Raw genomic sequence first — 270,246 nt, forward strand, 5'->3', positions numbered from 1 at the left:
CCACTGACTCAATAACTGAGATCACAAAGTAAACAGGGCTTTCTTATTCACTCTACTTGAAAAACAAAAGCAGTTTTCAAAGACACAGTCACATTTTTTTTTGGCCAGCTTTAGCTTGCTTTTATAAAATACCCCATGACTTACTGGCTTTCTTAGGAAAAACATATTGCTTATTTCTGTGATCTTTTCCTGCAAAAACTAAAACTTCGTCATATAACATAATCAGAACATGTAGGCACAACCATCAGTGCAGCTATTGCAGTGGCTCTGACACGGTACAGAAACAACCCCCCCCACCCCTCCCCCTCTGCAGGTGGCAGAATGTCATCTACTCCTATCACTTCTGTGGCTTTCAATTCTCAGAGCAAGATCTTTGCTCAAATCTGCTTTCCCACAGTCTAACTGCACATCATATATCTAATAAGGGGTTAATACCCAAAATGTATAAAGAACTCATACAACTCAACAACAAAAAGTAAACAACCCTATTAAAAAAAATGAGCAGAGGAGCTGAATAGACATTTTCCAAAGAAGACTTTCAGATAGCCAACAGGCACAAGAAAAGATGCTCAACGTCACTAATCAACAGAGAAATGCAGATAAAAACCACAATAGGATATCACTTCATACCTGTCAGAATGGCTGCTGTTAAAAAGACTGCAAATAACAAAAGTTGGCAAGGATGTGGTACACTCTTGGAATGTAAATTGGTACAGCCATTATGGAAAACTGTACAGAGGTTCCTCAAAAAACTAAAAATAGAACTACCATATGATCCAGTAATTCCATTCCAGGGCATATATTTGAAGAAAATAAAAACACTAATTTGAAAAGCTACATGTACCCCAATGTTCACAGCAGCATTATTTACCATAGTCAAGATATGAAAGCAACCTAAATGTCCATCAATAGATGAATGGATAAAAAAAAATGTGTGTATATATGCATACACATACTGTGGAATATTACTCAGGCATAAAAAGAATGAAATTTTGTCATTTGCAACAACAATGTATTGGGGCTCTTACTTGAAGCCCTAGAAAAAAGAGCAGAATCATAAGCAATAAAGGACTTACAGGGACAATGAAGAAAGTGCGAACTCTTCTTAAAAAACTTTTTTATTTTCCCTTAACGGAGGGATTGAGGATTGAACCCAGGACCTCGTGCATGCCAAGCAAACTCTCTACCACTGAGCTATGCCCTATTACACAAACAGCAGTCCCAGGTTCTAAGTAAGAAATCCAGCAGTTTCGGCTCATTGTTTAAAAAAACTCAAATCCCACACTACTACACAGTGGCCCCAGGTTCTGAAAATAAATGAGAGACCCAGAAGGACTGGCTCATTGCTGACATGGCTCAGCCTGCCTTATTGCACAGTGGTCCTGGGTTCTAGAGGTAAGAATCTCAATGTCTGCTGTACCGCGCATGATACAGAGGTGGACAACTTCAGGTCCCAAGCTGTGGAGGAGAGTAGCAGGGAGCCCATCACACAGGCAGCAGAGCATGGGGAAGGGCTGCAGGTCGCTGGTGCCATCATATCTAAAGAAAGGAGACTAATCTTTAGAGCCCATCAGAAGAGCCAGAACATGAGACCAAGCTGAAGCTGTTTTCAGTTTAGTTTCCCTTTGTTTTAAATACATTTTTATAATGAATTACTATCTTCCTTTTGAATTTATGCGTTATGCACCATAGTGAGCTCACAGTGAATTCTGTGACATCAACCAAACTGTGGCCTTAGACCCTAGCCTCCAGTCAAGCAGAGTCACACCTCACACCCATGCTCAGTGGAGCTGACAGAGGCACTCCACCTTGCCTTAAACACTGCCTGCCTTTGGTTCCTCGAGGTTATGCTCAAAGTCACCTTCTGTGGGCTGGGAAGCACCACCACCTCCTTCTCTTGCTAGTCTTCCCTTTGAAGGCCCCTGAACATAGATAGTAAGTCTGCTCAAAGAAGGACAGGACTCACGTTTTCTCAGGATACTCATGGGAGGGAGGAGGGGAACATAAATTTTTGTCGGCTATCATCCAGACTTAGCAATTCCACTCCTGAGTATATACCCAAGAGAAACTCTAACACACATGTACCAGTGACAACCATAAAAAGTAATACACTGCAAGAGCAAAATATTGGAAACAGCCCCAAATGTCCTTCAACTGGGGAACTGATAAATGATGGAATATGTGGAATATATGGGATACTACACAGCAGCGACAGCTCGACACATTGGCACGGATCAATTTCATATACAGTAGGGTAATAACAGTAAGTCACAGGACATGTATTCTTTAGCTCAACATATAAAAGTTAATAATAATTCCAAACAATAAATTATTTAGGGTATATATGTGGCAAAATTAGGAAACAGCAAGTATCCATAGGGTGTAAAGGAGGGAGACGTTGCCAGGGAAGTACACACAAGAGCCTCAATGTGTTGGCAATTGTTCTATTTCATAAATAAGGTGGTGGGTACACAGATATTAATTTTCTAATATTTTCACATTTCTGAAATCTGGATGGTCTTGAGATGTAGCTGTCATTATCATGAATATATCTTAACCAGTTTCTTTTAATACAGTTTACTTTTTATGTATTCACAAGGGTGATAAATGTCAAAGTCTGAAAGATTTTTTAAAATAAATGTAAAAAATTCCAAGTGACAAGAAATCATTGTGTCAGTTTAAGTGGTATAATTTTCTTTCTTAGTAGTACATATAATATATGTTATGCTTGATGACATATTGTTTTTAATGGAATACTAAATTTTTAATCATGTATATTGCATATATAGTTTTAGAAGTATGGCATATTTTACAATAAAAATGTATTGTCTTTCATCATTTCTCTATATTGCACAGGGGCAAGAAAAGCCACAAATACCGCTAATTTAGTATTATGTAAGTGGAAAATACAGGAAATTATGGCAGAGACAGACTGCTGGTTGACTGCTCAACACCCATTCTTGCTTTCCCTCCTAACAGACAATTTTATTGGGAGCAGGACCCTCATAGCTTTGGCTTCTTAGAGTCTTCATGCAATCAGAGAAGTAAGCTAGAAGAAAGCTAGCTCAGTTTATTGACACTATTGTTGAATGGCTCTTAAATTTTTTTCTGAATCTTCTAATTTTGTTACCATACTAAATTTTTTTCTTGAATTGACATACATCAAAATTGATCTTTTTGGTGTACAATTTTATGAGTTTTGACATACGTATAGATTAATGGAGCCACCACCACAATCAGAATACAGAACTGTTCTATCACTCAAAAAACTTCTCTTGGAAAGTCCCTTTTTAGTCAAACTTCCTGCCTGTCCTAACCCCTGGTAACCACTATTACGTCCTCTGCTGCTCTAGTTTTATCCTTAGCAGCTGTCATATAGATGAAATCACACAGTATGTAAGCTTTGGAGACTGGTTCTTTCACAGCATAATACATTTAACATACCCTTCCCTGTGTGTCAATGATTCATTCCTTTCACTAGAGTAGTCCCACATGTTGTTTATCTCTTTACTAGTTGAAGGACATTGGGGTTGTTTCCGATCTTTTACTATTATAAATAAAGCTGCTATGAATAAGAGCACACAGGTTGTTATTATGAACATACATTTTCATGGGAATGATGGGCAATATGATATGTTGTAAGACCACCAAAATATTTTCTAGAGAGGCACAATAATTTTGCATTCCCAAATCAGTGATGTGTAAGAGTTCCACTTGCTTGGCATTCCTACCAGCAGCTGGAATTGTCATTTTCCCCCCATTCTATCTAATAAGTGTATAGTGATAGCACATGTGGTTTTCATTTAGCCTTAATGGCTAAAAATAATGATCATATTTTCATGTACTTATTTGGCATCTGTATACCTTCCGGATGAAGTGTATAAGTCTCCTGCCCATTTGAAAATTTTGTTGTTTCCTTATTGTTGAATTCTAAGAGTTTTTTATTTATTACAGATGAAAGTTCTTTGTCTAACATGCAATTTCCAAGCATTATTTCCCAATCCGTAGCTTATATTTCAATTTTATCAGCAATGTATTTTGCAGAGCAAAGTTTTCAATATTAATAAAGTCTGTTGATTGTCTTTTCCCTTGTGAGATGTCAAGACTTCCTTTGTTCCTCGTGTTGTGTAATTTTGAACTGTTCCCTGGACATTTTGAGTAGTTTAAAAGATAAACTTATAAAAATTATAAATTTATGTTAATAGTTATATAATATATAAGGTTTAAATTTTTGACATCAATAACATAAAGGAGGGAATAGAGCTTTAAAGAAGCAGAGTTTTTGTATACGACTGAAGTTAAGTTGGAATCAATTCAAAATAGATTCAAGATAATTTATGATGTTATATGTAATCCCCATGGTAAACACAAAAATATATCTAAAAATATATATAAAAGAAAATGAGAAAGGAATCAAAATGTGTCAATATAAAAAATTAACTAAACACAAAGAAAGAAAGGTAGTAATGGAGGAAATGAAGGACCAAAAAAAAAACCAAAAAACCCTGTAAGACACAGAGAAAACAAATATCAAAATGGTAGGAGTAAGTCCTGCCTTATCAGTAATTACCTACCTAGAAATGGATTAAACTCCCCAGTCAAAAGGTAGAGATTGGTACAATGGCTTAAAAAAACGATCCAACTATATGCTGTCCACAAGAGACTCACTTTAGGCGAAGGACACCATAGTTTGTAAGCAGAAGGATGGGGAAAAGATATTTCATGTAAACAGTAATTAAAAGAGAATAAGGGTGGCTATTACTAACATCAGACAAAATAGACTTTAACTCAAAAACTGTTACATGAGACAAAGAAGAACATTACATATTGATAAAAGGTCAATTCACTAGATATAATAACTAAATATATATATGCACCAAATATCACATCTCCAAACTACATGAAGCAAACATTGTTAGAATTGGCAAGAGAAGGAGACAGATCTACAATAATAGTAGACTTCAATAACCCACTTTCAACAATGTGTAATACAACCAGACAGAATATCAATAAGGAAATAGAGGACTTGAACAACACTATGGACCAAATGGACCTAAAAGACACATACACTTCTCTCCACAACAAAATATACATTTTTCTCAACTGCACATGGAACACTCTTCAGGATAGACCATATGTTAGACCACAAAACAACTGCTGATAAATTTTAAAAGATTGGAATTACACAAAGTAGCTTTCAAATCACAGTGGAAAGAAACTAAAAATTAGTATCAAAAGAAAAACTGAAAAATTCACAAATTTGTGAAAATTAAACAACATACTCTAAAACAACCAATGGGTCAAAGAAGAAGTTACAAGGAGATGGAGGCCGGTAGATCCCGTACTGTGGAGGGTGCAGTGACCTTGGCGCTGCTGCGACCACGGGCCGCGAGTTTGGGCACCTGAAGCGGATGTGGCATGTGATCACCTACAGCTTGTCGCCCTTCGAGCAGTGCACCTTCCCGAACTACTTCAGCAAGGGCACCCCCAATGTGCTATGCTGCACTCAGGCATGCATCCTTCATGTCGCGCCACCATTTGTAGCGTTTTATCTTGTCTACACGTGGGGAATCCAAGAGTTTGCGAGATCCAAAAGGAAGAATCCAGCTACCTATGAAAATGACAAATGAGCAGCTCATCTGGACAATGGTTCCTTGTCTCTGAAAGACCCATCTCTGGGAGAGGAGTCTACATTGAAGTATCCTGAAGACACAATAAACTTACTGTGAGCTACAAACAAACAAATTACAAGGAAAATTAGAAAATATCTTCAAATAAAAACAAAACACAGTATGCTAAAACTTATGAGAAATAGTCAAAGCAGTGCAATAGAAGGATAATTTATAGCTGTAAACTCTTACATTTAAAAAGAAGATTTCAATTCAAAAACCTAACTCTACACCATAAAGAAATAGAAAAAGAAGAACAACCTAAACCCAAAACTAACAAAGAGGAGGAAGTAATATAGATTAGGGAAGGTTGCCTGAAAATTACAGTGCAGGAACTCAATATCATTTCCCTTTCAATTAGAAACTCTACAATATGTACTCAGTCTTAAAGCATTTCTCCAGGCAATGAGATACAATTATAGACAAACTAACCTGAAACAGAAACAGTGGTTTCCTTTTCTGGTTGAGCCTGGAACTGAGGTTGGAACCAGGCACAATCTTTTTGAGTTCAGTTACCAGGACTGAAAACTCAATGGAGAACAGGCCTCTCTCATTTACTCTGTTATTTTCAGAGTGTGGCTTTAAACTATGTCTTTGAGGTCTCTCCAGCTTGCTTCAGGCTCTGGGTACCATCCTGCATCTTTACATACCAGGTGGACCACTCTGGCATCACTGTTCTTGATGAGAACACGTGTCGAACTTCCAATTTCTGTAAAATGAGAAGGGAACAAGCAGTTCAATTAAGAAATCAACAAGTGGTTGATTCTAGTTTGAGTAGTTTGAATATGATGGACCAAATGGAAGGGTAGTCCATCTCCTGTATAACTGAGGTAGAAAACAATGAAAGTTTCATCAAAATAAGTGATTATCCTAGGGAATCAAAGTAGCAGAAAAAGGCAAGAACAAGAAATTTTTAAGAACTGAGATAACTGAAAATATTGAAGAAAGGAAGATAATAATGAGAAGCTGAGTCTAAGAATTTATAGTAATTATAATTCATATCAAGTGAATGCTATATTTCCCTACCATTAAGGAGATCTAACATATTGATGAACAGATGAACATTATACATAGAACTATTAATTTCCCTCCAAAATTTGTTTCATCAACAGTTATCCCAGACTCAGTGAATGTCAATTCCATCACTCCAGTTAGATTGGGCTAAAAATCATTAAGCAATTAGAAGCCTTCTGTTTCTCTCATGTTCATTTCAGGAAATTCTATTTACTCAATACTCAAAATCTGAAGAGTACATGTGCATACTATTCTCAATGTCTAAGTGGTGTACAAACAGCCTGGGGACAATAGTCAAAACTCTTGGTACTTGTTGGAATCAGTATAACTAGAAAGAGTTATCACTTAATATTTCCAGAAAACATCTCCACATTACCATATTTCAAGCTTCTTTTCCATTAGCCAGAGCTTAGAAACCATTTGTGGATTCTGAATTCATGTTTGAACAACTCTGAGAATTCAGCTGCACTGGAGTGACTCTAATAATTATAATGAACACTAAACTTTGAGAATTATATGTCTAAATGATAATCTCAATTTCATAATAACTAGAAAACAAAATTACTATATATTATGATTAATTTGGTTCTTGTGTATGAACTAGAAATTTTATCATGGATCCCATGACACCTGGCTTAATTTTCCATGGAAATCCAACTTATGTGTCAAACGTCATGTGACATCATTCAGATTTTGAATTTAAAACCTAAGAGGATTCAGCATTAGAAAGAATATTTGGGACAAAGCAAATAATTCAATTAGTATGAATCGTCTATATCTGTATATAGTATACATATTTACAGTGAGTTTATAAACATTTTAGAGAAATGCATTTAAATTTTTTATTCTATATAAATACTTTAAAAATAATATGAGGTCAACACATATCCAAAAAAATTAACCCAAATGTAGAAGAACAAGTTGTCAATTAGGTCATTTATATTGTTATGTAAATTTTTCTTGTCAGTCTTTATCCTCAAGCCTAAATAGTAAAATTACATTGTTACTATAAGTTTTGAGAGCTTTGATATTTGTTTTTCAAGGCATCCAGCCCAGTATCTTAATCATGGCAATGACAGCTTACAAACTTATCTGGACATTTCTCTACAGACTCTGTCACTTGAATCAGATGCCAAACAAATCCTCTCATGACCCCACTCCCTGGGATACGGCTACCAACAGAACAACAGCCACCATACTCAGGCCAGCAGCAACAGGTCTGATTCATGGAGCTTTCTGGCCAGTTAAGGAGGGAGGAACCATGAACACAAAGAAGTCATCATACATTTAAGTTAACCTGTCATAATTAGTGGGCGATTTAGTCTTTCCACAGTTGCTGCTATCTTGTCATAGAACCCACCTCATTTCTCCCAATCTCAACTGATGCTCACTGACCCTTACATTGTCTTCTCTAAGCATCCAGGCCAAACTTTCCTCCAACAACCACCATTTCAGCTATAGGCAATCCTAGGTCATGTTCTCTGCCCCTACAGAACATATGTTAACTAACACTTAATACACCGAAGAGCTGCAGCTACCTAAATCTCCATTTTCCCATGCACAGAATAAAGAAATTTTTTTATTCAACTCATTCAGCAGATGTTTCTGTGACAGACATTGTTCTAAGATTTCGGGACATTTCCAGAAAGAGTAATGAGGAGAGAGTGGCTGGAGCACTGGAGCAAACCCAGGGTAGTGATATTCCTGTTACTTTTCCTTCAGATAAAACAAATCACTGTTAGTGTTTCTTCAGATACAGCTGTGATACAACTGCAGTGCACTCTGGGCGTAATGTTAAATTTTAGGATTTTCTTAAAGGTATGTAATTTTATAAAAATGCATCAACATGTAAACTAAGTGAAAAATTTTAAAGCAAACCATATATGAACTGCAAATAAAAATTTTAATTACAAAATAAAACCATTGAGTAAACACGATTGTGTGTAATATATTGCATCATCTTAGGTTCCATTGCAAAATGGAAATATGGGGACCCTTGTTCGAAAATCAAAAAAGGACTACTAAAGATACTAAAATAAAAAAATTTTACCTTTAAAATATTTTATTACTTATAAAACAGGTAATAGTGATATTTAAGAACATAAATTTTTAAACTGCAAAAAAATACTATTTTGTTGTCATAATTTGTATAAAATAACGAGTAAAATACTATATTATTGTGATATCTTGATTATCATAGATTGCTTTTGGCTTGTCTTTCTGTAAACTCATTATGTCATCCCAATTTATATTTTTAGCAACTTTATTTTCATACTGATGTAACTGAAAGCAATATGAGTTGCTCTTGGCAAATGCAAGATTGTAACCAATTTTTGATAATTTTTAATTTGGAGAATAATCCTTCTGCCGATGCAACTATTACTGGAGCTGTGAGGAGTATTTTATAGGCTGTAACAATTCTGGAACATATTTCTGATAAACTATTTTGAAGTATAAATGATAATACATGTAAAGTTGATGAGTCTGACACAATATTTTTTTCTGGAAAGATTTAACTTTCCATACAAGTGAATTTCCTCTTTGAATTTAATTTTAAAGATTATGCAATGGCAATTTAATGTTTCCCATAACATTTTCTGTAACTTGCAGAGGTCATGCAAGAAACCAAAACTACCTTCATGATATAGTGCAAAATGCCTGTTTATGCATTGTCTCACTGTACATTCAATTACAAGGAAAAATTAATTTTCAAATTATCTTGTTAGTAATTGGTTTATGTAAAGCTTCATATCAAAATAGTGGGGGTTTTTTTTTCTGTTAAACTGGGTGATCTTTAAATTTAATTTCTATTTTTAAGCCTATGGGTATTTGCTCTGCAATGACCCAGCAGTTTTCAAAACCAGAGATTCTGTACTCTGACAAGTTCTAACAACTTCCTGATATGCTTTATTTCAATGTCCCTGTGTATGATATTATTTTGTAATAATGTATTGACAAAGCTTACTGCCTTGCCATCCGCAGTACCTGCCCCGGGGCTCAGCACGAAGAGTTAATAGTTACAGACACTGTAGGGACAAGGTCTGGGAGCAAGCCAGTCTACCACCAGGTTCCTGTGCTGTCCCATGGGGAAGCTGTGCCCACTGCTGCCCCCACTGTTGCTTCTGCTGCTGCTCTGGGGCCTCCCATCTTAGTGCCCCTGTGCACACACGGACACAACTAACAAGCCAGTTAGTCAGGGCCTGTGCTACCGACCTTGCTCACTGGCTTCAGTCAGCAACGACCATTCACTGCTGCTCATAAGTCTGTGGGTTCGTTGGGCTCACCTGAATAGTTTTTCTCTACGTGATGTGAGCTGTGGCTGCAGTCATCTCAAGTCTCGACTGGTTTGGAACGTCCAGGATGGTGGCAGTTGGTGTTTGCTGAGGTTGGAATCTCACGTGAGGCTATCACTTGGAGCACTTTGGTCCTCCTCCATGTGGTCTCTCCAGGCGGCTCGCACAGGCTTCCTTAGAAGTATTGCAGTTTCAGGATAATCATACGTCTTCTCCATGGTGGCTGGATCCTAGAAGTTCAAAACTGGAAGCTGTCAGGCCTTTTTAAGGCTTAGGACAGGACTTAACACAAACTTACTTCTGCAGCATTACACCGTTTAACTAAATCACAAGGCCAGCTTAAATTCAACAGGAGAGGACTAAATTAGGGACACATCAGAAAGAGTTGTCCCTTAGTGGCCATCGATGTAAGAGACTACCATAGCCTCCCGCTCTTCCTCTTTCCAAATGGAAACGTTCATTGTGGTTATCCTCTCTCTCTCCTTTCACTGAATGTTGGATTTGGGGGGGCAGAAAATGTGATTTTTTAGTTCACAGGTCTCTGAAACTTAAACAGAAACTATGATGAGTTCCTGGCCATAGGCCAAAATGATAGAAATTTTGGTTGCCTCCTTTTGGGAGGTGGGTGAGGATTTTTGCATGCTAACTTAGAGGAGGTAAATATCTGTGGTCATAAAAGTGGACCGGGCAAGTTGAATTATTGTTCAAAAACATTTTCTATTCTTTCCTATCAGAACCTTCGAACATGGCTGTATTAGTTACCAGTTGCTGTACAACAAATTTCCACAAACTAGTGGCTTTGAAAAAATTAATGTATATTATTTCATAGATTGGGTGGATCAGGAATCCAGGAACAACTTAAACTGGGTCCTTTGCTTCAGTGTTTCTCACAGGTTGTAATGAAGTTGTCAGCCAGGGCTGGGGTCTCAATTTGAATTTTCAAGTGGACAAGGATATGCTTCCAAACTCACTCAGGTTGTTGGCAGAATTCATTTGCTTATGGGCTTTTCTCTTGTTGGCTGCCACCTAGAGCCACCCTCAGTTCCCTGTCATGGGGCACTCTCTCCACAGCACAGCTCTCAACAGGAGTGGAGTGCTTCAGCAAAACCAGCAAGGGAGAACAGCTACTAGTAAGAGATTTTCATCTTTGTTACATAATAGCAGAAGTAACACCCCATCATCTTTGCTATAGTCTATGTCAGAGACAAGTCACAGGCCCATCCACACTCAAGAGAACTGCACAAGGGGTGACTATCAAGATGTGGATGTAAGTGGGGACTATCTTTGAGTCTGTCTGCTACCCTAGGCCCTTCACTGAGGGACAGTTAGACTTTTTGCACCATAAACTTCAGACATGAACATATGACTTATTTCAGCCAATGGATGAACGTAAGAGTGATATGTGCTTCTTTTAAGAAGGAGCTTTAAAAATCATCACGTGTTCTGCCACCTTTTTTTCTTCCCCCCAGACTAGCAATATCCCAGATAACTCATCAGCCTGAATCCTGGAGCTGAGGCACTCTAGGTACGTAAGAGGAGTAAGAAATAAACTCTTTGTTGAAAGTCACTGAGATTGTGGGGAGGTTTTTAACTGCAGCATAACTTAGCTGAAGCTGACTGACATAGCTGATCAAAGAGATATATTCTGGGGTGAAGCATCCTGAGGCTAGCAACACTGCAGAGCTACTACTTCCCTAGACCAGGAGGGTTGTGGGAAACAGGAAGGGACCTAAGGAATGAAAACACTGGCCTCACTCTCCAGTCTCTGACCTTGAACTGCTGCTGCCTCTTGGCAGAAAGAAGAGGGCTGAAAGTCAGATCGTAGAAAATGCTAACCTTTCTGGAACAGATAAAGGAAGGAAGAAAAAGTTATGAGGGACCTGAGGGGAAATAGCCAGAGAGGGAAAAGGAAAAGAAAACAGCGGTGAGATGGAAAAGAAAACAGCGGTGAGATGGAAGAGAGAGATAATGGCCAAGCGGTCACACTGAAAGATTCTTCTCAGAGTTGCACTAATTTAAGCTTAGTGTCTTTCAGATTTGGAAAATAGAATCTCACATGTGACACAGAAAGAGAGACGTGAAATTGGCACAGGACAGAGCATGCGAGTATGATGTACTGAAATGACTAGTCAATAGAAAGTAAAGATGTATAAAGGAGTTCGAGACCACCTTTTAAAGACATTTGGTTCTAAGGAGGAGATAAGTAATAAGAAAGTAGCTAAGGGAGAGGTGAGCTCAAAGAGGGGCTCGTTTTAACAAATAAGAGTTTTGAAATTTTTTAAATTAGTTCAATGAAAATGTTCTACTGGGGACTGATGATACAGGAGAGAAGTGGATCTGTATATAAAATTAGGTCTATAATAACACGGGAAGAGATGTAAGGATCACCTTTGGATAATTTTGGAGAGCAAAATATGACTGGTTTGCAATTTTGCATGTGAGAAGTTATGAAGTTGATGAATTTCATACCTGAAAACCTCTATTTTCTTCATGAAGAAACAAATGAGGCCCTCTGCTGGATGAGGTAAAAATGATATCTTAGAACTTACATTGCAGAGGAAGTATGATGGGAGTAGGTTATTGCGACAGGTGGAAATGTAGGAAGATGTGCTCAAGAAATGTGATGCCAGAATTTAACATGACTGCTTTAGAGGCATCTCACAAATTTAGATACCTTGTGTTTTCATTTCATTCAGTTCACAATAATTCATTTCCTTTTTTATTTTTTCTTTGACCAATGTATTATTTAAAAGGATGCTATTTAGTTTCCAAGTATTTGAGGATTGTACAGGTGCTTTTCTATTATTGTTTCTAACTTAATTCTGCTGTTGTCAGAGAATATACTTTACCTTTTAAATTTGTTGAGACTTGCTTTATGACCTCAGAATGTGACCTGCCTTGGTAAATGTTCTGCATCCAGAAGTGCACTCAGCTGTTTTAGGGTGGAATGTTCAATTAAGTCAAGTTGGTTGCCAGTGATGTTCAAGTCTATCTACTATATCTTTGCTACTTGTTTATTTCCTTGTTCTAATAATTATTGAGAGGGGACTGAAAGGTCCAACTACAACTACGAATTTGTCTATTTTTCCTTGCTGTTCCATGAGTTTTTGCTTTGTGTATTTTAAAGCTCATCTATTAGGTACATAAACTTTTAGGGTTATATCCTCTCGATAAATTGACCTCTTCATTATGAAATGGTCTTCTTTATCCCTGAGTATCTTTTTTCTGAAATATATTTTGTCTGACATTAATACAGCTGCTTCATCTCTCTTTTGACTTGTGTTAGCCTAGTATATCTTTCTATCCTTTTAGTTTTAACCTATTTGTGTCTTTACATAAAAATGAGGTGTATTTTTTGTAGGCAGCATACAGTTGAGCTATGCTTTTTTAGTCAACATGACAATCTCTTCCTTCAATTGGTGTGTTTGGACTTATATGTAACATAATAATTTAAATTGTTAGATTAAATCTATCATCTCTATTTTGTCTTCTATCTGTCCTATCTGTTCTTTTCTTTTTTCTGGCTTCTGTTGGATTAGCTGAATGTTTGTTGTGATTCCTTTTGATCCCCTTTTGGATTATTAGCTATAACTAACTCTGTTTTGTTATTTTAGTGGTTTATTTACCATTTGCACTATGCACCTTTAGCCCATCCCAATCTACCTGCAAGTAATATACCACTTCATTTGTAGTGTAAGAGCCTTACAGTATGTTCATGGTCATGTTCTGCCACTATATAAACACATGGCCCCTCCAAGGATTGGCTTGGCTTACCTCGGTCAGGTGTAATTATGGATGGTATGACACTCTTCAGACAGCCGTATGGGAGCTCTCCAAGGATCTCCTTAGGTAAGGAATCCCAAAGCAGTATGAGGCACTAGATTAGAGTTCCTCTTGATCATCTCAACAAAATATGGAGCCAATGTCTGTTGGCAAAAAAGAGTATCATCAATCAGGACATACCTCCAGAAGGACTATATTTCTAGATGGTTTAGTTCTTAGAGCCAGAGCATACAGGGTTCATTGAAAGTGTGGCATCAATGGCCTCCCTAATGTTCTTTAGATATTGATTCTCTTAGCACATTTAAAAATCCAGCTTGATTTCCATGGAGATGTGTTCTCAACAAGTTATCTCATTTCCAGGTCCCAGAAGAGGTACTTTTTGAACACCAAAACTTAAGGATTAAGATTAAATCTTTAAATTGATTAAAATAGCGATTTTTAAAGGTTTTTTTAACGGAGACTTTTTTCAATAATAAGTCTTGGCTAAACAGGAGAAACTCTGTGCGGGTATCACAAATCATGAACTAGTTCAAAAAACAGTCCGCAAGAGAGGCAGCACAACACAGTGCTTAAGAGTATGAATGGTGGAATCAGAATACCTGGGCAATCAAAAAATGGGCAGAAGACTTAAATAGACATTTCTCCAAAGAAGACATGCAGATGGCACACAGGCACATGAAAAGATGCTCAACATCACTAATTACTAGAGAAATGCAAATCAAAACTACAATGAGGTATCACCTCACACCAGTCAGAATGGCCATCATTAAAAAGTCTACAAATAATAAACGCTGGAGAGGGTGTGGAGAAATGGGAACCCTCCTATACTTTGGTGGGAATGTAATTTGGTGCAGCCACTATGGAAAACAGTATGGAGATTCCTTAAAAAACTAAAAATGGAGTTATCATATGATCCAGCAATCCCACTCCTGGGCATATCCAGAGAAAACTCTAACTCAAAAAGATACATTTACCTGAATGTTCACAGCAGCACTATTTACAAAAGCCAAGACATAGAAGCAATCTAAGTGTCCATTGACAGATGGACAAAGAAGATGTGAGAGATATATATATACATATATATATATATATATATATATACATATACATATATACACACACACACACACACACAATGGATTATTACTCAGCCATATAAAGAATAAAACAATGCCATTTACAGCAACATGGATGGACTCAGAGATTATAATACTAACTGAAGTAAGTCAGAGAAAGATAAATACCATATGATATCACTTATATGCAGAATCTGAAAGAATTACACAAATGAACTTATTTACAAAATAGAAACAGATTCACAGATACAGAAAACAAACTTATTGTTACAAAAGGGGAAAGAAGATGGAGGGATAAATTAGGAGTTCTGGATGAACAGACCCTACATAAAACAACAAGGTCCTACTGTATAGCACAGAGAAATATATTTAACATTTTATAATAACCTATAATGGAAAATAATCTGAAAAGAATATATAAATATAAATATATGAGTGTGAATATATTTATGTATATAAAACTGGATCACTTATATATAATTGAATCACTTCGCTGTATACGAGAAACTAACACATTGTAAATCAACCACACTTTAATTTAAAAAAAAAGAACTGCTAAAGATAGCTACATAATAATTCATAATAACTCATCCAATCAATTTCCTATTAAATAACCAGCATGTTAACTATCTGGAAAAAAAAATCTGATCTTGAACTATGATTTCTGAAGAATGGAAACTAAGTTACTTTTTGTTTTGTTTTGCTTTGTTTTTGATATCTTGATTCCCTTTTAAGTATAAAAGAAAGGAGTTAGTTTTTTGTTTTGTTTTGTCTTGGTAATAGAAAACGTGAACCCTCTTCAAAGCAGCTTCCTGGCTTTAAAATACTGATATCAGCCATTGCATAAAGATGCTTTCTTGTTCCGTCCGGTGAAAAGATTCCAAGAGGAGGGTGTGGTGACAGTGGCATGCACGGCATGGCACTGATATGGTGAAGAGACAGGCTTGGAGGGGTGTGCTTCCTGTTACCAGCAAGGTTATGAAGCTCCTGGTGGTGTGAATGAGGTACAGTCCTTTAGGAGACTGCAGATAATCCCAGGTAACCATCTCAAGAATTACCTGAGATGCCTCACAGCTCCAGATTTGCAAAACTAGCTGCTGGACAGTAACTAAATGATTTCCTAGAGAGTTCTGTGAACTTTCAGTCTCCTCACCAAGTCAGAAATAGTTATTTCCCTATGGGAGGAATGTATCAAAACCTCTGTAATCCAGTTAGAGCACATGCCATTAGAATGTGGAATCTTCAGTATTAGGATGCACCACAGGAAGTCTTCATTAAGACTGAACAGGTTCCTCTGGGGCTACTGCAGGTAAGGACTCAAACATCCAGACTGTTACTGGCATGACAGGAAGGTGAAATTCCTAGATATAACTGCATGAAAAGAAATAATGTTAACCTGGCTATGCCTGGTATGTAAGCATTATGAGCTGGCAATGAGAAAACAAAAATGACACCCAGAATTAAGAATCAGCGTGGACAACTGTGTCAAGGAGTCATCCGTAAAGATGATTTTAAAAGAGAATTTTGTGGGTAGAAACGAGAGGTTGAGCTTTCACAGATCATCTAATATATGACTATACTTCCTTGAATACTTACCAGGTTTCCATTTTTCCCTTATTAATGTAATTATTTCTACCTTGGTTGAATTTTTATAGCCATTGAAATGGAAAAGTATTAAAACTAAGGACAAATTTTGTTCATCTGCTTTGTTTTTATTCATTTATTGCTATAGTAATACTGGTGTTGAAAATTTAAAATTTGTTTAGGCATACTGTAAGATAAAATAATTAAGTAATTCTGTTAATATAGTTAGGAATGATTATTTTCAGTGTAAGATGAAAGAAACACTAGTATAGTATCAAGGATTTTATGAAAAATATGAACAGATCAGCACAAACTCATAATTTAAAACAGTATGTTCTGATCTCTTGCCAAGTCCACCGAAGGTCATCTAGACTCAGTGACATCCAATTGGTCATGAGCACCTGAATGAAGCAGGCAGATTTGGGTTTTCCAATCCCATTCTCCACTATGAGAAATCAGTGCTCTTTGGAGCAACAGCTGACTCTAGGTCTGGTCGAGGAAATATGCAAGACGAATCTAGGGGGGTGTAACTAGGGCATTTTCCTGACAGTGTATTTTGGAGTTATCATTATGATGAACTCTATTTATTTTTAATTTTATGTTTTGTGGGGTTTTTGTCGTTTGAAAAATCTTCGCATAATGAAAGTCAGTTATTTTGTTTTCTTCTTTATAATTTCTATGTTTACATTTATGTTCATGACCTATTTCATGTTGATTTTTATTTATGGTATGAGTATGAGCTAAGAATCAAGGGGTTTTGTTTGTTTTTGCATATGGATTTCCAAATGTTCCAGCATTGTCTGTTGAAAGACTACCTTTTGTCTGTTACCTTCACAACTTTGTTAAAGATTTGTTACCCATACGTGTGGTTTGATTTCTAGACTACACTGTTCCACTGACAGTCTATTCTTACGCCAATACCATATCCTTGATTACTCCAGCTTTATAATAAGCCTTGAAATCAGGTAATGTGAGTCTTCTTGTTCTTTCTTTTCAAAGGTGTTCTGTTTATTTTAGGTCTCTTGCATTCCCCTATAAATTTTTGAATCAGCTTGTCAAATCTACACAAATGTCTCCTGAGATACTTTTTGTGGGTGATTGTATTGAATATATAGATGAATTTGAGGAAAATTGGTATCTTAATCAATACTGAAACTTTCTAAACACAGTACACCTCCTCATTTATTTAGATGTTTTGTGAAACCCACTTATTAGGTCTAGTAATTTTCGTTTGCGGTTTTTGAAATCTCCTGTGTAGAAGATTACACTGTCTGCAAATAAAGACAATTTTATTTCTTCTTTTCCTGACTACGCTCCACCATCACTATCACCACTTTTTTTGTTTTTCCTATTGCACTGGCTAAGATTACCAGTAAAATATTCACTAGGAAGAGCAGAGCAGACATCTTAAACATTTTCCCAATCCTGGGGCAAGCGTTTAGTCTTTCACCATTAAATATGACATTAAATAGATTTTCCATAGATGTCCTTTAACAATTTGAGGAAGCTGCCCTTTACTGCAAGTTGCTGAGTTTTTGTTCTAAATGGATGTGGAACTTCTGTCAAAAAAAACTTCCTGCATCTATAGAAATGATCATATGGTCATTCTTTTTAGGTTACTGATATGATGAATTATACCAATTATTTTTTTTGTATGTTGAACCAAACTTGCATTATTGAATTAAACTCTACTTGGCCATGATGTACTTTCTTTTCAAAATATTTCCAGATTGGATTTGCAAATATGCTGTTGATGGCCGTGCCTATGTTCAGGAGAAACACTGGTCACTATTTTTTTTTTCTTATGTCTCTCTATGGCTTTAGCATCAGGATAATGCTAGCCTCATAAAGTATGTCAGGGATCCTTCCTCTTCTCTTTTCTGAAATAGATATTGTAGAATTGTCATTTTTTTCTTATTTGGTTATATTCAAATCTTTTCAAAACCTTTTAAGTATCTGTAGATTCTGAAGTGAGGCTGTTCCCTTCCACTGCTTATAACGGATATTTATGTCTTCTTATCTGTATTGCCATGGGATTACCAATGGCACTGTTAACCAAAATTTCAGAAATGATGACTTGATTGAAATAAAAAGATGTCTATTTTGAGTTTCTGGGACTTCAGCCCAGGAGATACAGATTCAAGAAGCACTTGAATTGTGTTGTGCTAGGTTACAAAGTGAGGGAGGCTTATAAAGGCAAAAAGCCACAAAGTGACAGTTATTTCCATGAGTTGTTTATCAAGAATTGTAACTGAAGCTGGCAAGAAGGTGCTTGTTAAGCGAGAATTGATTGGAATCTGAAATGGCTGCATAGTTACAAGAGGAGACGTTGACACCATAAGGTTGCTGGCAGGTGTTGTTCTAAATACAGCTGGTGGCGTCCTGGGGTCAGGTACAATTCAAAGAAAGTTCAAGTTCTCAGTGGTGCAGATCCTCAGTGGCCGCCTGATACCATTTTTGTACCCCTGAAGTGTGATTACTCCATTATAGTTTCAATTTGTCATCAGCATTAATCTTTTCAATCAACAATGTTTTTGTTCTGTTGTTCCTATTTTATGGCTTTTCCCTCTATTTTTGTCTTATTTTTATCACTTCCTTTTTCTTGTTGTTTAATTCACAGTATTTTTTATTTAACCTACTGAGACAGATGCTTATTTTCAGGCTTTCTTCCTACGTGATCTCTACTTATTGCCAACTATTAGGTGGAAATGATTCTGTGAATGGTAAGCGGTAAATTTGTTTTCATTTTTTATTTTACCAACATGGATGTTTAACTGAGCCAGCAAGTTACTACTTTTCTCCTAGTGCTCTACTGTGCCATTTTTGTCATAGTTCAGGGGTCTATAGGTAATTTTCTTTGTCTGGATTGTCTTTTACCATTGTCTGGATGGTCTAGTTGACTTCCCATGTGCAATACCACATTGGCTTAATTACTACTGCTCTACAGGAACTCTCAGTCTGACAAATTCCCCAAACTTGCTCTTCTAAGTGTCTTGGCTATTCTTGCTTTTTAGCATCTCCACATGTAACTTTGTAATTAAATTGTAAGGTGTTTTTTAAGTTACTGGGATTTTTTTTTTTAAGGGGAAAATTTTCTTTTTTTTTTATTGATTTATAATCATTTTACAATGTTGTGTCAAATTCCAGTGTTCAGCACAATTTTTCAGTCATTCATGGACATATACACACTCATTGTCACATTTTTTTTTTAAGTTACTGGGGTTTTGATAAGGGATGTATTTAATATTGTGGGAAACTGAATTGATCTAACTTTACTGAGGAATGCCAAAGAATATGACTAATCACATGTGCTAGATACAGTGTCACGGGCAACTACAGGAGGAGGTACTGATAGAGAATTATGAACAGAGTATCAGGGTAAATTTGATAAAGAATTGTGCAAAACATATGTATGACTGTACACCAGAAACTGACACAACATTGTAAAATGCCTGTACTTCAATTAAAAAAAGAATTATGCAAATCAGGACATCAGAGCAAGCTCAATGTAACTGTGGATGAAAAATGAATAAATAGCTGTCATTTATTGGATGATTTAAAACAACTGTAGCTTTAATTCCATATAAATGGAGCTAAAAATCCACCAGAAATTTGCAGCCTGTTGCTGGCTACCTGCATGCTACGTGGTGTTTTGTTGTTGTTGCTGTTCAGTAATAAAATGCACTTACTTTATATTTGTGAATGTGCTTGTTCCCTCAGATTTCTATTTTTTTCCTCATCTCCCCAGCAATATATAAATCACCTTGGGGAAATCTGGGATCTTTAATACTGAGTCTTCCAGCCAACAAACTTGACAAGTTCCTCAATTTATTTAAGCCTTCTTTAATTCTATTCAGTGATGTCTTATAATTTTCTATGTAAAGGTCCCACACTTCATGATTAGACTTATTTTAGGTGTTTTATATTTTTGATGTAAATGGTATCTTTAAATTTTCTCTTTGTTGCTGTATGTAGAATTAGTTCATTTCTTAATATTAAAACTATACAAGAAAAGGACAATCTGAACATGGGTGAACCATGTTTAACTATACAGACACCCTCCTCCTTGCCAGGTATGGTCTCCTGCAGGGTACCTCCAGCAGGAGTCATTTCAAGTCATTCATAGAGGAATAGGTGGGACCACAGGAAGGACAGGAGATATTTTAGACATATTAAGTTCTCAGATCTATGGCAGGCATCAATTCTTACCCCAAGGGTTTTCCTCTGTAAGTATCCTCGGTTCCCAGGGAAAACAGTTGGGGCTGCAGGGCAGGGTTCAAAAAGGAAATGAAGAGACATTAGACAGGGTCTTTATATGCAATCACCACAGTTTATATAAATCTAAAAAATAATAAAAGTATAATAAAATGTCACTTTAACATACCAAGAATCAAGGCCACCAGGGTCAAAGACAGTAAAATGAATCAGTCATAGGAATAAGATATAAAAGCAGAGTGTCTGGACTGCAAAGCAAGTTGTGGCTTTTATACATTAGTCTTAGCATCCTGTTACAGGAGGATAGAGAGGGAAGACAAAAATGACTAATATTAACTGAAAATGTGCTCTACATTGCACTTTTATTTATCAATAAGAATATTCAGGTGGGTAAAGTAGGCTTGCCTGAAGTCACACAGTCTTTTGAGTAGTTGAGCCAGGATTAAAACCCAGACCATCTGGTTCAGTATCAAAGTCTTTTCATCATACCATATTCCCAGTAAGGCAGAGTAAAGGGGAGACCTGGTCAAGAAGCATCAATTTCAAGGTCCAGGATCCTTCCAGAGATAGAGGTCAACTTATATGCTTGAGATGGGAAAATGCATAATTACCACCTTTATTGATCTGATCAATACTGAACCTATCTCTCCATCTCTGTCCAAGAATTTGACATGAAACTTCAGGGGTCATGCTAAGCCCCTCTTTATAATGCAACTTCTAGGAACTGACTTTTTTAACTTAGGATTTCTTCATGTCCTTTATGGCAAATTACTGTATAAAGCCTAAATTATGCCAAGCAATTTCACAATCTGTTTATTGTTATGTGGTATAATAAGGAATATGTAACTTGACAATACTCTATACACACAATTTGTTCTACTGACCACTCAGTTCTTAACTCTGAAAGTCTTACATGCCATGGTGAAAATGTCCTTCATTTATGTAAATACTTTCCATCATTTTTGCTGAGTTAGGTATCATACTACAGACATGAATTGTAAAATTTTTCTCTATAAAGATGTCTTCCATAAAAATAAAAATCAAAATAAAAAAGATGTCTTCCACAAATTTATTAAATTAATCCAGTTCCTGTTATTTACTAAGGCTTGAGCTAATACTAAAGGCTTGTCTGTGCTTAGTTCATTATGATTTTACCACTGGTATGAATCTTCTGATGTACAGTGAGCTGTGACTTCTGGATGAATGCTTTCCCACACACAGCACACCGGTAGGGCCTTTCCCCAGTATGAATTCTCCGATGTAAAACAAGGTCTGACTTCTGGGAAAAGGCTTTTCCACATTCAGCACACATGTAAGGTTTCTCTCCTGTATGAATCCGCTGATGTCCTGGGAGGTGAGACTTTTGAGAGAAGGCTTTCCCACATTCAGTACAAACATAAGGTTTTTCCCCTGTGTGAATTCTCTGATGTCCAATGAGGTGTGACTTCTGACAGAAGGCTTTCCCACATTCACTGCATTTATAGGGTTTCTCTCCAGTATGTGTTCTCTGATGTATGATGAGCTGTGACTTTCGGGAGAAGGTCTTCCCACATGCGGTGCATTCGTAAGGCTTCTCCCCAGTATGAATTAGCTGGTGCGTAATGAGCTCTGTCTTTCTGCTGAAGGCTTCCTCACACTGAGCACACTTGTAGGGTTTCTCCCCAGTGTGAATTCTTTTATGTATAATGAGGTGAGACTTCTCACAGAAGGCTTTCCCACATTCAGTACACTCATACGGCTTCTCTCCTGTATGAGCTCTGTGATGTATAATCAGCTGTGACTTCTGGGAGAAGGCCTTACCACATTCTCTACATTCATAAGGTTTCTCTCCAGTGTGGATTCTCTGATGTATAATGAGGGGTGATTTCTGGGAGAAGGCTTTCCCACATTCGCTACATTCATACGGTTTTTCCCCAGTATGAACTCTCTGATGTATAATGAGGGATGATTTCTGAGAGAAGGCTTTCCCACATTCAGAACATTCATAAGGTTTCTCCCCAGTATGAGTTCTCTGATGTACAATGAGATGAAACTTCTCACTGAAGGCTTTCCCACATGCACCACAATCATATGGCTTCTTCCCGGTATGAATTCGTTGATGTACAATCAGCTGCGACTTCTTAGCAAAGGCTTTTCCACATGTAACACATACACAGGTTTTCTCCCTAATCTCAACATTCTGATACTGAGTATCAGATTGTTTATTGCTGAAAATGTTTCCACACTCATTACCATCATAGGGAATTACTCCATTGTGACTTTTCTCAAGATCAGAACTGGACACACCACGGATAGATGACTTCCCACATCCAAAGCTGTCATCAGGGATTTTTCTTGAACTGCTCTTATTACAACTAGGCAAGCCAGTATTAGATTTCAAGTTCTTTTTAAATGTATAATAGTCATGGGGTCTTTGTCTTGAAGTATCTGACTCTATGCACTCTTGCAATATTTTCCCCAATGCGTTATATGTATGATCTGAATCCAAAGTCACTGTTTGGTTGTTGATGACCGTTACTTGCCTGAAAAGTTTGTCTTGGTTTTTCTGACATCTCTGCAACTGGCCATCACCTTGACAGACTTTTAAAATGGAGTACAATGAACCATCCTTCGTGACTCCTTTCAGTATCTTATTATGGAAGGAAACAGACCCCAAAATACATGATTGAGGGTTGTCAAAGTTACTCTTCCTGTCTAAAGGAAAGAAGATAAAATAAAAGTCATTAAGAACAATTAACAATGCAGAGGAGTGGAACAAAAGATTGATCCAATGAAGCTGATGAATTCAGAAACCAGGGATGGAGGCAAGCCACTTCATAAGACAGTACAGTATAGAGTATGATCAGGGGAATGGATAGACAAGGATGTTAAAGAGAAATACTCATGAAAAACTAGACCTGAAAGAGACAGAGAAGTGCCTGAATTATTATCACTCTAATTTTGGATTACTCTTCTAGATTTTGCCCATTTCTCCTGCTTTCTGAATGGAAATGCTCTTCACCTTTTGAATTCATTTTACAAACCATTTGCTACATATATACTTGACCTACTAGGTGACCCTGCCACCACTATCCAAAGAAACAGGTCCCTTCTGCATTCACAATACTTTAACTCTCCTCAGTCTACTTTCCTAATTAACAACTAATACAAACAACAGAAAAATCCAAGATCCCGCTATTGATTCAGTATCAGATTCACACCGAGGATCCAAGCTTGAATCCTACTATTCCCTATAAATTCCTTCTATATGTTATCAAATAAAACTGGCAAAGATCTCCAAGAAAAGCCATATGTCTGTAACTACAAGGTTTTATTCATATACTCTTCACGTCCACCCCTACTACAGTTTGTCTTCAGCCCCTCCCTCAGCATCATCAACTTAATATATCTTCAAAGCAGCTACAGCTGCATGCTCTGGAAAGTGCCTTCTAAATTCCATTGCATCTCTGTAGATTCTAATTTTCTCTAAAATTTTAAAACCAATAACACCATTTGACCTTTTTTTTTTTTTGTATAGCCATGTATTTGGAGGTCTTATCTTCTAAAGTACAATGTATGCTCTTGGAAGGAATTTGCCTTCTATTGCCTATTAAACCTTTTCATAAAAGGCGTTACATATACAGTAAATAAATGTAATAAATATTTAATAAAAAATATAATAAATATTATATACATGGAGGATCAATAAGAAATAGCTATCCCCTATAAAGGCTTACAATTATTTAATTGATGAATTATTTGTTGAGTGTCTACTAAATTCTCAGCACAGAAACAAAGAATAAGAGAATTCACTAAGGAGACAAACATAAGCATCAGACACCAATGAAGTAAAACAAACAAACAAACAAACTGATATTTCACTTCCCTTGTCTCCCATCTGCCTGATTTTCACCTGGATAGACCCAATTTGGCATGTTTCTCTTTATGATCCACGGATCTTCTCCTTGTTCCAACTTGGAAATGACATCTGGTTTGGAAACTGGATGCCCTATTAAATGGAAATCACAGAGGAATTGGGATAGACTGCACAGAAGGCAAAAGAGAAGGTGCAGTTTAAGGAGGTCTACACTGAAGTAGTCCATTTGGCCCTCAGCAAACTAATGACCTCCATTTGGGAAGGTATGAAGATCATATACTCAGGAACCACCTAAGCATGGCGACTGATAAGGAAAGGCACTTTACTGGACAAGTCTGAGTTACCAGGGAAGCCACCCTTACCCACTGAGAGCAGGTGGCTGTAGTTCTCCAGCATCACATCCCTGTACAGGGTCCTCTGAGCAGGATCCAATTGCTGCCACTCCTCCTGGGTGAAATCCACAGCCACGTCCTTGAATGATACTAACCCCTGTAAGAGTATATTCCTGTTCAATCTAAAGTGATCATTCTCATCATTTCTACAGTATGCAAAACTATACCTACATCTAGTTTTGTATCAGAGTGTTTGGGATAAATGATGTAAAATCCTGCCTTCAGCAAGAAGAGCCAGACAGAACAGGAAACTGAAAGGGAAACTGTAAAATGCCTATCTAATACAAATGGTAAATTAATAAGCGATAAAGGCAGCATTCAAAGAACTGAGGAAGACAGATTATTCGATGAATACTACTGAAACAACTGGACAGTTAACAGAAAAAGAATAATGTTGAACCCACATGTTAAAGGCTGAATTGTATACCCTAAAATTCATAGGCTGAACTCCTAATCGTTAGTATACCTGACAAAGTAACCTTATTTGGAAACAGGGTAACTGTAGTTGTAACTGGTTAATTAAGGTCATTAGGGTGGACCCTAATCCAATATGACTGATGTCCATATTAAAGGAGGAATCTGAACAGAGAGAAGTACACAAAGAGGGAAGATGGTATGAAGAAACATGAGAAGATAATCATCTACAAGCCAAAGAGACTTGAAACAGATCGTTCGTCACAGCCCTCAGAAGGAACCAACCCTGCTGATACCCTGAATTTTGACTTCCAGTCTCCAGAACCATGACACAAAAATTTCTGTTGTTTAATCCACTCAGTTTGTGGTATTTTGTTATGTATGGCAGCCTTAGCAAATGAATACAACAATATCTTATGTTTTGGAAAAATAGAAAAAATATATTCTGGATTGAGCAAAAATTTAAACTCTAAAAATACCAAAAACTATAAAATAGCAAAACAAAACCTGGGAGGATTTTTATTAATAATTATAAAGAAGGCTTTTTAAAGTATAACATTTAAAAAAAAGAAAAGCCACTTTTAGAGAATCAGAGAATGTCAGAGTTCTTGAAGATTATAATCCAATTGCCTTATATCATAGGTAAAAAATCTTAGCTTCCCCTAAATCTTACAGTTCTATATATACACAATAGCTAAGAATATAATGAGATACATCAATTATAACAGCAATATTGAAAAACACAACAAGAAATACATAGGAAACATTCATGAAAAAAACACAACAAATTATTAATGTGACATTGAAGTAAAGGATTTGGGTACAACTGTAAAGCCATATGATGTTTCTGGAGGGTAAACTGACTGTTTTAATTATGTCACCATTACGTTCATAAGAGTTGTCACCTAATAGTGGAATCTTAGTGATCTGTTATTATTTTAAACTGTTTTTGAGTTTTTTTCCCAGTAATTCCCTTATTATCAAATATTGCTTTCAGAAAGAAGATAAATATTGTTTGAAATATCAACATTCCCCAACCTAAAAGACTCTTTGGTTCCATCTTTGCACATATATCTGGTTTCATCTCAGTCTTAGGGTTTCTCTCATCCCACACCAAGTCTCCTATTCACATCATCAAGCTGCTAAATAAGCATTTACTTTGTTCTCATAACAAACTACTTTACATATGAGAAAACTGAGGCTATTACAGTGGATACTTAACCTCTTGCCAGAGGTTACACACTGAATATAGGACTAATTAACTAACTGCCAGATTTAAAAGCACATATTCTGACTCAGTAGCTTGTGTTCTTGACCACTGTACACAATGCTTTCCTTGATATTGTAAACAAGATCCTCCATATTTTATTGCCTTAATACCAACTTTGGTCAAAATTTCCATGAAACACCCTCCACTTTAGTTTTCCTCAAATTCTCAGCCTTTTCTACTTTTGCAAATGCTGTTTTCCACCCTCATCCTACTCCCCTACATGATCGAAAGTTCAATAATGTTTTAAGCTGCCTGTTCTCAACTTCCTTATAAAGCTGTTTGCTCCCCATTCTCTGCTGGCTCCCCATCCCTATTATAGAACTTTTATGTGTTAATGTTACTTTACACATCTGTTTACCCCGTTTTTCTATTCATTCTTTTCAGGAACGCACCATGCCTAAATCTTGAGATATCCCACAGCTAGCCAGTGCCTATGACATATATTTGGTACTCAAGAAATGTTTGCTAAAAAGGAATGAATGAAAATTATAGAGAGGAAAATAAAGTTCATGTTTAGTTAAAAATGGTTTTCTGAACTAGTCAATAATACTCTTGCTGTCTAAAGAACAGTAACACAAGAAAGATAATAAATGTAGAATGTAGAGGAAATCTGGTAAGAAAAGAGATGTAATGCTAACATTCTACTTCTGCTTTAAGAATGATATTAGAATACTTTAATATACTAAATATGTATAAATGTTGTTAATTTTGAGTAAAATGTAGTACATAATCAGTGGAAGATTGTACTTTTGTATCTGCTACATGCAATTTGTACAACTTGGGTGAATGGGAAAATGGAAAAGATGGAGGAGATGGACGGGCAGTCAGCAGGTGTTAGAGGAAGAAAGGTAGGATAGACAGGTCTGAAAATGACAACTGTGCTACTGCACCTTAAGGAAAAAATTTAAATCCTTCTTCCTGAAGGAATGAGCATATAATCAGTTAATTGGCCATGACAGCTAGATTTATTGGGCTAATAAAAAATCCATTTTCATTCTTTAAAGCAGCTCTAATAGAAATATAAAGTCAACCAAATAAGTAATTTTAAATTTTTGAGTAGCAATGTTCAAAAAATTATTTTTTCAATAATATATATTTATCTTAATACATCCAAAATATCATCTTAATATGTGATCAATCTTTAAAAATTGTTAAGGAGCTTTTGGGAATTAAATCTTCAAAATCCAGTAAGTACGTTACACTTACAGCACACTTTAATTCAGACCAACCAATTTCAAGTGCTCAATAACCACATGTGGCTGGTGGCTTTGTATTGGACAGCACAACTCTAAAGCTACTAAGACCCAAAGAAGGAAAAAAATCTGCCTTTTTACAACAGAACTCTGCTAAGTTCTACTGTCAAATATACCGAAGAACTCCTAATGCAAAAGCTGATTCCAAGATTTGACAATAATTTTCGTATAATAATAATAATAATAATAATAATAATAATAATAATAATAATAGCTAATACTTATATATATAACAAATCATCCCCAGTTACAGTTCTAAGCATGGTTTTTACTCACTTAATCCTCACAACAACCCTATGAGGATTATAATCTCCATTTTAAGATTAGGAAACAACCTCAGTCAACTGGGCCACAAGGATATATTACGCATCTGCTAAAACAATAAAGGAGAATTCTATGTACTGACATGGGAAGATAGTCAAAATGTATACAAAAACCTTTGTACTAGCCAGTAAAATTAAAAATCAAGTTGCAAGACAAAACTGTAACATTATTTTCTCAAAAGAAAAGGATGAGAAAATAAAGTACACCCTTTGTACTACCACATATACACACTTAATCACAGTTATACTTACAGTGAAAAAGGTTTGGAAGGTTAGAGACAAATGGTTAACACTAATCATCTCAGAGGAAAAGAGCTGAACTTAAAAGGTCTCTCAGTTTTTAAATTTTTATCTTTTTATTTGGTTAAAATCTTTATACCATATAAATAGTGAACACTGGCAGGGAGAAAAAAATAGACTTTTAAAAACGGAAATGCAGAGAAGAAACTGGCCTCAAGTTGGGCAGTAATCCTACAAACTTTGAAACCATAGTAAAGGGTACAGAGCAGCACGGACCCTTACTCTCCAAAGTTTTGTCAAATAATTATATTTTAAGAACTGCCTTTTGAGAAAAATAGATATTTTGGAAGACCATTCAAAATGTACCCATTATCCAGATTTTATCAGTGGATAAAGTTGGACAATAAGAAGCCTCTATAATCAATCTAGTCCTTTAAAGCAGAGGTCAACAGACATTTTCAGTAAAGTATATATTTTCAGCATTGCAGGCCATATAGTACTTATCCAACTCTGCCCTTGTAGCACAAAAATAGTCACAGACAATATGTAAACAAATGGCATGGCTGTACTGCCAATAAAACTTCATTTATAAAAACAGCTGGAGAACTGAACTTGGCCCACAGGCAATAGTTTGATGACTCCAGCCATAAAGGATAAAGTTTAAAGAGTTTGGCTATGACATTATGATAACCTCCCTCTAAAAGAAATCACTTTATGGATACAGCTACAAGAAATTTATTATTGCATTTACTACAGAAGTGTTAGTGAGAACACTGTGGACTCTATCACCTAGAGAAAGACCCCAAAAGGAAATCTGTTCTAGTCTTATCTGGAAAGAAATAACATCTTCCCGTGGGAAATCTATCTGCTTCTCTTTAGAGCACTACAAATCATGTAACTGATGACACTTGCAAGAAAGATAAGAAAAATTGGTACATCAATTTTTAAAAATGGTTTATCTACATATTACCTTGCAACTCTTTCTAGGTCTGGATATTTACTTTGGCTACGTTTTCCCTGATCCAAATTTTAGCTGTCTTCACTTTTCCACTTGATTGTTTGGAAAACCAAAAAAGGAAATTTTAAAAATTAAAACTCAAAGCAACTCACGTGGGACTTCATCATTTTCTGCTCTCTTCTAAAAGGGCAGATGCCTGAAAAAACAAAATTTTTCAAAATTCTGGCAATCAGAAGGATGTTTTCATAGACCAGATCCAGACTGCAGCTTCCATGTTCACCGGTGTAGAAACAACTACCACAGAAGTCAGGTAGATGATAGGCCAACCTGTGGGAGAAGATTGTGTGGTCCTTACAGAGGATCAGCAAGTGTCATGTGAAGGAAGTCCTCTTATGACTACATATGATGATCACATGGAACCTGGACGAAGTTTTTTAATTGTATAGATGTGAAGATATGTTTCATATTGATTTATTGACAACTTATTTTCCCCCTCTATGAACCAGCAAATCCATTCTGATGTTTTCATAAGGCAATAAACATGGACAGATAGAGATATAAAAAGATAAAGTTCCCAGGCAATAAGAATGGCCAATGACCAAATGGAAAACCGAGGTCTGTATTATTCCTTTGTTCCCCCAAAAGAATCAGCAGCTGAATTCTGATAATCTCCCAAGAGCTCTTGTATTTTTTCCCCTCTTTCTTAGCAAACAGAGCAAACCTTCCTACCAATCAATTTTCATGGACCAAACTGTTAATTTTAAGATATTTTCTGTTTAAACTTTTATTGCTGATTTTCAACAGTATGGTCAAATGCATATAAAAGTGGAGATATGTTGGAACCATCGATACCAACAAGGGAATATACCGTAATGCAGGAAGGTACATACCTGGTAAATCTTTCTCAGTCCCAGAAGAAGTCATGCAGACATGACTGAACTTGTTCAGAGGAAGTGAGTGCTCCCATGCCACGGAGGCCGTTTTATATGGGGTATTCCAAGCTCTGTCAAATTAGATCTGGAAGGAAACAATCAGGAAAAATAGTCATACTCATCTCTGAACACCCAGCAGTTGCTCAATAAATGTTTTTTGAATAAGATATAAAATGATTTCAATAAACTTAGAAAGAAGAGGGACTAAAATTACACTTTTCGTAATAATCCTATCTTTTTTGATTTGTTTGGTCTTGTTTCAAAATTATCATTTTTGTGGAGGATGGGGCACCAGGCTAGGGGCATAATGGTGGATTGAGGAGGGATTTGACCTATAAGGCTGCTTATTTATTACCTGTGTAAACGTAATGTACGTTAAAATATTAGGGCTGATCAGCATGACACCCTGATCCCGTTACTGCTCCCTCCAAACCTCTGCATCCTCGGCCTACCGATCATACATCCCTCAGAACTCCCCCAAGCTCACCACATCACTGACAATCACATGGATGCCCCGTCATTTAGTCCACAGCCCCCTTCACCAATCACTGATTCCTCAGTCTCATAAATCCCCGACACAGTCATCTCCACCAGTCAGTTCCCCTTCATGCCATTTCTGATCCCACAGACAACCCCGTCACTGACACAACATTATCCAGTTACTAATCTCGCAGCTCACCCAATCTCTGACTCTCAAATAAACCCAACCCTATTCCCACATACCTTCCCCCACCCCCGCCAGGAACTTCATAAACATCCAATCAATGACACTCACGGACCCCTGTCCTTCCATTACAATCCGAAAGACTCATTCATCACTACACATATCCGCCCTCTGACCTGCGGTTCATTTATCAGATCCAGATCCAGAAACGCCCGTCGCAGCTTAACCCGGGACGGCTGTCACATCCATAGTGGCAAACTCTCCCGCTTCCTGTCTGGGTGAGCAAAGCGCGGCGCTCCCAGGCCTACCGGGCGGTTTTGCCCACTCCGCATCCTCGGGTGCTTTGTTCAGGAGGCAACATGGCCGCCCCCGTGCGCTGTGCCTCACAGGGAGCCGCCATCTTGAGAGGCCGGCCAGTTCCGTACAAGCGGAGGAGCCAGGTTTACGCTGAACCCGAGGCTGGGCTGTACCACTGTGGCAGCGGGGTGGGGGAAAGGTGACAAAAAGGAGGATTATACAAACCAGTAATGTGTAAAATTTTGCAGAAAGCCTTTACAGGAGGATTGGGCAGGAAATTTGACAGATAACGTCATCTATTAGAAAACTGCATTTGGTGACAGAGCAAGAATATGAAGTGGTAAAATATTCTCTCTGGAGACTTTACTTAAAAGTGTAAAAGGTCCAGCCCTATATCGGGAGATTCTACTTGCCGAGACAGGTGGAAACACGAAATAGTACGGTCCTCTCCCGGGAGCTTCCACTGTGGGGAAGAGGGGGCAAAGAGATGCGAGAATCCACAATAATGATGAACTTTACGCAAAAAAACAGTTATAAGGAATTCTATAGGGGAAATTACTACTGCAGTAGCAAGCTGCAGAGGCGGACTGAAGAAAAAAAGTAAAACTGAGAGACAGGGAAGCGGAGATGCAGAGAATCAAGACACTAGGAGAAAGATAACGGGGGCAGAGGAGAGGCCTGTGTAGGAAGAGAGATGAGAGACTGAAAAGTGAAAAATGGAAGTACAGAAACAAAAGTGGGAAGCTACGGGACAGGACACAACACGGGAGACTCAGAGGCAGGCTGAGACAGAGGACACCAAAACAACAGAAGGAGAAAAGGAGAGGAAGAGAGTGAGGTAGTTAGAGATTTCAGGAAAAAAGATTGCTTGCTTAAAAAAATGAACCATTACAACACTTGTTAACATAACCTTTACCTTACATCAACCTTTTATACTTTTTTTTAAAATGCACACTAACAAACTGATCTTCATGTGCATGAACAGATACAATTTTGAATCATCACAGATTTTACAAGACCCATGATTTATTTTTGGCTTGTGTGTAATTAAATGAGCATCAATTTTATATTAGCAGTTATGTCTCCCGTGCAAATAAAAGAACATCTGGGTTTAGATATGAAGAGATTTTATTCAGAAAGATTGCAACAGGGAGAATGCACTAATCTCAGAAATCTGCGAGCATCTCACAGAATCAAACAGAAAAAGGCTTTTTATTTAACAGGGAGGGGTAAGAAGAGTTAACATGTACTTTCAAGAGGTGGAGGTGTGCAAGTGGCAAAACCAGGGCACTTCAACAGGAAATGTTTCTACGGCCTTCAGATTCTGAGAAAAACCCGTTGAGGAAGGATGTTCTGCATATCCTTAGTTCTTTAGTGTATGTTTAAACTTGGGGGCAAGCCAAAATTTAGGGTATGTGGGGAGGAAAGAGGCTTAACATTTGGTCAAGACAAAGATAAGGGTAAGAAATGGGCAACTATCATCACTCCAGTTTAAACTTCCACAGTTACATCAATCTTTATTGCATGTCTTGTGCTTAAGACAGTGTAGTCACTCACTGTATATTACACACTAAGGGTACGGTAACGATTAATTCAGAATCCTCAAGCAGTGATGCCAGTGGAAGTTGATACGGGAAAGGGCCAAATCATGGAGAACCAGGCAGAAATTGTGAAAACATTAGTTCTTTATCCTAAGACTGATGAGAAGCATAAGCTAATATTTCATTTAAAAAGAAGTTGAAGGGAGAGGAAGCCTCTTTCATAATGAAAGGAAAATTAAAGTCATGGTAAGGTACTATTTTCCATCTATTAGCTTGTTAAAAAAAGGATTCTAAGTCTAGAAATACATAGTGTTAGTAAGGCCATGGGAATCTGGAACTTTTCATATATTACTAATGGGACAGACACATGGTATAGCCCTTATATAGGAGATTGGGCAACAGTTAGCAAAACTATATGTATTTGCTATCTGTTGCTTTATAACAAATTACCTGAAATTTAGCAGTTTGAAAGTATAAATGTAATTATTTTCTTCATAGTTTCTGGGAATTAAGAATCTAGGAATAGTTTAGCAGGGTGGTTCAGGTCTCGTCTCTCATGAGGTTGCAGTCAAGCTGTCAGCCAGGATTGCAGTTATTTCAAGGCTCAGATGGAGGAGGTTATGCTTCAAAACTCAGTTAGTGGCTGATGACAAGCCTCAGAATTTCAATTTCAAGCTTAGTTCCTCTCCGTGGGGACACTTCCTTAGGCTACATGATTATCTTCATGTCACAGTAGGGGTCTTCCCTCTCCCAAGCCTGCCTCATAGTATGGTAGCTGGCTTCTGTCCAGACCAAGTGAGTCAAGGGAAAGAGAGTGAGAGAGTACACTTAAGATGGAAGCCACAGTCTTCTTATACCCTAAATTGGAAATGACATCTCATTATTTCTATATTTGCTACAAGTGAGTCGCTAAGGATACCCACAATCAAAGGGATAGGAAATAAGTTTCACTTCTTAACAGGAGGATTATCAAAGAATGTATGGACATATCTCTAAAACTACAACACTACATATAAGCTTTTTCCCTTTAATTCAGAAATTCCACTTCCACGAATATAACTCAGAGATACACCGGAAAAAAAAAATACACACACACACACACACACACACATACATATACACAGGTTACTTATTGCAGTACTATTTTTAATACCAAAAGACAGCAGTCAACCTGAACATCTACTAACAGAGGTCTTGTTGGTTTACATTACGGTATACATATGAAACAGTATTATTCAGCTATAAGAGAGAGACAGAGAGAAATGACTCTACACACTAATATGGAGGTAACTTTAGGATATAATGTTGTATGAGAAAAAAAAGTAGGGAAAAAATGAAAATAGTTTGCTGTTACCATTTAGTTTTTAAAAATGTAAAAATGAGTATGTATACAGTTAATTCTTGTTATCCACGGTAGCTATGTTCTATTAAGTTGCTGCAAACACATAATTAGTGAATACTGAACAATTTCTCCAAAGGGAAATAAATAAAAACAAAATACATTATAATCTTCAATTACAGCTTTGTGTAACTGAAGATTATAATCTTAAAAACAACTCATCTTGGTGGATTCCTTTTTTTTTTTTTTTTTTTTTTTACAAAAGAAAAAACAAGGTTCAGAAGAGTTAAGTGATTTGCCTGAGGTCACTCCAACAACTAGGGCCAGAGTTAGATTTAAAACCTGTCCAACTGGCCTCAGAGCTGGAGTTCCTTGCACTATGCTGCACTGCCCCTACCGTCTCCATCCTCTAGTCATTTCTGTATGAGAGCTGGTACAAGGCCAAGTATCCCCTTGTTTAACCTCAGCTGGGAATGTGTGCAAGGGGCAAGTCAAATTTTTTGCTGCTCTGCACATGTCTGTTAATGACTGCAGAAGCACTGTGAGCATTGATTTTGGGGTTAGAAATACATTTTAGTAAGTAGGTGAATTTGCAGATACAGTATCTGTGAATAATAAATATCAACTGTATATATGCTTACCATAAAAATAAAAAGCAAATGATGGAAGAATAAGCCATCAAATAAAATCTAATCTCCAAAAGGTACTATTAGTTATCTATTGAAAAGTGGCAACTTACCCTGAAATTTAGTGGCTTAAAACAGCACACATCTATTGTTCCACACTTTCTGTGGGTCAGGAATCAGGACATGGATTATCTGGGTCCTCTGCTTCAGGGTCTTCCACAAATCTATAATCAAGGTATTGGCCCAGGCTGCAGTCTCTCTCACCTGAAGATACAAATGGGAAAATACTCACTTGCAAGCTCAATTACATGATCGTTAGCAGAATTCAGTGCCTCAAGGAATGCTGAACTAAGGGCATTTGTGTCCTTGCTGGTTTTTAGATGGAAGCCACCCACAGTACTTTGCCACGTAGGACTCTTCAACTTGCAACTTGCTTATTTAAGGAGACAAGAGGAAGAGTCTGTAGGCAAGATGGAAGTCACAGTCTTTCATAACCTTATGACATATGTGACATCCCCTCAATTTTACCATATTCTATTGATTAGAAGCTGCTTCTATGCGGAGGGTATTATTACAAAAGACCACGAATACCAGAAGATGGGAATCACTGGTAGCTATCTTAGATACTTTCTACCCGAGGCAGAAAGGAAATAAGATAGAAGGGATAGGGAGAATACCTAATCCTTTTTACCTAACACAGCAAAAGGGAACCCACGCAGGAGCCAGCGGACTTCCATAGTGGAAGAGAAAGAACTAACAGTACAGAGAGACCAAGGCAGCTGTATTCAGAGAGCAGAGGACCAAAGAGGAGAACATTGCACAGAAAGAGAGCTCCAGAGACTTGCAGAGGGTCCACTTCAGATATTCAGCTGAGTAATGGTCAGTGCATGTATGTAAGGAAAAGCAGAGTCTGGGAAAAGAGACACCAGAAAGGAAGGAGTAAACAGTAACTGGAGCTCACAAAAAGCCAAGATTAATGCCTGCTCCCACCAGCCAGACTGGAACACTTTATAATTCATGGGGCATTGGGAATAATACACAGAAGGGCCTTGCCTCAATAGTGGGAAACTATTAGCTCTACATTCAAATCTTGCTCTGGTGCCGCCTAACAACTGTTTCCAAGTAACTTAACTGAACTACAGAAAAAGGCTTCAAAAATATTTATCGGAACACAAAAGTATTTAGCACCCACAAGGTAAAATTTACGTCTGCCATCAAATCAAGAATTATCATGTCTTGTTCCTGACCTATTTAACAATAATAAATCTATTATTATAGAAACTGGAAAATGATACTCATAATGAAGAGCAAAGTCAATCAAAGGAAAAAAAAACAGATCAGAATGAAAAAAGATGTTGGAAATTGTAGACCTGAATAGTAACAAATTAATATAGATTTTATAGTCATTAAAAGGATAATATGAGAATGTTATGAACAACTTTAGCCTCATAAATTTGACAAGGTAGAAAAATGAACCATTTCTTCAAACACCAAAACTCAACCAAGATGAAAAAGGACTCATCTGTAGAGTCCTATAACTATGTAAAAAGCTGATTCTTAAAGACCTTGCAAAAAAGAAAAGATGATTTCACTGGTGATGCCTACCAAAATTTAAAGAATTAACATTGATTTTACACAGTCTCTTTCAGAAAATAGAAGAGAAGGGAGTATTTCCCAAATTAGTTTATAGGGAAATTATTACCAAAATAGTACGATGAATCAAAACTGCAGACCATTGTCACCCATGAACTTACACAGAAAAACCCTCAACAAAATATTAGCAAACCAAACCTAACAATCTATTAAAAGAATTATACGCTATGACCAAGTGAAATGTATTCCAAGTACTCATAGCTGGCTCAAAATTAAAAATTAATCAGTTAACCTATGAGCCAACAAGATAGAAAGAAAAAGTATACGACCGTATCAATTGACAAAGAATAGGCATTTGACAAAAATCCAACACTCATGCATGAATAAAACTCTCAGCAAAATAGTAACAGAGAGGAATTCCTCATTATAATAAAGACCATCTCCAAAATTAAAAAAAAAAAAAAAAACCACACACAGAAAATGTAATACTTAATGAAGACAGACTGAACAAGTCGTCTCTTAGGTCAGGAACAAGACCATGATGTTTGCTTTCACCACTTGAAATTCAACATAGTACTGGAAATTCTACCCACTAAAATAACACAAGAAAGTAAGGTTATCACAACACTGTAAATCAACAATACTTCAATAAAAAATACATAAGATAAAAATAAAAATAGAAAAAAGCAAAATTAGAAGCATATAGATCAAAAAGGAAAGAAAGAAAACTGTTCCCAAAGGCAAATGACATAAATGATTGTCTATGTAGGAAATCCAAAGGCATTTACCAAAATTATGCCTAAAACTAACAACTGAGTTCAGCAAAGTAACAGAATACATGATCAACACAAAAATCAATCATATTTTATATACTAATACTAAAAACATGGAAATGGAAATAAAACATAAAACCATTTTTAATCACTCCAAAGAAACTGAAAGGCTTACACTTATCAAAACATGTAGGATCTTTAAGAAGAAAACTACTAAATGCCATTGAAAGAAATCAAGTAATTGGAGAGACAGACCATGGTCACAGATTTGAAGACTATAAATAATATAGATTTAAATTATCTTCAAGTTAATCTCTAGCTTTAAAGGAATTTCTTTTAAAAATCACAGCAAGTTTTCTTTTTTATAGACTTAGACAAAACTATTTTAAAATTTACATGGAAAGGAACAGGCCCTAGAATAGCTAAAACAATCTTAACAATGAAGAATAAGGTGGAAGGAATTACTCAGACAACTTCTATTCAACATTGTATTGGAGGTTCTACTTAGTGCAATAAGGTAAAAAAAAAAAAAAAAGAAATTTAAAATGCCTGGTTTGGAAAGGAAAAAAATCATATTCATTTGTAGATAACATGATCTATATAGAAAAATCCAAGGTATCCTACAAAAAAAAAGTACTAGAACTAATTAGTAAGCTTAGGAAGGTTGAAGTATACTAGATCAATATACAATAATTAGTTGTACTTCCATATACTATTAATAAATAGAAATTAAAATTTAAAACATCTTCAGTAGAATTTTTAAATACAAATGGTTTGGGGGCAAATCTGACAAAAGATGTGAAACACCTGTACACTGAAAACTATAGAATGATGCTAATAGAAATGAAAGAAGACTTAAATAAAAGGAGCTATGTCATGTTCAGGTTTCAGAGCCTCATTACTATTGTAATGTCAAATTCTGCAAATTGATTTACAGGTTCAGCGCAATCCATTCAAAACTGCAGCAAACTTTGGAGAAGAAACTGACAGGGAAAGAAATAAAACTGTCCCTATATGCAAAGGACAGTTTTATATTCATATAAAAGGGAAAAGAACCAAGAATTGCCAAAGCAACTTTGCAAAAAAAAAAAAGAAGTTTGAGGCTTAACACTACCTGATCTCAAGACTTACTATACACACATTACAATAATAAGAGAGTGTGGTATTGGTGTAAAGACTAAAAAAATGGATAAATGAAACAGAATATATAGTTCAGAAATACAGCCAACTGATATAATGACAACAAAAGCAATTCTGTTGGGGAAAGAATAGCCTTTTCAAAAAACAGTGCTGGAATAATGGGATATCTATGTTTTAAACAGAATCTCAATCCATTCTTCGTAATATATACAAAGAAATTAACTCAAAGTGGATCATAGCCCTAAATATAAAATCTGAAACTATAAAACTCCCAGAATAAAATGTAGGAGAAATCCTATGTGACTTAGGATTAGGCAAATGGTTCCTAGTTGACACGAAAAGCATGAACCATAAAAGAAAAAATGATAAATTGGACTTCTGGTCTTCAAAAGACACCACTTAAGAGAATGAAAAGACAAGCCACAGACTAGGAGAAAGTGTTTCCAAATCATATATCTAATAAAGAAACATCAGCCAGAATATATGAAGACCTCTAACTACCTCTAACTACTATTAAAAACTGAGCCAAAGATTTAAACAGACATTTCACCAAAGATATACTGACGGCAAATGAGAACATGAAAAGATATCCAATGTCATTAGTCCTCAGGGAAATGCTAATTTAAATCACAATGAGATACCATTAATCACTTACTAAAATGACTAAAATTTTAAAAACTACTATTACCAAGTACTGGCAAGGATGTAGAGAAGTGAACTTTTACACACAGCTAGTAGGATTGTAAAATGGTGCAATCCCTTAGGAAAACAGGCAATTTCTCAGGTCAAATATTCACTAACTAGATGATCCAGCCATCCCATTCCTAATATTTATCCAAGAGAATAAGTATTAGGCATGCGTGCATACAACATACAATAACCAAAACGTGTGCACATGAACATTTGCACAGGAATGCTCATAGCAGCTTTATTTGTAAAAGCCAAAAACTGAAAGTTACCTTAAATGTCCATCAGAGACAATTAGATAAACTATCCATACAATGTAATACTAATCAGCAATAGAAAGGAATGAACTCTTAGAGGGGAGGGTAGAGCTCAAGTGGTAGAGCACAAGCTTAGCATGCCTGAGGCCATGGGGTCAATCCCCAGTACCTCCATTTAAAAGACAAAAATCAAATAAATATACCTAATTACCTCCTCCCACCAAAAATAAATTTTTTTAAATGAAAAAGGAATGAACTCTTGATACACACAGAAAATTACATTAAATTCAAAATAAGTATGCTGAGTGAAAAAAATCAGTAAAAATAAGAGTATGCACTTTATGATTCTACTTATATCAAATTCTAGAAAATGCAAATGACTATATAGTGGCAGAAAACAGGTCAGTGGTTGCCTGGGGGGACAAGGCGGAGAGCCAGTAGGGGAAGAGAAATGTCCAAGGGATAAGAAGACATTTTGGGAGATGATGGACATTTTCATTATCCTGATTGTGTTGACAGTTTCACTGGTGTATACATATGCCAATGCTATCAAACTGTGTGATTTATTGTTTCTCTATTAAACTTTAATAAATCTGCTTAAAAAAAAAAAAACAAAACCTCTATACCATGCCTTAAGATGCCCTACGTTATCTGCTTCTTCCTCATTTTTTTGACATCATTATAAACCACTTCCCCTCGTTCATTTCACTTCAGAGATTCTTGTTCTTCCCCAATTCACCTTCACCTCAGGGCTTTTGAGAACACTCCTCTTACTAGCATACAGATTTATCCCTACTCTCACCAAGTACCAGAGCAAATAAGAAAGATTTAGATTATCTCCCCAAAACGAAAATACCTTTTTCTTCTGGTCTTCATTTCTATTCTGGTCATTCTTAATCCCAGTTTATCCACATGTTATAAGCTTTCTGATCTATAAAATTTTGGAATGTAATTCCACACAGGTTGTTAAACCAGTAAAACTGTTCATTCACACTGTCATTTAGTCATTCAGCAAATTTTTAGCGAGCATCTACTATGTGTCATGCACTCTTCTAGAACTTGAGCTATATCATTTTAATATAGCTAAATATTCCTGCCCCAGTCATGCTTAAATGCTACCAAGATGGACAGGCAATAAGCAAAATAAACTACAATGCTACAAAAGTGCCATTTAAAAAATAAAATAAAGCAAGGATAACTAGGAATACTTGGGGGTGTCACACATGGAGGTCTGCTAGTCTTAGAGAACTGTGATCTAATCAGTCATCTAAGAACACGGTGTCATAATACAATGTAATTCTAATGTGATAAAATACTGTATGATGATAATTAAGAGTGTCTGCTCCTCCAGGCTACCAGAAGAAAGAGAATAATAAAGATTAGAGCAGACATAAACAAAATAGACAATAAAAACCAACAGAGAAAATCAATGAAACCAGGAGTTAGTTCTTCAAAAAGATCAACAAAATTGGCAAACCTTTAACTAAACTGACTTAAGAAAAAGAGAAAATATTCAAATAACTAAAATCAGAAATGAAAGAGGGGGCATTACAACTGATTTTACAGAATTAAAAAAGACTGTAAGAGACTATGATGAACAAGTGTACACCAACAAATTGAAATAATCCAGATGAAATAAACAAATTCCTGGAAACTCAAAACTTAGCAAGACTAAATAATGAAGAAATAGAAAATCTGAATAGATTTAAAGCCAGTAAGGAGACTGAATAAGTAATCAAAACTCCCCCAGCAAATAACCCTGACTACAACTGCTGCTGGCACTGCTTCCTCCACATCAGAGCTTAGGGAGACACGCAAGTCATACTTCACTCCTGTTCAAGATGAAGAGTTTGAATCTCAAAGGAAAGCAAGATCTACACAAGCAGGACAGTCTAGAAGATCAGCTCAGGGGGGTGACAATGACTGATCTTCAGGAAGCTGAAAAAAACAATAGCAAGAATCATTATACCCAAATTAGAGAACAAGAAAATGGAGAAAAAGAGAAACAAGATAAAGAGAAGCAAGAAGAAAAGAAGGAATCAGAAACATCTAGAGAAGATGAATATAAGCAAAAGTACTCCAGGATATAATATACGATGAGACTTATCAGCCTTAATAGACCAGAATCAACCTCAAGTTCCACTCCACCCTATTCACCTTCTACCATGAGCAGTTCACTCTACGGTTCAAGTCAACTAAACAGGCCAAATAATCTTGTAGGTATAATTTCTGCTTATTCCAGAAGATTAACAAAGGAAAAAGAGAGAGAGAAGAGAGTAGAGAGGAAAGGAGAAAATAAATCACAGCCTAAATCAATCAGAGAAGGACAGTGATCAAGAAACAAAAGATCCGCGGGAGTTTCATTTGGGACAGAAGACAGCAATGAGAATAAAAAAGAACAACAATCAGATGCAGAAGAGGATTCCAATAAGAAAGAAACTCGGATTCCATTTCTAGATGTAAAACAGGTTTCATGTCAGCTCGTGATTGGTGTGATTCCTTGCCGGGTTGCTCTGGATCATACCATTACTTAGAAAAAAGAAAGATTTAAAAGTAGTAGGCTAGAAAGGGGTGACTCCACTGACCTTAAAAAACGGACAGGTCTTAAATTTCCAATGGAAAAGACCACCCAGCGACAAGAAAGATTTGCAGATAGGTTATTAATGGAAATGGGGGGAAAGGGAAATAAGCTCTAAAAAGGAGAATATCTGAATCGAAAGACGAGCTCAACATGTTACCAGATCTAACGCAGAAAACCAGAGCCTAAAGGATGAAAATGGGGCCTTGATCAGAGTCATTGCAAACTTTACAAATTAACTCAGAAGCAGCAAGTAATGGAATTTCACATATTTGTAACCCAGGGTACCATAACTCAAAGTCACTGGAAACCTGGGAAGAATTTCTGGAGACGACCACTTTTGGGATATCCTGCCAAATGCCCACTTATCTGGGATTTTTCTTTCACTTGCTTAATTTTTTTTCTTGTATCAAGGCCATTGTTTCATGTTAAGGTAGGTGCTGAGAAGTGGGTTGTATGATTTTTCAAAAATAGCTGAGAAATAGTTTACACCTCTGTAGGCCCCTGACTGTGGGAACAAAGGAACGAGCCTTGGGCCAGAATGGTAAACAAGTTATAAAAAGCTGCAGACTCAGAAAAGACTGGTTAGCCAAGGACGGGTAAGATCCCCAGAGGGGAGCAACCTAAGGCAGGCACAGCCGCCTGAGCCCAAGAAGAATGTTGTGAAGCAGCCATTTCTCATATGTTCTGCCCTGATAAGCTGTAAGGCTCGCTGGTGCCAACACGAACGTGATTTACCAAAACATAAAGGGTCTTCTGACCTTGAGCCAGACACTGCCTGTTAACCATCTCCCTTGTTGTTCTTCTTTGCTATATAAGGCTGTGTAGCTTAATAAAGCTTCAGAGTAGCCATCAGCTCTCTCCGCATACGGTGTCTATGTGTACATAATATCGCGACACCAACATTTGGTGAACCCCGACGTGATATCAGCGCGGCGACTACATGTAAGTAAGGGGAAAAATTTATATCGGGGACTTTCAGCCTATCAGGCGCGCCACGAACTAACCATGGGACAGCAGCTGACAGTACAACAGAGGATTTATTTAAAGGCTATTTCAAAGTGGGGAACCCTCCCAGGTGTCCCTCAAAAACAAATATAGGAAATCACTGTCAGCCAAAGTCCCATCCCACCATTTCTGACCTCATCGCAGCTTCCCCCGGGAGCACAAGTTTAGATACTATTGATAATGAGTTGATAAGTAACAGTAATAAAACCTATTTAATCTCTACTGGAGTTTGGGGACCTTTACTTTCTGGGTATTTTCGAGTGTTAATAGGGAGATCATCTGTGGGCTTAAAAGGGTTAACAGTTTTACCTGGTGTTATTGATAATGATTATACTGGAGAAATTAAAATTATTGTTCATGCCTCTTATTACATTATTCCTAAGCAGTCTCAAATTGCTCAAATTATTTTAATACCTTATTTACCAGCTCAAAAATTTGCTAAAAATAATAGAGGAGATAAGGGCTTTCAATACAAGAAAAGCAATTTACGGGGTTATTGGACACAGGAGCAGACAAAACTATTATTTCTAGTTTTCATCGGCCTTCTGATTGGCAAAAACACAAATTTGATGTTACTGTACAAAGAGTTTATAGACTAATGGCACCTAAAATAAGTTCTCACCCACTAAAAGTCCGAGGGCCTAAAAATAAAATGGCCTTTGTAACTCCTTTTATAGTACCAATACCCTGCACTCTGTGGGGCAAGGACCTTCTTGCTCAGTAAAACCTAACCTTAAAGATTGATCCTTTTTAATAGGGACTGCTGCTACTATCCCAAATATTATTCCCATTGCTCTAACATGGACCCAACAACAACCTATTTGGATGGAGCAATGGCCCCTTTCTAAAGAAAAACTACAAGCATTACAAAAACTGGTTGCAAAACAACAAAAGTTGGGTCATTTAAAACCTTCTACTAGTCCTTGAAACACACCTGTTTTTGTAATCAAGAAAAAAAATTTTTTTTAAATGGAGGTTATTGCAAGATTTGCATGCTATAAATGCTATAATGCAACCTATGGGACCCTTACAGAAGGGGCTACCCAATCCTTCACTTATTCCTGACTCTTGGCCCTTAATTGTTATTGACATAAAAAATTGTTTTTTCTCATTACCGTTGCACAAAGCTGTTTTCATTATGTGGATGACATTTTACTGGCTATGAAAGACAAACCTAATATCCTTCTATTATTTCAAAAAACTGTTATATTTTTACAAACTAAGGGCCTTTTTGTTGCTCAAGATAAAGTACAAAAAATGCAACCTTGAGAGTTTCTTGGGGTAACTATTAACACACCAACTATTAGGCCACACAATATAAAATTAGATATCAAGCCTTATATAACATTAATTCAATTACAACAATTGCTAGGACACATTAACTGGATCAGACCTTTTTTAGAAATATCTACAGTCCAATTACATCATTTATTTCGATTGTTAAAAGGAGATAAAAAACCTGCCTCATTACATACATTAACTCCTGAAGCTATCAAAAAATTTAAAAAGGTTAATAAAGCTTTAAATTGTCAGTTTTTACACCGGTTGCAACCTAAATTACCTATTATTCTTATTGTTTTAAATACACCTCAGACACCTACCCACCTCCAGTATATAAAATGTTTAAGGACAGATATGCCTCAGATATTTAACCAGTAAGCCTTAGTTGTACATAAATACTTTTGTGTCAGCAAAGACTTTCAGCTCTCATGAAAGACAGTTATTCAACATTTTTGGGTCTGCCACAGTTTTCAGTTTTCCAACATTCAGTTTTTAGCTTTATATCTAAGTTAGGGTTTGTGTTTTTTCTAACTCTTCACATGTCAGACACTTCTCTGTTTTTATATCTCTATCATTTACAGAAAAGAACATATGCTTTTCTGAGATCATTGCCATTTACAGGCTAATGCTGTGTTATCTCCCAGCTGGAAATGAATTTCTTAGTAGAACACTTGCTCTTACTGTTTGTGTAATATGCATGTATTTCTTATAGGAATGCTTTAAAGTCAACTGAGACTAGATTCTTTTAAGTCCTATTTTTGCCTTCATTGGGAGAATGTTTTTTCTACTGTTTATCGCTGTATACGATGTTAGATCCTGTAAACTTCACATTCGTTTTAGCAGCTTCTAAGGATGCTGTACATATAAATGTGTGTTATTCGATTTTTAGACAACCACATGGCAAACTTCACTATCTTCTTATTTCAAAAATCTTTTAACACAAAGTAGGGTATTCCATAATAGTGCTAAAAACAAAATTTACTAACAGTGTGCTATAAAGACTTTAAAAGTTACCCTTAACAAAAGTTTTATACTGTAAAGTGCTTTTACTTTTATTTTCAGTTTTCACTTAATAGTTTTTACCATAATTTAAGCTCCATAAAATAAATGCTTCACACTTCACTTATCTATGTTTATCTGAGTGTTGTCTAAAATTGCTGTGTAATTTTAAGTTTAGCCAAAGTAATGTTATGAGGTCATTTGCAGACTTAATCTGTGAGTTAATATTAAATGCATTGTTATTGCCATATGAAGAGGCACTGATTTTGATACCACGAGCAGGTCCAGACTACCATATACGTATCAGTGATGTTTAAAAAAAAAAACCACACACACAAAACCTAAAAATAGACTTACCATATGCTCCAGCAATCCCACTCCTGGGCATATACCCAGAGAGAACCTTAATTCAAAAAGATATATGCAACCCAATGCTCATAGCAACACTATTTACAATAGCCAAGACATGGAAACAACCTAAATGTCCATCAACAGATGACTGGATAAAGAAGCTGTGGTATATTTATACAATAGAATATTACTCAGCCATAAAAAAGAATAAAATAATGCCATTTGCAGCAACACGGATGGACCTGGAGTAAGCCAGTAAGTGAAGTAAGCCAGAAAGAGGAAGAAAAATACCATATGATATCACTTTTATATAGAATCTTAAAAAAAAAAAAAGATGAACTTATTTAGAAAACAGGAACAGCCTCACAGACATAGAAAACAAACTTATGGTTACCAGTGGGGAAGGGATAAATTGGGAGTTCAAGATTTGCAGATACTAACTACCATGTATAAAATAGATAAACAACAAGTTTATACTGTGTAGCACAGATGCATCCAGTTATTCCCCAACCTACACAAAGGAAGAATTAGACAATGCCCAAAAATGGGGCTTCAACAGGGATTTGGGGAGCCATGAGTAGCTTCTTAATGCCCCAAACTGTAGCTTGCCAAGCCAGTGGGGAGGCCCATTAAGGAACTCACTATGGGCAGGAAGCCTTATAAAACTGGCTTCCCTATAACCCAAGCACCAAAAACATCATCAGTTGGGTAGTTGAGACCTGCCCCATTTGTGCAATAATAACCCAACACCAGACTGCCCAGAGGCCCCCAGATAAGACCCACTGAGACCAGTGGGATATAATCTGGAGAAGGCTGGCAGACTGATTTCACTGTTAACGTTGAGAGTATCAGGAAATTACATGTATCAGCAGTCACTTCTAGAACTGAAACAGCAGCTGAAGTGGCTAAGGCTAAAAGACATAATCCCCAGGTTTGGGCTCCCAGGATCCCTACAAAGCAATAATGGCCCAGCATTTGTGTCTCAAGTGACAAAGGGGATAACGAGTGCCCTGGGCATAAAATGGAACTTACACTCAGCCTAGAGACCGCAATCACTGGGGAAAGTAGAGCAATCCAATCAGACCTTGAAATGGTGCTTAGCCAAGCTATGTTAGGAAATTAAAAAAAAAAAAAGGATTAAGTTGCTTCTGATTGCTCTGCTTCACGTATGGTTAGCCCCAAGGGATAAGTTTAAGTATATTTGAACTCGTGTGGTAGACCCATTCCCCAAGCCTCAAAGAAGGGATTCCTTAAACCCCTTGAAATGGAACAACTCACGTATGCTCTCCAGGTAGGAGAAAGCATTAAAGGTCTCACAAAACATGGTAACCAGGTGCTGCCCAAACCTGCTGACCTGGCCCTACATCCCTTCCAGCCAGGACACTGAGTGTACCCAAAAGCCTGGAAAACAGGACGGCCACAAGATCAGATCACTCCTAAGGGGACAGGAACCCACTTAGTGATCCTAAACATCCATTCTGCCCTGAAGTTGCACAGGATTACTCCGTGTGTACATGACACTCAAGTGAAGTGGGCTCCTGAGCCCCAACCTCCAGAGAAACAACCTGAGACAACAGACTGCACTGCCCCGCCCCACCCCGACTACACTCGTGAACCTCTCTCCGACCTAAAACTCCTTTCTTGAGAAATGGCGAAAGATAAGCAGCTGTATATGCCTTGCCCAGCAGTAGGGATTTTAGGGTAACCAGACTGTCCTAGATTATCTGCTAGCTGCCCAGGGAGGGGGTCTGTATGCTGGTCAATAAGTCATGTTGCTTTTACATCAGTACTAGTGGCCTGTGGGAGCGCAAACTTGGGTTAACAAACTTCGATATTGTTAACGATTGTTTTTACCAAATCATATTCTCACCTTTATGTAAGCACATAAGAAATGTATAATCAAAACCAATGCTTTCTATATTTGTCTTTATCCTGCTACTTCAAAGCAAAATGTCTAAGCGCACAAAAGACCGATCTCTCAGTACCAGTCATCACCTTATCTATGAAATTTAGCTTAGTTGCCTTAAAGCTGCTTTGCTCGCAGGAATCTGCTACAATCTGTCTCATTGCCGCAAAAAGCAGAGACCTGCTTTGCTTGCTTTGCTTATCTCTAGGTCATAGGTTCAGGGCTGCTTGTGCTTATGGAAAATTGTAACTCGTCCCTTGCCCTTATTGGCAGGACATGCTTCACTAATCAGGCGTAGGTGGATAGAGTAGGCTGCTCTTGCTCACAGAAAACTGTGACTTAGCCCTTAGCGGGGAATAGCTGGGCTGCTTCGCATGCTTAGACAATTTTTGATCATTGTGTGGAGATTCTCTGATGGTCTGGTTTTCACTGTCAATTGTTCGGAACACTATAACCTTGCTCATGATAGTCTGAGGTTTAAAATAACCATTTGTACTATCAATTGCCTACTTCCTGAGAGATTATAATGTTTCCATTTTTCACGAACTGAAACTGCTGATGTACATCTCTGTACATACACCATGCCCCTTACTCACTCTATGACATATTTTACTTTGATTCTTTGTTTAACTATTCTCAATAAATACAAGAGCTTTGGAGGAACCTGGGGAGTTGGTCTCTGGCTCCCTCTCACTCTCTTGACTTGATAAAGTCTGAGTAATTTCATTCTTCCGCAGTGGTACTTTTGCTGGACAAAACCCACAACAAACAGAACCCACAGTGGCCTGATTGAAGAAAGTGCAACCAGGCTACAAGAAAAAGCAACTTGGCTAACAGAAGCAAGCCAGCCTAATTTGGCCAAACAAACCTGGAGAAGGGGTAAAACAAGCCCTCCCCCTCCCCTTAATAACCCCTCTCCTCTTGCTGACCTTTGGGCTATGTGTCTTAAACTGTCTGGTGTCCTTAGTCTCCAAAAGGTTAGCATCTATAAAACTTCAAATGGTGATTGCTCGGGGATACAGTCAGGGCTGAGGCCTGTTGACAATTAAACACGCCCTAAGGCAGCTAGGGAAAAGCTCTGCTTCTCTACTCCCAGTTATGATGATGCCCAAACTCAGCAGGAAGCAGTTACAGAAGACAGACCACCGCCCTTTTGCGCCCCTCAAGAACGACGGACAGGACAAAAGACAGAAGAGGGATTTGTCACTGGCAAAAGTCACTGGGGTCTCCGGGAAAAATAAGATGGAATCTACATGACAAGGTCTAACCTCGTCTTTAGCGCTTAGTCTAGTTTCACTTGCCTGTAGAGGGCTGCACGCAGAGGCCTTGCACCTAACACGTCAGGTTAGAGTTCCCAATGCAGAGCCGCTGTGCTCGGCACCCCAGCTTGGCTTGGAGTGTGCAGAAACGCTTCTCAATTCCACCTCAGTTCAAGATGGCAGCAGCGCACCTGTGCAGAGATACCGGGCTCAGACGCACCTGCGCCCACTGGGAACAATTTGCCCTCCTCCTGCAGGCAAATACCCTATAAAGCAGCCTGCTAGTGACATTTCAGGAGAGCACGTGACCCACAGCGTGAGCTGGCACCTCTCTTTTGACAGAAGAATAAAGCTTTCATTTGCTTCTGAGGAGGACCCTTGTTGAGGCCCAATTTGAAAGGGTTGATAACACATCTCCTTAATACTGAACTGCCACGTGGAGGAAAACGTCTCCAAGCTTTTTCAGATTTTTCTTTTTAAATATTACTCAGATGAGTTTGCTATTCGTCATTAACTTGGTGTAATCAATATAAACTTGTGTCTGTGTTCTTAGGAATTATCCCACTTGGTCACAGAATACTAACTTCAACCATTGTTAGCTTCAATTTGTAGGCATTTTACTGAAATCTCTGCGATATAGTCCCCTTTTTTGTCATAACTTTATACTCACAGGCCCACTCAGAGAAGTGCAAAGGGTGACGGCAAGAAACTCAAAAGGCCTTGAGCTCCAACTCAAACTCCAGAGTTAAGTCCCCAAATTTTTAGCCAAACGCGATCCAACGGGGAGAATTCTCCAAACGAAGTAGGCGCGCACCCCACCGCTACGTTCGTGGCGCACGGAGCTTGCGCGTCAGCCGCATACGGACTTTGGAGGGGAAGGGGATTGGCAGCGCTCCAACCAGGCAGAATGCGCCGGGACTCCACCTGGCGCGCACCTGGCCTCTCGCTGCGCATGTGCAGCAGCGCAGCGCGGGCATTGTGGGAAATGTAGTTTGCAGTCGGAGGGAACACGCTAGGGCGAGCCTACCCCTGGCGACTTCTTCTGCGCATGTGTGCCCCCCCCAACTCCTCAGGGCGGTGCCCCCAGACTGGGATGAGTCCTGAAAGGTTAAGCTCCTCACCTGTTTCGCCTTGGTGGGGACTGGAGGTGCGCCGTGGGAAGGAAGATGGCGCGGGTATGAGGGAGGAAAACAGTAGGGCGCAGCCAGACTTTGGAGTATAGGCGTAGACCGGCGTGTGTCAAAAGCTGCAGTGGCCTTTCCCTGCCCGAGTCCGTGAGCCCCGGATGGGCAGACTCCCGGGCCTGCGTGCTTGCGGGTTCGGGGACCCGGCGCGGTGCGCGGGTGCTGCAGGTGTCACGGCCCGGAGCGCATCCAGCAGTGTCCTGAGCGCGCAAGTGGCTGACACCTCAGTGAGCAGCGCCCTACAAAGTGTGGAAAGAGAACCAAGCTTTACTGAAGGTCTGAAATGTTGTCCGTCGAGTGCTCTCTGCTTTTCCAAAGGTGTCTTAACTTTAACCCCACAGCAATTCTGAAAGTCAGTTTTTCAAACTATGGGCTGAAGCCCAGTATAGTAGTGAGTATGAGTGATGAAATCTCTTTAGTGAGTCAAGACTAGTATTTTTATTTGCCAGTACTTTTTTAAAGTTGGGTTATAATTTACATAGAATGACTTGCACATAACTTACAGAGAATAAAAATGTAAAATTTGTTGTATACACCCTTTTGACTACCGTTCCATCAAAATACAGAACATTTTAATCCCCTAGAAAGTCCTGCCCTTTCCACAGTCCTTCTCGCCACATGCTCAAGAAACAACCAGTTTTCCAATTTCTATTTCTGTAGGTTAATTTTGCCTTTCTAGATCATATAAATGGAATACTATAGTATGTACACTTGTATGTGAGCCTTTAAAAAAATGAAATAAAGTCTGTAAACTATCACATACCTATCCATATGACAAGCATTGTTTTATGAAACTTGCTACTGCTACATACGTATTTTTTCCAATGACTATTGAGCATCTATGAGCCAAACACTGTCCCCTGGTGCTGGGGATACACCACCATTCAGACAAAATTCCCTGCCTTCATGAAATTTTAGTTTTAGCGAGTAGAGACAGTCAATAAACAATAAGCATAATAAATCAGTAAATTGTATAGTATACTAGAAGGTAACATGTTATACACAAAGAAAAAGTAGATCAGGATAAGGGAAATGGAGAAAGGGTTAAGTTTAAATTAGGTAGACAGGGAGACATCCTTGACATTTGAGCAAAGTCTTGATGACATAGTGGATGTGTGTGCCAGGCAGAGGGAACAGCTAGCATGGATGCATGCACATCACACACACATCCACACACACTTACATTAACATTAGGTTGTTTTGTAAATATATTTGTTACATTAATTTTTTTTAAAAAGATAAAAGTCACTGGTACAACACAGGTATTATTTCCAATTTTACTGAGGCTCAGAAGAGTGAAGTAACTTGCCCAAGGTCAAATAGCCATCAGGTAAATTCAAGCCCAGATATTTGTCTCCAGATCACCTCCTCCTTACAGCGTGTCTCCCAACCTAAAGCACAGCATTTGACTGAACTCTGCTGCTCTTCAGCTTAAACCACAGGCACCTGCATCTCAGTTCCCCTGGGGAAGATTCCAGAGGGACTGTGGAATGAATCTCACCATGTGGACACTATTTTCAAGTCTGTTGATGCTTCTGCCTAGTTCCTGTGTCCCACTGAGGACTCAATACTGCTACACCCTACTTTCAGACTCCAGACTGTCTCTGTTCCTATAGCCCTGGTCGACAGAAGTCATGGCTAGAGATTCAGAAGGGTGTGCATCAACTACCATTTACATTCTGATAAATATTTAGCAATATCATTTTTGATGACTGCAGATTTATCTCTGGGGTATATATCTATTTGTTTAACCAGTTCCTTAATTTGTTTCAACTTTCAGTATGTGAAAAAGTACTACAACAGATATCCTGTATCTAAATTTTAGTGAAAATCTGTGGTTTTCTCTCAATGAATGTTAGAGGACCCAAGGGACATTCTCTCACAGAGTGGCTTCTTCAGCCCAACTGTCGAAGCCCCTGTGTATGGGTTTGTATGGGTACCTCTGTTGGGGTTTATTACACCAGTGATTCTGGAATCTTCAAGTCATACCTGGTCTCTCATGGCTCATTCTCTTATCCTGTCTTTGTCTTCATAGATCTCTGCCTTCACCTAAGGGCTACAGAAAATGACAAAGTCCCGGGTAAGTTAGTTTTGCTATACAGGAAGAGTAATGCAAGATTGTGAAAAATGACCACATGACCTGAAATAGTGCAAAGCAATTGTAATAACCAATGAGATTTTCCCCATTGGTTACTACTGTTCTGTCACCTTAAAAAATTTTTTCAAAACGTTAAATCATCTCTTACTGTTGGTTATACAAGTCTAGGGAAATGAAAAATAGTAAAGATAAATATTTAGTACACTGTAATTTGAAATATTGAGAATTAAAGTATTTTATTCTTTGCTTAAAAGTTTATGGGAGCAGTCTGAACAGTGTCTTCTCATTCTATAACTTTTGATACTGAATAAGCATTTTTTCTATGGCTTCACATATTTGCAAATTGGATCAGCTTCCAATATTTGATCCTTTGTGTCTAAGACAACCAGTTCTGTACATGTAGTGGGTACTCAGTAAATGTTTAATGACTTACTAAATGAATGGGTAATTACTTTACAAGTATAAAGTATTTCAGATATGAGTTCTGTATCACCCACAAAATGGAATATAAACTAGACAAATAGGCATCAAAACTCAGTGCTAGAGAAACAGGGTGTGACCACTTTAGTGTGATATCACCCAAAATGAAATGGGACTAAATTTCAGGAAGCATGACCAACTAATGAACATGCTTAGGAACAAGTTGCCATGCAATTTGTTTTACATTTTATGCAATATAGATCATTTTAGTTGGAATACGAATGTGTTGTTACAGGGACCAGGATCATTCAAGGTTATGGCTGTGGATTTCACCCAGGAGGAATGGCAGTACCTGGACCCTCCCAAGAGGGATCTGTACAGGGATGTGATGCTGGAGAACTGTATCAACCTCATCTCAGTGGGTGAGGACCATTTCCCAGTGTTGATTGGCATGTGCCTGGCTGACTGCTATTCCTTTCTCAGTTGCCCCAAATTGCCAGTCCTTTGAAAAACTTTTAAAAGTGTGACTCTGAGTCTCAGTAGACTAAGACTGACAATCTCTTAAGAGGCATGGCTACATGTTTGTTTAAAATCCTCTCTTTAGAGGGGAGGGTATAGCTCAGTGGTAGAGCACGTGCTTAGCATGCACAAGGTCCTGGATTCAATCCCCAGTACCTCCATTAAAATAAATAATAATAAATAAACAAATAAACCTAATTACCTCCCTTCCCCCACTAAAAAAAAGCACAAGAAAAAAAAATAAAGTGTTAAAAATGTGAAAAACAAAACAAACAAGCAAAAAACCTCTCTTCAAAAACGAAAAAACAAAAACAAAAACAAAAGAACTTCTCTTTTTTAGGTACAAATGGGCACCTTTATCAGGCAGTCCCTGATGAAGTTAAGAGTTCAAAAGACCTGAAGCCCAGGCAGCTAGGTCCAAATCCCGTATCATTTTCCATTGACAGGATGTCAAACCACCAAGCCTGCTGTTGGAACAAGGAGAAGAACCATGGATGGTGAAAAGAAAAATCCCAAGTGAGAGATACCCAGGTGAGTTAGGTGAAGAGTTGTGCAGATAGAAGTGAATGAAATGACGGTCACATCTGGTCAATGAGGGCTGGTGTCTTTGAGAAACATGCTTCAGACGCTCTTCTAAAGGCCTTGAACCTTTGGAAATAACTGGCGACAGTTAACATAAGTTAACACCATTTCTCTGTACCATTTTCCCATATTAATGTGCTTTTTTTGCATGACTGTTAGAGACTTACATTTTCCCTTTTAGGTGTATTCTGCCTGTCATTCCTATCAACTTCATTAAGGATCTTGAGGAGATATTTTTCTCTTTTTTTAAATTGTGGCAAAATATAGATAACAAAATTTACCATTTTAACCATTTTTAAGTGTACAGTTTAGTAGTATTAAGTACATTCGTATTGTTGCAACCATCACCACCAACCATCTCCAGAAAACTCTCCATCACCACAAACTGAAACTCTGTACCCATTAAAAAATAACTCTCTGTTCTACCTTCCCCCAGGCACTTGTAACCAATATTCTACTTCCTAAACTATGCTTTGACTATTCTAGGTACCTCACATAAGTAGGATCATACAATATTTGTCCTCACGTCTTTTCCATATATGGTAGGTAGAGAGCAGTTAAAAATCAGGATCAATGCAGTATTTGTGAACTATTATAGAATAAGATGGTACACTCAGCAATCGGAATTCAGCAGTAAATCTAATTCTGAGTCAAGTAGTATTTGGTTTATCCTATGGCCTGTTTTCCTCTCGCTGAACATGAGTTCCTGGGCCCTCATACCCATACAGGAATGAATTACTGTTATACGGCTTTTTGAAGCACTGGCTACAAAAATATTCCTGTTTGCAACTGGAATTGATGGTTTCATAAAAATCAGTTTCATACTGATAGATGAATAGACAAGAGCTCAAAGACACTGGAAGCAGAGACAAGTGAAGGTTAAACTACAGCAATCCAACAGTGAGTTGCTGAGACACTAGCTCACATCTCTCTGTTCCTCATCCAGTCCTTCCTTTATTCCTCTAATCACCATTTTACCCTCGTCACTTTTAATTCTTCTAGATGGACCTTCTCATTGACCCAGTCGCAGATGTTCGTCTTTGTTCCTTTTTATTACTCCTTGGCATTATTTCCATCTTTCTCCCCAGTTTGCAAAGTCTTGTTTGCATATAGCCAGATATAGTTATGTTCATTGTCATATTATCTGGTTCTGTTTCTACTAGTACAATTTTTTTTAATGTGGCTTTCCTGCTAAGCTCAGGGGTACAGATTCCACTTAGCCTTGGTATTTCTTTTAGATATGGACATTTGGCGTCAAAGTAAAGCTTCAGTCTCACAACAGAGCAAAAAGTCATGAGCCACATTAGCAGAAATATTCACCAACATATAGTTTATTATGCTTCACTCTAGAAGAAGTCTGGCAGGTTGATGACCGCATGGAGAGGCACCAAGAGGACCAAGAAGCACTTTTGAGGCATGTTTTGTTCACTGACCAGGAAACTGTGACTAAAGAAAAGGGTAACAGTTGTAATGCACTTGAAAATAGATGTCATCTGAGCACAGATTTTGTTTCTTCAAAACAAAGACTCCAGAGATATGACTCATATTATGGTAAAAGTTTGAACTATTTAGACTTATTTAGTGGCAATAGAAAATACGCAAGAAAAAAATGAATGTAGTGAGTGTGGGAAAGCCTTCTTCCAGAAGTCAGACCTTATTATACATCAGAGAACTCATTCAGGAGAAAAGCCCTTTGTATGTACTGACTGTGGAAAAGCCTTCAGCAGGAAATCAGATCTAATTATACATCTGAGAATCCATACCCAAGAGAAGCCTTATGAGTGTACTGAATGTAGAAAAGCTTTCTCCCATAAGTCACACCTCATTGAACATCAGAGAATTCACACTGGGGAGAAACCCTATGAATGTAATGAGTGTGGGAAGGCCTTTCTCCAAAATCACACCTCAGTATCCATTAGAGAATCCATACTGGGGAGAAGCCCTATGTGTGTGATTAATGTAGGAGAGCCTTCAGCATGAAGTCGCACCTCTTTGTACGTCAGAGGATACACACAGGAGAGAAGCCTTGCATGTGTATCAAGTATGAGAAAGCTTTCAGTGAAGTATCTGGCCTCATGAGACATAAGAAAATCCATACTGGGGAGAAACCTTATGAATGTAATTAACATAAAAAAGCCTTTTCTGAAAAGTCTGACCTCATTATACATCACAGAACTCACACAGGAGAAAAACGCTATGAATGCGATCAGTGTGGGAAGGCCTTCCGACATAGCTCAGCCCTCTTGTCGCCATAAGAGGACTCACAAAGGAAGAGTTCCCTAAAAGAGAAACTAATATGGGAATATGTTCAACTAAAAACTACAGTGACAGCCTTCACTAGGAATCAAACCTTATTAGATACCAAGATGTCCTAATAAGAAGACTCCTATGAATTCAACATATTTAGAAAAATGTATAGCTCTGTTTCTGTGGCAATCGTATTTCAGACGTGATGCCAAAGTATTTCTAGAAAACATTACAGAAAGTACACCTCCTTGTTAAATGATAAATGCTCACTGTGGATTACAAAGACTTTTGAAATATTAATAAGTGCACTAATCAGAACAAAATTGGAAAATCATATGGAAAATCTGCAAAATATGAGGGCATTATATTCCTAGCTGTACTAAATTATGTTACGCACTTTACATAATCATATACATGTTGGAATTGCACATGTGAAGCTAACAATTGTGAATGTAAAACAAGTATTATATGTAGAATGCTATCTATCAAGATTTTCCGCATTAAATAAGACTTTTTTCTTTTACATGAATTGTATTCTGAATACTATACAATTCTAAAGTGTAAAATGGACTTTTTTCCTGTTGCTTTTTGGTATATATAAAAGACTTCTGCTACTTCTTGTTCAGTGATAGAGCATGTAAAGGTGTTGTTATTTACATAATGTGCATAAATATGAGCTAGATATTATATGAGAGTGAGCAAAAGAAAATGGCCATAGCCTCTTACAACACTCACTACAATTTAAATAGTTGTTTTTGGTGACTAAATTACCCCCTTCTTACATATTATTATTGTCCCCCCAAATCCGTATGTTGAGGTCCTAACCCCCAGTGCCTCATAATGTGACTGTATTTGGAGATAGGGCTTTTAAAGTGTAATTAAGTTTAGAGGGGAGGGTATAGCTCAAGTGGTGGAGTGCATGCTTAGCATGCATGAGGTCCTGGGTTCAATCCCCATTACTTACTCTAAGAATAAATAAATAAGTAAACCTAGTTACCCACCCCTCCCCCATAAAAAGAGTAATTAAATTTAAATGAGGCCATTAGGTCTGACTGCTGTCCTTATAAGGGACTAGGATACCAGTGATGCAGTTACACAGAGGGAGGCCTCAGAGGAAACCAGCCCTGCCTGCACCTTGATCTTGGACTACCAACCTCCAGAACTGTGAGAAAATAGATTTCCGTTTTGTAAGCCAACCAGTCTATGGCAACCAAGTAAAAGGAAACTATGCTCATGAAAGTAACTCGTCAAATAGAGAATACCAATACATAAGATTATTTGAAAGAACCAAATGAATTCTGGAGTTGAAAAGTACAATGCCTGAAATAAAATTCACTGTAGGGATCAACAGTAGATTTAAGTTGGCAGAAGAATTAGTAAATTTGAAAATAAGATCATTAGAGATGATGGAATCTGAGAACAGAAAGAAAAAAAGATCGAAGAAAAATAAACTGACCAGACTTCTGGTTTCTTATCCAACACAGGAAAATCTTAGAACTTGCCACTCTCATCTTCAATATATAAAAAAAAAATCTGAACAAAGTGGAAATCAACAACTAATTCTTCTTGTTTCCTGCAGAGAATTTAGGTCACAGGACAAACTGCTTTCCTGAAAACTAGAGAGAAAGGCAAATAGGGAGAGGTTACTAGGAACAGAAGCTCACCAGTGGAGCCAGTATCGGCAGGAACACTTAGATTGTAACTGATGAATTGCTGGAGACTCAAGGCGAACTAGCGTTGAGAGTTAAAAACTCGGGGTTCAGTCTTAGGGGGACCACCACACTTTTATGAATCCTACCTCCAGAAATCCTACCAGGTTCTTTTGGTGAAAATCAGAGAAAAATTCTGGCAGAGGGAGCAGAAAAGTAACCATTTTGAAATATACCCAGAGCATTCTGTTCTTTTTAAGATAGGACTTGCAACAGAAGAAACTTTTAACCAGAGCCTAAGGGAAGAAACTGTTTTAAGAAAGGGCTTGCCTCAAAAGAAGCTATTTTAACTTGAGGGAAGGAAAATAATTCAGTTCCACTCCTCTCTAGCCTTTTACGTACATGGAGGGAAAGAAATATCCAACTCCAGCTCCCTTTAAACTTAGTGTCTTACCTGGTGGGTGGGAGACGCTGAGAGCGCTTTTAAGTCCCAGCCCAGGAGCACAGCCTCACTAAGACTGGTACCTCATCAGAGGATTATAGGATGCTCCCCTCCCTCCACATCGTACCATCGCATCAGTCAGCCTGTGTAAGCATAGCTAAGATAACTGTAAGCTCAGATGCTCTTTGAGCAGGAGTTTCAAGAGAAAACTGAAGATAACAGAGGAGACAAAAACAAGGGCACTAGAGGAAATTTTAGCCTCTTACATCTACAGCAAACATAAACCTCAGCCAAACTCCTAGCCAGGTAAACCTAAAATTAGTGTTGGAGAATTGGTACGGAAAAACCATATTTGGTGTCAGAAGTGGTGTCTGAAAAAAAAGAAAAAGACTGGACCCTTCAAAAGTTTAAGGAGAAATGCCCCCTCAGACATACAAAAATTGAGGGACTTTGTTGCCAGTAGACCTGCCTTGCAAGAAATGTTAAAAGATCTTCACAGAAAGAAGGAAAACAATCTAGGTCAGAAAATCAAAATAAAGGAAGGAAAAATAACAATGAAAAATAATAATAAGGGAAGGAAGAGTGTTAGAAAAGGAGTAAGTGAAGGCAAAATACAAGCTTTAATTTTTTTTTTTTTAGTCTTAAGTGACCTAACTAATAAGTTTGTTCAAAAGATTAATGGTAATATATTGGTTGATTATAGCCTATGGGTAAGTGGAAGGAATGACAGTAATGTCATAGGGATCGGTGGGAGGAACTGTCTTTTAATCTGTCTTTATATTTCAGTGAGTTTCTCGTAGACAATATACACTGCTGGTAGGAATGTAAAATGATGCAGCCGACTTGGAAAACACCCAAATTCCTCAAATGACTGAACACAGGGCTACCATAGAACCCTGCAACTCCACTCCCAGGTATACACCCAAGAGGAATGAAAATATATGTCCATGCAAAACCTTGTACATAAATGTTCAAAGCACCACTATTCACAATAGCTAAAAGGTATAAACCACCCAAATGTCCACTAACTGAGGAATGAATAAGCAAAATGTGGTATATCTATATAATGGAACATTATTCAGCCACAAAAAAAGAACGAATTACACAGTACAACATAGATGAAACTTGAAAACGTTATGCTAAGTGAATTGAAGTCAGTCACAAAAGACCACATATTGTATGATTCAAGTTATATGAAATGTCCAGAATACACAATTCTCTAGAGACAAGGGGTAGACTAGTGGTTGCTTAGGGCTAGAGGAAGAGAAGTGGAGATAGGGGGATGATGGCTAAAGGAAAATGTTCTAACATTGACTGTGGTGATGGTTGCACATGTCTGTAAATATTCTGAAGCCACTGAATTGTACACATTCAGTAGGTGAATTGTATGGTATGTGAACAGTATCTCTATAAATGTTTTTAAAAAGTGAGTTGTTGGACCTATATATACCTATATAGAGAGGTATAATATATTTTACAGTGCAAAGGAGGGGAGAAACAGAGAAGTTCTAGCGGAATAAAGATGTGACATCAGATGGTAACTTGAAACCACAGAAAAAACTGAAGAGTGCCAGAAATGATCATTTTTTAACAAATTATGTATGTGTGTCCTTTCTTCTCTTAGTTTCTTCAAAAGACATAAAATTATATAAAGCAACAGTTACAACACTGTACTTTGGATTTTAATGTTTAGAGACATTATATATATGACAATAATAGTCCAAAGGTAGGCAGAATGAAGCAAGTTTTCTATATATCACCAGAATTAAATTCGTACTAATCTGAAGGAGATTATGATTAATTGAGAGAGACTGTCTAAACCCTAGAGCAACATAACAAATAGTTTAAAAATCAGTAGATACTCAGTCTTCAAGAATGGAGAGCATAACTTCTCAGTCCTTAAGTTTGTGCTATGCACAGTGACTCTAAAGTGAATAATGTGGAAAGAGAGGGTGGGAAAAGCAACTTTACAATGGAGAAATGCTGACAAACACTACCTCAGACAGAGGACCAACATCAGCGTCAACACCGATAAGTCACGTTCATAGCATGAACCCTTGATATAATATGATGAAATGGTACTTTGCCTCTGTGGTCTCCCTCCCCAGAACACATAACTGCAGTCTAAGCATGAGAAAAACAACAGGAAAATCCCAATAGGGGAACATTTCACAGAATACCTGACCGGTACCTCTCAAAACTGTTGAAGTTATGAAAACAAGGAAAGCCAGAGAAACTGCTTCAGCCAAGAGGAGCCTAAGGAGACATGATGGCTAAAAATAATGTAGTATCCTGGATGGAATCCTGGAACCGAAAAAGGACATCAGATAAAAACTAAAGGAATCTGAATAAAGTATGGACTTTAGTTAATAATGATGTATCACCACTGGCTCATTTATTGTACCAAATATAGCACAGTAATATAATATGTTAATAGCAGGGAAACTGCTTCAAATAATGGAATCAATAGTATATAAACTCTTGACTCTTGATCTACATGCCGGAGAATCTATAAGTGGAGTCCCCAACAAATGGAATCATTCTCTGGAAGTTTCAGAGAAAGCCCTGTGGAGTTGAACAAAAGAGGCAGGGTAGGAGGCTGCTGGCCCTCTTCCTTTTTTCTTTAACAGAAAATGCCTGTGGAGCATACTGACACTGCCCACATACCGAGCACGATGGAAAGAGAGTTGGCAGGACTGGGGAGACCTACGTGTGTGAAGATGAAAGCATGAGACACCTGGAGGAGGTGGTCTGAAGAATGGCGTGAAGACTGAGTAACACTCTGAAGGGGGGATGTTGAAAGGGTGAGCTGATGTGTCTAGGGGAGACATTTGATGGGGAAAGGCGTTCCACAGCATATTTCTGTTAGGTTAGCAGATGGAATGCACACGTGAAGAGGGGACAGGGAAGCGTGTGGCAGAGTGGGTGCTATGAATCTGGGGTTAGAGTGATTTTAGAAACAATTTGAAGCCCCAAGTCTTACCCTCTGTTCACCTCATAGAACAACAAAATCCCTTGAATAAGAAAAACCATGATGGAAGACCCAGAGCTCCATTGCTCTGGCTCCCAGGTGACCACTTTTCCTTCCGGCCCTGGACTGCCGTAGGGCAAAATTCAGATGAGTCTTATCCTCTTCCACGGATTCATATTATCATGCAGACTTGGCCCTTGGAAAGAGTCAACATCTTGTGTTCTAAGATGGGTCCCTTATAAGGCCGTGTTGACCACTCCATTCATGCTTACATTTCTCCTCACAAAGCCATCTGAGTCTAGTGGCCTATGACTGTTTCTCTTTCTCAAGAAAAAAAACAAAAACAAAAAACCTTACCCAGGGTACTTTTTTCATGTCTGTCCTCCTTCTCACTGGAACTTACCTGCCTTATGGAGCACAAGGATGGTCTTTGTGGTCTCCTCCTTACCAAGTAGGTCACACAGACCCACAGAGGGGCTGTGTTTCTCTAAGAAGATGTCTGTTGGCTTGCGAATACCAGACAACCATGTCTGAAATTCCAGACACAAGAGAGCCCAGAGAACAGGGTGAGGCTGCCTATAACTGCCTTGACAACTAAACCACCAGTGGATTAGAATCTTAAAAATCATAGCACCATGGAGACAGAATCACAGAATTTTGGGTCTGGGTGCCACTAGAAAGCTCACATAATCTAACACCTTAACAACAACAACAAAATCCTTATTTACTAAAAAAAAAAAAAAAATCCTTATTTACTGATTAGAAGTTTTTACCCATGTAGATTGTTTGAACTTAAACAACGGGATAAGAGTGGAAATACCTTGTTTGGTTGCCTGGTAAAAGCATAAAATAAACCTGAAACCGTGACATACCAGAAGCTGTGGGTAAAAAGGAAAATTCTTTGATCATGAGGATCAGAAGCATTTACTGGATCAGGATTTGGAGACGCTGAAAGTGGATAATTGCAGGTGATTGAGGCGGGTTAAGGAGATCAACACGGCTCCTTCCTTTATCACTTCCCTTGAAATTTCTTCATAATTCAGACTTTCATTAATTTGCCTTTGAATTTAACATACAAGGTATGAACTTTATCTTAACACAGCTACTGCTTCTGAAATCAAGTTCTCATAATCCCCAGTCTAGCAACAGCTTGCCTTGTATATCTTCATGACTTTGCAAAGACAATAGATACCTAAATATGACACCCAAAGCACAAGCAACAAAATGAAAAAATAGATAAATTGGATTTTATCAAAAATTTTATATTTTGTGCTTCAAAGGACACCATCAAGAAAGTGAATAAATACGGATGAAAAGAAAGGGAGAAAATTTTTTGTAAATTATATATGATAAGGAATATATAAAGAATATGTAAAGAACTCCAATTGAAAAGAAAAATAACCCAATTTAAAAATAGATCTAGGATCTGGCCAAACACTTTTCTAAAGAAGACAAATGACCAAGAAGCACATGAAAATGTGCTGAACATCATAAGCCATCAGGGAAATGCAAATCAAGATCACAGTGAGGTAACCATCTCATATCCACAAAGATGGCTATAACTGAAAAGAAGGACCACAGGAACTATTGGAAAGGCTGTATAGAAATTGGAAGCTTCACACACTACTTTCCTGATAGAAGTGCGAAAAAGTGCAGCTGCTTTAGTAAACAGTCTGATAGCTCCTCAAAAGATTAATTCACTTCTAGGTATACATATGAGAGAAATGGAAACATATATCCACCCAAAAACTTGTACACAAATGTTTATAGCAGCATTATTCATAGTAGCCAAAATGTGGAAAGAACTTAACTGTCCATAAACTGATGAATAGATAAATAAAATCTGGCATATCCATACAACAGAATATTATTTGGCTATGAAGAGAAGTGACACACTAATGCATATTACAACAGGGATGAACCCTGAAACACTACGCTAAGTGAAACAAACCAGCCACAAGGACCACGTGCTGTAATGTTCCATTTACTAGACTAGGCAAATCCAGAGTCTAAGTATATTGGTGGTTGCCTAGGGATGGGAGGGCTGGGGTGGTATGGAGAGTGACTGATAATGGGGACAGAGTTTCTTTGGGGGTGATGAAAATGTTCTAAAATTGATTATGGTGATAGTTAAACCAATAATATATTAAAATATACTAAATATGTATACTAAAACCATTGAAATGTATACTTTAAGTGGGTGAATTATGTCTGAATTAAATCTCAACAAAGCTGTTATACAAAAATGAAACCAAGATCTGGGTGTTGGGTGTGCTTATTATTGCTTTCGGAGTTTCACAGCTTCTAGGCTCTCCCAGCAGAAAGAGCAAAGAAATAGATGTGTTTATACTAATCTATGTGTATACACATGCCTGTAAATATCTAGATATATATACCCATCGGTAAGAACATTAAGCTAACCATGATTTCATACTGATGTCTCCAACTCTAATTCAATGTCACGTAGGTCATTCTAGCCTTCCCCGCTTGTTTAATGGTAACCTCTCACACTGACAGTGAGAAACCGGGCTCCCACCATCTGCCATTCATTTATTTAATTGTTCAGTTCCCGTATATGTGTATAATGGCTTCAGAATTATAAGCCCCATGGAAAATAACCTTTGTAACTAGAGTACAGTGTTTATGTATAGTTTATTTGCCTCTAGTCTTACTTCTCCACTCATTTCCAAGCTCATCAGGTCAACACCTTTTCCTCTCACCCCCTGCAGTGAGGTTGTTTCATACATGTGTAGCATGGTCCAATCCTTTTATCAAAGTTTAAATTCCATCTTGAGATCCCCCTACTGCATAAATTACATTTTAATTGATACATTTAAAAAATGGAACATAAGGTTCAAAGTTTGTGCTGTAAAGTTCTATGGGCTTTGACAATTTCATAGGATAATGTATATCCATCATTATAGCATCACACAGAAGTTTCACACCCTAAAAATCACCTGTGCTTCGCTTATTCAACTCTCCCTTCCCCAACAAACCCCTGAAAACTGACAGTTTTACTGTCTGTATAGCTTTTCCTTTTCCATGATGTCATATAAATGGAATCATACAGCATGTAGCCTTTTCAGATTGGCTCTTTTTATTTAGCAATATGCATTCAAGAGTCATCCATCTTTTTGTGTGGCTTGATGGCTCATTTATTGTGTCACCGGACATTATTTCATTGTATGGCTGTACCAGTTATTTTTAATAGACAACTCTTTAGATCAATTTCAGGTTCACAGCAAAATTGAACAGAAAGTACAGAGCTCCCCTACACACGTAGCCTCCTCTGCTACTAATATCCTACCAGAGCGGTACATTTGTTACAACTGATGAACCTACATGGACACATCATAATCACTCAAGGTCCATAGTTTACATTATGGTTTACTCTTGATGCTGTATATTCTACAGGTTTTTACAAATGTGTAATAACATGTATCCACCATTATGGTATCACACAGAACAGTTTTACTGCCCTAAAAATTCTCTATGCTCTGCCAATGCATCTTTCCCTCCCCCTAACCCCTGGCAACCCCTGTCTCCTCATTTTCACCCTTTCCATAATGTCATATAGTTGGAATCATATTGTCTTTTCAGACTGGCTTCTTTCACTTAGTTGTGTGCATTTCAAGTTCCTGTGTCTTTTCATGGCTTGATGGGTCATTTCTTTTTAGTGCTAAATAATATTCCAGTGTCTTGATGTACCAGTTCTCTTCAATTTCTAGATCGTTTATCATGCATAGGGGCTGAATTTTGTTGAATACATTTTGTGCATCTATAGATATGACCTCTTGCTTTTTCTGACTCAGTCTGTTAAGAGGATGAATTACACTGATTTATGAATGTTGAGTCAGCCTTGTATTCTGGCTTGCAGATATTATCTCGACTTCTCAGTGTTCTGGACAGAAGGAAAGGGCAGGAGGACACTGTGTCGTAAACTCTGGAGAGCAGGCTAACTCTGCTGCTTGTACAAGTCTGTGACTTAGAACTCTGAGATCACACTCCCTGTTTAACGAGGAATGAGCTTCTGTTTGCAGTGAAGGCACCAAGCAGCTATACTTAAGCTTGCCTCATATATTCATGGCTCTATAAATGGCTGTTCTCCCCAGAGCCACTGAATATAACTGTCAGTTAGGACCAGTTGCCCTCTGGTACTACGGGAATCAGTTTTTGTCATTCAAGTTTTAAAAGCTCTCTGGACACCTGGGGAAGTTGTATAGCTCAGTGGTTCAAATTGCAAGACTCAGTTCTGGCTTCCAGTTCTTCTAGGTATATACCTAGAAGTGGGATTGCTGGATCACATGGTAATTCTATGTTTAATTTTTTGAGGAACTACTGTACTGTTTTCCACAGTGACTGATGACCTACAGTTTTAAGTTCAGACTTTCTAATATAGCAGAAAGAAAAAGAAAACAACCAGAAGTAGAACGGACCTTCCCTTGTGGAGCCAGATACACATACTCCTGTTAGAGACTGAAAACAGGATCATCCCTCTCATTGATCTGAGAGTATTATTTTTATATAATTTAAATTTTGTTTTAAGTAGCAATTAGCAGAAATCTTGAAATGTATAGTCTTCATGCTCTGCCATCCATTAAGTGGCCCTTGAGTGCTGGATCTTTGAGAAATGCTGGGTAAACACTGAACAAATGTGCATCCAACTCATTTGCCACCCCCTCCAGGAACTTTCCCAACCCCCTGACCCCCAGGAGGTTCTTTCTGTCCCCTCAGCTCCAAAGGCACCCCTGGGCTTCAATGCTTACCACACTTACCCTCTTCACACTCCCGTGCTCCTCCAGCCTAGACTGTGAGCCCTCGAGGAGAGACTTGTCGGTCCTCGTATCCATCTAGGCCTGGACAGTTCTAGGATTTTGTCTAGGCTGTGGTCCTGCCTAGGCCTGGGAAAAAAAAGGTCAGGTTCAGGACTTCAGATCAGCCTGTACAGGAACAGTGGGTGCACAACTCCCATCAGCCCACTTCTGAGAGGCTCCCAGAACGCCAGCCCCGGATGCTTTGTTCCCATTGGCTTGCTATTCCCACCTTCTCCTGCCCAGGCTCTGTGCATGCAGCAGGCCCAAGGAGCAGATATTTGTCTGTTATCATTTGACTGTTGACACTGCCTCTCAGTGGGGTCCACATATCTGGGGCTGACTTCAACATGTGCTACCGTGCATTGCGTGGAGCATGAAGTATTTTTAGAACGCATGACTCAGACTACTCCCTGACTCAGGCTGGCCTGTCACAACAGGTGACTAAGGAGTTTCTTATTTCACAGCTAACTGCCCCCACAATTAAATATTTCTAATTGCAATAATGCTCAATGTTAAAAACTCAGACATACAACTATAGAGAAGGTGAAAAGCAACTGAATTTCACTACCAACATAAGCACCATTAACATTTAATGTAACATTAATGTATATGTGTATAGACACTTACAAAAATGGCACATAGTGTGCATGTTTATAACTAAGGTTTTACTTAGCTCTACACCACAGACATCTGTTTCATTATATTCAAATGGCTCGATGATTTCCGCCTGTGTGCATCTATGTATACCCAAACTCTTATTTGAAGGCCTGGTTTGTTTTCAGTTTTTCTGTAATATAAATAATGCTGAGATAAACCTCTGGCTCCTCGATTATTTATATGGACTGATTTTAATATGCAATTTGAATTTTACCACAAGGGGGAAGCAGGCTACTGTGAGAAGACAATCTAAGATTAAAAAAAAAGAAAACAACTAGAAAGTTCTTTGGCATACATAAGCTCATGCCAAACTTGTGAGGTGGGGAGCACTGTTGTCCCCATTTGATGGATAAGGAAACTGGGAATGGGGAGACTAAGTGACATGTACAGAGACACCCACCAGGGAGGGCCAAGGTGGAACTGAATCTGTCTTCAGACACCAGGCAGCTGGCTCTCTTCTCTTCACAGCACTTCCGGGTTGACAGCAGTGCAGCATTCTTTTTACATTCCATTCCGTTCCAGGCACTGTGCTGGGGATCCTGTGCGACATGCAGAAGTGACCCCTGAGGGTTCATTATCCCTGTGTGAGGTGTGAGGACAAACATAAGTAACTGAATGACTAAGTAAATGCCCACTAGAACAGAGAGTGCCCAGGAAGGCAGGAAAGTCCCTTTGACACTGAGACTGGGCATGGCTTTAGAAGAGAAGCATGAATGATGCCAATAAGCACTAAGGTCTATTTAGCATTCACTCTGTAGGAGGCACTGTACTCAGTGCTTTATACGTATAATCTCATTAAAAGGTCCCCATAGACCTGGAAGGTGTTCTGTCCTTTTACAGGGAAGAAAACTGATGGCCAGAAAGGTTAAGAAACTGCTATTTGTGACAGAACACTGGAACCCACATCCTTAATGTCTCTTCGGCAGGACCTAGAGCCCCCACGGGCAGAGCTAGCAGAGAGACGTCTAGGAGAGGAAACACAGAAACAAAGTTTTGGAGGCAAGAAATACAGGCACATTGGGGAATACAAGGGAGTCGGTGTGCCTGGAGTGTGAAAGAGGAGGGATCTGATGAGATAAGAACTAGAGGGAGAAAACTGAGCCAGACTGGAGAAGTCTGTGAAGAGTAAGCCAATGAGAGCCTACTGTGTTTTGTATTCAGGGAGGAAGCCAACCAAAGAAAGTGACATCACCGGTACTTTATGACGATTAATTGGGTGTGTTGCATGAGGGAACAAAGAGACTATTAGGGGATTGTTCAAATAATCCTGGTAAAAGATAACCAGAGAAAAAAATGAGAGCTGCAAACATTATTGAGATGAACACCGCAAGATCTGACATCTCATTAGACGCTGGGGAGAGAGGACAGAATGATGATTATGGTTTCCACGTTTGGGCAACTGGGAGAATTTGAGTGTGTACACCCAGGAAAGGGGCTGCAGGGAGGGGAGAGACAAGGTCACTTTTCTTATATGAGACTGAGGAACCTGAGGGACCGCTGGATAGAGATGTTCTGAAGGAAGCTGGTGATTTAGAGGTGGTACCCGAGAATCAGAAGAAATGACTAGGAGCTGGCCAGGGAGAATCTCTACTTAAGATTCAACAGGAGATGTTCATACCCTGATAACCTGTAATTCCATCACCAGGTTTCTGTTGTAGAAAAATAAATTCACATGTGCACAAGAAAGTGTGTAAAGGATGTTCACAGAAGCATTGTTTGTAGCAGTGCAAGTCAGGCTGAGAGGAGGAGTGAGTAAATAAACCATAAAACATCCACATTGTGCAGTGGTTAAAAATTAAGTAGATTTTAAAAAGCTAACATGGACAGATCTCCAACATATATAGTGGGTGAGAAAAGCATGTTGTAGCACAATGATAATGTGCAACACTACTTACGAAAAAAAAGAAGGAAAAAAGCCAAACAAAAAAATGCCATCACATATATTTTACATGATGTGGGTGTGGGTGTATGTGTGCACAGAGAAACTTCTGGGAGGATAAACATACTGTTAATTATGCTGGAGAAGAGCTGTGACAAATATGAAGAGCAGAAGGGATGAAATGGGATTTTAGCCTTAGATGCCAAGTTTTAATTTTGTAAGAAGAATGTAATCATAATTACTTATGTGGATAAAAATTTCCAAACTATTAAAAAAAAGTACAGAGATTCAATGGGAATAAGAGAGGATGGAAGAGACAGGGACATATTCCAAGGCTCCAGGTAGGGCAGTATCATTGGGAACCCTGGGAGAAGTTTCTGGAAGTGCAAAGCGGAGGGGGGATCACAACACTCCCCAGCCCTGCAGAGGCAGCCCGCAGGATGAGCCTTGTGAGCTCAGCTAGTTTTCAGCACCTTTCAATTATAGCCACAAGCCTCTGTGTCCTTGAAAGGTCACCATGTCCCACCAGTAGCCTTGGAATGAGGCGGTGTTTGTTCTGTTCTTTTTCTGAGTTGTAAATATCCTGTGACTTTTCATCCAACTCTTGTTTGCACATGCCCTCCCTTTCCCAGAAATTCCAGCGTTCTTGGTGTTTTCATTCCAGTCCTTCAAGCTGCCCGTGAAATCCACTTCCTCTCATTCCAGTCCCAGCCAATTCCTGCCTCATCTCTTGTCTCCCATTCAAAAACATTCCCTCTTCAGGTCCCTTGTAAGAACATTTACGGAATTTCTCAAGACACAGCCAGCGTAGGTGTCGCTAACACCGAGCAGATAGAGGGGCCAGGCACGGTGCTAAACTTCATAGAAAGCCTTCCAACAACCTAGTAGGTCAATACGATTATAACCCTCATTTCAGGCTTGGCGTGTGGTGGTAAGGAGCTGGTGGGTGAGTGTGTGGGGGTCTCACTATGCGAGTTTGTCCTGAGTGAATGAATGGGGGGCAGGGAGACTGGAGGGGTGTAAGGGACTGGACAAAGGAATAACTTCCAGGTGCTGAGGTGGGGGTTCCAATTTGCCAAGTGCATTTATAGCCATGATTTCATTCGGTGTCACCACAGTGATCTAATGATGGGGGTCATTAAGGAAAATAGTGAGATGAGTCAAGCTTTAATTCCCTTAAAGTGGCGACCCTTGGGTCAAGGGCTCCCAGGGCCTATTAACCCATCCTGCAGCCTTGAGCAAGTCTGCAGGGGGTGGACGCAGACAGAATGCATGCTGGCTGTGGCTTCTCTTGGCCCAGCTCTTTAAGGATTGCCAAATTCCTAGCAGCCACTCCTCCCAGGCTGGGAACTCTTGGCCAGACACCCCCTGTTCTCCTAGCCTGCCCATCCCAGGAGATAAACTAAGTGGCTGGCAGAGGAGCCAGCTTCCTGGGGTTAATAAACAGGCTGTTTATAGCCAGAAGCAGTCATGGGGCAGGAACACACAGGCTAGGAGGTCACACTCCTTCTGAATGTTGAGGTTTCTCATAAACATTCCCCCAAGGAGCCTTCTGGGACGCAGGCACAACTCTGGGCCGGGCCCCCGCCCCTTGTGTCCTCCTCCTTTCTCCCGTCGCTCCTTTCTTTTCTTCTATAATGGAAGGAGGAGACATTTTCACAGTAGACACACTTGATAACTTTGGGCAGGTAATCCATGCCTCTGAGTCCCAGTTCCCTCCCTTGTAATACAGGGTAATGACAGGGCCCTCCCTGCAGGGTGTACAGGCAGGTGCATATTTAAAACGTTTTTGTCTTTCCCTGTACCCACTCCACTCCATCCCTTGTCCCTAATGCTGGCCCTGCCCTTTTCCGTTTCTATTTTGCTGCTCCAGTCCTGCCCCCACCTCCACCCAGGGCACGTCCACCCCCTCTGACTGTGCTTCTGCTGCCTGGAAGGGTGGGACGGGCAGCCAGGCCTAGCTCTGAGGAGGGCTGACCACTGTGGGGCCAGCCCAGCCAGCCCAGCCTTGGCACTAACCCATAAGGCCACACCCTCGTCTCTCTGCTTTTAGTAAAACAAAAAAATTCTCACAGGATTTGGGGGTGGAGGGAGGAAATAGAAAGGGAGAGGCCAAGATATTTTACCCTTTGGCTCATTTTTGCCCTCAGTATGACTCTTCTGGTGGCTTAATGGCTGGAGATCATTGTGTACATTGCTGTGTGACTTTGGGCACGTCCCCTTCACTCTCTGAGTGCGGGCCCTGGAGCCAGGTTGTCTGAGATGGAACTCCATCTCCACCACTTACTAGCTTGGGTTACGAACCATTCTATACCCCAGTTTCCTCCATTTTAATATGGAATTTATATGTATTTTACAGGGCTGTTATGAGGGTTAAATAAATTTGTCTGTTAAAACACTTAGAGCAGAGCCTAGCCCATACAAGGCACTCGGTTCATCTTAGCTATTAAATGTCAATGGAGAGGCAGAGCAGGGGTCTGTGCACACGCGGGAGAGCTGGACATCCTCTCAGGGTATCCCAGAGTCCTGAAACCCCACATTCCTCCTCTTTGCTGACCTCTGGTCAGAGGTCAGAATCTTGTACACAAAGTACTTGGCTGTCCCAGAGAGACCGCAGGAAACTAGTCAAAAGGCTTTCCAAGTCAGATGGAACCCTTAGAGGTTATCTGGTCCAGTTTCTCCCAGTGCAGAAAGAGCAGGGAGGACCAGAGAGACTGCAAGGACTCGTCTGAGATCACAGAGCTGGGAGGGGTTGTGGAATTCCAGGTGGCGATACGCAGGGCAGGGAGGGATTCGAGGGGGCAATGGGATGATCGGACGCTAAGGATCAGAGCCCCAGGCTCTGGGGCTTGAGGATGCTGGGTTCAAGCACCCACTGCATGGCTAAGATACTTGGGGTCATCACTGGTACCACCAACAATAACAACCACGTAATGAGGAGGGAATATATCCTACGTGTGCGGCACCAAATGTTTTCCCATGTGTTCTCTGAGTCCACACAAAATCTCCACTTTACAAATGAGGAAAGATGCCTTGCCCAAGAAGGGGCCAGATCTGGGGTATAAATACAAGTTTCTCTGATGCCAAAGCCAGCTAGACGCTTCCCAGTGCCTAATAGCCCCCAGAACAAGGATCTTTCCCCTGTCTGACTGAGCTGGTGGCCAAGCAGATCATAGCCATGGATGAGCCTGGACTTCCAGCCGTCTCTCTGACCCTGTCTACCCAGACCCACAAGCCACCGTGAGAGACCAGACCCTGTGTAGGAGAGCAGGCCCTTTCCTTCAGGGGCCCTGCCTCGATGCTGTCTGTCCCCGCTCATTTTTTTTTTTTTTCACGACTTTGAAAGATTGTAATACATTCTCTGGAAAACGTTAAGCAGTACAAAAGTCCACCCTGGGCCCTCCCATCTTCTCACAGGTCCACAGGTGGTGGATGATCCAGAAATCCTGGAGCCCTGGAAAGGCCCCTGGTCAGTCCTTGGGGACAATGGTCGGCTATAGAAGAAGACCCTGCTTGAGTGCAGTATTTGATGTCTGGGGGATTCTGAGGGGAAGGTCACTTCAAACTCAATAATGAGGTCCCCACATTTCATGGGCATTTGGGGGAGGGGGAGCCCTTCTCCAGGCACTTTTTGCTGCATGCCAGGCCTGATGATAGCTTTGACCACGACGGGTATGGTCCTGCTGGCTAGAGTTGGGGTAGACGCAGAGGCTGGTTTTGGAAAAGGCAAGGAAGTAGGTAGGGCTTAGAGCCTGGGGTGAAGCTTAAGGACCTGACTTGCCCACAATTCATCCAGGGCCTTGACTTGGGAGGACCAGGAATAGATGGAAAGCGGGAGGAAAAGCAAGGGATGGGTGACCTGAAAAAGAACTTCTACCTCTCAAAAGCATAAACTTTATAGCTGATATGAATTTGTCCATTTAATGCGGTGTAAGAAACTTGGGAGCAGGGCTGACAGCCGTGGGAACGTCTGTCAGTGGAGTCTAAGGACCACACTTGGAGCAGCGAGGAGCTCGATCATCCCCAACGACCCCTGTGGGCTGATAGTCCCTATGAGGTTGACAGCCCAAAGCCTGAGAAGTAGGACAGGACCTGATTCTGACTAGATGCCCTAAAATATTTTGGAGTTCAGCGTTTGGCCAGGTTATTTCCCGTGGACCACAGAGCCTTAAGGAAAAGGAAGTTGATGCCCAGATCTCTTTCAGGCTTTCAGCTTCAGGATCCACTCACCCTGATCCTTCTCCATAGCCCGTCTCTCACCCTCACCTGCACCTCACTTCCTGAAGAGATGAAACTTTCTGAGTGGCACCCCTCCCTGCCTAGGATTGTGGGGAGGGGCAAGGCTTGTCTCTAAATAAAGGCAAAGTACAAGGATTTAGGGACGCTCCCAAATCTATGTCTCCCCCTTTTGTTTTTATCTCATTCATTCATTTACTCATTCATTCGTTTGTTCTTAAACAACGACTTATTAAATACCCTCTGTGTGTGTGCCTGGTACTCTGGTAGGGCTGGAGTTACAGCAGAGAATAAGACATGGTCTCTGACGTCATGCTGTTTACATTCTAGGTGGGAGGAGAATGGGAGCAACCACTGTAGGTAGATAAATAAATGAATGAGAGCATTTAAAATTGTGAAAAGTAATAAAAGAATAACAAAACGATTCTACATAGAATGTTGGGTGAATGTTGGCTATCACTCTTATCATCCGAAAGTTTGGCCTTTGAGATGAATTTATCCAACTCCTCACTCCACAGATGAGGAAACTGAGGCCCAGAGTTGGCAAGGCATTGGTTTCGAAGGCAAAGTTTCTAGCCATCTCTCCTCCTGATGGACCCCCTGTCTGCTGGCTGGCTCTGAGACTGGATCTGCCAATTATTTAGGAAACCATTAGCTTCAGGGCTCCACCTGGATTCTGCAGTCCCTTCTTGATTGTGAAACAGGAGCATGGTTTGAGGTTGGCACTGAAGGGATGGGGGCTGGGCCTCCATTCCGCTGTCCTCACCAGGACCCATCAGTTGGACTGGCTGGCCCCCAGCACTGAGTCCAGCGCTTACTCAGCAATGACAGGGCTAGCGTCCATTGTTTGGGCTTTTTATAGATCTTATTTATTAACTCATGTTCCCTCTTCCTTGAAGACACCGAGCATCAGCACTTTAAAAAAAAAAAAATCTCCTTCTAAGTCATCTGCACTCCCCATTCACCCACCAAGCAGGCAATTAGTGAGCTCCTTGTGTGTCGAGAAAAGAGTGAAGAGGTCCTGGGTGCCCACTCATCTGGGATGCAGTAGGGCACATTCTCAGGCTGGAAACAAAACTGGCTTCTGATTCCTTTATAGCATCTATCTCCACACTTCCTTTCCTGAAACCCAGTGCAAATCATCCTCTGTCCCTGACAAGCTCACTCAGCATAGCTGACATGTCGCAAATCTTGTCAGCAGCTGGAATCAGACCAGTTTCATGGGCTCAAGCCTGTTAGCACTTGCTGACCTGAAGCCCTGCTTATTGTTTGCCAAATAGTGTTTTATTTGATCTTTGCTTATTTAATAGTTATTGAGCAACTACTGTGTATTAAACCCCATGCAAAGTGGTGAGAATGAAGCCTTTTTGGCCCTTATGTTTTAGTGTAGAAAATGGACAAACAAGAAATGATGGTAGAGGGGGAGGGTAGAGCTCAAGTGGTAGAGCGCATGTTTAGCCTGCATGAGGTCCTGGGTTCAAGCCCCAGTACCTCCCCCAAGGATAAATAAATAAACCTAATTACCTCCCCCACCAAAAAAGAAAAAAGAAATGATGGTAAAGTACAGCAAAGGGTTGATGTAGAAAATGTCAAATACTCTAGGAACTAGAATAAAGCAAAGGGACCTGAGCAAAACTCTTCCCTTAAGAAGTGACATTTACATGGAGACCTGAGAAAGGTAGGAGAGAACCAGTAAAAGAGAGGGAACGTGGGGAGCTCCAGGCAGAGGCAACAACACAGACAAGACCTGGAGGTAAGAGGCAACCGCATGTTGGAAGAACTGAAGAAAAGTCCAGTACAGCTGGGGCAGAGAGAAGAAAAGTGTGGCAAAGATGAAGCAGCAGCTGGATTTGGAGGATACTGTCTGAAGCGCTAAGGAATTTGGACTTTAACCCGAGGGCAAGAGGAATCAGCCTGGTGAAGAACAACATCTTTCAAAACATAGGCTTCCTGGGAACACATCAACCAAGTGCGCTAAAAAGGCTGATGGTGAAAAGACGGGCAAGTACTGTTTTTATCCTTGTCTTCATGATCTTTGTACTGAGGCTCAGACCTCCTCTGAAAGCAGCCCGTAGCATGAAGGCCCAGCCCCATGCTGCACCGTGCTCCCCCAGCCGCCCACCCCGCTGTCCACGGAGCCAGTACTGAGTCTGGTGTGGCACTGGCCTCCTTAGACCCTTGGCTCTGTGGAGCCACAGAGACCACCACGGAGAGACTGTCAAAGACCCTTGTTTAACAGGTGGACCAACTGAGGCCCAGAGAAGGAAAGTAATTTGTCTGTGTCCCCACAGCAGGCCTCGGGCTCTGGCTCCTTCTTGTCACCCCCCAGAGAAAATGAACACCAGGGCTGGGACTAGGGTGGGGCAAGTCAGGCACATGGGGTGCAAAATTTGAGGAGGTGCTCACCCTTAGGTGCCAGCTCTGCCCTCGCCTCACCCTAGCCCTGGCTCTGCTGGACATGCTTCAAGGGCAGGGATTGTTACTGCCGGAAAACGCTTTGACATCTCTCACGGTGTTGACATGATGTTCGGTCACTATTTTGAGGGTCACTAGATGCCTACTGATGCTAATGAACAATGGATTCCTGACAAACTGATAAGCATACAGGTGTTTGTATCTTTTGGTAAATATGACCTTCAAATGACAACAAAATAAAGTCAAGAGGGCCCAAGAATGGAGTCCAGAGACCTGGATTCTAGTCTCCTCTCTACCACTGATTTGCTTTGGGAACTTGGGTGAATTGTTCCCCATCTCTAGGCTTCAGTGAAATGGAGTGGTTGAATGAATAATATTTATTGAGCACATATTCTGTGTCAGCCACTATTATAAATATTTCCAAGTTTTAACTCATTTAAAGAATTCCTGGCCTTCAAGACTCCCTTTACTTCAACGGGCTGTGGTTTGAGGTAAGGGAGGCATCACAGAGAATGTGGGACTTGAGAGAGAACTTCCAAATTCCCATGGGGACAATACTCCCTTAAATCATAGTAAAAGCATGTTATCTCAAGGTACTTCATCAGAAGACAGGGAATCACCTTTGGAACATGTCTGAAGACAGACTAGAGATTCTAATGCAGTGATTCTGAACGGGGCCTGGGAATCTGTATGAAAAGCTTCTCAGGTGACTCTGATGGTCAGATTTGGGAAGCAATGATCCCAGCGCATTCCCCTGTCTGTGGACAGAAACTTACATAGACAGCCCAGACCTAGAGCTGCCTTACTTGATCATCAGCATCTCCAGGCAGAGAAATGAATTCATTGGTTGACTAACGCTGCAAATATTAAGCACCTGTTGTGTTCTAGGCCCTGTGCCAGCTGGTAATTATGGTCCCTACTCCCAGGGGACTCCTGGTCTAGGTCTCACACTTATTTTAGAAGGAAGTCATCAAGCCAGAACTAGAAGGGCCTTAGAGATCAACCAACGCCATCATTACACAGTGAGGGAAAGTGAGGCCCAGAGAGGGGGAGCAACATGTTCAAGACTACACAGGGAGCAAATGTATTTTCTGCTCCCAAACCAGGTGAGGAGTCTCAATGTTCTTCCCAGGACTAGGCTGCATCCAAAGTCCTGGGGCACTTACTCTTCGCTTCTTAAGCACTAAACCTACCTAGAGTAAATTTTCCTGGATGTCTCACTTCAAATCTTGCTGACACTTTAAGTCCTCAACATCCCTTCAACCAGAATGGAGGCGGGAGGGAGCAGGGAACCCCATGGGGTGGGTGTTCCATCAGTTTTCTTGGTTTAAAGCTCTTTCCTTGGCTGTGCTGGAGGACATTGTGCCAGCCTCTCCCTGCACTTTATGGAGTCGAAGGAAGAGGGGGCCGCCTCACGGGTTCATTGGGACCTGGCTCCCATCTCTCTTCCCAGACTTGCTTATGTCACTGCAGCTCAGGGGCTGGGGAGGGGGAGAAGCGGAGGGTAAGTAGTGCCCGCCCCTGAAATGCCAGCCGCTCTGCGATTGGCTACAAGGACTCGGGCCCGGCCGCGGATTGGTCATCGCTGAGGGCTTGAAAGGTGGCTGAGAGCGGCCGACACCTCAGACGGACGGTGACCTGGGATCAGACAGCGTCTCCGGCGAGCCCGAGACGCGCCCCCAGCCCGCCATGGCCCGGCTCTTCCGGGCATCCTGCCTTCTCTCCCTGCTCCTGGCCGGCTTCGTCCCGCCGAGCCGGGGACAGGAGAAGTTGAAGGTGAGTGAGCCTTGGGGTGGGGGACTGGTGAACTAACCTAGCCCGCAGGTGTCCATCTCTCAGTGAGTGGCCAGGCACCCCTCTTCCCGGGCTCCCCTCCAGAAGGGTGACACCTAGGTGCGTGAGACGCCTTTAACTCCCGTTGCCTCCCTCTGTGGCGCACCCGGACCTTCCTCAGACTCTTCGTATTTCCATCTGTTGGAGACCTGGGTGTGCCGGGTGGGCAGAATGAATTGGGGAGGAAGGTCCTTCTCCCCCGAGTTCACGCTTTCTTCCCCACAGCTACCTCAGGGTCGCCTTTCTGCATCCACGCCACCGTCTGTTTCTGGATACTCCCGTCCAGTGGGGCCTGAAGGGGGTGGGGGCACAGAAAAAGGCCTGCAGACTCCACGTCTGGGTTGGCCGCAGAGGTTTCCATGGGGACTGGCAGGCAAGATGCAAGGGAAGGACAATGCAGCTGAGTGGTCCTCGTCTAACCGAAGCAGAAATACGGGTGGAAATGCCCACTTGGATTCTGGGACACTGGCAGAAGAGGCAGAGGTCTGTGACAGAAAGAGCTCTGAGCTGGCAGCGCAGAACACCCAGGATGCTCACTAGTTCCCTAAGCCTGTCTGAGTGTCAGTTCCCCCATCTGCAGGGGGTGGGAGGACAGGACACAATGCAGCTGATGATGGCAGAGGGGATGCATGGAGAAGCAGCAAAACCCAGATGCCGTTCTCAGAAGGCTTTCCTGTTTGGGGGCAGCCTCCCTACCCACCACCCACTGCCCATATTGGCCTGAGCACACCTGGTAGTTATGGAAAGTGGGGGCTGACAGCTCAATAGGAGGGGCAGAGTTCTCCTGAGCCCTAGTCTCCCTCCAGCAGAGTGTGTGCCCCTGAGCTAGAGCAGGGATACTGAGCCAGGAACAGGGGTGACCCAGCATGCTGATCTCCTGGACAAATATGCCAAGGTGGGCCATGCAGGCTTCGCCTCTTCCCCAGGTGGGGAGGCAGAAGCCAGGCACAGAATATACCCAAAGAGAGAGATTTTTGTCTCCAGCTTCCCAACACACACATGCACATACACCACGCTTATATTAGCTCAAGAAGCAGCTTTGAGTTTTGTGTTTCTCAAATCTTCCAGGTTCTAATTCTAAGATCTTAGACTCCATGATTTTGTTTCCAAATCCTATCTACTGCACAGGAAACCCATTCCAAATGCAAGGTTCCTTCTGTCTGTTTCTATCCTCCATCCTGTCCTCAGCCTAAATTCCATTCAGTCTGCCCCTCCTTGAAGTCAGCCTAGAGACTGGATGGTTATGAGGCCACTTCCTTCAAGCCTCTGGCTTTGTATCCAGTCCTGTTCATTATTTCCAACTCAGAAGGCATCTTCCAGCTCAGGGATGGGAGTGAGTTTCAGGAAGTAGGGGTATACCATAGGCAGGCCAGTTATCATGGAGTCAGTCCTGTAACCTCAGTTTTGGGAGATGCGGAGAAGGGAAGATTGGGCCCTGCTTCAAAAAGGCTGGACATAAGAACATGGATCCCATGAATAACTCATCATCATTGTGTGTTCTCTGTAGAACTCTGGGGAGGAACAGATGGATTCAGAGAAAACAGAATGGGTATAGTCTAGAAAAGCCTTAGAGTGAGGTATGATCCTATCAGTTGCAACCAGTAGGACCTGCTAGCTAATGTCAGCCTGGGCATGCCCATGTCTCCTCCCAGGTCCTTAGAGAGTCGAAATGTCATAGCCCTGGGTTCTAGGACTCAACCCCTTATCCCCAACTCCAGCAACTTGGGGTGGGGCAAGGGGCAGGTGCAAAATGGGATGGACAAAGGGTAACAGCCCCAGAGGGATGTTTGTCTCCTCTCAATTCAAAGGGAGGGGCTGGGAGACAAAAGGAATCCTTTCCTTGCTGCGTCTGCTCTCCAGTCCAGCTTAAGGCTGCCCGGCCTCCCTGTCCTTCCTCTACAAAAGGACTTTGCGGAGGCTAGAGAGAGTAACAACTGCTGACGTGCGTGGGATCCTAGTAACTGCTGGTTTCTAGGTGACTAAACCAGGCAGAGAGAATCATGGAACCACATGCTGACAGAGCTGAGGAGCCCTTAAGACAGCACTGAATCTGACGCCATCTCACAGTGGAGGAACCAGAGCCCCAAAGAGGGGACAGGAGTGGTCACACAGGATCAGAGACCCAGAACTCAGGGCTCCTGCCCCAAGTCTAGCTCTCCTTTCACACCTTCACGTTGATGGGAGGGGTAGGGTGGGTGAGGAGAAAGAGACAGGACCAGCAACTCAAGCCGGGGTCCTGGCTGTGTCCCCATTCCCACTCTTAAGCCATCAGAACTCACCTATCTTGCCTAATTGTGGGAGGACTGAGGCACCCTCACTGCCTGTCCTTTCCTCCCCCTCTGGCCTCCTGGTTAAGGTGCAATGGCTCTGGGACTCCATGGGCCCAGGAGAGGGAAGCGGACTCCCATAAGGACTGGGCTGCATGCTCGGTGGTGAACGCAGGCCATGGCTTCCCCCACCTTGGGTACCCTCTGACCCACCTCGGTCTGAACTCACAGCACTGGCCCCAGTAGAAAGTGTGGAGGCTTTGTCACACGTCTCCTCCTGAAGACACCCTGCCCAGAGCATCATCTTCTTCATACTGGCTGGGGAACATCAAAGAGTATCACCTCTCCTCTTCACAACAAGGTAGGGACGTCAGGACCCTTTATCCTGGCCGCAGGCAGAATCCTCACTATCCCTTAATGGGGGGATTTGTTTCTAGGAGGCTTTCAAGACAGTTTTGATCTGTTAGCTAATTCTCACAGCCATTTTGGGAGGCAGGTGATATTATCCTCACCTGTCAGCAGATGGAGGCTCAGAGAACGACTGCCCAGGGCCGCACAGCCAGCAGAGGCTCAAATCTAATGAGGAGATTCCCCTGACCCCCCACCCCCGCCACTCCCCCTGAAACTGCTCAGAAGCTGATCCTCCTGCTGTTTACAAGCTTCTGAGCTTCTGTTACTTGAGCAACCTCTTGGCTTTTTTATCCCCATTTCACAGTTTTCGGGTGGGGCAGAGTGGAGGGGGTGGAGAGGCATGCAAAAGGCCTTGCTTTCTGGCTGCTAGACGTCTGTGGCCAGCTGGGGTGTGTTTGTTGTGTCCCGGTTGTATGTGGAGGTGGAACTGACCCCTGCCGCCGGGGCCAAGGAGGCTCAGGGGCTGGAGGAATGTTGAGCTTCGGGCTCAGGCCTGCCTCCAGCACCCACCACAAGTCATGGGGCATGGAGTATTACTCACGTAAAGCAGGGACTACGTACCTGAGCCAAGAGGAGAGCTTGCGGCTGTCAGGGAATGGCCTTGTTGAGGGAGCCCAGCCTCTTCTGGCTCAACAGGCCTGCAGCATCTTTAAGACAGAGGCTGCTTTTCTACACCCTCCTGGGGCCCCGCCCTGCCAGCCTGCTTCACGCTTCACGCTTCACGTAGTTGGGCCCAGGTGTCCTGCCTCGATAACAGGATTTCCCGACTTGATGGGAAGAGAGGGCGTGAATTTGCTTCTCTAATTCCAACCACCTGTCTCTGCCTTTCCTGGGCTATAATGCTAGATTGCACTCGATTTGTTCACTGTTTTTCTACCTGTCATCGGATGGCAGGGCCAGAAAGGACCTTAGAGATCCTCTGATACCGGGGTGGCAAGCTTTTTCCCTCCTCATCACAACCGACCCACCTGCTGATTGTGGTACTGATGCCATGAGACCCTTTCAAGAGTAGACCCAGATTTTTGGAGTCTGTACCAAAAATGGTAGAGACGAGGCAGAGGTTGAGTAGGGGCAAAGGCAGTATCCCGCCTGCTAGCAGTAATCCATCTCCTCCTCTTCCCCTGAGAGGGAAGCTGTCCAGCCATCGTGGAGAATAGCTGGTCCCGTTCAAGGTGCTCACTTTATAAATGAGAAAACTTAGACCCAGGGAAGAGCAAGGGCTAGCCAAGACCACACAGGAACTTAGTGGCAGAGCTGACGTGGAATCCAGGTCCCCTAACACGCAGTCCATTGTACACCATCCGGACGAGTTCTGGAGCAGCAGTTAGGCAAAGAAGAGGCATCATGGTCATCGTCACAATTACTCACCTACCGGGAACACCTGCTGGGCACTGGGGCTTCACCGTGACCATCAGCAAATCCTTACGGCAGGCCTCGCCCGGGTCCTGGCCCCAGTCCTGGCCCCGGTCCTACTTCCCTATTTTACACCAACAGCCTCAGCTTTCCAGTCCTCCAGATTTGGAACCTCTGAATCACCACTTTCGGTTCGGTTCTTCCTCACAATGCTCTAGTTCAGGCTCCCATCATCACCTGCCTGCGTCATTGCAACAGCCCCCCAGGCAGTCTCCACCAGCCCATCCAACAACACAACCACCAGCATCACGGTCGTCTCCCTCAGAACCTGCCTGCTGAATGCTGATTAATTGACGTGTAACCCAGAAGTATAATGGCCGTAGTGAGTAATTCTCCAAGTTTCCATAGCACTCACCAGCTTATTAAGTGCTTTCAAAATTATTATCTTATACGAGGAATTAGGAGACCTCAGTGCTAGTCCAGCTCTAATTCTTGGAGTGGTCTTGGGCGAGTCAAGACCATTTGGGAAAGTCAGTTCCACCTCTCCCTGTTATCTTGAAAACTGGCATCCAAGTTCCCTTCCAGCTCTGACCGCTCCCTGGCTTCTGTTCCAGATGGACTGCCACGCTGGAGCGAGCGGCACCATCTACGAGTACGGAGCCCTCACCATCGACGGGGAGGAGTACATCCCCTTTAAGAAGTATGCTGGCAAATACATCCTCTTTGTCAACGTGGCCAGCTACTGAGGCCTGACAAGCCAGTACATTGGTAAGAGCCCATCCCTCCTCCCCTGCTTTATTTGGGGCTGTTTCTGCCAGTTGGGTACATTCCAATCACAGGAGATTTTCTGGTGCAAGGGGGAAGGGGGAAGGTGATCATGAGATTCCAAACCCTGTATCCCAATTCCGCAGTGTTCCACGGTTCTGTGAAAATGATTATTATATAAGCCTGAAGTCTGATCGCCTTCAAACGTGTACTAGAAGATTCCCAGTTACCCTTCATCCCTGGGCACCTCAATAGCCCTAAAAGCAGAGGGGTGGGGGAGACTGGGTTTGTGCCTTAAGCGTCCTTTCACTGGAGTAAGAAATAATAGCGTTAGCTTGCTGAGAATTTCTCACCTGCCCTCGGCCCCATCTGCCTTAGTGCTTCTCTTGGACCCTGGAAAGCAGGCCTAGGTAGAAACCAAAAACCAAGGATCCAAAGCACTCCCTTCATTTTGTTTTCTCTTCTCCCCCTGCCTCCCGCCCCCGCAGGGGCCTGAGAGTATGTGTGTTCATGGCAGAACCGGGCATTTCCCCCAGGTTTCACGATCCCTAGTCCTCACTCCTTTCTCCCTAGCTGGGGCAGAGTTAAAAGCCTGAGGGAATAGCCAGGCCAAAGGCACCTGACAGCACCCACAAGAAAGTGCTTTGGGGTTGAGCACAGTCTGCTAGTGGGGAGTGGGGGACAGGCAAAGGCAGTCTGACCCAGAATGTTGAGAATCGCAGGCGAAGTGATCTGGGGAGCTGGGCACGACCTCCCTGGGATTCCTGAATTCTGAGTAGAGGAGAGTTGTGAGGGCCCCACTCCACCCCACCCCAGGGAAGTTGTCTGCCTTCTGCCCAGGGGTGGATGGTTCCTGCTCCAGGAAACTCAATCCTGAGGGGCCTGAAGGAGCCCTCAGCCTGCGGGCCTAGGGGGTGGACCTTGGCCGTGGGTGGGTGACTGACTACTGACATGAGGAAGCGTATTGCTGTTTACCCCCAACCTCCAGCCCATCCACGTTGGAACCAGGAGGTTGGGACTTGAGTCCCTGCATTGCCACACTCACTGGGTGATCTTGGGCAAGTCTCTTCCCGTCAGGCCTCAGTGACGTCATCTGTACAGTGGGTGAGCAGGTGGAGTGGTACACGGCAGGCAGGGCTCCGTGCCAGGCTACCCCCTCATCTCTGCTCTCTCCCTCCCTGGCCCAGAACTGAATGCACTACAGGAAGAGCTGGGGCCATTTGGTCTGGTCATTCTGGGCTTCCCCTGCAACCAATTCGGAAAACAGGAACCAGGAGAGAACTCGGAGATCCTATCCAGCCTCAAGTGAGTGCTCGCTCGGTGTCTGGAGAAGGCTCCGCTAGCACATCCCACCCTGCCCCCCAGCCCAGGCTCCAGGCATCTCTTACACTGACCCCTACTCATGATGAAAGCCACCAAGAACTACTGTCCCCTTCCAGGAACCCCGATTAGTGGAATGAGTGGAAGAGGGACAGGAGAGGGACAGGGTCAGGGATGACTGGTTGTGACTGCATGACCAGGGTCAGGGAGGACAGTGAGGGCCAGGGGTGACTGAGACGGTACCAAACTGGAAAAAGACTGCAGACCCACATTATGCCTCTGCCCACTCAATATTCATCAGCTCCCACTGCCCACTATAGAGCAAACTCCACGGATTCCCAACACCCCTCACCTGTTCTAGCCCTTCCTCTCGTTTCTGAGCCCTGTGCCCATCTTCCCGGGACCCACATAAGAACATTCCTTGTAGGTATGTCCGACCAGGTGGGGGCTTCGTTCCGAACTTCCAACTCTTTGAGAAAGGGGATGTGAACGGGGAGAAAGAGCAGAAGTTCTACACATTCCTGAAGGTGAGTTCACAGCCAGCTCTGCAGGAGCCTCTCTGCCCGGCGGATGCTGGCTCTGGACGGGGCTGCAGCTGCTCCTGGCTCCAGCCCATGTAGGCAAGGGCCGTGCCAACCTCCTCTGCTCCTGGGCTCCTGGGGAATTTCTTGGCATCTGACTGTTATTCCAGCTAGAAAGCTTTGCAGATCTTAGGGTCTCACCAGCCCGTTTTACAGGTGGGCCCCAAAAGGGACAAGCTTAGGGTCTCACAATCTGCTAGAGCCAAGGCTGGGATTCAGTTTTCTAACTCTCAAACTGGTGTTCTTTTCCCAGTGCCAGGCTATTCCCCTACCCACAAAAAGGCCTAGGGAGGCAGTGGGAGGGGCCCTAAGCAAGGCTAACGTTACTCTCATGCCCGCTCCAGAACTCCTGTCCTCCCACCTCGGAGCTCCTAGGCTCACCTGGCCGCCTCTTCTGGGAACCCATGAAGGTCCACGACATCCGCTGGAACTTTGAGAAGTTCCTGGTGGGGCCAGACGGTATACCCATCATGCGCTGGTACCACCGGACCACGGTCAACACTGTCAAGATGGACATCCTGGCCTACATGCGGCGGCGGGCGGCCCTGGAGGCCAAGGGGAAGTAACTGAGGCCCACCCCAACCTATGTCCACCGTGCAGGGGCTGGGGAGGACCCTGTGCAGGAAGGAATCCATTTCTCCAACCACACCACACTCCCACTCTAGACCCTGTTACACAAAGCCCCAGCCTGACACGAACGTGCGCATACGATTTGTGTCTGTACTGCTGTGCACGTGGGTGTCTGCATTCTATGCCTATGGGTGTGTGTGACCGTGTGTGCACACATGTGAGTGTACAGCCATATGTGTTGACCTGCACGAATATCCAGGAATGTGTACTGTCTGTGTGCCCACAGCTGTATGCCGTGGAGAGTACCAGAGAATGACTCCCTTTTCTCTCCGGCTCTCTGTTCCAATGATACCAATTCACTTTCAGCTGAGCCCAAAGGAAAAAACCAGCTCTAGATTCAATTGTTCTGTTCCTACCTAAACGTCACCCCTTGGCGCCAGCATCCCCCACTGCCTCTAAACACCAACACTGAAGTGCCTGGAAGCTTCTGGGTCTGCCACACTGCCCAACCTCCCTCCTCTCCTTCCTGAGGGCCCTCCCAAGCCCCCTACCCACCCCACAGTGTTCCCTGAGAGTGGCCAAGGCAGCTGTGAGAGCGAGGACCACGTTCGCCGGGTCAGAGGCGGCATCTGAATGAAGGAGGGGCCCGAAGCCCTAGTGGGCGGGCCTCCCTTGAGCCTGTCTGAGGGGCCAGCCCTTAGTGCATTCAGGCTGAAGCCCCCGGGCAGGGATGCCACCCCCGCTCCTTCGGAGGACGTGCCCTCTCCCCTCACCCTGACCCACTGGCGTTAGACTCACCCCTGTGTGCCTAGTAAAGGCCTTTCTGCAGCAGCTCAGCCTCCTGTGGTGCTTCCTCAAGCGGCCGCCCCAGCGGGGACGGGAGGCAGGGAGGAGAAGAGAAAACAAAATGAAGGCAGTGCTTTGGACCCTTGGTTTTTGGTTTCTACCTAGGCCTGCTCTGCTTCCTCGGTCAGCGTTTGGAGTTTATAAGACCAGTCCATGTCTCCTCTCATCCCACCGTTCTCTAAGGCAGCTAGGGCTGAGATGGGGTGGTTTCGTTCGACAGATGAGGAAACTGAGGCTCAGAGAAGGGCCAGGCCTTGTCCAAGGTCTCCTGACAAGTGAGGGGAAGGACCGAATATAAATCCAGGTTGCCTGACTCCCAGGCCCTGGACGCCCCACGCTCATGGCGGCTCTGAGCAGGGCCCCAGGAGACATCTGCCAAGAGTAATGGTGATGCTCTCAGGGGGTCTGGAAGGAACAGAGCACCGAGGGAGGCAACAGGAAAGCCACACTCTGGTTGACTGGGAGGGGAACATTAGCCAGGGCATCAAAGAACACCAGTCACAAAATGTTGATCTTCAACTTGGATTTATGTCCAAGATTCGTGCAAACAGCTGCCCAGGGATCAAGAGCCACCCCAGGCCAGGCCTCCGGGACCACAGGCCTCCAGCGACAGGCCAAGGGCCTGGCAGCTTCAGGCTGGGGCCGTTGGCAGATGTGGCTGGCATGGCCTTCATCCCGGGCTGCAGTGGCACTGGTGAGGCTGCCATGGGCGGGGGCCCAGCAGCAGGATGACTTGTGGTTTTCTTCTGCTCCTGGAGGCAAACCTGCTCTTCCCGCAGCCCCTCGGAGTAGAGAGGGTGTGCATGGGGCAGGTCCTGCTACAGCAGAGCTTGAAGCAAAAATAAAACACATGAATTGAATGTGGTCCCCAGAGGCGCTGCTGAAACACTTCTGGGGAAGTTTTGAAACGAAGGGGTCTTGACTGCACCCCACTGAAGACTGACATCCCCTCGCAGCTCCTGCAGAGGATGGCAGGCCAAGGCCGCATGACGCTTCTCTCCACTCAGTGGCAGAGTAGTGAGTTTTTCCCAATCACTCCAAAGGAGAGGCCCATATGGATGCCTTCTGGATGGAGCCTCCCCAGTCTGGAAACAGTTCGGGTTGGGGCCGGAGCACAAGCTGGCCATCCATCTCAGCCTCCTGGATGGCTGAGGCTCTGGCCACACAGAGCACATGGCCTCTAGTTTTTCGGTAGTCTGAAGTCAGCTGGCTCTGTAAGACGAAGGTGGAGCCAAGTGACGTAATCTGGTCTCACTGAGGCCCCTCGCGGTCATTTTTGGTAGACTCTAAATAAACAAAAATTTTGAGGACTTAAACATGATGTGGTGCAGTAGGTTTCAAAGTCCTGTGGAAACCAACAGAGTAAGAGTGGAGAAAAACAGGGTTGTTGGGTGTCACCGAGTGCCAGGCTCTGGGCGAAGTGCCATAGGTACGTTTGCCATTCAGTCCTTGCCCTGGCCCTAGGAAGCAGGCAGACTGTCATCCCTTTATGGGGGAGGGAACTGGGACACAGAGAGGGTTTAAAGAACTTGCCTGAAGCCCCAGGTCTAGGAAGTGCTGGAGCCTAGTCAGTCAGTTCTGGACCCTAGAAGCGGAGCAGTTCTAGGGAGGGGACAGCCCTGCCCATCTGGCCACCCTGTGTCCTCATCAAAGCAGCCTCCGAGGGGCGCCACAGAACCTCCAGGACTTTGCGAGGAACCATTAGAAAAATGACTGATCAACCCAACACCCCCTTCCAACCACTGGCTCCTCCAAACCACGCTCCCTCCAAGTCGCCCTGCAGCCTCTGCTCACACCCCTCCTGTGGCAGGCCCTCCACCTCCTGGCAGAGCTGGCTTCATTTCTGCACAGCTTTCAAAACTCCTCTTTCTGCTGAGATGGACTTGGCCTCCCTATCGCCTACCCGCTAGACGCAATCCTGTTCCCAGAAGCCCCACAGGCCAGGCAGTGCCTTCTGCCCCACAAGAGCCTCGCAGAAAGTGAACAGAGCGGCTAAGGGACCGGGGTCCTTTCATGACTAGCGAACAGACCTCCAGTCCCCAACTGTTTATGGTGGATACCATGACCAAAGGGAGCTTTTTAAAATGCAAATTTAACCTGTCATGCCACTCTGATTTTAAAATACCCAAGGCCTGCACATCCTCTTTAGGATAATGACCAGCCTTCTGTCGTGGCCTGCAAGGCCCTCACGGCCGGGACCCGCCGACCTCCCTGACCTCCTCGCCTTGCCCCTATCTCCTCCCCGACCTTGTTCCCGGCTCCAGCCACACCGGCCTTCTCTCCAGCCTCAAGTCGGCCACACTTCCTCACTCCCTCCCACTGAGGCCTTTGCATTTGTCCTTTCTCTGCAAGAACATCCTCTGCTTCTCCTTCTTCACTCGTTAATGCTGCTCATTCCGAGGGTCTCAACACAAATGCCACTGCCTCCAGGCTGGGCCGGGTTCCCCTGCTGTTTGCTCTCACAGAAACCTGCTCTTCCTCCCCCAGGGTGCTCAAGTGCAATTGTACGCCCACTGGTGTGACCTTTACTGTTCATTTCTGCCCTCCTCAGTAGACAGTAAGGTCATAAGGGCAGGGACCGTATCTGCTTCTGCTCTGTCCTGGCCAGCACAGTGCTTGGCAGGTGGACGGTAAGCTATAATGAATGAAGGAATGGTTTCAATCCCTTCGCCCTGCAGTCACCATCCCCTTCTGAGAAGACTGCTTCAGAAAGCTGGGCCTATCCTCCACCCAGATCAGGAGGTAGCAACAGCGTCCCCAAACCGGGGCGACCCTGGCAGATAAGAATGATCTCCCCGGGTGGAAGACAAGACCCAGGGCCAGGGGATCCGGCTCACCTGGCTCTGCAGGCCTGGCTGCGGGCGAGTCCATCACTTGGGAGCTCTGATTCCGTATCCCTCCACAGGGCAGCCGCCAGGTGTATTCTGGCTGCAACAAAACCAGCACTTAGTAATCAAAAACCATACTGGAAAAGTATGGTAGCAGCCACCGTGCGGGAACAGTGCTAAGTCCACATTAATCAAGTATCACTGAGTCCTTACAACAACCCAGGCTGCCATCCCCACTTTACAGGAAAGGAAGCTGAGGCTCAGAGGGGTTGAGTAACTTGAAGAAGTTTGTCCAGCTAGGCAAGTAGCCAAGCTCTGATTTGAGTCCGGGTCTTCATAACCCCGGAGCAGATCGCTTAAGTTCCACACGATACTCCAGTGTTTAAAGAAGATGCGTGGAAGGAATGGCCGTGGGTGAGAAGCTGGGGGAGAGGCCGGATTGGAGGCAGTGGTTGTTGTCCGGGTAAGAGTGGGAAAGCCTGAAGGGGCTGTGGCAGAGGCACCAGAGAGGATGGGATGTGTGACAGCAGCTCGCTGGGGACAGAATGATAAGCAAGGGGGAAAAAAGCAAAAAAAAAAATAGAAGAAAAGAGAAAAGGAAAGGAAACTGAGAAGGGAAAAGAGAAGGAGAAGCAAAGGGAGAGAATGGCTGGTGGGGGCCTGGCACCTGGTCACAGGTGGAGGTCACGTGCTCTGGTGCCCCGGGCCTGGCTGGTTGGAGGGAGCCCTCCTTCCTGCCCCGCTCCCTTCCTCGGCCTCTTCTGTCCCACACCAGTGACCCAGAGCAGCCCAGGGCTGGAAGTCCTGCCCCTGCACAGCAGGCCGCACCCCACAGTGCTGTCCAGATGGGCCGGGCCAAGGATGCGCTTTCTGACCCGGCACTTGCCCTTTCCCTCTGGAGTGTGTCTGGGTGGTCTGTGTGTATCCTGCAGTGAGGGAGGGGCACAGACTCACCAGATGGAAGAGGCGGGAGTTGGGATGTGGGGGCGGGTGCTCCATGGTCGTGGGGGGAGGAGGGTAGCGGATCTGGGACCAGTCCTCAAAGCCGTGGTGCGGCATCATGGGGGGCATGGGCGGGTAGGCGTAGGGGTAGGCCCCGCAGAGGTGCTCCGGGTGGGGCTCCACGAGGTAGCGGTCTGCTGAGGTCTGCAAGAAAGACTGACATCTGGTTCTGGGCTGTGACAGGCTGTACAAGCCATCCCCAGTGACACCCATCCCACCTCCCCACCTCTACTTAGAATCTCAGTTCTCTGAAGACTGGCACGTGGGCATGGAAGATTGGCAAACGGCACAGAGCATCAACCATGATGACAGTTAATGCGTCCTGAGCACTTACTCTGTACCAAGCACTGTTCTAAAAGCTCTGCCTGCATTACCTCGTTAGTGAGCTGGATACCTGGGCAAACAACACCTCTCCCATCAGACTGTAGCTTACAGGAGAAGGTAAGACAAGCTAAATGCTGCTTTCTCCCTCAAGCCTCCTCACCTTTGCTTTCCTCTTCTGCTGTCTGAGGGCTTCTTTTGCCTTTTCTTCGTCTTTGAAGGCTTTTAGCTGAGACAAGGAGGGAAGGGGAGAAGACTGTTGGCACAGGCACTTCCTAGCCAGGCCTGGATCCAGGCCTAGCCAGCCCCAGGGTTGACCGGCCAATGCACGAGGCCTCCACTCTGGGCTGCCCTGCCTGGCCCAGCCCTGGGAAAGGGCCCAGGGGGGCAGAGCGCAGCCCAGGCTGGGGGCTGCAGGTAAGGCCTGCTCCTTGTACGTGGTCTGAACACAGGTCAGGAGGGCTTCCTGTGCTTCCATATTAATACCTTTTGGTTCCAATCTGGGAGAGAGAGGGTGGCTTGGAGTTAATTCCTAAATTTGCTCTTTTGAGGCATCAAAACTGATGATGGAAAATCAGAGCTAGAGGTCAGAGAAAGGAAGGGCCTCTCTGAGGGACAGAGAAATGTGGCAGCAGAGCTGGAAGGAGAATGAGTGAGTGTCCTGACATCCAGTCTCACCAGGGACCTTCCAATCCAGGGCCCCCGCCCCACGAGGACAGCCAGCTGCCCCTTCTGTGGTCCAGCTGCTCTCACCTGGGCGTTCGACAGGGTGACCTGGGCCTGCAGCTTCTCCACCTGCTTCTTCAGCTCTTCCTTCTCCTCGTTCATGCGCTCCCGGTCACTGCGCTCCCTCTGGAAGTCCTCCTCAAAGATCTTCACCTGAAGGGGCGGGGGTGGGGGGTGGGGAGGAGGGGCAGCTCTGGGTGAAGGCCCGGAACCCCAAGCCTCCTGATGGGTGTCAGACATCAGAGCTGGCTTCACCCCATCTCAAAAATCCCTGTGGGGAGGGGAACAGGTGCACCTCCAGCCCCCCACTCTCAACTTTAGACAGTAGTTCTGAGTGCCTCTATTTTATGTTCTGGGCTTCAACATGGGGCTCTATTGGAAAAAAGGATCCATGGCTTACAAAAAAAAAAAAGTCCAGTCCAATCCTCTCACTCTGCCGAGGCCCACAGTGAGGTGGAGGCCACAGAAACAGGTATGAGCGGAGGACTGGCATCCTGGCTCCGAGAGCAGGGGACCCACACACCTGTCCCAAGGCTTGAGGGGTGCCCTGGCGAGGAGCCCCGCCTCCGCTTCTGCAGTTTCACTTTTTACTGCAGATCAGGGAGATGCTAACCAGGTTCGAGATGATTTAAAAGGACCCAAAGCATGGCACCAAATAGCACAGAAACACATGAGGGAGCCAAGACCTCTTCCATTTCCTTTCAATCCTCAGTGTCCCTCAAGGACAAAGTCTCCATTTTATGCTACTATGTCTTTGACAGCTTTCTAGTACTTGTTAATTTCCCTTAAATGAAGGGAAAGAAGACTCAAGTTCAGAGTCTTCATCAGGCAAGAGTATCCAGGCAAGAGTTTAATAGCACTATTCTGTCTTTACTGCATTTACTGCTTGTAGTTACTTTTTTTCTTTTTTTTTAATGGAGGTACTGGGGATTGAACCCAGGACCCTACGCTTGCCAAGCATGCGCTCTACTCTTCCACTGTGCTATTACCCTCCTCCCAGTTACTGTCTATTTGTGACAGATAATAAACAGGTTTTCCCATTTATAGAAGAAATCTGAAGTTCCCTTTTAAATATATTTAATAAATTTATTTTAAAAATTGTTTTTAAAATACTAGGTAAATAACAGCACAGCTGGAACACAGAGATGGTTAAATCATGAAGGTGGTAGGGAAATGATCTAAATGATAAGAAGGGTAAACCTATAACCAGACAGGGGTCCTGGCCGATGGCCAGAAAGTGGACTACAGATTACAGCTTCCACGTGATTCAAGGCCCATCCTGGGCCCTCAGGAATGCTCCAGCTCCACTGAGCACCTCCTGCCTGCCCTCTTCCCTGAGCCTCACCTGCTGTTTCAGCAATTCGTTCTGTGTGACCAGCTCCTGCTTCCTCAGCAGGCCTCCAGCTCCTTCCGGGCTCCCAAATGCTGTTGGTGGAGATGCTGGGGAAGCCTGCATGCTCAGTGCTTCCTCCAGGGCCTGGGATCAGGAAGAGAGGAGATGAACTCATCACCAGAAGCCCCTAGAAGTCAGGCCCCACTGGCAGGGTCATCCTCTGGGCCCCCTTCCTCATAACAATAACAGTAACAATAACCACCACTATTTAGTAAGTGCCACCTTGTTTGTACACACACATCATTTCATTGAATCCTCTCCATAGTCCTCTAAAGAAAAGACTGTGACCATCATCCCCATTTTATGGATGTGATAAGTGAGGTTCAGAGACTTCAAGTGATTTGTTCAAAGTCATAGAGCAGTAAGTGGCAAAGCATGGATTCAAAGCCAGCATGTGCTCTTAACCAGCAGTCTGAACTGGGGTCTTTATGTGGAAAGGAGAATCTCCCCCTCTCTGAAAAGGTGTGCCTCAATTCTCAGCATCCAGACCTAGAAAGAATACTAAGTCCTTTGGGGGCAGAAGTGTCAGTCGCCTTGACAACTGCCTGCTCTGAGATTCTTCAGCTTCTGCAACCCATTCCCATCAAGCCAACCCCTCCATCTCCACCTCTTCTGTGGTTAGATTAGAATGGATTTTAATTTTGACTTAATATTTTACCTTTCCAACCCTGAAAATGGCCTGAAACATCACTAAATAACATTTTGAAAATTTAAAAAGGACCCCTATTTTATCATGTTCACAAAATACTTTTCCTTACGTAAACAGTGTGCTCACGTCCTCTTAAAAGTTTTCCATTAACTGGGTTTCTCCCTCAACCCTGTTAACATGGTGCTTGAGAACTCTGGAACACCTCTACAGACCGGCCACCCTCATCACCACCTGGACTTTACTCCCTGGACAGGAGACTCTGCTGGCCACGCGTCAGCGTTGCTCACAGTGCCTCCCTGGACCGTGGGGGAGATAAAGGAAATCCTCCCCAACTTGGACTTGGGCCCCACTTGGTCCCTCAACGTCCCCAGAAACACGAGGAAACTGCTGAGCCAAGAGTAAATTCAGGATGCTGTGAGGGGAGGCGATGGCTCCACGTTATCCTCCTCCTCCTCCATCTGCCCTGTTTTTTAGATGAGAAGACTGAGGTCCAAGGACAGGGAAAGCCTTGCATTAATCATCCCCACCGGCGTCTGCCCCAGATACGCCACAGAAACCTGGAGGGCAGCAAACCTGCCTGGGGCATCTCTACAACCAGCACCACGTACAATACTCTGCCTGGATTTACACCCCTAAATCCCCCAGCTTGGGACAGGTCACTCTTTTCTCTTGAAAACAGGTCCCAAGGCCCCAGACTTGGCATCATCAATGCTTATCAAACACCAAGACCAAACAGAGAGGGTTACGCCAGCACGGCTGGGGCCCAGTGAATGCAAATGAGGAGGCAGAGGGGAAAGGTAAGACACACAGGAAGGGAGGAAAAGCTGAACACCGACTCAAAGGAGGAAAAGCTGAGCCTTTGGAGAATGTTTCCTTTTAAAGCCCCTCCTGTCAGCTCGCTTCTTTAACCCCTGCAATGGAAGGTGGGCAGGACTAGCCTGATCCCAACTAGGGTTCAGATGGCAAAACTGAGGCCCAGAGAGGTTTGAGGGGCTATAAGCTGGGACCAGAACCAGCCCCAGCCTGGCCCGGCCTTTCCGCCCTTTGCCTTGGCTCAGAGCAGAGGGTTTCTGCTTTACCGGGGCCCCCCCACACCAACCCTGGATCCCCCTTCTCAAGGGCAGGAACCCCAGCCTGTGCTCATCCGTCCCCTTCAGCGAGCTTTTCCTGAGCACACGCCGGGGCGGTGCCCTGGTGAAGAAGCACACCTCCCAGTGCTGGACGGGCAGACAGACCATAAAGCACCATCACAAGGAAGTGCTGGAAGGGGTGTGAAAGGAGCTGCTGGTGCTTTAGGCACATGGAACAGGGAGGCAGGGGGACCCGAAGGAGACTCGGTGGGGAGGGAGGCCTCACAGGGGAAGCAGCACCAAAGTGAAACCTGAACGATGAGCAGGAGGCACGTTGGGGGTGAATAGCACGTCCAAGGCCTGCAGGGGAGCGAGCACCGGCTCAGCATGCGGGAGGGGGAAGACAGATGGTGAGGACCGCAGGGCTGCAACGAGGCCCTCAGTGCCCGCGCCCTGACCCAGGAATCAGCCCTCCTGAGCTGAGGGTCCGGGGACACCGCCATAGGGCGGGCATTGCAGCGGGGCTTGGGGAAGCCCTGCCTGCCTCACGGAGCAGGGCAGAGGTGCCCACCCTGTTGAGCCGCTGGATCTCCTTCTCCTGGTACTCCCGCTGCCGGGTGAGTGGGCTCAGCTGATCCTGCAGGTACTTGACCTTCTGGCGCAGCTCCTTGGCCTCTGCTGTCAGCTGCTCCTTGTCAGTCTGCAGGGAACACAGGGCTGGTAAGCAGCGGCCCTGGGCTCTTGACTGCCTGCCCCACCCCAAAATGCAGCCATGCCTCTCCTCGCTCTCACCCCACAGTCCCCAAGATTTCACGCACAAGGCTCTGGTGAGAGCGGTAATGTCCGCACAGTCCTGTCTTCAAGGAAGAGGCCGCTCAGCTGAGTGAAAGGCCCTGGGTTCCGCCACTGGCTCCTCTTACAGCGAGTTGAGCCCTCAGGCACTGTCACAGCCCTTTCTGGCCTAAGCTCACCTATCTGCCATGGACAAGGGGCTCATAACATGAGTCATGGATGGGCTTCAGGAGGTCCGTGAGCTCCCAAACTAAGAACAAAATTTTGTGCAACTTTCTAGAGAAAAAAGCCATACTTTCCACCAGATTAACACAGGGGTCTTCTATGATGCACAGAAAGTGATAAACCGAAGGTCTCCAAAGGTCCTTTCAGCTCTACGGTCTCTGAGCCCAGAGGAGAAAAGGACCTCAAAGAAATAAACACAGCATAAGGCAAAAAGGGTTCCTCCACAGAGAAGCAAAGTACCGTGAGGTTACAGAGAGAACACTAAGCTGAAAAGAAACCAGGGCAGGCTTCAAGGTGGAAGCACTGACTCCATACCTACTATGGAACAATCAAAGTGCTTCACTGCAAAGAGCCACAGCTGGAATGGCCCTTAGAGGGCATCAAGTCCTAGCCCTTTTATACAACAGGAAATGAGAGGGGCAGTGACTTACTCAAGCCACACAGTAGCTGGGGCTAGGCAAGAACCCAGGTCTCCTAATTCCGGGGCTCTCTCCCCCCTTGCAAGCCAAAGGAATTGTTTAAAATAGAAGAGGGCAGCACGCTGCACCCCCACACTAAACCGTCTACTTTTGTGTGTATATGAGATAAGAGGCCGAGAAAGACACACCGAAATGGTACAGTGGTTACCACTGGGGAGGGCCTGGAACTGGGGGATGGAGGTGATGAGAGGAGATGGCCCAGGGAACCTCTCACTGTACCTGTATCATGTGGACATTTCATACCTATGTATTCACAGCATGTGGACTAGGAGATGGCCACAGGGGTTTGTTTTCATCCCAGCCTTCTGTGACTTTTAGTCAATATTCTGCAAGCTAGCTGGTGATGTGCTTCCAGCCAGAGATCACTCAGGGCAGACTTGGTCCCATCTTGTGGGAGTCGTTGCTGACTCCCCAGTTAAGAGGCTCTCGGGTCAATGTGGCCTCTGTCACCATGTGTCCTTATCCACAGGGCCACACTTTGTCGTGAAACATCCCACCTTTCCCCCAGCTGACAGGGACGTGTCGGTGCCAGGGACTTGTCTCACACCCGGCGTGAGCCAGAGCCCGGCTGACAGGCCAAGGTGTGACTGTGTACTCGTGAGAAAAGACAGGCAGTGTCCTCCCGAACATGCTTCTCCAAGGGACGGGGCGGTCATCAAGGCAGGCTGGGTGATAAGGCCCCTGGGTGTCACATGCTGACGGGAGGGAACTCTGAAATGCAACCTATGTTGGAAATGGCCATTTCTAAGTCAGGGAAAAGCCCGGCCGGTGCCCAGTTCTCATGAAGGAGAAGACATCGTGACATAAATAAAATCTCCAGAGAGTCTGGAGGCCAAATGGCTTTTCCTGAAGGGCCTTGGCTGGTGTCAGTTACTCACAGGACAGGTCAGATGCTACTTCTTCAGGGGACCTGCTCCTGGGCACCCCCCCAGAATGAATCCGGTCCCCCTTTATGCCCTCTCCCTGATCCCTGTAACTTCTCCTGTGTCATAGTTAACACACTTCTATTCATTTGCTTCTATAATTAAACGTTCCACATCTCTTCCCCTGAGAGCGGGGCTGAACTGCTCACCGCTGAGTCTCTGTGCCCAGCACAGCGCCGGTGCATGATCTGCTGAATGATGAAAGGGAGCTTGTCTAGTGCTGGAGCCCCTCCCCCACAAACAGCAGACCCCACAGAAAACACCCAGAGCACCCACCCCATCAAGTGTAACAGCTGAATCCCTTTTACATTCGTGTTTCCCTCTAGAGTTCCCTAAAGACTGTAATCGAACAAAGAGCTCTTCTGTATGAAAACAAGAAAAAAAAAAAAAAAGAATAGCTAATTGAACCCCCTCAGTTTTCAGATGGGAAACTGAGGCACAGGGAAGGGACATGCTTTTGCCTTGGGCCACACAGCCCTTGAGCACGAGAGCCAGAGCCGGAAGCCCGGTCCCCGCCTCCCATCCCTGCTTGTTGACTCCACTGAGCTCCAGGATGACAAGGAGGGGACAGCAGGCCCCCGGAGCTGAACCTGCGGGGCCAGCAGTCACACTTGCCTCCTCCATTTCAATCTTGGACTTGGCCAGGAGGAGCTTGCGGTCAAAGTCACGCTGCTTCTGCTCCCGCTCAGCCTCCAGGTCAGTCACCTGCTTCTGCAGGTCCGCCAGCTTCTGGCGCAGCTCGGTGATCTGGGTTCAGAGGCAGAGAGACAGAGCGTGTGAGGGCCGGGGTGAATGTCCAAGGTTCAATGGCTGCTGTGAGGGAAGCAGCGTGCAGAACGCTGGGGAGGCCCCGAGAGCCCAGCTGAGAAGCAGGGGGCCAGCCTTGAGTTCCCGTCACCCCCACACTACCTTCTGCTCGTACTGCTGCTTCATGGACCGGAAATGCTGGTCCCACTGCTTGTTCACTTCCAGCAGCTGCGGGGAAGACATTGGGGTGCGCAGGAGGTGAGCAGAGAAGGACCAAAGAGAGCCAACTCCACCCACACCAGCTTCCCAGGTGCATGGAGCATGTGTGGACGGTGGCTACGCACACTGCCTCCATCCTGCGCTTCTCAAAAACCTGCCTCAAAGGGAGTCACTTTTATCAACCACCACATTCTACCACTGCCAGGAAAGGAAGACTAGCACCAAGGCACAGAAGCAGTACACAATTTTGGTGTAGAATTATGGAACACACACTCATGTACAGGGCAATATGGGACCATGTATTAAAACATCAAGTTCTGCTTCTATTTAGCCAAATAATTCCACTCTGAAAAACGTAACCAAGAGAAGCACTTGCACAGGTGTGTAAAAAATACGGGCATTGCTGATCATCTCAGCAATGTTTATATTGCAAAAAACAAGAAAACCTAGAGGCCAACGTGAGCATTGGAAATAAGTTAAGGAAATTATAGAATAAACAGAGAAGGGAGGACTGGGGAGCTCTTCAGAAAGTCAAGTGTCTAATACATTGCCTCTGTTCTAGGATGACACTAAGTATTTGCCATAATCTTGATATAACAACAATCCTTCAGGGAAGAAAAAAGAACCTAACATCATTAAATAGATAAAATAATGGGAAAGGGTATTCCAATTTCAGAAATGTTAATATATGATATAAAGTATTCAGAATTAAAGGAACAGAGAGTATGTTTTATATATAAATATCCTCAAAGATAGAGTTAATTCTAAGAAAAGAAAGGAAAAAGCAATCTGTAATGCAGTAGGTGTGATATCATTTTTACAAACATTATACACAGTAAGTACATAGCCAAAATTGAGGCATATGCAGTTAACTTTTTCAACTGTGGTCATCCCCAGCAGGTGAGATTCTCGATCTTTTTATAATGAGCATTATATTACTTTAGTAATCAGAAAAAAATATCTTAACAGCAATACAAAAATAAAATAAAAATAAATATGCACATAAACAAAAGACCAATAGAACCTGACTCTCAAATGTGCTGGAGGACCAGGGAGGGCAGAAAGGCCCAGGGACTGGACAAGCTCCTGAGCCGTGTGGAGAGGAGGGGCTCAGGGAACAGAGATGACCAGGCCTCCACCCTGATCCAGAAATACCAGTGCTGGGAGACGGAGGAGGAACAGGCAGGAGATACAAGGGAAGAGCCCCAACTTCTGCAGACTCCCAGCTGATTAGAAGCAGTGCTACAAGTAGGCATGGGCTCTCTCTGTCTGTGACAGTCTCTCCCTGAGCCAGCTGTGTGGTGACAGATGAACCCCGGACTCCCCTTTCCTGATGCAGAAACTTGCCTCTTATCACAACCTCTTTCCACCATCCAGGGTTTACCACAGGAGCCTTCCTAAATTACCCCCTCAACAATTTTAGACCATGTCCCAAATGCCTCCTCCTCAGAGTGACTCCTGTAGGCAGGGGGACTTATCAAGAGACAAGAGCCCAGGGCAAGGCAGCATGTCTCACCTGTGGGCAGATGGCTCAGCGGTCACCATGGCAACCGGTCATGGTGACCTGGAACTAGCTGGAGCCAGGAGGCCAAGGAAGGCCTTTGCCCCGCTGGTCCCAGGAGGCAGGAAGGGTGTTTCCTGACCACCACCACCCCGTCCAGCCACCTACCTCAGTGCGCTGCTGCTCCAGCATCCTCACCTTCTTCTCAGCCGCACCCAAGGCCCCCACCTCTGAGATTTTACCTGCTGTCACACTAGCCTGAGGAGAAGCACAGAGGCGCCTTCAGCAAAGCCTCAAATAACAATTCTCTCACCCATTCAGTGCTCCTTTAAGGCTGCCCAGCCCTGAGACCCAGCCCTCTGTCTCCTGCCTCTGTACCCTCCCACCCATCAGGACACTGCTACACATCCCAGCCATGACTGAGTGCCTCCAGAAGACATGGAGATCACTATTCCCCACCCCTGATGGCAGGGCCGCCTAGGCTCTTCCCTCCCCCTCCCCCCCGATGGCCACTTCTTTCCCTGCCCAGGCTCTAGCTCTAAGCACTGCCAGCTGCCCTCCCCTTCCACTCCCATCAGCCAAAAATCCTCTGGCCAAGGAGGCCAGTGTTACATGTTTTTTTTTTTTAAACATTTTACAAAATGTTTGCTCTTTAATGTTTTTTTTAAAAAGATACACAAATAAAGATGTGTGTGCATGGGTGATGAATACATGGATTTCCTGGCTCTGACCTCTCAGAGGACCCAAAGCAACGTCACTGCAATGGCAGTGAGCACAGATCTTGGTTTCTAAATGCCATTCTCCAACTAAAAGAAACAGGGCTCCCTGGAGAAGTGGTCAATTTCAGGGTTGGGGCAGGGAAAATACAGTGAGTAGGAAACACCTTACAGGGCCAGAAAGTAAGGAAGTGCTTGGTCATCAGAATAATATTAAGAATGAGATGGGCGTGTCACATGGGCAAAGGGGACAACCTGAAAAAGCTTCGTATCACCAAAGCTGGAAAAACGTGAACGAGAAAATAAATCGCGATTGTGTTGGATTATAAACCAAAGAACAAAATAAATATCCTTGAGTCCGTATTAATAGAAAGAAATAGATGAATAAATAAATAAATGGGGGAGAAGGAACAACTCCTCTTTACAGGAGAGTTCCAATGAATAAACAGAAGGAATGAGGGAAATACAAAATCGCCATTAGAATAGTTCGTAATAAAAATCACCGCCAGTGAGATCCCCCAGTGGATGCCAAAATTAGTGTACGGAAACAGAGGACACCTGCAGCCTCCAAGTTTCTCCTCAAAGATAAGTATTTGTTTTAAAAGAGTAAGTATCTGTTCATTATAAAGGGGAAATCGATCCCTTTATTACAGAGAAAACTGACAAGACACTCCTTTAGTCTAACGACCAAGATTAACAGTAAATAGACACAGTGACGTCATGTACCCTTGACATGATGCAAGATGTCACTCCCACAGTCTGCTCGTCCAAGTCCATAACATCAGCCTCAGCATGAGAAAACATCAGGTGGTCCTCAGACTGAGGGACATCCCACAAAGTAACTGACCGGTGTAACTCAAAAGCCTCAAGCACGTGAGAGATAAGAACCACTGGGGACTGTCACAGACAGAGGAGGCCAAAGATACACATGACAACTAAATGCAATGGGGGGTCCTGGATTCAATCCTGGTACAGAAAAAGGACATGAGTAAAAACTGGTGAACTCGAACGAAGTCTGTAGCTCAGTTCACAGTCCTGCATCCGTGTTCCTTTCCTGGTTTTGATTAACTGAACCACGGTTACGTAAGATGTTAAGGGGATGGGGATATGGGCACCCTCTGGACTATTTCTGCCTCTCTTCAGTAAGTTTAAAGTTATCTCAAAATACAAAGTTTAAAAAATTATTTTTTAAAATAAGAACTATTGAGGTGAAATGGCAGAACGAAGCTAGCAATCCAGACATTAAGCACCAGCTCTACCTCCAAGGCCCTGCATGATGTAGGCCAAGACTCACACCTTCTCTGGGCCTCGGCACAAGGAGAAGACCAGTCAGGATGGGCTCTGAAGGCCCCAACCTCTGACAGCCTGAGGGCCTGACAGCATCTGTCCCAGAGTCACTGCCCACATTCTATGTCCTGCCTTCCCAACCTCCTCCACACTCCTCTGTGGCTTTGGTGGGGCCTGAGTGCAGAACTTGTGGGGCTCAAGCGCCCCCTACAGGCTAAGGTCTGTAAGCACATCACAGAACCAGGGAGTAGGGGGAGAGGGAGGGCTGGGGGACGCCCTCCAGGGATCATTACCTCTTTTAAAGAAAGTGAGAGATGGGCCTGCCCCGAGAAGCCAGTTGCCTCCTGGAGGGGAGCTGTGCTTAGCCTTACTGGAGGAGGAGGAAGAAGGTGTGTCATGCTCCTGGGGACGCATCCCTAACCTCCACAAAAAAGAGGAGTCTGCCAACCTGGCTGCCGGCACCAAAGCTGCCATTAAAAGCAATGGCCAATGCTCACTGTCCACCACATGCCAAGTGTTAGATCTACTTTACAAATGTCACATCGCTGAATCCTCTAATCACCCTCTGGGGTAGGTGTTATTATCTCATTTTACAGAGGAGGAAACTGAGGCCAGAGGGTTTATGCAACTTGTCCAAGACAGACGCACCAACAAGAGGGAGAGCCAGCATTCAACTCATGACACTCCAGGGTATGGGCTTCACCACCGCCCACAATGCACGCCCCCTATGGGGCCTTCCTCCCTGGCAGGGCGATAAGAGCATCTGGCCTTTCCAAGGAGTCCAGTGAGATGAGCTGATGTTGAGGGCTTTGGGTGAGAGAAGGGGCCTGCCCACAGACTTCTGAGAAGCCAGGGGTGATTAGGAGAGTCGGCAAGTCACCTCCACAAGAAGGCAGGCAAAGCAGGCTCTGAGTTGAGGGGTAAATGAAAGAGGAGAGGGGCTTCACGGGCTGGGATTCAGGAGGCCATTCATCAGCATGTTGCCCACCCACCCCCAGTCTGCCTGAGAGCAGGTGGATACGGGAATCTTGATGACGTGATGTCACAGGCCCTTTCCAAAGCTCCTGCCATGGAGCAAGAGCCCCAGCCCTGCCTTCCTGACATGCAGAAGGAGGTCCAAATCAGATAATGGATTTGCAAATCCTAAGTAAACTCTCCATTGCCACATAGCCATGGATAATTAAGTTATTAGGATAATTGTTAGTATTACATAGATGTGGGGTTTGTTAAAGATGCTGAATCCTGCTGTGCAGCCGTTAAACCTCATTAAAGGGGGAAAACGTATCAGTGAAAAGGCTGAGATTCAGCTCTGGAAGGGGAAAGGCACAGACTTGGCAAGGGGACAGCCAGCTCCCTCCTGCTCAGGAACTGGATGTGAGCCAGTGCTGGGAGCAGCCACGCAGAGGGGGCAAGTCAGCCAGCCCAAGGCATTAACAGGCCCTGCAAGTTGGCCCACACCCTCCTCCCTGCATGTCAGAGGCCCCAGGGCGCAATCACAGGAGCTTAACAGAGTCCCCTCAGGGGCTTTCTCAACCTAACACCCTAATTCCACCAGGAGAATCAGAGTTAAACTGTTATTTACAGCCACCCTGTAAGAGATCTTGACAAACTGGAATGAGTTTAGGGGATATGCCCAGATCGCACAAATGACGTGTCTTTATGAGCAATGACCAAAGGAACTGCAGCTACTCAGCCTGGAGAAGAAAAGGCTTGTGGGGGCCACGGAGCCACAGTCCCCAGCAGCCTGGGCGCGTGCCCCAGGGGATGGGATGCTCTGTGTGGCTGATGGCAGAATAAGGGCCGAGGAGTGTAAGACCTAGGGAGGCAGACTGTCAGGCTGACTAATGACCAGAACCTTTTAACAGTGGAAGTGGCTGCAGCAGGAGGAGGTGAGCTCACGTGGCTGGAGGCTGGGCAGTCGGGGTGCTGAGGAAGGAGCTGCTGACCACATACCTGTGGCTGTGGGGCTACCTCCTTCTTGCCCGCACCTTCCAGCTTTGGTGAGCCTGGCCGCCCGGAGGCACCATCTTTGCCGCTGCTCGTCAACAACTTCTTGAGCTCCAGGTTTTCCTCCCTGGGTTGGAGGCAGACAGAGAGGTCACACTGCTGGCCCTGAGTTGAGGGGGCTGGGGGCCTCGGACCTACTACTCATCTCAGTTGCAGGTGAGTCCTGGGGAGGAAGGCAAGTGCCTGAAATCTGCCCCTTAGGCGCAACCACAAAGGGCACCCTTAAGCCGCTTTGCAGGGCTTCCCTAGAAGCCTCTGATTCTCACCACAGGGTTTCCCCAACTGTGGGATGTCTGAACACGTGAGATCTTCAGGATGCACCCACGCTGCATTAAATAACCCTGGACCACACTCCTTGAAGAAGTGACACCCTTTCCAACGATCCTCAGACTCCCTGTGTAGAGCACGCGAGGCCAAGTCTCAGTTTGGTGCTGCAGGTTTGGAGCACCTCTCCGGTACCTGCTAGTCTCCTGCGTTAACAGAGAAAGCGCAGGTTTCAGGCTCAGAGACTTCAGTGGGCAATCAGCCAGAACTAACCACCATCCCTCCAACTTCACTGCATTTGTTGTTGGTGTTATCTTCTATTTACTGCAGGTCATGCTGGTTTTCATTTACTCTAGTGCAAGCTTTCTTTATAATAATTTTAAGTAAAAGCATGATCCAAATTAACGTGAATTCTTGAGTAAATAATAGGGTGGGTGATACAAGGCATAAGAAAAACGGTGATGTGGATTCAGGTACGATTGAAATATAGAAACTATTTCTTCATATTCTATTTGTCAGCTGGGTTCCCACACAATAAAAGGAAAACAGAGAAGTAAAGTGGCTTTCCCAAGGTCAAACAGTGGGGACTGGCCCTCTTGCCTCCTAACCATGAGTCTTTTCTCCAGCCCTGGTTTTTGGTGGAGTCATTATGGCTATAAAACTCCAACTGCTTGGCCATCCAGGAGTCAATCAACACATATGGCCTGGAAACCGCACAGTGGTAGTCTCACACGACTCCCTCTGGACCTCCCTTGGCCTCGGTCTCCCTCTGCACGATGAAGGGTTTGGCCCACATAATCTCAAACGGCCCTCCGAGCTCTGACAGTCAAGATCAGTGCTTCTCAAGTGCCATCCTGGGCCCACCCACATCATAATCACGGAGGCCCACTGGAAAATGCAGATGCCCAGGCTTCTCCGCAGGCTCACTGAACGAGAATCTCAGCACAGGAGGAAGGGGCGGGGAGGGCAAACTTGTAATGCCTTCCCGGACCCTCGGTGGTCTTGATGCACAATTAAGACCCAGTAGCCTAGATGAGCAACCCCTGACTGTTCTCAGGAAAACAGCAAGACAGGATGGTGACCGGCAGGGGGCAGCAAAGTCCTGCGCCCTCTCTCCAACAGCCAGCCCGCCCGGTTAACAGGCTGAGGGCGCAAGTTCCCAAGGATGGAGTGTACCTTGTATAGACCTTCTAAAACTCTCAAGGCACTTTATAAACAGGTACTCTCCAAGGTATTAAAAGAGCCAGAGACGAAACACCAAGGTACCCAAGGAGAAGGAACAAGAGACCTGACATCCAAAGCAGGGCCCTGGGCACAGACCTCAGAGCTCTCAGCCCAGAAACCAGAGCCACGCACCACCGCCCTCCTCCTGCCCATCTGCTCCTCACCCCTTCCCTGAGGAGCCTGGACTCACCGCAGCCTCTCAGCAGCCTGATCCCGCTGTTCCAGGCCCTTGTCCAGCTTGGCCTTCAGGGCCTCATTCTCCTTCCGAAGCTGCTCACACAGGGTCTGCGGGGCAGAGAGGGAGACAGGGGTAAGGTAAGGGAAGGGGTGCATCCCAAATCCAGCTTGGTACTGGAGGGCAGGGGAGGAATCATAGCTACACCAGGTCCCAACACAGCATCCCCTTTGCATGGCCTCAGCCAATCCCTCGTGGGACAGCAGGAGCCATACCATGAGGCCCATCCAGGCTCCTCTATGCATCCTCTCCGTCAGGAGCTAGCCGTGAGGATGCCTGATCAAGAATCAGCCTAGGGGCCTTCTGGACTCCCAAGGCAAAAAGCATCAACCCTCCTCCTCCTTCACTGCTATTCCCACAGCCTGAAATGCCCTTCCCCACCAGCCTTCCCCTGGCTGACTTCTACTCCTACTTCAAGTCTCTGCCTAAATGTCACCTCCTCAGAGAAGTCCTCCCTGACTCCCACATCTCAAGTGAGTCAGGTCACCTCCACTGTCCTCACTCACAGCCCCTGCTCTCACCCTTCTCTGTACCTGTGATAATTAGAGCTAAAGAACCAGTGGTGGTGCTACTTTCTTAATGCCCACCCCCCACCCACTGCTAGTCCATGAACTCCCAGAGGGCTGGGACCCCCTCACCACTCTCTTGTCCTAGGGATTTCTGCCGGATCCCCAGCCCAGGGCCCAGCACAGCTTGTCATTTAACTCCACTGCAGGAAGACTGAATGGCTAAATGGCTAAATGAATAAATGAAACAGGAAAACCCGAGTCCTAGGAGGCCTAAAGCCTAGTGAATTTGGAGAGCGTGCGAGGCTTCCGGGGTGCGAGGTTGTCAGACGGCAAGTCGGAAGACAGGGCACTTGGTCAAAACCTCACCAGTTCCTCGGTGTGGCTCAGGGTTCCCTCGCTTCTGAGTCACAGTTCCCTCCCCTGCAAAATGGAACACCTGCTCCTTCCCTCCCCCCTTTCAGGAGCTGTGAGGACGAAGAAGACAGGAGGAGTGCAAGTGACTTGTGAGCTGCCAGGCACTTGGTAACACCTGAGGACTCGCGCCTGAGTGCAACGAGGTGGGGGGCATGGAAGACAGGGACCAAAGCTACACACTTGACTCTGTTTTAAAGGTAGGCTAAATGCAGGTGAAATAATTTGCAGGAGGTTGTACCGCTATTAAGAATCACCACTGGGCTTAAACTCCATCTGGCAGACCCTGAACAGTGCCTCCTTCCCCTGTGACGAAGGAGCAGGGAAGGGAGACGGCAGCCTGTAAGCTGGGCTGGGGGCACAGACATTCTCCCACATCTATTTCCCAGGCTCGCCGTGATCGTGTGACTAGTTCTGGCCAATGAAAGGTGAGTGGAAGGGACAAGTGTCACTTCTGGGCTTGGCCATGCACAGTCCTCTGGTCTCTTTTTCCCAGAGGCTGCCTCATATTACAAAGGGCACAGGACAGTGGGCCTCTATGTGACTGTGGAGCAGAAACAAGCCCCAGCCACACAGAACGTGAGGGAAAACTTTTATGTTACCCAGGGAGATTTCAGAGTTGTTTGTTTCCACAGCAAAACCGAGCCCCTCCTGACCAACACAGGAGAGACCTGGGAAGGCTGAATGAAGGAGACAGCCTGGAACTGGTGGGGACTCAGACACGAAGGAAGAGAAAACCACTGTGACTGGCTGCAGTGCCCAGCAGAGGCCTTGTGCCAAACCTGGCCTTGGAAGTGCTGAGTGAACCAAGAAACCAATCAGTGTATGAATGAGGGGGAACCGGATTAATCTGCCTCCACCCACAGGTTGGGCAAATACCCAGGATGCCATGGCCCTGGGCAGGGCCTCCAGGGAACAGAACGCCCTGCTGTGGTCACTACAGGAGGCCAGGACAAGGCCTCACATGCTCTCTGCCCTTCCAGGCTAGAGGGCTACTTCCTCCGAGTCTCTGGGCAAATGTCCTGGGCACAAAGCAGCTGACAGACAGAATTCATCACAAAGGTCATCACTTTCCACCAAAGGGGCTAAGAGAGCTCCTCTGTGAGTTCCTTTGTTCACATTCATTCATTCGTTCATTCACCAAATGCACACTCAGCACGTATTAAGTGCCAGACGCTGGGGTACTGTGGTGAATACACAGACAAGGTACCTGCCCCTCTTGTGAGCTTACATTCTAGCAGGGAGCACAAGGGGAAAAACACAAAGTAAGTAAACCGCTTAATAAAATAAAATTATTACAAACTATGAGAAGAGCTAAGAAGGAAACAAACGGGAGTCTGGTATAAAAATAACGGGTTGGCAGGACCCCTTGTATGAGGCCTGGTATCAGTCCTCATTTCAAAGCTGAAAAGGAGACACTCAAAGTCTGGGCAGTGCACCAGGTTCACCTGCCCAAAGCTCAGCCTTGACATCCCCGAGCCTCGCCGACAGACAACCGAAGGCTGTCTCCCTCAGCCTGGCCCTCCAGGCTCCAGTCACCACTCCCAGCGTAGCCCCTCATCTGTCTTCCGCCTGGACACCCCTCCTGCTCTTGCCGACCCAGGCCCTTCCCAAGGCTGCACACAGCTAACACCTCCCACCACCCATCAACTGGTCACTCCAATGTTACAGACATGAGTGAGACCACAGGGCGGTGACTGGCACAGAGGAGGGAGGAAGGCTTCCAGTTACAGCTCTGTCACTAAGGGGACAAGTGCTCAGGGCCTAAGCAGGCCCTCTTGGAGCCTCAGTTTCACCACCTGTGAACCTTTCCCTACTCCCAAGCCCTCGAGGCTCAGATCCCCTTCCCAGTGTGGATGCCCAATCACCACAATATCACTGACCACTTTTCAAGCACTTACTATGTTCTCAACGCTACTAGAGGCTTCATTTAATACTCACTGCAGTTCCCTGAGGGAGGAAGCTCCAGACCCATGTTACCGATGAGGACATTGAGGGACAGAGAGGATAAGTGACTTGTTTAAGGTCAGAGAGCAACAAAGAGTCACTGCTGGAACCAAGGACCAAATGGCCCAAGGCCTGGCCTGGTCTAGGAAGAAAATCTGACTTCATTCCCATTTTCGTAACAGGGAGGGTTATGAAAGAAAGCTCCCTCTCTTGGGGAGGCAGGTTGGGATGGGAGTTGAGACCATGGGCTTTGGGACATGACAGATCAAAGTTCAAATCCCAGCTGCACCATCTACTAGCTGGGTGACCTCAGGCAAAAAAAAAAAATCACCTCTGAGAGCTATGGTGGGAATAATGATGGTCCTACCTCAGGGGTGAGGCAGACATACGAGAGGCCATCCTCTGTCCCCTCTCTCCCCACCTGTATGTGAAGAACAAGAAGGGCCGAGCTGCTGCCGACCTACCCACAGCCAGAGCCTCACGGGTAAACCCAACCATGAAATTTGCATCGTCCACCCCATTATTTCCCAATTTCCTTCCTCTTCCTCGTCCCTTCCCACAACTTCCTTACCCTGCTCACCATCTTGAACAAGAAGCCCAGGTCGGGCCCCCAACCTCACCCTCAGAAGTCCCCGAGGAACCCTGGACTCCCCAGCAGAGCTGGAGCAAGCGGAAGGGGTACCACACAGCCCAGCGCAGCCCAGGCCACCCTCCCCGGCCCGGCCTCACCTGCAGGATGGAGGTGCGCTGCTCGTTCTTGTGCACCTTGGAGGCCAGCCGGTTGAACTCGAGGGCCATGCGGCTCAGGTGCGTGAAGAGCTGGCTGCGGTCCGGCTCCTCGGCACACACGCTCAGGGTGGTCTCCAGGCGCTGCAGGTGCAGCATCAGGTTGCTGTCCTCGTGGGGCAGGGGGCCCAGGTACTGCGGGGTGGGGAATGCAGACTGCTCTTCAGCACCATCTGAGTAGGTGACACCAGCCATTCCCCCTCCACTTCCCCGTTCCTCATGACTCAGTTTCCCCCCATCCCAGCTCAGCCAGGGGAAATTCTCCAGTTACGCAGGTTCCCTGTCTGGGGCTGAGTCACAGGGCAGGACCTGGGACTCCCAGGCCACTGGCTGGCTTACCAGTCGTGGAGCCACCTGCCTCCCACATTCCAGGCCTTGCCGAGTGCCTGTGGGTAGATCACTTGTCCACTGGGCCTCAGAATCCTCAGTTACTAAATGTCCACGCCCCCTTTCTGCCCTCTGACCACACAGGGTCCTCATGCAGGTGAACTGACATGAGAAAGCAGGGGCCCAGGAAAGGGTACCCCTCCACGTGCAGCCCTGCTCCTTTGGCTCAGGGATTGCGGGCCAGGTTAAGAATCCTAGCTCTAGATAGCTCAAAGGACCCCAAACTAGTAGAGAATAGAAGAAAAGAAGCAAACCCTGGGCCAGATAGTCCAGTCAGAATTCATTCTCTCTCTCCCTGTCTCTCTCCTTTCCATCTCTCCTCTTTCTAGAACACTCTCACCATAGACAGGGCCCAAGGTTCCACAGGGGCACCTGAAGCTGATGGCATTGAGCTCAGTTCACCTCCCAGGCGTCCGAGGCCCCACCTTCCCCTGCAGGAGCCCCCACGCCTCCTTGTGCTTCATTCCCACCGTGTCCCATCTGCTCGTCTTTCCCAGCCCTGCCCGTTTCAGCTGCTCAGCAGGCCTCCCCTAAACATATATGGGAGCCACAGGAAGTGAGAGCCATGGGGAGCCTCCGGTTTCAGGCTTGGAAACCAATGTACATGGAGAAGGAACTTGTCCAACGTCGCCCGGTGAGTCAGTCAGGACTGGAACTTGGGCTTCCTGACTCCCTGTCTCATAGTGACTTCCCGCATCTGAGCTCTGCAGCAGTGGAAATGCCCTGACAGCCACAGTGGTGTTCAGTGAATGCCTAGATAATATTGTTAGCGCCTTATTCTAACAGATACCGCTGCTTCCTCAATTCTGCCTTCCTTCCCACTGCCTCTTTCCACGAAGGATCTGAGGTGGCAAATGATGCTCTATTTAAGCCTCATAAATTGCCTCATCCCTCTGACCTCTCTGACTGGCCTACAAGCCCCCAGAGGGCATGGAGGCTGTCTTGTCTTTGCTCAGCACACATTACGCACATAGTGCTAAGCAGGAACCTATTAATGAGATGAAGTTACTGGCCCAAGGTTGTAAGAGTGAAATACTTTCTGAGCAGCGGTCCTCGACCAGCTCCGCAGAGCTCTCAGGGACACAAGAGGACAAGGGACTGAAGTTTCCAGGAGACGAAACACAGACCCTTCTAATACTCAGAGCTGCCTGATGTGGTTGTGAGCCCCTCGTCACTGAAGGTATGCCAGTGCAAGCTGGAGGACCATGTGATGGGGACGACCTTGCATGGGGACTGCACTGATTGCACAGAGGCAATCAGTGAACTAAAGAGCAACATTTATGTCCCAAATCCTTGGTGGAAGGAGGCAGTGGAGACCGAGGTTAACAGTGAAGGGTTAGACCACAAACTGCCTGTGTAACAGCCAAAAAAATCTCAAAGTGAGGAGGGAGGGAGGAGAATAGGTCTTTAAGACTATTTTAAGACTTTAAGACTTTTGAAGGTCTTTAAGACCTTTGCAATGGTTCTCCAAAAGACTGCCATTTTAAGAGAGAGCAGGAGGACAGAGCTGGAGTAAAGGCAGCAAGTAGGATAAGGTACAGGATGAGGATGCTGGGTGGACACCCCAGGGCCGGGGGGCTGTGTGTGCGTGTGTGCGTATGTGTGTATGTGCGTGTGTGTGCGCATGTGTGTGTGGAAGTGGAAGGTCTACCCTCCTCCCTGTGTGCCCCGAAGGGGAGCCTGGGGGGGTGACTGGGAGCCTGCACAGAAGGGCCAATCACCTGCTGTAAGCCAGTCTGGGCCTCTCTGACCCTTTCTACTCTGCCCGGGCTAGGAGCCCACAGGCCCAAAGGCTGAGTCATAACGTGGAGGTGCCCGGTGCTCGGCAGAAATCAGCGGGGTTGGCAAGGTGCCCAGGATTTCACAATGTTGTCTGCTTGTGCGGCCCATGGGAAAGTCACCAGCCAGGCATTTGCATATGTGAGCAAGAAGCACCCCCCTCAACACGCCACCCCGCCTGCACTGGCCCCTCACGTGTCCCCAGGTGACTCCAAGGTGCCCAGGGGACGAGAGCAGGTCCTATGCCTCTTCCCCGGAGCCAGGTGACTGAAACAGAGAGGAGACGGGGGACATGCCCGGGGACCTGCCGTCCACTCACCGTCGTGTCTCTGGTGCGGCCACTGCTCTCTGGTGGAGAATGCCCCTCGGTGGGGACCACTTCAAATTCAGAGGAGGTGCCCTGTGCAGAAGAAGGGAGCCAGGGGCTGCCTGAGAGAAAAGCACCTCACCCCACCTCTTGGGCCCCGAGGCTGAGAGCATCGAGGGGCAGACATGGAAGGACAAAATCCCTTATCATGTCCAAGTCCCCTGGGCGCCCCTCCGTGTGAGGGCAGCCAGCCCAGGAGAAGCTCAGAGACCGTGAAGCGGGAATCCCGGGAAGTCCGCCCGCAACCCACAGTGTGGGTCGAGGTCACATCCCTCTGTTGCCCGTTTCCTCATCGGTAAAACAGGGATACTGGACTACCTGACTTCAGATCGCTTTAGCACTTCAGGATCGTATCTTTTTTAAATGCCTTGCACTTTTAAAATGTCTTCCTGAACTCCAGTTTTTCTTAAAGCAACCCATGGAGTGGTCAGAAGGTTGCATCCCCTTTGGACAGAGGAGGAAACTGAGGATATATCATTACTGAATGCAAAAGTAAGGACTGCAAATCCAGCACTCCTGCTGTGGCACCAGGGCTATCGCCTAGGCCCGGGTGTCTCCAACTGGTCACAGACAGCAGTTAGCATGGCCATTGCCACGATGGTCCCGTGCTAGCCTTCCCAGCCCAGTCCCAGGGATCCCAGAGGAGTGGACTGATCTGTGATAAGTCCCAGAGAGGTGCTGACAAACCTGAAGAGACTTTTTCAAGACACACCCAAATCCAGAGTGGCTAAGGACTCCAGGCTTTCCCACGCCTCCCAGCCACTCCAAGTAGAAGGTACTGGCTGTGCAACCAACAGATGGGCCGATGGTCCCTCTGAACAGCAACTGGCTCTGGACTTGCTCCTAAACCTAACAAAGGCTAATTCAGCCTTCCCTGGTCCCAGGAAAGGGCAGGGGTGGGAGGATCTCTGTGCTCAGCCTCTGCTGAGCCTCATGGCCACCAAGAACCCAGCTCTGGATCTCGGCACCACCCTAGAAAGTTTCCCTTTCACCTCTCCATTTTGCTAGTTGTCTGCGTGACCCTGGAAAATGCTCTTCTTTCTCTGGATCTGATCTGTGGGATGGAGACTCTAAATGATATGACCACTTGGGTCCCCTCCAGTCCTAGGATACCAAGCAAAACTTCTCAAGGCAAATCTGCAGAAGATAGTTGCTGAGCCCCTGCTGAGAATGTGAGTTCCATGTCGCATCTGTCTGCTTTCCTAGCACTGTGCAGTCCATTCCTGCAGAACAACATGCAACCTAGCAAATGGGAGGCACTCCTTGTGCATATCAGGGTCCTCCTGGTAAGATTTAACTTCAACCTTCACTTGAAAATGGGGAACCCGAGGCCCCAGACAGACTGAGATCAACTTGCCAATATCACCCAGCAAGTAAGAAGCTAGGTTTCCTGACCCCAGCCCTCTCTCATCATGTTTCTGCCCATGGGACCTTGAAATCCAGGCAACTTTCAGCCATGACTCCAAATACAACTTACACTGGATGGAGGTTTGGGGATTGGCTCTGGCTTGTCGCAGGGGTGTGCAGGGTCAGCGGGAGGTGCTGGGACATCTGCATCCTTTCCTGGAGAATTGAGAAAACGTGGATAAGCAGCAGGGAAAAGAGAAAAGCCCAGATGCCACCTTCTTAAGGATAGCCTTGGCCAGGGGAGTTCTCAGAGTTCACTACACGAGTCCAGGAAACTGGGAGGGGGTCCCAGCATGGCCAGGGGGCCTGGGAAAACAACTGGCTCAGGAATGATGGGGTGGAACCTGGGCAGAGAGAGACCATCTTCCCTGGACTTGCTGGGAAAATCCCAAGGTGGTCACTGCTCCTTGCTACCCTGGACCTGCCTCAATGTGACAAGTACGACAATTTACAATTAATGAAATGTTTTTATATTTATCATCTCAGCCAACTCACAGGACAGCTTTGTACCCCATTTTAAAGGTAAGGAAACTGAGACATACAAAGGTCACAACCTGCCCATGGTCACACAGCCAGCAAATGCAGAACCAGAACTTGAACTTGGCTCTCCCTCCATGACCTCCTGCAGCTCTTGCCACAGGGAGCCCCTCGAGGGTAGTTGCACGTCTGCCTCTGGGGGTGGGCTCAACACCCACCCAGGACTCAGGAAACATTGGTCAATGGACAAGTGGAGGCTGGAAACGCCCACTGCCGGCAGCCCAGCAGACTCTGAGATCATCGCTTTCCTCCATGTGTCCATTCAGCAAATGTAACCAGCAGCCAAAGAGAAGGCAGGCACATCGGCCTGGGCTGAGACCATAAGGCAGAGCCGTAGCAGGGGGCATGTGAGCCCCATGCGTGGGAACCTTCTCCTCCTGAGTCCCAGACCTTGCTCTGGACTTGGAGACATGCCAGAGGAATGCACGGTGACCACACACAGGACTTCAACCCTTAGTCACAGTCAGCGCTTTCCTTTACTAGGTAGCATGTGAAACCTGACATCTGACAGACACTGCAGCAGGCTGATGGGCAAGTCCAGTTCTTCCAAGGGCCTCAGCCTCCCCAGCTATAAAATGGAAGGAGGGGGCCAGACCACAGAGCTTTTGACTCAGATGCCAACTCGAGTGACCCAAAGTAGCTTCCTGGAGCATGATGTCTGGCACATAGTAGCTGCTCATTAAAAATTTGCTAAGTGTGCTGGTAAAGATCCTGAGTCCATATTCTGAGTGCAGTGTGTGGTGATCCATTTCTAACATCTGCCAGGGCCTCAGGGGTGCTGAATCACCAGCCACTTTGGGACAAGATTATTCTGAAGTCCATTGCACATCTGACTTTTTGGGGGATGGTTTAGCTAAAACATGACTGGGAAGATGGCCTGCGGCCTAGGGATGAATGAAGGAGATGTGGATTTGTGACTGAGGAGGGAGTCCACGGTTAAGGGATTAGAGAGGTAGAAGATCAGGGAAGGCAGAGGACAACCTGGGTTCTCTGTGTACCTGTGAGCTCGGCCAGGTGGTCGAAGGAGGCCAAAGAGGGAGACGGCGGTGGGAGAAGCTCGCTGTCCTTGACCAGCTCCTCTGCCTTCTGCCGCAGCCTGGACGCTTCCATCTGGGACTCTTCCAAAAGCTCCCCTGGGGGGACAATGAGGAAGGGAGGAGCAAAAGGAATTATTCAGCTCAGTACGCTGGTTCTCCTGCCCTAGGCTCCTAAGCCTGCTTCTGCCTGGCTTCTGATGCTCCAGGCCCTGGGCTTCACTCCCCCATCGCCTTGTGGGCTGAGTGGGGCACACATCATTCTAGCCCACAACCCGAAACTGGCCTGAGAAGGAAGAGGTCTTGCAATCACGAAAAAGGAGCAGAGGGGAGTCTAGAACAAACTCCTGGCCCCTGGCCCCTGCTTCCTTCCTCACTCCTGACACATCAGGCTGGAAACTGCACAGAGCCAGGGGCTCTCTTAGCCCACCATCATGGTCCCCGGGGGGCTCCCCACAGCCTACGGCCCACAGTCAGGGCCTGCTTGAAGGGAGGAGACCCTTGTAACATCAACCACCCCTCTGGGCCTCAATTTTCCTTCTCTTACAGGTGGAGACAGGGAAACTCCAGTCCTCCTTCCCCAATCTGCCATTCTAAGCAGAGACTCGCCAAGCAAGGAAAAAGCATTCGGAAAATTGGGAGTTGTGCTCGCCCCTAAAGATTAATAAGCCCTGAGAAGATGGCAGCAAGGCAAAGGAAGAGTTTTAGGAGTATGGAGGAAAGAGAGACCCCCTCTGGACGAGGAAGTCAGTGAATGCCTCGCCTGGAGGAGGAGAGGGCACCTGAGCTGGCGGCTGATGGACAGGGACTGTTAAGTCATGTGGAGGTCAGCGGGCTTGTTCTAGGCAGTGGTGGCAGACTGAGCAAAAGCCAGGAACAGAGAAATCCAGGGGCCTCCTCCCACCTTGCTTCAAGCCAAGCTCGGCTCCCTGCTCCAACACTTGGGGACCGTTCTTGGGTTGCCCTGGTGATGCCAGCTCTCCCCATTTCTGGCGCTTCTGGAAGACAGACCATTCTACTTCCATGCCCACAAATTGGGCCTTTCAGCTCCCTCTCCCCCACCCCATGCCTCCTTCTCAGTCCCCCAAGGCTTTCTGAGTCTGTCATCATGGTTCTGGGGTGCTAGGGACTTGGGGCTGGGAGTGCAGCCACCATGTACAGAAGTGCATGAAGATACAGCTGTGGACCAGGAGGGAGAGGGATGTCTCGGGCAGAGGCACATGCCAGCTGGCACAGCAGGCTGCAGGGAAGAGGCTTGCAGGGAGAGCACAGAGTCTGCTTTACCTAACATCTTTATCCCTTGCATTTTTTCCTTCAGTCGGGAATTCTCCTCCACTAGGCGCTCAAAAGCTGCGGATGCCTCTCCCAGAGGCACGCCGCCCCCAGGGTCGTAGATCCGGTATGGTCCTCTCCCTTCCATGAGGGTGGCTCAGCCCCTGCCGTGGTGCCCGCCTGGCTGTAAGGACAACAGCAGTATGTCAGGGGGCTGGCCAAGCCACTGAGGCATCCTAGTCAGTCAAGGCCCCATAACCCAAAAGAGAACACAGCACTTCGGGCTGGTCTGGCCGTGGTACAGGAGAGCAAGACAGTCACCTCCTTTGATCTGGACACTTTGCCTTTATTAACGCAACCTACGAATGACATCAGTTTCTTTCAGCAGCTCACTGCATTGCTGGTTCATTTGGAACAGCAGCCAGTTGCGAGGTGCCATGGGGAGTACTTGAGAGCACTGGCCTTGGAGTCAAAAAACTTGAGCTCGTGGCCTGTTGACCGGGTCCAGAAGGAGAGGGACCCTGCATCACTGCACCCCCAGTGCCAAGCACGGTATCAGCTATGACGTGAATACCCAACAAACACTGAATGAATACATGATCTAGCTATTAACTCACTGCGGGATCATGGGCAGTCCCCTCCCCTCTCTGAGGAGGGGAAATGAAAGTCTTACACTAAATCAGTGATCTTTAAAGTGAAATACTTGTGCCCAGAGGGATAAGCAAGTCAATCCAATCCAAAGCTCCATTTATATGTATGTTATCTTTTAAAAAAGAAAGACCAAGAAGAAAACCCCCTGACTAATATTTAATATACGAATTGACACTGTCAACCTCCTCCTTCAGTCTCGTGTCATGTATGGTCTGTCCCTTCCAGTTCTAATGAACAGATGGATTTTCCATCAAACCACCATCTACTTATGCAGCAAGTGCTCTGCATTACTCTGTTCAATTTCCCCTACTTTATTTCACTTGAAACCGCACTGCAAAGTGGTTTCAGAATCCCAGTTCTGTGACTTAGTAGAGAAACTTCCTTCTTGCATTCATTCAACAATTATTTACTGAGTATCTACTCTGTGCTGGGTACTAGTCTAGGTGCTAGGAAATTATCAGCAAACAAAATAGACAAAAATCCCTCATGGAGCTTACATTCTAGTGGTGGAGGCAGATAAAGTAGATAGAGAGAGATGAACACAGTATTAGAGATGATGAAAACATCTATGGACAAAAATTAAGCAGGGAAATGTGAGGCAGGGACTTCAATTTTCAATGGAGCTGTCAGGAAAGGCCTCACAGAGGAGTTATTTTTAACAGAGACCTGAAGGAGGTGAGGGAACTAGCCACGCGGACATCTAGGGGAATAGATATTTCAGGCAGAGAGAACAGTAAGTGCAAAGGCCCTGAGGCTGAAGAAATGATTCAGCCCCCAGCCCTACCAAGAGCTCATCAACCAGCAAAGATCTCCAAAAGCCCCCACTGGGGACCTCGGAAGGACTTGGAACCCTGAAACCTCCCTCCCAGGATCACCATTTCAGTTACAAGTTCTCAAAGGCCCTTTGATCACCCATACAGTGCTTGCTGAAAGCAAGTGTTAAAAAGAACTAATAATAACAACCACCATTCATTAACCTACTCACCAGGCACTGCATTAAACGCTTCAGCTGCATTATCTCAGTGAAGCTGCACAACAACCCTAAGATACGTGCTAAATTATCTTCATTTTATAAGAGAGGCTAAGAGAGGTTAAGTAACTCAGCCGGGATTACACAGCCAGCAAGTAAGGGCCGAAATGCAAATCCAGTTCCACCTGACTAAGAAGGCTGAGCTAAATCCCTGCTATCCTCACACAGCTCCCCAACAAGACTCAGGCCAGAGAGGCAGAATGCAAGTTCAAGCCTGTTTGCAAGGTAACATGACGCTAGGTATTGGGTACCCGCTGGGCTGATTCCCCTGCCTTGTAGCATATGAGATAACAAAGATTTCGTCTAGAGGGTCTACATTACCCTGGGATGCCATGGGCCAGAAACAAAAACAAAGTTCTAGTGAGTGGGACCTCTCCCTCAAAGACTGACAAACAAGATAAACACATGCTTCGAGAGGCACCCACGCCCTGCTGAGCCCCACGGAGGCAAAGGACAGTCGCCCACACTCTCAACACAAAAGTCACCAGTCAGCTTTGGTTGTTTTTAACTTGAAAGGTCAACTTTACACTACAGAGCAACAAAGCACTGATGTATTCACGGAATTGAAATAAAAGATAGTGTGGGTAGGGCACTGGGCACAACGACTCGCATATAGCAAGGAGCTCGAAATGTTAGCAGACGTGGGCGGGGGGTCCTTCCTCTGTGCTCCCCATCTCCTCCTGTGCCTCTCCAGCAAGCACTCACCGCCCAGTAAGGCGTGGATATGACTGGTACGAGCATTGGCGCATCTGACTGAGAATTTCTGGAGGCGGGAGCGTGTTTTCCTCATCTCTGCTGCCAACACAGGCCTGGCACCTGGCGGGTGAGCCATGACTGAGAGCTGAATGGAGTTTACAAACCGGGAGATGGAGAGCTGGAAGGGGCTATAGCCACTCCCGGGCAAAGTGACAGGAGGTGTCCAAGTTCCTGCTCACCAGTCCACACTCACCCTACACAGAACACACAGTTGACGCTATGTGATGATTTGAGTAGGTTTTTACTCCACATCTGGCTTGCCCAGTAGATTAGAAGCTCCGTGAGAGCAGGGGCTGAGTCCATCTGGTCTACCAGGGTATCTTCAGTGTGGTCCAGAATAAAGCCCCAATAAACCTCCAAACAGAGCAGAGAGGCTGAAAGAACCAGAGGGGCCTTTCATCTCTCTCTATCTACTTTTTTTTTGACCCTGACTCTGCCTCCTGAGAGGCCAAGTGCAAACATCCCTAATGCCTGACTGAGACCCACTGACCAGAGGCACCTGATAGCCATACGGTTGTAGAATCGGGGCTGGCACAGCCATGCTCCCTCAGAGATGCCCGGAGGTAAGCCCAAGCGACAGAGCAGAACACAGGATACAGGAAATGAAACCCCATCCCCATGTCCTCCATGCCACACATGCTCTTGCTCAGCACGGGGCAGCCAACGGGCAAGCAGCGGAGGGACAGGCAGGGCTCTTCTCCCGACTCCAGCCTCGGCAGGCAGAGCTTGAGGACACGGAGAGAGAATGGGCTGCAGGCAGAGGGAGACCAGACCCAACAGTCTACTATGAGAAAGTCTCTCTGGAGACGAGAGGAGCCACCCAAGGGAAGGCCTGGACTTCGGAGGAAAGAAACACAAAGAGAGGAACAGGGAGTTTCCAAGTCCTGCTGACCTCATGCCCAGATGGTCAGCATCAGTTCCTTTCCTGGAGAGGGTTCTCGTTCCCAGGATGACAAAGCTGGATAGGAATCTCCAAGGGCAATGAGGCCAACCCCATTACCAAGCGCTCCCAAGGCTCTCTGAATGAGGGGCTGCATCACTGACCTGCCTCCCGGGCTGATGGCACGTCTCCCCCAAGTCACAGACGTCACAGACGGCAAGTGGGTGTGGAGAGGGGAAGAAGGCGCTGAGCGCACCCCCGCACGGGGCAGTACCAGAGCTCAGTGCCTGGGCATCCTGGGGCATGAGCTCATCTGACTCTCTGTTACAGTCTGAGGACAGCAGTCAGGGCTCAGAGCATGGAAACCAAGGTTACACAAAATGTAGGATGGAGTTGGACCAGAAGGTCCCAGCTCTCTCTCCAGGCTGCCACTGTCCTCACCCCCATTTCTGCTCCTGTGCTGCGATCACACCACAAGCAGAGGTCCCATCCATGTTCCTGCCAAGTCTGGCCTGAATTCCATATCCACCTGGGCCTGGTTCCAGCAGCTGCAGATCAGGTGACCTACAAGCAATGGACACCAACCTGCCTTCCAAAAACAGAACAACCGCTGGGGAAGAGGCCACCAGCTCAGACCTTGTTCCAAAACAAGATCTTGGCTCCATGGGGATGGGGGTGGGGTCCCACAGCACACCCTGAGAGGCCTGGGGATGCCTGCTGGAACCAGAAAGGCCCAGCTTGGGGGCAGAAAAGGTATCAGACAGATGGCAGGCCAGGCAGCGACCATAGAGCGTTAAGTAAAGATGGAGGTGATGCTGTTGAAATTGAAGGAGGCGCCAGCAGAAAGAGGAGAAGAAGGTGGTGAGACAGGATGACAGACAAGCAGCTAAGGAGGTGGGGGGGTGTTGGGACCGTGGCCCAAGTTGCAGCCTCTCCCCAAGAAGAAGGTTGAAAAAGGCCAGATTCAGAATTATATTCTATTTCAACTTCTGTGCTGAAATGCTGCCCATCTGAGACTGTCCTGCAATTAGCCCATGTTCTGGTGCCAGGAGTGGGGGCTCTTGGGTCCCCTAGATGATATAAATTTGCATAGCCAGGAACATCTACAAAATACCTAGCATTTTCTGAGCATTGTTTCCCCATCGGATTGTCACAACAGCCTTGGGAGGAAGGCAGGGCTGATATCTGTTGGACAGATGAGGAAACTCAGGCCTACTTGGGAACTTAATCCGTTGGATCTAATGCTGCTGGGCACTGGCTGCACCCTGGGGTCAGCTAGACCCTGCAACTCTGGGGAGTGATGTTCTCCATGGCCCAGAGGGAAAAGCCCGAGCAGATCTCTGATCCTGGGAGTTGGGAGGTCATGATGGCCAGTGGTCACCTTTTCAGGCAGAGGCAGGGGCCGCCAGGGACGCCGGTGGGTGGGGAATGCAGTGTGGTGAAGGGACAGGGTCTCTGGGAAGAAGGCACAGGACAGAAAGTCAGAGGTTCAAGCATCTACTCTGATGCCCACTCTCATGGCCATGGGCAAGCTGTCCACTCCCTGCACCTCAGTTCTCTCATGGGCACAGGAAGGAGCCTGGACTAGAGAGAAACTGGGTGATGTTTTAAAGCTGGCCTAAGGATCGACAGAGACCCAAGACTTGGGAGCCAGCAGCAAAGCAAGGAAAGACAGAGGACCCAGCACACTGGAGATAATACAGCCTTGGAGTCAAGAAAAAAAGGATCCGGGGTGAAGCAGGTGAGGCAGACAGGGTGCCACACTGAAGCGGGCACCCAAGTGCATGCACATGACCCTGATGGGGGCCTGCCTCACCTGCTGCACCTGGGGCCTCACCAGCGCCTGCCTCGCCCTGGTCTCAGCTCTGCCCACCCCCGCGGGCTGTATGATACTGGACTAGCCCCTCTCCTTTTCTGAGCCTCCGTTGCCTCATCTGCAAAATAGGAATAATAATAGAATCCACTGGATGTCAGATTAAAGACATGAAATGAAACAATATATGTACAGTTGGGAGTCCTCACTTTCTACTTCTTGATTTTTGATCTATTTAACAAAGAAATGTACTCATTTTGTAATAAAATTTCCAAAACAATAATAATAGTAAACAACAATAATAATAGTACATCACTAAGTCCCCGAACGTAGTAGGTTCTTACTAAAAGGCTGACACAGCCCCGTAACTGTGCCCAGCTGACTGGCCGTGGCATCTACTCAATTTCTGGTATCTGCAAACAACCGTTAAGAAGGGACACTGGGACAACACCACAGCTGGTGAAGCTGTAGCTACGAGAAGCCCACGCTCATGAGAGATTAAGAATCATCTGAATCTCATTTTTCTCAGTTGTAAATGGGAATATCCAGCAATTCCCCTGAGAGATGACTGGAAGTGAGGCATCAAAAGCACCTCGCAAACTAAAGAAAAAAAATCTGTCCGCATCTGCACTTTGTGATGACCTCCAGTCCACCCCGCCCATTTCACCATCAGGGAAACTGTGGCTCCTGGTCCACCCGCCAAAGGTGCCCTCTTGATGACTGTCAGCAAAGACACAGCACCTACTTTAGAGGGTGTGTACTCAGGGAGCCCGTCCTGGCATCCACACCAGTGAGGAGCCAAAGATTTAATCAGTCTTTCCAACCAATTCCGTAATAAAGAGGCTGCAGGCCTGGGGTGTAAGATGAGGAACTGGAATCGGGGGATCAAGTCAAGGTACACCAGGGCAAACATCTTCCACCACAGGGCCTCAGTTTTCTAAAAGGAGGGGTTGGCAACAATAGCAATAATACAACATAACGGGGTAGACTGGACAATCTTCAAGGCCCCTTCTAGTTCGAACATTCCAGAACTTGCAATTTATTTTTTATTTTTTATACCAAAGCACATGTTTGGCTTCTTTTGTTTAAGAGGGGGTGGTAATTGGGTTATTCATTTATTTCTATTTGGAGGAGGTGATGGGGATTGAACCTGGGATCTCCTGCATGTCAAGCATGAGATCTACCACTTGAGCTATATATACCCTTCCCCCAGAATTTGCAATTTATTATCAACAGTTTCTAAAACCCTCTGACCTTGAAAAGGCTACTCTCCCCAGCTCCAATCCCTCCTAACGCCCAAGCGGTCCTCCCATAAGCTCTATCACCTCCCCAAGAGTAAGCAGAAACCCCTAGATGATGTCTGCAGTCTTTCCCCAGGTACCCCCCTCCTCCCTGGCCTGCACCTAGGCTTCAGCTCAGCATGAGGACTGTGTCCCTCAAAGACAGCATGCATCTCCTGTGTCCTTCTTCCTCCCCTCCCCTCCACTGATTCACCCCCAGAGGGAGCCCCATTCCTTCCACTTAGCCTCCAAGACCCAGGCTCCACACCATCAGACTAGGGATAGTCGGGAGGACCAGGACCATCAGCTGGCTGGAAACGCTGCAAAAGAAGACCAAGGATCAACTAACTAGAGCTGGGAGAGGGCCTAACAGTTGCATGCTACCGTATACCAGGCTGTATCATTACACAATTACCTCATTTTCTTCTCACCACACAGAGATAAAAATTATTATCCCTGTTTTCCAGCAAGAAAACCAATTCTCTCAGCTGTGTAGCACACTCTTTATTTTTCAGATGAGGAAGCTGACTCAGAGAGGTTAAGTCACTGGTCTAAGGACACACAGCTGGTTAGTGGCAGAACAAAGAATCCAGCCTCGATCTGTGAGACTCCAACACTGCTGCCCTTTCCAGTGGCCTCCACTGCCTGAGAGGGACTCAGCTGAGGCTCAGGGGGAGGAAACTCGTCCTACTGTCCCACTACTTGGAACAAGCCCCCAGGTTCCCAGCCCCTGCCTCTATGTGTCTCTACCTTTGCATGCTGTCAGGTACCAGTCTGCCCCTGACTGTCTGAAGTCACCAGGGCTTAGAATCTCGGGAAATTCAGTCCTGTGCTTATCCAGTCCCTGGAGAGTCAACGGATTCCAGCTGACCACCTTTGGTGACCCAGACCAACTTCCTCCTCAAGGAGCCTCACTAGGCAGCCAGCATTGACTGTCGCTCAGCTACTCCCAGTTCTGCTCCCACTGGCCCTTACTCCATCATCTGGGGTCCCTTAGTTTATGAAACTAGTCCCCTCCTGATGAACATTCAGGACATTTTTTTTGCTGTTACAAAGCATGTGGCAGTGCACATCTTTGTCTAGCCCCTGTGTGTAGTGATACAAAGATTCTAGCTTCTTAAATAGGGGATTACCGAATCAGTTACCTCTGGCCTTGGAGATAATTGAAACCTCCTCAGGCATGCTCTTCTACAAGAGAACTTTGTTCTCGGCCAGCCAGGCATAAAAGCCTGATTGCTGACATCATCGAGAAAGGACATTCTTTACTATGGGAAACCTAACCATAAGAAAAGCAAATGTACACAAGGCTATATCAATAGAAACATGATTCCTAAAAGGGTGGAGGTGAAAGGTCCTCTGCTGGGTGAGACAGACCACACCTGGGGTGTGGTGTCCAATTTCAAGACCAGCTACAGATAGGGTAGGGGTGGAGGGTTGGGGGGGGTGAGTCGGGAGGGGTCTGGAAGTCAATCCCTATAAGGAACAATGCAGGCAACACGGGCTGAGCCGCTCCAAGAGAACACTGCAGGTTCCAAATCTCCTCTGAGCTGAAGTGGAGAAGAGGGGCATCTTGTTCCTTATTCTAGGGAATAAAAGCCAAAGATGTCTTGTTTCAACAGCAAAGGCTAGAAACACCCTAATGAAGAGGAAAATGAATAAATCCACCAGGGCCATTTCACATCAGGGAACACTATACAGCTGTGAAAAACAAATGAGCCAGAGCTAGAGATATAAACGAGGATGAATCTCACAAATATTAAGCAAAACAAGCAAGTTGTAGAACAGAGTATGACAGCATTTAAATAACGTTTTAAAACATATGAAACAATACTGCATATTACTTAGGGATGCATACATTTACAATACAACTAATGAGAGATACAAGAGAATAAACTCAGAACGCTTGTTCCCTCTGGAGGGGTGGGGATGATCAGGGAGAAGTTGCAGGTGTATAGAAAATACGTTATTTCTTAAGTCGGGTGGGTGGGTGCCCAACTGTCTGCACATTCCCCTCTATGTCTGAAAGAGTCCCTCAGACTTTCTAAAAGTCAACGCTGCTGTCCTCAGACCCCCGTTCCTCTTTGCAGAGGTCGGCATGGGGGGAGCACCTGCAGAGGCAAAAGTGGAGGGGCGGGGGGACCAGGGTTCCTCAGACCACTGACGAGGCTGGCCGTGACGAAGGCGCAGACCGTGGTCTCCGGCCAGCCGAGGGCGGTGTGAGCAGGCTCCAGTGTGGGTGGAGACCAAACCAAGGGCCCCTGACTCATGGGCCACCCCCCCACGCCCGCCCTAAAAATACCAGCTCTGGCCTCTGAGCATGAGTCTCTGGTGGCATGACTCCCACAGCTCCCCCCGCCCTCCCCCCCCCCCACACACACATCTGCCTGGGCCGCCCGGTCTGTCCACGCAGCAGGTGCTCACGACACAGCGAACAGCCTCTGGGTGAGGTCCTTGGGGAGAGAAGAGTTCAGCCCCGCCTGGGGACGGCCCTCAGACAGACAGACAGCTGCTCCTCGGCCCAGTCATCCGTTCCTATGTTCCTATCGGAAGGGTGACTGTCCCAGGCCAGTCATGGGGGAAATACACCCAGAACTTCCTGCAAGTGGCCAGGCTGCGGTGCCTGCCAAGGTTTGTCTCTGCAGGTCGGCGGCTCTGCTCCCCACAGGAGACGGGGTGCTTCTCCCTGCTTCCCTGTGCCTTCCTTCTGGCAACTCTCCGGGGGTCCCAGATACCCTCTCTCCAAAGAGGAACAGGAAAAGGAGGGACAGGCCGGTGCTGGGGCGGGGGTGCAGCAGCGAGAAGCTGGGAGGGTGGGCACAGAAAGGCCTGGCCCAGCGGGAAGAACTCAGAAACTGCTGGAGCCGGAGAGAGGGCGGCCCAATCACTGGGCTGGAAGAGGACACCCAATCAGGGCTGGAAGAGGACACCCTAAGACACCAGCCAGTGCAACCCCTTCGTTTAGCAGCTGGGACACCAAAGCCAGCAGAGAAGAGGGCCTGCCCAAGGCTGCAAGGACTGTAGTGACACAGAGGGGAGGCAAATTCAGTCCTCTGGTGGCCAGCTGTGAGCTCTTCTTCCACACCTCCTACTGCCCTCCCCACCCCTCCCTCCAAGTGGGCTGGTGAGCAGTGAGGGGAAAAAAGAGGGGGTGAGGAAGGAGGTGGGCCCACAAGAGCAAGCCACCTGTAAGAACACTGGAACGGGCTGCCTACAAGGGCGCGCACTCCCTGATCCTGGGGCGGGGGTCAAGCAGGGGCTAGATGATCACCTGCTGGGGTGCTGGGTGCTGTTGACGAAATCTGGGCCAGATTCCTCTGCGGCCCACCCACATGCATACTTTTCATTATTCCAATTAGGGACAAGACGAAATTTAAGACAAAGTAAAGGATGACCCGTCCAGAGAAGGCACAGCCTGGTCCAGAGGTGGCAGAGGGTTAAAGGCAAGCTGTTCCAAAGCATGGAACATCAGACCATCCCCATCATCTACTGAAATTCCTTCAATACCCTCATGATTAGCATCATTAACCTTAATGATATTCAGCAGCTTTTACTCATTGCTTACCCCTGTGCTGAGTGCTTGACACACACCGTCTCATTAATTCGTACCACTCTGTTAGTAGCACCTACGTCACAGAATCTTACAGATGAGGGAGCAGACACAGCACCCACCCAGGTGTGCCGAACTTTAAAGCATACGTGCTACACCAGGGGTTCTCAAAGAGCAGCTGGCAGCGTCACCACCACCAGCTGGATCAGATGCTCTGGGGGTGCAACCCTGCAATCTGTTTAACAAGCCACCCAGGGGATTCTGATGCACTCTCGGGTTTGCAAACCAACTGTTCTAATCACTCCCAAGTCTTGCCGACTGACCAGGAACAGCTGACACTTCTCTGCCTGGTAGTCAAGAGCTTAGGGTTTTTTCCTAGTGCAGCTGGTCAGCTCCCCCAACCCAGCAGAGCCTTACCCCAAATCCTCTACCTGGCCTACTAAGTTCCAAAAGGGGCTTAGGCCCCAGTCTGCACCTCATCATCTTGGAGGGCCCAGCCTTGAAATCAGCTCCCTCTGGAAGCCCCCTGACCACCTGGCACCCTCAAATTGCTCCACACCCAGGGAGACTCACTGCCGAGCACCTGCTGGCACACAATGCCCTCCAGCTAGTGCCCGTGGCACATTTCTGCCCATTCTATTACAAGTTCCTGGACAGAGCCAGTACCTTATTCCCCTGAGAAACAGACACAAGCGTGACCAAAAATGTTTGCTGACTACTGGAAATGCAAGGGAGCAATTCCCCCTGACTCTGCCACTACCTCTCTGGGACAAGTGCCTTCCCATCTTTAGGCCTCAGTTTTCTCATCTGTGAAATGCACCATCATCCTGGTTTCTTCTATTCTATTCATTCATTGAACAAACCCAGCAGACCCTGACCCCAGATACTCTTATCTAGTATCAGGGATGCACCTGTGAAGACTAAAGGGGTCCTTGCTCTCACCTTCCTATTCTAGGAAAAGAGAAAGCTAACAAACAGGTAAACACTAAAAATTATCATATGCCAGACACTAAGCTCCATACATATACACTTTCTCATTTGCAAATAAGCAAGATTATTGCAAAGCGTGATGAATGTATGAAAAAAATATAATAGTAATATGATAGAAAGTGAAAAAAGGGGCTACTTTGCATAGAAAGGTCAGGGAAGGCCCCTCTGAGGAGGTGACATTTGAGCTGCGACTTGGCAGATAAGGAAGAACCAGCCATGGAAAGAGCTGGGGAAAGACGTTCTGGGCAGAAGGAACAGTACAAAGGCCTCAGGCAAGAATAAGCTTGGCATGTTGGAGGGGGAAGAGAAGCAGACTGCAGTGGTTAAATCGCAGTGAGTGCAGAAGTAAAAGTAGTACCCCGTAGTACCCAGAGAGGGAGGCAGACAGCCAACCTTCTGCAACACTGAGGTGCTCAAATCAGGTCGGCAGACCCAACTCAGGACATCTGGGCCCCAAGTTATAGGCAGCACTGGGGGTAAGGGTATGAGTCAGACCCCACAGCTTCCTGGGGCCCCAAAGGACCTGGTGTGGGCATAGGGGCAGGTAGCAACCCTCAGCATGAGCCTTACCTATGGGTACCCATGGGTGGGGGAAAACAGGGTCATGTAAGGATGCAGAACACAGGACACTCATGGCTGCAGCCTCTAGAGGGACACAGGATCAAGTGCTTCTGTGAAGCGCCAAGCCTTGATCACATTATTTTCCCAGGACACAGCCAGGATGGTGGAAAGGAAACAAGGCCCAGGGTTCAAGGCTTACTAGACTTGGACAAGTCTTAACCTTTTGGGGGCTCAGGTTTCTCATCTGAAAATTGAGGCTACTAACAACTCCTAGAGTTGGTGAAAAGATGAGATACTAAAATGTAAAGCACTGTGCCTGGCACACGGTAAGTGCTGATAAATGTAAGCTACCATATTTAAAATGTTATTATTGCCATTATTGGCTTTTCACTGACTCAGTTCTCTCTGCTGTAAAATAGGGATATTAATACATCACAGGATTGCTATGAGTTTGTGCCAATAAATATTCCAGCCTCTAAATCCAATATCCATTGTCACGAATGAAAAAAAAAATTGAGAGTCCCCTTTCCTGACCTCGCATCAGATGCCAAATTCCCCTCTACCATACACCATTGTTTGGAAAATGAGTAAGAGCTGATTAAATTCCATTTTGACAATACTGTGAAATAAAAATGATGCATTAGGAATCTACAGATTTCCCTGCACTGTCATTCTGCAAGGGGGCGTGGACGGACGTTGCTGGTTCTTCTGCATCATCCACAAAAGTCCCCCTGCCCTCAACCAAAACACAATTTCTCACCCAGTCACACAAAATTCCCACCCACTCCCAGACACAATGAATGCATAATACAATCACTTTCACATACACACAACCTCACACACTCTTGTAGACAAATGTTATACGGTGGAAAACTCACCCACATATAGAATAACTCCACAAAACAAACTCACTACAGCTACCGTGCACATGCACACAAATGTTGTCTCTAACAGCGGACAAAATATGTTCAACAGCACAGCAGGGAGTCTGGAGTCAAACGTGAGTTCACATCCTGAATTTGCAACTCCCTAGCTGTGTGACCCCAATCTCCAAGTATCTCGGTTTCCTAAACTGTAAAATGCGGATAGTAAAAGGCGGATAATAATGATCATATTCATTTTGAGTATGGATATGTGACCATTAAATGAGTTTAATATATGTAAGGGGTTTAGATCAGCACTTAGAAAGCGCCCAATAAGAGCTATTTTCCTCTTCATTACATATGCACGCACTCTGCTTCCAAAACCGGTCTCCCACACTGTAAACAGACCAACGCCCGCGCACACACCCCCACCTGGCTGGTCTGCACGCTGTGCACAACACATGCACGCCGTTCCCAGGCGGGCTCCCCCACGCAGTGCGCACGCGCGCCCACCACCCTCCGCGCGGGTCAGGGATTCCCCGCTCAGCCGGACCCCGCCGCCCCTGGGGGCGCCCCGTGCCCGGGGAACTCGCGTACCAGAACCCAGGAGCCAAGAAGCCTGGGCCACCTGGCCGGGCCTGATTCTCCCCTCCCCACCCCGCCCCCCGCCACAGCCAGTCACTGCCGAGGCTCGAACGGCCCAGTACCGGACTCCCTTCTTCCCGTTCCATCCCTGCTCCGGCCTGGCTGGCTTACCCGAGGGTGGGGGCCCTGGGGGATAATGCCCCGCTCTCCGCGTCCAGCCCCTGGTCCAGGGACGGGGGTAGAGGCCCAGGCAAGGCTCTGGCCCGGCAGCACTCCGCGGGTTCCCAGGCCAGGGCAGGGGGAAGAGGCCTGGGACTAGGAAGTGCCGGGGGCTGGACAGCCCCACCCCTGGGAAAGTCCCAGGTGATTGATAGGCAGCTCGCCCAATCACGCCGCGCCGTCTAGTCGGGCTCGCGGCCGCTGGGGTGGGACGCGAGGAGGTAAACAGCAGCTGCCGGAGGTCCGGGGCCTGGAGAGCAGAGGGGTGTGAGGAATGGCCGCCGGGGTCCCGTCCAGCAGGCCGGCCCCTCGGTAGGCTTTGCCTCGGGCGGCGACCTCCCCGGGTCCGGGCAGCCCCTCGCGGCACTCGTTACTCCGGAAACTCCAGGCGCCGGAATGAGGCTGGGGCCACCCTAAAAGCCGGAGTTTCAGAGCAGAGTTGAGCCGCGGAGACCACCCACCCCTTCTCTGGGCCAGGGGCACGCAGGCTAGAGCGCGGGGAGAGGACTTGGCAAAATGCACGTAAGCATTTGGAGCTGAGCCAGAGCTAGAGCGCAGGGCCCTAGGGTTCCTTCCACGGCGCTCCTGGACTTAGCAGAGCTCATGGAAATTCTGAATTGAAAGGACCTTTAAAGAATCTTACTGTCACTGCTAACATTTTTTTTGCGTACTTACTGCTCCAGACTTGGTAGACACTTTGCATGCGCTATTTAATCCACACAGCCACCGTAATGAGATGGTTTTATCATTTTTTTACTATAAATAAATTAATATGCAAGGCACAAGGAAGCTAGATGACCTTAGTGAATGGCTGAGCTAAGATTCAAACCTAAGTAGGCAAATCTAGAGCCCACCTCCTACCCTGCCTACTTATATGTGGCCCAGACCATGGAAACACACTGTGGGATTTTCGAGACCAGTAAGGAGCAGGAGCTTGATTTAAGGTTGGGAACACTGGTTTTTTGGTTTTTTGGTTTTTTTTTTTTAACCTCACCGTTTTATTTAAAAGAGGTTGAGTTTTTATTTCAAAAAATGGAAAGGCCTAACCTTGGACTAAAGGACAGCTCTTTAAATTGGGTAAATACAGTTTTATGAAAACCTTACTCCAAAAGAGGTGTTTCACTAGAACTGTTGAAAATTTAGTCATTGACAGGGCCTCATTCTCAGAAAGGATTTGGGGACCTATTCGACATAGGCCCTCATTTCACAGGAGAAATCTGTCAATCTACTGTGACTATATGAAAACACACACACGTCCCTACCCACGTGTATGCCTAATCCAAGGACTCTCAGGCTTTGTGACATCATGGGATGCCTTCAGTTACTTCAAAGGAGTTATCAAATTCTCAAAACAGTATCAATTCTAGTTCATTTTAATTATGAAAATAATTACACACATACCCTGATTTTGAAGAGAGGGAGGGAGAAAGGGATTTGAACACCAAAGCAACACTGAGCGTTACCAGTGTGGAAGGCATGGGGAGATAAGAATCTCGGGCTGGTTCTCACCGCAGCTCTCAGGTATCACCTCACCCATCAGGCCCCACAGTCCAGTTTCCTTCCTGCTCTTGTCCGAAACTCCTAGTTTGCTTCTTCCTAGAATGCTCTCTTTCTAATCCCAACCCAACTCTTCTCATGCCTGAAATTTACTTTAAAAAATGAAGTCTCCAACTATTTGCATTTTTTTCCCCAAACTGTTTTAGCTGTGTTTGTAAAGGTCTGATCTTAGAGACTTAGGCAAATAGCTTCATTCCCCAAAGTGCCAGATGACTCCTAGAGGTGGCTTGTTGAACAATGGTCTAGCATGGCATAAAAAGCTCACACAGCCGTCTTTTTGCCTGATTGCCTACTTGTGGATACTTCTTCTTAACAATTACAGTGTGTGAGAACACTCATCTCTTCAAAGTCATGACCACACCTACCTGTTTTATCGTTTTCAGTCTGAGTTCAGAGCATTACATCATGTTATAGAGGCCCTGGAGACCACTGATTACAACCCTCTATTTGACAGATTGGTAGACAGAGTCCTCAGTGTAGTAAAGGACTTCCTCAAGGCCAAGCATATTGAGTGATGCAGCCAGGGTTGGAACCCTGGACCTTGGCTCCCAGTCATATGTGCTCTTTCCACTGCACCATGTTGTCTTTACAATGTCCTGGTTTTTCTTTCTTTCTTATAGAAACTCAACACTCATGATGAACATAGGCTATGGATCTAACTAATGGGGTTCTCACCCTGAATCAACCGCTTACTTCCTGGGTGGCCTCTCTAAGCCTCTGTTCCTCTCTGAAAAAATGGAGATAATAATTACCTACCTCTTAGGTGATCATGAAGATAAATGAGATAATGCAAGTAAAGCTCAAAGTTTGGCACACAGTAGGCATTGGAGAAATGGTAGTGGTTTGTAGATGTGGATTGCATGCATTGAGTAGAATTTCACTGTTAAACCCAGGAATTCAGCCTCCCTAGGTTCCATCCCACCATCCACATCCTCTGTGGGACCCTAGACTCTGGGGGCCTGGCAGAGTGGGAAACAGCCCCCCTAGAGCCTGGCATCCCTGATACGCCCATAGCTGGAAGGAGATTTTCAAGCTGAGAAGCTGGGACTGACACTGGAAACTGGGTGACTCAGGCACCGGGAAACTTTTGCTCTTCCAGGGTGACGACAAGCACCCCACAAAGCCCTACCTGGGAGGAGAATCAAAAGGCCTGTGTTTTGTTTCATTTTGTTTTGTTTTGAGACACAAAACTTCCCAGTATCTTTTCTACCTTTCCTTCTCTCTCTACCAACTCCACCAAGGCTGCTCGGAAGTCAGACCTAAATCCACATTTGAGGGAAATAAAAAACATAACAACAAAACCCAAACTCCATGTGTAAATGATTGAGCTCTAAATCCAGTGCCTGAAGAGGAGTGGAGGCTGCATGTGACAAACATCAGAAGGTGACGTTTGTGGGGTATTTGCCGCGTGCTAGGTCTGCACTTTCACATAATGTATCTCCCAACCCACCTCTGAGGTCAGTACCATCCCCTTACCCACTTCACACATGAAACTGGGGCTCTGAGGTGTTAGGTGACTTATTCAAGGTCTTAAATAGCACCAGGTCACTGGAACGTGAAGATCCAGGCTCTTAAACTCTTAACCCGCTTAAGCTACATGCTATGGAATCTTGCCAGCTTGGCAAGGCATAGAACTCAAAATGCCAGTCCTTGAAGGGTCCTTAGAAGGGATCAAACCCAGCCTTTTTCTCATGGGGTTGAAGCCACTGACGGCAGGGACTTGCCAGAGGTCTTCCAGCGAGTTTGTGATAGTACTTAAGTCTCCTGCTCCCAGAGCAGTGCTACTGTCACACACCCTAGTGATGGGAAATGGAGCTTCTAAAGCAAACAAGCATATGCCCCACTTGTAGTGAATTAGTCAAGTCGGGTTCTTGGCTGGGGGTGAATGAAACTCAGGGCAAGCAGCTAATGAACTGAGGAAAGAGCAGTCCTGGGTCTGGGTCCCTTCCTCAGATGCAGTCTCACATCCCCATAGCCAGAGGCCATCTCAGGAATGTAAAGCCCTACGGTGGATTCTGGGTGTTTTTTTGGTGTTGGGTGTGTGTCTATATGAGAGATTTCAGTGATAAATGAGAAATGCATGTCAAGTACATGCCATTGACTGAAATTGTACTAGGTAATCGTATTTTGGGGTAAGAAGTAAATTAGTGAGCAGAGACTATGGTCCCTGCTTCCCACCCTCAGCCTGAGAAGGCATTTTTAATTCCATCTACCTCCCAATAACTGCATAAGGGGATGCATACCACAGTGGTAAGAGATGTATAACTTTTCAGACTTTTTCAGCACCTTAAGCTGAATTAAACCATTTCATATCCACAATTTGCCCTACTTCCAAGAGGCATGTCATACCAAGGGTTAGGATGTGGGCTCTTGAGTCAGACAGCCTGGGCTCAGATCACAGCCCTGCCACATACCCCTCACGATGCCCCTCCTGGCCTCCTCATTAGTAACATGAAGGTTAGAACTGTGCCCAGTGCACAGGGTAGAAAGAATGAGACACCCCAGAGCCTGGCATCAGTGAGAGGCAGCAATGGCAGTGATCATCCACCCAATGCAGTGGGCAGGGATCAGTAATCTCCTCTTTCCAGTGAGGACCTCAGGGCCCAGAGCTGTGGAGGAACTAGCCCTAGACTTCGCAAAGCGTCCTCGGAAACACCAGGCCTAGAAGGCATTCCTCCTGACTTTTTCTCCAGGGTCTTTCCTGTTTTCCTCTTTCTCCATCCTAGCTGCTTCCCCTGCATCCCTGGGCCTGCCTGTTACTCTGAGCTTTCTAGGGCCCCGCTGCATGGGAGGAAAGGGCAAAGTGACACTGGGGGAAATTCCCGGCCCTGGCCTGTAGCATACGTGGCCTGGCCAGGCCCCTCCCACAGCTCTAGGAGCCTCATGCCTCCCCTACTCCAGCTCCTCTCCCTCTGGCCTCCCTGTCTCCAGCTCAGAGTGTCAAGCTGATCTGGGTTTGGACCCAAAGTTGCCTCTTGTCATCCTCTTGGAAGTGGGGAGAGGTCAGTCAGGCCCAGCCCAGCTCCTGAAGGAGGCAGACCCGTGGGAACCAGAGCATTTCCTAATCCTGGGAAGCCCTTCAGGGCCCTGAGAGCAGCCCTCCTACCGCCTCACCCCAAGTTCTCTCCTGTGCTCCCTCTTCCAGGGCCCCTCCCGCTTCCCCCTCCATTCTTCTCCAGCCCAGGAGCCACTGTGACAGTGACTTGGCCTCCATTCCTTGCCCCTCCTAGCCAGGGACTTCCCTGGGCTGGGCCTCTGATGAGCTTTGGAAAATCTGGACTGTTTGTGATCAAAGAGGAGACCGCATCACCACTGTCTGCCAGCCTGTCACCCACTCCAAGTGCCTCAGGCTCTCTCTCTGTTAAAGGCTCAACCACAGAAAGGTCCAGCTGGCCCTGGGAGGAGAGCAGGTGGGAGGGCCCTCCAGAGGTCCTTTTGCCCCAGGGTTAGGGAGGGCCCCAGCCTTCCACTGTGTTCCCAAGGGAGGCAGGGGCAGACTCCCACCTGCTCTCTTCCTGTCTAGCTTTAGATCACTAAAGTGCCCAACACACGCCCACACACTCACCCTCAAAGAGTCACCGACACACATTCACGTAATGACCCAGACACTCAAAGACACCCACAGACACACTCACACACAAACACATAAACATGCTCACACATTTTTCGCTCACACGGTCATACACACAGGCACATCAGGAGATGTAAGGTGTGACACACGCTCACAGAGACACACATCCACACACACACACACACACACACACACATATCTGCGTTCAAACTCATGAACCTACTCCCTTGTCTTGGGAAAAGGATAAGACAAAAATTAGGTCTTTCTTTTCCTTCTCTTTGGAAAAACCGGCAGCCACCAGAGAGAAAAGGCCTGGCTGAGAAGGCAGCGCAAGGAGAGGAGGGCAGGAAGACAAAATCAGAAGTAGAGGGAGAGAAGCAAGAGGAGAATGAGGCCAGGCAAGGAGTGAGAGAGGCCGGAGCCCAAGCCTGGGGGCAGGGGGCTGGGCCCGGCAGCCCGATCCCAGCTGGCAGGGAGGCAGGAGGCCAGGTAGCTCGTGGCCCAGAGCCCGGAGGGCCTGGTGGCCCCGCAGTCCTGTGCAGTGAGCCCTTCCCTGTCCTGGCTCCCGCCCCCCGCCGGCTCACTCACCTGGGGAAGAGCAAGAGAAGACAGGGTCTGTGCCCCAGCTCGAGGCTCCTCCGCTGACTGTCTGCAGGAAGGAGGGAGGGAGGGCTGGGCTGACTTTTAGGCAGGAGGGGAATTCCCCGAGATGGAGGAGCAGGCAGCCCCGCAGACTCAGCTGAGGCCCCATCCCGCCCCCTGGCAGAGCACAGGGCCCTTCTTTGTCAGTTCCCCACCTGTCACTTCCCAGACTGGCTGTCACTTGCTGTGAATTCCAGGGAGGGGAGGGGGCTCCGGGGAAGAGCCGGAAGCCTGACGGTTCTGTGGCTGGGCTGGGAACTGACACAGGGGCAGAGGCCACCCAGCCAGCCCACCCTACCCCACCCCCAGGTTCTCCTGAGGACCTCCATCTCTTCCTTTGCCCAAGCTGGGGGATTCCAGCGCCCAGGGTCCTGAGGAAATCACCAGACACCCAGCCCACATCCTCCTGCCCCCAGTCCTATCCCATCTGTTTCCACTTAGTTTCTGTGGCTTGTCCACAGGGAAGAGGAAAGCCCACTCCTTCCCTCTGTGCTGGGTCTCTTGGATGTAGTTTGGGGCCTCAGAGTCCTATCCACCACGGAGCAGCCCAGCTCGGCACCAACCAGCTAGTGCTCCTGCACCTCACCTCGCCATCCTGAGCCTCAGTGGTCCCCAGCTGTAGAGTGGGGATCAGGAGTCCTGCTTTGCACACCTCCTGCAACAGTGATTAAGACAAAATGATAGTTTACAGACTTCCTTTGTAAACTGTTGACCACTTTACAAACATAAGGGCTCACTCAGTTCATCATCTGCTGAAAAGATGCCTAGGGAGGGGATGGAGGGGGACCATCTGAATGAGCTGGCCTTTCTCCATCATTCCTAGTTCTGGAGTTTCTTCATTCTTACACAATATTATAGACCACTGAAGACATAGGAATGGGCAAGTCAGATCCACTTCTTGCCCGCTCAGAGCTCACAGACTCTGATGCTGCCCTGTCCAGCACAGTAGCTATTAGCCACATGTGGCTATTTAAATACAAATCAGTTAAAATTAATAATTCAGTTCCCCAATAGCACCAGCCACAGTTCAAGTACTCAGTAGCCACATGTGGCTACCACATTAGATTGCACATGTATAGAACATTTCCATCATCACAGAAAGTTCTATTGGATAGCATTGCTCTGGGGGCTGTAGGCAAATTAACTAGGTAGTTACAGTAAAGTGTGGTAGAGATGTATTTTGGCAGGAGAAACACAGGGAGCTATAGGAGCCTGGACAAGGGAGCATCTGGCCAAGATTTGGGACTGGGAAGTCTTTCTATAGGAAGAGACACCTTAGCTGAGACCCAGAAGTAGCCAAGCAAGAGCATAAGGAAGGGTATTCTCAGCAAGGGGAATAGAATATGCAAAGAGAGAGTATATTCAGGGAACTGAAAATTGTTCACTCTGAGAGGACCATGGAGTTTGAAGCAAGCAAGGGGAAGTAACAAAGGTGGATCTGGAGAAATAAGCAGGGTCAGATATCAAGGGGCCCCATCAGCCCTGGGCAGAGCATTGGGAGGCAGTGGACTGGGGGTGAGAGAGGGGGAGTCCACTGAATCTGACCCTCAACTGCCTCTGTGTCCCTCAGATTGGGATTGCCCAGGCAATGCTAGAGAGACGTCCTGGCCCCACAGCCTCACTGTACGCATGTGGAAGTCAAGGCCAGACAGTGGAAATGACTCTCCAAGTGAGTAAATCAAGGAACTTCCTGACTCCTAGTCCAGTGCTCTTTCTCACACTGCACTCAGTCCCCCGGTTGGACTGGCCACTTTTTAAATGTTTCAACAGCCACACGTGGCAAGCAGCTACCTTACCAAACTGCACAGAAAGTTCTACAGGACTAACGACACTGGTCCTCGCGCTAGACCAGGCTCAAAGGACGATACGCTTCCCTGCTCAGAAACCCTTTTCTCTGCAGGGAGTAAAAATATACCTTCTCACACCCACACTGTCAGATGCTGCCATTTCTGCCCTCCTGTACCAAGCTGCAAGGCCTCCCTTGCGCATGTCTCCAACAGCTCAGTAACAGGCATTTGGGATGGTGGCAAGACTCAGCACCAGGGAGAGAGATCTAGTCCCTGTCTCCCTTTGTGAAGCCTCTTGGTAGCCTGGCATAAGCCCCCTGAGTCAGCCAGAGCCTTCCGTGAAATTCAGCAATGTCTCTTCCTTTAGGAAATGGAGTTTCAGATTCCTCATCGGTAGAATGTGTAATTCAGCCTTGTTGCTCCTGGATTGCAATATTTCCCCTGTACATGAAAGTTTCTCTCCAGAGGCCACAATCGTCATTGATCCTCTGTGAATCCACGAAGCACAGCTTGGACTGGTTCCTGCTCATGGAGTCTTAAATGGCAGAAAGAACTTGAAGGGCTAAGGAGGCTCAAAGAGCTGGAATCTCCAGTTAGAACACTTGGCTCGCGCACCCTGGAGGAAGATTAGCTCTGAGCTTTCGCTGCTGGAATGCTGAGAGCAGTCAGCTTCTCCCACCTTCTCTTCCCCCTCTTCCTTCTTCGAGCCATGGATTCCCTGAAAATGCCTTCCTTGTTCAGGCCAAGGCATAGACATTAAGGAAAAAGAAGACTGGATATCAAAAGACTTGAGTTTGAGTTCTGGCTCTGCTGTGTGGCCCTGGTCAAGTCCCTTCCCCTCTCTGGCCCTCAGCTTCCCCTTCCATAATGTGAAGGAATCAGGCTAGATGATCATTAAGGGACCTTCCATGCTGACACTGTAAGGAAGTCCGAAAGTTCAGAGCATCTCAGTCTGAGAGATCAAAGTAAGCCAAGATGGTCAGGAAATAATAACACTAATAGCTAATTCTTAAAATTAACATGTACCAAGCATTGGACTAAGTGCTCTTAAATGCATTATTTTATGCCTTCCTTATCAGGACCTTATGATATCAGTACCGCTATTCTATAGATGAGGATATTTTATAGAGGACGCTTATAGTGGTTTAAGCCAATGGCTACTGAGAGGCATGGCTGGAGTTCAAACTCAGGTAATAAATGTCTTCAGAGCTCACCTGGGGGAGATGAGACCTATGCTGAACTTCAAAAGCTGGGTGAAATTGGGATACACATAGGGTAAATCTCACAGCCCCACTCCTTTGCTACTTAATTATCCAACCGCACCCTCCGACCCTGACATCTCTGGTTTTGTTGATACTGTGTGACCAGCACTGAGCCAATCACATTGTGATTGCTGCTCTCAAAGGCCCTTTCTGACAGTTGGTTCTGATGCAGGTGGTCCCAGGACCTCGCTCTTTCCCTTTTTGTACCAGGGAAGGTGCCTTCTCAGTACCAGGGTAGAGACCATGCAGACAACAGATCTTAGCATCTGGAGAGGAGAGAGCTCTATTCCACTTTTTGTGGGTCCCAGGACATCATACATGGTGAATGTGAAAGGAAAAATTAAAACTCAAACCAGCTCACTTCAAGTAGAGGAGATACATATAATTCTGTCAACATCTTAAAATGAAATTCAGGAACGCATTTTGCAAAATCGTGCTTTCCAAGGAAACAGATACAGGATGGTATGTTGCAAGATCCTTGTCAAAGGAAAAAGATCCAAGGACAAGTGTTGCAAGACTGTGCTACTAAAAGAAGTGGCTTCTTGGCCTATCAGCCCTGGAACAAAGCTTCTTCAGACCCACCCCTTGACTGGACGGGAGAGACTAAAGTCCAGGGAGGGGAAGGCATGTGCCCAAGGAAGGAAAGGGAGTTGTTGACGAGCTAACATCACAACCCAGGCTTCACCTCTCGCCTGCGGATCTTTCCTCTGTTTCTCAAACTCATCACTTCCGCTTTTGTTCCAGATCCCCAGACCACCCTCCACCCTCACACCCTCTTGGTCAGCATCCAGGATCAAAGGATGGGACTAGATCTGCGAGCCTGGATCTACACCAGCTGGATGACAGGGACCAGAGCCAGCGGGAGGCGGGGGGGGGGGGGGCCGGAGAGGAAGGAGCAGTGTCTGAGGCCCGACCTCAGAAAGGAAGCCTGGTCACCAGGGGGAATTTCCCCGGGTGAGGTCTCATGTCTATGCAAATGCTGCACTGCAATTAACCTGGACCCCGCACGGGAGAGGGGCAGGGGGACCGGGCACCCTGGGAGAGGCAGGAGGTGGGGAAGGCAGGTGATAGGAAATTCCCGGGTACCAGGCTTTGTGCTGGGATCTCTGGCTGCTTGATCTCATTTTGTTCAGGGAACACCCTCCTAGGTAGGAAAGTTGAGAGCCTGAAGCCTAGTGGAGAGGAAGGCGCATTTGCCCATGAGAATGAGAAATTCACCCCACGTGGAGAGCCAGCCTCACACAGAGGCAATGATGATGATGGATCTGGTGCTACAGCTACTGACCAGGGTGACAGTAAGGGGCCCTGCGTCTGAGAAGCCTGGCAAAGTTTCATTTTAGGTTTCCATCTCACTCACCTGGGGAGTTTTATCCTGGAACAGCAAAAAGTTATCGAGAGATAGTTACCCTGACTCCCCATGGGCAAATCCCAGGGCTCAGGTTTTCCCAGGCCCAACGGTGGGAGGTTGGGGGTGGCAGGTGGCGCTGTTAACCCTTTCACCACCAGCTTCCACCACCAGCTTCTAGAGCACTCCAAGAAAAGCGAACAGGGTGAAACAGGGGCTTCTGGAGGAAAAGCTCTCTCCCTCCTGCATCTGTATGTTTCACTCACCGTGAGCCTCACTGCCTCCCCGGAAGCCTTCCCTGGGGATTCTGCTCCAAAGCAAGGCTGATCCCGCTTCTGCTTCTCCGGGGAGCTGGTCTAGCTTCCCCAGAGCTCAAATCAGGGCAGTTAGGCTCAAAGTCTGTCTCTTCCTGTGGAAGAACAGAAGGAGGAACGGACACAGGGCCGGCGGGTCCCAGGTCCCGGGAGCTGTGTGCTGCACACCAAGGCTGTGTGCCAAGAAAAGCAGGAACGTGAACACACCCCAGGGAGTGGGTGTGAAAAGCAAGTTTGAGTACTTGTGTGAGGCCTTTCCTGTGTGGCCAGCAGTGCGTCTGTGGCCAGCAGTCTGTCTTTCTGTTTGTGACCAGTGTATTTGTAGGCCTAATCATTCTTCTTTCTGGCGTCAGCATGTGCTTCTGGTTCTGGGTACACAGTGTGTGTGTCTCTGTGGGGACGCCAGGTGGTGACTTGGAATTCTGTGCGTGTGGTAAGGAGTGCTTAGGGGCTTTGAGTGGATACCAGATGTGTGGGAAAGTGGGAGTGGAAATGGTTGGCCCTACACAGGTTGGGATCTCTGTGTCACCCCCCACCCTCCCATCCCCGCCCAGGGCTGTCTCCAGGTCAAGGTCCATGGCATCCCAGTGGGGCAGCCGCCGGGGGGTTCTGGCTGCAGCCAGCAGCACAACAGGCGGGGGGGCGGGGGGACCATCCCACAGGGGGAAATGTTTGTTCTGTTAACTGCTGGAACAGCTGGGCCCGGGGGAAGGGCCCATTCCCAGGTGGCTCTGGTTTAGGGCCTCCTCAGTCCTCACCGCGCAGGGAAGTGGGTGGTGAGATGGCCCGCACCGGGGTCCTCTTCCTGCTCTAAAGCACTTTTCACCTCTCGGTTCCAAGGTGATGACACCTGACTTCACTGTGGCCTCCCTTTCTTGTTCTTCACAGCAGGTCAGGCAGTTTCCTGGGTCCCTTGCACCCCGGTGTCTTTCTTCTCTTTTCTCTATCTCGGCTTCCCCCACCCTGGCCCACATCCCCATCCCTCCGCATCCGGGGAAGAGCTGCAAGCCTGTCCAATGGTCTCCCAGCCACTGGGCTGGTCTCCTCCTCTGCCAAGGGCCCCAGAGATGGCTTTCTAAAGGACATCTCTGCTCATACTACTCCCACCCCTAGCCCATTCAGGGGCTGGCCAGGACCCCGAGGGTAAAGGCCACACTCCAGCCTGGACTCTCTGTGGCATTCCCAGATGTTGTCCTCACACTGGGTGTGGGGCCCAGGGCCCCCAGGAGCACATCCCACTGCCTCCGCTTCCCACCTCTGTGCCTTTACGCAAGTTGGCCCCGCCTGGAACTCTCTTCGTCCTTCCATCTTTCACTGTTGAGAGCTTCTCTACCCATCTTTTGAGGTGCCTCTCATGTGCCCTCTTTCCAGGGAGTCTTTTTCAGGCCTCTCTGTGGTTAATCTGTGGCCTCTGCACTTGGTACCCCTTGCTACTGTGTGCTTGAATTTTTCTAATCTTTCCCCCCTTAGCTTTCGAGGGTAGGGAGGGACTCAGTTAATCATCTGAGGCTGTTAAGACTCCACCTCTCTAAGCCTTCGTCTGCTGGGAAATGGAATCCAGCCTGTTTATTAATAACAAAGCTGATATGTATTGAGTCCTTGCTGTATCCTGGACAGTGTGCCACACAGATGCACACACATTGCCTTATTTCGTCTTCACAACAACCCTGTGAGATAGAAGCCTTTGTCATCCTCACTTTACAGATGGAGACATCAAGGCATTGAGAGGCCAGTGACTCACCCCATGCTTGGCTGGGATTCAAATCCAGGGCGGCCTGCCCGCTTCCTTCCCATAGATCTAACTACTGAGTAGAGGGCTCCGTGATAGAACCAGAATTTCCCGCTTGCCTAACTCCAGCTGTGAAGTGGGGAAGTGCCCTTAGGAAACCTGAGGTCTGAGGGGAGTGGGGAGGCATGTTGGAGTGGTGATTTACCGCTTCTGGGTTCTGAAATTCGGGTTGGGCAACTTGACACTTCTCCCTCCCGTTCGTTCAGTCTGATTTCTGCCATCAGAGGGAAGAGGAGGATATGTCAGCGGAGACGGCAGAGTAGGAATCAGGAGACGAGGTGTTCGTCACAGATCTAGCCCTTAGTAAACCACGGCCATGGTCCTGCTCTGTGAGCCTCAATTTCCAGATTTATGAAATAAGAGAGTTGGCTGGGATCTAAGACCACTTCCTCTAAGACAACATCCAGCTCAGTAAGTCCATGATGTGCTGCCTCTATCTTCGGGCCATCTGTGTCACCACTTGGACCCTCAGTTGCCTCGTTGTTAGGAAGAGGGTGCTACCCCTGCGCTGCAGCAGAGGATTAGCATGGGGGGGAGCTTCTCCTGAGGGATTACTCTGGCGATGACGCATGTTCTCAGCAGAGCCGGGACACAGTATATACATCAGCATGTTTTAAATAGCCCACAGTTCCCACAATGCTCTCCAACAGCAGGAAATGTAACAGTGGCAATTCCCAAATAGTTGCTCTCTGCTTGGGTTTTAAAAGGGCAACCTCTTCCCAACCAGCCACTTCCTTTAGACACGTCCTTGTGGCCCTAAAAACAAGGTGGGTGCATCCCAGTCCAGAGCTGCTGAAAAGCATTTGCCCCGACGGGAGAGGCACAGCTCCAGGCGGGAGGGGAGCAGTGAAGAGCTGGAGGGAGGCTGACTGTGGGCTGAAGCCCTCTCAGAGGGGAGGAGTGAACAAAATGGAACGACGTACATGGTGTTTATAAAAGCACTGGACCGAAGCGAGGACTGCAGGGTTCCAGTTCTGTCTGCAGCTGAAAGGCTTTATGACCTGGGGCCAGTTGCTTCCTCTCTCGGGAGGTGGCAGTTGTCAGTCTGGCTGAGGGAGGTGAGACTTCCTGAAGCCCCGTCCACACTTAGAGCATCGGGACCATCCTCCTGTCCTCCCTCTTTGAGACAGTGGCAGTCTGGGCTTCTGCTTTCCCTTTCCTTTTAGTTTTAATTTAGTCCCCACCACTTCTCTCAGTTGAACTTTGGCCACAGAAACAACCTCCAGTGTCATCTAATGTGTTTTGCAGAGAGCTGAGTGGGAGGGACACTGGAACAGAAGCTCTTAAGGATTAGGACCACGATGGTCTAACTTTTTATATCTTTAGCATCTAGCACGTAGAAGGCATTCAACAAGGGGCTGCATGAGTGGATGGGTGGATGAATAAATGAATGAATGCGAGGGCTTGGATTCAGAATAGTGGCTAGTCCCTCCTCTGCCACAGCTCCAAGAAAAAAATGTGGTTTGTTCTGCAGGCACCTGGGACTCCGTGGGATTACTGTAATAGCCTCCCAATTGGCCACTTTCCTTCATGGGCTTGCCTTAAATGCATGCTTAGATGTATACCTTCCCCACCCAAGAACCTCCAAAGGCTCACCCTGGGTTATAAGAGAAAATCCTGACATACAAGGTCCTCTATAATTGGATGCAAACTCCCCTTTCTAATCTCATCTCCCTCCTATTACTGACCAAGCCCAGAACACAATACACTTTAAGAATTCAGAGAAAACCACATGTTGAGGGATTAGAATGATGTCTTATACACAGTGGTGCTCCCTTTGAACTATCCTCTTTCCTGGTTTCTCGGAATTCTAGAAATTCCTGGTTTTTCCACTTGTATGTTCCCCCTTGGCCTCATGGGGCCTCCCCACTTCTACTGCCTTGGATTCCATCACTTTCCTTTCCATTCCAGCCTATTTTTCCCTCAGGGCATATTTTAAGGCACTTTCATATGTCTTTGGATGCTTCTGTGATCTGCAGCTGACAAATTCTTGAAAACAAAGCTCAAGAAAACATCTCGGGGGCCACCTCCTGGTTCCTACAATTGGGCCTGGCTCAGGGCAGGTGGTGCTGGCAGCTGACTCCAAGCCAGGCAGGCCCCCACTGCAAACTTCCACGGGTCATCTCCCGTACCCCACGAAGGCTGTGAGCTAGGTGGAACTGGTCCTTGTCTTACAGATGAAGAAACTGAGGCTCGGAGAGATGGCACGCTCACGGGCCGTCAGTGGCCAAGGTCTGACTCCACAGCTCTGAACCATGGTGTTAATTTATCTTTGGTAACAGTTAAATCAAGTTGGGCAAATACCCAAACTAGCTCTCAGCTGACCCTCACGGGGTTTGAGCTCACGGCCTGGTGGAGGGAAGGAAGTGGGGAAGACACAAGGTGACTGTCTTACTTTCAGACTCGTTACGTCAGAGATGAAGAGAAGGCATTTCAAAACTCCTGGGTCCAAGCCCTCACTGTACCAATGGAGATACTGAGGCCCAGTGAGGGCAGTGGCTGGCCCAAGGTCATGCAAGGCCAGACACAGCACGTTTCCCAACCTCCCCACCTCATTCTCGGCTCAGCTACTGCAATAAACACACTCTGAATTGCAGAAGAGGGCAGGTCAGCCAGGGTGGGGAGCGCAGCCCTCCAGCCGGCAGGCACCCACGTGCCGTGGTTGCTGGGGAACTTTAGATCTGAGTCTCAAGCAGAAACAGAGCTGGGGCCAGGGAGACAGAGAAACTGCGGCTGATCGCCTGCTTATCACCAATCTTCACCAAGTGGAAACTTTCCACAGGCCTCCCCAGATCACAATCGCATCTGGCGCCCCTGAAGAGTTCAAAAGAGGAAGTCTAGGTTCGGTTGTAATGGACGCAGGGTGCACAGAGAAACATCCAGGCAGCAGAGGGGAGAGAGCAGGCTGGGCCAGGCCTCCCAGGCTGGACCCAAGCTCAGACCCCCATTTGGGATTCCCAGAAGGGGTAGGAAGACAGAACTCCCTCCTGGGCAGGTTAACACCTCAGGGTCTAACGAGGACAATCCAGGCTGCAGGCTCTAGGTCACAAAAACAGATCCCCCTTAGAAATGTATTTATGTGTCTGCATGTCTCTTTTTATTTACAGAGAGAAGACGTGGAAAGGGAATGGTGTGGAGGCATATCCTAGAACGTCAGTGTTAGAAGAGAAAGCCCGGATCGTTTTGTCAAACTCTCTCATTTTGTAGATAATAAAATAGACTCAGGGAGGGAAAGAGATTGGCTCAAGGTCATAAGGCAAGTGTGTGGCGGACGCAAATTTGAACCCAGGTATTTGGACCCAGGGTTCAGGGCTCTAGCAACCAGGACGGAGGCAGCGGAACTGCTGGAAGACACTTACTGTTTCCCTCCTTCCCCCAGGACACTCCACTGGCACCTGCCACCACACCCCACCATGCGAAGCACACACATCACTCACTTCACAGACAAAGGCTCAGTATGGTTTTGAATTTGACAAAGCCCAAACCAGGACAGGGGCTGTGATGAGGCACAGAAGCTAGGAAGGTGTGAGGAGGAAGATGGGGAGCGGAGGCGGACGGGATCAATGGTTACGGTTCTTCAGCCGCTCAGAGGTGAGCAAGAGCGACTGTGCTGGGCCCTCAGTGGCTCATGGGAGCAGCAGCCTTTCCTAAACCCCAGTTGAAGACGAGAGCCCACCCCGCCCCCGCCCCATCCCTTCCTTAGTCTCTGGAGCTGGAGCGGAGCAGTCAGGCTGGGTGGTGGCGGGTGGTGCTGCTGACCGTCGCTCGGCAGAGGTGCCCGCCAGTGCCGGTGGTCCTAGTCCTCGCCTCCACAGATAGCCAGCAAGGCCTTCAGGAAGTCCCCAGAGGTGTCGCCCTGGAAGGGGCAGAGGGAGAGCAGGGTGAGTGAAACCATCCTGATGGCCTCAATTCCCCCTCCTCCCAGCTGCTGTCAGCCTGGGTATCTCCCTAACACATAACTGTGGCTCTGTCCCTTCTGTGGCTCCCGCTATCCCCGGGAAAATGTCCAAGCTCTCAGCCTGGCTTCAAGGCCTTTTGTGGTCTGACCTTCGTGAAGCTCTGTGGCTTCATCTGCCCCTTTCCTTCCAGGAGCATCATGGTCATCTTTCTGCCTATACAAACCATTCCTCCGTCCAGCACGCCCTCTGCACCAGCCCTGCATCCTGTCTGCCATCGGATGCCCCCTCTTCTGTGAAGTGTTCCTGCTCTATTCTTGCCTCAACCAGGGTGAATTCCCTCCTCCCTTGGCTCCCCTGTACTCTAAAACCCTCCCCATTAACACATGTGTTGTAACACATTCCTTATTTGGAGAAACATCATCGAGCACTTACTAGGTATCAGGCTTTTGCAGGAATTTATGTGAACATCACTGGGTTTATGACATATCATAATGTCTGATATACAACAGGGCTGGGGGGGACCAGACTTCCTTTTTAGAGGGGCACCTGTCATTTTTATCATATATTTTTTCTATTTTTTTGTTTTTGTAATTTTTGATATATGATTAAAAAAATATATAATCATTATAAATGATTCAAATCAAAGGATTATAGAATAAAAGTCTCCCTCCCACCCCTGACCCCCTAATTCTCTAAATCATGAGGTAGCCACTGTTACATTTACTTGTATGATTTTCTAGCAGTAAATTTCCATATGCATATACAAATATGTATATGTATATAATATTCCTTCTCTGCACGGCATTCATATTATTCTGGGCCATAATTTCACTTAGAGAAGATCCCAAATCAGCACATAGAGCCTCCTCACACTTTTTCATGGCTGTATTGTATTCTATCATATAGATGTACCATAATTTATTTAACCAGTTTTGTGTGAAGGACTTCCAATCTTTTGCTACTATAAAAAATGCTGGCATAAATATTCTCTTACATGTCTTTGAGAACACATGTGGCTATGTCTCGAGGATAAATTCCTGTAAGTAGACTTATCAAGTCCAAGGTATATGCATTTAAAATTTTGAGACTGCCAAACTACCCTTTAAAGATGTGCTACTAGTTTAACTCAACAAGGAGGTATCACCTCACACCTGTCAGAATGGCTATTATCAAAACGACAACAAATAACAAGTGCTGGTGAGGATGTGGAGGAAAGAGAACCCGTGTGCACTCTTGGTGGGAATGTAAATTGGTGCAGCCACTACGGAAAACAGAATGGAGATTCCTCAAAAAATTGAAAATAGAACTACCTTATGACTGAGCAATTCCACCCCTGGGTGTTTATTCAAAGAAAACAAAAATACTAATTAGAAAAGATATATGCACCGCTATATTCACTGCAGCATTATTTACAATAGCCAAGATACAGAAGCAACCCAAGGGCCCATCAATAGATGAATGGATAAAGAAGGTGTGGTATATATATATAATGGAATATTCTCAGCCCGAAAAAATGAATGAAATCTTGCCATTTGCAACAACAAAGATAGACCTAGAGAGTGTTTTGCTAAGTGAAAGAAGTCAGACAGAGAAAGATAAATATTGTATGGTTTCACTTATACAGAGAACCTAAGAAACAAAATAAATGAACAAACCTAACAAAACAGAAACAGTTATAGATACAGAGAGCAAACAGGTGGTTGCCAGAGGAGAGGAGGGAGAGGGGAGGAAAGAAACAGGTGAGGGAGATTAAGAGCTACAAACTTGTAGTTACAAAATAAATAAGTCATGGGTATGAAATGTACAGTGTATGGATATAGTCAATAACTAATACCTTTCTTTGGTGACATAGCATAAGTAGACTTATCCTGGTGATCATTTTGAAATGTATAGAAAAAGATCACTATGTTGTGTAACAGGAACTAACATAGCGTTGTAGGTCAACTATACTTCAAAACAAACAAACATACGTAGAAACTCAAAGGAACAGAGATCAGATACGTGGTCACCAGAAGGTGAGGGATGGGAGAGGAGGAACAGGATGAAGGTGGTCAAAGGGTATGAACTTCCAGCTGTACAATGAGTAAGTACTAGGGGTGTAATGTACAACGTGATGACTATAATTAACACTGCTGTATGTTGTGAATGAAAGCTAACAGAGTAAATCCTAAGAATTCCCATCACACACGCACAAAATCTATTTCTTTAGTTTTGTGTCTGCGTGAGATGATGGATGTTCACTCACGTAACTGTGATAAGCACTTCATGATGTATAGAAGTCAAATGACCACGCTGGACACCTTAAACTTATATAGTGCTACGTGTCAGTTATATTTCAATAAAACTGGAGAAAAACAATAAATATGTGCTATCAGTTTACATCTCCACCAAGTCTGTGTGAGACGGCCTGTGAGATTTCCCAGGGTCTTGCCATCCACGTACAGCACCAGACTTTTAAGATCTTGGCCAGTCTCAAAGCTATAAAACGGGCTTTGTAAATGAAAAAAATCAGACATAAAAGATCACATATTTCATAATTCCATCTATATGAAATAATCAGAAAAGGCAACAGAGACAGAAAGCCACCGGAAGGTTGCCCAGGGCTGGGGGCGTGAATAGGTGGACAGGTATAAAGGATCTTGGTGGTAAAAACGTCCTAACACTGCTTGTGGGGGTGGCTGCACAACTCATTCAATTTACTGAAAATCATTGACTTATACCCTTAAAACAGGTGAATTTTATAGATGTAAATTATACTTCAATAAAATTGCTTTTAAAAAGCAAAAAAAAAAAAAAAATAAGGCTCTTGTTTTACTTAGAAATCTTTCATTATAAACCTTTGATCCATCTGGAATTTATCTTGGTATAAGCAGTGGGGCAGGCCTCCTCTTACTTAGCAGTATCCTGACTGTTCTAAGAGGTGACTCACTGGGAATAGAAAAGACTTCTAACCTATACTCAGGGATCTCTCTCTCACTCACCTCTCCCCCACTCACCTCTAAGCCCACCCCTTACCTCAATGGCTTGGTGGAGAGACTTGTCGTATTTCTCAATGAACTCCCGCCGGATGTTGAGCAGGTCAATCTCACTCCGGGAGACCATGATCCTGGTGAGGGTCTTCTCATCCGTGCCAGCACCCTGGTGGTGCCAACCAAGAGGAAGACACAGGGCAGGAGGAGGAACCAGGTCAGGCAGGAACTCATGGGTGTCCATCTGCCCCCTCCCTTTTCCCTCCAAAACCAATCTTCCACAAACAGTCCTGTCCCAAACTCCCCTGTCCCAAAGACTGGGCAAGAAAGGCAACAACAGCCCCCCAAATTCATGGCCACTTGGAACCTTCCAATGTGACTTAATTTGGAAACAGGGTCTTTGCACATGTCATTAGTTTAGGTCATACTGCACTGGATCCAATGACTGGTGTCCGTGTAAGAAGAGGACACGAGGGCACACACAAATAGAAGGCCACGTGAGGACAAAGGCAGAGACCGAGGGATGCATCCAAGCCAAGAAACATGAGGATTCCAGGCGACCACTCGAGCCTGGGACAAAGGCTCCCTCAGAGCCTCCAGAAGGACCCAATCCTGCTGATTCCTTCATTTTGGACTTCCAGCCCGTAGGCCCATGAGAGGACACATTTCTGTTGTCACTCAATTCGTGACAGCAGTTCTGGGAAACTACTACAGGTCCCAAGAAGGAGATACAGGACAAAGAACATACGGGCAGCCATGGCCCACCTCTGTCCCCAGGGGGCTTGGAACACCAGCTGAAGGGTCAGAGCCAGCACACAGTGAGGGCTGTCATGTTTGGGGACAGCAGGCTGAGAGGGGTCCCAGGCAGCCTGCCTGGGCTCTCTCAACAGCTAGAACTCCACCTGCAGGGCTGGCAGGGTGGCCAGAGTGGCCTGGGTTTTCAGGAAGCCAGGGCTAGTCCCAGAGCTGAGCACTTGCTTCCTTTTGTGATCTGTCACAGGAGACACTGTGTCACCGAGGAGGATGTGAGCTCCAAGGGGGCAGAAACTGTCCTACTCAGCTCTGCGTCCCCAGAACAAGTTTCTTAACCTTGGCATCTGGGGCCAAATCATCCTGTGCGTGGGGCTCTGTCCTGTGCACTGCAGGATGCTCAGCACCCCTGCTCTCCACCCACCAGATAGATGCCAGCAGCAACACTCCCCAAGCTGTGACAACCAAGATGCGTCTGAACGTAGTCAAATGTTCCCTAGAGAGGTAATGTCACCCCCCACTGAGAACTACTACCCTAGAGCCAGATGTGGGGCGGAGGCTGGTAAATATCAAATGGGTGGAAGCAGCCACAAGCCTTGATCTGGGGGATGGAGCACATCTGTTTGTGGGGGCAGAAATGCTCAAAGGGAAAGGAACAAGCAAGCAGGTTTTCTTACCTTCATGGATTTGTAAAGTTTGTCAGCAAAGAAGAGCGGCTTGTTCTTGACACTCTGAACTGGTAGGAAGAGGAAAGAGATGCAAGGAGCTCAGTCAGAGGAGGTGTGCCTAGACCACAGGCAACTGCTGCTGCTACAAAGGTAGGACCCCCTCTCCCCGCACCCTGGGCCAGGGTCACACCCGTGTCCCAAGCCTTCACTCCCCCTTCTTGATGCCGCCTCCTCTGTCTCATCTCTAGGCCTGGCTCTCGCTGGGTTGCGACTCGCTTCCTGCTACGGTGCTTGCAGCTAACCAAGGCTGGTGGAGGACTCAAAGGGAAGAAACCGCCGGTGAAGCCAAGGCACAGGGCCTCAGACTTCTAAGTGCACCAGAATCAAAGGAGAACTTGTTTAAAACTCAGGTTGTAGGCTCCACCCTAGAGACTCAGATTCAAGAAATGTTTCAAGCAGCAGTTTTCAAAGTATAGTTCCTAGAAGGCACCAGTATCATTGGGGAACTTGGCAGAAAAGCAAAATCTCGTGGCCCACCCCGGGTGTGCTGAATCTGTGACTCTGAAGGTGGGTGACCAACTCACCCCACTTTGCCTGGGACACTGTTGGTTTTAGTACAAACCTGGATGGTGGCCACCCCACTCTGGTGCAGCTTAACATTTGAGAACTACTGAGAAAAACACTCTGCCAGAGAATGACTGTCTGTCAGTATAACCTAGGGCACTGTGCCAATCCCTGGGCTGCACACTCCTCCCTCATTGGAAGCCCCTGTTTACCACCCAGCCCCGTATCAGATCCTGCCGGCCTGGCTGTACCAACCCCAGCACCGGGCTCTCAAGGATGTGGATTTGAGCCCTCAGCAGCTGCTGGATTCCCAGGCTACAGACCTCAAGTAGGGGTGTCTCAGACAGTTTCAGGAGGAGGAATTAGACGCCAGGACCCGGAAGCCAGAATGACTCTGGATGTAAAAGTGTCTCTATGAGGAGGGCAGCAGGTGAGGCTGGCGTTGTGGATCCCAAGGGCAGAGCCACACAGGTGACAGGCATGTAACCCACCTGTGGCAGACTTGGGAACCCGTGAGAAAGATCACACCGTACACCAACCTTCCCTCCTCCTGCTGTAGCTCCCAAACTAACTCCAAGCTCTTTGGCCTGGAAATCAAAGCTCCTGTCTCCCTCTGCTCTCTCACTGCCTCTGTTCCCCTATTCTCCTAACATTCTATGAATTCTTTTGTGCCTTTGTCCTCCCAGTAAGGAGAAGTTTCCTGTCTGCCCTCCACTACTTTACCTCCCCAAATCCACATCTCCAGTTGTGTCACCTCCTCCAAGGAGCCTGCCCTGACTCCACGCCTGGAGCTCGGTCAGTCTAGGTAAGGAACAGACTGGGCAGAAATTTCCATCCATTGCAACCAACCCTGAAAACCTTCCCCAGAACCTGAAGGCCGCCCAACTGCCTCAGAGGACCCCGGGGCCTGCCACAGGATGGAGTGAGGTGGAGTGGGGGGTGTGTGTGTGTGTGAGTGCGTGTGTGTACGCATGCGTACAAGCACACATGTACATGTTTCAGGTGGGAGGGGAGAGGACAGAGGGAGGAACACAAGGATGGCAAGATCTGAATGTGTCTCCATAAACCAATAATTCTGGTGATTAATACACCCAAGAGAATTGGGCTCAGGCAGCCTCTGATGTGAGTCTTGTCCCACTACAGACACGTAACCTCTTCGAACCTCAGCCTCCCACTGTGTAAAATAAGCTGATAAAATCAGCCGGTATGGATTCAACCAAAGCCACGTGCAACTGACTTCACACAGGGCCTGGCAGGAAATAATAAAAGGCAACATTTATCAGTGCACTCCATGCGCCGGGAGGCAGTGTTCTGTTTTATGTGTAACTAACTCATTTAAATCTGGATACTATTATTATGTCCATTTTACAGAGAAGGAAACTGAGGCATAGCTTTCTGTGCCTCGCCCAAGGACACAGCTGTACAGCTAGTAAGTGGGAGAGCAGGGATCCTACCTAGATTCACTATGCTACTCTGCCTCCTGGGTATTGCCCCAGGTAGTAAAGATGCACTGAGTGCTAAACAGCAATATCACAACAATTAACAACTGATTCGTCTGTTCTAAAACACCTTTCCCCGCATTTGAAGTCCCTGAAATCAAGACGCATCTTATAATTGACAGCAGTTATGTGAAAACCTTCCACTGACATCTCCAGATAAGATTTTTTAAAAATATGCAACAATCCAATGTATTTTATAGTAATAAAATAAGATACTGCTGATCACTAATGCTAATCAAAACCAGTTCGACCTCTGCTCATATCTACTCATCCGTTTGTACACATGGAGAAATTGAGATCCAAAAGGAGAAAGACTTTTTCAAAGTCAAGAACCCAAATTATGCAATAAGAGAGTAACCAGAGGGATCTAAGTGCTGGGAGGAGGGAAGGGTGTGTGTGTGTGTGTGTGTACACACCCTAGTCCTGCAGGACACCGCACCCTACCCAGCCCTGCCAACCCCCCTAGCCACTGCCCTAGAGAGCTATTTCCTCATCCTGCCCCGAGCCTGGAACAAGTCTTCCTGTGACTCCGCCAATCACACACGGGCAGACCCTGAGAAGTGGCAGTGTTTACTTTCCAGTGCTAGAGTAGCTTAGGATGCTAGAAAGGCCACACTCATCCAGGGAATGTGGCCGTGTTCCCTGTGCCCCCCAGCCCTTTCCCGTGGTCCCCGCCAGTTACCAATGGCTACAAAAGCGTCTCTGACATCCCCAGACATCTCTTTCTTGATGGTGTGCTCCACGTCATAGTTGGTCATCTTGACGAACTCCTGGAAGACTGTCCCCAAGAGAAGCCCCAGAGGTGGGGGGTGAGCTTCAACTCTGAGGTGGGGTGGGTAGCTCTCCCCTCCCCCACCCCCAGCTTTACCCAGAGGCTGTGCCCTGGAAAAGTGGAAAGGGGCAACAGGTATGGCCACAGCCCAGGCTTAAATGCTTTAATTGGGCAGGAAGGACTATTGTCACAGGAACATTCTGACCTCAAGCCTTCCCTAGGCTCAGAGCCAAACCTGTATCAAGTCATACACTGCCCCAGAGCTTCAGACAAGTTCCAGGGACCCGGGCTGGGGCAGTAGGAGCATGAGTCCTAGTCACAGCTCTGCCCCAGGCTCAGCCAATGACCTTGGGTGAAACCCTCCCCTTTCTGGGCCTCCCCTTCCTCCCGAGTCAAGGTGGGATAGAGATTAACGTTAAGTAATCACAACGATAAACTGAGGAAGTTACCAGGGGCCAGGCACTGTGCTAAGTGCTTTTTGTGTATTTATTTTTTGTACCCTCACACAGTCATGTAAGGTAGATTTAACATCCCAACATTGCAGGTAAGGGAATGAAGTCGCAGATAGTTAGTAACTTGCCCAGGGTCACATGACTGATAAGTGGGAGAATCGAATCAAGGCAGCCCAGCTCCCAAGACGGTTCTTTTGAAGCACCTTAGCGTGCCAGGCACATGCTTATTAAAACGTCACTGTCTGAGTGGTAAGGCCACTTCACCATCACCTAGTGTCAGGGCCACTGCATGCAGGCGTGCCCTGTGCACGTGGCAGCCTGTGGCTCAGATACATGTATGTGGTTCTTGTGCCATATCCACTCCTCACTGCCTTGCTCCTGGCAGACATCGCCAAAGAATCATGACACAGAATCTTTGAATCCTTCTCAACACAGCATTCTAGGCAGCCACTACCAACCCACTGCAGTTGGCTTTAGAGGCAAAAGCCGCCTGATCCCTTCTCCCAGGCACCCCACGTGCTTGCTAAGGAGGTGAGGGAGTTGGCCCGAGGCCGAATGAGGTGTTAGCAGTAGAGCCAGGACCAGGCGCCGGGGGTCCTACATCCCCAGGGGCCACAATACTCCCTTGCTGCGGTAAGGAGTGGGCGAGTGGGCAATTAGCCACTCTTGTTAAGACTTGGGGATCTTCCTACTGCCTTGGGAAAGGGGGGGGAGTCAGGCCTCACCTCTCCGGAGGTGCTGATAGCTACGCGTGCACAGGATCATCATGAACCGTGTCTCCAGGGAAGACTTGTCGCCACTGGAAGTGTCTGCTATTTCCTGCAGACCAAGGGTGGGGACAAGGATTTGGGAGGGAAGACACAAGAAAGCCGTGGTCGTTATTGACTTTCACGTCTGCCTGGGCTGAGGGCAGTTAGAAGCTGGGCTAACCCAGCTACACGAGGAGGCTGACCTTGGCCCCTGCCTCAGCCCCACACCCCCTCCAGTTCCCAGGGACCCTGTGGACTCACCCCCAGGAGCTGAGCACAGGGGACTCCCACCCTGGCCTCAGGGTCACGGGACTGGGCCCAGGGGAGGGGCAAACAGGCACTGGGCACGGGGACTGGGAGTTCTCCTTCGGTCTTTAAACCCCTCTGAAAGCCCCTCTGGGGAAGTGTGTCTGTGCACATGTGCAAGGAAAAATGGCCTGGCCGGCGTTTCCCCCAGCGTGGTGAGCAGGCAAACATAATTAACATATTTTTACACACCACGTATGTATGTTTCCGCAATGATCTTCTGGCAAGCTATCAGTCCTAGTCACATAGATACTAAATGTCCTTTAAAATAACTCATTTGGGGTTAAACTACGTATTTTGCACAAGTCATATAGAGGGTGACTGGTGAAGTTTGGGAAACACTCGCCTGGCCCATTTTTTACCCAGCAGGGTTCTATGGAAGCCCTGAAAGGGAGAGAGAGAACCTGGGGGGGACGCCCCCAAATCACTGCCTGACTCTGCCTGCTCAGCCCCGCCCAGAGGCACAGCCAGGCTCAGACTTCACTCAGGCCGTGAGCATCCGTGCAGAACAGGGCACTCACCAGTATCTCAGCAGCCACCTGAGAGCAGGGAGGAGAGAGGAGAGAGGGGAAGGCAAGAGTCAGAGGAGGCCTGGAGACGGGGTGTCTGGGGGCCCTGGGGTACAGGCAACGGAGCCTGGCTCAGGGTACAGAGGTCCCACCATGTGGGACAGGGACGGGGCTGGAGCTCAAAATGGGAACAGGCCTGGGTTTTAATGGTGAAAGTGTCTACGGGAGGGGTAAGAAGAGGACCCAGGACAGAGCACTCACATCCAGCAACCTAGGGAGACCCCCTCAGAGCCGCCAAGAAGTTGGATGTGAGACGTGCCGAGTTCCCTGCACCCTTTACCATGTTCAGAGTTGCAGGGTCCTCAGGAGACCTGTCACGGACCCCCTTGTGTTACAGACGGGAGACAGGAAAGCTGAGGCCTGGAGGGGATGGGACATGCAGCCAATCAGGGGGGGAAGTGCCAGCTGTTCAAGACATCTCACAAGGGTGGATTTTCATCACCACATTATGCCGAGCACAGAACTCTGAGGTTAGAACACTATTTTGTTAGGCAAATAGCTGTGACTTGGAGGGCCCGGGGATAAAACGTAGCCAGCCCTGCGCACACCGGACTGAGTCCCGCCTTTGCCTCTTTCCCTGAAATTCTGCCGACCACTTTGTTCTCTTGGGCAGATCGAAACCATCCTCTTTATAAACTTCTCAATAAGTGAATGCTTAAGAAATCTTTTTTTCCTTATATAAATTAGTGTCTATTAAAATTCAAAATGCACTTGCCACTTGATCAAGAAACTATGTTGCTAGGAATTTCCCTTACAAATAAACTGGCGAAAGTCTTCCAAGATATACTACAGGGCGTTCACTGCGTCATGCTTTGTAATAGAGAAAACACTTGCTAAACAGGTTATGGTTCGTCTAGTAATGGAAATCCACACAACTAGTAAAAAGAATTAGACTGGGTTACAGGGCTCATAAGGAGAGAGTGTCCATTTAAACTAAGCAGAAAAGTCAAGCACAGCACGTTGTATACAACGGTGCTCCTTCTAGAAAAAAAAGGTAAGTGCACACTTCCTCTTATACACTTGCTGGGAAGTCGCACGAGAGGGACAGGCAACATACTGCTGGCAGTGGTCACCTTTAAGGAGAAGGACTCGGGGGAAGAGCTTTTGCATTTTATTTTTCCTGAAATTTTAAGTTACATTATTTTTATTTTTTGTTTTGAAGCCCAGCAGGCATTATCAGGGCTACTAGGATTATGGGATGCTTCTGTTTCTTATTTATACTTTTCCATATTAAAAACAACCTGGTTGAACCTTGAGGATATTATGCTAAGTGAAATAGGCCAGTTACAAAAGGACAAATACTACACGATTGCACCTATGGGAGATACCCAGAGCAGTCAGCTTCCTAGAGGCAGAAAGCAGAATGGTGGCTGCCGGGGGCTGGGGCTGGGGGGACAGGAATGGGTGGTTACTGTTTAATGGGCACAGACTTTCAGTTTTGCAAGATAACAACTTTAGTGGATGGATGGTGGAGACAGTTGCACAACAGCATAAATGTACTTAATGACCTGTACGCTACAAAAAGCTTAAGACGGTAAATTTTATGATGTGTTATGTGTATTTTACCACCGTTTTTCTTGTTATGCTAAAAAGTCTAGTAGTATTATTTAAAAAGGAGATGTTTTTAAAAATTAAACAAAAAAAAGATTTTTCACTTATTTGGATCAGAGAACCCCCAGATATATTTGTTATTTTCAAAGCATCTTTATAGTATTTGTAATATGAAAAGTGAGTGGGTTACTACAATAATTTTCCAGATGTTCAACTCAAAGCTTTCCTTTATTAGCTTTGCTACTTCGTGCCAAAATTAATCTGGGCAGTTTCTCCAAAAGTTAAACATAGCGTTATCATCTGACCCAGCAATTCTATTCCCAGATATATACCCAAGAGAAATGAAAACATATGTGTATGTAAAAACTTGTACACAAATGTTTATAGCAGCATTATTCATAATAGCCAAAACGCAGAAACAACCCAAATGTCTGTTAGTTGATGAATGGATTTTTTTTTAAAGTGATAGATCCATACAATGAAATATTATTTGGCAATGGAAAGGAATGAAGTACTGATATATGCTATGATATGGACGAACTTTGAAAACATTATATTAAGTGAAAGAAACCGGTCACAAAAGGCTACATATTATAAGGTTCCATTTATATGAAATGTCCAGAATAGGCAAATCTGTAGAGGCAGAAAGTAGACTTGTGGTTGCCTAAGGCTGGGGGGGGGGTTGGGATGAAACGAGAGGGAACTACAATATGTACGGGTTTCTTCTTGGGGTGATGAAATGTTCTAAAATTATCATGGTGATGGTTGCACAAGACTGTGAAGACACTAACAACCACTGAACTGTATACTTTAAGTAGGTCAACAGTACGGATATGAATTATATTTCAGTAAAGCCATTATGTTAATAAATAATCTGGCAATTGAAATATCTATAAATGGTCACAATTCTTCATTTCACTCTGGGTCTATAATAATGAGATCACCTATGTTATTTATTACTCACACTGGGACACTGAGAGTGAAAGGGAAGCTATTTGTAAGTACTGTGGGACAACAGGTGAACACTGAACATATATATGTCACCTGTTTACAACAGACCCAGACTTCCAAGAGCTTGAGGGTGTTTAGATGCCGGAGTGAGAGTATGGGAAGGAGGAGGTGTAAGACCAGCAAACACGCATGGCCAAGCACTAATGTGCAGTATTTTTTTAGGGGGGAACTCAGTTCTGCACATCGAATGTCTTCAATTTTTGTAAACATTCTCCTCCAGCATTCTCAATTCACCTCTAGGAATTTATTCTAAGGAAAAAAAAACAATCATGAATGTGATAAGACTTTGTTACTAGGGAGAGGGCTGGTTAAATAAAAGTTTGGTAGATTTCTAAATGAAATAGTATTTAGCCATTAAATGATGCTGTTGATTTTTTTTTAAATGATATGTAACCGTATTCACTGAATACTCATTTTTACCTGTCACAAATCAGAAATCCATTTTTATATATGTAAATAAGACAACTAGAATGATATACTCTAAGATAGTACCAATAATTACAACTAGTAGGTTAAGGGTTTTTTTGGGGGGGGTGCTTGTCTATTTTCTAAAGTTTCTACAAAATATGTATTATTGAGAAATAAAATATTTCTAATAAGAAAATGAGTCCACACTAAAATCAGGGTCTAGTATCTGAATCTGGAGAAGCAGCCAAGTTGGGCAGGGCGCGGCTTTGCTCCCTTGGTTGACTCCACCCAGGTTCTCTCTGCCCTCCTCTCGAGAAAAGCAGCCACCAGCGAGGCCCACCATTGCCCCCTGCTGGCAGCAACTAGAAGCATCGCCTTATAGGTAGACCAGGCACCAGGCAGAATTCCCTGGAGGATGAATTTCAGGGTGCAGGACGGATTTGGGGTGAGCTCTAAGGAAGAAGCCAGGTTCAAAGACCCTCAACAGCATAATGGGGCCGCTCATAGTAGTACTTAAAAAATATCTGTTGAATGAGTGAATGAAATGCGACCTCAGCAAGCCACTCCAGGGGGCTGTGTTCCCAGGCAAGCCCCCATAAACATAACTATAACGCATCTGCAGCACCTTATCTGAATGGAATCCTGCAGTTTCTGACAACCATATGTCAAACCAGGGGCAGGACAACCAGACACCAGCAGCTACCTTGTTTGGAAGCCGCAGAGAAATTAGCCTACTGGGTCCCAGAGGATATTAAATGGTATTAAGTATGGCCTGGGTTCAAATCACACCATGGCCACGTGGGAACTGTACCCTTGGATAGGTAAGGAGCTTCATTTTCCTGAAGTAAGAAAAAGGGGGCATATCAAAGTATGAAGAAGCCCCAGCATCATACTCAGTGCTCAGACACTCTAGCAGTTTTGTAGTGGTCAGGTTACAGCAAAGGATCCTTTAGCTCTAATGGTGCTGTAACATTCACTCCCTTCCCAGCAAGCTCCCCGACCTGCTCCCTCTAGGTCAATTCCAACTGGCCCACTGATTTGCTGTGTGACGTCCAGAAGTCATTCACCCTCTCTGGGCCTCCATTTTATCCAAATGTAACATGGCCTGGACAATCCGTCAGTCCCTGCTAGCTCTGAGGGTCTAGGGCTCAAGGTCTGCTCTTTGCACAGGAAATGTCAGTAGGATCAGCGCCATCCTCCCAAGTATCTTTCTGAAAGCTCTGGAAAACGTCATCGTCTCACTTCTAAGGGTAGAGAGGTGCAAGGGGCCCAGAGTCTAAGTGTCCGCCAGTCAAACCTGCCACACCCCTGCCAGACGCCTTCCCCACTCAGAAACGGCCAGGGCCCCACAAGGACAGATGTCAGCTGGAGTCCCTGGGGAGAGGATGGGGGGCCGGGGTCTCACCTGCGCATCTTCCCGGGCCCGTTCCCGGTCTTCTCCTCCCTCCTCACGGTTCCCCTATAGTAGGACAAGGAAGAAAGGTCAGCCCCGAAACACTCAACCTCTCTGTCTCTCAGTAACCATAGGACCTTGCTCAGACACTCACCTCTCTGAACCCTCTCCCTCATCTGTAACAGGGGGACAAGGATCCTGCCTCCATAGGGTAGGCAGTCACGAGCATTAACACGACCTCCGGGAAGGCATTTAGCCCAAGGCCCGACTCAGACACAGTGAGCTTGCAGTAGCTGTGCATTAGCGCCCAGCATCTGGGTTGCAGGAATTCAAGAGATGGTAACAGAAGATCCCAGATGATGACACAGGGAAAAGCCACCCACGTGGCTTTGTCCCGTTAGCTGAGGGCCAAAAGAAGTCAGGCTGAGGGCTATCACGGAGGGCTGCCTGGAGAAGGTGACACTAAGCCAGCTTTGAAAAGTGAACAAGGGAAAAGGCATTGCACAAGGCAGTAACTGTCTCAGTGATGAGATTCTGAGGAGGCAGGAGGGCAACAGATCCTCTCTTCATCAGAAGTAGATTCTGAACTCCCTGTCCTTCCCTGCAGCAACCCTTCCCCTACTCCCAGGGCCCCAGAGGGACAGGCAGGCCCAGGGCCGTGATTCACCCACCGTAGCCAGAGAGATGAGGATCCTCTTGAAGTGGCCGGATGTGTCTGAGCTCAGCGCATCCTCCAGGGACTTGTGATAGTCTGAGACAGAGAAAGGGGTGTGGGCAGCTGCTGGTCAAGAAGGACGTGGGGAAAGGGGGTCCTAGAAGCTCAGACTTAAGCCAGACCAGTGTTGGCTGGGGTGGCGGGAACGAAGGAGTTTGTAGCTGGTTCTTGGGGGCACCTAGCCATCCTGCTATTGGTTTTGATGGTGAGGTGCCCACCGGTCCATCACCTCCCTGAGCTCCTGTCCCTGCTCAGTCTCACTGCATCCCCCCCTCCCATACAACAGCCTCCCTGTCTTCACTCCCTCTCCTACCTTCCCTCCTGCAGGGAAGTTACTAGACCCAGAAGCACGGCTCTGATCATGTCACTGCCCTGCTCAGAGATTCTATCATTTTAAAGCTGCTTATAAACGAAAGAGCTTAAACGTTTCTGACTGACGCTAAGGTGTTCCAGAATAATACGGGATTCCTCGTTAAAAAAATTATTTAGAATTTCAAGATGGCTATAGCATAGCACGTAACCAGGCACGGGGCTTTGCCAGCATGGGCCCTGTGTGACCACACAGGCCGCGCGCCCACGAAGCCACCCTCCCTCTCCAGCAGCCCAGATGCTCTCTCCCTCACTCCCAGCCAAACCCTCATCTACCTCCAGGCCTTTGTCCTGCTGGGACTCTGTCTGGGGCACCCTTACCCCAGATACACAGCCAAGGGGCTTATCAAAGCCTCGTGGCCTGGGAGAAGGGAGACGGGGCAGGGCTGTGGGGTGAGGTCAGGAGCCAGGGCCCGGCTCTTCTTGCACTGTCCCCAACACTCACCCTCCTTATAGGCCTCGTTGATGGCCCGGATTTCCGCATTGGTCCGAGTGGCTAGGATTTCGATGAGAGCCTGTTCGTCTGTGCCAGCTCCCTAGAAGATCACGGTACAGAGGATGTGAACCACAGCCCCGATCCCCGTGCAGAGGCCTGAGGGGCCCAGGCCAAGGAGACCCCTGCTCCAAGAAACTGCGCAGGTGAAAACTCAGGCCAAGCCTTCCTGGATTTTCTCTTTACCCTTAGACATGGCCCCCAGACCAGATCTTGGCACAATCAAGGCTGACCATGCCAGCTTGTCAAGATTTCCAGACCCTCCCATGAGAAATGCTTTGGAATAAAAATTTAAAAAAAATATATTGTATATGAGTATGCATTTATAAAAATGCATATACATATATGTATCTGAGTATAAACACTTATATATATAAATGCATAAAAAGGACAGAGGACACACATCACAAGGTAACAGTGGCTGGGGTCTCTGGGTGGGTGAAGGGTCACGGGTGGTTTCTACTTCCTTCTTTGCTTTGAGTATATTTTCCTGGTGAAAAACGTATTTGTCGGAAGAAACAAAGTTCTGGGCTTTAAGGAAAACAACAAGTGATATTTGTTGGATTTAATGGATGCTATGTGGACTGAGGCAGCTTGGGGAACCCATTACTCTAAGGTCCCCACTTTGTGGGAGGGGAGAGAGGTGAACAAGGCTGGTTGACTGATTCATAGATTCACATATCTGTTAAACACCCGTTACATACCAGTCTCTGCGAGCTGCTGGGTTGACGACTATAAAAAAAAAAGTAAGACACATTCTCTGTCCTGGGAGGTGACTGCCCAGTATTCAGCAGTCCCTAGGTTCTCCGATCTGAAGGAGATCTTCAATGGTCTCTTTATTAAAAGCTGGCATGTGGTGAGGACAGCCTTATCCTCAGAGTGTCCTGAGACACACGGTCTACCCCATCCTTCTCCTAATTCCATGTTTTTAAGTCATTTACTTTTTTGTCCAGGAACTTTAAAAGGACAACAGTCTCAATTTGCTTTGTCCAGGGAACGTCTGTTCTCCTCTTAATCCTTTAGGAGCCAAAAGTTCTAGTAGTTTCATGTGGTTGTCAACTCAGTCTCTGGCGTCAGACAGACTTGGTCCAAATTCTAGCTTTGCTACTTTCTAATGCTGTGACTTTGACCAAGTAACTTAAGCCCCAAGGCTCAGTAAAATGGGGACAAAATAGAAGTCCTGCCTGGTGGCTTAACGAGATAAGTAACTGAGCTAACTAACTCAACCCAGGATAGATGTGGAAGGGGCTCTACCAAGGAGTTACAGCCAACCCACTTGGGCTTGGGAGGCACGCCTGTTCCTCCCCAGCACCTGCACAGTCTGGACCCCATGCCCTTGGTGCCCACACCTTACCTCCATGGCCTTCTTCAACTGCTTGGCGTCGTAATGGGCTGGTGGCATCATCAGTCCCAGAATCAGCCTCGCCAGGTCTCCGGAGATCTCAGACTTCAGGTCAGCCATCAAGTCCTGTAAAGGGCGGAGCCAAAGTCATGCCAACATCAGCCCCAAGCGGAGCCAGTCACACAGCTGCTGCTGATCACAAGGAACGTGGAGGGAGGAGATGGGTGTACAGGCAGCCCAAATCCAGCACTGGACACACTCCAGGAACACAGGGCCACAGGAGGTCCCACTGCCATGAAGGCGCAGGCGCAGAGCTAGCTGTGACAGGCTGAGCCCACCAGAGGAGGAGCATGGATGCAGGGCTGGAGGTCCTTACCCGGCCAAAGTGAGACTTGAAGGCCTGCCGGATCTGCTGCCGCTGGGCGTTGCTGCGGTGCGTGATGATGTTGATGATGGTGTCCTCATCAGTCCCTGAGTCCCCAAAGCCACAGCTCAGAGGAAGGCCTAGGCCCAGCTTCCCCATCTCCCCCAGGAATGGGCCCCATCCATCCTTTGTCAGGGGAGAGACCAGGCTAGGCAGCCTCGTCCCCAAGCCCCTGCAAGAGCCTTGCTTCTGGCCCAAGCCACTAACTTCCCCTGGATTCCTTTCTGTACTTCCTTCTGTCATGCCACAGGTTGAGAAAAAAGACCCCTGGGGGAGCAGAGACCACTGGGTTGAGTGTCAGGGCCTCTGAGTTCTAGTCCCGGCTCTGAAAATGGCTGTCCCCTTGGGCAAGCCCCCTCCTCTTTCTGGGACTCGATTTCCACACCTGTATCGTGAAGAGCTGGGGGGTTATTAAGGAATTCTTCCAACCAGACAACCTAAGTCCCCTTGGGAACCCTATGTCCTTTCTCTGCAACTCCTCGAAAGCCCCTTTAACCACAGCAGGTTGACTCCGGAAGGCATGAGGGTACCACTCCCTGCCCCTCAGGTTAATGCCATCAGCTTCAGACCTGGCACAGGACTCGATGCGTCAAGAGCATTTTTAGCCCTGTCTCCTTACAGTCCCAGATGTGCTTGGTAGATATTAGTATTCCCATGAGACAAATGAAAATGAGGCCTGGAAGGTAAAGGACTTGACCCAAGGCCCCCTGGGAGGTGCTGTTAGACAGAGTGGGGAGCGGGGACGGCAATGGAGGCCAAACCCCAGATGCTCTGTCCCCGCTGGCCTTCCTGAGGACGGCCATCCACCCACAGGCAGGTCTTCTCACCAGGGACAAATGGAGGCCTGGAAATGGGTGACCAGCAGGGGGCGCTCCCCCCCCAACCGAATTTGAGATCTTAAGATTCAGGGTCCACATTCCTTATTTTATGCATGGGGATACTGAGACCCAGGTGAGTTAAGGGACTTGCCCAAAGTCACACAGTGAGTCAGCAGCAAAGCCCAAGCAAAACCCCAGTTTTGCTTATCAGCCAGTCTTTCCTCTACACCAGGACAATGCTCTTGAGAGCCTGGGAGCACCCTGGTCTCCAGGAAGGGCTGGTGCCAACTTCCTTACAAACCCCCTCACTCCCCTCCTCCCTATACTCAGGGAGTGGGAGGCTCCAGGAGGGTGGAGACTCAAGGCAAATAAAAGTCCTCGTCATCCTGCAGACCCCAGTCTGAGGCCTCAGCTCTTGCCCCTGTCGGGCCCACTGCCAGAGCTGCTGCCCCACAGGCCAGCCCGGCCCCTTTCACGGGCCCCTTACCAAGCCCCTTCATGGCTTTCCGCAATGCTTTGGCATCTGCATCGGGGTTGAAGTCCCTGGCTGGGTGCACGGTTCCTTTTAGCTGCAAGAAGCAGAAGATGACTCAGCAAGTGTCTGGGGGCCCCCCAGGGGGCCAGGCCAAGAGAGGAGCATGCGAGGGAGAGGGGGCTGTCCCCATGAGCCCCAAACCAAGCAGCTTGGGGGGAAAGAGGCGGGGGTGAAGGCACAGCAGACAGACCCCTGCCTAGAGCTGAGAGAGAGAGAGAGAGAGAGACGGGCCCAGGCCTGGGAGCAGGGCAAGCACTGTCAAGGGAAGAGTGGCCGGGCTCCTGCCCCAGGAGTCAGCTCTCATCTGGCTCCACTGGCTCCCAGCCCCTCAGACCCCTGCCCTGTCCCCAAGGCCCTCCTGACTCTCAAAGAAACACTCTCCCTGAAAAGGCAACTGAAATGTTCTCAAATACCAGAACAGAGCTGCCCAAATTTCAATCACTCCTGAATGATCTTCGTAAAGTTTTCCATATTTGTGTGCACTCTATGCTGTTTTCTAATATTTTAACTTGATTCAGCTAATTCAACTTCTTTTCTATTTTACTTGAATGCATTCATTTTGAAGTGCATTTAAATACACCTAAAGGGCAAGGATTTTTGTCCTGTTCTTTGGTATTTCCCAAGTGCCCACAGCAGTGCCCGACACAGGAGTAAGCACTCAAAAAATATTTATTCAATGAATTAATGAATGAAAACAACTTTCTTTCACTATCATGAATAGAAAGTTGGTGTCATGCACCATAACAGACAACAATCCACGAAAATAAATGTCATAAAACCAAAAAAAAAAAAATCCATATTTTAAAATATCATCAAATTTAACAGACACCATTGCTAGCCAGAAGCTCTAAACTTGAAGCTAGCTCTCTCAGCTCTTTGTGAAACAGGAAAACCAGCAACTGTGGCAGGGATGTGGCACCAAACTGAGCCTCCTTCTTTGACATGAGCAGCAAGGTTGATGGAATCCCCGAGGAGTAGCTTTCTCTCTGTGTGAGGTTCAGTGTTACCTAATGCCATCGATGTCCCCCCGCCAAAACTCAATTCATTTCTCATGTGTCTTAAGACGGTCTGCAATGACGGCCCTTGCCTTGTGATTTGGGAAGCGCTATCCTAGAGCATCCTGGAGGCCATCCAGGCTGGCATGTCTAACTCCCTCAGTTTAGAGCTGGAGTCTGGCCAAAGGCGGCACAGCGAGTCAGTGACACAGCCCGAGGTACCGAACATTTTTGTAGGGGCCAAGTACTATTCGTCCCTGGACTGGTTTGCCCTGAGTACGTCTGTGAAACTTTCATTCTTGCCCTTTGTGGACCCTGGGCCTGAGGCTGGTCAGGGGGACCCAGAATCCAGTGCACCCAGAGGTGCCCATCTGTTCTCAGCTTCCATGCCTCCAAACCCAGGATGGGATAGGCCCCTGCAAAGAACCAACCCAGGTCTCCATTCAGCAAGGCCTGTTAGTAGTTAGTGGGCCAGAACCCTTCCCAGCGTGTTAGAGGTTAATGCAGAATCGGATGCCGACACCAGAGTGCCCGCCCACCCATCCATCACTCCACGGAGAACAGGAAGCTTCAAGACGAGAGACTCAGTGTCTCAGGTTGGCCACCAGGGGGCAGCTGGGTGCCAACCAGAGCAGCAGCAAGGTGCGAGCAGAAGAGTGGAAGCTTGTAGTCAAGAGGTCAAGCAGGAGGTGGGGAGGGTCTGACCTCTACTCGGGCCACTGCACTAAGCTCCCACATCTGATAGGCCACCTGCGCTGCCTCCGGGAAGAACTGGCCAGCAGCACTGGAATGGAGGGGTTACGGAGAGGACAGGAGGGAAGGTCATCGTGGGCCACGCCACACCAACACACACCCACATACGCACACACACCAACACACACTTGACGTAAATCCATCTGGCTTTATCTTCTCTCCAGCCTGAGCCTTCCCCATTCACCAGAGCCCTCCCTCCATTTCCGAGGAACGCCCACCCTCTGCAATGCTGGCTCTAGCCAGCGGTCTTCCTGACCCCAGGTCCCACGCAGGAGAGGATTTCTCCAATCCTTCCACCTCCCCTTTCTTCCTTACAATTTGAGTGACTTCCATCCCAGTCTCCCCTCTCAAACATGACCAAGACCAGCTTATGGCCATGCTATCTCCCCTTGTCTTCCTGCAAAGCACCTGGGTGTTTTAGTCCCTAGGGAACTCTCTGCTGAGCTGAGCCAGCCCCAGGCATCTACCAAAGGTAAACAGGAGGCTCTCCTATCTCCTACTTCACTGGATCCTTACAAGCCTCAGAGAAGGGAAATCAGGGTACCTGAAATTCCCTTCCTAGCACACAGATCTGGTCAAGTCATGCCCCAATTTAATCCCCCAATGGCTCTCTGATGCACTTAGGTGAGGTTCATATGCCAGGAAGGGGCCCCAGGCCCTGCACCTCTTGGCCTCTTCTCTCCCTGCATGCTACAAAAGTGTGACCTCAGTCACGTGCATGAGCCAGGCTGTGCCTTTTCACCTCTAGGCCTTCTTTGCACCCCAAACACTCTCCCTCCAGGCCCCGCCTTCACCTCCTCCTCGCCTCAGCCTCATTATTTCTGGGAGCCTCCCCCGAGTCTGGCATAGTGCACCTGCCACCTGCATGTGCTTTCAGAGGCACGTGTACCTTCCCTGGTTACAGGGCTGCCCTGTATGCACGCCCTGGTCTGTCCGCCTTTCTAGGCTGCGGGCTTCATCATGACTTCCCCACAACGCCTGCACTCGGGGAGCACTTCATACGGGCAGGCTGAATAAATGAGTAGCCAGAGCAGCCATCTGTATTTTATCCATTTACTGGGTGAGAAAAAGTGAGAAGCAGCTATGCAGTAAGTAGCAGGGCCTAGACCCTCATATTCTGATTCCTGGTCCACACCTCCGGACTGATTTCCAAGTTCACAAGAGCAGGCATCTCCACGTAAGGGAGACCACACTCCCGCTCACATATACGCACACTCACACTTTCACCTGCGCTGCTCCTGCCTCCGAGGAATCCCCAAGCCCATCCGGTCCATCCACCCATTCACCAGGATGAGGCCAGGAGAATCCGGCCCGCCACACCTGAGGCCACTCCCCACCCCCCAGGGCCAAGCGGCCACTTACTCATCGTCTCCCCCACACAGCTTCAGCAGAGCCTTCTTGTACTCGCCAGAGGTGTCATTCTGGGGAGAGAGAGAGAAAGGTTACCACGTCTCGCCCAGCGCCGAGATTCTCAGACAAGGAGGGAAGGCTCTGCATAGCCCCAAATAGGGGGAGGCTGACCACGTATTCACAGCAGCCCCGACTCTCCCCTGTCTGGAGGCGACTGAGACCAAACAATGGTGTGCCAGTAACTATTTAACAACTGGCTTTTTGGGAAAAAAAGGAAGAAAGAGAGAGAGAAGAAAAGCAAGCAAGCCAACAGCCTGGATTTGTAGCACCTGCCAATTTCCATGGTGTAAAACTTTCAATGGACAATTCCAAGCTACCAACATCTCACTGAATGTGGAATTAAGAAGAGATGCTTTCCCAAGCCAGTGCGAGCTGGCCCCAGCACACCCCTGCCACCAGATAATCCCCAGCCCAGTCCTCCCAAGGGAAACAGTCCATGAAAACAGGGCTCTATGACCAAAAACCCTGAGAAATGCCAAAACCAAACAAGCAAATGTGCATTTCACAGACGTGCTGCACTCTCTGTCCCTCTTGGAGCTTTGTAATGGACATGCCCTAGTCGAGGCTGTGAGAAGTTCTGAGCTGAAGAAACTGACTTATCTTTGCTTATTCTAGTTCTTTCCAAGCACTTTCCCATGGGACATTTTTGCTTGTAATGCCTATAAAACTCCTCTTTAGAAACACACTTTGGGGAGCACAGCAGGAACTCAGAAAGCGTTATCCCAGTCACCCAAAACAAGGAGCAACAACGCAGCTCTACATGTGTCTCTGACCAAGCCGCATCGGCTGGAGCGCCCAGAGTCATCGCCCGGCCCAGGGCCAACAGGTCCCAAGCGGACCCTCCTCTGTGGTCTTCAATGCCTCCCGCTGCCTCCGGGAGACTGAACTCTCACTGCCCTAGGGATGGAGTCCTCGTCCGGGATCCAGCTTCGTGCTCGTCACGACCCAGCCCTGCCTTCCTCTCAAGAGGTGCCTCCTGTCTTACCAGGACCCTGGACCCTAGCTTCTCTGTTGAGTTGCCTTAAATTCCCTGAAGGTGCCACAGGCAGAGGTTCCTGGAATTCCCACGAGACTCCCAGCGTTCCAGGCCAGCGCCTTCTCTCCTTCAAGGTTCCCCAGCCCTCTCTGCACCCCCCGTGAGCGCCTCACCTTGATCATGCTGTACAGGGACTTCTCATACTTGGTCCGGAAGATCTCCCGGATGTCCAGCATGTCCAGCTCACTGCGGGAGACCATGATGCGGATCAGAGTGTTGTCCCGGGTCCCCAGGCCCTGGAAGACAAGTAGGTTTGGGGGACAGGGAGTTGAGAGGAGGCTGGAATACTGACAGCCCCGAGCTCAGTTGCAAATACAATTTTTGTAATAAAATGTTAAAATTAAGAACAAAAGAGGCAGAACGTTGCCAAACCCTCTGAAGCTCCCTGTGGGGCCCTCCCGCTCTCATCTCCTTCCTCCCTGCTCATGTCATTCCCATCCTTGACTTCCTTTATAATTTTACCTAACTTTGTAACTCTAAGCAATATATCGTTTAGATTTGCACATTTTGGAACTTTGTAAATATACCACAATGCATTTATTTTTCCATGCTACTCCTGAAGGATGTTGGGTTGTTTCTAGTTTTTTCATAATATGGACAATGGTGCTAGGAATGTTCCTATGAACACATCATACAAACAGACATCTCTGCAGGGACGATGTCCAGCGCACACTGGCACTGGAAGACGGGGAGTGGGCTACATGCGGTCCGCTCGACCTTGTGGGATGGCCACGCAGGGACTTCGGGCCTACGACCTCTGGCAGCAAAGAACTGCATTCGTTTACCCCGGGGTGCTCTGAAACATCATGAGTTCCTGGGTGTCGTGTGTGTCGAGCCCTGGGAAGCACTCGACGCCCAGAGTGGAATCACTGGGTCCCAGGGATGAACATCACGAATCTTAGCAGACAACGCCAATAATTTTTTACTTACTTACGTACACTATATATAAACATTCTGGTTAATTAGTATTTTTTAAGTGCATGGGCTTCCAACCCACCTGGCTGGCTGTCACTGCACGCTCTGATCAACTGTGAGGTCAGGGCAGGTATCTGGGTGGGAAGGTGTGTGACCAGGCAGCCTCCCAGGCTCTGGAGCTCACCGGGGTCAAAGTCCCCTCACCCTGTCCTGTGGCCAATCCCTTGAGGGCTCCTTTTGGCTAATGGACCCCAAGAATTTGCCAAAGAGTCCCGGCAGGCCTGTGGGGGTGGGCCGAGCCCCCTCCCCCAACCTCATTCACATCAACCCCACCACGCACCTTCATGGCCTTGAACAGCCTTTCAGCAAAGTACTCGGGGGTGCTCCGGATGCACTTCACTGAGAACAGGGAGGAAGACGTAGTTACTCCGGCTGCCTCGGAAGGACGACGAGGTGGCCTGAACCCTTCTTTGTTTCTATTCCTTGGGGGCCACCGAGTTCAAACCCGGGAAGAACCTTAATTCCTGATAACCCGCAGGCCAGAGCACCCCAGACCCACCCACTTTTTTCCTTAAATATTTATTTCCTTTACAAAATAAACAGAATAACTAAAAGGAAAACAAGGAATCTCTTTATAATTATGCGTTAATTTAATCATTCTTAAGTGTGGCTTCTAAAGCTATCTTCATTATCTACCGTTTCAGCTATAAGAGCTTTTTCCTTAAATCCCTGAATGATTCTCTATAAAATCCTATTATTCAACCTATCCTTACTTATTTCTGGTACTTTTCCATCCCTTCTCCTCCTCTAGAGCAAATTTAATTGCTATTTTTTTCAGACCCACCCACTTTAATCACAAACCCAGCAGCTAGAGAAATCACAAGGGGGGCCTACTGTAACGCAGCAGGGCACTGCAAAGACCCACTTCATCTTCCTAGACCTTTAGGGTTTCACAGGGAACTGGGCCCAGGAAGCATCTGGGGTGGGGCTGGGAAAGCTGTTTCTCTAGATTCTGCTTCGACAGAAAGATACTGGCTGAACCTCTGGATCCTGCTGGCAGAGCAGGCCAGGACCTGGCTACCTGAAATAGTCTTGGTGGGGGACAGTTCTGGGCTTGAAGATGAGGGCTGGACCACAGCTCTCCCCTCAAAGCACAAACACACAGCCTACCCCAGGCTCAGACATACTGACTCCTGGAATGTCTGGCTTGAGGACAAATAATCTGGTTTTCCTCCTCCCATCCCCCTACCATTCAATCCCCCTTTACCCATTCTCAGCCCCTTACTCCTGGGCCAGAAACCCTGAATCCCTCGAAGGCCGTGGGAATGCAACGTCGGGACGTACCCACAGCCAGCATCAGCTTCTCAAAGTCCCCGGACAGCTCCCCTCGGATGCTGGCTTCGATCGGCTTCCCCGTGGTCTTCAGATACTCATCAAACACTGGGCCAGACAGAGAGACAGGGGTGTCGAGATGCCCCCATAACACTGGAAGGAACAGGGACTGCAGAAGGGGAGGCACAGTGGCCAGGACCGGAGTGCCACCCTGAAGGCAGGGCTGGCACCTAGGAGGTGGCAGGGAGGCCGTGTGCGTCACAGCCACTGTGCAGTCATGCTGCGCCTGCCGAGGGGCTGTGTGTGCCTCCCGCTCCAACGTGAAGACGGGACCGGTGCTGAGACAGAAGGGCCGAACACCCTGTGAGTGCCTCCACTGAGGGACTAAACAAACCCCTGTCTTGTAACATCAGGACCAGTGCTTGGGTTGTAGATGAAGCAGCTATCACGCTCCATTAGCAGAAAAGGAAAAGAGAGGGATGCTTGGCCCAACCCCAAGGGGGCAGCTATAGGTCTTCTCTGGGGCTTACCCAACCGAAGATGCTGCTTGCTGCGATTTCCCAAAATGTAAATGAACTGGGCTTCATCTGTTCCCCATTTCAATTCCCCTGCCTCGTACAGGTCCTGAAGGGGAAGAAGTGGGACTTAACTAAAAGAGGAAACCTCAGGAGACAGAACTCACAGGCCAAGCTATTCCCAACTGCTGCCAGTTCCCTGAACATGCCAGTAACTGGTAGCCTCAGGACCTTTGCATACACCTTGATTGCCTTCTCCCTTTCTGTCTGGGGAAACTCCTATTCAACCTTTAGCGCCTTGATTAAATGTCCCATTTGTTCTCAGAGCACTTCCTGATGCCCCTAGGCAGAGTTCTCTTTCCCTCCCTCCCTCTTCTAGGCTTCTACAGCTTTCTATTTCTTTATGGCTTTGATCCACTGTGTATTATAGTGTTTCTATGCTTGGCTCCCCACTATATTCCCCACAAACAACAGGAATTATGTCTTACATTCTCTGTATCTACCCCTGCCGTGTTACTGGCACATAGTGGGGGCTCAGCACACCCGGAAGGTATGCTATATCCACAGAGAAGGCGTTTGTGTGATTAATACATGCCTATTTCTCCCAGTACCGTCTTTGTTCAATAGTAATTCCCCAATGCTCGGCAGAGTGCCCAACACATAGTCATTGTTCAATAAATATTAACTAACTGAATGAACTAATGAACAAATGATGAAAGCTCCAAAATACATCTCATCAATTTTACATATGTCGTGTACCTTTGAAAGATAATGTAAGCCCTTTCTCCAACAAAGCACCGTATAAATGATGGCCGTGAGTCAGTTATTTCTGGTACCTGATGAGAACTACTTCGCCTCCAGCCCTTCCCCAGATGCCCAACCTCTCCCCTCTCTCAGGGCTCCCTTGCTGTGCCTCGGGGACCTCCATCGTGCTTGTTTACCTGGACGTCCTGTTGCACCAAGTCCTCGCTCACTACATCGTCCTCCTCCCTGGTTCCCTGGGCGGAGAGACAAGGGACATGTGGTTCAGATGCCAGAGCCAGGGGAAAGCCTGGGTGCCAGTGGTAGAGACAAGGGAGACTGGGAAATCCGTGGTAGCCCAGAAGCATCCAGGAGGAGTGACTTTCAGCTGCTACTGGATCAAGACTGCAGCATCTATTCTGCAGGGAACCATAGGGTCCCTCCCCACTGGCTCCTCCCTTCATCCTTGGAGCCTGGACCAAACAGGGGAGTCCTGAGAATAACCAAGGTCTTTCCAGGTGTCCCAATCCTAAAGGACCCAGAGAGCCCTGTACTGAGAACATCTCTGAGGTCAGGACTCCTGCCACAAGTTCTGGCATGGCCCATGAAGCCCCCTACAATATAAGAGATAAAAAAGTCTGCTTATCTGCATTCTCTTAGGGGCTCCTGTACCTTAACTCAAAGAATTCACCAGTGAGAACTGGGCCCTGGGATCTGAGCTCACAAACTGTGAAGGCACCAAATCCTATTACTGGTGTTCCTGTCGCTCCACCCACACCCGATGCCCCATTGATAGAGGCGAATCCCAAGGGGCCAGGCGCCAGCCGTCCTGGGCTCCTAGGTTACCTGGGCAGAAGAGGTCAAGCCTATGCGTATCTCCTCTTCCCCAGGATGTGCTTTCCAGGATCTCAATCCCACCCCGCCTCTCTTTGGGACTGAGCCTAAGGTCACAGAGCCTGCACGCTTACGGTCCCCGCTAAGGTGTTAGATGTTGAGGAGGCCACATCCTGACTCCAAGATACGGGCTGGAACTCCTGTCTGGAACATGTGCTTTGAAAATGGGGGCAAAGTTCACACTTTCCCACTCCTGAAGTTTCTCCTGATCACTCCCCGGCTGCTTAATGTGGAATGTGGATTGTTATGGTGACGGGAGGAAGAGGACTGGGAGCAGCTGCTGGCACATGTGTGTGGGGGGAGGTGAAGGGAGTGAAAGAATACATAAATTAAGAGGTGGCTTAATTCATATATAAACCTTTCTAAAGGTTTGGTCCTTGGAGCTGGGCTTGAGACACCTCAGCGCCTGTTCCCACGGGGCCCGCAGTCACAGAGGCTCCTGCGGGGCCGGGCAGGTAGAGGGGAAGAGGCAGGGTGGGAGGTGTGCTTCAGGCCACTGCAGAAGGGAGGCCTGCTCTGGCCAGAACTTTCGATTATTCAAAAGAATCCAGAGATCTGGTTTTCGAACAAAATCTCCCTCGTTTTAAATGGTAGCCACGAACTCAGTGTTTCTTTAAAAAACACATTGTAGGGGAAATGAACAATGGAAAAAAAAAAACCAACTTGGCAAGTGGAATCCAGCCGTGGACACCAGTGTGCAGCCTCTTTGGCTCTTTTCTACGTCCTCCTTGGGTGGGAGGGAGCAGCAGGGCCCGGCTGCGGGAGATGGAAGGCAGGCAGCCCCAGAAATGCCACGGCCCTGCTGGCGCCCCTGCCGGCGTCCTCAGGTACAGGCAGTGGCTGGGGAAGCCATGGCAGGAGGGAGGCTGGAGAGGAGGGGCAAGGGGTGCATGTGAAGAGGACACAGGAGAGGATATTCCTGGGCACAGAGAGACAAGGTGTGTGGAAGGAAACGCGGTCACCTGCTGGTGCAAACCATGGGGGACAGAAGAGACCCTGGATGCTCAGATTCTACACCCAGGTGAGCCAGAGAGAAACCACCTCAAGTTTGAAGATAATCAAATGGGCAGAGAGGGAGGCACAGCCAAAACAATGAGGACTTTACTCCCGAGAAGCCACTCTTGTCTAGGGAAACAGGGAGAAGGTGTCCACAGCCTTCAGTAACCCAGCAGAGAGCTTGGGGACGGGTGGACCACCTGCAGCAGGACCACGAGCATCTTCCGGAAGTGGCCGGAGGTGTCCCCAATGACGTCAGCTTCCAGGTCTCGCTCATAGGCTGCAGGGAAGGAACACAACCTCTAGTCTCATCCCCAGGACGCCCCAGGGACCCAGGAGAAAGGTCCCTGCTGCCCCTAAAATGATCAGGTATTTGTTACAAATCCCGAAACCCAGTCCCCAGGACGGCCATGGCAAGACCCAGGGTGTATTTTCACAGTTCTTTGTACTGAACTGGAATCTGCCCACCGCTCTCTATGCCCACCTGTGCCGTCTGACTCCAGACACGGCCATCGCTCACGTGGACAGTGGCTACAGCCTTCTGACCGTTCTCTCTGCTTCTCCAATCCACAGCAACAAGAGTGACCGTCTTAAAGCCCATAGTGATCACGGGCTCCCCTGCTTCGCGCGGGACTTGGAATACACATCTCTTTCTCCTGGTCTGCAAGGCCCCGTGTGACCTGGCCTCACCCTCTACCGCTCTAGCTTCACACCGCACACCAGGCTCACTGTGCTCTAGGGCGTCTGGACTTGCTGTTCCCTCTCCTGCCTGGGTCTTCTCCCCACTCTATACAGCTGGCTCCTTCTCATTTCCTCCCAAGACAGGCTTCCCCAATCACCTGTCTGAATCATGTCCTCCCCAGTTAAAACCTGATGTTTTTTTTTCATCTGTTTCCTTCATAACTCTTCACCACAACGTGTCATCATCATGTTTCTTTATTTGCCTCTTTAATTGTCTATATCCCCCGTTACCTCATTAATCTAGAAGCTCTCAGAGGCAGGGACTACACAGGGACCATCATATCCTGAGAACCTAGCACACTGCCCAGCACAGAGCTGGAACTTACTGGATGGACGGATGGATGGAAGGACAGATCAGAGGGAAGAAGGAAAGATGGATGGATAGAGTCTTAAGATCCCTACTCTTGCAATCACCCTCATACAGTATGTGAAAAACCTGCATGGCCCCTCCCACCCATCTTACCATCTTTGTACGCTGCCACCAGCTGGTGGATCTGCTCATTGGTCCGGGAAGCCAAGATCTCAATGAGGCACTTCTCATCGGTACCAATGCCCTGAGAGAAAAGAAAGGCCATGTGAGTCAAGGGCTGGGATGGGAGGCCACCTGCCGCAAGGTGGGAACCTGGGGTGGCCAAGCTAGGAAATCCCCAGCACACAGGGGGCTCCGACCAGAGCTCTCAGGCACCGATCTGGAGCTGCTGCCCAGAGAATCGAAAGACATGGATTCTAGGTTCGCCTCTGCCTGCAGCTTGCTTTGTAACCTTTCATAAAAAACTGTATCTTTCTGGGCTTCAGTTTTCACATCTGTAAAATGGAGATGACACTAGTTGCTCTGCTGAACTCACATGAAGATTGAGAAGGTCATCATCTCCAACACTGCTAATTTTATTAGTTTATGAAACAAATTCATGTTTAATAGCTCATCTGAGGCAAGCATCATAGCACTTTAGAATCTGTAAAGTGCTCAGTACACTCAAAGGCTTTTGATCTCTCCCTGCTTTGTAGGGAGCAACTCTCCAACTCCACCAGACTGAGCTGGCTGCTCGTATCCTGAACACACCCCCACCCCAGCTCCTGCCATCTCCTCTCCAATCTGCAGTGACCTGCCCACTCTGACCAACCAAATTCTCTCCAGCCTTTGGGCCCAGAGCCATCCTCTTATCTTCTGTGACGCCCTTTCCAGCCACCCTAGCCCAGGGAGTGCTCTCCAAAATTCCTTTAGGATGCCCTTGGCCCTTGGGTGTTGGATACAATCTGTTTCCACATCCCTGAATCCTGCTTCCTCAGGACTGTCAGCTGCTGGGGGGAGCGGGTGTGAGCCCCACATTGACGTCTGCCCCACCTCTGTCCACCTGGAGGAGACTGCACGCCCCTGGGATGGGATGCGGGCAAGCTGCCTCATGAGGCAGGGCACACGTGCCAGGGGTGTGTAGGGCTCACTGAAGACCTGCTGTAGAGGCTGAAATCTCCCCATGAACCACTTCCCCACCCCCAACACACATGCAGACCCACGCCTCTTACCGAGATGGCATCTTTCATTTCTTTGGCATCACCATAGGCAGGTGGCCTCATCAGACCCACAATCAGTCGTTCAAACTTCCCCGTCAGCTCATACTTCAAGTCAGCAATGAGGTCCTGGAGGGGGGAGCAGGGGGGAGGAGATGGAGGAGGATGGGGAAGAGCAGTTATAATGATAAGAATTACATTTAACGAGCACTTACTCTGTACAGGCACTGGGCTAAGTAATCTCATTTAATCATCACTCCTGGAGGTACGCATTAACATCACCCTTAAGACATGGGTTTAGAGATGCCAGGTAACTTGCCCAAAGGCATGCAGCTTGCAAATGGCAGGACCAAGTGCACAGCATTGTGCCTCCTCCTCACCGTTGTTTGCTTGTTTATTGTGCATCTCTTGCACCATCTGTGAGTCTGCAGAGTTGACACCCACCCGTGTATTATTCACCTGTGTAGCCCTAAGACCTAGCAGAGCGCCCAGCATGTAGCCGGTGCTCTAGATGTTATCTGTGGCTCAGTGGTCCCTGCCTGACTGAGAGAAGGAAAAAGGAAGGCAGAAGTGAAGGCACAGAGGCTGACCTGGGGTAAAATTTCCAAGAAAGGCCCTGGATGAACACACAGTTGAATGCAATCACTCCCCCGTCCCCATCCCACAATCCTCTGGTTGCCATGGTTACCTTGCCATAGAGGGACTTGTAGTTCTGGCAGATCTCCTGCCTCTGCCTGTTGCTCCGGGAAGTGATCAGTTCCAAGATGGCCTCCTTGTCACTGCCTAGAAGAGGGGATGCACCTGTCACCCCCTCCCAATCTGCCTCCAGGAAGCCCACCAGGGCTGCTCCCTACAGTCCTCATCAGCCTTCTGTGCATGTGAGGCAGCGGCGTGGGAGGGGAGGATCTACAGGGATCTGACAAGCCCCGGCTGAGGGGTTCCTAGCACATGTAGTATCTGAGCTCGGAGAGCCCATGAATCAGCTCCTCATCACGTGAGTAAGAAAAATGAGGCACAGGGGGGGCCAGGACTCACCCGAGGTATCCCAATGGGCCTGGCTTAGAAAAAGCCAGGTGTCCTAACACACAGGACGAGATTCTTTCAGTGACAAGGAAAACAAAAGAGAATAATAAGCAGCAAGTTCAAGGCAGTGGTTACCCCCGGGAGCAACGGCAGGATGATGTTATCAGGAGGGAGACCAACCACGGAGGTTTCAACTCTATGAGCAAGCAAGTTCTACTTCTTAAGATGGACGGCAGGTCTACGGGTGAAGCTTCTACTGCTCTTTAGATCTTTTTTTATTGGTCTGGAATAGTTCATTTTAAGATTATGAAAAATAATAAAAGAGGAGACTAAAGAATGAGTGAGTATGTGTCACCATCTCATCCCCCGTGACCGAAAGGGCTCTGGGCTGGGCCCACGTGTGGGGACACCCCCGAGCCCCAGTGAATCCTGCTCCGCGGGCCCCACCCCCGGCGCCGGCACCCACCGAAGCCCTTCATGGCGTTGTACAGAGTCTCGGCATCCTGGCTGGGGTCAAAGTCAGGGAAGTCATGAATGGAGCCTCGGTACTTGGCACCCTGCAGAGAGAAGAGCACAGGTGGGCTGCTGACCTGGCCCCGAACGCACGGGGCTCTCAGCCCCAGCCCCAGCTCACACCCCCAGCCCTGCCCGGAGGCTGAGTCCATGCTGAACGCCCGGCCCCTAACATGCAGCGCTGACCACAGGAAGCCCGGGCAGGTATACGGAGGACTCTCCCTGGACCTCCTGCCCCCACCTGCCCCAAGGATGGTGCCGCTTCCCCGCGGGAGGGTGGCTCATCCAAGCCCATGGTTCTGCACCACTTTCCAAGGACTCAGGAGAGACAAAGGCCAAACGGAGCACAAGGGGTGGAAACGATTCCTGCAAGAGTAACGACCCTCACCTCCCCGCCACCCCAGCACAAAGCCCTTTCACCTCCATGAAATGCGACTACTTGACCATCTTGTAGAAGCACTTAAGATGATTTCTATCATAGAAATAAAGAAACCAAGCCCCACAAAGGGACGCCTCTTGCTGGGGTCACACACAACCCAGATCTCTGGCCTGTTCCCCTTTGCTCTCCAGCTCCAGAAACCTTGCAGCTGCCAGCTTCCGAGGGTGGAGTCTTGGCCTGGGAGGCGGGAGTTGGGAGGGGACCAGAGCCACCCTCAGAATCAACGCCCAGACAAGGTGCTGCCCCTCTGGGGCCAGTAAACTGAGCCGTGAACTGGCATCTGAGGACAAGCAGGCTGGGTCCTTGAGGTGAAGGCGGGGAGAGGCAGAGCCAGAGAATCTTAGACATTAAACCTGAATGCACAATGGGCTGGTTCACAGAGAAGTCAGATGTGGGTCAGCCGCATGGCCCCGAGAAGCATGGGGCCCAGGAGAGCTGAGGACGCTGGAGCCCAAGGCACTGAGCGCACAGTACAGTGACAGGGCACTTAGCCTGTGCCAGGCCTGGTGCAAAGGGCTGAAGACTCAGGAACAAAGAGGACCTGAGCCTGACTTTCATGAGCTTCCGACCCAGTGAAGGGGAGAGACTAGCATACAAATTAGCATAGAGCTTGTAATAAATACCCCACGTAACATGCAAAGTAACAAGGGAAAACAGTGGAGGGCGATTCCAGCTGGATGAGGGAACCAGGGAAGGCCTCACGGAAGGGGTGGGATGGCGCACATCACCGTGCCGTAAAGGAGTAGGAAGTGCAAAGGTGAAATGAGTCTCCGCCCATCTCCTAAGTCTCCCAGGGCCCGCACTGCACGCTCTGTGGTTTACGTCCGCCACTGCTGGCTCCTCCTAGGTATGCACGCGTGGGTGCCGCGTTGCTATTTAAAGTTCTAACAGGGCGGGTGACCAGAAAGGGACATGGCCCTCTTCCCGCCACCAGTGAATCCCCTGCAACCTGATCACACGCCTGGGCAGAGAAGGAAAGAGTAACACATGCCAAATACTTGGACCAGAAAACAGATCCTCCCTTTAGAAAGCTCCATGAGTGTGTGTCTTGTTCACTGCTGCGTTCCCAGCACCGAGCTCGGGACAGTGAGACACGCACTCACTGTCTGTTTCCTGGGTGGACAGGTGCATGGGCGGAGACGGGACTATGAATACCCTGAGCGTATCAAAGAAGACTTCCTGGAGGGGAAGTCTAAGCTGAGCCCTAAGGGATGAGTAACAGCTGGCCCAAGGGGTGGGAGAGGGAAGGAAAGGGCTTCAGACAGAGCACACAGCATGGCCAAGGCCTGGAGCCAAGAGCAAGCAAGAACATTCAGGGAAGCCAGCCCAGATTCTCCAGGGCTCATCCGGATGCCCAAAGTCACCCAAAGTTGCCAAGATCGTGGGATTGTAAGTGGTCAGGAGGGCAGGAGGAGCGGAGGGGAAGATGAAAGCGTAGCCCCAGGAGGAAGGGCAGAGGTCCCAGCAGCAAGCTGACACCCTCCCCTCTCCTCACCCAGTGCAGGGGTGGAGGCAGGGTTGGGGGAAGAAGCTGCAGCTGAAAGATGAGGCAGAGCCATGCTGGAGGAAAGGAAGTCTAACTGCTGACACAATGCTCGATCAAAACGTTTCCTTAGCAGCTTGGCCAGCAGCAAGGCAACCTCCCCACTACGTTGGTCTTAGCACAACGATAATAAAATCTTCTAGGAGGCTGCCTGCCAGACTAGTTATCCCAGGATGCTTCAGGATCACAGGCACAGGAGGAGTGGGTGCAGGGAGCCTCAGCACTGGTCACATTTAGAGATGTAGAGACAGTCCTTGAAATCACCCAGGTTTCCCATCATCGGTCAGTGTCACAAAATCAGTGAATTTTGCATCTCCAAGCACCACCTGTGCAGCTGTCCCCACTTCTCCTCACCCCATCTGCTTGCCACTCCCCTGGCAGACAGGTTCCTGGCCTCAAGTACCGGTGATGGAGGGGAGGGGTGAGCAGAGAAGGAACTTTCCACCCTGAAATATTCAGCAGGTCCAGATGCCAGCTGGTGAGCAGCCTGGACCCCGGGGCTCCGAGGTCTTGGGCCCCACCCAGGCTGCTGCTAGAGCAGGAGTCCTGAGGCCTCTTGGGAGCTGAAGCGACATGACCCAGAGAGATGGCTGCCTGGCCAGGACTCTACCAAAGAGCTGCCTCTGCCCGGCCAGACCCAGGGTCTCATCTCTGCCACTCCTGGAGTTCCAGGCACCAGCACCTGCCCCCCCTGCACTATCCCTAAAGTGTTCTGATGCCCATCCTCACGTTCAAACCCAGAACATCCCTGTGAAACAGAGGCCGCAGAGCCATGCTTCCAGCCCATCCTATGACACTGCACCATTTCTTTACATCTTTGGGCCTCCAGTTACCCCCTTCTGGAGGGAAAGATAGGGAAAATAACACAGTTACCACAGTAGAAGTAGGTGGAGGGTGATCTGGCCCAGAGAAACGAGGGAGCGACTTGTTCTGTTCGTGTGTGTGTGTGTGTGTGTGTGTGTGTGTGTGTGTGTGTGTGTGTGTGTGTGTGTGTGTGTGTGTGTTTGGAAGGGGACACATTATGAGCAGAAGTGGGAAGCTAATGACTGGGAGCATTCATCACAAACTTCACCTCAGGGGAAGGAAGACCTTTCTCACACTTCTCTAGCACAGCCCGACTGGTGATAGTTTGACTTATAATTTTTCAACTTTACGATGGAGCAAAAGCAATACATATTTAGCAGAAGCCGTTCTTCTAGTTTTGAAATTCGACCTTTTCCTGGGCTAGCGATCCGCGGTGCAATCCTCTCCCAGGACGCTAGGCAGGGGCAGTGAGGGGCAGGGGCAGTGAGCTGCAGCTCCCGCTCAAGCACGTAATCGTGAGGGTGAACAGCCGATACACTGACAGCCATTCTGTACCCATACAACCACTCTGTTTTTCATGCACAATGGCAGGCTACCGTAAGTGTTCTAAGCACATTTAAGGAAAGTGAGGCTGAGCTATGCTGTTCAGTAGGTGAGGTCTATTAAATACATTTTGACTTAACGATGTTTTCTTAACTGGTTTATGGGGACGTAACCCCCATTGTAAGTCGAGGAAGATCTGTATTGTCTTCAGCATCCTCCTCCCCACTCCAACCCTTGCGCTCCAAGCATCCAAACTGCTTTTACTGCCCTGAACACACTACGTTTTCTCTCCTCTGACCCTCTGTTCCAGCATTCCCTCTACCTAGCCCACTCTCAGCCCTCTTGCTCTTTCCGGAGTCGCTCACTCCAGGCAGCTTTCCCCGTTCCCTCAAACTGCGTGCCCCCAGGGCTCCTTTACTGGCCCCACCAGAACATCAGCACTGGGAATGGGGGGGATCCAATTCAACCAACTCAGCCTTACGGACAAGGGACCCCCTAAGGCCCTGACACCCCGGGACTCTTGCTTTTAGGATATCTACTGGCCTCTGGTCTATGGCAACAAGAAACCACAGGTCAGCCAGGCAGACAGCATGGTCTGCGAGCACTGGAGTAGGAGTCCAGAGGTCTGCACCCTAGGTTCTGGCCACTCTGGTCTCCCAGAGCCTGATCTGTCCACCTGGGTCATGCAGAACCCTGCAATTCGAATGCCTCTCAAGAAGTAGCTTTGGGATGATTACAGATGGGAAATGGGGAGCAGCAAGATTTATGCCTTACTTCTCTGCTTATAAGCACTAGCACTCTCCTCCTGGTCAGAGAGGCCACTGGCGCAAAGTACACTCCTCAGAGGCTGACAGGGGGCCATGGGTAAGACTCTTGAGTATGGACCCTGTATCACATAACACACTGTGTGCTTCAGACAGTGTCAATAGACGTCCTTAAGGCTCCTGTTCATAGGGTGTCAAGTCATGAAGATGGGGACAAAGCTTAGTTATCACTGAGCTCAAGCACCTCGTAATGGAAACTGGGACCCCAGAGAAGGTAAAGAACTCACCCAAGATCACACAGCTCCTGTACTATATCTGTGGACAACAGCTGTGCGACGGACGTGAGGGACCAAAGGGGCCAAGTCAGGCACGCCTTAGTTCTACTTTCCCTTTTCAGCTCCATCACTGCAGTGACCACGTCTGTTTCTCTAAGGCCAGACAACAGGGATCATTCTCATCTGGCACAGAATGACACTCAGCTCTGACCAAGGACAGAACCTAATCCTGGCCACACACAGGAGTAAAAGCTCCGATACACCTCAAGTTCTACAGCCCAGCAAAGTGCTCACAGAGCATGAAAGCTGTGGGGTGGGGGGGGTGGGGTCTCCCAAGTTGGGAAACTTAATCCCAAATGCATGTGACGGGGAACATTTCTGCCTCCAGAGCAGAGAGGACCCTCTACTGCTTCTGCCTGTTCAGTATCCATCTCCCTTCCTGGGACAACAACTCTTCAGCCACGCAGTTCAGGTGGGACCAACTCCACTGCCTGGATCCAAATTACCCAGGCCCAGCCAGTGAAACCAAACCCAGGACTTTTCCTGGAATCATTTGGAATAAATTATGTTGTTTTCTGTAGGCTGCCCAAGAAACAGAATGGAAGCCTGGAGATTCTGGTGGCTAGCATGATAAATGAAGGAAGAACTTGCCCAAGAATAAAGCCACCCAGAGGAAGCCCAGTTCATACAAGCAGAATCCTGACAATATCTTGTGGGCCCCTGGATCCAGCCAGACCTGAAGCCCTGAACTTCTCAGTCATGTGCACCAGTACATATCCTTTCTGCTTAGGATGTTGTGTGTTGTCACTGGCCACTTGCATCTGAAAGAGCTGTGACTTGTAACAGGAATGAGCAAAGCCTGAGAACCTCTCCAGCTCCTTTCATACTGAAGGAATCAGGGATCTGTACAGCAGGCCCAGTGACTCTAGGAGGACCCCAGTCCCAGAGAAGTACTTCAGGAGGGGAGAGGCTCCTTACCTGTGCTGGTTTGGCCATGGTCTCAGGTTCTGCAGCAGCACAAAACACTGTGGAGAAAGGAAAGCCATGAGATTTCCCCGCACTCTGCTCCCCTCCATACTTTCCCCTCAATTCTTTCATCCTTCCTTCCTCCCAAGGGAGAGTCTGCTACCCCTGCTGTTTTCTAGCTGCTGCCAGCCCTTCAGGTTAAATCACATCCAAAGACCTGGCTCAGGGCCAGATTTTTTTGGAGGACAATGGAAGGACGAGCTGGTGTCCAGACGCTCACACCAGGATGGGAAAGGGACTTGGAACTGAGAGGGAGAGAAAGCACGACCACCGACCAGCATGACATCCCTCCAGGCCGTGCTTTCCCAGATGCTGTCTCGCTTAATCCTCTTAGCAATCCTTCCCAGAATCAGATTCCCCTTTTCTGGAGGAGGAAACAGAGGATGGGAGCTCAGGGGGGTTAAATAATTTGCCCAAGATCATGCAGCTTAAAACTGAATTCAACATCTAGATCCCAGAGTCCACGCCATCTGCACCTGGCGTGCTCTCATCCCAGGTCACCAAGAACGGTTCCAGGTCGGCAGACGAGCACACTCAAGGGGCTCCAGGTTGCCTGTTGCAATTATCTGAAGGGCTATGCTTTCTTTAGCATCTACTCTGATTAGGCACTGCTCTAGGCACTGAGGGTACAACAGTGAATAAAAGAGACTTTCTAAAATAGGTGCTTCTCTGGAGTTTACTCTACAATGAGGAAGAGTAACAAATGCATACGACAAGTACTAAGAAGAAACGATGAAGCCTGGTTGGGAGAGAATGACAAGGGGCGTGACCCCAGATGGAGTAGTCAGGGGTCCCGTGAAACATGTGGATCCCGGGGGCGGTGCGGTCAAGGAGTTCAGTGTGGCTGACGTGACGGCCGGGAATGGGGAGGGGACACTGGCAGGATGAGGGGGTCGGGGACCAGTGCCGAAGGCCACTGGGAAGACTGGGTCTTTTTTCTCTGATGGGACAGAGGTCATGGGTCAGGGTGGGGACTGAACAAACAGAGGACACACGACCTCACTGAAAGAGGTGTCAGGGACAGGGTCTACAGCAAAGGAGTAAGAAGCCAAGATATCTTACCTAAAAAGACATGCAAAAAAGGATGTCACTGGTTTGGAAAGGGGAAGAGAAGGGGGAGGGGCTGGGTGACTGAGCGCTCGGGCAGGAAGGCAGAGATGCAAGAGAAAAGATCTTCCCAGGATAAGAGGAGAAAAAGGACCAGCACCTCCCATTCTAGTCCAGATTGCACGCTTTGATCTTTTTTAACCATGTCTATGTATTACTTTTTAAAAGCAGAAATAACAAACTCTGTCAGATGTATATTTAGTAAGACCTACGAGTTGCTGAACTAGAAAAGAGAGTAGAAGCGAGGAAGACACTTAACCTCAGCGCTTCCTAGTTCTTCAGATACCAATCCCCCCACAAAAAATAAAAATCTAAGGGGAAATGAGCGCCTGTTGTCCTCAGCACATAATCCTGCTCTCACTCTGGGGCCACTGAAGACCCTGCGACATGGTGGGAGAACACAGGTGTGGAGTCAGGCAGACAGACTTGGATGCAAGTCGGTTTTGTCACTGGTTAGCTATGCGACCTTGGGCATATTGCGCATCTCTGCATTCAAGGTTATCTCAAGTATAAGACCGAGGCTTTCCCTTTCCTGCCTTGGAGGGATGTTGGAGGAGAGGACCTAACTAGGTCAAGGCCAGGCAGAGACATGGTCTCAGCAGGTGGGAGCATTCAGGGCACTAGCAGGAAGCTGTGAGGCACAGGCTTGGTTGTGTTTGCCTGGTCCCCCAAATCAGTCAGCAGACAGACACGAGATGGGCTGGGAGTGAAGCGCAGACGGCAGCGAGCTCACTGCCGAGCTTGAGGAAACCCTGCAGTTTCCCTGACAACCAGGGGCCCTCGGTACGAATGTGCAGCTCTCCTCAGGAAATGGAAACCCCCCCCCCCATGGGGCAAGAGGGCGCCCACAGCTCCCCCCGGCTCTGGCCAGGAGCCAGCTCTGGGTTTCCCCAGGCCTGGGGGCCAGTGTGGGTAAAGGGTGAGGGAGCTCCAAGGCCAGCAGAGAAACAGGGACCTCATGAGGCCCAGAAAGTCAGCTGAAGCCCGTCAACCTGCACTTGCGGCCTGGAAGCATTTTCCTTTGGCCTTGCTGCTGGAAACTTCAGCTGCTGGCGGCAGCCCAGGCCCATCTGGACGGCTCAGAGGAGGAGCCTCCAAGTCTTCGGGAAAATGCTCTGAGCTCTGAGAGCAGTTCACGTATGCCTCTTGTGAGTGCACGTCTCGTGTGTACATGGAAAGCAAACTTCTTCCAGAACTTGATGTTCTGATTGCAGTTCAGGGGGCTGAGCGCCAACAGCACCCCCCTCTGAGAACACGGGGAAGCTCTGGAGCGAATCACAGAGGCGCCATCTACCCTGGCTTTCCGAGGGGCTCTGATCCCTCCCAGAGCAATCCAGACCCCACTTCTCAAATTGCCTGAATACATGTTTTATATCCAATGTTTCAGAACCCCAGAGGGCCCTAACGCTCCACTACTCCGAGCCCCTCACTTTCTAGGCGAGGTAAAGGCGTCTCAGGGAGCCAGGCCCCGACAACGGCGACGTCCCTGCCTCCCAGCCCCCGGTCATAACAAGCCCCCACACCGCTATTGGCCCTGGCTGCAGTGGGGCGCTAGGAAGAGTTCAAAGGAAAAGACCCAGGCTCTGCTTCCCAACCTACCCTCTGTAATCTCAGACAAGCCAGATTCCCTCTCTGGTCCTCAGTTCCTTCATCTGCATAATGTGGATAATATCACTCCCTGTTTAGGGAAGCCCAGAGTGGATGTGAGAGGCTTTTGTAGCTATCAGTTAGGGATTCTTACAGCAAAATCACAGAGTATCAGTCCTAGGAGAGTTCGCCCCCAGGCCACAGGACTCCTCCCTATCCCCACTCCACCCTCAATATTCAAGTTTCATCATCTTGGTTGAAATAGCTTCTCAAGGCTGGCAGGTATGGTCGCTCTAGACCAGTGCCTCTCTCCTCCCAGGAACCCTGGATCTCTTCTGACCTGGATTTCTAGGCGGGCTCACTGTGGCTGATCATTCCAGAAACCCATTCAAGGGTAGAGTTCCCTGGTGGCCTTGTGCTGCTGTGGCCACCTCCTACCTCAGTCCCTGAGGCTGCAAGCAATCATGATTCCTTCCTCCCCCTTTGGGAGCTCAGGACTGACTCTAGGAGAATGCTCCGGGGTAGAGAATGCCAGGGCTGGCGCAAATGCAGTGTTGGGGAAACTCAGAGCGGGACAGAAGGGTCTTTTCCCAGTCCTGCAAAAGGCTCGGGCTTAGAGGTCAGATCGAGTCCCAGCTCTGCCCCTCACCAATTTGTGATTTTGTAAGTTACCTAAATGATGAATCTCAATTTCCACATCTGCAAAATGCATATAAAAAATACCTCCCTGTGTACTGAGAAATAAATGAAATAATGGATGAAGAGCCCTTAGCACAGGGCCTGGCACACAGGAACGGCTCAATACATGGTGGCTTTTATTGTCCCAAGCATTCACAAGGGAGGCAGCGTGGCATCGTAATAAAGAATGCAGGCTTTGCAGTCATGGCCTGAGTTCAAATCCTGAGGGCTCATCACCTGGGGTGAGTTATCTCATTTCTCTCTGACTCAGTTTCTTCATCTCTGAAATGACAATCTCAAAAAGTTTTTGTGAAAATTCAATGATGTAAAGCAGGTAAAATACTTAGCCGGGCCAGGTACAGATTAAATGCTTAATGACTTCAGTTACCACCATCACCGTTATTAGAGCCGTGGTCTCCAACGTGGGGTCGTGGGGTACTGGGCACGGAAATCTATGAGATTATTACAACTTTCTACATTTGCTTAAATTGTCCTTTTGGGTTCTGTTTTTGATACTGGCTACACATACATAAAGTTAAAGACACCATATTAGGGGTTCAGGCTGATAGAAGTACACAATCAAGAGTCTGGACTCAATGGGATGAAGCAGAGGAAGGAAAAGAAAGAGGGGGTAAGAAGCATCAGTGGGGGGAAAAAAAAAAGCATTTCTGTCCTCAAAAGGCAGCCTGTGTGCTTTGGAGGAATGCAGAGCACTTTTGGAGAGGATGGAGGGAATGTTGAGTATAAGGGAGTGGGTTCAGATGTGTATGGTGGAGAAGGGTTATAGCTCCAGTGGTAGGGCGCATGCTCAGCACACAAGAGGTCCTGGGTTCAATCCCCGGTACCCACTCCAAGCAAAAATAAATGAAGAAACCTAAATATCGCCCCCCCCATAAAACAAACAATACAAGCAGATGTGTATAGGAAGGGCAAATTGAGAGAAAAAATACACAATCTGGGAGATTTATGCAAAAAATCACCCAGACCTCGGTGCCCCAGGAGTGAGGGACTGATGTCACTGCTGTGCCCATTCAGCTACAATACTCACTTCAATGCAGGCCCTCTGAGCTCAGCACTCAAGGCCCCTGACATCCTTGCTATGTATCTGCCCTCCCCTCCCTCCTTTTCACCCACCACCACACCCACCCTCTAACCCCCTAAACCAGGAGTCTCTTCCACCAGCATTTTCTATCCAGCCTTCTAGCATCAAAACCAGTGCTTTTTTCAATTCTGGCTTCATTAATACCACCCGGGGAGTTTTTCAAACTTACCAAAGCATAAGGCCAACCCCCAGAGATTCTGATTTCAATGGTTCTGGGATGAGGCCTGGGCTTTGGTAACTTTTAAAAACTTTCCTAGGTGATTCCGCTAACTCTTCTAGGAAACCAGGAGGGACTTCTCCAAGGCTTGGGTCAACTTTCGGTGGATATATCATTCCTCAGTTAGATGGAGGCTGCTTGTCTCCAAGGTATTGAGGGAAAAAAATCTTTAAATATGCACAATAATTCTTAGAGATATGCTTGTTCTGCCCTATCTGATAAAGATCCAGTGGACTTCCCTTCCCTCCCCCACCTCTGGTGGAAAAACCAGTTTGCCTCCATGTATACGTTCCGTTCCTTTCAGTGTAAAGGCGGCAACTGACTCTCTTCTGAGCTGGTTCTAACAGCTGCCTGAATAGAATAAGTAGAATAAAATGCTTAGTACATGATCATTTTTATATCTGTGTAGGTCATGATTTTACCTGTTCTTGAAAATTACTGTGTGTTTCCCTGATGCACCCGCAAGGATTGTTGGGTGAAAGGTATGGGATGGTTTTCATGTTTTCTTTAGTGACTCCCTTGAAAAATCGCAAAATAAAAAGAATCATCTGGCCTACTGGTTTTCAAAGTCATTGTACAGCCAGGAGAGGAAGTAACTTGACGGGTTAAGTAACCTGCCCAACTCATGAAGAAAATTAGTGATTAAGCAGGAGCTCATTTTTTAAAAGATATTTATTGAGCGTCTTCTGCATGCCCACTGGCAGGAGTTGGGGGCAGAACAGAAAATGAGACAGACGAGTCTCCCGCCCCCACATAAAGCTGACAGTCTAGCGCAGTGATCTGCAAATTTCTCTGACCCTGTATACCACCAGTAACAAAAGAGAAAAAAAGATCGTTCATCATGATAAGCAAAAATATACTTTCTAAGCAGATTAGAAGCACACATAAGAGGTCTAACAGCTTCTTCCTGTACCCCAGAAAATCATCTTTAGTGCCTCCCAGGGTGAGTGCACCCCACTTCGGAGGCCCCTGGCCCATAAAATCTAGATCCTTTCCTTTCCCCTATTGGGATGCTCCTCCCCCAACCCTCAGGGAAACACCCAGGACCAGCTCCTCTGCCCTCCAGGGTCTGCGTTTAATGAAGCCAGAGGAAATGCCATTCTTGGCCCTGGGCCTGGGCACCCTCCCCAGCTCTGAGCACTCGGTTTCTTGGAGAGCAGTGTCTTTCCCTCTCCTGACGCAGAACCATTGATCCTCAGACTGGACAAGGCCCCAGGAGATTATCAGGCCGTCCCAGGTTTGGAATTGGACTGGCCTGGGTTTGAATCCCAGCTCGGGTCACAGCAAAGCGAAGGGTCCCCCAGTGCAAAGGGAGGGGCCAGAATGCCCAAGACTGAAGACTGACTTGCTACTTAGAAGCTGTGTAGCCTCGGGCACATACTTAACCTCACAGGATGGGAGATGAAAATAGCACCTACCTCAGAGAAATTGTGGTGAGGATGAAAAAAACTTAAGACACACCTAGTGCTTAGAAGATGCCCTGGCATACCGGACACATGATGTCAATGTTAATATTCTTTCTTCCCTAAACTCTTGGGGGCTGCGTTTCCACATCTGCAAAATGGACACGGTAACAGCATCTAACATATCAAGGGTTCAGCCAAGGCCTGGTAAGTTGGAGGGGTTCAACAAATAATAGAATTTACTATTTCATTATTATTCACCAGGACACTGTTTTGCAGATGAGGAACCTGAAGCTTAGGCCACCTGCCTTTTCAAGCGCCACACCCTTCTGAGATTACAGCAGTAGCTCTTGATTCTCTGGGCACGGCACTCGATAGTTTGCAAGGCACTTTTTCACAATGCCATCTTATAGTCCTGTGAGGATATACATCAACCTCATCCTCATCTTACACATGGGGGTGGGGGTGGTCTGAGGCTCGAAGAACCCAAGGACAGGTGTTCCTCCTTAGCCAGTCTCAGTGGGCACTTTTCAACCCCAGGAGGAAAGGGAGTGTGGCTGGATTCCAAATCAAGAAGTTTAAAAAAGATAACGGCATCTCCACCCAAGACTTCCTCTCCTCGGTTGAGAGGGAGGTGGAGGGAAGTGCATGCTCAAATCAGGGTAGAGACCACACCTTGTGCTTTGTCCCCACCCAAGAAGCATCTTGGAGGGGCTGGGTGGGGTGAAGCTGGTGACACTACTAGACCTCCCCAGAAAATCCTAGAATGGCACAGTAAGAAGAGCCAGGCAGCCCCATTTTACCAACTCGCATCCCTCTAGAGAGGAAGGCACTAAGGCCCAGAGGGGTAGGATTGTGCCCAGGGCCCCAGCTGGTTAGTGGCAGGGCAGAGGCTGGGACTGGGTGTGGCTAGAGCCTCGTGGCCCCAGACTCCCTCCGGGTGGCGCCGCAGTGCAGATGCTCCAGACGCTGGCAGCTGCCCAGTACTGCAGAGCTCCCCGACCCCGTCCCTGAAATAAGCCCAAGAGGCCAGGGCCCCGACTTCCCAGGGGCAGCCCCCTCCTCTGCACACTCGCAGTCTGCCCCACCAACAGCTGTGGCCCTTATCCTGAAACCGCAAATATTTTCTGTATCCCAGCAGCCTGGGCCTCGGGAACAAAGGGAGGAAGACAAAGGAAGATGGGTGAGTGGCTGTCACAGCTGCAAAGGGGGATGAAGGCCTCGACCCCACCCTACTTCCACAATTCTAAGTCTAAAACAGTTGAATCCTAGAAGCAGCAGCCAGCTCAGCACACTTTGCTAGAGACCATAACTAAGGCCCAGAGAGGGAAGGCCCCGCCCAAGGACCCTCAGCACGTGGAACTGTAACCCAGCTTTCCACTGACCCCCAGGCCAGTGCCCTTGGCAATGGTGCAGCCTTGCCAGCCAGAAGGACAGGGTCCATGGGAGCTGAGGCTGGGCGGTCATTCACCTCAAAAGGGAGGCCAGGCAGGTCAGGATATTCCATCTGGGGCAGTGAGGCCAGCAATTTAAGGTGTGCTTTGGGCAAGGAGGAGGGAGAAGTGAGGGGAAAGGGCGGACTCGGGGGAAACCAGAGTTTTTTCACTGACCCAGGAGCCATATGTCCAAATTTGGCATTTTCGGGGAAGACCCACCAGGGTTTAGAGAAAAGGAGGGGGAGGGCGGAAGCAACGGGTGGATTATCCTCACAAAGGACCCCCCTCCCTTCCCTTGCAGGGACTACCAGGGTAGACCGCGCTCCCCAAGCCTTTAATCATTCCTTGCAGCTGGCAAATAAATAAATTTTTACAGCCATTGTTTCCTCTGAGGGGGCTGGGTTTATCAGCTCTGGACTTGGAGCAGGAAATTGAGGCTCAGAGAGGGAAAGCTACTGATTCAAGGTCACACTGCAAGTTGCTGGTGGCGCTGAGATTCGGACTCAGGGTATTCTACTCTTATGCTAGTTTTTGGGGAGTCATCTGAAGCCTCCAAACTTTGGAAAGGCCAAAACTGGGCTGAGGCGTAGCAGGAAGAAGGGTGGGGCCTCTGTCCCACCACAAGGCCCCTGGAGCCCAGCTGGGAGTCTCCCTTAGTGGTCCCAAGAGGACGGAAGGGTCCATCGGGGTCCCGAGGTGTGGACAGCCTGTCCCTCATCAGCATTGCACACAAAGAGCCCTCTCCCAACCACACACACAAGCCGTCTCAGGTGCGGCCGGAGGGTCTGACTCTTTATACCCTCATTCTTCGGCCTCAGCTACACCCTTCCCTGCGGGTCCTTAGACCTCCGTCCAGCTGCCTCCAACCCCGGGCCTTCCGAGTCTTTCCAGCCCTGCAAAGCAGGGCCAGGCGCCCCGGGCCCCTCCACCACACCCTCCGCAGCGCCCGCCCGCCGACCCCCTCCACGGCCGCAGCCCGCGCGCCGTCCGCCTCCGCGTCTCCGCCTGCGGCAAGGGATTCGCTCCACCGCCCGGCCCCAGACACGCCCTGCCCGCGACCCTCTCGGATTACCGCGCCCCGGGGGTCCCGGTCCCCGCGGCCGCCACCCCCCGCGCCCCTCCCGCTCCGGGGCGCCCCTCCCCGCAGGCGGCGGCAGGGGTAGCTCAGCGATGACGGGGCGATTATTGCTCACCCCCGCATCCCTGCAGCCCCCCGGGGCGGGCGGTGTCCCATGGAGCGATCTTGTCTATGGCCTCAACCCACTCACCGCGCGGCGGAGGCCTCCTGGCGCAGATGAGCAGACGGACAGACGGGTGGAGGGACGCGCAGACGCGGCGCTCGCTGGGTCGGAGCCCGTTAGCAGAGCAGCAGCAGCCGCAGCGCTGGAGAGGGCTGGGAGGACAGTCCTCAGCTCCTGGGCGGGACACGTGGCGCGCAGGGGCCAATCCGGCTCGCCCCGCCTCCCCTCCCCGCCCCCCCTTGCCCACCTCCCAAGTTCATTTGCTCCGGGAATCCTAGAATGTCATCAGTCGGGAGGGGCCTCGCCAGGAGAACCGCCATCCGTGCTCAGACCCCAGAGCTGAGACCTGGAGAAGCAGGGAGGATTTGGCCAAGGTCAATCGGCCAATCAGGGCTAGAAGTCAAAGCTCCTGCCTGACTCCCAATTCTGGACACTTTCCTCCAAATTCCTACTGCTCCCCAAAGCTTTGTTGGGAAATAGAACCTTGAGATTTGACCAAATTAAGGCCACTCACTTTATCTGCCTAATGAGATTCCAACCCTTAAGAGCCCCATCAGGTCTTAGCCACTTTCCCGAGGAGAGCTTAGAGAAGTTCTGTTTTTTAACCACAATCACACAGCTGGTAAGCCGTGGAGCGGGGATTCGAACCTGGGCCAGGTGACTCCAGGGAGTGCGTTTATTCTAGATTGACTTTGGGGAGTGCATAGTCCAGGGAAAAGGGAGAGACCAAGAGACCAGCAGTTATAATCTAGGGCTGTGGGTAAAACCATAGAATTACTTAAAAACTGATAATGTCTTTGGGAATCCAGAGGATGAGAGAGGATTTGTAAAGACTTCCTGGAGGCGGTGATGCTGCAGTAAGTTCAGTAGTACTTCCCCACCCCTTAGAAATTCTGTAGCAACCCTGGGCTGTCACTCAGCTGCTGAGTCTTCATGGGCAAGACGCTTAACCGCTCTGATTTTCAATTTGCTCATCCAAAAGACAGGGATAATCAAAGTTTCTTCCAAAGGTTGTCCTCAATCTGTCACTAGTTTAGAGAACTCTAAGCCTCTAACAAGGGGACCTGGTTGGAAAGTATGTTGTTTCATTTATTCATTTCCCAACAAGCATTTATGGAGCATATGCTGCATGCTGGGCACTGAGCTGGGAGGCTGAAGGGAGCAGATGGAAAATGAGGCCCTGACCTGCCCTCATGGAGCTTCCACTCTTGTGGAAGACAGATGTTTAGGTCATTGTTATAAGAATTAGGCAGCTGTAATCTGGAAACTATAAAGTGCTCTGATGGCCACAGCAGATGGACCCAGCCAAACCTAGACCTCTGGATGAGAGTGATGTTAAGTTGTAACCAAAATATGAATGGAATCTAGTAGGAGACTAAGAAGAAATTAAAACAATTACCTTAAGATAAGATGTGCTGTCAGTGGTAGCAATACCTTCTGAGATAGAATATGGAAGGGCTGACCCCAGGGAGGAAGGAGGTGGGGGTCCCCTCAAGCATCATTACAGTATCTGCTATGTGTTGAGCATTTTCTAGGAGCCAGGCGTTGCTGTAAGCGCTTTACTTGCAATGTCACATTGAATCCTCACAGCTCATTAATAAGTATTTATTCAGCACCTACTCTGTGCCAGGCACTATTTTAGGCGCTTTGTCAGCAAACCACATGCAGATCTCTGCCCTCATGGAGTCCGCATTTCCATCAGGAAATGAGAGAGACACACAACAAGCAACCATGACAATATGTTAGTAGGTGACAAGTGCCATGGACAAAATAGATGAAGAGTCCCAGGATGACAGGGGACACTGTAGTGTTCTGAGCAAAGACATGGAGCAGGTGAGGCAAGTAGTGGAGCTGATGGGAGACCTGTGGGAAGAGTGCTCCAGGCAGAGGAACAGCTGGAGCACATGCTCCGGGGCAGGAGCAGGCCTGCAGTGTTGGAGGAACAGCAGAAAGTGTGGCTGGAGTCCAGTGAGCAGGGAGGAGAGTAAGGGGGCGGGGAGGTTGAGGGGGTGGGGTTGTGGGAAGAACCTGGAGCTCCAAGGTCTGAAGGCAAGAAAAGATAGATGTCCCAGCCCCAGAAGAGGGAGACTGAACTTGCCCTTCATTTGCCTTTTGCTCCATTTGGGTCCTCAATGGACTGCAGAGGACCAGCCTCTTTGCTCAGTCTACTGAATCAGATGCTAATCTCATAGCTAATCAAATGCTTACTGTCACAGATACACCCAGAAATCATGTTTTACCTAGCTCTCTGGGCAGCCCCGTTGTGAAAGGAAAACCAAAATGGATTTGGGATTGTTGAGAGCTCTCTAAAATGGAGCCTGGAGGCCACTGAGGAAGAGTGACTGGTGTCTGTCTTAGCCTGGATGGAATCTGACCTTTTGAGCACTGATTGTTCTCCAGAACATCTATTGTCACCCAGAACACCTGCCAGAACCTCAAGGTATTTATCAGACCCTTACCCTAAAGTAACCTGTACAGCCATCCCTTAAGGACAAACTTTACTTTCTTGTGTCGGAGTCCAGCCTCCTGGCTTTTGCCTTTAAAAGCCCTTGGCTCTTTCTCTTCCCTGGAACACTCTTTCAGTTTTATCAGAATCTGTGTCTCCCAAATTGCAATTCTTAAGACCCCAAGTAGACTCTTATTTGCAGCTGTCTGCATTTCTTTAGTTGACATTACATGGTGTCAGACGAATGGGATACAGAGTGACCTGCCTCGTCCCTCGTTCCAGCACACCATGGATTCCAGTAAGATACCTGCTCTGTGTTTCTTTGGTGGTCCTGGACGGTGGTGGTAAGTCCTCCTGTTCCTGAACCTCCCACCTTGATAGAGGTTATACTTTATTTTGGTGTCGTCTATGCTGGCTTCTGTTTTCAGGACAGTAATTACTCCTGGAAAAACGGAAAATTCACTTTCTAAGGGTAAGGCTGTAGAGCATCCTCCTTCTGCAGCTTCTATTGGGTTTTTGACAAAAACGATGGACCCTCGTGTATAGCACAGGGAACTATACTCAATGGCCTGTGGTAACCTATGATAAAAAAGAATACGAAAAAGAAAAAAAAATATGGCCCCATAGACCCAAATCGGCCAATTCAATCGTTCATACGTTTACTAAAAATCAAGTAAGTTCATGTTATCTCTGTTACAGAATTTGTCAGCAAGAAAAATAACTTGGTATGATAAAATTTTCATAAGCATATTAAATGTAAATGTCAAGAGTTTTTAGGTGAACTCTTTAGAATAATTATGTTTTATGATATGTCTACTTAAATTGTTTTCTTATATCTTTTTGGTAACTTGAAACAGGGTTTTGCTAAATTAAGTTAAATGATTGAAATGTATTAAATATCTAGATCAATCCCAAATAAAATAAGATACTGAGATGTTAATTATTGAACACTGGCATCCTTTAACAGAGAAACTAAACATATTTGGGACTATTAGTAAATATCTTTGGTGCTACACTGAGAACATTTTCTATGAGAAAGCACATGTTTCTAGAAATTATAAAAAAGTATGTTTGCCATCCTACAGAGAACTATTGTAAAAGACAGCTCATAATTGCTTACTTCTTAGTTTTCACTAGAAATTGAAGTTTTTAAAGGTTAGGAATTTTAATATATGTGATTGTTGACTGAAATAAAATGTACAACCTAAAAGTTGAGAGTTATGTTTTATTCGGTGGAAATTTCGGAGGACTCAGCCTGGGATGGCAGCCTCTCAGGTCGATCTGAGGGACTGCTCCGAAGAGGTAGGGGAGGAGCCAGGACACATAGGAGTTTTACAACAAAGAGCCGGTAGTCAGAACATTACAATGTTATTGTTAATTAAAGAAAACCAATGTCAAGTTAAAGGATTTAGCGCTTTTCTATGTATGGGAAGAAGCAAATGTCTGGGCTCATGGAAATCATTCCTTTGATATGCACCTTAGCTATCTAGGGCCAGTGTCCCTTTCTTTCCTGTCCCTCAGGGGGCACCATAGGGGGCGGCTGCAGAAGCCGAGCTCCCTGCGCATTTGTATCCTAAGTTGGCTGATGCCTTGATGGCCACAGCATTCTTTGTTCATTTCTATGACTTGCGGTATTTTTCTTTCACAAAGTCTTTGTTATATTGTTTAAATGGAAAACTAAGCATATTTTCACAGTGACCTCTGACCCTATTTGACCAAGTGTTGTGAAAACTTTTATCTAAAAAAAAATTCTAAATGAAGTCTTTTTGAACTCAGAACTAACTTTGAGATTTGAAATATTTCAAAGGGCCCCTGAAGTTATCGAAGATGTGTTCTTGCTCCTTTCCAAAGGGAGGAGTTAAACCAATGAGACTTACACAGGAAGCATTGTTTTCTGTGCTGTGAAGGGCCCACTCGGTGGAGGGTTTTGGGGGAGGACCTGACAGGAAAGGGCTGAGCATAACCAGCATCAACTACTTATTCCTGGAGTTTTGCTGCAAAAGGCGGCAAAGAAATGGGGCAGTGTCTGGCAGGAGGACTGAGGTCGAGAGGAGGGTTTTGTTTTTTGGTTTTGGTTTTTGTTTTTTCAAGACTGGAGACATCACAGCATATTTGTATGCTGATAGGAATGGTCAGATAGAGGGGAAACACTGAAGGTTGGGAAAGAGTGGGATCTAATGTGCAGGTGTAGGGGTTGTTAGTATCCTTAATTTGTGGTAAAGTTAACTGGAATTCATAGACTTTATGGTCTTTGCCCGAAGTCAGCCCAAGAGACTAAGGCAGGAGTGAAAGCTGAGTCCCCTGACTGCAGAGCCCAGGGTCTTATTCCCTGAGCTACAGAAAAAAGTCTAATATACTGCTTATTCTTTTTGAGCTGATCATCTCATTTCTGGGAATCCATCCTAAGAAAATAGATTGAAATACAGAGAAAGCTTTTTCAGGCCTGACAGTGTATTTTTTAAACGCAAAAAGGAAACAACCTGAACATACAGGGACTGTGGGATAGCAAGTAAACATATGTCACACGGCCTCACTGGCTAGGATACACAAAACCTGGAAGGAGACAAACAGGATGGAAATAGGCTAAGGTGACTTCATCCTTTTGGTGCTGTCCCGAGCTCCGTCCTCCATGGAGGGGCCCTTCCGAAAGAGTTTATAAGAGAGACAGTGTGTTATTGTGACGCGGGCCAGAACAATGTACTGGGATTCCAGACTTTCTCACTTCCCTCCTCTGGGCTGTAGTTTCTCTGATTTAAGAGAAGAGAAGTTCAAAATCTCCAGGCTGCCCTATGGGAATCTGGAAATGGTCAGATACTGCCACCTACTGGCAGACCCCAGTTCTGCTGGCCCCTGTGGGGATGGGGTGCCTGGTGTTGGGCGGTCCCAGACGGGTCTCACTTCAAATTCACTAGAGGAAGGAGCTTCAGGCTGTACAGTTCTCCTGACCACCTGGAAGACCCCTTTCCTCCACCACAACCCCTCTTAGGGCCCGTTTCAGTTTCAGTGCCTGGCATTTCTCCTTAAGACTTGAGGATTGCTCCTGCCTATGGGAGGGCACATAAGGAGAATCTAACCACTTGGCACAAAGTGGATTATTTTCTACTATGAATTCTCAGCAACATGAGGGCACTTAGTTTTGGGCAGGCAGGTCACTTAGAGGGTGGAAGATGGAGAAGAAGTGTACAAACGAAGGACAGGCTTAAAAATCACACTACTTTTCTCATGATTTTCTTTGTTTCTCTTATTGTAAAAATAATGGGTATTCATTACAGATAATCGAAAAAGGAAAAACAATTTAAAGCCATAATTTTACAAGCCAAAGAGAGCCTACATTAACAACTCATTCTTTATTACATAATAGCAACAACAAATATAATAATAGCAGCATTTATGGGGCATTTTCTTTTCTTTGCAAAAAAATTGTAACTTATTACAAATATCATTTTATCTTTTATAAAACTTAATTTATTGTGAACATTTTAAATATGATTAAATGTCCTTATTCAAGACATTGAAAGTAACTGTATCAAATTCCATTACATGGTAATAGTACAGCTTATGTATCTAACTGCCTATTGTTGGGATGTTCGTTGATTCTGATTTTTTTCAGCAAGGCTTTGAGATTGTTTTCTGAAACTTGAATTCCGGATAGAAGAGTAAGGAGTATTTTTTGAGGCTTCTGATAAATATTGCCAAGTTGCCCTCCATTGAGAGGAAATCAATCCATGCTGCCACTCGCAAGGTAGAAGAGAAACCACTGAACCTTAGAATCATGACATATATTTCATACATCATGAAACGTTTTTTTCATCCATTATCCCTTCGCAATTGAGAGAGACGGAGCAGGCACTATAAACCCATTTAAAAGACATGGAACCTGGGACCCAGGGAAGTTCCACGGCCGAGCCTGCGTAACACAGCTATTTAGGGTCTGACCTGAACTCAGGTTTTCTCAAGCTGTCTCCTGAGTCTCCTAAACAAACTCACTTCTTTTAGGTTTAACAGCATATAGAGATGAGAAGGCTTCTTGGACACCAGAGTGTACTGTGGACCTTCCAGGCAGCTCATCACCCCACAGCAAAGTAGGGCAAAGAAGAGATTGCTGAGATCCCCAAGGAGAAAGTTCTAGGAAGGCAGGGGTCATGGTGAAAGGGGGAGGTCTGAAAACCACTGTAATTAGAAAAATCTGCGTTGTGCGGCGCTGTAGAGCACAGTCTTTACATTAAAAAGCAAATAAGCCCTAGGGGCTAGTTTCACCACATTCTAGTGGAGTCACCATGAACCATTTCTTTATTTTTCTGAGATTCTGTTTTCTCAGTTATAATACGTGGGTACTCACAAGTTTGCTGTTGGAATTTACTGATATGATGATATAAATGACTTGGCAGCAATTAGTGCTTAGTAATGAGATAATAAACATAAGCATTGTTATTATTTATTACGTGGATAGAGTCCTGGTCTATTAATAATAAGAGGCGAGAGCTAGGCTGGCTGGGTCATGGGGTTTTGCACAGTAGTTTTGTTCCTATCTGTGTGTTAGTAAAGAGAAGGGGATAGGATTAAATGATCCTCTAAGATTCCTTTTGTTCTTTGTTTCCTATATGAAGACTTTTGGTCTCTAACATCCTAAGATCCCATTTGCTGTCGAAGAATCTGTGTTTGTTTCAATATTCTGTGAGATTAAGATTCTCTAACCTTGAGATCCCCTTTCTGGGACTCCAAGATCCCATGACTCACTCAAAATTCTATTGAAAGATTCCATTTGCATGAAATGAGAGCTCTTCTTCTAAGCCTGGCAGAAGCCTGCCTGGCTAGCTCTTACTATTTTTGTGGGTTTCTCCTTAAATAGCCCTTCTTCAGAAATTCCTTCCTAGTCCTTCCTCTAGTGCACTTTTTACACCCCTCTCCACGGCCTCTCCTGGAATGCTGGTCTTTCCATCATAACACGGGTCCCAGGTGGTATTTTTATATTTATTTGTGTGCTTTTGGTTAATGCCTGTCTTCGTGTCTCCATTGCTTGGTAAAGTAGATTCTCAATAAATATTTGATAAATGAAAAATAATTGAATGAATGAATTCTACAGTTCAACGGTTCCGTGAGTGTTTATTCCCAAGGTCTACCATTCCAGACACTCCTTGCCCCCTCACCCACCTGAGGGCTGACTCCCGGGAAGGGAGTGACCTTTCCAATTCCATGGTGTTGACTGGACCCTTTGTGTCTGGTCTCCCTCCGCTCCCCTCCCTTCCATTATTTATTTGCCTCTTTAGGAGCTCTGGGATGAGAAGTCTGGGCTATGTCTCTGCTGTTGAAACCAGCCTGGAGTAGTTCATTCATTCAGCAAATGTTTGCCTAGTGCCCACAAGTGCCAGGCACTGTGCAAGGGGACTGGAACAAAGCAGGAGCTGGTCCCAGCCTTCACAGAGCTCACACCCTAGAGGGCCAGAGGTGGACGCTCACGGCACAATCACACAGATTCCCATAAAATTACAAGTGGTGGTAAGTGCTGTGGGACTGAAAGGAACAGGATGCTCTCGGTGTGTAACAGCCCACAGTCCAGACCCAGGACCTTGGATGGGCCCCCTACACCCATTGTCTTGAACACCTGGCTGCTCTCCTGGTGAAATCTCTCCCCTAGGGAACATGCAGTGAGAACTTGGGTCCAAAGAAGTGACCTGCCCAGCTCCCAAGCACCTCCCTTGGGAACACAACACCTGTGAGGCTGGAAGCTAAACCATCAGCTCTCAGAGCCCTGCCCTTCTTTGCAGGACTCGGTCACCGAAAAGAGAATGCTAAAGCTCCGGAAGGCTGGAGCTCTAGGTGTACGTCACCCTCCTGGGACAGATGGGGAAACTGAGACCCAATGAAAGGAGGCTGCCTGGGGCCACACAGTGAGTGGCAAAGCGAGGACCAGACCCCAAACCCCCAGGCTCCCTGTTCTCTGCTGCCCGCCACCCTCTGCCCTCCCTCCCTCCCTCCCTCCCTCCAAGAATGACCATAGGGTTTATACAGGGAGAATCCTGTGGCAACCAGGAGCCTGGAGGGTTTCTATCTGTTACTAGCAAGAGCTAGGGTGCTGACCAAACTCTGCGGGGGAGCAAGAGCTCCTGGCTCTGTTCGGAGGGGTTTGCGCTGCGGCGCTCACTTAGGTCACAATCATACATGAGTGAAAACCCATGCCTGCGCTGAAACCATACTTTTCATTTAACAAACACTGTCTTCAAGGAAATATAGGTATTTGAGCCTTGAAATGCTAGTTCTTGCCCATTGTGGCATCGTTTCCAATAGTGAAAAATGAAAACAACCTTTACCAAAACAGCCTAATTAATGTCCCTTGGTCAGGGAACGGATGAAGGGCCTAGAGCCCAGAGCCAAGCCACAGGACACTATGGAGCAACTGAAAGTATAAAAGTAGGTCTAACACGTTGCTGTACATAAAATAGAAAACCAACAAGGATCTTCTGTACAGCACAGGGGGCTATATTCCATTTCTTGTAATAACATATAATGGAAAAGAATCTGAAAAGAAAAAAATATATGTATGTATGTGTATAACTGAATCACTTTGCTGTACACCTGAAACTACCATTATAAATCAACCACATTTCAATAAAATTTTTTTTTAAAGCAGGTCTATAGGGGGCCATGGCACATTGTTGAGTTGTTTTTGTTTTTTAAAAAAAGCAAGTTTAAGAAATATATGCAGAGTGTGAAACCATCTTTAAAAAAAACTCACAAAACAATGCTGTATTTTTCTATGGATACACATGTGTTTATATAAATGCAGGGAAAAATCTGGAAAAACACACACCAAGGCAATAACCTCTGAGGAAACGGGATGGTGCCATATATTGGGGGAGGGGCTGTCAAATGGAACTTCAGTTTAATTTTTTTTTTGGAGAATAAATTTTATTTATGTATTATTTACTTAAGTGAAAGTATTTTGTAGAAACACCATTCTTTAGAGCAAGGGTCGATGAAGTTTTCCTGCCAAGGGCAGCAGTAAATATTTTAGGCCCCGTGGGCCACATGTCGGCTGTCCTGTTACAAATGCAGCCCTAGACAGCACATACAAGAAGGGCCCTTTTCCAATACTTTATTTATGGACACTGAAATTTGAGTTTCACATAATTTTCCTGTGTCACCAAATTTTTTTTACCCATTTAAAAATGTGAAAACCATTCTTAGCTCACCGGCCCCCCAGAAGCAGGCAGCTGGTAGCTCTGGCCCCAGGGAGTAGTCAAATCCTGCTTTAAGTCCAATGTAAGCCCCTCACTCCTGGCCACACTCACCTATCTGGTCCTCAAGTGTTCTGTCCTTCAGAGCAGGGCCCCCTCATGAGCCTCCTGTGATCTGCAGTGGCCCCTCTGGCTGCCTCCCAGCTCCACCTGTGTGCCCCTGGGGATTCTCCACTCTGGGCTGCAGGACTATTTTCCTGAACAGGGCTCTGAATGGCTCCATTCACCTTGGCAGGGGGAACCCAGAGAAAGGAATTTTGTTTGGCATCCTGGAGAAGACAGAACTTTGATTTGCCTTTGAAATCAGGCCCCCTCCCCTCCCATTCCCAGGGGTCCCTCGAGACTTCCCTGGTCACACCCTGATGGCCCCAAATCTCTCTCCCCTGCAACTCTGCCACCATCAGCATCTCGGCTCCAGGTGGCTCTGCCATGGACCCCAGAGCCCTGTGCTTCCCGCCCTGGTGCCTGCTCGTCTGTGTCATGTTAGGTGTGGACATCTCCTTCCATCTTCTTTTCTCCCCTAGGATTCCTGGGGTCCACCTGGACCAACCTCCCTTGCCTCTGCCTTTCCCAGGAATGCCCTGTCACCTGCAGGGGGACGGGGAGTGACCCCTGGAACTGAGCACTCAGCTCAGCTCCTCCACTCATTGTTCCCCCCGTGGCTGGGTCCTGTCACCTCTGTGAGCTCAGCTTCCTCATCTTACAATGACAAGGACAAACAGTGTGCATTATCTCCCAAGTCCTTTCCAGACCCAACAGGCCTCTGTGATCTGAAAGTCAGAGGCTATCATTTTAAGTGTAGCAATCTGGGATTCACCGGATGGTACAGTGTGTGGAACTCTGAAATCTGACAGCATACGTCCTGGTTCCTCCAGTGACTGGCAAGATCTAATAAAACTAAGTCTCTAAGACTCAGTTTACTTAGGAGTAGAGTGAGGATAACAGTAATCCTAAAATTATAGGGGGGGGGTTGACAATTAAATGATGTAATACATATAGACACTTGGCTTGGAGCCTACTTCACTAACAATAAGTGATCATGTTATTATTTTAATTTAAAAGAATCTGACTATACCTGATCCTACCAAGATTATATAATTCCGAGAGTCTGAGTGTTTATGTCCGGATTCTTTGACTCTAAGAATCTATGGTTTTTGTTGCAAAGATCTGCAGCTGTAGGGTTCCATCAAGGGCCCAGCCTGAAGGATTTCTAGCCCAGAACCAGACAGTAGATATATTCCTGGAGGAGACAGACTCTCCATCTCTCTTCTTCCATCCATCCCAGGAAGCGATTGGGGCTGTAATAATGTCTGCGAGAGAATAGCTGTGCTTGAAGCAGGATTTAGAGATCTGATGTCATCCCAGACACCCTCTTCCAGATCTGTCCATCCACTGGCAATTCACTTTCCCACTCGGTGCTGTTAGAATCTCTGTAGGGAGCCTCAGATGGGAGGGAAGGGGCAGGCACCTTCCTGATAAGAAGGTAACAGTTTGTCACAGCAGTGATGGTTGAAATTGAGGGTTGATTTGAAGGAGAAGGAGTTGGAGGATGGGGGATACTGGGGTGATGTGATCACACATTTAGAGCATAGGCACTGAGTAGGATCCTTGAGAGCTCTTCTAGTCCAGGAATTTAAAAACTATGCTCCGAGGAATTAATTCTATTGCCCTTACTGCCTGCCCTGCGGTAGGAGAGAGCAGGGGGAGCAATTGAAAAGCTAGGTGGGTGGGTCTCCAGCCCCGCTGTTCCCTTCAACCAGAACAAAAACTATTATTTTTCAACATTTCAAGAGAGGATTCTGTTATCTAGACTCTGTGTATTGATCGGTTTGCTTTTAAACTTGAAAATCTTGGTTTAGTCCAACCTCTTCATTTTATAAATGCAAAAACCGAGATCCAGGGACAGCAAGGTGAAGAATACAAAGTAGCATCAGACAGGACCCCTCTAATTTGGTGATCTTGGGCAAGCTATGTAACTTAGGGGCCACTCAGTTTCCTCATCTGTAAAATGGGGCAGTAGTGAATGCTTCCTGTAGGGCTTTATGAGGGTTAGATCAGATAGTGCATGGAAAGTGCCTGGGTGCCCAGTGGTTTTTAGTTGTGATCATTATCGTCATCATCACAAGCTGACCACCCCCCAGGCGTTTGGGTTGCCTCTGTATCCCCAGAGCAAGTTTTTCCCCAGGTCCTGGCTGTCCCAGGTCCAGTGCCAGGCTGTGGTGTGGAGTGAGTGGGGCTGGGGTGTTCCTGGATTGAGGAGTGTGGTGAGGCAGTAGCCACTAGGGCACACTCGTCTGCCCTGTCCAGTGGCAAGCCAGCAGCAGTGCGCTCCTCACCAGTGGAGTCAAGGCTTCTCCAGCCTTTCTGTCTGTCTCAGCAGTTCTCTAAGCAGCCAAGGGGGCTTATCTCCTCCACACAGGACCCCAAACCTGAGACACCCAGTCTGTGGTTCAACCCACTCACTCCCCAGGGTGAGCGCCTGCCTGTGCAATCTCCCTTTTCCCCTTAGTCCCCTCCCAGGGGAACAAGTCCTACTCAACCTTTCTTGCACCCTTAGTGACACAGGAATTCTTCCAGTTCCCAATTAGTTTTGTGTGACAATTGTTCCACATGTGGATGCATTTTTGATGTGTTTCTTGGGGGAGGTGAGCTCCACGTCCCTTTATTCCACCATCTTGATCTGGCTCCCACCCAGATTCTTATCCCAACCATTCTTACAGTCCAATCACCATGTTTGTCCCCCCCCCGCCTCCACAGCAGACCCTCCTTTCTCCCCTAGTCCCACCATACAAGCTTTGGCAACATTGCTCCTACCGAGAGAGAACTTCAGTGTGATGTGCATGGTTCTGGGTGAGCCAGAGGTGGCTGTGGACTCGTCGGGAACACCCAGGGCAGAAGGCAAGAGGAGGCAGGGTGTGTAAGCGGGGGTGGTGGGCTGGGGCGGGGCCATGGGAGGGAAGGATTAGCACGAGGGCCAGGAGCCGTCACGGCAGAGGCGACCACTAGGTGACTGGGAACCTGAGGAGCCTGGACTCTAGTCCAAACTCTGATGCTGCTTTTGAGTGATCTTAGGTGAGTCACTCTCTTTTCTGGGCCTCAGTTTTCTCCTATGTCCGTTAGAGCTACTTCTCAGTTTAGTGTATAAAAATGAGTAACTTGTTCCTTTTCATTTGTCCAATAATTGAGTGCCCACTACATACCAGACACTGTACTTGGTACCAAGACTACAGTGATTTAAAAAGAGATGAGACTTCTGCCTCTCTGAAAGCTCATAGTCTGAATGGGGAGGAAGATGGGGGAATGAACAGACCCGATTATCTAGACAATACAAAGTGCTCCATCGAGGATAAAATGAGGCAGTGTAATAGGGTCTGAGATAGAGCAGTGACCGCGCCTTCTCTGAGGTGACGTTCAAGCTGAGACCAGACTGGCCCAAAGCACATGAAGCTGGGCTTGGACAAACGCTCAGGCCCTGTGGCCAGGTGTGTATGTGATGGGAAACGGACCAAATGCATTAGTAAGTGTCTCCTGGCCACGCACCGTGGTCCCAGACCTTCCCCAGGTGGTGGTCGTCGTGTTCTTTCGTCTCAGTGAAACAATCCATAACCTTGAACATCTGGAGAACAGCTGCGCGAAACAGTAGGCTACCCCCCTCCCCGACGAGTTTAGGAATTCATCAAAGGACTTGCTGGAGGGGCTGGGATTTGACCAGAGCCTTGTAGGAAGGGCTGGACCAGCAAAGACGTGATGAAGGTAAGCCTCCCAGAGGCCTTAGGAGGGAGAAAGAGTGAGGGATCATTGTCCCACTTGTCAAAAGTGGCAACTTGAGACCCGACAAGGGGGAAAAGAACACCCAGGTGGCTGGGAGACACCGGCTCCGCTAGGCCAGCATTCTCCTCCACATGCCCCTTGGAATGGTAGAATACCAAACAATGTCACCACCCCCTCCTCCAAAAAGCATGTTCTTAAGAAAACACTGCCTCTTATTAGCATCTGCTTTGGAGATTCAAAATGCACATCCACACGTGATAGACTTGGTGGTGTGTCTCCCCAGTTTAACTCTGCTTGACTGTTTCCCAAACACCTTTGCTGCCTTTGGGGAGGGATCACCCATTAACATGCCCACAGAACCAGAGAGCCACGACACCCACACTGGCAAATGCTGAGTTATTGCTGCCTCTCCGTGAGTAGAGGAGACCCCGGCTTCTCCCCCCCGGGACTTGAAAAGGGGCTTATCTTTTCCCCTCAAAGAACCTGGCCTTTCCGGTGCTCTGATACTCAGGTGTGGCCTTGGCCAAGACACTCCTTCTTTCCCTGAAGGGATACGCTGTGTCCCTTACCTGCCACTGGTGCCCCAGTCAGAGACCACACCTGGGGCAGCTGATGGACAGTTATTTTTTGTCCCTGCAGCTGGGCCCACCCCTTGGTGTCAGCAAGCAGGCCGACAAGATGTGGACACGGTGCGCCGGGAGAGCCAGGCACAGCAGAAGGCAAGGAGCAGCCTGTAAGTGGAAGAGGCCCCGGCCGGGATGGTGCCAGCTATATCTGTTGGGTCATCAACCTTCAGAGCACGGGGACAGCTACCACCTGTGTCCTTGTGACCTGAAGCCCTTGTGTCTCCCCTCCTCTGCTCCCTGGAGTCTGGGTTTGGAGCACCGCGCAGAAGCAGGGGTAGGTAACTGTGTGAGCCTCGTTGATTTTGATGCCAGGAGGCGCCCCCACAAAGCAGAAAGAATGTTGGCACTCACCCCTTACGCTCTGCCGGCTCCTCGCTGCTTTCACCTCTTGATTCGGCCTCACTCCAAGTCTTGATCTTTTCTGCCAGCCTTCAAGCCAGTCTTGACTCCAACCCCAGGCCCCTCATCAAGGCTGGGCAAAGCTACGGCCCGTGGGGCACCAGTACCTGAGGACGAGCCCCGAACTGCTGGTGAGTCCCCTTACTGCTTACTGCTCCAGGATCCCAGCCCTGAGAGAGGACCCAGCCCTCCCTCTCCCAGGAAAAGAGAGAGACCAAATAAACGTGGAATAATGTGTTCTTTTCGGTTCCCAGAGCTCGAATGCCCCAGGTGCGGGTGAGACCACAGTTCTCCTCACAGCCCCACAGGCTACATGCAGGAAACGCCCCTTCCCACAACCTGTCCCTTCTCCAGCCCAGCCCCTCTGATTTAAAAAGGTGTTTTCTAAAGTGCATCTGCAGTCTGAAGTGCTCAGATTGGGGTAGAAACTTGGGTCAAGATGTTGAGGAGATGCTGGCCACTTTGCTTCCTTCTTGGGAATCTGCAGTGCATATCCGCATATTCACGGTTCAGAGAAGTCTTGCAGGTTGCAGACCTGTTGAACTTGAGGGAACCTAGTTTCCCAGATTACTTGACCGTCCATTCTTTTCTTGGTCGTGCCCATTAACGTCCAATGAACTACCCTATCCTAGAGAGAGGCTTTGAGAAAACTTGACGTATGTGTGTGTTTCACTCCAGAGCTGTCCCCAAGGCTCCTGGAGAACCCGTGTGCCCAGGGCTGGAGAAGAAGCGCCACCTCTGAACTCCTAGAACTAGAAATGGACGAAGTCCAGATCTGGGGGCCTCAGGAAGGCAGTCTCAGATGATGGAGGAAGCCTCAGTTCCAGTGAGGACTTTTCCTCCATGCTGGCCCAGGCCCTGGGGCTGGGGGACCTCAGGCAAGGCCCACTGGCTCCTCTGAGCTCAGTTTGCTCTCTGCTAAAGCCAGATAAGAACCTGCTTTAAGAACCTTATGCAGATCCAGGGAGGGAGGTGTATGTGAAAGCATTTCATTAAAATGCTTATACAGGGGCGGGATTCTTTCTGTCTTCAGATGACGGAAAGCTTCCTGAGAAGAATCTTGAGTCCGCAGTCAGTCAGGACTGGCCAGGCCTGCTGAGCTCAGTGACTCCAGCCGCCCCTCTGCACTGATGGAGGCTGAGCGCCGGGTACTGGGGGCCTGGGGTCAGGGGCGGTAGAAGGAATTAAGTGGAGAGCAGGAGTGAGACACTGGCAAGGGGTGGGGGCCAGATAGAGGAAGGAGGAGAAAGACGAAGTCTCAGATCTGCTCTCCCAGAGCCTGGGAAGGACGAACAAGCACAGTAAGGTGAGACCTAGATGACAGATGAGGTCCTAGTCCTGGCTCTGTGGGTCCCACTCCCCACCTCAGTTCCCCCATCTGTACAGGGATGAGGTTCCAGCTGTGGGTACCCAGACCTGCTATGTGGCCCCCGGGTCCAGATGGCACTGAGACTAAGGGACCAGAGGGCTGAGGGGTGAGCCGTGCCAGGTGCAGGAGGAGGAGCAGCTCCGGACATAACCCCTCGGCTGATCAGACTCTGGGAACCAGTGGCATGCCCGATGCCCTGCCAAGCCCCCTGGCCATGGCTGAGCTGGCTTCCTGGCACCAGCAGCCCTCTCAGTGTTCACCTTTCCCAGTTTGATTCACACGGTTGGCCCCTGTCTGCCAGCCCCTATCTGACCTTCAGATAATCCTAGAATGGGACACCGAGTGACTTGAGGGCCGGTTGGTTGTTCAGTTCCTCCAACCAATTTAGAGGCTGAGAGGAGGCCAGGGCGGGGGTGGGGGGAGCGTCTGGGGGAAGTTAGGTCACTGACGAGCTGGCAGCGAAGCTGACATGTGAGGACCAGGGGGTGGTCGCCTCTTGGTCAGATGACCCATGTGGCACGGGCTGCCCCTGGGGAAAGCCCCAGAACTCTCTTAGTTGGACAGAGAGAAGGGGGCACGAGGAAAGGACTCCTCTTGCTCGTCGCCTGGGCCACCTCGAGGGTTGGTGCTGCTCGGGCCCTTGGAAGCCCTGGAGGTGATTCCACGTGGCCCAAGCCCCCAAGGCTCACTGGGCACACATCCTGGCTCCCCCTCTCACTCCTGCCCTCGTCCCCTCCTGGGAAAAGGACGAGGGGCTCCTGCTGTCTTCTCTGCCCGGTCCCGGAGAGAGAAAAGCTGTAACACAGGTGTCAGGGCGGCCCAGGCCCTAGGTGGCGAGGAAGGAGACCTCAGTGGGGGTGACGGAGGCCAGGGGGAAGGCGGGGGAGGTGTCGGCCCCGAGGACCCGGTACAGCAGCTCCTCCTTCTTCTGCTGGAGCTGCCGCCGTAACTGCGTCTCCTTCTCCAAGGCCTCGCGGGTGATAAGCAGGTCCTCCGAGAGCTGCCTGTGGATGCAGACGAGCCCAGGGTTGCCTGTGGGGAACCGTCCCTCCGGACCTTCAGCCCCTGCAGAGACCAACCCACTCCTCCAGGAAGCCTTCCTGCGATGCGCCCCAGCAGGCCCAGCCACCCAGTCCCCAAGAGGCAATTCTAGCTGTTGAGCAAGGAGTGCACCCTCACAGGCAGACAGCTGTGGGTTCAGACCTGCTCCGCCACTTAGATGTAACTCCAGAAAAGGTCTTCACTATTGCCAAATTTGTAAAATGGGAGTGACAAGAAGACTCAGCTCTTAGAGTAATTATGAGGATTAGATGAAGTAATGGGTATTTAACCAATTACCTCTGACACATGATCTTAGCTCTCATTTACTGAGCCCTCAGAACTGATTTATTTATTTGTGTATGTTCACTCATTCATTTGGCCTCTTGAACTCTAAGCTTCCTGTTCCTTCTTCCTGGGTTGGGCCGTCCCATGGAGCCCACACAGCCAGGATGGGGACAGACAGATATTAATCAGCACTGAGATGTAGGTTTCTGGGCCAAGCTGGTGCCTTGGGATTCCCAACTCCCAAGCAAGGAGGAGCCACATTCCCCAGACAGGGAATGTGTCAGTCCATTCCCCGGGTCTCTCTGCCAAATGGAGATTTTGGCAAAAAAGGGTGGGGATGGGGGGAGATGGGGTAGGGGCAGCTACCTGGACACAGCCATCTGGTTGCGGCCTCGGGCGTGGAGGTCCTCATACTCCTGCTGCAGGGCGGTGATTTTCTCCTCCAACAGCAGGTTTTTTTCCTTCTGTAACAAATAGGAGAGAGCTCAGAAAGCCCCCAGCTCACCCGGCACAATGTGTGCCATCCCCTCCCTCTTACCTGTGGTCACCAAAAACACTGAATCACTCTAGACCAAATGCTACATTTCATGGAGCAATAAGATTACTTAGAAAATTACAACTAAGGAGTGAACACAGGGCTGCCAACTTCTCACTTTGCCAGATGAGAACAATACACAAAGAAGACAGCCACTCACTACCATCTCAGCTCTCCACCAGTTCACAAGAGAAAGGAAACTTTTAGTTCTCCAAAAGTCACAAGGATAGAATCTATATAAGTTTCAGTGTTTCTATTATCCCATTTCACAAAAATGCTGGAACAGAATTTACAGGGAACATCTGAGATGGTCTGATTTAAAAACTAGGTGGTGTGGTGCACGGGAGGCCAGGGAACGTCTTCCCGGGCAACATCACATGATCTGTTTGGATTCAACCCGAGGTTCCCAAGGCCGCCCTTCTGGAGACAAAGCCACCCGTGCCCTCGACGCTCACCATGGCCCAGGCCTGTCCTTGCTGACTGTGGCTTCCCGTATCTGTCTGATTTTTTTTTTTTTTAAGCCTTGCCCTCTTCCTCAACCCCCACCTGACATGTGATATCTGCCCACCCCTCCTGACTGGCCAGGCCACCTGCCCCAGTGTCACCCAGATCACAGCTAAGAGCAGTCAAGAAAAGTGCAGGACCTGGATGAGAGGAGCCACTGCTTGGCCAGCGTGGGCGGCAGGTCAGAACAGGCCCAGAAGGGACCAGGCTGGGCCCCCCTCCAGTACCTCCCCCTGCACCCATGACCGAGGAAATGCCCAGAAAGTAGGTGGGGCTGCCTCCCCCAAGCTGCTGCCAGCCACAGACCACTGTTTCCATGATGATCAGCCGCTTGTCCAGCTCGTGAATTCGCTCGTTCTTCATCTCGATGACAAAGTGTAAGCTCTCCAGCTCCTGCTCCCAGAACTGGCTGGGGCTCCCGTAATCCTAGACAGGGACACAGAGTGACCTCAGCAGACCAGCAGGCAGAGGCGGGCCTGGGCTACCTCCCTCCTCCCTATTCTGCCCCCAACTCTGTTTGACTTTCCCAAGCCACCTCCCCTTCTTGGTCCATGGCAAGTGCATAGTGTGCTCTATCTCATTTTAATCTAATAGCGCCCTTTGACATTAGTACCATCGCAGACGCTAGTAACCTCACAGAGGAACCTGTGGTTCACAGCGGTTGAGTTTAAGTCGCTTGTGCTAAGTGGTAGGTTTGCTCTTTGCAGCTAGTTCTCTCTGAATCCAGAGCCTAAGAACTTTACCATCTCACATGTCTCTCTTTTGGCTTTACTTTGCCCCTTAGTGACATGGGGACACTGTTTATCCCAGGCCTTCATGATGGTAAGAGTGTCAGGTCTGAGCCCTGACCTTGAGGAGGGATTGGCCTTTCCTTTTGCCTAGACTCTGACCTCCTTAGAGATTCAAGAAGAAGAGGCCCCAGGTGTTCTATCACCTACCTGGATGTGCTTCTTATAGTCTCGGCTCAGGATGGACTCCTCTGCCCTCTTCATCTTGGCCTGGAAGACCTCCAGCTGTGCGGTCAGCCCATCAATGGTCTCCTGGAGAACGGAGTCGGAAGGAGGGGTTGAAAGCCTGGCTCATAAATGCTGTATGGACCTCTCCACATCCCACGGAGGGATCAGTTTTGGGTTCTTCAGTCTGTCCTTGCTCTACCCGACAACGCAGGTTTAATCTCTTTCAGCTACTGCTTGAAACATACAGCCCCACCTCTCCATACCTGTGGGGACAAAGTCAGGGTGTTCCAGGCCGGCATCACCCCGACATTCAAAATATACACAAACTAGGCTCAGTGTCTTTCCCAGTCTCATCTCTCCCTGCTGCTGCCCGCTACATGCCTCTTCCTGCAACCAAACATCGTTATCACTCCTTCAAATGCAAGGTGCATTCTTGTCTCCATACTTGTCCCCTGCCAACGATTTCTTCCATCTAAACCTTGTCATTGCCTTCAGGATAGCGGAACCCCTTATGGTGGCTCCCAGGCTCCCACGATCCGGTCTTGCCTGCCTCTCCAGCCTCAGCTCTCTCCCACTCATACTCTATATCCAGGCATCTTGGATTTCTTTCAGTTCCACAGGTATTCTGTTTTCCTTCCTTTCCTCCATGCTTTTAACAGTTTTTCCCCCCTACCTAGGGCACCCTTTCTACTCTATTTCATCTGAAAAATGCTAACACACCCAGAGGGCCCATCTTAGATATCACACCCTCTAGGAAATCCCTAACCGGCCACATTGGGTCAGATGCCTTCTTTTTTGCTTCCACAGGTCCCTGTGCATCCATCCATCCTTCTAATCACACGATGGCACCAGGCCATGGAGTCTCCAAGATCCTCCCAACACTCCTGGGAAAAGTAGGCCAACTCTCATCTCAAACCAGTTCCTCTTGAGCTAACCGTCTGGTCGTCACATCGAGGGACAGGGACCCATGGAAGACAATCACCTCTGTCCCTCCCACCCAGGTAGAGCCCTCAGGTTTGTTTGCTTTGGGGCTCCATGCTGCTTTCCTGCAGGTCCGCCCCTCCTCTCAGAGAGGCCGACCTGGCCCAGAGCTTCTTACCTGCAGGGCTGCCTTGGCCTCCTGGAAGGAGTGGGAAAGGGCTTCCTTCTCCTGCTCATAGGAGGCCTGGAGGACTGCAGGGAAAGGAGGCCTCTGTGAGCTCAGACACCCAGATACACCCCCTCAAGCCTTCTGACAGGACCCGTGAAGACCAGACTGCCCAGGTGGCGCCCACAGGGGCCAGGAGTCTGAGGAGGAGGCTTTTATTTATCCTTGTGCGTTATGGAATTGGGGCTGTGCCAGAAATATTTAATAAAAGCTCATACAAATGGCAACAAACTACATTCTGGGAAGAGCCATGAACCCTAGGAAATTGTAGGTGCCATCCACACCTTGCTAAGGCTGAGATCCCAACATCTTGCAGCAAGCTGGTTCATCTCAGATCACAGCATGCCGTGGAAAAGGCCCAGATCCCGTGTTTTGTCAGTTGGGTTAGCCAAATCATGGAATCATTAAATCGTGAGTTGTCAAACTGTGGCCCAAAAATAAATAAATAAATAAATAAATAAATAAATAAATAAATAAATAAATAAAAATAAATAAATAAATGAGGCAAGTACTTAAGATTTGGAGCCAGAGCATCTACCTGGTCCTAATTCTGCTTCTGTGAAACTGGGAAACCAGGAGGAGATCATCTGAAATACCTAAAAGGCCCTAGTGCCTCCACTGTGAAAAGTGTCAAAAACAAGCCAGGCCTAGCTGTCTGTAAGAGATGAGAAAAAGACACGGCAGGGCTCTCCAGGCTGGGCAGTGCTGTGCAGAGCTGGACTTGTTACCATCCCCCTAATCCACAGAGTTAGGTTTTTCATCCCGCCTCGTCTACTAAGTTCTTTTTGGAAAATTCCAACCTTGTCTCAGCTGAAAGGAGATAACAGGGAAATGATGGACCAGTGGATGGGATGGGAAATGAGACAGAGGACAGGAGAGCGTAATGCAGCCAAAGGCCCAGACGTACGGTGAGCTTGTGTCCCAGTGGGCAGTGACACAGGGAAATAATATTCAGTGATAGAAATGTGATAGAGCTGTCACAAGTTGAAAAATTGCAGGTTTGATTTTTATGAACTATGAGCCTAATTTTCTGAATGAATTTGCCTATCAAGGAAGGTTCGGTTCCAGGTAAGATGGAAGAAGCACACTCCATCCAGTCTCTCCTACTGAATATATAGCTATAAAACCTGGACAGCATGAATGGAACAACTATTTTCAAACTCTGAAAGAGAAATGGTAACAGGCAGACTGGGCAAGAAGACCAGAATTCGAAGTACCACTGAACCACTATATTTAAACAAGAACTTTAATCTCGTATCCAAATATTCAAAATGTCCAGGAGGCAAATAAATAAGTAAATAAATTAATTAAAATGCTCGGCATACAAATCCAAAGTTTCTCAGCATCCAAAGAAGGGGGAAAATCTCAACTATCCTGAGAAAAGACATTCAACAGATGCTAACACTAAGATGCCACAGATGTTGTAATTATTAAGAGACTTTTAAGGAAGCCACTATAAAAATACTCTGAAGGGTGAATCCTCTTGAAAAGAATGGAAAAGCAAAAAGTCTTAGTAAATAAATAAATATTAAGAACCAAGGTGAAATTTTGGGGAAAAATTACATGAAGTAAGAAATTCACCTGATGGGCTCAATAGCAAAATAGACATGACATAGAAAAGAGCTAGTAAACCTGAAGAAAGATCAACAGAAATTATCCAATCTGAACAACAGAGAAAACATATGGGACAGAGCCTCAGAGACCCATAAGATAATTCCAGAATGTCTAACTTTTGTGTCATGGGAATCTCAGAAAGGATGCATTGCAAAATATTTAAAGAATGGTTGACTACTCCCCAGATTTGGCAAACGTAATCCTATAGATTAAAGATGTTCACTGAACCCCAAACAAAGTAAACCCAAAGAAGTCTATATCCAGACACATCATTTAAAAACACTAATGACAAAGAAAAAAATCTGGGACAGAACTGATGAAAAATGATGCATTACATAGAGGAAGTAACAGTTTGAATTAGTGTGGATTTCTCACTAGAAACCTTGGAGACTAGAAGTACATTTTAGAACTGCTGAAATGAACTGTAAATCCAGACTCCCATATCCAGTAAAAATATCATTCAGGAAAGAAGGTGAAGTAAAGACATTCTAGATGAAGAACCAATCAAATAATTCATCACCAACAGACCTGCCCTAAAAGAATTACTCAAGGAAACTGTGAACAGAAGCCAAGCGACACCAGAGAGGAACTTGGAACTTCAGGAATATGGGGAGAGCAACAGAGCTGGTAAATACCTGGGTAAATATAAGACTGCTCTTCTTCCCTTGAGCTCTTTAAAACATGATGGTTAAAAGCAAAAATTATAACATTGTCTCATGGGGTGCATGGAGTATTCAATATACATAGAGGTAATACATAAGACTAAGCACAACAGAAAGAGGAGAGGATAGAGACCTGTATGATAGTAAGGGTCATACATTTCACTTGAAGGGAAGAGATACAAATTCTAGGTAGACTATTATGCATATTGTAATTCTTAGAGCAATCACTGATATATATACAGACATACATGCATATATATATAAACACACACCCATACATATATATGTACACAAAGAGATATGGTAATTAAAAGAGACAGCTAAAATGAATACTAAAAATGTTCAAATACTCCAAAAGAAAGCAGGTTAGGGTAAATAGAGGATAAAAAGCAGAAAGAAAACAAATACAAATGATAGACCTAAATTGAACCATATCAATAACATTAAATTGTTTAAACACTCCTAATAAAAGACAATGTCAGAATAGGTTTTAAAAGAAAACCCCAGCTATGTGCTATTTATGAGACACCCACTTTAAATATGTCAGAGGTAGGTTACAAGTGTATGAGTGGAAAAGCAACATTTCAGAAGAAAGAAGATTCTCAGGAATGAAGATGTGCACTGCATAATGACAAAGGGGTCAGTCCTCCAGGAAGACGTCACAACCTCCAATCATTCTTTAAAGCATATGAAGCAAAAACTGGCAGAACTGAAAGGAGATATAGACAGTTACAGTTGAATATTTCAAGACTCCTCAGTATTCAAGAGAAAAAGTAAGCAGAAAATCAGCAAGAATACAGAGGAACTAAACAAAACCATCAACAACTTGCTTTAATTGACACATGCATAAAATACTCAACCTTACAAAAGCAGAATAAACCTTCTTTTCAAGTGTACAGGAAAATCACAAGATAGACCATATCCTGAATCATAAAACAAGCTTAACAAATTATAAAAGGAACAAAATATAAACTATGTTCTCTGACCATAACAGAATCAAACTGGAAATCAATAACAAAAATGGAACTGGAAAATCTCCAAACACTTAGAAGGAAATACACTTCTAAGTATTCAATGAGCCAAAAAGGACGTCTTAAGGGAAATCAGAAGATATTTTGAACTGAACAAAAATTAAAATATAAAACATCAATTTGTAGGAGGAAGATAATGCAGAGCTGAGGGGGAAATTTATACACTAACAGCTTCTGTCAGAAAAGGAGAAAGATCTCAAACCAATAAACTTCCGGTTTAAGAAGTTAGAAAAAAAAAAGGGCTAACAAAATATACAGCAAGCAAGCAGAAGAAAGGAAATAAGAGCAGAAATCAATGAGATTGAAAATAGAAAAGTAGGGGGGAAAAATCAATGAAACCTAAAGCTGCTTCTTAGAAAAGATTAATAAAATCAATAAACCTCAAGCAAGCTTGACAAAGAAAAAAATGCACAGGTTACCAATCACAGAAACTTAAGAGAGGATATTATAGACACAGAAGATACTTTAAACAGTAGTAAGGGACCACTATGAACAATTCTATGCACATAAAACCTGAAAACTTAGATGAAATGTACCAATTCCTGAAAAACTAAACTCCAAGACTTATCCAAGGAAATCCTGTAACTATTAAAGAAGTTGAATTTGTACTTAAGTACTTCCTGGAAAAGAAACATGCAAGCACATCTTTTCTTTGTTTATTTGCTTTCTGTGTATCCCCCTTGGTCAAATGTCCGTTCAAATCTTTCTGTTTCGCTGACAAATTCTACTGAATATTTTAAAATGATATGGTACCATCCCTTTACAATGTGTTCCAGAAACAGAAGAGGAAGGGACATTTCCCAGCTCATCTCATGAGGTCAGCTTTACCCTGATATGAAAACCAGATGGTAGAAGAAAAATACAAACCAGTAGCCGTTATGAACACAAATATATACATCTTCAGTAAAATATTAGTAAATCAAATTCAGCTACATATAAAAAGACCAAGTGGAGGTTTTGCCAGGAATGTAAGGCTAGTTCAAAATTTGAATTTTGAAACTCAAAATTTGAAATTTGAAAATTCAATGTAATCTACCATGTTAACAGTCTAAAGAAAAATTACATGATTATATGGATCATAGATCTAAATGTAAAACTTAAAACCATAAAACATGTGGAAGAAAATATAGAAGATCTTTGTTACCTGGGGTTCAGCAAAGAGTTCTGAGACATGACACCAAAAGCACAATTATAAAAGAAAAAATAAACAGGTGGGGAAGGGTATAGCTCAGTGGTAGAGTGCGTGCCTAGCATGCACCAGGTCCCGGATTCAATCTCCAGTACCTCCATTAAAGATAAACACATTTTTAAAAAATCTAATTATCCACCCCCCCCAATAAAATAAATAAATAAATAAATAAAATTTAAAAACTCATTATTTACCAAATAGAAGACTTCACTTTGTGAAAGACAATAAGGAAATATGGGGCTGGGGAAACCCAAACAGACTAGGGAGACAATATTTGCAAATACAAAGGACTTGAATCCAAAATATATAAAGATCTCTCAAAATGCAAGAGTAAGAACAAACAAGTTAATTAAAATGGGCAAAAGCTTTGAATAGACATTTGACCAAAGAGGATATACAGACAGCAAAGAAACAAAAGATGTTCAACATGATTAGTCATTATTGAAACACAAATTACACCCACAATGAGATATCAATGCCTATTTATTAGAAGAGCTAAAATAAAAATTACTGACAAGTGCTGGCGAGAAGCAACAGTGGAACTCGTCCATCGCTGATGGGAATGTAAAATGACGGTCCCCCAGAAAAGCAATTTAGTCATTTCTTATAGAGCTGAATGTTTCTCATATGACCCATTCATTCCACTCCTAGGTGTTTACCCAAGAAATTTATGAACACACACAGAAACGTGTACACAAACGTTTAGAAGAGCTCTGTTCCTGACTGCCTCAAGCTGGAAATGATCTGAATGTCCTGGGACAAGGGGATGAGTAAACACTGGATTACAATTCAGCCGTGAAAAAGAAAGCACTCGTGACACACCCAGCCACCTGGATGACTCTCAAAGGCATCGTGCTGAGGGAGCGAAACAGATATCAAAAGCTATATTGTATCATTGTTTTGCATAGCAGTCCCAAAGACAAAACCACGGTGGTGGAGAACAGATCAGTTCCAGGGGTTGGGGTAGGGGAGGATGTGAGCACAAATGGGCAGCCTGAGAGAGTCTTACGCGGGTGATGGAACTATTTTGTATTAGATTACAGTGATGGTTTCATGAATCCATACCTGTGTTAGAATTTATAAAACAGTACATCAAAAAGGGTCCATTTTAGCGGGGGAGGGTATAGCTCAGTGGTAGAGTGTGTGCTTAGCATGCACGAGGTCCTGGGTTCAGTCCCCAGTACCTTCATTAAAAAAATAAATAAATAAACCTAATTACCTACCCCCCCCCAAAATATTTTAAAGAGACAAAAAAAGTCAATGTTAATGTATAATTTAAAAATGAAAAAAAAAAAAAGAAAAGAAAGCGTCATCAAACATGAAAAATCACCACTAGCCTCTCCCAGTTATTTGTGTACTTTCCCCCAAACAAATAAAAGCCCGTAGACTTCCCCCATGCTGTGCTTTCATTCATTCATTGAATACATGCAGCACTCAATACATGCCAGGCAATTTAAAAATAACTATGGAAGAATTCTGACAGATGGGAAGAACTCAAGGTGAAGGCAGTCCCTTCACCTCCGGAGTTTACACAATAGGAAAATTTTCTCATCAATATATTTACAGTACTAAAAATATCAAAGCTATGCTTTCCTTGGAGAAGAAAGCTGTTTTCCCATGAAAGCCTTGTGAGGGAGGGAAGGTAGATTTTAGAGATATAGATATTGAACTGAGATTCAAGGTAGATTTTAAACATACAGCAAGTTAACTAAGGTCAAGTAACAGGCCCACTTTCTCAGGGTGTATTAGTATTAAAATGCAACCCTTCAAATTTCCAGGGCAAGGGCTTCAGTTCTATTTCAAAATGTTTTGTGCTAATGTTGCAATATGTATTGAGATTCTTAACACTGTTTAGACCCCTGTTCTAGTTATTTCATTTCTGGGAATCAAAGGATATTTTTTGTAAAATGTGGACACATCTTTATGTAAAAAAACTTTAGTGCAATTTTTCTTACAATAATTAAAATCTCCATGTCTAGATTCACAGGAAATAAGGAAAACCATGTATGTAATTGTCCAGCCTTCATAAACACTTTAGTAGCAGAAGAACTACTTGGAAACATGTTTGATACAATATTAAATAAAAAGAACAGGATATAAAATAACCTTAGCTGTTTTAAAAGATGTAAAATTCTGAAAAAAAAAAATGTAAAATTCTGGGGAAAAGTCATGCAAATACTGATGATTAAGGTGAAATTGATATGACATTTTCAAGGTGAATTTTCATAGCATCAAAAATATAGATAACTTTCCCAAAAGAAGCGATACAAATGGCCAATATGCACATGAAAAGATGCGAAGCAAAATTAGTCATTAAGGAAATGTGAATCAAAACCACAATGAGATACCATTTTGCACTCACTAGGAGGGCAATAATAATAACAGCAACAACAAGGGTAAATAACAAGTGTTGTCAAGGATGTGGTGTAGTTGGAACCCTCATGTACTGCTGGTGGGACTAAAAAGTGGTGCAGCCACTGTAGAAAACAGCTTGGCGGTTTCTCAGAAGGTTAAGCATAGAATTACCACGTGACCCAGCCATTCCAGACCTGGGCGTACAGCCCAGGGGAACTGAAAGCAGATGTTCATTCAGGTGTTTCTACTGGTGCCATTGTTGACAGTGGCCAAAAAGTGGAGGCAGCCTGGGTGTCCATCAATTGAATGAATAACAAAGCACGAGGTGTCCATGCACGAATATTATGGATAAATAAAAAGGAATGGAGTAATTTTTTAAATGGGCAGGGGGTGGGAGGAATGGAGTGCAAATATCTCCTGCAGCATGGATGAGCCTTGGAAATGTCGTGCTGGAGGAAGGAAGCCAGATTTGGGGGCCATAGGTTGTATGATTTCACTTACATGAGTGTCCAGAGTGGACAAAGCCTTGAGACACAGAGCAGACTGGTGGCTCCCAGGTCCTGGAAGGTGAGGAGTATAGGGGGGAACTGCTTAGCGGGTATGGGGTTTGCTTTTAGGGTAATGGGAGTGTTCTGGAAGTGGACAGTGGTGATGGTCACACAACACCGTGAATGGAGTAAATGTCACTACAAGTAAATCTTGTGTGTATTCTACCAAAATAAAAGATAGATGTTCATAAACTCTATTATACCAACTCTATTAGGATGTTATTTTAATGGTAAAATCATGAATATGGCACAGATTGTACAAAATGAGGTTCACTGTGTATGTATCATTGCTGTTATAAACAAGGGCAAAAGTCTGAAATTACTGAAATGCCTAACCAAAGGGGCTCAATTAAATGAACAAGGTACCCAGTGGAATGCCACGTTGTTACTAAACCTGTGCTACAGGAGTTCAATGACAAGGTGTTAATACAATTCAAAGGGAAAAATCAATTTATCTCCTCCCCTCAAAGTGTGTGTGGGTGTGTATAGACGTATATCCTAGGTATGCACACAAGCACACAAAAAAGAAATGACAGGGACCTGTATCAAAGGGGTAACAGTGACTAGTTCTGGGTGGAATTACACACAATTTAAATTTTCTCAGTAATAAAATAATAAGTGCTAATAATTACTTGCTAAGTATCTTGTGAAATATCAGGGACTGTTCTAGAGTCTATCCATTAAATTAAATCATTTAATTTTCATAAAGACCCTATGAACAAGGGGTAACTAACTTCTTCAAGGTTACGTAGCTGGTACCTGGTGGAGCTGGGATTCAGATCCAGGGACTGTGGCTGCAGAGTCAAGATCCAACCACTGTGCTACAATATCTTTTTGTTTAATCCATACATTCTAAATTCTCTTTTAAAAGGAAAGAAACTTACTTAAAAAAAAAAAAAATCAACCTGACCATAAATTCTAAGAGATGTCATCACAGTCGGAAAGGAAAACAAAACAGACATTTAAAACTTCTCCTATTTGGCTAGGTTTTCCAAATTTCCTATAATGGATACGAACTGCTTTTAAAATGGAAAGAAAAAAGTAGCTCTCAACTAAGACAAAACAAAACGTGGGGTCAGATTTTTACATGCCTGAAAGGACAAATCCAAGGACCTGAAGACTCCAGCACTGAGTGACCAACTGCGCGTGGACCAGAGGTGGGAGGGAGGGGCCCATGGGCGTCCCCGAGTGAACGCAGCAGGTGGAACAGAAAGAGCCTGTTCCACTCCCTCCCCGGTGCACCTCGTCCTTACCTCGCAGGGCCTCCTTGTGCTCTCCCTCCAGGACTCTTCGCTGCTCATCCAGTTTCTCTCCGAGCTCTAGCTCCCTCTCCTTCTCCACCTGGGGGCGGAGGGTCCCGGGCGGGATGAGATTGAGTAGGTTCAGGAGGGCAGCCTCTCTTATCCGCTCACTGACCCTTGGAGCTTTGCAGAGGTTGGTGATCAGAGTCCCACCCACTTATCTGAGTGATGAGAATGACAGTGGCCCAGAGAGGGCACAAGGCCTCCAAGACACAGCAGGTGTGGCCGACTTGGCCCTCTTTAGGGCTTAGGGGGAGGTTCCCAGAGAATTATCAGGTAGAAAAGGATTTCAGAATCTTTCAATCCTGATGCCACTCCCGGCTGGAGGCCCCTCTGCTGTGTTACTGTTTCCCCACCTTTTATTGCCTGGAATGAATATAATGAATCACATGCCAGCAGTTTCAAGTATTTGCTTAATAGATAAAGGGCCCCTTTCTTGGCAAAGGGAGTCGACAGATATTTACAACAACAATAAAACCGAAAGTTGGCCCTCGGTCTGGGATTTAACAAGGTTAACTAAGCAGGCGGAAAGAGAGGGGCTGGGACTTACCTGCTGCGCCCATTTCTTCTTGTCCTCTTCATGTTGCTGGAGAATTCTGGTTATAGCCTTCTGGTCTTGCTCAACCTCCTCAGATGCACAGAGGTGGACAGCGGTGGCTACAGGGGAGAAAGAGAAAAGCAATCACAGAGCGGAGGTTGGGTCACGGCCCAGCAAAGAGGGTGTGGGAGGCTGGAGCTAAGCAGTGGGGGGCCTGGTCTCCAGCTGGAGCATGGTTTCAGTTAGGGCAGCCTCCAGAGGCAGCCCCTTAAATCTCCCTGGCTTTGGAGACCCTCCTTCATGAAGTGCAGGGGCCAGTGGTCTCACTGTGCCCCCAGATCTACAGCAGAGCAGGTAACTCACAGGACAGATTCGGCCCATAAAGGTCTGTCTGCTCTACCCAGGATCTAAATTAAAAAAAAAAAAAGTTGTGACCTTAATAACTTGGACAGCTTTTACTTAATACATTGATTTCCAACTTTTCTTTTTTCAAATTTTAATTTTATTATTTTTAATGGAGGCACTGGGGATTGAACCCAGGACTGCATGCATGCTAAGCACGCACTCTACCACTGAGTTGTCCTACCCTCCCCCAAACTTTTCTTGAAGAAGTCAAAGAAATGGCAGTCTGTGCCTTAGTGTCAACCAGGAGCTGAGCTGAGGAGCAGGTGTCTCCCCATCCATCCAGGACGTGGCTCTGCTGTTTGCCACAGTTCTCATCTCTCCCTACAGAGGATATGGTTAGGGGCCATTTTGTCACATCCTTTACCTGCTGGGTCCTGTGTCTGAGTGTGTGATCCCTCACTGTTAGCATCCCTCCAGCTGAAGGCAGAGGGGCTGCTTTGAGTGGGGAGGAGGGGCCAGCAGGAAGTCTAGCCCCTGTTTAGGGAAACTCCAAAACAGGCCAGGTGATGCCACTCTGAGTCCAACAGGCTCTGGGTCTGACCTAGGCAGGGACCCACCCTCTCTGTGCCTCAGTTACCCAATATGTGAAATTGGGAGGATAATAACACCTACCTCATGGGGCTGTTGAGATGATTTTATCAGAAAACAATGGCAATCAAAATCATAGCCGCAGGTGAGGAATACTGAGTGCTTACCATGGCTCAGGGACATGCCCAGCTCTGTTCCAAGTGTCTTCATCCTCACCACAGCCCAGTGCAGTGGGCACTATGACTACCCCCATTTCACAGATGAGGGAACTGAGGGACACAGAAATTATTCAAGTTGCCCAAGATTATCCAGTGCACAATGCAGGGAAAGGGTTGTCAACCTATATCACCTAATTCCATGGCAAACACTCTGAACTACCAACTTGTCCTGCCTGCTTACACACAAAAGACAGTAAGTGTACAACAGCCAACATATGGAAGCAACCTCAGTGTCCATCGACAGATGAATGGATGCAGATGTGGTATACATAGACAATGGAATACTACTCTGCCATAAAAAAGAATGACATTCTGCCATTTGCAACAATGTGGATGGACCTAGAGGGTATTATGTGAAATGCAATAAGTCAGACAAAGACAAATACTGTACATTATCATGTTTATGTGGAATCTAAAAAAGAAAACAAACAAATGAATTTAAAAAGCAGTAAGTGTAGTGCCAGGCATTTGAAGGTACTCAGTAAATGCTCTTCATTGTTCACTACCTGTGACAAGCATTAGAGGCTAATTCCTTGCATTGTTAGTATTATTATAACTGTAGTAGTGATAATATTACAGAACTCCACAGGCCGGGCCGGGCACAGGGTATGATGAGAAATGTGAGGACAGAGGCTGTGGCCAGCCCATCAGGATGGGAGGACTGAGTCAGTGCTCTGGGTCCTCAGGGGATGCAGTGGTCACAATCAGAGAGTTCCAGGCTCAAGGTCCCAAACATTGGTCCACAAGCACAGTACCAGCCTGACCCCAGCTGGGGAGGAGCTTATTAAAAAAATTTGTCATCACTTACAAGGCAGAGCCTTCACTCCCACTCCTGGAGATTCTTATTTATTTGGTCTGTGGTGGAGCCCTAGAGTGTGTATCTTTGAAATCCCACCTCCCAACCCCCGGGAAATTCTTATGTAAGCCAGACTGGAGAACCTCTGAATTCTGGCCCAGTGGAACTTCATATACAATCTCCCTGACAGCCCCCAGGTGGTAATTAAACACTCATTCTATTTACGAGGTAGCTCGGATGATTTTAAACCAACAAGCACATAAAAAAATCTTTTGAGATTGAACTGAATTCTGCCTGCCTGTTCTTGCCATCTTGTGCCCTAGTACTGACCTCTGAGTCACAATTAACAAGGCTCATCTGTCTTCTCCATGAGGGCACTTCAGTCACTTGGAGAAAACTGATGTGTTTTCCTGCAACATTTCCAGGTAGAACATCCTTTGTTTCTTTAACTGCTGCTTAAAGGATATGGTTTCCAGATTCCCTACCAGCCTGATTTTTCTCCACTCTATTCCCTCCAATGTTTCTGGATTCCTCTGAAAATGTACTTTCCAGAAATAAACTCAGCACTCCAGGTGTGGTATCAATAGCTGGGAACAGGGAAGAACTATCACCTCCCTGATTTTAGACGTAACACTCCTATTAATGTAACCCAACTGAGATCTTGTGAGATAGTTAAATAGCTATATCTCATCTGTTGATTATAAAATAGGAAACTTCACAGATGTCATGGAGGGCATTTATAGGGCTGGCTACTCACCTGTGTCACCATTGAGGGGACCTAGCTCCTGCGGCTCTGGTCTGGGTGGCTGATCCGGTCCTTGGCACCTCTGGAAGAAATGAAACAGTGAGGATGAAAGAAAAGAAAGTAGGAGGTCAGCATGAGGATGGATGCTAGGGCAGGATTCTTCCAAAGGCAAGACAGGAATTCCAGTTGTGCCAGCCCCTACCCTGTGCCCAGTTTGCTTAGGCTCCTTCCCTCACCGTCCCAAGGCAGCACTCTCTCTGCAGGGAAGGGGTTCCCAGAGCAGGATTTCTCATCCTGGCCAGGGAAACCCTTGGCGGGGAGTTTGATGCTGGGTGACCTCTCCTTAGATTCTTGTGTTTTGGCTCCTGCCACCAACCACGGCCACCTCTTCCTTCTCCACGGACTTGGCCAGACCTTCTGCTATCACCTTCCCCCCGTTATGGCCTTCAAGTGTCCTAAAACTTCCCACCCCCCAGTTCAGAGACAATTCTCCTTTTTTCTCAGGGCCTGCATCTACCACAACTTCCAGCCAAGCTCCCTACAATGAAGGCAGAGCATCAGAAGTTCGAGTCATGGTTTTACTGTGCTGATTTCCTGCTGCGAGGCGCTGTCCCCCACCTACAAGGAGGCAGTAGTACTTACCGTGACAGATGGGGCTGAGATAATATAATGAAGACGTGCCAGGCACTGTGCTGTCTAATCTACACTATCTTAGCTGATCTTCAGAAAGACCCTGCGGGAGGGTATAGCTCAAGTGGTAGAGCACATGCTTAGCACTCACAAGGTCCTGAGTTCAATCCCCAGTACCTCCTCTAAACATAAACCTCCACCCCCAAATAATAAAAAATAAATTTTAAAAAAGAAGGACCCTGGGAAATATGATTATCCCCCAATTTAAAGACGAGAAGGATGAGGCAGGTTAGGGTTCAATCAAAAACAAGATCAGGGGACAACTGGCAGATATTTGAGCCACACCTAGTAGGTGCTTTAACCATCCTTGGCCAGGGTAGGTTGAATCTGATCAAAGGAGAGAACTGAGGCAAAAGGGCTTCTATCCCCCAAAGCAGTGTCAGTGGCTCCCACATTTCAGTTTTTATAAATAATATTTTTAAAGAGGAGAGTTGATATGGGCTGACAAGCAAGGATGCTGAAAAGATTTATTTATAGACTGTTAACTAACATTTCATAAAATAGAAGACACCTTAACTTTCCAAAATACATTGAGGGAGCTCAAGACGCTTCTTCCAGGAAAGGGGAACTGAAATCCTTACTTGATGTTCCACACACACTCACACCTTTAATTTTCTTATTTCACCCCAGAGAGGTGAGAAGTTGGCCAAAGTCTGGCACTGGCCACTGGACCAGCATCCAGGGTAGAAAAAAATATTTAAGCCGTTCTGCATACTTTTCAAAACATTCTCAGATATTAACTAGACTTATTGTAATTAGACTTTAACAATGTCCACAAGTATTGACTCATTAGGTTGTATGTGTAAAACTAGTATAATGTTTTATGTCAATTATACCTCAAAATAGTGTTCTTTAAAAAAAAAGGTATTCTAGGCTCCATTTTTTTTAAAAAGCACTTAAGTCAGCCTATGAAAAGGCTATGAAAGTGTTCAATTGTAAATTATCACTGTAAAAGAAAAACTTCACTTTTTATTATGATAACAGGTTAAGTAATTATTAGAATAAAAATTAACAATTTTCTGAACTCGAGAACGACTGACATGCTGCTGGAAGGCACACTTCTGGCTGAGGAGGGAAGAGAAGGGAAGGCTTCCAGAACATCGTGCTCCTGTCTCAAAGTGCCCGGCACAGAGCCCGGTGCAGCGTGAACCCTGGAGACCTGAGCGAGGCCCAGCGCCTCCCCCGGGCACACCTGACAACTGAGCCCTCCCTCTACCCGCCCTGGGAAGCCTCAGCCCTCCTGCCCAGGGGGGCAGGGGATGCTTGGCCCAGGCGCAAGCTGTCAACACAGACCTCTGGGAAGTGACAGGAGCCAGCCTCTCCCCCTCGGGGTGGGAGGAAGGAGGGAGATAAACATCAGTGGTCGTCTTGTCCCTGCTATCACCACTGGTTACACTCATCTGAGCAACATTTTTATGGGAGTGAGATGTCCTGAATTCCAGTCACAGCTTTTCTACCGACTTGGACAAATCTCTTCCCTCCTTGGGGCTCCTGCTTCCTCCTTTGTGCAGTGGAGGCGAGGAGGTCTTGGCTTCACCCAACAAGGCCCATGGCGTTCCAACTCTGTGTGATCTCAGCCTCTCTCAGCCACACTGTGAGGTGAGGGTTATTACAAGGGAGGAAACTGGAGGTCGGGGAGGTGAGACACGGTCACGTGGTGCCTCGACGTCAACATCAGTGTAAGAACCAGGTCTCAGCAGGTTAGAGACTGGAACAGTATGGTTACGAAGTTTGGGATTCTAAAATCCCCCAGATCTGGATTCAAATCCTAAATCCAACACCACGTGACTACACGGCCTCCCCGAGCCTTGGTTTCCTCCTGAGACTGTTTTAAGGATGCGGTGAGATCAGGCACCTATAAAGTCTGGCACACTCTAGGGCTCAAACATAGTACACATTTATTAATTTATATTTGAAAAATCTGGCAAGAACAAAGACCCACAGTGCTTTGCTAGATTTCTTAGGCTGCCATCGGCCTCATGTTGCCTGAAATAAGATCATAAAACTCATGTGAAATTGACTTCTCCCAACTAACAATCCCAGAAAGTGAAAAACTTCTCCACTAACAGCTTCCAGACCTTTAGCAGGACACGGCCATGGGCTTGAGTCTCCAGATCCTGACAGACCCACTCCCTACCCAGAATAACTCCTCAGAATGACATTCAAGACCCATCAGAGTCTGTCCTCACTCTAACAGCCTCCTCTCCATTTTCTTAATGTTTAAATATTTGCAAACACCTTTTTCCAATTATAGCGGTAGTGACTAATATATATTTATTTATTATTGGAATAATATATACTTCTGTATATCTTACTTTTTTCAAATATGAGCAAATGCTACATGACATTAAATATTTTAGATGAATTTCACCACTTAATCAATAATCCACTGTGGAATGTTTACGTTATTTCCATTTTAATTTTCAAATCATGCTTCAGTGAACATACTGATTTACAAGATTTTTTTTACACATCTGAAATTACTGGTCCTGCCCTCTAGAAAGTTTCTACCAATTAACTCTCCCACTAACAGCACACAAGAAGGCGAGTTTGACTGCAGCCTTGCCAACCTGGACTGGCAGCAGCAGCAGTATTATTATTATTATTATTATTATTATTATTATTATTATTATTATTATTATTATTTTAATGTTGCCAAATTGGCTAGGCCGAAACCAAACCAAAACAACCTGCTGGACTCCTGGCCCCAACACGCACATCCATGAGCTCAAGAGCACCCCGACATGGCATTCGGTCAACATTTCTCAGGCTCCAGGCCCGGCTCATGTATGATTTCTGCTTGGTCTTGTCCCAGGGCTCCTGTCAGCTCTACACTCTGGGGCCTATTCAGACACCTATGCAAGCAGGGACCTGGTCACCTGTGTTTCTCCTGCTGCTCCAAGGGGGCTCCTTGATGACAGGGACTATTTTTGAAATCCACTTCGGATTTGCCCCAGTGTCTGTGATGATGCCCAGAACAGTCTTTCTAGGTATTTCTTGGCCTAAGATAGGGCCTCCTGTATCGGAACCACCTGGAGCGCTTACTTAGCATAGCTCGCAGGCCGAGTCCTAGAGCTCTGGAATCCAAGGCGGGTGTGTGTGTGCTGGGAAGCGCCAACCTCCAATCTACCAATCCAACCAGCTGACCTGGAGGCGCACCAAAGCCTGGGGACACACAGTCCAGAGCTGAGTAGGAATTGATAAGCAACCACTGTATGGAAAATTCCCGTGCTGGGGCCTTGGCTGCTTCCTCCTCAGAGGTCATGGCACAGAGTCCACCCTGCAGCGGGAGAGGACAGGAGCCAGGAGGGGCCACAAGAATTTCCCCTTCCAAAAGTGGAGTGGGGAGGCCTCGGGCTGGGAGGGGCATCCGGACTGAACTCTGGAAGAGGGGTGGCAGCTTCCTGTGTCAACGGAAACTTGGGAGAAGCAAGCCATGAGGCGGGAGCTAGCAGCACCAGATGGAGGGGGAACCAGGACTGGGAGGGGAGGCCGGGAGACCGAGGCTCCAGCTTTACTGTGTGACCTTAGGGCAGTCCTGCCCCTCTCTGGACCTCAGTTTCCCTATCCCTGATGGGTCAGGGTGAGAACAGACATTCTCCTCAGTCTTTCTGGACTCCAGGGCAGCCCTTCAACTAAGAAGGCCGGAAACAGGGCCCCAATATCTTGGTAACACGCATAGTTCTAGGGCCCAGCTCCTCGTCAAGCCGACCAGAGCCCTGTTCCGAGATCAGCCAGAAGAAGCAAACCTGGTCTTTGGTAGAACCGGGCCACCAAAAGCAGACAGAGTCTCGGCAGAGGGGAGGACAGAGCCAGAGCTGTGGGGAAGGCAGACAAGCCCAGACTAGTCCCGGGGAGATCCCTTCGACTGTACTCGCATGTTGGAGGGGAAACTGGCCACCTGGAAGGAACCAACAGGATGCTGTAGGAGACTCAAACCAAATTACAGGAGGGACTGTCACCAACAGTTGGTCAGCCTTGAGAACAGGCCAAAAAACAAAACAAAACACACCTGGGCTCCGTCTTCAAATCCCTGCCATGAAGTAGAAGGTGCATGTGTGTGGTCCACAGTCTTGGAGGGCAGGATGGTGGCTAAAGACTAGAAGTCTCAAGAAGTTTTCAGGGCAACATAAAGAATTTCAGAACTGCCCCTAACAGAGACAGGCTGCCTTACTGGAGAGTGGGATGGGGTGGTGGTAGTGAGCTTTCTGTCACTGGTAGCAGGCAAGAAGAGGCAGACTTCATTTTGCAGGTTGGATTGAATGATCTCAGAGGACCCTCAACTCCAACAGTCAGTCGCTCTATGAAGTATCCTTGATGCCCAGCAAGACCTCCAGGAAGCATCAAGTGTTCAGCTAGTGCAGGTGCTATGTAAAACCCACCAACATTAACAGTTTCGGGGGCTCTGCTGAGTATTATTCAAGTTGTAATACTTTGCAGTGAATTTTCATAGTCTCATACTAACGCATCTGGGATCGACTCCTTGACTTCCCTCAAGTTCCGAGCCTCACCAGGAAAGAATGAGGAAGGCAGAAGCAACTTGGATAGAGGTTGCCCAGCTATTCCTCCCCTTGGGAATCCTACTAGGACGGAAGCCAAGAGTAGCCCTGAGGATGGCTCAGCCTTTCCTGAAGACACTTGGTCTAACCTCGCTTTAGAGACCATCACTCCATCCTTTTCATGGGCCTTCGGGCTCTGTGTATTTCTGAATGGTGTGACTTCTATCCTTATTATTCCTGCTTTGCTTTGAATATTTAGTAACCAAAGGACCCTTAAGAGTTCACCTAGCCCCTCCACTGCCCCCATCGACCACAGCCTTGGCTTCTCTTGGCCATACAGTTCTGTCACACCCACTGTGGCTGAGGAGGGTTTACTGGGACCCAGAAGACAGAGTTGGAAGGGCCCCTGCTGACAGTTTATTCTAATTCCCACCTCCTACTTCCAGATGGAGAAACCGAGGCCCAGAGGTGGGATGGATGGTGCCTGTCCGAGGCCACAGAGCAGGGGAGCAGAGATTCCACTGGGGAATCCAGATTGAAGGCAGAGACTAGAGTCCCTTCTGCTTCCTTTGTGCGGACACCAGATTGATCCAAATGGCTGAATGGTTAGAGGATTTGCAGCCTCAAGGGACGCAGTCACACCCCTCTGCAGTATCAGAGCTGTGTTTCTGGTGTCTGGACTCAGCGTGGGTGGGGCCCCGGCACCAGCAGTTTTGGGACATGAACAACCACAGGCAGAGCCCATTGGCTGAGGGTAGAGACAGGAAGGAGGTGGGGGCGGAGGCCCAAGGGGCCCTCCGGGGCCTCACAGAGAGGAAAGGCAGGGCCTCCATGGTCAGGGCCATGGAGAAATGTTAGCATTCATACCCAGACTACAGAGGCTCAGATGTAAGAACACCATAATCACAAACCTCAGCTTCTCCATCTCTAGGATGGGCAGAGTATTCTGCCAAATCAATGGCTGAATTCAATTTCATTTTCACACTGCCAAGGACATTGAAGATTTAGTTCAACTCGTTCATTTTACAGAGTGGCCTCAACATCATCCAGTGCCTGCCGGAGGTTACACCAATGTAACCCAGTGAAAGGTAGGCGCGCCAGCCGGCACCACTCAGCTGTGTAAGGGGGGCCCCGCCGAGTCCCTGAACACCTGCAATGTCCCCAGAGCACCCTAAGGCAGGGGCGGATGTGGTCTCCATCTCTCCTATCCGACCACTCAATGAAAGATCTCAGCAGAGGACAGAACCAATTTCCTTCCTATGCACCTGCTGGGCCCGACCATGGCAGTAGGGAAGGCCTCAAGTGCCGGGTCTGACCCCTTGGGTACAGATGGAGAGGCTGAGCCTGTGAAAGAGTTTCCAATATACCAGATTTCCTTCCTTCCTCCCTACAGCCCACCTTCTCCTGCTCCATATCAGCTTCCCAGGGGGTCTGCCTTAGAGGGCCCAGAGCTGGCAGAGGCCCTCGGCACCATTTCCGGCATTTGGGTCAGCCTGTCAGGCAGAAAGACCCTGAAGGAATGGAACAGAAAATGGTGTCAGCGACCATGGTGAGGGAAGAGATAGGCTGAGGGCACAGATACACGACCAGATAACCACCTGTCTCCCCAACCCAGGCAAAAGCCCCAGGGGGAGTCCAGAGTCGGGGCTCAGGCTTGCTACTTGCTTGCTGTGTGACTTTGGGGAAGTGCCCTCCCCTCTCTGGGCTTCTGTTTCCTCCTCTCTAGGGCATGGAGTTGGGCAACGGGATCCATCAGGGCCCTTCTGGTTTTGGTATGCTGTGGATGCAAAAGAACAGGCAGGGTGAGGTCATCCTGACACCTCATCTGCTATCAATCCTGTCACGCTCCAGGCAGGGCAGGGCTGGCGGCTGGACACACTCAGCTGTCAGCTCCGCAGGAAGAGGGCTTCTGGGGAGGACAAGAAAGGAGGGATCCTTGCTCAGGAGGGGCTGGGGTCGGTGGGAGGGGGGGTGCGGTCCTGATCCCTTCACACCACCCTCCGTTCCTGAGCTGCCCCTGTGTGGAGGGCGTAAAAGGCAGGGCAGGACTGCCTGGAGCAGAGAATGACAGAGCCCAGCAGCCACCTCCCAAGGTACACACAGCATGGGCTTCCCCGCCCCGCAATGGCACTGCCCGCAGAGAGGCACCATTAGTAAGGACAGGCGTGGGCATCTCCAGGGTGCTCAGGGCGGGATCACTTGGAACAGGGAAACGATGGAAACTAGCTTCATGTCCACAACCGGGAACTGGCTTGATACACTAAGGGACATATAACAACAGGCAATGCGACTTCAATGTTTAAAATAACAAAGTAGACATTTACATACACAGGTGGAAAGGCATTTGGTAGAATATCGATATGCAAAAGAAACTGTTTCAGTTGGTATATAAACGCACAGGAAAAGCTATCTAGAAAAGCACACGTTGATGGCAGTCAGTTGTCATCTCTAGAGAAGACACTAGAATTGTTGTGGTCAAGGAGGGGAATGTTCAATTTTACCTAAATTCTTAGACATTTTAAAACAACGGTGTATTCAAATTTGATTCGTGTACCCAGAAATTCACACCAACAGGAAGAACAAATACCTTTCTTGGGACCTAAAAGCAGCCAAGGCAGGCATTTTACAGGTGGGGAAATCAAGGCCCAGGGCGAGAACCAGCAATCTGAGATCAAACAGCAAGCTAGTGAAAAAGGCGGGAGCAGGGCCCACTCTTGCCCCCGGGTCCAGTGCTCTTTCCTCTGCAGATGCGGCAGCTGGTGTCCAAAAGCATGTGGGCCTTGTCCCAGCACCTCCTCGTCTGCAGGGCTCCCCACTCGTCCGCCAAGCCCCAGCTCCACAGGGGAGGCCCTGAGCTCTTCTGGCCCATTTCAACCAGTGGCAAGGTAGGGGAGGAGCCAGAGAGGGTGGGGAGTTGCTAAGCTTAAAACATACATTTCCTAGGACTGTTGTAACAAATCACCACAAAATTGGTGACTTACAACAACAGAAAATTATTTTTTTACAGTTATGGAGGCTAGAAGTCCAAAATCAGGGTATCAGCTGGGTCGGGTCCTTCGGGTTCTGTTCGTTCCATCCACCAGCAACCCTCGGTGTTCCTGGGCCTGCAGCTCCATCACTCCAGTCTCTGCTTCTGCCATCCCATGGCCTCCTCCCTCTGCATCTGTCCACTTCCCCTCCTCTTACAAGGACACACCATCGGATTACGGCCCACCGTCTTCCAGCATGACCTCAGCTTGACCAGATTACATCCGCAAAACCCCTGCTTCAGACAAGGTCATATCCATAGGTTGTGGGTGTACGTGAGTTTTGGGGGGACACTATTCAACCCATTACAGGTGATTGTTCTGTTGTTGGGGCTGTCTCCTCAAGGAGAGGGCAGGGATGGGGTGGCACGGGGCAGCGGAGAAACAACAAGGAGGTCTACGAGGTCTGCTGGACGTTCTGAAGAAGAGCTTCACTGCTGGGGAGCAGGGCAAACTGCAAGTAGGTCAGTTTGTACAACACTTATCTCGGGGGCAGAGCATGGATGTGGGATGGGCGTTTGCAGTATCGTGAGGCGTTTGGCCTAGATGCTCTGGAGGGTTCAGGTTTGAAAACAAAGTGACACAAGATAAATGATTTTTAGGGATTCAGATCCAACCTGGTGAGAGAAGTCGGGAAGCCTGTCTCCAGGTAATGGATAGATTTAGACCTCTCTGCGCTCAAGATGGATGGATTTCCTCTCTCTCCTTCTCTCTGCCCGCGGCGGGGGGGGGGATCCCAGGAGCTCCTCCTGCCCCCTCTTGCTGGTCCTGTTCCATCTGAGGTGGCTCACAAGGCTCTGAAGGTGGTGGACGCTGAGGACAAGGTACGGGCCTTGAGGATGGAAACCCAAGAGCACCCTGAGATGTCAGAGCCAGAACTCAGCCATCTGTTAGACTCTTCCTTTCATGGGAGGCGACCCTACTTTTTCCAAGTTTATTTTTTGAACATGAATGTTCATGAATTTTATACTGAGGCCCCTTGGAGCTCTTTTTCAGGCAGATATCAGACTTTTGCTTACTAACCAACCTATCAACATTGAGCTGTCAGATGGCAGCCCTCCCTACCAGGAGTGTCACCATCTTGACTTTTTCAGCAGTCTGCTTGTGGACCACTAATTTGAAGTTTTATCCTTTCTGGCCCTTTTTATAACCAAAAAAAAAAAATACAAGTGCTTATGTGAAGATGGGCCCCAAACTCAAGACCCAGTTGAGGCAATGAAGGCCATCCTGAGGTGGCTGGGGAACACCGCAAGTCACCTGGGCATTCCACTACAAAGGAACAGAATTAAAGACTTATACATGTGCAGAAAATGTGTTACCAAGGGATGTGTCTCCAAGGCAAGGATTATTAAAAATTCTTCTGATGGGTTTTAGGTCACAGGGCACAGATGTCCCTTTATACCGTAGAAATCTGGCGCTCAACCTCACGAGGTTTTCAGAGGGCCTATGTATGGCCCCCTGTGTTGGCTTTAACTGGGATGATTCTTTTTGGTGAGGGGCAGGCATTATTTTGTGGGTTGAGCAAAAACCAGAGGCTCAGAGGCCATATATGCACCAACGTCCCCAAATGTTTGGGACGGAGGGCTCGGTGCCCAAGAAAGGCAGCCTCTTTTCACAGTCCCTCTGTCTCTATCTCAGCAAAACGAGTTAAAAGGTCAAATTTACCTCCCTCCTACCGACCGGGTGTCAGGGGCCCTGCCTCCTGTACCCCACTCACCCTGACACAAGTGTCTGGCCCCTACCCACCTTCAAAACCCAGCCAAGGTGCCACCTCTCTCTGAAGGCCTTCCTTCCACCCTCCGGTCCCCTCTGGACTCTAAGGCACGCGCTTCCTGGGTAAGGATGAAAACACAGGGTTTTCCGGAATAACAAGGGTAGGCGTGGGGAGCATAATCAGTCGTACCCAGCCTGGTTAAGTGAGTCACAGAAAGTCCGCAGAACACTAGGTGGCCATTAAAAATCACATTTCCGGGGATTACCCAACTCGGGAGAATGCTCCCAGCAAAATATTAAGTAACTAGAATATAACCACTTAGAATATATTCCCACTTCTGTATAAACAGTCACACTCACATACACAGACAAAGAATAGAAGGAATGACACTGAAATGTACACCGGAATGTACATGCACATTCACGATGGGATTAAAAGTCATTTTTAAATTCTTTATACTTTTCCAAATTTTGAGATTTTTGCCTCCAACACTGTAATAATCAGAATAATTAGATGGTTTAATTGGGATCCTAAATATTGGCTAGTCCTAGGTCTGCACCCCCTCCTCTTCTGTTTTTGCCAAAATCTCACCTGACCTCTGCTTGAACTCCTCCAGGATGGGAACTCACAACCCTTCTTCCTCATGAGAAGTAGGCTCTGGCTCCCTTAGTGTCCCTTCACTGGCCACACTTCTGCTTTCTGGAACAACAGAGGACAAGGCTGCTCCCCACACCGATGCTGCTTGACAACACTTCAGAAGGTCAAAAGCAGTGGCCAGGCTCCAGGCTTCATCTTCCCAACCCTGACAGCGTTCCAAGGACATGAATGCCCCCTGTCCCCTGCATCCCTGTTTGCTTTCCTGGGGTACATCCAGGCTGCGATATCCTCCCCCACATGCCTTCTTATCAAGTGTGTGCCACTTGCCAGCCAGTGGATCAGGGATTCTGTTACATGCATTCTTTCGTCTCATCTTAGAACCACCCTGTGGCCCAGGAGCTAACATCACACCTATTTTATAGATTTGGAAACTGATGCCCGGAAAAGCCAAGTCCCTTCCATGGTCACTTAATGGATCCACAATGGAGCCAGGACTGAAGTGGCACCTGGCCCAGAGTCTGGTGAGCTGAGTTCATAAATGAGTGTGTGAATCCAGTTTTAAAGGCCATGCCCTTAGGGTCTATGGTTTTGTATTAGAATTAGTCATGCCCATGCCAGGCTCTTCCATGCCATTTACTTCTGCATCTCTACCTCTCTCTCACCTGGCCTGCCACCTGGACGTGTTCCTGAAGGGCTACTGAGAGACTGACGGGTGAGAACCTGTTGCCTGAGGCCCAGCAGGAGCAGTGCTGAGCCAGGTTCTCAGACGCCCTGCTCAGGGCTGAGTGCTGTGGCCAGAGTGGAAGCCCTGGGGACTGGGGATCCAGGTGTTACACCAGGCACACGCACGGGGGGTGACCATGAGGCACTGCTGTCCCTCCCCATCACTGCCCAGAGGGAGCTGGTAACCTATAAGGGACGGAAGGCCCTGTGGACTCCCACGTCACCCTACAGGCTTGTCTCCAGAGGAATCCAAATGGAACTTTGCCTTAAATTTGTTTCCTTGGCCCCTTCCCTTTCTGTCTGGCCTTCTCCCAAGTCCTCCCAGGGGATGTGGTCACATCAGCCACAGTCTCTGCCAAAAAGCATTTAGGAAGAACCACACCATGCAGGTGGCTTGTCAGCATTCATGCCCAGTCTGCTAGGGATCCCCACTCATTCATTTACTGGGGTTTCAAACTGTCCCCAAAAGTTCCAATAACACTTGGTCCCAGTCAGGCCTCTCTGTAAGGCCACCAGGCACTGTCACCTGCAGGACTCAGCAAACCCTTAGGTCCTGGCCTTTGGAGGGACCTTGAAAAGCCCTAGTGGTCAAGCCACTGTCCCTAGGCAGGGCAGTCTTGGCCCCATTCCTCACTGCCAGCCACCTCTCCCTCCACGGCAAGCACTGTCAGTCTGTGTTTTCTCAGGCTCAGCCTCCGCACAGGCTGTCCTCTCTGCCTCAACTGGGTAACTCCCACCAAACCCACAACACTTAGCTGAGGCATGCCCATTCCTCACCCGAGAAGCCTCCCTGTATCTCTCAAGGCTGGCTGAGGCACCATGCTGCATCCTGGGCTGACCCCTGCTCTGGCTCTCCTGGGGCCCTCCTTCACGCCCTCAAATATGCATGAGGCATCTGCTCTGGGCTCTGCGTGAGGCGGTGAGCGCTAGCTGGGGAGGGCAGAAATCCTGGCTTCGCTGCACAGCTTGGCCATCAACTGGCTTTATGATTTTGGACACATCACTCCTTCCTGAACCTCAGTCTCCTTGCCTGTAGAGTGGGGGAGATTCAGCAGCTCAGCCTGGCTTCCAGGCTTCTGTGAGGTCAGCAGGATGTGAAAGTACTCTGTCAACTGCCACTCAGGGTGAGTCATTGTTGTGACCGGAGGCTCCCGCGGGGTGAGCTCACTTTTGTACATCCCATCCTCAGAGGCCCCCAGGGGCTGAGAGTCTCCTGAGGATGGGCTTGGAAGCTCACACCTTCCAGGGGTTGGCATCTGGATGAGCACCTGGGCAGAAGCACAGCCCAGAGGGATGGAAACAGGCATGAGCTTTAAACAAAACCAGCTTATAAATCCTTCCACACAGGGGCAAGGGCCTGGTGCTGCTGGGAAAGGAAGGCAGGCCGGACTGCTCTGAGGCAACAGAGTGAAGGCGTTAACGCCAAAGGGCTTTGAAATCAGCAAGAAGCCGCTGGAAGCACTGAGTAGGGGCAGAGCAAAGAACACTGGGCTCGGGGACTGGGTGCCTGTGTTCTGCTCCAAGTTGCTCTGTGACCTCAGTCAAGACCCTTCCCTCTCCGGGCTTTAACCTCCCACCTATATGTTGGTGCATCAGCCCAGGTGGTACCGAAGGCCCTTTCCCAATGGGAGAGTCTGTGCTGACTTAACCTGCCTTTCACAGCTTGGGACTGGTGGTCCAGTTCAGGCTGTGCCAGGGACAGACAGAGACAGCTGGCGAGGCTCTCAGAAAAGCCAGGAGGCAGGGGAACCCATGCTCACTGTGGTCTCCTCTTCCAGACTACGGGAGAGTCAAGGCCTGGAACAGGGCTCCTCCTCCAGTCTCCTGCCACTGCGTAGATGGAATTCACCCTTGGCCCACTTTGCAGGCTGAGAGGTTGACACAGGTGCAGAGAACACAGACTCTCAGACTCTTAGCAATCGTCCTGCTCAGCCCCCTCCCTCTCCACACAAGAGAGAGAAACTGAGGTCCAGAGAGCGGTAAGGGCTTGCTTGGGGTCACACAACATGTTTGTGGCAGAGCCAGGATTAACACCGAGGATCGATGTCTGACTATCACCAGCTTCGCTGTAAGGCTCCAGCCAGGCTCAGGTTCACCTGTGCATCATCCCAACAGCCAGCACTCTGCTTCCGCTGAGAGGCAAGCCTCAGTTTCCCTGTTGGAGCCAGGGAACACGCAAGGGTTTCTAGATCAGAGCTTGGTGAAGTTTTTTTGAATGGGGAGTGAAGGAGGAGCAAGGAAAGTGGGGAGCATTGAACTTGGGACCCACACTCGTCTCCCTGGACTAGGCACAGGGCATGGAATAGAATCACCCAGCTTGGGGACAGAACTCCATACTCAACAGGCAGAAAAGCTTGTACACAGGCACAAGCAAAGCAGCAGAGAGACAGGCACTCAAGTCCACTGAAAAATCACTAGTGTCACAGTGTAGCATCTCCAGGGGACCAGTCATCAAGTTTATAGGACCACCTATTTTCACCCTGCTGGAGAGCAGGCAGTAGTAGGAAAAGGGTCAGGACTTGAGAGTCCTCCCTGCCCTCTCTGTGCCTTAGATTGTTCCCTGAGGAGGTTGTCCTCCGGCTCCAGGCTCTGACCTTGTGAGGAAGTCAGACCCCAAGGGGCAGCTGGTCCCACTGCAAGAAACCCGAGTAGCTAGCGTCTCTTGGGCCCTAACCCAGCTCAGAGGCCCCTTGAGGGAGGGACAGGAAGGGAGGGAAGGGCAGCAGAAGGCGGTAGGTCTCCTCCCTCATCGGCCCCTCCCAGCTACCCCCAGGACAGCCCAAATGCACCGGCTCTGGGGCCTGAAAAGGCTCTAGACCAGCGCTTCTCAAACTTTGAAGAGTATTGTAATCACCTGGGCATCTTGTTAAAAGGGAGGTTCTGTTTTAGCAAGTCTGCGGCACGGCCGGCCGGAAATTCTGCTTTTCTAACAGGTCCCAGGTGACGCCAATGATGTAAATCCGTGGACCACTCTGCGAGTAGCAGCCCCAGAGATTATCTGCCCCTTACTGGTGGGAAAGCCCAAGGCCCAGAGAGTTCAAGTCACATGTCCAAGGCCACACAGCCAGCAGCCCCAGACCGACGGAAAAGGGCACCTGCCATAGACACTAGACATTTCCCCAGTCCGCCAGCCAGAATTAGCTGCCCTTTCCCGGCCCTGGGGCCGTGCTGGTAAACTCGGCTGCCCCGCGCGGCTCAGCCCAGGGCCGGGGGAAGGAGCGCCGCCCGGCCGAGCCTCCCTCGCGTCCCTCCGTGCCTGCCTCTAGCCCGGCGTCCTCCGCCCGGCGTCCCCGGCCAACCCGGGACAAGCCGGGGCGCCTAGGGTGCCCTGCGGCGGAGCTGTTCCGCGCCCCTCTTCCCTTGAGAAGGCAAACTTCTCCGCCGGCGCCCTTTACCTTTTTGGGGGGTTTGCAGCAGCTCAGCCTGCTGTGTCCGCAGCCCATCCTCCTCCGGGGGCTCCCGGACGCCGCCTCCCAACTCCGCGGCCCCCAGCGGACTGTGCTGTCCGGGCCGCGCTGCCCGCTCCGCGCCCGCCGGTCGGGGCCGCGGGCGAGACCCTGAAACTGAACCTGGAAGCGCAGACTTGAGCCGGAGCTGGGGCAGCCGCGCGCCGTAAATACCCGAAAAGCAGGGCCTCAGCGATGCCCGTGGGGCTTTGGGCGCCGCCGCCTGAGGCAGGTGACCAGAATTTTTGTAAATGATAGGAACCTCGAGCCAGGGCAGAAAAAGATGCCTAGGAACAATGGATGCTTTTCCAGGCCCTCAGCAGACAAAAGGCTAGAAGAAAAAAATATTAAAACAATTCTTTAATAAACACAACAGCTACTACTTATTGAGAGTTGTTTCTGTCCCAGCTTCTTTGCACATATTATATCTATTTCTTGCCATCTCCTTGCAACAAAAGTATTATTGCCTCCATTTTACAGGTAAGGAAAATGAGGCTCAGAGATGTGATTTCCCTAAGCTCACATAGCTAGTAAGTACCAGAGACCAGATAAAATTCAGTTCTGACTCCATCAACTTCCCTACAAATAAGATTCCATCCACTTCCCTACGAATTCGTAATAATGAGAAGTTTAATTGTAATGCCTCCTCACTTCTGGGTCCATAGCTCTTTCCAGCTCACAAGCATCTGTAATATTCTATTCTGTTCATCTTGAATAGATGTTACCCATCACAACAACTTTATCAGGCAGACAGGCAGATGCAGGGAGAACAAGGGACATAAAACATCAGTGCCTGGGAAAAAGAACTTTTAGTTACCCTCGCTTTGCTACTGGCTGAAGTTTCTGGGACACTAACTTTGAAAAATCAGTGTGCTATCCGTGTGTGCGTGTGTGTGTGTGTGTGTGTGCGCGCGCGCGCGCGAATGGAAAAAGACTGTGAGACCACAAAAGAACTTCCCCCTTCACAGAGTAGAAGACCAATTACAACAGGTTCTAAGAAAGGAAACTGAGGACACAGGTGATCTTAGGTTCTTGGAAAGAAGCATAATATAAGAAGGTAGCTCACAAAGTGTGGTCCCAAATCAGCAGCGTCAGCGCTACCGGAGAGCTTTGTTAGAAAGACAAATTATCACACCCCACCCAAACCGACAGATCCTAAACTCTGGGGGTGGGGCTCAGGAATCTCAAATTTCCAAGCCCCCCTAAGTGATTCTGACCCATGCTCAAGTTTGAGAACCACTGCTGTAGGTTATGCTGAACAGGTAACAAGGAAAGAGTGTCTGCTTAAACTGATTACGATTGTGAAACAGTGCTCAAGATTGAATAAAAACCCAAACCACCAATTTTAAAAAATCAACCTAAATACCCCAAAAAATGACTTTTGTTTAAATAAATTATGCTATATCCGTAAAATTAGAATGTCATATAATCAGTAAAAATACTGATGAAAATGAAGTTTCAAAATGTTATAAAATGTAAAAAAAAAAAGTATTAATAGTGATTACTTCTGGATGAGTGAGATTTTGGCCACTTAAAGCTATTCTTCATTTTCTTATATTTAAAAAATGAGTCTATACTATTGTAATAAGAAAATAACTGTTGTAATAAGAAAAAGTTTTCTAAAAAAAGTTTTTAAACCCATACATTGAGACTAGTTTTTCAGCATCAAGTGGGTAAGTATATTAAATCCTAAAGAAATAGACAATGAGAATTAACTAAATAGAAAAGCAACTTAACAGGTAAACATGGCCAAAAATAGTGTGGGGGGATCATAGCCAGTAATGCCCTGTGTGATCTTCAACCTGCTGTCTCTCCTTCTGGAGGGTTTCCCATCTGAATACTGAAGAACTAAAATTGATCTCGAATTTTAATGTCAGCAGTTCAAATCAATCATTTAGCCTTGGGAGTAGGAACCAGGCAGGCAAATTCTGTTCCCGGAGCCTCCGGTCTTAGGAGCTCTTGTCTCCAGCTTCTTTAAGCTTCCTGGGAGACGGGGCTCAGGTTTCCTACTTTCACACAACTGGCTTTTTGGTTATGTGCTTTGAAGTTTCTGCCTGAGGGGGGGAAAAAAACCTAAGGAGGTTTTTGTTTTGTTTTGGCTTTAGGAATTTGATTGTGAATAAGTTGTTAATGAGATTTTTGGTACTTGATGTGCCAGTCAGGTTAGGTGAGTTTTTTCTATGAAATGAAAAACCTAAAAATCTCAGCAACTTATCATGAGGGAAGATAAGTTTTGCTCACACTATGTGTCTGTCCAGCACAGGGAGGCTGAGGGCTCGGTTTCACAGAGACGTTCTACACCACCCTATGATGCTGCCATCCCAACACCATGGCTTTGGAGTTCGCCGGGTCAAGAGAAGACAGCGTACAGAGAATGGTACATGGGGCCTTAGGTCCTTGCGCAAGTCCACTCACATTTATTGGCCAAAGCAACTCACATTGTCATGCCCAAGTTCAAGGGGACGGAGAAGTGCATTGTGTACCCAGAAGGAGAGGAGAAGCAGAAGTACTGGTGAACAGCAGACATGTCTACCATAGTTAGCAATCAACAAGTAGGTGCTATGATGTGCCCATTTCTTGGGCAAGTAGAGTGACTAACTCATCCCGGTCTGCTCAGGATTTCCCCACTTTCAGCGCTGATGGTCCCATGTCCCGGGAAACTCCTAGGCTCACTGGGATGATTGGCCACTATGGGCAAGGCATAGTGAAGACTCAGTTCTTGTCTTGAATTGGCTATAATCTGGTTTTTTGTTTTTTTTTTTGCTGTTAGACCTATACATCGGAAAAGATGCAAAACTTACAAAAACAGGTTATAAAGCTAATGTCAAGTTGTGTATTCCATGTGGCAAGTATTAGTATTAAAAGGATACGAGAGGCCATGGTGGATGGGGGTGGGGAGGGAGGACTTCCTGGAGAAATACTAAAACCAAAGGCCATTCACGACCAAAGGAATCTGAGAATCTCAGTTTGGGGTGGGATCTGATGTTTAGCGTCTGTTGCTTGCAACTAAGGTAAATCGCTTTTGTAATTTCCCTTCTATAATTCCCCTTCCTACTCTGCTTGTGCAGTCTATGTTTGACTACTTCCAGTAATGGGGAAATCACTACCTGCCTTTCCAGATCTAGGAGGAAGAGGAGAAACAGGGAGGAGTAATCATCAGAGTGGGGAACAGCATGGGCCAAGCCAGGGGAGAGTGTGGAGGCTGGAACGTTGGGGAGTGAGGAATTAGTGTTGGTGACTAGGCTGTGTGTAAAGGGACAAAAGTGGAGGATGAGGTGGGCTTTTTGGGAAAAGACTGGAAAGAAATATGGGAATTATCCTGAACATCTCTCATATGAAAAGTACAATATACTCATACATAAAAGTTTTGCCTAGAATTTCAGGAAGTCCCCTGCTGCCCATGAAATGAGGCTGTGTGTTGATCCCAGGTTAAGAACCTCTCAACTCAAAGTGAAGTCAGATAGATAAAGACAAATACCATATGATATCACTTATACGTGGAATCTTAAAAAAGACAAAAATGAACTTATTTACAAAACAGAAACAGACTCATAGACGTAGAAAACAATCTTACGGTTACTGGGGGGAAAGAGGGATAAGTTGGGAGTTGGGGATTTGCAGATACTAACTACTATTTATAAAATAAACAAGGTCCTACTGTATAGCACAGGGAACTATATTTAATACCTTGTAATAACCTATAATGATAAAGAATATGAAAAAGAATATACATACATATATATAACTGAATCACTTTGCTGTACACCAGAAACCAACACAACATTGTAAATTAACTATACTTCAATAATTTAAAAAACCCCAAAAACTAAAAATAGACTTACCATATGATTCAACAATCGTACTCTGGGCATATATCTGGAGGGAACTCTAATTCAAAAAGATACCTGCACCCCAATATTCATAGCAGCACTATATACAATAGCCAAGACCTGGAAACAACCTAAATGTCCATCAACAGATGACTGGATAAAAAAGTTGTGGTATATTTATGTAGTGGAATACTACTCAGCCATAAAAAAGAATAAATAATGCTGTTTGTAGCAACATGGATGGAGATCATCATTCTAAATGAAGCCAGAAAGAGAAAGAAAAATACCATATGATATCACTCATATGTAGAATCTAAAAAAAAAAAAAAGAGGACACTAATGAACTCATCTATAAAACAGAAATAGACTTGCAGACATAGTAAACAATCTTATGGTTACTGGGGAAAAGGGAGTGGGAAGGGATAAATTTGGGAGTTTGAGATTTGCAAATGTTAGCCACTATGTATAAAAATAGATTAAAAAATAATAATAAAATAAAGTTTAAAAAAAACCTGTCAACTCAGTGGGCACTGAACATCTTTCTAGCCCTGAGAGCTTTCTCCGTTCAGGTCCTGATTTAGCCCAGTCGTTCCCCAAACATGTTGTCTGCCCAGAGTGACTTTCTTCACCATCCATCTCTGTGGATTGTAATTCTACCTGTACATCAAGAAGCAATCATGTGCCCTCTCCTTCCAAAGCCCTGCAGTGCCTGTTCTTCAGCTCTCTTACTTGTTTGTGCGCTCTGTGAGTCCTCCCCAGTGGACTAAGGGTTACATAGCTCTGCCTCCTCCCTCCTCACCCCACCTGGTCCTTAGTAGGTTGTAGGAGGTTGTGGCAGAGGCTTCCAGTCATCTTTCTCAACTTCCATTCTTCCTTAGTAACAGAATCCTGATCTTCTCTGGGACAGCAGGGTGGTGGGCTAACAGGCTACTTACTCAGCTTCACTTGAATCGGGGGTGGCCGGGGATGTGGAAGGGGAAATTACGCACTGGGGCTTCCAGGAAAACATTCAGCAGAAGAATGACTCAGCTGGGAGCAGGGTTCCTCCTTTCCTTGCCCCTGCTTTTCATGCCTGGAATACATACATGATGGTTGAATTCTAGTAGCCATTTTATTACCCTGAGCAAAAATATGGAAGGAGCCTTGGTTTCTGATGAATTTATGGAGCCCCAATATCAGCTTAAAAAAATTTTTTAATAGAGATACTGGGGATTCAACCCAGGACCCCATGCTTGCTTAGCGGGTGCTCTACCACTGAGCTGTACCCACCTACTCCATACCGGCTCTGGTCAACTACTTCCTAGTATTTTCACGTAGCAAACAAATTTGTTTAAGCCCCTGCCACTGAAATTCTGTCACTAGCAGCAGAGCACAATATCTAACCACCTCCTAGGCCACTAATTAAGGTTTGTTCTACTGCATTTAGTTAGAATAATTTACTCTTGGAGACACTATGTTCACCCCAGCTTCAGTTCTGGAGGTGAGACACAGGGCTCTGCTGAGAAAGATACCCTGGTTTCACCGGACTCTTGATGGAAATGTTGGTTTTGACAGCTTCCTCTTGGAAGGAAGAGAGAAGGAAATGAGAAGTAACATAAAGTCGTTGAATCTTGAGCGTCTATGGGAGTGTTTCTCAAAGAGTTTGCAGGCTCATTTGCTATAGAATCAGCTGGAGTCCTCTCTCCTTTTTCACTTTTTGGATCAGCCCTGGAGGACTGAGTCTGAGGAATTTTCACATTAAAATTTTAGCCTTATTGCTCCAATGGTTGTGGTGGGCCATTTCACCGGGGAATCAAATGGCTACACTAATTATGTTGTATTGTGTTGAACTGAATTAATGGGGAAGTCCCTGGAAAGGTGCATTGAGTTTGAGAATTGCTAATTAGCAAGAAGACATCCCTTACTATTTTCCCAGAAGACTTGCGGTTTGGGACTTGGGGCTGCCTTGGGAGAGGCGACAAGATTCACTTAATCACTTTCTTTATACCAAGAGTAGATTCATGTCAATAATCTTTGGTTAATGCTTTCTCTGCTCAATGATGTTCAGGTCCTTCAAGGTCTGAGGAGTTTCTCAAGGAGCTTCTACAGTGATGCAGAGTACGAGGGTACAGAGTATCTCCTAAGGATTCCAGGGGACACTGCACATCATCTCTCTAAGTGGGCTCTAGGGTCTGGAGGCTGCTAGGAATGGACAGGAGCCAACATTTCTTTACGTCAGGGGATCAGCAGCATCAGCATCTCTTGGGAAATGGTTAGACATGCAAATGACTGGGCTCCACCCCAGACCAGCTCCCTCAGAAATGCTGGGTGTGGGGCCCGGGAATCTGTTTTATAAGTCCTCCAGGTAATTCTGAGTTGTGCTTACATTTGGGCTGCTTTCAACCTTTATGTCCTCTTGGCAGCCATGTTTTAACGGGCACAGAGAAGAGGGATAGAGTGCGGTCCAGGGCTCAGTGAGTCTACAGGTGAGCCCCATTATCCACGCCTGAGACATCCTTGGCAGCCAAGTGTCCCGTGTCTAGGCCACTCCTACTGTGCCTTCTGCGTGAAACACAGGGGACTGTTCCGTGGGTTCTGAGCCAGGCCCTGAGCTGTCTCACATCTGGGAGCTAAGGCTGAGTCCTTCTGGACAGAGTCCTCTGAAGAGCAGCTTGTTGGTTTAATCAATGAACAGAACTTCAACACTAGCTGGGGGTTTCCCAGGCCCAGATCAGGGTTGGATACCGACTTGTCTGGCTGCACCTAAGTCAGCCATCTCCCTGTCCTCTCCAAATGCCCCCCCCATCCCTTATCAGAGGACCTTTGGCACCTTCTGCATGTTCCCACCAGACATCATTTTCCCTATTCCATTCAGTTCCAAACATATTTACTGTATACGCCCAGTGTGATCTCAGTTTCCAGCAGCCAGCCTCACTCTTTGATTTGAAAAATGAGTATTTTCCTAACAATGTTACCTGATATGTAATCAAAATTTAAACAACACTTTTCTAACAGAAAGCATCCCTAAATCCCTCCTTTCTAGAAAATCTGGTATTTCCCACCCTGATGCTGCCATCCTTGCTCTGCTCCATTGGGAGCGTCTCACAGGGAACTAGCTGGAGTGGGAGTTGGAAGACAGTGAGGCAGGGACTGTTATTTTCTGAGTCAAAAACTGGAACAAATGATTTAGCAGAGGAATCTGTGACGTTTATATTTTTGTTGACCAGATTCTACTCATTGACTCTTTGCCAACATACTGGAATTTCTGGGGCATCTAAATGGTTTGTGGGGACAAGGAGGCAGAATATTTGTAAATGGGAGCAACCCAGAACACATAAGAGGTATGGTCTAAGTCCAAGGCTTGAAACCTAAATGCCTGCAAGGCTGCGTAGGTACACAAAGGAGGAGAGGGCATGAGATAGGGCTGGGTCTAAACTGGGGACCACAAAGTCATCTAAAAGGAGCACAAGCGGATGTGATGCTCTGGATGAGCACGAGAAGGAAATGAAACCCCAAGCTGGCCTGAAACCACAAGCTGGCCTGATCTTCTAATTTTTGAAGAGAAACTGGAAATCTTTTTTTTTTTTAATGTATAATTTCTCTCTCTCACACACACACACATACACACACCATCATGCAAGCTAAACAAAATATTTGCAGGAGGTTATGTCGCCACTGGTCAAGGTAGACAATATAACAAGGGGTATGGAAAAATACCACGGCAGAAAAGGAGCCACAAATTCTATCCGGGAGGAAAGGGACTGGCAGGTTTCCCCAGGAATGTGATGTTTGACCTGGGTTGTGTAGATTAAGCAGGGATTCTTCTTGTCAAGAACATGGGGAAGTGTAACTCAGGGAGGGGATGGATGTGTTAACTAACCTTATTGTGGGGATCATTTTGCAACATATACATGTATAGAATTCAAACTAAAAAAAGAAAGTGTGGGAGAACATTTCTGCCTAGTGCCCAGCACTGCATGGGTTTTCAGGGGGCTCAGCGCCTCTGTGTGGCTGGAGGGCTGGGTGAACGCAGGGAGGGAGGAGATGCAGGTAGACGGGAGAACCTTGAAGACTTGGCCAAGACATTTTTTACCTTCTCCTGTGGGCAGTGGGAGTGGCACCGTCAGACTGGCATGCTTCACGGTCACTCTGGGGCTTAGGTGGAGGGTGGACAGAAAGCGCTATCCCGGAGCCATCAAACATCTCCAGCAAGGGTTCAGGGGGAACCACTGTGGGTCCCAGAGGCACTTGGGTCCTGAAGGCCTGCAGCCCCTGGTACAGCTCAGGCCCTGGCCCCACTGAGCCCCCAGCCTGAAAGAATATGGTAACTGCAGCGAGCACTGCACGGCACAGTGTGGGTGCCCCCGGGTAGGGTAGGCGGAGAGCAGTGTCCTCTCCTCGGCCTGGGAGGTGGCAACTAGCAGCCGGCAGTGTTGTGGTTACCAGGGCCTTGGGTTACAACACATGTTTGTTTGGTTTTTTTTTTTTTTTAAACGTTGCAATACCTTTTAAATCTGGGCCCTGGACAGGATCCAAGGACTGTAGCGAGGACCAGCCCCTATGGTGCTTCTTAAAGAAGCAGCTGCAGAGGGAAGGAGCCACAGAAAGGTGGATTGCCGGGAGAGCCTGAGTTCAGGAAGGGCTTGGATGATGGGCAAGGCTGAAAGGATAGCAGATCTCCAGTTCACTCCATTCCCCCTTTTCCTTCCTAGAGGCACTTTTGCATCCGGGGCACTTGGAGATATCAATCTTCTGAGCTGTCCGGGAAAACTAGAAGCAGTGGGTAGCATAGCCCACGAATGTGGGGGCCAGTTCCTTGGGAGAAAAGATCTTTTAACTGGTCCAAGATTCAGAGTCCAGTTTGACAGGGAGTGAGTGCCCCATTGCAGGAGGTATAACACTGCAGAGGCTAACACTGGTAGGGCATGCTGGGGAAAGCATACAAGGGCCTGCTGGGGGAGGGGTCCTGAGGGAATGGATACTCAGATCCATTTTGATTGTGACTGGAAAGGATCTTTGTTGTGGTCCTTTTTTCCGAGACTGAAGTTATTCCTCAAAGGCATCGAGATTGGGATTCAAGAGACTTTCATTCTGGTACATGTCGGTGGGAATGTAAAATGATGCAGTTGCATGGAAAACAGTGTGGATGTTTCTCAAAAAATTAAAAATACGGTGATCTGATCCAGCAATCTCACTTCTGGGTATTTATCCAAAAGAATTGAAATCAGGATCCTGAAGAGACAGCAGTATTCTCATGTTTATTGCAACATTATTAACAATAGCCAAGATATGGAAACAGCCACCTGTCCACTGACAGATAGGCGGCTAAAGATAATGTGGTGTATGCATATGACCAAATTTTATTTAGCCTTTAAAAAGAGAGATGGAGGGTAGGTATAGCTCAGTGGTATTGCTCATGCTTAGCATGCATGAGGTCCTGGATTCAATCCCTAGTACCTCCATTTAAAATAATTAATAATAATAATAATAATAATAATAATAATAATAATAATAATAATAATAATAATAAGTTCTGCCACTCGTGACATGTTTGAACCTGGAGGACATTATACTAACCAATCACAGAAGGACAAATACTACATTTTCCCATTTATATGAGATATCACAAATAGTCTTTTAGAAGCAGAGAATAGAAAAGTTGTTCTAGAACTCTGCAGTATAACATCTTGACTACAGTCAACAATACTTTATTGTGCAGTTAAACATTTGTTAAGAGAGTGGATCCCATGTTAAGTATTCCTACCACACAAACACACACAAATAAAACAAAAACAAAAAACAAAGGGGCACAAGGAAACTTTTGGAAATGATGGACATGTCTATAACCTTGACCGTGGTGATGGTTTTAGAGGTGCTTGCATATGTCCCAACTCATCCAATCCACATTAAGTATGCACAGTTATTTGTATATCAATTATATCTTAAGAAAGTTGTTTTAGAAAAGAGAAAGACTTTCACTCTGATCCTTGGCTTGCTACTGATTTGCATTTTGACCCTGAATATTTCACATATGTTCACTTCTCTGGCCTCACATCCCCACCCCACACTTTACCCAGTGCCTGGCATGGAGTAAACTCTAGCAAAGATTTGTTGCACAAACGCATGAATGGATGAATTGGTTGGATTGGGTGTGATGGTGGACTTGGATCAGCAGGCTTCAGAGGCTACGTGAACCTTCTGGAAGTACAGTCACAACGGTGCACATGTGTGAGCGATTCAGTTTTTTCTCCGTAGAGCATCTGTAGCTTTAATCACCATTGCCATCATTGAGTGAGGATTTGTTATTATATGACAAGGTCTATACATACTTTATCACACTTGATCTTCAGGAACCATGAGAGAGATTGGAGGGGTTACTAGTTCTACTGTACTAAAGTGGAAAATCAGGTTGGGAGTGTAAGGACTTGCTTAGGGTCATATGCTGGAGTTGAACCCAGGTCCATCAGACTTCACAACCTGAGCTCTAAACCACCGTGGTAAATGACTATAGCCTCTCAAAGAGATGTGACCCCAGGAGGTGAAGAGAAAATATTCCAGGGTCCTAGAGTTCTGTCTCTCTGTGGGATTGTGGGGAATGGGGAGAAAGCAGTGGAGGTGGAGGAGGAAGCAAGCCAGCCGAAGCAGGACAGCGCCCACGCCGCAAGGGCTGCTATTTCGAGCAGCCCCAGAGCCCCCAGAAGGGACGGTAAGGGGGCGGGCAGGGAAGAGCAGTTGTAAGAGGAGCCCCGGGAGGGGGAGGGGGCTATCTCCTCCCCCGCCCCTGCTGCCTCCAGCTCACCCTGTCGCCTGATGTCTAAATAAGGCTTAGAGGCACATTCTGGGAGCTAAAAATAAACTCCGGCTCCCCCTCCTGCCCTTGGGCTCTGGCGACCTCCCCAGCCCCGTCAGGGCTCCCCTTGGCAGGACCAGCTCTTGGAGCACGCCCTCCCCGGAGCTGTAGAATCACGATTCACGCACGGCTCGTTGAGGACCCCAGGGTTCTGGTGGAAATGCTTCCCCACCGCAGGAAGACCTGGACCAGAACTCCCCGGTCTTGGCTCTGACCTAACAAACCTGGGCAAGTTCCTCATTTCTCTGACCCTCAGTCTCTCCACATGTGAAATGCAGGTGTTAGACGAATGATGTAAACCGCTGGCATTTTGAATGAAATCAGGATCCCACACTCTGGGGTCAAACTTTAGAATGTGCCCACTGGGGTTCTGTAGAGTATGTCTGTCCTGCAGACTCATTTTTAACTCACGCGGTCTTTATTAGGATCTGAATTAGCTGCCCATCCTTAACGATTTGAAAAATTTACATAAAAGTCTGGATTTCCAGCTTTTCTTGAACAATCAGGTCTGTACATAAGCGGTTTGTCAAACTAGGAGCCCGAATTGGGTAGTGGTCGCCCCCTGCCGGCGGTATGAACGTACTACAGGTGGCACATTTCCGCCCAGCTCTGTGGGCTGCAGGGTGAGAGGCACAAGGAGCAAGAGGAGTGAGTACTCTTGAGTGCAGGCAGATTCAGTTTGCCTCCCAGGGCCAGGACATTGGCATTGCTCTGCCCAGCAAATGCTTTTTGAATGAATGAATGAGACAGCTAATAGAATGCTTTGGAAACTGTATTACCAAACTGAACTCGGGTCTGCTCACCCAAAGTACAGGAAAGCCAATACTGTGACATCAGGTTGTGGTGAAGGAAAGAACAGCATTAATTGCAGGATACCAAGGTAGGGAGTGGGAGACAAGCCTCAGATCCACTCCACTTGGTTTTGAGTTAGGGATTTTTGTAAGGGGAGGAACAAGGAGGCTGGGATTAATCATCCTCTTGTGACATTTCTTAATCATAGTTTTGGGAATTAGGATGTCTCTGGCTTACGATTATCTGGCCAGGTGGTCCATGGCTCAGGGGTCTGTTAGCTCATCTTGCCCTGGAGAAACAACCTGTGTTTGTACATTAACGATGATAGCTATAATAGCAATTTTATTACGTTAACGATGTTACCGGCAACAGCAATTTTACTTATCTGACTCTGGTTGATTAGTTTTCAGTTAGCACAGGATAGAGGTCAGAGGGGACAAGAAAGGGAATAAAGTTTTGGCCAGAAAGGGAACTCAGATTTAGGGGAACTCGGTTTCAACTCTAAAGGACCCGTGATGGAGTTCTGACAATGATGCTGCCCATCTGAAATGTGTTTCCAGTGCATTGCTAGCCCCTGTGAATAAAAAATGCTGCCTGCCAACAAAGGACGCTGTGGCCACCAAGTCATCAGCCACTACCACCGCCCCATGGTAAACTGGAGGGAACTCAGGATGGAGACAAGCAGGCTGCCTGCTGCCAAGTCCTCAGCCTCTGCAGGCACGCCCAACAGTGTCCCCCAGAGGGGGCTCAGGATGGGAAAGAACAGGACACCGTCCTTAGATACCAAAGGTGAATATCAAAGGAATGATTTCAAAGAGCCCAGACTTTTGCATCTTCCTATACATAGAAAAGCGCTAAAGTCCTGAACTTGAGATATCTGGTTTTCTTTAATCAACAGTCTAACAGTAATCTTTTGATATTCTGACTACCTGGCCTTTGTTGCAAAAACTCCCCAATATCCTAGCTCCTCCCTACATCTTTGGAGCAGTCCTTCAGAGAGATCTAAGAGGATTTTTCCCTGGCTCGAGTCCTCAGAAAGTCCGTCAAATAAAACATAACTCTCAACTTGTAGGTTGTGTATTGTTTTTCAGTCAACACCCCTGTCCTGGAGTTGAGGTTCCAAGCTCCCAGAAAGGACAAGATCCTCATTCCCTTCCCCTCGACTCCACCCTCGCTGGGAGTCATTAGACAATTAAGTAGGCATTGCTGGACCTCCTTCCTGATAAGTCAGTGGGATTGTCCAAGATTGGACAATTATTGGCAGAAACAGCCAAGGTCTGTTAAACTAAAATTATTCTTGAGTCACTTTGGAGGCCAGCAAAGGGGCAGGGAAGGAAGCAGGAGGGAAGAAGGACAGGAGAGGTTGAGCAGAGCTGTTCAAAGAACAGACTTCACGACAGCTGTCACCCAGCTCCCCTTGGGCAGCTCCTTGAAGCTAGACGCTTCACAGAATCAAAGGATGCTGCATCTGGACTGACCCTCAGACATCATGGATTCCATCCCGCCCCTACATGCAGTAGGGTGATGAGGTATAGAGTGACAACCTGGGAACAGCTGAGGCTTTGTCCTTCCTGCTCTGTTTCAGTAAACAGAGGTGGAGGGGAGAGCTCACCAGATGCCTTCCTTGGGAGGAAATAGTGACTCCATCTGTATCCCACCCCTGCCACTCAGTGGTGGAGAAAGTGTCCGGTCTGGATTCTTGCTACTCTGTTGTCCTCTGGGTAACAGCCTCAGCCACATCAGGAGCTTCTTGAAAATGCAAATTTTAGGGCTCCAACCTAGCCCTGCTGAATCATAATCTGCATTTTAACGAGATCCCAGGTGTTTTGTATGCATATTCCAGTTAGAGTAAAGCTGTTTGGTCCAGTAGTTCTCCAAGCTGGCTGCACCTTGGAATCTTCTGGGGGGGGGGTACTTTAAAAAATGTTGATGCCCGGGTTCCACCCTGGGGTGCAGTCTGGGCCTGGGTTCCCAGGTGATTTGTTTAAAGCTCTCCAGGTAATTCCAGTGTGAGTAGCCAGCACTGAGAAATCACAGCTCTAGGTGAGGGCTCTAATGAGATGAAAATTTAGGGGAAATCAAAGCAACGCAGACTTGGACAGGGCTTCCTATCCTGGGCCCTCGGGACTCAGGTTGATCGGGGAGGCTCCTCCCAAGGCACCTTCCCCAGCCTTGCCGGGCCCGTCTGACCAGTCCAACCCCTGCTCCCCAAGGCACTGTTGGGTGTCCAGCTGCTCTCTGGTTTCAGAGAGGTGAAAAAGGGTAGCAGCTCCTATTACTCCACAGTGCTGCGTAGGGCTGTGGCTCTGAGTTGGGAGGACAGACACCTGGATTCTTATCCCTCTTCTGCTGGGTGGCCTTGGGCAATGTCTGTCCCGCTCTGGGCTTCAGTTTCTTGCTCTCTACAATGGGCTAGTTGAAATAACTTCCAGTGTCCCTTTTAGTTTTCTGCACATACAGACAGAAAGTTGAAAGACTTGGAATCTTGGAGATCATCTATTTTGATTCTACATTCTTACAGACAGGGGCCCCTGAGGCACAGTGAGATTACAGGCATTGTTCAAAGTCATAAATACCATTCCGATTTAGAGAACAATTTTTGCATCAGTGGAAAACTCTTTGGCATCCACAGCATACCCTTCTACATATCTGCTTATGCTTCTCTGGGCACTCTGTTCCTGTCATTGCCTCTGAAGTGTTAGATAACTCAGAACTATGGAAAATAATCTTTGCCTATAGACGTGTAATTCCTGTGGAGGTTAAAGGATTGATTTCCTTCCCTGACAATGGGAGAGGCCCATTTGCCTCCAATTATACACTCACCTCCACATTCCTGATCCATTCTTTGGACTCTCCTTTGTGCTGGTTGTAACATCTCACCGTTTCCCTAATTGAAGGAGTTAACAAGGAAATTGCTACTGCGTGCTCATTTCATCTCACCACGGGTTATGATTTGGCCTTCTTTTTGAAAATTACCCTTTAATAACAAGAATAGTCAAGATTTAAAAGCAGAAGTCCAGGCTAAACTTGGGATTGAAACCCACAGAAACCAGGCGGTAACAGAAGTGACAGGCGCATGGCCCACAGGGGCTGTGGGGAGTGCAGAGCCCAGATCCCCGGCAGCAAACCCTCAGCAGCTTCAACAGACTGCTGTCCGGTGGGAATTCAGGCCAGTGTCTCCAGATTCTCTGATTTTTTTTTCAGGAAAGCTGGAAATCCATAATTTGATGAGAAGCCACCTGCCAGTATACACTGGCAACCAAGTAAAAACCAAGTATATACATGACTATATATAAAATAAACAAGGTCCTAATATATAGCACAGAGAACTATATTCAATATCTTATAATAACCTACAGGGAAAAAGAATATGAAAAAGAATATATGTATGTATAACTGAAACACTTTGCTGTACACTAGAAACTAATGCAACATTGTAAACCAACTATACTTCAATAAAAAACAAACAAACAAAAAACCCAAGCAAACATTCTAAGAAACACCATGTAGACCAACAAATGATGTTGGAGGCTTCTGTCGCTGCCTGTGACCTCTTCACACTCAGGTGCTAAACATTCCTCACTATACTGAGGGCAAAACTGAGCAGGGCCCTGTGGGAATTTCTTGGATACGAAAACTTTTCCATGTCCCCCAGTTTCTTGTTCGTTGGAAAAGAGTTTTAGTCTTCTAGACTTTCCCTGAATTCCAAAGAACAGATTCAATCAGTTAGTAATTAGGGAACTGAGGAAATGCAGAAACAAAGGAAAAGCAGCCAAAAAGCAGTAGTTCAGCGGTGAAACAAGAGTCCTAGCTCCTCGGGGATGTATATAACAATCTGATACATACCTTTGAGTTGTTCTCCCAGAACTGAAAGCCCCTACCCAGGTGGAGGGTGGTAACTACTTGCTGAGACCCCAGGCCGGCCAGAATCAGAAAGTTGATGACTGAGATTCCTGAAACACCACCCGGATTCCTCACCACCAACCAATCGGAAGAAGGTCATGCACCCTGCGGCCAGCACCCCCAAATGTTGCCTCTAAAAACTATTCACCCAAAACCGTTGGGGAGTTCTGGTCTTTTGAGCAGGAGCAGCCCGCTTTTCTTGCTCGGCCCCTGCAATAAACCTTTCTCTGCTCCCAACTCCAATGGCTGGGCTTGTTTGGCCTCACTGTGAGTCAGGTACATGGCCTTGGGTACAAGGGCACTTCTCACACCAGCCTTTAATCCCATATACACTGGGTTTCCAACCACCACGTACAAGCACGGCTGAGAGGTCATCCTGGGCTCTGTTGTTCCGGGGCTCAGACCCAGTGACTCCTCCAGGAAGTCCATGGTGATATATGTTAGAGTGACAACAATTTCCAAAGTTGCAAACCGTCACTCCTAGCATGTGGGATCTTCAAGGACAAGGGCCTTGTTTTAGTAACTGTCCCCTTTATGTCTGTGCGCACCTGTTGTGTGCCAGGCGCTTTACGTGGCTGGATATCAACCTTGGTTGCACATTTGAAGTACATGGGATTAAAAAAAACTACCAGCCTTGGGTCCTACCTCCAGAGATTTAGATGAGTTGGCCTGGAGCGTGACCTGAGGGTTGGGAATTTTAAAAGCTCCCCAGAGAACCGCACTGTGCAGCCCTGATGGTCTTGACCGCTTAACACTTCACACGGGCTCTTCTCCCAACTATTTCCGTTTCTGCCAAAGATGGTCAAAGTCCACCTCTTCTGAGAGTTCTCAGAGTCAAAAATGTAGCCCACTTGCACTTTGTATGAGTTTAACCTGACTTCTTGTCTTTTGGTAATAATACTCTTGGATAATATCATGTTTATGTCTTGTTAACAACAACAACAACAACAACAAAAAGCACAATGTGAGAGCTGTGAGTTACACTTTTACTTGAGGACGTAGCGAAGAACTCTAACCCAGGAGACAATTCCTCAGGTAGCTCTGAGGAGCTGCTCCGAAGTGGTCGGTGGGGGAGGTAATTCTGGCCAAGGGGTCCACGCAATCAAACACGGTTCTTGGTAGAAGGTTGCTGCTAGTCATGAGGAACAGATAACTTAATGATTTCGGTGCTTTTTTTAAGTATGGGAAGATGTAAGAATCCACGTTCATAAAAATTTTTCCTGAAAATATCTAACTATCTGAAGGCTTATTCTGTCAGTTTTCCCACAGCACAGAGTGCCTCATCCTGATCTCTGCCCTGAACTCCTATCAGGCTGTACTGTAGGTATGACTGGAAAGTAGGCAACATCCTTTGTTTTAGTCTTTACTTGCTGATGGCTTTTCTTGAATAGACCCTAGTCTTTGTGGGGCTGGGGGTGGGATTACAGGGATGGGATCAGGGCCTTTATTTTGTCTAACTGTTGAGTCCGTAAGTATTTGTCGAATGAGTGAACAGCTTAGCCTGGGAGGTAGTTTATTATTATTATTATTATTATTATTATTATTATTATTATTATTATTATTATTATTATTATTATTATTAAATCCTTGTTTTGCAAATGAGGAAACTGAGCCCAGATAGGTTAAGCAGCCCCCACCTCTGCCTCTGCCTCCCCAGGCTGTCATAGGACACAAGCCTGGGCCTGCGTGAGTGGAAGCAAGTGGTCTGAACACGCCACTCTCCTCTTCTACCTGGCAATTTCACGCTTTTGGTTTCCAGGTCATGGTATCTATGACTTTCCAGAATCACCTCCAAAGCCCTTCAGGGAGAGTGTTACACACTATAATCTCCAAGGAATGTGCCCACACAGTAAGAGTTTCTCCAAGGTCCCGAGGAGCTTTAATCTTTTACTGCCTAAAATCAAATCCTTCTCGTGTAAAGAAGTGTGCCTGAGGCTGAGAGAATGGAGTATTTAGAAACTGGGAGGAAATGGTGTTGGGCTGCGCCCCTCAGTCCTGCAGTTCTTGTGATTGCCCAGCTGTAAGACTGAAGAGAACCCAGAAGGAGTCAGTGACAGAGACCTCAACAACTGAACAGGAAATCTGAAAAGTCAGAGGCAAAAGTCCTGAAGGGACTCCTGACTCCCTGCCATGTAGACTGATGGAGGCAGACCGGACTGTGCTGCCATCTCTGCTACACAGGGGAGGAGGAGGTTATTAGTTACAGGGCCATGATGCCACAAGGGCTCCTTGGTTGCCAGGGACACAGCTGGAATGCATCCCCCACCCCTAGATCTTTGGGTTAGTAACCCTCACGAGGGGGCAGTTTCCTGTTGATGAACAAACATAATGGAGCCATTCTCGTCTGAGGGCTATAAAAATCCATAGCTGGGGGCCAGGCATGCAGGTAGTTTCTCATTAAACTTTAAGCTTGTAGGGGAGGCAATCATGAGTGTAAGGTAGGGGTGAGGCAGGGCCGGGTGAGGCAGGGCCAGTTTCGGCAGGGGATGTATGGAGAGCAAGAGAGCTGCCATCTTATGGGCCTGAGCATACATGTGGGTAATAGGGTAGAGAGGCCTTGGCAGGTGCAAAGATGAAGCAGGAACGATGCTAGAAGGGAGCTGTGCAGCCCCCTTCCTGTTTTCCAGTGAGGCTCCGGAGCACACGGGTGTCAGCATCCAGTTTCCCCACTGACACGCTGACCAAAGAACACAGCCAAAAGGATACCTCTCATACCTCTGCGGGGTCAGCCTTGGGAGAAGTGAGTTCTAGTTTTGCTTCTGTTGTGTGACACTGGACGAGTCCTTTGCCTTGCAAGGCCTGAAACTGCACTTGTGTATAATGAAGAGGCTGCACTAGATGAGAGAGGGGGTGATCAGTATGGGAGGAAGGTGTGCAAATAAAAGATCAGGTAAAGTCTGGAGCTTGGTTAATAGTAATATATCAATGCCAGTTTCTCCTTGTTTATAAAAAATATCCATATATCTTTTTTTTTAAAAGAAAAATACCCTTATATATTAATGTTAACATGGGGGAGACTGAGAAGGAATTCTGTGCTATTTTTGCAACTTTTCTGTAATCTAAAATTAACTTCAAAATAAAACATTTCTTTCAAAAAAGATGATTAAGTTTTAAATTCTACACATGCTTTCATTTATTCAACAAACATTGATCACCTATTAGGTGTGAGACACTGGGTACACATTACTAGTGACCTAAAGTCATGGTCCTACCGCTTGTGGGGTTTACAGTCTAGAGGTAATTTAGCAGAAATAATATCTCTATTGCTTTTATAAAAAGCAAACCTCAGCTCAAAGTGTAGTAGCTTAACGAAATCTTGTCCGATGGGGTATATGTGAGCAGAATCCTCGCTCTATCACTTCCTAGCTGTGTGACCTTGGCAAGGCCTTATCGTGTATGTTTCCTCAGTGGTAAAAGAGGGCAAAAAAACGGATTCCCTCGTAAGTGCTTAACAGTACTAGGCACGCATTAAAGCACTTACTAAATGTTACTTTTCATGATTATAATAATTATTAAAAAGACACAGTGATTCATAACTCGGCTATGGAGGAGCGTAATATTGACATGGAGCGTGACACTTTTTGTCAAGAAGGACTTGGGTGCGAAAACATAATGATCCTTCCCGCAGCGGCTTACAGCCGGAGTTCAAAAACCACAGCCCCTCCCCTTCCTCGCGCTCTAGCCCCGCCCTGAGTTAGGCCCCGCCCCTCCCTCGCGCTTTGACCACCCCCCCTCGCACGAGCTCCGCTCCGCCACGTCTCATCCCGTACTCGGACCCGCCCCTTTTCTCCTTAGACTCCGCCTTCGTCCCAAAGACAGGGCCTGACGCCCACGCTCGGAGAGAGGGGCTAAAGGAGCAACCTCTGTGGGGCGGAGTCGGGAGAGATCTGTCCAATTCCAGGCCTTGAAAGCTCAGATCCGGAGGGGGCGGGGCGAACAGGGAAGTGGCGACGGTCGGCTTTGCATAAAGATGCACAGCTTTGCATAACCAGTGCAGGCAGGTATTTAAAGGAGTCGCCGCCGCCGCAAATCTAGTGGTTAACCCAGCGCGGACCCACCCGTTGCAATGATCCCTCTGCTGCAGGCTGCGTTCCTGATCTCCCTGGGCTTGCTCCTTGCCGGCCCAGCGGCTACTGCAAACCGCCCGCCACTGGTGAGCGCCCTGTCCTTTAGGAAGCTGCTTCCAGGATCCCAACCCAGGTTGGGGTGTGCGGGTGGGGTTGGGATATGGGGGTGGCTACTCCGGTCTCTAGAATTCTCTGCAGCAGAGCCTTGCAAAGCCACTCACTGTTAGACTCTGAGTGGGTCCTTTTCTCTCTACGAGTTTCGGTTGGGTTTCTATCTGTACAGAGGGTGGGCTATAAGGCCTTGCTCTGCTCCAGATTATTTTGGAAGGGTTAATCTCACTCCCGTCTGTACTCTCCTGTCCTCTTTCCAAACGTCTGAGTGAAATTTTGCAGAACTGCAAGACTAAAGATCTGCTCCCAAGCCAGAGACTCAGCCCCGTTTACTTGCCCCAATTTTTCCCCCATGCAAAAGCCTGACAGCCATCACCTCCCCTTCTGTACTGCTCTGAGGCGGTGCTTGTCCAGGTGGGAGGGTGGATTTGAGAGGCTCTTCAGGCCAGAAGGTCCAGACTTGTTCTTCAGGTGACAAAGATCCAGCCCTGCTCCTGGATGTGAGCCATAGAGAGGCTCTAACCTCCCAGCTTCACCATCTCTTCTCAGTCACCCTTTGCCCCAGACCCTCAAGAAAGCAAAGTTCTGTCATTCTAAGACACAGAAAAGCCTAGTTCCATTCTCTTTGCTGCATAGCTGGAGACAAGTCACTTAATATCTCTGGCCACAAAGAGAGAGAGGCCCAGCCTAGATCCACTACCTCCAACCTCCTTAGAAATATTACAGAGCAAAGAGCAGGGGGGTGTAGGGGAAAGTGGAATAGGACTGGGAGGCTCATCTTCTGATCCCTTTGTCTTTAATCCATGGACATGGCATTTGGGCTTCTTGAGCCTTGGTCTACTCATCTGTAAAATGGGCTGGATGCCACCAACCTGACTTTGTCTGATGGCTGTGGGTGAAGGGAAATGCTTCCATGGATGGAAAACCTCTTAAATCTTAAATTTATAAAGCAATGTAAAAGTGGGCTCAGCCTCACCCTGCCCCAGGGGCAAGGCATCTATTTTGCCTATTGAATGGAGGAGTAAGGACCTCTTGGCCTTATTTGCCCAGAGGATTTAGTTTGTCCCTGAGCGTAGGTTGAGAATGTTTCTCTTGGCTCCAGTGCTTACCGTTATGAGGTGGTCTGGCTAAACCTCGAGCTTGCCCTACATCCCTGTTCTCCTATATTGTCTTGGGATGCCATCCCAGACCAGAGGGTCTTAAGTTGGCAGTTTTGGAGGGGCCATGAAACATCAGGGGATTCACTCACCTTACCCAGGCTCCTAGTGGATAGGGGACTCCTCCAAGATTACACAGCAAGTGGCATTTTCCATCCTTGTCTGCTCTCATCTGGGTCTTTGGGCTCATGTGGTTCAGAGCCCTAACCCTGAGACTCTGGGCCAGATGAAGGCTGTAGGGTGACAGTCTTTGTGCTTCGGGAACCCGAGTTCCATTTCTTCTTCTAGCATTAACCAGTCTTGTGACCTGGGCTGTGGTGAGCTTTAGATATCATGATAACAGCAGAGAAGAACCCCAGGCCAGGCTACAGTAGGTGCTTAATAGACTGTGATACTGTTTAATGACTGTCATTTCTTGTGCACATACTTTGTGCTATGTCTTGAGCTCTGTGCTTTTTCTTCCCTAATAAATTTTTTAGGTGAATAATTTCAGATTTACAGCCAAGTTGCAGAGATAGTACAGAGTTCCCACATACTCCTCACTTGGTTTCCCCTAATGTTAACATCTTGTGTTTTCATGGCCTTGACAGTCTTGAGGAGTTATGACCTATACTTTCTGTGTACAAGCTTCTCACTCTTATAGTAGCCCTGTGAGAAAATTTAATTATGACCATTGAATAGATGAGGAAATTGAGCCTCAAGAGAGGTTAACTGATCCATGGTCTCAGTTAGTGAGAGTGACTGAGGTATGACTTTAATCCAGGTCTCTGGTCTGGACCCATATTTCTGCCTCCACAGCTGTGCCTTCCCCCTCTGCCATACGCTGCCTCTTCCCACATGTTGGCCTAGGCTGGGATGACAAACAATCTGGTGGCAGGCCTGCCCTTGGGCATTGCTAATCCTTCATACTTCCTTTTTCTGGATGAGGCTGGACTCAGCTGCAGAATCCATTGCCACAGAAGCCTGTAGTCAGGCATTGGGAAGCCTCAGGGAAAACCAGGGCCTGGGGGAAGGTGGGAGCAGGGCACAATGGACACTGCCTCCAGCCTGGAATCAGTCCTCAGTGTGAATCAGGCTGCCTTGGAATCTGTGAAAGCAGCTCCAGAAAATGGCTAGTCCTCCTTCCCACCCTCCCGCCCAGCTCTTAATCCCAGGCACTCTTTCATTTGATAGTAGAATCCTGACTGGTCTCTGTACTTCCAGATTTGACCCTCTGCCATCCGTTTTCAACCATAAACCAGAGCATGGCACTCTCCTGCAATGGAGTCCCATTGCACTTACAGGAAATCCAGCCTCCTACTATGATTTGTGAGGTCCTGCCACCCCTCTAAGCTCATCTGGGTGCCTCATTCATTACATGTAGTCCACTGGCCTTCTTTGTAGAGTCCAGAGCATCTGAGCGTCTTTCCACCATAGGGCCTTTGCCCATGTTCCTTCTGCTTGAACCTTCTTTCTCTTTGTACTGCATCGCTGACTCCTCGTCTTGCATGAGTCCAGCTTAAGTATCATTTCCTCATCTCTCTATTTTAGTGAGTCCTTTGTTACTCTCAACATGCCCCTCTATTAGTTTCTTTTATGGCACCCTGAGATCATCATAAATATTTATTTACATTAGACTGTAAGCACTTCACGGCAAGGCAGGCACATTTCTAATTGTTTACCTCTATTAACAGCACTTAGCCCTGGGCCTTGATCATTGCTCCATAAATATCTGTGGAATGCATGTTGAAGGAGACACTTGTTGGTACCTATCCTGCCTAAGGGGCCTTGGGGATCGCAGGGATGAATCAGACCCTGTCCTGCTTTTTAGTCACGGCATGATGTTTCATTCCAAGGGACAGAACTCATTCCAAGAAGCTCAAGTAAAGGGAAGTTTATTCCAGGTATACAAGGAATCTCATGGAGCTAATGGCAGGAAGTGGAGACTAGGATGTCTAATGGCTGTCATTTAGGGAGCCAGCTCATGCTTTGTGCCTGGCATTGTGTTATAAGCTTTATGTACGTGTTCTTACCCTTGTAAGGCCTGAGAGGAAAGTATAAATGACTCCACTTAAAAGGTGTGGAAATTGCAATTCCAAAGGGGAAACTGGTTTTAGAATCACAGGATACGCACTTGCATGGCTGAGCAATGATTTCAACCCACGTCTGCCAACTAAAGCCTTGATTTACGCCATATCTCACCCCAAAAAACACGCCCTTGGCTGCTATCCTGAACTGCCTATTTAGATGAGGGGTCCAGTAGAGGGGGGAAGGGTGACTCCATCCATTCTGTTTTCCATAGACCAGCAGAATCCTTTGTTTTTGTCCTTTTGTCTTGGTCATGGGTCTCGATGTTCTGGCCCAATCTTAAAGCTGTGACCCCATGACAAAGCCCAAAGTCCTCTGAGTGATTTTGCCTCCATCTCAATTCCCAAATTGGAGGCAGAGAGAATCTGTCAGCCTAGCTGGGGTTAGGTATTCTGTTTTGACCCACCTAACTGTGAGTGTGTTGGTGAGGTGAGTCAGCGTGGGGATGTAGGACCATCAGGTTTTCCTTCTAAGATGGAATGTGCATGGTGGGAATGCTGAAAGTCTCTTGAAGGTGGCCTTCAGGGGCTTGGGAAAGGTGTGAGTAGATGGGCAGAGTCTGCACGGTGTAGGAAGTGTTAAAGATCAGGGTTCTGGGGGAGAGGGGAGTCAGTGGTCATGTGTAGTTAGACACGATGGTGGAATCAGGGGACTTCTTGGGGGTTCAGAGGAAGAGGAGGAGATATGGCTCAGCAGAGGAGAGGGGGTGACTCAGGGTGAGGGGTTGGTGGTGGAAGGTGTGAGCAATGGGATGGGAGTAAGATAGCCCTGGTTAGGACTGGGGAAGTTTGTTCACCGGGGATTGTTCATCAACAAGCGGCCCCCTGGGAACTTTCGTGTGTGTTCTAGTCCCTCCGTGGGCTAATGCACTCCTCTGAGGGTGGGGTGTTGGATGCTGCTAGGTTTCCCGGTGTGCTCTGTGTTTCCTATTGTTCCTGGCCCTGTATTGGGTCTGGGGTGTGACACCAATAGGGTCCTGGGCATGGGCTGCAAAGGTGAATCCTCTAGGAATTTTCTTCTAAGGAGATGCCAAGACTGGCTTGAGAGGAGTGGGGAGCAGAGAGGTGGGGGATCAGAGAAGATATCTACCAAAGGCAGATGTGGTTACTCTCCTGTTTTGAGGTTGAAGGTCAGTTATATTGTGCTCTGTAGTTCACAGCACACTTTTGGGAGATTGTGTCTTTTGCGTCTTTTAGTTTAGTCCTGCTAATGACATGGGTAGGACCAGTGTCATCACAGGTTTATAGATGTGAAGTTGCAGATGCAGCTCAGAGAGGGCAGGTACCTCACCCAAGCGCACATTGGCAGTAACTTGTTCTGTTGATTCTTCTGACCTGTGAGAGTTCCTTTTGTCAATTTTTATTTTCTCTTTTCTTACTGCCTTATTGTCTTTGGCTCTCCCAGCTTGGTGGCTTTTCCTGGGAAAACTGTGGTGAGAAGGACCCCGTAGTGTTAAATAACCTGATTCTGGAACCTGACCCTATTAAAATTCCTGGGACCGTGACTGTCAGTGTTGATGTCAAGACCATTATCCGCCTCAGTAGTCCTCAGAAGGTAAGCCTGGGGGCTGGGAGAGGGGTCGGGGATGGGGAGGTGCTGGAGGGAAGGTGCCATTGGTCAGAAGGCAGGGTCCTGAGGAATGTATACTCAGGAACTATGAGTAATTTTGGAATCCTGGAATCCCAGAGCAGCAAAGGAAGTGTAGATTTGTAGACTGTCTGATAGCCAGCTCGGGCTGGGCAGTTTGGTTTTAGTGGTGTTGTTAATTATGAAACAGACTCATCAATTAGCAAGTAATATGTAGTCACTTTACAAAACACAAACAGTCAAAAAGGGGGGAAAATAAAAGAAATCACCTGAAATCTCACTACCTTGTGGATAAGGGATAAACACTTTTAACACTTTGTAGGTTAGTCCTTGGAACTTTCTTCCATACCATGGCGTATAGCATACATATTAATTTTGAATGGACTTATATATATATATTTATATAAATACGCAGTGCTCCCCGTAAATGCCCTCTTGCAGTCTAACTCCTCACAAGATAATCATTATTAGCTATCTATATATCCTGTCAGAATTCTTTCTACATTGATAGTAATGGGATTAATGTGACATGATTAAACTCGCTTTTTTGGGGTATCATACTATGTTTCACCTCTTTTTATGGCATTTGAGTAGATCTACCTAATCATTTTTAATGGCAGAAATATTCTGTTGTAGATGGCATAATCTACTTAAGAAATCTGTTGTCAGACATTTAGTTTGTTCCAGGGTAGTTATTTATTTGTTTTTTTGGCTATATATAAACACCTCTGCAGAAAGTAACCTTGTCATGCATCTTTTTATACTTTTCTGATTATCTAGACTTAGACTTTTTAGGTCTTTTGATACATATTGCCAATGTGCCTCCCAATGTCTGAACCTGTTTATCCTCTAACCAGCAACAAGAGATTTTTGCCTATTTCCACGCATTTGTTGATAGTGACCATTTTCTAAAAATCTTTTCCAGTCTTTTATGTCATCCCTAATGAGGTTAAATGTCCTTGCCTAAGTTTATTTGCCTTTGTATTTTCTTTGAGGATAACCAGTTCATTCATGTCTGCTGGGGGTGGATACTTGCATGTTTCCGTACAGAACAATAGAGGCTTTCTACGTATCCATTGCAACTCCATACATTGTAGTCCTTTCCTCACTGGTTTGAATTGCCACCTTTATACCATATTCTTATGCCTTCAGCCTGTCCTGAAGATCTTTTCTGCCACCAGTTTCTTTTAACTCTTTGAAAGTTTTCTGATTTGGAATCAGTGTCCCTGAAACTACATTTTGACTTGGTTAAACATAGCCCCTGCCTCATAGGTTTCTTTGAGTGATTACTGAGTTGATTACATGGAGAGTGCTTTGCACATGGCCTGGCCCACAAGACCTGCTCAGTATGTGTTAGATTTGTTAGAATTTCATTTAGTATCAGTCTCTTCCTGTGGCCCCTTTGACCCAGAGTCCTGTATATGCAGATGGTTCTCAGGCTCTGTGTTCCCTCACACTTCTTTCCAGGTCTTCTCCAGGCGAGGCCACTGCATTTTCTTTAGCTATTCTTCAAGTGATCTTCTACCAGGTCACACATTTCCATGTTCCCTCTGCTGAGTCTGGATTATAGGGCTCCTTGGTGGGCTGGCCACCATGCATATCTCCCCCTGTTGCCATGCAAACTGCGAGCATTTCCAAGAAGCTGATGCAGTGCAGCTGACTTGGAAGGAGAAAGCTGGGAAACTCTTTCTCCCCCAGCCTGCTTTTCCTGGTTTCTTTGCAGTTTGTTAAGATGGTTCTCCCCCACCTCCTACTCCCTTTTCTATTACAGATCTTCTTCAACTTACAAAGGTGTTACATCCCAGTAAACCTGTCATAAGTTGAAAATATTGCAAGTATAAAATGTATTTAATACACCTAACATACTGAACAGCATAATTAGCCATGCTCAGAACACTTAAGTTTCCCTATGGTTGGGCAAGATCGTCCAACACAAAGCCTATTTTATGATAAAGAGTTGAATATCTTATGTAATTTATGGAATACTATACTAAAAGTGAAAAACAGAACGGTTTTAAGTGCATCAGCTGTTTACCATCGTGATCATGTGGCAGGCTTGGGAGAGTATAATCCCACTAGAGGGGATAGTAGTGTGTATCGCCAGCCCTAGACCAAAATTCAAAATTGGAAGTACAGTTTCTACTCAGTGTATATTGCTTTTCACCATCGTACAATCAAAAAATTGCAAGTTGAGCCATCATAAGTCTGTACTTTATTACTTGTCATAAACTTGGGCCATTGAGCTTTGTAAAACTTGAATTCAGATTCCCACTGCCCCTTCCTCCTACATTTCTCTTTTGTGTATGTTTTTGATTTAGTTTCTTTATCTTTTCAAGGAATATGCATACTAGCTATTAAAGGAAGGCCTCTCACCACTCACAGGAGAAAAAGATGATTAGCCTCATTTTACAGATAAAGGACCCTGAGGTTCAGAGAAAGGTGTAACTTACCCCAGGTCAGCATCCTAGGCTGGTGTCTTTATCCCGTATTTCCTGTCCCCGAGCTCTTTCTGGCAAGGTGGTGGAATTAGTGGTTGGAGTTTTTGCAGGGGAGTACCCCAGGACTTTCTCCTTGCCAGCAAAGACCCCCCAGGAGAGCCGCCTAGACTCAAGCACTGCATAAGCCTGGAGGGCTCTTGACGTCAATGGCTACTACCCTTGTTACTGGGGCCCAGAGAGGAGTGACTGGTCCCAGCCACGCAGCTTGTTAGTGGCAGGAGAGCCACTTGATCTTGCTGAAGTGACATTTCTTTAATCAAAAACCCCATCTGGGACCTGGGTGGCCTTAACCCCAGTTGAAATTTTTTGAAGTTAGATGCCCTAGATTCTGTGAGCCATGGGCAAGGATGGAGTCTGTCCAGGAACTCCCTTTTCTTCTTTTGATGTGTTCCACAGGCTTTGGCATAATTTAGAACTCCTTTCTTTGAGCTCTCAAGTTCCACCCTCTGAGACCTTGGTTTCGCCACCCTCAGGAATTGTAAATCACTGCTGCATTTGGCATGCACACTTATTTCAGGCTTTTAGACTTGTGGCTTTCAGACCTGATGGTTTAACTTTTTTTCCACTGTACCTGCAACGCCTCTGCCTGAGCCCTCCCCAGTCTCATCAAATGGCTCCCCTTCAAGTCAGTGGCTATCAGTGGGTCTTTATCTAGAGCCTTGTGTGCCTAGCCTGGAGCTAGAGGCCAAGAGAAGGAGACATTGTTTTTAATCTGTAAGAAATTTTGACCGTTAGGATGTCAGAACTGGTAGGTCTGTGTATCTCTTCAAGATCATGAGATACAAATACTCCATGGCCAAGATGGAGGAACAGAGGCTTGAGAAGGGAAGGGGACTTGCCCAAGGGCTCTGGCAGGTGTGGGCATCCTGATTCCATTATACATCGGTGCCTCTGTCTTGTCAAAGCTGGTCCCATGACACTAGTTTATTTAGGTAGAGCTGTGGAGGTGCCAAGGAAGTCTTGGATGAGAGGGGTTGGTGGTCCCTCATTACTCAGTGTTGCTTGCTCTTCTGAGCCATATGAGCAAGCAGACTGAGAATGAGGACTGGAAAATGAGCCATGGTTGGTAGTTCCCAAATGGTAAGCATGGCTGTTGCCTTAAGTTTGTTGAGCCCCACTGAGTACGTCTGTGCCGTGCTTATCCTGGTTGGGGGAGGCATGGCTCCTTCTGGTGGATGCAGCCTCAGAGGCTTCCAGTCTGGTGGGAGGAGCCCAGGCAGGACTGGTGTTCTTGTTCAAGACATAACTGGCCTAACTTTCATTGGAATATTGGCAAAACAAGGATGGGTATTGGCTAAGGGAGAGGTAGTCCAGTAGGAGGTAATTTTTGGATTTCAGGCACTATGCAGAGTGTTTTACCAGCATTGTCTCACTCAATGGGACCTTGTAAAGAGGCAGACACTTTAAAATATCCCATTTTATTTGGGAATGGAGATAAGAAGAAATTCCCCAAGGGCACCGTACTAGGAAGTAGCTGAAGTAGCATTCCACCCAGGCCCTCTGCTCTTCCTTGGTAAAGGGGTTGGAGCAGGCTCGGCAGGAGAGGAGAGAGGAGGGCTGGGAGGGGGAATACGGGTGGCAGAAACATTATGTCAGCAGAGTGGGATGAGACAAATTTGAGTCTGTCCACTCAGGATATAGGGTGTGGCTGACCCTTCCTCCTGGGCCTGGGTCCTGACACCTGGGGCAGGTGGAAGACTGAGTTGTCAGCCTGGGGAGCCAGCCTGAGCCCAGCAGGGTCTGGGGGAGTAAGTGCCCATCCAGGATTTACCTCTTAGAAACAGAAGCCCTGAATCAAGTGAGCCTGGAGGCTGGGATTCAAAGAATGCTGGAATGTCACAGCCGAGAGTGGTTTCTAGCCAGAACACCCACAGGGAATGAGATTAAACTCCTCCTGCCCTTTCCTTACAATTTTCCCCAATATCTTTGGGGTGGGGGCATACAAACATGGTCCTAAGGGACAAGTCATTTGGCTCTTAGGCAGCTAATACTTAGTGAATGCTTTGCACATGCCAGGCACAGCTGGCTCAGCCCTAACCTCCAGAACAGAGCAGGACTGTGGCAGCATGGAGGTGCGAAGCACTCATAGATCTTCTCATTCAGCTTCTCTCTGGCTGCAGGGGTCCTTTTGTAGCTTTTCCAGCTGGGTGGGTCCAGGGAGCCCACCTCTTCTTGGGTAGTTCTGTCTGCTGTAACCTCAGTGTGATTATGAAGATCTTCCTAATACCAGTCCCCAAAATAATCTCCCTATAAATTCCTACTGTTTTAAGTTCTGTCTTCCATGGCGGTACAGAGAAAACAGGATCCAAGAATAGCACATAGGTTTCATCTTGGTAACCAACTCCAATCAGCTGATGGTAGCTTCCTGAAGTTCTGTTAGGAGAAGGTTCTGAAGCCAAGATTGGGCTCAGAAGGAAAGTTTAGAAGCAGTGCCACAGTTAGCCAATGAGCAGTGCATTAGATGCCAGTTAAACAATTAGATGACAAGTGCATTTCAACTTCCATCAATGGGCAGTGACCACTGAAAGAATTCTAAGACCGTGGTTCTTAGAAAAAGTAACATTTGATTATTAATGTCTGCCATGGGCACAAGAAAGGGAGAGAAAAAGTCACATTTGATTATTAATGTCTGCCATGGGCACAAGAAAGGATAGTATTGGGGCAGGTGCCACTATATTGTTATTTTTGGATCAGAAATGGGATATCTCCAAGATCCCATCCAGTTAAAAATTCTGTGATTAAAATAAGATGCTGGCCTTTAAAGAAGGCAGAGGAGCTGCTATGTTTGCCTTGGAATTTTACACTTTTTCTCCAACTCTCTCACCAGGTGGAATTAACTGTGGAGAAGGAAGTGGCTGGCATCTGGATTAAAATACCATGTGTGGAACAAACTGGTAGCTGCATCTATGAGAACATCTGTGATACACTTGATGACTTAATTCCCCCTGGGAGTCACTGCCCAGAACCTCTGCACACCTATGGGCTTCCCTGCCACTGTCCCTTAAAAGCAGTAAGTATAGGGAGAGGAGAGCATTACTGTGGCTGGGGTAGAGGCATGTGGTGTGGAGACACTTTCTCCTGCAAATCTGCATATCTATGGATGTTAACTGATAGGACTATCCTGAATCACTTTATCTTTTGGAGGCCTTGGTTCATGCATCTGTGGAATGGGAGACATGAAGCTGGATTTGACCTCCAGTGCCCTTTTACTGTCGTCACATTCCATGCTCTTAGGAGAGTGGGAAGAGGGGTAGTTCCTGGCTGCCACCCTAGAGGTCACTCCAGGAGAGTGTACTGTCCATAGGCTCCCAATGACCTGTGGTGCACTGCCTTTCCTGCAGGGCGTCTACATAATGCCCAGGAGTAACATCGAGCTCCCCAGCCTGCAGCTGCCTGCCTGGCTCAGCACCGGGAACTACCGAATCAAGAGCAAACTGAGCAGCGGCGGGAACCATCTGGCCTGCGTCAAGATCTCTTTCTCCCTAAAGGCCAGATAAGGTGGAACCTGCCACGGTGGAATGAAGAGGGGGTGAATGTCTCTGTCTTATGCTGGCACTGGCCAAATTCTACTCTCTGTCCTTTTTCAAGCCCCTTTCCTCAATGATGATGCTCCCCTCTCTGAAAGTCACAGTCACATTTTATGCTGTTTACACAATTATTAGGTGTGGACAAGCAGCCCTAACCTAAGGGAGGATAAGCCAGTGCTTTTTGACAGCCCAGGCCATCTACTGGGCTGGCCACTGCATTTTCTTCCTCACCCCCTATTGCTTTCTAAGAGCTTAACTCGTTTGCTAAACCATCAAGGAATTGGACTAACATGTTTTGTGACCCCAAGTTCAGACTGACCCAGTCTCATCTTCCTGAAGTACCTTTATGGTTTTCTCATTGCCTTTTTTAATGTCACTGACCAGCCTAAAAGCAGAATGACAGTATTAACAGTTTTCATGTTACTTCAACCCCTCTTACAACGAAGGGCCTAAAGTAGTTGATCTCAGTCTATTCTTCCATTAAGTTCTGTGATTAATTTAGTGTTCTTTTCTAGACTTGCCCAGTTAACAGTGAGGCACAGTGTATCCTGGAGAGGCAGGCCATGTGGTGGGAGAGATATTTGAGAGTGCTTTATGTGTTTAAGATGGTCTGCAAACTCAGGTGCCTGCAGGGCTAAGCACAAGACATTAATGAGTGATGACCAGGAGGAACATGTTGCTTCTGGGCACGTCTTCCATTCTACTTTTGTATAATAGCACTGATCTGAGGCAGCTGCTGCCCACTCCCACTGGGGTTATAATCAGGGATGTGGGACTAGGGTGAGTTGGAAAGTGCACATCCAGTCTGTAGGGCAGCTGCTGTCTAGCTATGTCCAGTAAGTACCACATGAGAATGTGGGTCCAACATTGCCAAATATTCTGAATTCTGTTTTCCTGAGAGAAGCCAGAAGTCCAGACTTTTATATGAAATCAATTTTTAAATACTGGCAATGAGTTGTTTTTTGAAACACTGAGCAGGCAGAAGGGACCAAACAGACCTGTCAGTGGGGAAGTCTGACTCATGGGTGGCCAATTTGTGACCCTGGATGTAAGAACAGGTATGCCTTGTCCTTTTTGCCTGGAGACAACTCCTCTGGCACTGTTTCTCCTTCCAATGGGCCAAATCCATCATGTCTGACCCTAGAAGCCTCCTCCAGTGTTGTGGGGGTAGATGCAGCCTCAGAGATGTGAGCTCAGGGAAAATGAGGCTGCCTCCCTGCCCTTGGAGCACTGCCAGGATGAGTGGGGTAGATGCTGAAGAGTTGGACCACTAGCAGCTGCTGTGTGGAGCGGGGATCCAGTGAAGAGAGGTGGACTTATGCCAGCTGCCTGGGTTTGTTCACCGTCCTGTCCTACCATGACATTGTTCTCACTCATGATCAACCCTGGGTTGTGGGTTCATTGAAGCCTGGAATGATAATAAATCTTTTTAACTTTCTGAGAATTCCTCCTCTGTCATGGCTGTACATTTTCTCATTGAGCACATCTCAGGATTTTCCGGAGCTCCTTTGAGGTGGGCTGTGTCTGTCTGGAAGGTTGTGGCCGCGCGACGGGGAGCTGAGAAGATTTCAGGAACTAACTTCTGTTTCTGTCTCATGAGCTGCTTGTTACCTCTGCTTCATCCTGTCCCATCACCATCCAGCTTCCCTGGTTGGCCTTTGAGCCTTCCCTTTGCAGTGTGACCTCTCCAGCCTTTTTTCCCCTCCTGGATCTTTGGGTATCATTCTCACAGTCTTATTTTAGCTCTTGTCCCAGCATGGACTCTCAGTAGCTCAGTTGTTCTTGACTCAGATGCTCCTCCAAGTCTTGGGATGGGGTGGGTGAGAAATCTCAAATCACAGGGCAAAGTGGATTTTTAAATAAATGGTGCTGAGCCAACTGGAGAGCCACTTGGAAAACGCTGAAAGTAGATCCATACTTTTTACACCATATTCAAGAATAAACTCCAAATGAATCCAGGGTCTAAGAGTAAAAAAAATGAAATCGATCACCACAACACTGGCTACACCCCCAATCAAAGGGATAACAGCCAACACACAGACGCTGGCAACCACTCATAGTAAAAACAGACCTCATGACAAAGATCGTACACCATGATCAAGTTGGATTGATCCCAGGGATACAGGATGGTTTAACCTACACAAATCAATCAATGTGATACACCACATCAACAAAAGAAAGGACAGAAATCACATGATTATCTCAATAGATGCAGAAAAAGCATTTGATAAAATTCAACATCCATTCATGATAAAAACTCTTACCAAAATGGGTATAGAGGGAACATATCTCAGCAGAATAAAAGCCCCTTATGACAAACCCACAGCCAGCTTAACACTCAGTGGTGAAACTGAAAACTTTCCCACTAAAATCTAGAACAAGACAACAATGCCCACTCTCACCACTTCTATTCAACATAGTTTTGGAAGTCCTAGCCACAGCAATCAGGCAAGAAAAAGGGATCCAATTTGGAAGAGAAGAGGTAAAATTGCCACTATATGCAGATAACATGATACTATATACAGAAAACCCTAAAATTTCCACACAAAAACTACTAGAGTTGATAAAAGAATTCTGCAAGGTAGCATTATACAAGATTAACATAGAAGTCAGTTTCATTTCTTCACACTAATAATGAAATATCAGAAAAAGAAAGTAAAGAAACAATCCCTTTTAAAATCACATCCAAAACAATAAAATACTTAGGAATAAATCTGACCAAGGAGATGAAAGACTTATACATGGAAAACTATAAAATACTGATTAAGGAAATGAAAGATGACTTAAAGAAATGGAAAGATATCCCATGATCTTCAATTGGAAGAATCACTACTGTTAAAATGGCCATACCGCCCAAGGCAGTCTACAGATTTAATGCTATCCCTATCAAATTACCCATGACATTTTTCACAGAACTAGAACAAATAATCTTAAAATTTATATGTAATCACAAAAGACTCCAAACTGCCAAAGCAATACTGAAGAAAAAGAATGAAGCTGGAGGAATAACCCTCCCAGACTTCAGACAATACTACAGAGCTACGGTCATCAAAACAGCATGGTATTGGTATGAAAACAGATATATGGATCAATGGAACAGAATAGAGAGCCCAGAAATAAATCCACAGACCTATGGTCAATTAATCTTTGACAAAGGAGGCAAGAATATACAATGGAGAAAAGACAGTCTCTTCAGCAAGTGGTTTTGGGAAACTGGATAGCAGCATGTAAATCAATGAAGTTAGAATACTCCCTCACTCCATACACAAAAATAAATTCAAAATGGCTTATAGACTTAAACATAAGACAAGATACTGTAAACCTACTAGAAGAAAACATAGGCAAAACATTCTCTGACATATATCTTGGGAATGTTCTCCCAGGGCAGTCTACCCAGGCAATAGAAATAAAAGCAAAAACTAACAAATGGGGCCTAATTAAACTTACAAGCTTTTGCACAGCAAAGGAAACCATGAACAAAACAAAATGACAACCTACAGAATGGGAGAAAATATTAGTAAATGATGAGACTGACAAGGGCTTAATTTCCAGAATATATAAATAGCCCATACAACTTAATAACAAAAAAACAAACAACCCAATCCAAAAATGGGCAGAAGACCTAAACAAGCAATGAAGAGATACAAATGGCCAATAGGTACATGAAAAAATACTCAATATCACTAATCAGATAAATGCAAATCAAAACTACAATAAGGTATCACCTCATACCAATTAGAATAGCCATCTTTAAAAGTACACAAATGATAAATGCTGGAGAGGGTATGGAGAAAAGGGAACCCTCCTACAATGCTGGTGGGAATGTCATTCGGTGCAGCCATTTTGGAAAACAATATGGAGATTCCTCAAAAGACTAAAAATAGACTTACCATATGATCTAGCAATCCTACTCCTGGACATATATCTGGATGGAACTCTTAATTCGAAAAGATACCTGCACCCCAATGTTCATTGCAGCAGTATATACAATAGCCAGAAATGTAAACAACCTAAATGTCCATTGATAGATGA

The 270,246-nt window shown here is 46.8% G+C and overlaps 7 protein-coding genes and 1 long non-coding RNA gene across 21 annotated transcripts; 4 read left to right on the forward strand and 4 right to left on the reverse strand.

Moving 5' to 3' along the window:
* The first annotated feature begins 2,172 nt into the window (after nt 1–2,172).
* LOC116149797 (cytochrome b-c1 complex subunit 8-like) lies at nt 2,173–5,638 on the forward strand. Its single transcript, XM_064478844.1, has 2 exons — nt 2,173–2,249; nt 5,360–5,638. The coding sequence occupies exons 1-2, from the start codon at nt 2,173–2,175 to the stop codon at nt 5,628–5,630; spliced, it is 348 nt and encodes a 115-aa protein (XP_064334914.1). The 3' UTR covers nt 5,631–5,638.
* A 15,328-nt stretch (nt 5,639–20,966) lies between these two features.
* ZNF300 (zinc finger protein 300) lies at nt 20,967–66,875 on the reverse strand. 5 transcript variants are annotated; one of them, XM_064484447.1, is made up of 12 exons: nt 66,555–66,875; nt 65,459–65,584; nt 51,745–51,811; nt 49,693–49,994; nt 48,614–48,762; nt 34,853–35,003; nt 31,113–31,408; nt 30,231–30,357; nt 29,493–29,536; nt 24,853–24,979; nt 24,527–24,622; nt 20,967–23,328 (listed from the first exon to the last, which is right to left on the reverse strand). In XM_064484447.1, exons 8-12 carry the CDS (start codon nt 30,262–30,264, stop codon nt 21,770–21,772), a joined length of 1,860 nt encoding a protein of 619 aa, XP_064340517.1. In that variant the 5' UTR covers nt 30,265–30,357; nt 31,113–31,408; nt 34,853–35,003; nt 48,614–48,762; nt 49,693–49,994; nt 51,745–51,811; nt 65,459–65,584; nt 66,555–66,875; the 3' UTR covers nt 20,967–21,769. The 5 variants fall into 5 exon arrangements, with proteins under 5 accessions (XP_064340517.1, XP_064340518.1, XP_064340520.1 ...); XM_064484448.1 differs by lacking the exons at nt 49,693–49,994; nt 51,745–51,811; nt 65,459–65,584; nt 66,555–66,875 and adding an exon at nt 49,242–49,430; XM_064484450.1 differs by lacking the exons at nt 48,614–48,762; nt 49,693–49,994; nt 51,745–51,811; nt 65,459–65,584; nt 66,555–66,875 and adding an exon at nt 49,242–49,430.
* On the forward strand, nt 51,789–56,057 carry LOC116152332 (uncharacterized). Its single transcript, XR_010380402.1, has 4 exons — nt 51,789–51,835; nt 52,569–52,695; nt 53,239–53,323; nt 54,725–56,057. It is a non-coding gene; the product is annotated as an uncharacterized LOC116152332 (long non-coding RNA).
* Nucleotides 66,876–76,298: 9,423 nt separating the features above from the next.
* GPX3 (glutathione peroxidase 3) lies at nt 76,299–84,615 on the forward strand. The gene is made up of 5 exons (XM_010991147.3): nt 76,299–76,460; nt 81,163–81,316; nt 82,501–82,618; nt 83,061–83,160; nt 83,559–84,615. The coding sequence occupies exons 1-5, from the start codon at nt 76,374–76,376 to the stop codon at nt 83,778–83,780; spliced, it is 681 nt and encodes a 226-aa protein (XP_010989449.2). The 5' UTR covers nt 76,299–76,373; the 3' UTR covers nt 83,781–84,615.
* A 523-nt stretch (nt 84,616–85,138) lies between these two features.
* TNIP1 (TNFAIP3 interacting protein 1) lies at nt 85,139–132,608 on the reverse strand. 8 transcript variants are annotated; one of them, XM_064484452.1, is made up of 18 exons: nt 132,566–132,608; nt 113,687–113,858; nt 112,367–112,501; nt 110,902–110,987; nt 109,377–109,457; nt 106,835–107,026; nt 103,194–103,288; nt 101,462–101,582; nt 97,674–97,763; nt 95,948–96,013; nt 95,654–95,785; nt 93,191–93,319; nt 90,853–90,984; nt 89,535–89,660; nt 88,945–89,010; nt 88,413–88,604; nt 87,468–87,558; nt 85,139–85,916 (listed from the first exon to the last, which is right to left on the reverse strand). In XM_064484452.1, the coding sequence occupies exons 2-18, from the start codon at nt 113,820–113,822 to the stop codon at nt 85,882–85,884; spliced, it is 1,905 nt and encodes a 634-aa protein (XP_064340522.1). In that variant the 5' UTR covers nt 113,823–113,858; nt 132,566–132,608; the 3' UTR covers nt 85,139–85,881. The 8 variants fall into 8 exon arrangements, with proteins under 8 accessions (XP_064340522.1, XP_064340521.1, XP_064340529.1 ...); XM_064484451.1 differs by lacking the exon at nt 132,566–132,608 and adding an exon at nt 126,802–126,942; XM_064484457.1 differs by lacking the exon at nt 132,566–132,608 and adding an exon at nt 126,802–126,942 and having other exon boundaries at nt 85,737–85,842; nt 87,468–87,554.
* A 9,945-nt stretch (nt 132,609–142,553) lies between these two features.
* ANXA6 (annexin A6) lies at nt 142,554–189,089 on the reverse strand. 2 transcript variants are annotated; one of them, XM_031449374.2, is made up of 26 exons: nt 188,935–189,089; nt 180,089–180,135; nt 174,696–174,786; nt 173,895–173,989; nt 173,222–173,335; nt 172,164–172,254; nt 171,160–171,239; nt 169,270–169,326; nt 168,344–168,437; nt 167,826–167,921; nt 166,822–166,880; nt 165,680–165,802; nt 164,483–164,541; nt 163,073–163,151; nt 161,325–161,406; nt 159,972–160,066; nt 159,608–159,721; nt 158,206–158,296; nt 157,348–157,427; nt 156,689–156,742; nt 152,266–152,283; nt 151,415–151,508; nt 150,148–150,243; nt 147,412–147,470; nt 146,031–146,153; nt 142,554–142,972 (listed from the first exon to the last, which is right to left on the reverse strand). In XM_031449374.2, exons 2-26 carry the CDS (start codon nt 180,104–180,106, stop codon nt 142,913–142,915), a joined length of 2,022 nt encoding a protein of 673 aa, XP_031305234.1. In that variant the 5' UTR covers nt 180,107–180,135; nt 188,935–189,089; the 3' UTR covers nt 142,554–142,912. The 2 variants fall into 2 exon arrangements, with proteins under 2 accessions (XP_031305234.1, XP_031305236.1); XM_031449376.2 differs by lacking the exon at nt 152,266–152,283.
* A 14,514-nt stretch (nt 189,090–203,603) lies between these two features.
* On the reverse strand, nt 203,604–240,543 carry CCDC69 (coiled-coil domain containing 69). Of its 2 annotated transcripts, none has more exons than XM_064484461.1 (9): nt 240,481–240,543; nt 221,164–221,233; nt 218,472–218,578; nt 217,874–217,961; nt 209,174–209,247; nt 208,057–208,158; nt 207,425–207,544; nt 206,446–206,543; nt 203,604–205,757 (listed from the first exon to the last, which is right to left on the reverse strand). In XM_064484461.1, the coding sequence occupies exons 1-9, from the start codon at nt 240,526–240,528 to the stop codon at nt 205,580–205,582; spliced, it is 885 nt and encodes a 294-aa protein (XP_064340531.1). In that variant the 5' UTR covers nt 240,529–240,543; the 3' UTR covers nt 203,604–205,579. The 2 variants fall into 2 exon arrangements, with proteins under 2 accessions (XP_064340531.1, XP_031297847.2); XM_031441987.2 differs by lacking the exon at nt 240,481–240,543 and adding an exon at nt 235,796–235,979.
* A 14,484-nt stretch (nt 240,544–255,027) lies between these two features.
* On the forward strand, nt 255,028–266,326 carry GM2A (ganglioside GM2 activator). The gene is made up of 4 exons (XM_010987279.3): nt 255,028–255,353; nt 260,007–260,156; nt 265,515–265,697; nt 266,029–266,326. The coding sequence occupies exons 1-4, from the start codon at nt 255,267–255,269 to the stop codon at nt 266,182–266,184; spliced, it is 576 nt and encodes a 191-aa protein (XP_010985581.2). The 5' UTR covers nt 255,028–255,266; the 3' UTR covers nt 266,185–266,326.
* The last annotated feature ends 3,920 nt before the right edge of the window (nt 266,327–270,246 follow it).

The sequence above is a fragment of the Camelus dromedarius genome, chromosome 3 (assembly GCF_036321535.1).
Source record: "Camelus dromedarius isolate mCamDro1 chromosome 3, mCamDro1.pat, whole genome shotgun sequence".
Taxonomy (NCBI): Eukaryota; Metazoa; Chordata; class Mammalia; order Artiodactyla; family Camelidae; genus Camelus; species Camelus dromedarius.

Excerpts from the sequence above, each read along its gene's own strand:
- LOC116149797 (XM_064478844.1), top strand. The coding sequence starts at position 2,173 with ATGGAATATGTGGAATATATGGGATACTACACAGCAGCGACAGCTCGA. Across the intron at positions 2,250-5,359 it reads ACGGATCAATTTCATATACA|TGACCTTGGCGCTGCTGCGA; the intron begins GTAGGGTAATAA and ends TGGAGGGTGCAG.
- ZNF300 (XM_064484447.1), bottom strand. The coding sequence starts at position 30,264 with ATGACTTCTTCTGGGACTGAGAAAGATTTACCAG. Across the intron at positions 29,537-30,230 it reads GACTGAGAAAGATTTACCAG|GCATCTGCCCTTTTAGAAGA; the intron begins GTATGTACCTTC and ends TTGTTTTTTCAG. Across the intron at positions 24,980-29,492 it reads AGAAAATGATGAAGTCCCAC|GGGTTAGTATCATTCAAGGA; the intron begins GTGAGTTGCTTT and ends ATACTCTTACAG.
- TNIP1 (XM_064484452.1), bottom strand. The coding sequence starts at position 113,822 with ATGGAAGGGAGAGGACCATACCGGATCTACGACCCTGGGGGCGGCGTG. Across the intron at positions 97,764-101,461 it reads AGGTAGCCCCACAGCCACAG|GCTAGTGTGACAGCAGGTAA; the intron begins GTATGTGGTCAG and ends GCTTCTCCTCAG. Across the intron at positions 95,786-95,947 it reads AGCAGCAGTACGAGCAGAAG|ATCACCGAGCTGCGCCAGAA; the intron begins GTAGTGTGGGGG and ends CTCTGAACCCAG.
- ANXA6 (XM_031449374.2), bottom strand. Across the intron at positions 164,542-165,679 it reads CCCTGTACAGCATGATCAAG|AATGACACCTCTGGCGAGTA; the intron begins GTGAGGCGCTCA and ends CTCTCTCCCCAG. Across the intron at positions 142,973-146,030 it reads CTCTCCACCAAGCCATTGAG|GGCGACACCTCTGGGGACTT; the intron begins GTAAGGGGTGGG and ends TGCCCCTTCCAG.
- CCDC69 (XM_064484461.1), bottom strand. The coding sequence starts at position 240,528 with ATGACTGGAAGCCTCTGCCACAACCTCCTACAACCTACTAAGGACCAG. Across the intron at positions 221,234-240,480 it reads TACAACCTACTAAGGACCAG|AGGTGCCAAGGACCGGATCA; the intron begins GTGGGGTGAGGA and ends CATTTCTTCCAG. Across the intron at positions 206,544-207,424 it reads TGATCATCATGGAAACAGTG|AAGGAAAAAAACCTGCTGTT; the intron begins GTCTGTGGCTGG and ends TATTTGTTACAG.
- GM2A (XM_010987279.3), top strand. The coding sequence starts at position 255,267 with ATGATCCCTCTGCTGCAGGCTGCGTTCCTGATCTCCCTGGGCTTGCTC. Across the intron at positions 255,354-260,006 it reads CTGCAAACCGCCCGCCACTG|CTTGGTGGCTTTTCCTGGGA; the intron begins GTGAGCGCCCTG and ends TGGCTCTCCCAG. Across the intron at positions 260,157-265,514 it reads GCCTCAGTAGTCCTCAGAAG|GTGGAATTAACTGTGGAGAA; the intron begins GTAAGCCTGGGG and ends CTCTCTCACCAG.